Source organism: Pleurodeles waltl, chromosome 4_2, assembly GCF_031143425.1.
Source record: "Pleurodeles waltl isolate 20211129_DDA chromosome 4_2, aPleWal1.hap1.20221129, whole genome shotgun sequence".
NCBI lineage: Eukaryota > Metazoa > Chordata > Amphibia > Caudata > Salamandridae > Pleurodeles > Pleurodeles waltl.
The window spans coordinates 421,431,232-421,719,589 of NC_090443.1; the positions used below are offsets into that span (position 1 = coordinate 421,431,232).

The following is a 288,358-nucleotide window of genomic DNA, read 5'->3' on the forward strand; positions in this document are numbered from 1 at the left end:
AATACTCCGGAGTCTTAGACCACGCAGGGTATACCAGCAACCAAGTGGGCAATTTTGGAGCACAAAGTGCCACACATGTGAAGTTCTATGACTTCCCTAAACACACTCTTTGGGGTACGCAAACTCCCTAAGCAACTTCATTGAGGTACGCAAACTCCCCAAACAACCTCATATGGAGTAAGTAGACTCCCTATTCACTCACAAACATAACAATTCATCTGCAATTTGCTTAAGCCGTGCAAGCGCAAAACGTATACCATTCACATTCTCACTATAAACGCTGAGAACATCTTCAAACAAGCATTGGCAACCTCCACGGTTTTGGAGAAGTAATGGTAGGATCTTAGGGAGACATAGGCCCTCATTATGAACACGGCGGTCCCTACCGCGCCGCCAGCGGTGGTGGTAAAAACCGCCAACAGAGGAACAGTCCGGACCACCAAATAATGAACCAATCGAAACACAGGCATCCAGAAAACCACCCACCGTCAGTAGAGGAGTGCTGACGGCGACGGCAGAGCCTGCCCACAGGCAGACAGAAAGGCCCAACCCGCCCATCAAATAATGAACCACTAGTCCGCCGCCAGTTCCGGGGCAGGAACCACCGCCACGCAAGTCCAGACAGAAATGAACCAAATCCAATGAAACACACACCGGAGGCCCACACAACGCGCCGAATCAGACATGGATAGAGAGCTGCAGATCATGCCAGCCCTGCTCCTTGCCATACACCTCCATGACCGAGACCACCAACGAAGACGACGACGGTAAGTACTGCAACCTACGAAACAAGGGAAGAAAGGGCACAGTTACATACCCACCCACTCCACCCACCCTGCAACGCCCCCCAAACCTTCCCAGCAGCACAACCCATACACCCCACAGCAAGAGGTACTTACCCGAAACAAGGCAAATCCAACTTGACCATAGTACATACAAATGCCCCACACCCACAAACAATGAAACGAAAGACCAGGGTTCAACAGTGTGCCACCAAAACACAGGCCACACAGAAATATTTATTACAGCTCACAGAGCCAACTACTTCCAACAAGGCCAATGGCCAGTCCGTAGCGCAAGAAGTGCCATGGGCCACAACGGACCCAACCTGACTCCCAAAAGTGCACGGTACTCCACCTAATGGGGCAACAAAGGGGAATCCAGGCACCTCACAGAACGGGGGCAGGGGGTGGTGGGGGTGGGAACTTGCGACAGGGGTGGGGCTTGGACTTGCGCTTGGAAGGTGGAGGGGGCGTGGGTTTGTCCTTTGAAGGTGGGGGGGTGTCTCGAGCGGGTGGAGCCAGATGGACTTGGCTCTGCACGGGCTTCTTCTTCTCTGGGGAAGGGGCACAGGAATATGAGGGGCGGACAGGGGTGGGGTGTGAAGTGGAAGTAGTGGAAAGGGCAAGGAGGTGTGCACGCTTAGGGACAAGACAGGGTGTACCAGTGGGTTGGAAGAGGTCAGCACAGGAGAGGAAAAGTATCTTTGGAGCAATTGGGGTGGTCCTGGATGAGGGCGTGGGAGTGGAGGCAGAGGGTGTGGACGTATGTGGTGTAGGGGTGCGTGTAGTGGGTGCAGGTGACTGGACAGTATGCTGAGGTGTGGTGGATGTGTGATGGGTGGGTGTCTTGGTGCATTTGTGTGTTTTTAGAGGAGGGAGGGTGAACACAGTGGGAGAAGACATGCTGCCAGTGTGGATGTATGCTGTGTGGGTGTCTGCAAGTCTGGTGAGTGTGCTGCATGTGTCAACTACAGTAGTTGTGGTGAGTGCAGGTGTGGTGTCTGGGGTGCATGTATGGATGTCTGCTATTGTGGTGAGTGCAGTAAGAGGAGCTGCAACAGTGAGTGAAGGTGCAGTGCCTGAGGGTGTGCATGTAGAAGGTACAGACAGGGAGGCGGAAGAGGTGGGCACACTGGGGGAAGTGGATGTTGTTGTGTGTACATGGGTATGTTGGCTGTGTGAATGCTTGTGGTGGGACGTGTGGTGCTTGTGTTTTGAAGTGTGCTTCTTGTGTGTTGATGTGCTTGACTGCGTGTCAGATTGTGTGCTTTGGACGGGTAAAGGAAGTGGGGTGCTGGAAGGGGTAGAGGAGGTTGGAGGGGGGACAGAATGGCCAAGGAAACTGGCTGCCGTCCAAGAGGAGGCCAGAGCCTGAAAAGATCGCTGTAGGGCAGACATGGCACCGTGAATATCATCCAGATAGGCATTAGTCTGTTGCATATCTGATGCTAGCCCCTGGATGGCATTGACAATGGGTGTCTGCCCTACAGAGATGGTTTTCAGGAGGTCAATAGCCTTCTCTGTGAGGGCAGCAGGGCTGACTGGTGCAGGGGAGGATGTGCCTGGGGCGAAGGAGACGCCCACCTTTCTGGGTGAGGGGGCACGGGCAACTCAGTGGGGAGCAGAAGGGAGGGCGGTGATGGAATGGGGGGTGGCGGAAGTTGGCACTGTAGTGGTGTGGCCACTAGGGTCCGCCACCGCCGGGGAGCCCCCATCGGAGGAGGTATCGGAGTCACTACCTCCAGTGGTAGTTGCCTCCCCGTGGTACTCCCCTCGCCCGCCCACCCACTGGTCCCCTTGGCGTCGGATGTCTCTGCCTCTGAGGATCCATGGGCTGCTGCTTCCCCACTTGCCGGTACCTCAGCTCCCTCGCCAGATGTTGCTGCTGTACAAAAACAACACAAGAGAACAGGGATGGGGAGATAACACAGGAGAGACACTTGTAAAGAGCTGAATGGAGGTACATAGTGGCCAGACATACATCCACCCAACAGGCAGCACCGTTCACTATGCCCATGGCCATGCCCCTGACTACTGACCAGAACCCTGCTCTACATCCATCCCCTGAACTACCTAAGGACCCGACGTGAGGGAGACATGACAAAGACGCCCCTACACCCTACGGGGACCATCATGTAGATGGACAACAGTCAGAGTCCCTGCCTCTAAGCAGCATGAACCCTAATGCACACACAGACATCCTTCCAGACTTAAGTTTGTGACATGAGTACTCACCCCCTTGTGACTGCTGTGCAGCCTTCAAGCACCCATCCAGGTCTAGGTACGCCACTGCCAGGATATGTTGCATGAGGGGGGTCAGTGCCCGACGGGCACCCCTTCCACGATGGGAGGACTTCCCTAGCTGGACCTCACAGATTTTACGCGCACAGCACCGCAGGTCCTCCCACCTCTTCCTGCAGTGGGTGGTCCACCGGTTGTAGACCCCCAGGGTCCGCACCTCCTTGGCTATGGCATGCCAAAGTGCCCTCTTCTGGTGAGCGCTGACCTAAAAGAGTGACACAGAAATGGAACACAGAGGTCAGGCACTTGCAAGTACAGCTGGCTATTCGTCCACTATAGGACAGACAGTACTGTCAGACTTACAGGACATAGACACGCTGCATGCCATGCACCATGGCCCATGCAGGCTCTGAGGTGCACACATATGTCCTTACAACACCATCCATTACACCCAAACAGTGCACCACAAACCCCCGACTCACCTGTACCTCTGGCCGTCCGTAGAGCTTTGCGAACAGGGGCAGGACCCCGTCCACTAGCCTCTCCAGTTCCTCCTGGGTGAAGGCCGGGGGCTTTTCCCCTGCAACACGAGCCACATCCATGACCAGAGGCAGGACACAGCAGTACACACAGTGGAGTACCTGCTCGCACGAGATCAAGGAGTCAAGTGAGGTATAGATGACAAATTCACATACGTACCGCGGCAGTGTGCACCGTCACCGTCGGTGGCGATCATGAGACGCCAGGATTCCCCATTGGCATCCATGTTAACCAATGACGGTGCGAACGCCGGTAAACACCGCCTTACGAAGTTACGTCAATCGCTAGCAGTATGAGGTCACTTCCACAACGACAGGCCTGGATTACAGTGGGCAGACATTTTGGCATTAACTACGCATCTATAAATAAAAATTGTGCACAATGCAGGCCCTATTTTCCACATGAAGCACCTATGCATGTGACCATTTCAAAATATAACACACAAGAAAAACACTGTTCCCTCAGATGTAGATCTGTCAAGAACATGTTACTGTTGAGTCACTACAATGAAGTATGCAGTGCGCAATTGATGACAATGTGTGCCTATGTATGTGTGTCCCTCACACTTTTTTTATATCCCTCGTAGGTACTGACCCTTGTGGCGAGGAAGGGCACCATCGGTGTACAGACCACTTGTGGATATGAGGACCATGGTGGAGCGTCAGATCATAATCAGTTACAGACTCACCCGTACAACAATTCTGGAACTTTGTGCATTACTGGATCCTGCACTAACTTTGAGAAATCGTAATCAGCATGCCATCCCTACTGAAGTGCAGGTGCTCTCAGCACTCCATTTCCTGGCCACGGGCTCATTTCAAGTGACAGTGGGCATAGGTGCTGGATTTTCACAGCCAATGTTCAGCATGGTACTGACAAGATTTCTAAATGCATTGTACCCCAACTGCAGTCCTATGTGAGATTTCCCCAAAGTACTGACCTCCCTGCCATCAAGTCTGACTTCTATGCCTTTGCCAACATACCCCATGTGATAGGTGCCATCGATGGCACCCACATACCGATCATAACCCCAAGAGTCAGTGAACAGGTGTACAGAAACAGAAAGAACTTTCATTCCATGAACATCCAATTGGTATGTGCTGCAGACCAGTACATCTCACATGTGAATGCCATGTTCCCAGGTTCAGTCCATGATTCCTTTGTGCTGAGGAACAGTAGTGTGCCACAGAAGATGGAACAACTCCAAGAGGACAGAGGGTGGATCATAGGTAAGTGTTTCTGTCACTGACACATAGCAGACAGCCAGGCTGTCTGACTAAGGGGCTTGACAATGACTACTCTGTATTGAACCTTTTTCTAGGTGATTTTGGCTATCCAAACTTGCGTTGGCTCCTGACACCAGTGAGGAATCCTAGGACAGATGCTGAGAGGAATTACAATTAGGTCCATGGACGTACTAGGAGGGTGATAGAGCAAACAATAGGTCTCCTGATGGCTAGATTTCGTTGTCTACATATCTCTGGGGGCTCCCTGGCCTATGGGTCTGAAAAGGTGTGTTAAATAGTGGTGGCCTGCTGCATGCTGCACAACGTGGCAGTGAGACATTCTATCCCCTCTTGGAGGTGGAGGGTGATGTATGTCATGACCAGCTACCTCAGAGAGGTGAGGAGAGTGGTGGTGATGATGAGGAAGGGGAAGATGTCAATTCCAGGACCCAACTGATACAACTCTACTTGCAGTAACTATGTGGAACTAAGGGCTGACATTGGGGTTTGTGACACATACTGTCAGTGTGCTTTGTCATATAGGGGGGTTTGATTCATATATTTGAAAATGGGTCCAGGTCTGCATGGTACAGATTTCAATTTAGTGCATTTACTTTGGGGCCACATTTAGGCACACAGGAGTCCTTTCATGCAACGCATTGACAATAAAGTGGTTATCAGCCAGTTGCATCTGACAGGGGACAGTGTTACAGGTGTGATACGTGTTTTATTGGTGGCAAAGAGTGAATAGTGCAATTTACAGTGATGAAAAGTGGTCATGGGTGGTTGTCCTCAATGCCAACATGGTGGCAGCCTTGTTGGTAGTATTGATGGGTCCATCAATTCTTACATTAGTTCATATTGCTTCTTAGCCCTGTGTGGTGGTTGATTGAGTGGGATGGCTGCTGTGCAGATTGTTGCTGAGTTACTTCTTGAAGGGGGCCTTGTTTTTTGCTGGGGTTCCAGTGCCATATCTTGGCCTGGGCGCCTGCTGTTGAGCTTGAGGGGATGACATAGTTGGCCCTTGGGTTTCCTGTGAGGGTAGTTCCTGGGATGTTTCTGATAATGGTGTAATTGTCAGGTCTGTGTCCGGTGCTGTAGTGGGGGCCTCCTGTCCTGTGTGGGTCTCAGACTGGGTTTGTACCAGTTGCAGCAGTGTTCCTGCTATGCTGGCCATAATAGCGTTGTGCTGCTTCCACTGCTCCATGGCCTGTTGGTGGTGTTCCTGCTGCATCCTCTGACTGTGCTCCAGGGTGGATACTATCTCTGCCAACCTGTCATGGGTATGCTGGTAGGCCCTCAATACCTCAGATATCACATCATGGGCTGCTGCATCCATCCTGTGGCCTCCCCCCTGGCCCACTGAGGCCCTATTACTTGCCCTAGCCCCCTGTGCCTGTGTCCCCTGCACAGGTCTGGCAGTACCACTTGTACTGGGGCCCTCGTCTTCTTGCATGTTGGGAGTGGGAGACTGTGGCCTCTGTACCTGTGTTCCACCAGTCTGTGGCCTGGATACGCTGGTGTGGGGACGCTTGCCCTGGGCTGCTGCTCTTGACTGGGTGGTAGGGGTGTCAGTGGGTGGGGCTGCTGCATGGTGACAGTTCAGGACTGTGTGAGGGGCCTGCCTGCTCATCAGTGTCCAGGGATCCTTCACCAGTGTCCTGTGAGGTGCCTCTGTCTCCATGGGGGGCACTGGCACTCCTTGTCCCGTCCGTGAGGGTGGCATGGGTGGTGGTGCCTGTTGGGGGACATAGACATGTCTGTTACAAATGCATAACGGTTGGGGTTATTTTGTGCTGTTGTAACTTTTAGTGGCCATCCAGGGTGCCTTTGTGAGGTTTACACTGCATTTTGCTTAGGGTGTGGGGTTGCATTGGGGGGGTGTAGTTCCATTGTGGATCCTTGCAGGGGTAGGTGGCTGTGCATGAGGGAGGGATGTGGGCCTGTTAGTGGGTTTGTGGCCATGCAGGGGGGGTGGATTCAGTGGCTGTTGCCTGGGTGGGGTAGTGGTCCTGGTGGGTGTGGTTGGGGTGGGGTAGTCCATGCACTACAGGTATGGTGTATATGGGGTAAATGTAGATGACTTACCCGAATCCATTCCTCCAGTGAATCCAGTGAGTTCCTCAGGGTGCAAAATGGCCAGTACCTTTTCCTCCCAGTCGGTGTATTTGGGTGGTGTTGGTGGCGGTCCTCCCCCAGTCTTCTGGACTGCAATGTGGTGCTTTGATGCCATGCCTCTGACCTTCCCCTGCAGGTCATTCCATCTCTTCCGGATGTCGTCCCTGGTACGTGGATGGTGTCCCACTGCAATGACCCTGTTGACAATGGTCTGCCATAGCTCCATCTTCCTTGTGATGGGTGTGTGCTGCACCTCAGCCCCGAATATTTGTGGCTCCACCTTCAGGATCTCGTCCACCGTGGTCCTTAGCTCCCTTTCTGTGAAGCGTGGATGTTTGGGGGGTGACATGGTGAGTGTGGTGAATGGTGTTGGGGCTGGGTACGCGGTGAGGGTGCTCTTCTGTGGGTCAGTGTGCGTCTCGTGTATTGTGGCGTTCGGTGTCTGCTTCTGGTGCTGTCCATCTTCTTTGGCCTGGTTTCGTTGCAAAGGATTGTGGGGTGTGCCTATGAGTGTTTTATGGGGTTATGGATGTGTGTCAGGTGTGTGGGTTTCAAACTTATCCAATGTGTGCACTTCTTGCTGTTAAGTCCACTTGCCGCATGTGGCGGTCGGCACCGCTAATGGTCTTCCGGCCTCCACTGTCCGCCAAGTGGATTTGTGCATCATTATTTGGAGGGTAGGATGTGGGTGTGCTCGGCAGTGGCGGGTGGGGAGGTCCAGCATTTCTGCCGACAAGGTCATGGCGGTGACTGGTGGTGTGGTAATTTTTGGCGGGGTTGGAATTTTTGTTCATTATATGGCGGGTTTCCATTCACCGCCAACGCCGGCCTTCTGTTCACTGCGGCGACGGCAGTCGGTGGTGTTTACCGCCGTGTTCATAATTACCGCCATAATCTTTCACTTGTACTACCAAAATCTGGAATATTATGGCTGTTATATCTGGGAAATCATATTGGGCTCTTTAGGAGACGCAACTCTCCGTTACTGCTACCAAGATCTAGATAAATCCTTATGGTGGCTTCTTAAGGAGATTAACCATCCAACTCTTCTATCAAAAACTGGAAATTTTGGTGGCCTCTTAAGGAGACTCACCATCCGACTCTGCTACCAAGATCTGTGGGCACGTCTGGCCTTTTTTGTTCTTTTATAATTTGTTTATTAGGGGATGCATTAGAGGTTCGATGGACCTTTTAACTACGCTTAAAGTGATTCCACCATGTACACAATCTTTACTCATAATCTTACCAACAACAACATAACATGTTCAATTAATCGATTTTTCAGAAACTTTGAGTCAGTAATCATTAAGCATCATGACCCATATGGCCATGAACAACTACGCCTGTTAGTAAAATTAGAAAGTTTATTTTCCTATATTAACACTGCTAATATGACGTAAATTAGTCTCAATACCAAATGATAAGCATATACAAACAACACCAAAGCTTCAAAAGAATCTCAGTTTAACTCGTGCATTTATAATTATACATTCAAGAGTTACAGTGCAAATTAGTACAACTAATAACTGAACAACAGAGATAGCATTCATCTAGATTCAACAGGTGAAGAAACTCAACTCTTTGTTAATAACAATTACCAACACATTGGACATACTAACTATCCCTCCAATTAGAATAGTATGTCTGGGCTTCATGCAAAACAGTTTAGTCAAATGATAATTTGGAAAACATCTAATGAGGATTCTATCAAAATAGCGGTTGGTACCTAAAAGGAAAACCAAAATCTACAACAGAAACAGTAGCATTTCATTGTACCTCTCCTGAATGGATAAGCAAGCTCCGATTTCTCTTTGTCAGTTGGACATACGTCTGGTCAGCATCAGCAACGGGACAGTGGAAAGAATTGGCTCTAAGTTAACTGAACCAACTAAGGGAACGTTAAACTAAGGAATCGGCATCTACCATTAACAGACTAATCAATGAAACTAAAGTTAGGAAGGAAACACATCAGAAACTGCTCAGCGCTACGAACAGGACTACTAAGGGGTAGGGAATGGGATAGAACAACCGAACAGTTAGAGAAGGGACAGGAAAAAATGGACTAGAACAGAACCGAAATACAAAGCGACTGACTCTCTCTTCTGAATGTATAGTCTGGATATACTAAAATCCATAAAGCATTTTCTCACGCCGTCTTTGGTCAGGAAAATGTACGTTCACAGTAGGACCAATAGCCTCTGAATTCTAAATCTAAAATATAAATTCACACGTCGATGATTGGCTCCTCTTCTCCCGTTCCCATTGTCAGCTTCATCAGGTAACTTTTTAGTTGCAATCCTAGTTGTAGTCAGTGCGGCTATTGTCCAGGCCTAGGAACATCTTCTTCTCATGCATCAAAGTTCACAAAGTATCATCTTCTAGTACAGGACATTTCAGTAAGCAGTTCTCATGCAAAAAGTTTAAGACATTTACAAATCACTTGGTCAGCGCAGTGTGAAAAATGAACAATATCAATTCTCGGCTTTCACAAGACATTTAAGAAAATTTATTAGGCCATGGAACTTAACATGAGACTTTGTCGACTAGGCCCAAACCACATAATTAAACAGAGCTCAATATTATTTAAGCAAATACATAACATTAATATATTAGTATAATCCACTAATACATTTTATTTGACATGTTCACATTAATTAACTATAAATGTAAATTCTTTATTAATTTCCATACACATTATGGTAGCCCCTCAAGTGGGCACATTCTCCAAGTCACACATAATTTTTTATGTTAGCCTAATTCATGTAATTTCTTTAGCTATTAATCAATACAAATTTATTAGTAATTAATTCAGCTTTCACAGTCTACCCAAACATCTCATCAAGTGCTTGAAACTGCTTCATAACACCACAGCCGGGGGAGTCTTGGGATTAAAAAGAGACTCATCCATCTTGCAGCATTTTTAAAAAAGTACACTGGTTACCTGTTCAGAAGAGATGCTACTTCAAGATTTTATGACTGTGTCATAAGTCCACAAGACAGAATACCTACATGACATCTCTTTTATACACCATCCCAGGATTTCAGATGCAAATAGAACTGTCTGGTTAAAATTCCTAGAGTCAGGAAATCTAGACAATAAGGCTGCTCACTGTTGGCAGTCACTTCTAGAGCAGGGATCTCCTTGTCACTGGACCTTTGTTCGCAATCTAACCTGCTGATTTTCAGGAATCATTTTAAACCTTTTCTGTTAATGCATAAGGACAGATTTATTAAGGTTCTGTGCCACTTTTGCGCCATGCAAGGGGACGCAAGGGTGACATAAAACCTAAGTGAGATTTATCAAGCTACACAAGTCCACGTTGCTTGGCTTGGCATGGCTGGATAAATGTAGAGCACCACAAGGCAGTGCAAATTGCTGCCTTGCATTACTCTACCCCAGTCAGGCATTGCATGGGTGCAGTATGGGTGTTCACAGGCCTCCACCAATGGATTTTGGCGCATTCCCAGATTTACCATTAACGGTAGCCCTGGGGATGAGTTGAAATGCTACACCTCCCCAGGTGAGGTGTAACAAGGAGAAATATCTTTATTTTCCCTTGTTTCTTCTTCTTTCTATGTGTGCTGCATTCTGCAGCACATGTAGAAAGTACTCTCAGGATTGTTTTTGTGCATGAAGATGTATCTTCCTGCATAAGAACAATCTTGCTGCCTAAAACACAGTCACCCTTGCACCATGACACAAGGGTGCTTGTGTTCGTGTTAGACACCCAAAAGTGTGCTAATGCTAGGAAAAGTACAAGAATGTGCCATATAATGTTGAATACAGCACATTCCTGTCCTTTTCCTTTTATGCTGCACAGTGCAGTAAGGTGGCTTGCTGTATTGCACTGCATGAAAGATTGAGAAATATGCCCCAGTCTTAAGTCAGATGAATAATTATCGATAGGCTAAACCTTTGGGGGCATATTTAAGAGCCCTTTGCGCCGCCGTTGTGTCATTTTTGTGACACAATGGCGATGCAAACCTTAAAATCATATCTGTGGGGCCACACAAGCCAATTTGTGTGGCTTTGAATGGCATCTTAGATATGGAGTAAGGCAAGGCAGTACAAATCTCTGAGTTGCTTTACTCTGCACAGGGGAGGCACAACATCCATGAATTTTGACGCATCCTGTGTTGGTACTAGGCTGCCAAAATGGTGCCAGCGCAGTAAGAAAGGACATGAATGCGTTGTTTGCCGTAGATATGGTACATTCCTGCAATTTCCCTTTGACACTGGGCAGCGCAGCAAGGTGACTTGCTGCACTGGCCTGCACCAAAAGCCCATAAATTTGGCCCTTAGGGTCTTATTTACAAGCCCCTAGCGCCACTGTAGCGTCACTTTCAGCTACGCTCCATAGCCACTGTGCCCCTTTCCACATTTACAAGGCAGCGCCAAGCCATTTCTTGTGGCATAACGCCGCATTGTAAATAGGGGCCCCACCGACACAGTTTTCTGCGGCAGAGATGTATGCAATCAGTGTTGCTCTGTTCGTTTCCATGCAACACCCATTGCTTTAGACACTGCCCCAGATTTATACAAAATCGTAAGTCTGGGGCAGCGGCAAATACTAACTCCACTCCAGGGGTGGCAAAATAGTGGCGCAACGAGGAGAAATACTTTTATTTTTCCTTGTTTTTGCTTTTTATATGTGTGTTGTATTCCGCAGCACACATAGAAGAAAGCAAAATGCCATTAATGATTGTTTATGAGCAGGAAGGTATCCCTTACTTCACATAAACAATCATTAAATAGTGCCGATTTGCTACTCCTATGTGTGCTGCATTCTGCAGCACACAAAGAAGTAACAATCGCCATTATTGATTGTTTTTGTGCAGGAAGGGAGACCTTCCTGCACATAAACAATCATTCCCTGTAACGCAGGCACCCTTGCACTATGGTGCAAGGGTGCCTGCATTGGCGTTAGGCAGCTAATATGAGCACAAGCGCAGGGGGAGAGGACAGAAATGTGTCATATCTTGTAGAAATAGCGCATTTCTGCACTTTTCCGGTGGCACAGCAAGTCACTTGCTACGCCACCCTGCCCCACGGGGCATGTATATAAGCCCCTAAGGGGCATATTTACAAGCCTCTTGTGCCCCTTAGCACCACTGTAGCGTCATTTTGTTTTACACTACAGCGGCGCTAAACAGGCCCTCACCCTGTGCCATATTTACAAAGTGGTGCAATGCTAGCATTGCGCCTCTTTGTAAACCCTTGCGCACATTATATCTGTGCGAGGTATAATGTATGCAAGGGGGGCGTTCCCCCACAGGGAGGCCTAACAAAATGGTGCAGTGAAATTTACAAGATTTCAATGCGCCATTCTAGCATAATTTTTTTCCGCCTACCCTGGGCAAGCATTAAAGTGACGTTAGCCTATTTCCTACGGAACTCTCCAAGCTTTGCTGGACTAGCATAAAAAATGTTGCCGCTAGTCCAGCAAAGTGCCACAATAGCGCCAAAAATGTTGATGCTGTTGAACTAACGTGTGCCATGGTGTGCTGTATTGTAAATACAGCTCTACCATGGTGTTGTTAGGAGAGCACAGGGCGACACTAGGAAACTGGCGCATCGGAACCGATGCGCCAGTTCCTTGTAAATATGGCCCTCAGTATTCTAGATTCTGCATCTTAACTTCTTCAGGTTTTCTACTTCCTGGAACCGAGAGGGCTCTCCAGCTATTTTTCCTTAAACGTACTGTAACACTTCTGTTTGCGCTCTTAGACCCATATTTATACTTTTTTAGCACTGCATTTGCATCATTTTTGGACGCAAAAGCAGCGCAAACTTACAAAATACATTTGTATTTTGTAAGTTTGCGCTGCTTTTGCCTCAAAAAGCGGCACTAAAAAAGTATAAATATGGGCCTAAATGGTTTCAATCAATCAAAAGAAAAAGGGCCTTATTCATACTTTTTGGTGCAAAACTGCACTAACACAGTTTTGCACCAAAAAGTTTTTCACCGGCTTGCACCATTTTTTAGCACCAGCTGGGCACCATATTTATGGAATGGTGCAAGCCGGTGCAAAGGGTAGGCTACCCTAAAAAACAAAAAGGAAAAATCTGGGCCTTGGTGCTAGACGGGTCTAGCACCAAAGTATAAATATGGAGTTAGTTTTGCACCGAATTAGAGTAAAAAAAATGATGCTAATTCGGTGCAAACAGAGTATAAATATGCCCCAGAGTATAAATATGCCCCTAACTATGGCGTTAAGGCCATAGTCATTTTTTGCAGTGGAACGCCTACCTTGCATCTCATTAAGGCAAGGTAGGTCTCCACTTCCAAAAAATTACTTTAACTCCATAAATTTGGCGCTAGATGGGTCTAACACAAAAGTATAAATATGGAGTTAGTTTTGCACCGAATTAGAGTTAAAAAAAAGTGACGCTAATTCGGTGCAAACAGAGTATAAATGTGCCCCAAAGGACCATATTTATACTTTTTGACGCAAAACTGCACCAACGCAGTTTTGCGTCAAAAAAATTAGCGCCGGCTAACGCCATTCTGAAGCGCCATGCGGGCGCCGTATTTATTGAATGACGTTAGCCGGCGTTAGCCGCCGGCGCTGTCTGGTGTGCGTTAAAAAAAACGACGTACACCAGGCAGCGCCGGCGTAGGGGGAAAATGGCGTATGGGCGTCCACAAATGGTGCAAGTCAGGCTGAGGCAAAAAAATCGCCACAACCCGATTTGCGCCATTTTTTTTTACGACGCCCATCCCCCATTGAAATGACTCCTGTCTTAGCAAAGACAGGAGTCATGCCCCCTTGCCCAATGGCCATGCCCAGGGGACTTCTGTCCCCTGGGCATGGTCATTGGGCATAGTGGCATGTAGGGGGGCACAAATCAGGCCCCCCTATGCCACAAAAAAAATTTAAAAAAACACTTACCTGAACTTACCTTAATGTCCCTGGGGTGGGTCCCTCCATCCTTGGGTGTCCTCCTGGGGTGGGCAAGGGTGGCAGGGGGTGTCCCTGGGGGCAGGGGAGGGCACCTCTGGGCTCATTCTGAGCCCACAGGTCCCTTAACGCCTGCCCTGACCCAGGCGCTAAAATCCGGCGCTAATGCAGGTTTTTTAGACCCGCCCACTCCCGGGTGTAATTTTTGCCCGGGAGTATAAATCCGACGCATATGCATCGGAGTCATTTTTTAAGACGGGAACGCCTACCTTGCATATCATTAACGCAAGGAAGGTGTTCACGCAAAAAAATGACGCTAACTCCATGAACTTTGGCGCTAGACGCGTCTAACGCCAAAGTATAAATATGGAGTTAGTTTTGCGTCTAATTTGCGTCGAAAAAAACGACGCAAATTCGGCGCAAACGGAGTATAAATATGCCCCAAAGTGTCTTTAGATCTTCCCTGACTGCAGGAGTGATGAGGCGACTCGTGATCTGGTTCTTTACAGATACTCAGATACCTTCAGATGGTAAATGGTGTGCGGGTGCTTCTTATCGGGTAGGGGAGCTTCTCACATTCAAGGGTAAAACGTTAATAAATTACAAATCGAAGATGCACCGATTTATTTTCTGTTTCTGGTCCTCTCTCCTAGGAATCCAATACAACGACGACTTTAGACATATACAGGTAGCTCAATTTTACTGTAAAATCTTTCTAATTTTTTCATCTAATGCAGGAGTTCGTCATATGATCAGCCGTTGCCAAAATCGTGTCCATAATTCTCTTTTGTTCCTGCAGAGCTGGGTGTCCTGACTCATATTTACCGGAGTACTACAATTTTACAGGGCTCATGTTCCCCAACTCTCCAGCAGATGGCAATGTTTCCTAAGAAACAATCAATGCTACACAGTCTGGCTGTTTTGTAAGTATTGTGAATGAAGCCTAAAGCAACATCACAGTTTTTCGACATTAAGGCCCATATTTATACTTTTTGACGCAAAACTGCGCCAACGCAGTTTTGCGCCAAAAAAATTAGCGCCGGCTAACTCCATTCTGAAGCGCCATGCGGGCGCCGTATTTATTGAATGACGTTAGCCGGCGTTAGCCGCCGGCGCTGTCTGGTGTGCGTTAAAAAAAACGATGTACACCAGGCAGCGCCGGCGTAGGGGATAAATGGCGTATGGGCGTCCACAAATGGTGCAAGTCAGGCTGAGGCAAAAAAATCGCCACAACCCGATTTGCGCCATTTTTTTACGACGCCCATCCCCCATTGAAATGACTCCTGTCTTAGCAAAGACAGGAGTCATGCCCCCTTGCCCAATGGCCATGCCCAGTGGACTTCTGTCCCCTGGGCATGGTCATTGGGCATAGTGGCATGTAGGGGGGCACAAATCAGGCCCCCCTATGCCACATAAAAAAATAAAAAAAAATACTTACCTGGACTTACCTTAATGTCCCTGGGGCGGGTCCCTCCATCCTTGGGTGTCCTCCTGGGGTGGGCAAGGGTGGCAGGGGGTGCCCCTGGGGGCAGGGGAGGGCACATCTGGGCTCATTCTGAGCCCACAGGTACCTTAACGCCTGCCCTGACCCAGGCGCTAAAATCCGGCGCTAATGCAGGTTTTTTAGACCCGCCCACTCCCGGGCGTCATTTTTGCCCGGGAGTATAAATCCGACGCATATGCATTGGAGTCATTTTTTAAGACGGGAACGCCTACCTTGCATATCATTAACGCAAGGAAGGTGTTCACGCAAAAAAATGACGCTAACTCCATGAACTTTGGCGCCAGACGCGTCTAACGCCAAAGTATAAATATGGAGTTAGTTTTGCGTCGAATTTGCGTTAAAAAAAACGACGCAAATTCGGTGCAAACGGAGTATAAATATGCCCCTAAATACTAAGCAATTAAGAATAATACAAAAAAATAAGAAGCACTGTCAAGTCCAGCAGTTCTAGGTTGTAATAGGTTGAGCTGGATGGGGACAAAGATGAAGAACACTGGGGAGTAGATAGAATGAAAAGTAGAAGCATTAGGGATGGCGAGAACAGGGAAACGAATGTATTCACTCCTGTTGAGTTCTTAAAACACAATAAAAACAAAGAGTCCGTTCACGTATGCAGCGCGAGGATACAACTCATTTATTCAAAGCACTGTGAGTACAAAATGTCCAAGTGCATGACAAACACAAAAATTAGGAGGCAAGCCATCAAATCAAGAACAGACAACTGACATTGACAACAAAGCCATCCAATCGTGAGGTGGGGTTTGACTAAAGTCTCTCTATAAAAGTATATGTTATGTATCGAAAAACACAGGCCTATTTACAGGCAACTAACACGGTGCCTGGGACCTAAAACGGATAGTTTCCATGCAGTTTAAACCATTTTGTTGTCACCGACAATCTAAAGAGACACCAGTGTAATACCACAAAGGAGGGGGGCCCTCCATGTAGTTTGCAAGGGCCCCCCCTCAGGTTTCTTTACGCTACTGCTAGATACAAACATGCAATACCACCATGCCGCCATTTCCAGAGCAGCGTAATTTCACACACCAATAGTACTACAGCCTTGCCATAACCAGAACTGTGTAACAACACAAAATTGCAATTACCAGAACACTAAGGGCCATATTTATACTTTTCGACGCACAACTGCGCCAACGCAGTTGTGCGTCAAAAAATCTAACGCCGGCTAACGCCATTCTGAAGCGCCATGCGGGCGCCGTATTTATTCAATGACGTTAGCCGGCATTAGCCGGCGGAGCTGCCTGGTGTGCGTAAAAAAAAATGACGTACACCAGGCAGCGCCGGCGTAGGGGAATATAGAGCTTGGGCGCCAAAAAATGGGGCAAGTCAGGCTGAGGCAAAATTTTCGCCTCAACCCGATTTGCGCCACTTTTTTTTGACTCCCAACCCCCATTGAAATGACTCCTGTCTTAGCAAAGACAGGAGTCATGCCCCCTTGCCCAATGGCCATGCCCAGGGGACTTCTGTCCCCTGGGCATGGTCATTGGGCATAGTGGCATGTAGGGGGGCACAAATCAGGCCACCCTATGCCACCCAAAAAAAAAAAAAAAATTACTTACCTGAACTTACCTTATGTTCCCTGGGATGGGTCCCTCCATCCTTAGGCGTCCTCCTGGGGTGGGCAAGGGTGACAGGGGGTCTCCTTGGGGGCATGGGAGGGCACCTCTGGGCTCCTTCCGAGCCCACAGGTCCCTTAACACCTGCCCTGACCAGGCGCTAAAAAACGACGCAAAAGCGGCTGGACGTCATTTTTTTTGACCCGTCAGTTTTGCCCGGGAGTGTAAATACGGCGCACATGCCTCGGAGTCAATTTTTTAGACGGGAACGCCTACCTTGCATATCATTAACGCAAAGTATGTGTCCACGCCAAAAAATGATGCAAACTCCATGGACTTTGGCGCTAGACGCGTCTAACGCCAGAGTATAAATATGGAGTTCGTTTTGCGTCAAATTTGCGTTAAAAAAAACGACGCAAATCCGGCGCAAACGGAGTATAAATATGGCCCTAATTCCATAGCCATGCCATAAATAGTGACAAAAACACCACGGTCCTGGCGTAATTCGAGTCCCACAATACCAAGGTGCATCCCTCATTCGAACACTGCAATACCACAGACCTTAACCGGGACAATGTAAAACCAAAGCCCTCCATATCCAAAACCTTGTAATACCACAGAGTTCTCCTAGTGAAGAACCATAGCCCTATCATATGCACAGCCCTCTAATACCACAACACTGCCATACCTAGCACCATGTAATACCAGAAACCTGCCATACCCAGCACCATGTAATACCACAACACTGCCATACCCAGCACCATGTAATACCACAAACCTGCCATACTCAGAGTTCCTGTAATGACACTTCCCTTCAGTAACCACAGCCCCTTCATATTACGGTCATGCCATAAGCTGAGGGCTGTATCACACCGCCATCCTGTCATAACCAGAAACCTGCAATATCACAGCATTAACATAACCAGAACAATGTAATGCTAGCCTAGCCATACTGAAATCCTGCCAAACCCCACCTCTACCATTGTCAGAACCCTGTAATACCACAGCATTGCCATAATCATGACCATGTAATGACGCAGCACTGACACAGCGAAAATCCTGTAATACCACGGCGCGGACATACGAGGAACTGTGCAATACCCGAGCCTGTAATAAAACAGCTCTGTGGTAATCAGGGCACTGTACTGCCCGAGCCTATTCATAGCCAGTAACCTGTAATACCAGAGCTCTCCCAACAAGTCCACGAACAGGAGAACGGTGACAGCGCGCATGCCGGGTCCTGAGAGACGGTCAGGCCCGCACCCGAGGAACCGAGAGCGCAGTCTATGGCCAGTGAGCTATTTGTTAGACTGCCTGGCTCCCGACAGATGTGCACAGGCTTCTGGCCCTGTGCCCTCTTTCAAGCATTACCCGCCGGGGGTTAAGGGATGTTGAAAAGCAGAAGTACGCGCCCCTCCCAAAGTGGGTCAGCTGCGTCTGAAGATGAGGACAGGGCCGTGCATGCATCCCTGGGAAGAGAGGTCTGCTTACCCCGAAGCTCGAGTGGGATTTATTAAGGTCACGGCTCCATTTCACACTCCTGCACTTCAGCAATGAATCTGCCCCACACTCCAGGCGCCCGAGCAGTTCATCGCTAGACGTGACGATCTGTAAGTTTACATTTGCTATTCGGGAAATAATTCAGTGACAGCTGTTTTAGTGTAACAGGTCATTTATTAGGACAGGATTGCATCAGCAACATAACCTTAACTTTTAAACGTAAACCGTAACTTTAATAACGCCCTCCCTTTAACATCTCCTCGCTCATCCTTCCCCTTCAAACCCTTATTTCGTTTCCATTCCCCTACGCACTCCCCTTTTCCTTTCATGCCCCATTTGGTTCGTGCGTACCCCCACTCAGAGCCTTCACCTGCTTGTTTATTCCCTGGAAGGGTGGCCAAGCCCGCATCTGACTCACCACCCTCCCCCATCTACTGCCAACCAGCACAAACCCATTTGGCGTTTTGCTGCCCCACCCCCCCCAAGGCCACGCTACTGCAACCAGGACTTCTCATTTCTTGTTCGTAATCCACAAGTTCTCTCCCCACAACTCCTCAACCAGCAGTCCCAGATCCGTCAGATAGTATGCATTCCCTAGTGTGGACAGGTGAACTCCATCATCCCTGAACAATGCTACATCCTGTTCTGTGATGTCCTCATGTTTCAGTATTTTTATCCCCTGTGCCCAGCAAAAAACCCTCATTGCTCTGTTAAGTTTCCTGCGAGCCCGTTCCATGGCTCCATATTTGACTGCCCCTCTCCACACTCTACGGGGAACGAATTCTGTCCACACCAAACATGTACCATGCAGCTTTTGTTTGATAATCTCCAAGTCTCTCTGCATGTGTTGCAGGAGCGTGAGTCCCGACAATTTCACCAGATCATTCTCCCCCAAGTGGATGATCAACAAATCCGGACATCCCCAGTTCAATAAGTTAGATGTGATGAAAGGAAGCAGGTTACCCCACCGCATGCCGCTCTTTCCCCACCATAACACCTCATGCTGCCTACTGGACAGTCCCAGGGCCCGACCATATATCTGTCTCTCCGCGAACTTCGCTGCCCAGTGGATAAATGAATGGCCTACCAGCCATGTCACCATCTTGCCCTGCGATGGGGCAAACGCATCTCCTGCAATGGAAAAATAACTGTAACATGTGTATTTATCATGTAAACCCACCCCCCTCTGCCCCCCTTTCAAAACCCTTCAGCTGTCATTCCTCGCCTCTCAGGGCCTCACATATCATTCACAACACCTTGATTTCCAGTGGCCTATCGCCCTGATCTTTGCCTAATCCCATCCCAAATGCGCCGCGGCCGTAGCTGCCCCAATTCTGAACGAATGTGTGCCAAAATCCATGGCCCGGCGGCCTGTTCGTCCCAGCGCCATCCTCAGCACACGTAAAAGCTGAAAACTGGTGAGCTTAGACCCTGACCTGTGCACAAAAACCCCGGCGTCCCTGCTTGCTATACATGCAGCTTGAAAATTCCTCCATTCCGTCACTGGGCAAGCCAACACGTTGCCACCTTTGTCTAACCATACCCACTTTCCCCTGCCTAGCTGGTCAGTTTTTGATTGTCTAAGCCAGATGCCCAATCGATCACCATGTACGCACACCTCCCTATAGCGTATACCGACTGCTGCCCCAACGCCCAAGAACTCCGACACACGAAATGCTCCAAAAAACATCCATACCATACATAAACGGAACAGTGCTAGCTCGTATCCGTCTGCGCAACACACCGGCAGTACATGCAACAATTCTAATAACAAATCAAAATCGATGGGTTCTCTGTCCGACCTACCCTCTGCTGCTCTAAACCTACCCCAACCCTTTAACATCATCCCCAACAAATCATTCCTAGCCGGGTCGTGATCAAAAAAATGTTTCCCGTAAAATGATACACCTGCCAGTTTTACCCCGATAGTTGCAGCTGATAAACCTCTCCGTATCATGTACAGCACGAAGCGCAAGGCACGATGCTCTAGCTGCTTTTCCCTCTGTTCCCAAAAGTTTCCTGCAAAGCGCTCAAAGGATTGAAAATCCAACTAGGCCAGCCGGTAACTTCGCCGAGTGGAATCCGCTAAAGACATCTCCACCAGCCCCGTGATCATCATGCCCCCCACTCCCAAATGTCTGCCGGGACCACTGTCTTGATCTGTTCTGCTCCTGGCGCCAGGTTGCGAAAACGCTGCCACTGTGAACGAGACAGGGAATCCGCAATCTCATTGAAAACTCCTGGTGTATGGACAGCTTTAAAGATCACATTTACAGATAAACACTGCAGCATAAAACGGTGCAACAAGCGCAAAACCCTCAGGTCCCTTGCTTTCTGTCTGTTAGCTAACTCCACGACTTTCATATTGCCGATTCTGACCAAAACTGTCCTATTTGCCAACTCCTGCCCCCATATTGCCGTGGCTACCAGGAGGGGAAAAAATTCCAGGAAGGCAATACTCCTCCCCTGCTGCAACCAAGATGCTGGCCACGCCTCAGCGCACCACCTGCCATCCCAGAAGATCCCGAAACCGCTTGCTCCTGCTGCATCTGAAAAAATCTGTACCTGCCATACTGTCTCTTCCTCACAGAAAAGCATGGATACCCCATTGAAATGCCTCAGGAATGTCTCCCATACCCTCACGTCTTCTCTAAGGCCCATTGACACTCTTATTCTGTGATGAGGCATCACCGCTCCTGACATAGCCAACCCCAATCTCCTGCAAAAAGTCCTACCCCCTCTGACTGCCAACAGGTAAAATTCAGGTACCCCAGCAACTTCTGCGCTGTTCGCAAATCGATTTTTCGTGCCTCCCTTACTGTACCCAAGAAATCCAGCATGTCTTTTACTTTTTGTGCCGGTAATCTGGCAATCAGTGTAATGGAATCTAACTCGATGCCCATGAAGGTGAGAACCGACTAGGGGCCTTCAGTCTTTTCAGGTGCCAGCGGGACCCCCATCTGGTTTGCCATGTCTTGAAAGGTTGCTAAAACCTTCCCGCAATCCCCGGAATCCTTATTCCCCACAAACAGGAAATCGCCCAAATAATGGGTCACCGCATAATGCCCACTGATCTTGACAAAAACCCATTGCATGAAGGTGCTAAAGGCCTCGAACAGAGCGCATGAAATCGTACAACCCATGGGCAGGACCCTGTCCACGTAGATTGCCCCTTCAAACTGCATCCCCAGTAACTCAAAATCCTGTGGGTGTATCGGCAATAGCCTGAAGGCTGATTGTATGTCGCATTTTGCCAGTTCCGCCCCGTAACCACAGGCCCTGACCAATTTTATGGCATCATCCACCGATGCATAAACTACTCTGGTGTCTTCTGCCGCAATGAAATCGTTAACAGATGTGCCCTCCGGCCATGACAGGTGATGTATCAACCTGAACTCACCAGGGGCCTTCTTCGGCACAACTCCCAGTGGGGATATCATCAAGTTTTGGCTCGGCCACTCATTAAATGGCCCGCAATTCTGCCCCAGGACACTTTCTTATCCAGCTTTTTTCTCACCACCTGTGGTAGGTCTTTTGCAGACCGCAAATTGTCTGCCCAGCGCCTCCTCCGTGGACCTTGATAGCTGACCCTGAATCCCTCTCGAAAACCCTCAGCTAACTTAATCGCTGCTGCCCTATCCGGGTATTTGTGCAGCCATGGTAAAATGAAGTCTAGCCTAACTGGCGTAGGCCCCCTTTGGAGCAGGAGCACCCTGAGTCCCTCTGCCTTTTGTTGCTCTCCATTGTTCGGCAGGACTGGAAAGCAAAAAACATTGTGTGACCGTGTGACGGCCCCCGCATTTGGAGCAGTCATGTTTAAATTTGCAAGGATGTCTGGAGCAGAAACCTTTGTTAAAGTTCCAGCAAGCTCCCGTCGTGTTGGGAGTTGTTTTCTGTCCCATGCCTGCCCCTTCCGGGGCGGGACGTGCCTGAAATGGCTTATAAACCACTGGTAAACCACTGGCCGTGTGGGTGAATGCCGCGGATTGCGACGACACCATCCATTGCATCCATAACTCTGGGTCTACATCCCCCCACGGCTTCTCAGGGTTGATACTCACTCGGGCCCTGAACTCCTCATCATAACTCAACCAGGCAAACCCCCCGAAGTGCATCTGTGCTTTCCGAATGATGTCCATATATTTAAATAGCGATATGGCCCTGTCGGGATATTTCTCGCAATAAATGCTCGCAAAAATCAAAAACGCAGATGTCCAATTATCCATATTAATTGGCACCCTCGGCCTTCGGGCCAATTCCCACTCTTCCTCCTTGGAACCTTCCTTGGCTTGTATATCCCTATGTAAAAGTTTTAAAACGTCTACATACTCGTGTCTCCATATTCTAGCTTTCGTTTTTTCCGCTACGTGTGAGCCCAATGGCATAGCCAAACCCATGTAGGGAAGCCTCTTTTTGTGGTCGCCCCCTTCTTTCTCCTCTGTTCCCTACTTCTCTCCTGTCACCTTGTCCCCTCTCTCACCTTCAGTTGAAGCTCTACTTTGCTGCTCCTTACCAGTCTCACTGCCCTGTGTGTCTTTTGTTGGCAATGGGTCAAGTATCGAACCGTCACCTACCCCCACAGATCTACAGACGGGAGCGTCCCCCACCCTTGCGCCATCCCCCCAAACCGACCACCATTGCCCTTTACCTCTTGCCTGTGTTCTCACAGGTCACGAAACCTTCCGGGCCCCTCAGCCACGTGCTTGTTCTTGCCTTCTCTCCTGTAAACCTCCGCTGGTATCGTGATCCTGAAAAATAGAAGCGGAAAGAGGGGTTGCGCCGCTCCTGCGTCCTCTTCCCCTCACCCTCATGTTGCGTACCTCAGTCTCCCTTATCTCCCCTTCTTCCCAATCATCCAACTACTCTTCGTAGTCAAGTTCAAGAACATCTTCTTCGCCCACATCCTTTCTCTTATCCACACTCCCACTCATCCCACTGTTACTAACAAAAAATAAATAAAAAGGGAAATCTCTGCTGTCATGCGTGCATTAAGAGACAGAACTATTTAACATATGTCAGACACGACTATAAAACAGAAATCGTCCATATCAGGGTTGTCCACATACCAGTGAAATATGCCTAATGTGCATTCGTACTGTGAGCGATGGCACCTCTGTGAACTCATCCTGACCCTCATGGCGCCCACCATCACTGTATTGTCCCCGGTCCTGCGGAGTAGAGAAGGCCGCCGAAGACCCCTCTAGTGCTTCGGACCAACGTGCAGGGGCCGTGTTGCGCCCCGTTGGCATCGCCTTCTTTCTGCCGACCTCTTGTGTTGGCATTGACCTTCCACGTCCTGAGTGGCCGTGTGCACCACTGACACCCATCGCGCTCGCTAACCCATCAGCCGCACCAGCCTCCTGACTCCTACCACTCGGAACCCAAACCCAACTGCCCCTGCCAGCCTCCTGTGGCATATTACCTGCGTTCCCTATGCTTTCCGCTGGCCTCTTTAGCTGCCGGCCGTATGGCGCGGCCATCTCCCGCTCCATGCACAATTGAGCCCACCTGTCCTCTGTTTCCGCCACTATGCGGCGTTGCTCCCGGATCCTGGCCTCTAAGTCCCATGCTTTGCCCGAATCTAGCCTGCCTACCCTGGGAACACTCTGACCGGGGCCAGGGAAAAACACGGGCCCCCCTGCCTCCCCGGTTTCCTTGGGCTGTCCCTTGTTGGCCTTACCCTTCCCGCCTGACTGTCTGGGTCCTTTCCCTTTCTTTTTCGCTGCATTGCTGGCCCCAAACGAGTTGGCACCGTCCTTGGGTAGCGACAGGTCCATGGGCGTCACCTTTATAATGGGGGCGGGGAGCTCCTGTAATACTACTACTTGCGCTGGGGCCCCCTCCGCCAAGTTCTGCTCCTGGTGCAACTCCGGGGCCCCCGCCTGCTGGTCTGGCGGTGTCTCGGCTATTAAGGACCCTGGGTCGCTCAGTGGGCCCTCCCCACCTCCCAACTGACTAGAGGGGGAGGAAGCGCCTCGCGCCCGACCTGCCTCTGCTTTTTTGGGCTTTTTGGCCCTCTCCAGGGATGTGCATGCGGCTACCACCGCCGCTACCCGGCCGGACGCGGTGCGCGTCGGACGCACCATCCCCACCCAGGCCTGGTCCAAAACCCCAGGCCTGAGGAGGTCAGCCCGGCCAGCCTCGCCGAGTACGCGAAGCGTGGCCTGTACCGCCTCCACGTCGTGGCTAATAGCCATGGTGCCGGGGCGGGAGATCCTGCTGGCCTTGTCTCTCTGTCCCCTCAACACTGGCCGGGAAAAATTTGACAATGGAACTACCAGGTCTCGTGGCCTACTTGAGAGCAAGCGCGTCGCCACTTACACGCGGCTCAATGTGGGCCCCTATTAGGCCCCTGCCCTGCCCCCTGGGGAAATGAGATACGTTTTTATATAGTTCTTTATATATATTTATCTTTTTTTTTTTTTTTGTGCCCTACGTTAGGATTAAATGCACGCTCCTAACTTCTCTTATTATTATTTATTATTTTGTTTTTTATTTATTTTTTATATAAAATACCCTTCTCGCGGTCAGAGCTTAATTCCTGCTGTACCGCCGGTGAGGGAAAACATTGCCTGCAGGGGGTTGCCTGCGTGCTGGGCCCGGCGCACCTCCGAGCGCCTGAGGAGACAAAAAATCAATCGTTGCCGTGGCGCCGCAGACGCGGCCCGGTAACGCACACGTGTTCCCTGGGGGCGGCCGCTCAAACCATGAAGGCCGCCGCCCTAGCTTTTGTTGATCCGCCCATGCGTTGTATGCGTGCTGCCGCGGATCCCAAAAAAGGCCTACCAAAACTTTAAACACCCCCCACACTTGCCTGCCTCTCCGTGAAAACTGCCCCCGGGGATCGGCCAAACTAACCGCGCGATGTGTAGCGCGGAAAGAGGCCGGTCCCTCCACCCTCCGCCCCTTTTATCCCCTCCCCGCAGTCCCACCCCCACTTACCTGTTGCTCCAATCCTGGTCCTGCGCCGTCACTTCCTTCCCGAAAGAGCCCGCGGGAAGACTAGAGCGTTGCTCTTGCTTCCCGCGGGCCCCTCCATTATGTAGCACGATCATAGCTGAACAGCAGTAGAGCGCTGGTAAGGCTCAATGACGCAATCAACATGCGATTGGAGAGGTAGCTGGTTTCTAAGAGTGAAAGTGGACCGCTACTGCATCATTTTAGAAAAACTTGCATTTCTTTTCCTTTAAAGTCAAACCACTCTTCCTCAATACCTCACAGACATTTTCAACATGCTCTTTGTGTTCCCTTTCATTTTTTTAAAATATCAGTACATCGTCTTGGAAACACTTCACATAACTATCCATGTTTTTGAACAGATGATACATCACTCTCTGAAACACCGACGCCGCAGAGGCTAACCCAAATGGCATTTTTTTTAAATTGGAACAATCCCTGTGGTGTAATAAATGCTGTGAGATGTCTAGAATCTTCTGTCAGTTCAATCTGATGATAAGATGACATTAAATCCAGGGTGGAGAAAATGCTTGCACCTTCCAACATACCGATTGCCTCATTTATATTCAGCAAAGGATGACAATTCACAATAACATTTGCATTCACAGCCCTCAGGTCCACACACAATCTCAAAGATTTGTCAGCCTTCCGAGCCATCACAATCGGAGATACCCATTCAGAAGATTCAATTTCTTCTATTACATTTTCTTTAACCATTTCTGACAAAATCTGTTTCAATTCTTCTCTGACACTAATGGGAACATTCCTGAATTTTTGCACTTTCAGTTTGGCATTTGTCTTAACTCTAATTTTGCGACTGTAATTTTCCAACTTTCCCAACCTACTAGTAAAAACTTGCAGAAAGTTAGATGTAATCCACTTCCTTGTCTCGCAATTCTCTATCACTAAAACAGGTTCACTACTTCTAGGATTCAATTTAATTCCTAATTTGCCTTGGTCTCTCCATCCCAGGACATTAACACCTTTAACTGCAACATACAACTTAATCGCAGCACGTCTTCCCTTAAAAACTATTTCTGTCTCAACAAAACCAATAACGTCAATAGTAGTACCATCAAAACTCTCAGCTATTATCTCAGGTGCCTTCAAATCAGATATTTCTCAAACTCCTTCAAATTTCCGCTTAAAGTATTCCTGTATAACAATTGTCCAAATCGACCCTGAGTCTGCCATTAGTTCTAATTTTGTCCCAAATACCTGTACTTCGCACTTGGGTTGCCTAACATCACCACCCACCTTTTTATCACAATTTTTAAGTGACAGAACCATACCTCTATGTTCTTCCTCCTGTCCGTCACACCTTTGCCATCCTTCATCATATTTACCTCTATTGATATGAGCCACTTTTCCTTTCGTACCATTGCTACTTTTTTAAAAATCTTTGCATACTCAAGCAAAATTCCCGATCCTACCACATTTCTGACACTTCTTCACAACCATGGGACACTGAGGTGAAGTTGCAAGATGATTCATATTACCACAGCGATAGCATGATAATCTTTCAATCCTATCATGTCTATCCCATTTCCTATTGAACGTATTACTTCTGGTATTTAAGTTACCACTCATATTAGTATATGGTTTGGCGCTCCCCTAAGGCCCTAGCTATTTTCTACTATTTTTTGCCAATGCTTGTTGTTCCTATATTCTAATTGCTAATACTTATTGTGTATATATAGTGTGTACTTACCTCAAGTTGGGGAGGACTGTCTATAAGTAATCTAGTTTTGTGTTACTATAATAAAGTACCTTTATTTTTGTAACACTGTGTGGTTCCTTTCATGTGTGATAGGGTTACTGTGACTAGTATGATATTGCAAGTGCTTTACACTCCTCCTAGATAAGTCGGGCTGCTCATCCACAGATACCCCTAGAGAGCCCTTCAAAGACCCTGTTACTAACTAATAAGGGGTTGCCTGGACCTTGTATAATGTGTAAACACCAAAGGAGTCCACCACACACCAGGCTAGCTTCTTGCATTGCAGACACTTGCATTTGCCTTACCACTCTGTCACTGGTAACTTTCCACAGGAAAGTCCACTACTAGTCTATAAGGTACACTACACCTAGTATTTAAAACCACTAGACTCCTAGTTTAGGTAAGTTGGGTGTCTCGCACAAACCCCTTCTCTAAGCTCTCTTGGGAAGTCTAGTTACTTGGGGCCAGATGTAGCGAATGTTTGCGAGTCGCAAACGTCTCGCAGCGCTATTTGCGACCCTGCAAAATGACAAATGGGATGTTCAAATCCCATTTCGGAGTACCAAATAGTGATGCGACCCATTACCGACTCGCAAGAATTGCGACCTGATTTTGCGACCCGCAATTAGGAAGTCGCAAATTGCGAGGCACAAACCGTATGCAAAAGCCAGTCGCAAATTGTGGACTAGTCCAAAAAGCCCGTTTTGCACACCCAGATTACCACTGATTCAGAGCAGGTGGTAACCAGAACCAAAGTATAAAAGGAGACCCAGAAGGGCTACTCAAAATGGCTGCACTATACGTGATTGCATGGAGGAGGAGAGTCCAGGCTGCCCAGCAGAGGAGGAGGAGGAGGAGGCAGAGACAGGAGAGGATATACCGAACCAGGCAGACACTATTTCAACAAACTGAGGAGGAGATTTATGATAAATACAGACTGAGCAGCGCTGTTATCTTAGAGATAATTGAACTGATGAAACCTCAGCTTGAACGCCAGACAATGCGTGGCAGCGCCATCCCCACACATGTGCAAGTGCTATGCTCACTGCACCTCTTGGCCTCGAGTAGCTATCAGGGGGTGATTGCTGTGGCAGGTGGGGTATCCCAAAGTGCACTCTCACGATTCTTCAGACGTTTCCTAGATGCCCTATTCGCACACATGTCCAGATATATATACCTTCCCAGAAATGAGGCAGAAATGAACAGCACCAAGTTGGACTTCTACAGAATCGCCAACTTTCCTCATGTAATAGGGTGTGTGGATGGAACACATATACCAATTTGCCCACCAGCAAATCTGGAATATGTGTTCTTCAATAGGAAATGTACCCACTCACTAAACATCCAGGTGGTATGTGACGCCCATAATGTAATTACTGACATCGTGGCTAAATATCCAGGGAGTACACATGATGCATACATATTCAGGCACAGTGGGATACACCAACGCCTAGAACGTGGGGAGTTTGGAGAAGGATATTTATTAGGTACTGGCGAGTACACTCTGAAGCCTTACATACATGTCACTGCGTAACCCTATGATGCCCTGCTAAATTTGCCTCTTTTGTCAAACAGGTGACAGTGCATATGCCCTGAGACCATGGATACTCACCCCATACCTAACACCTGGCATTGAGAATGAGAGGCGAAACAACATTGCACATCGGCGGACCAGAACTGTAGTCGAGAGGACGTTTGGCTTGTTGAAGTCAAGATTCCGATTCCTCCACAAAAGTGGAGGAGCACTTCAGTATGCCCCAGAAACAACATGCAAGATAGTTGCCACCTGTGCCATTCTACACAATATTGCCACCAGACGTGGGCTTTATCTCACCCCTGAAGACACAGATTTGGAGGATGAGGAGCAAGAGCTACCACACCGACAGCCTGGGGATAGAAGCAGCGGAATGGAGGGTAGACAGAGACGGAACCACATTGCAACCCACTATTTGGCAGGTACGTAGCAACTGTGACAACACTCACTAATGTAAGACACACATAGCCCAGTTGTGTAGTCAAATAAACTAACACTTTTATTGCAGGACTGTAATGTTGAAATAATTGTGAACTATACTACAGTATGGAAAAAACAAGTGTAATCTGACACATTATCTCCATGTGCCTCTGTAACAGTACGTGTCAGTAGCTCACAGCCTCCTGCGACTGCGGCCACCATGGCTCACTCCAGCTTCGTCCCCTGAGCCCTGCCGTGCACTGCTACGCTGCAACACACGTGCATCAGTGGCAGACACACTATTCACAGTGGAGCCCTCTTCACTGTCCTGCGGGGTATCCCCAATGCCCCTTGCAGCCTGTCTGGTCTCCAGCAGATCCACCACATGGCTGATGCGGCCAAGTCCTCGTGCCACATCTTCTGCAAAATGCCCCAGTTGTACTTGCAGGCTGACAGTGCGCCTTGACAGGCAGGTTGTATTGGTTGCCAGGTGCCCTATGGACACACCTAGCCTGTCTAAACAGGCAGCAGTGTTGCGCTCCCTGCGCCGTGCCTGTGCCCTGTCATCCACCAGTTCCCTGACCAAATTGTCTATGGAGGTAGTCAGGTTACCCAAGTGAGTGTTCATTGTTGTGAACTGGTTATCCACATTTGCCAGCCCATGTGTGATAGCGGTCTGCAGTCTTGAGAGGTTACGGTTCATTAACCTCATTTGTCTATTTTGCAGGCGCTGACTCTGCAATAAGGATGCCTCAATTCCCCCCAAATCCTCATCGAACACATCCTCCCTACGCACAGACTGCATTGTGCGTCGTCTACGCACCACGCCTGATGATCCATGTTTGCCTTTCCATAGGCATTGGCCCTGGTGTCCCAATGGCTGCCTCCATACCCAGAGGAGGATCGTCCATGGTCTCCTGCTACAATTCCACGGGTGTTTTTGTCCTGCACTCCCCTGCTGTGTCTGTGGCAGCCTCCTCCGGTGTGTCTGTGCCATGTTCCTCTCCCTCAACAGTGGCGCTGATGGGGGAGCCTTGTGGGAGACCTGTGGGACATAGGGGATACACTGTCAGTATTGCACATATGTTTGATGCCTCAAAATAAACATTTGCCTATAGTTTGACTACTGTACTACATTGCCCATAATGCACTATTCTATAGGTTGCAAAACTGTGAATGGAGCTACTCTGGAGGTGCCTGCTGATGTGTACTGTGATTGTGTGCATAGTGCATATGCTGGTGTAAATGCATTTATTTTGGTACTTACGTTTTGATGTTCCTGGTGCAGAACTGTCTACGTCTCCAATGCCCAGTACAGCCTCTGGCTCCAAAGTTGTCTCCACCATGCTTTCGATTACTGTAGGGGGTGGAACAGTAGATGGTCCTCCTCCACTGCCATGCATATCCCTCATGCGCTCCGCCACCCTCTCCTTGGTTCTGGTGCGAAGGTCATACCACCTTTTGCGTATTTCATCCAGGGTGCGGTGGCTGACACCAATGGCATTGATTTTGTTCTGGATGTCCTGACAGATCTTCTTTTTTTGGGTGTCAGGGGCACTCATTGCTGCCTCGCCAAATAATTCTTCATGGTGCAGGCAGCACTCCTCTGTCAGCAACTCCAACTCCTTCTCAGAAAACTTGATTTTGTGTTTTCTGCCTCCACTGGGTGTCTCCTTGTCCTGTGTAGCCACTGTTGCTGCAGCTCCTCTCACCTGGGTGTGGCTCTGCAGTTTGGACTGGGTGGGCTCCTCCCTCCTCCCTGTTCCATGTGGTTACTTCCTGGTTCTCATGTCATCACTCAGAACCAGGAAGTGGGTATTTCAAAAGTTAAATTCCACCTGCATGCAATTTGCGAGTCAGTCGCAATTTACGACACCAGACCACACCCTTCGTGCAATTTGAGACCTTGCTTTTTGCGAGGTCACAAAATACGGTGCGACTCCGCTGCGACTCACTATTTGGAATATCGATTTTTACTAGAATATCATTTTGAGAGTCGGAAATATCGATTTGCATGTTGTCGCTATTTCCGACTCGCAATTTTTTGCATTCCTACATCTGGCCCTTAGAGTAGTGCACTCACACTACTCTAGGGAAATGTCTTTAATGGAAAACACACCCCAGGCCTCAGACTCTAGGTATGAGAGCCTTACCTTTCAGGAGTTAAGGGAAATGTGTGTGTTTTCCAGGAAGCTAAAGTCAGGGAGAAATCGAGAAATCCCGACAAGGCTCTCCTCTTAGGATTGCTCCTTCAGGCTGATAGTCAGAGCACGGAGGAGCAGAAGGTAGAGACTGACCCCCCAGTCCTAGAAAGGGAAGACTTAGATCTTACTGGGGAGGGTCAGGAAGAAACTGGGGAACACACCAGTTCACACCAGGGAGCACTCATGGAAGTGAGAAGAGGATATTCACAAGTCGTCCACTTTCACTCCCAGGTGGTTGGTGCAAAGGGTCTCCAAGAGGAGGGATAGGTTCTCCTCATCTGTCCACACCCATGTCTCATTAGTATTTGATGGGACCCACCACTCTAACTCAGGGGGGAATCCTTAGACAGGGAACTCTGGAAACTGAGATTAGAGGGGGCCACACTGAGGCTGCAGCAGCAACAGTTATTCCTAGTTAGGAAGCCCTTTGACAGTGGAAAGGGAAAGACAAAGTTTGGGGCTAGGACCCCATGGTGGCAGCAACAACTTTAGGGACACCAGGGTCAGGGAGGACTCTTGTGATTCTAGGAACCCAATTAAGATTGTCCCACCTTACAAGGTTGGTGGTGATATCCACAAGTGGTCACTGCTTTGGAGAGGGCCTGTTAAATTCAGAGGGTCCCAATGCAATCCTTGATAGTTTTGGCTTAACCACTGAGGAATGCAGAATCAAGTTCAGCAAGACTAGAAAGGAGTCCTCCCAAGATTGGGTTGATTTTATGGACTGCTCTGTCAAGTGCCCGGAAGGCTAGTTACATGTTATCAATATGCAATCTGCTTGTGAGAGAGCGCATTCTTAATAATTGCACATGTGATAGACTGCATCAGTTCCTGGTGGACTCAGATCTGACCTCTCCTCAAGAATTGGGTAAGAAGGCAGACAAATGGGTTCATAATAGGGTGGGTAGGAAAACCTCCTCAGGGGGTGACTCCAGGAAGAAGGATTCTCCTAAGAATTAGGACAAGGGTGGGGACAAAACAAAGAAAGAGTCTTCATCAAGCCCACAAACATCTTCTGTAGGTGGGTCCAAGTCCTCCTTCCTCTGACCGCAAGAAACATCAGTGCTACATTTGTAGACAAAAAGGCCATAGGGCAGGTAACAGCACCTGTCCTAAAAAGAGCACCAAGCCTACTACTACCACCTCTACCCCTAGTGCCCCTAGCAGTAGCAACAATAGTGTTAGCAATAGTCGATCCAAAAGTGTAGCTGGGCTCACCTTGGGGTCTATATTGGGCTCTGGGTTAGTCAGAGAGACCACTCGTGCAGTTTTGGTCTCTGAGGGTGGCATTGACCTTACAACCCAAGCTGCTTGTCCCTTTAATATGGATAAGTACAGGCAGCAGCCCTTAATAAAGGGTGTTGAGACGGAGGCCTACAGGGATACAGGTGCCAGTGTCACAACGGTGACTGAAAAACTGGTGTCAACTGAACAACACCTACTTCATTGCACGTACCAAGTGACTGATGCTCATAACAACAACCAGTGCCATCACATGGCAGTTGTTGACTTTATTTGGGGGTGTTGGGGAGTTACTGGCTCAAAGAAAGTTGTATCCACTGATCTACCTGCAGATTATCTAAGTGGAGTTGGAGCAATGCTGGGTATCCCTGGGCCCATCTTTGCTTTAACCAGAGCACAGGCTGAAAAGCAAAGGGAGCAAGGAACACTGGAGCCTGAAATAATGGCCTAGGGAGCCCCTAAAAAGAGAGGCAGGCAGGATAAAAAGTTACCCCCTGTTTAAACGTCCATTGAGGATCCCACTTCTGATGGAGAGGAACCTGCGACCTGGGTGTAATCTACACCAGAGGAGCTTAAAGCTGATAAAGCTGAGCTCTTAGGTGGAGGAGGACGCACTAGGGAGGAATTTAGTTTAGAATAGCAATCCTGTCCTACTCCGGCAGGTCTGAGGCAGCAAGCTGCAGCTCAGGAAGCAGGGAATGTCAGTGGGACACAAATTAACTAGCCCTTATCACCACAAACAAATGGGTTAGTTGAGAGCTTCAACAAAACCATCAAAAGCATGATCATGGGACTTTCAGCAAAACTTAGGAGGAGATAGGATTTCCTATTGCCTTGCCTCCTCTTCGCCTACAGAGAAGTTCCACAAAAGGAATGAGCTCCAGACCCTGTGAGCTTTTGTTTTTTGTTTGTACATCCTGTTAGGGGTCCACCTGCCCTTGTGAGGGAAGTTTGGAAACAAGCTCTCAAGCCCCCCCAAACAGGACATTGTAGACTATGTATTAAGCCTAAGATCCAGAATAGCTAAATACACGAAGACTGCATCTAAAAATCTTCAGGTCAGTCAAGAACTGCAAAACAAGGTTGGTGAACAAAGTTCTCTAAGGCCTGGAAAGCTTCAGTGCAGCATATCTAGATGATATACCTATCTTCGGCTCCACCTGGGAGGATCACCTGGTCCACCTTGGGAATGTACTCGAGGCTCTGTAAAAAGCAGGTCTCCCTATCAAGGCATCAACATGCCAGATAGGACAGGGTAACATGGTTTATTTGGGCCACCTGGTAGGTGGAGGCCAATTTCAGCCACTCCAATGGAAAATCCAGACAATCTTGGATTGGGTTGCCCCTACCACACAGACCCAATTCAGAGCCTTTTTAGGCCTAACTGGGTTCTACAGGAGGTTCATTAAGGGATATGACTCCATTGTAGCCCCCTTAAATGACCTCACATCCAAAAAGATGCCAAAGAAGGTTCTCTGACCAGCTAGCTGCCAGAAGGCCTTTGATTATCTCAAACAGGCCATGTGCTCAGCTCCCATATTAAGAATCCCTGATTACTCCAAATAGTTAATTGTACAAACATACGCTTCTGAGGTAGGTATAGGGGCAGTGCTTTCATAACTGAATCAAAAGGGCCAGGATCAACATGTAGTTTTTAGAAGTAGAAGTTTGACGCACAGAGAAAAGCGTTGGTCAGCCATTGAGAGGGAGGCCTTTGCTGTGGTCTGGACCTTGAAGATGCCGAGGCCATACCTGTTTGGCACTCACTTCCTTGTTCAAACAGACACAAGCCCCTCCTATGGCTCAACCATTAAAAGGTAAAAATCCCAAATTGTTAGGGGGTCCATCTCCCTGCAGGAAATGGCCTGTACAGTGAAACATAGGCCTGGGAGTAACCACTCCAATGCAGATGGACTCTCCACCTATTTCCACTCAGACTCTGTGAAAAGGTGCATGCACCCTTTCACTGCCGGTCACTGCACCAGGTCACTGTAAGTCACCCCTAAGGCAGGTCCTTTCAGCCCAAAGGGAAGGGTGCAAGTCCCTGTGTTTGAGGGCACACCTGCAAGAGCAGAGGTGCCCCTACGACCTCCAGTTCCATTGCACTGGACTTCATAAGTGCAGGGAAGCCATTTTACCCATGTACTAGCCACAGGCACTACCTGTGGTCCAGCTACATAACGGTATCTCTGAACCTAGGCATGTTTGATATCAAGCATGTTGGAATCATACCCCAATACCAATGACAGTATTGGCGGCATGATTCCATGCACTCAGGGGGCTCCTTAGGGAACCCCCCCCCCCAGTCTTACTCGTACCAGTCTTCCAGGGTTGGCAGGCAGCCCACGACGCTGCCACCCCTCAGACAGGGTTCTGTCCTCCTAATGCTTGACCAGCTCAAGCAGGGGATGGCAGAACAAAGGATTTCCTGTGAGAGAGGGGATGCAACACCCTCTCCCTTGGAAATAGGTGTTACAAGGCTGGGGTGGGGTAGCTTCCCCAATCCACCGGTTTGCTTAGAAGGGCACATTTGGTGCCCTCCTTGCATAAACTGGTTTGCACCAGTCCAGGGACCCCTGGTCCCTGCTCTGGCGCGAAACTGGACAAAGAAAAGGGGATTGACCACTCCTCTATCCATCACCAACTCAGGGGTGGTGCCCAGAGCTCCTCCAGGTGGCCATTTGATTCTGCCATCTTGAAAACAAGATGTGAAGAGGCCCCTGGGAGAATGTGAGTGGCCAGGTCAGGCAGGTGACATCAGTGATAGGTGATGCAAAGTGACCAAACCCCCTTTTATGGCTATTTAGGGACTCCCTTGCAGGTGGGTCCCCAGATTTGCATGTAAGACTCCACCAGGACTCCTCTGCATCAACCACTTCTGCTCCTGGCCACTGGAACCGCACCTGGACACTTCAGGAACCAAACAAGATTGCAACGCCAGAGGCGACCTCGCCTTGCAACATTGTAACCCCGGCTCCTTCCAGCAACTGCAACATTTCCACAGCTGTGCATTCTCTGGGGTTGGGAAAACTACAGCTGCACAAAGAAGCAAGAAGGAATCTACCTTGGAGTGAAGGAGTCACTCTCCTGTCACTCTCCTGCATCTGCGGGCACCTAAAGCAACGACGTCTGACTGAATGGACCTGGTCTCCTCTGGAACTGCGTAGATCATGCAACACAGGTGGTGGTTCTGAGTGCTCCCCTTGGTCCTCTCTGCCTTCTGTACAGCTTGGGAGAGGGTGACCCTTTGCCTCTCCTTGTAGGACAGAATCCTTGTGCACCACTACTCTTGCAGCAACCAAGGCTTATTGACTCCTGCTCCAAGGTATCTTCAGGTTCCAAGTAGCCCTGGTCCCCAGCACTTCATTCTTGCAAGTCCAATTTCTCTTTTGCTGCTCCAGCGATGTGGGACTCCTCCCCAGGTGTTCTGAGTGGGTCTCACCGCAACTTACTGTGCCTGCTGCCAGTAGGTTGCCTGTGTGGGCTGTGATTGCTTCTGCTGGCTCTCCCGACTGCTGAGGGTCAGCCCAGACTCCCCTCCAAGGGTCGAGTTCCAGGGCCTTGCTGGTCCTCTTCAGCTCTGCAACTTCTTTTCTGCCCTGGTTTGCATTTGCTAAGGCTCGTTAGAGGTCTTCCTGCCTGCTGACCTCTCTGCAATTAGACGACCGGCGTGGGACATCTTCTGCATGACTCTGGGGACTCCGCAGCAGCTTATGGACTCCGCAGCTAGTCTTCATCCTTCATTGTCGACACAGACCTTCACCCACGGAAGGGTGGGCAGTGGCTCCTACCCTGTCTGGACAATCCATCGAGGTCTGGACTCTGTCCCCTTCTTTTGCAGGTCCTCTTCTTACAGAATCCACATTTTGGTTCCTCTGGTCTGGTCCTATTCTTGCAAAGTTCCTTTTCTAAGTCCCCTTGTTAGCTTATAGGAAAACCAGGTAACTTACCTCTGCTGTCCTGGTCGCTGGGGGTCATCTAAGTACTCACCTCTTGGGGTCCAGAGTTCTTCCAGCTCCCTACTAACTACTCCACATCCTTAGGTGTGGGACCTAACTTCCCAATCCAATATTTTAGTATATGGTTTGGCCCTCCCTTAGGGCCCTAGCTATTTTCTACTATTTCGTTCCAATGCTTGTTGTTCCTATTTGCTAATTCCTAATACTGATTGTGTATATATAGTGTGTACTTACCTCCAGTTGGGGGACTGTCTATAAGTAATCTAGTTTTGTGTTACTATAATAAAGTACTTTTATTTTTGTAACACTATGTGGTTCCTTTCACGTGTGATAAGTTACTGTGTGACTAGTGTGGTATTGCAAGTGCTTTACATTCCTCCTAGTTAAGTCTTGGCTGCTCATCCACAGCTACCCCTAGAGAGCCTGGCTTCCTAGACCCTGTTGCTAACTAATAAGGCGTTGCCTGGACCTGATATAAGGTGTAAACATCACAGGTATTTACCACACACCAGGCCAGCTTGCTACATTGTCTAGGTTGATTTTCAGCACAGATACTTCCCCAAAGTCTCACAGCACCTGTGATACCTCATCAATGTCCACTATTGCTCTTCTCAGATATAACAGATGTCCACTGACTACAGCAAGCTAACATGTTGGTTTGTCTATCGATGTCCCACAGCATTCCAAATTTTGAAACAAGAGATGGTAAAACAGGCAGCCTTGACGTGTTCCCCTTCCTACCTTCAATTTCTTCCCTTCATACCTCCAATTTCTCTATTATCCTACCAATCCTAATCTGAACCATTGGCTAACTATGCAATAAATGAATCCATCTCCCGCCCAACCCAGGTTTTGCCAACTGCCCAAAAAATATTCCCATTTCGGTGGGTCCAAAGACTTCTCCATATCTACAGACATCAAAGCAGGCGGTGTGCCATATATGGATAGTTTTCCAGAACAAGGAGAATGCATTGAATGTTCATAGCTGTGTATCTACAGGGTATAAAACCCATCTGGTCATTTTGAACAAGATCTGACTCCAGGGGTATTAGCCTGTTGACCAACACCTTAGCCAGCTTCTTACGATCTAAATTTGGCATTGGGAAGGGGACAGTACGCTTTTGTGTGTAGTGGGGCCTGTTGTGCCTTGGGGATTGCCACTATGATGGCCTTTCTTGTTGTTAGTGTTAAGGCCTCAATCATGAGGTCTGGTGCATACATGTTTTGCAGTTTGGGAGCCAGCAACCTAGCATATGTAGTATATGATTCTGCTGGCAGTCCGTCCCCACCAGCATCTTCCCTTTAGCTATCACCTTAAATGAACCCTTAATTTCTTTCATATCAATTGGTGATTCCAGGTCCTCAGCCTGCAACTCATTAAGGATGCCATCTGCTATAGCTTACTGGTCGGTATGCACAGCGTTTCAAATCCCCATTTAAATGTACAATTACAGGTGTGTCGTATGATAACACCCTAGCCATGTGATCTATCTTTAGTAGTTATCCTGCTAAATGTTTGAACAGTAGCACCAGATCCAATTAGGATTCTCATAGGATACTTATGAATAAAGTGTGTAGTCTCTAGCATGTTGATGTGCTATACACCACAGTCCATATTTATGAGATTTGTGGCACAGGGCAGCGCAGCAAGTCACCTTGCTGCACTGCCCTGCATTACGGGGAAATGACAGGAATCCAGTACAGTGCATTCCTGTCCTTTTTCCCCTGCGCTGGCGCCCTTTTTGGCAGCTTAACATCAATCCAGGCACTCTTGCACCATAGTGAAAGGGTGCCTGCATTGCATGGAGGCCTTCAAGCACAAGAACAATCCTGAGAGGCTTTTCCTCTTTCTATGTGTGCAGCAGAATGCAGCACACATAAAAAGAGGAACAAAACTATGAGAAATAAAGATATTTCTTCTCGTTACACCTCTCCTCAGGAGGCGTATCTTTTTGGCACATTCCCAGGTTTACATGTTCTTGTAAATCTGGGAATTCCTCAAACTCCATGCATGGATGTTGCATGGGAACACCCATGCAACACCCATGGAAAGGCCTTTCTGGTTCAGAGTGAAGTAACGCAGGGATTTGTGTGGTGCAAGAGCAATGCAAACCAGGCCATAAATGTGGCACCACATATTTTGCAGGCTACAGATAGTTAACCATGCCACCATCTATCTGTGATTTTGTCAGAGATTCTTTTAAAGTTGCCACCCCACAGTGAAGTCATGTGCACTCCAGGAACCAGTTGCTCATAGACAAAGGAGTAAAAGTCGCATTGGTCAGAGTAGCGCATGCGGATGCTAACGAACTTGAGTGTTTTAACATCTAGCAAACCAGCCACAAAACCAAATTTCCTATTGGGATCCATGTCTACTTTTTACACAGCATATGGTGTAGCCTGCTTAATCCAAACCAATGCAACACTGGCACAGAACAAGTATGAAGTGAAATACAAATACCCTTTCCACTGCTTGCACAACTTTGCTCCCCTGATTTTCCCAGGTGTGTTTCTTGCAGATATGCTATGTCTATACCACACCGACATAAGGTGGAGTGTATTTGATACCTTTCAGTCATGTTCCCCATACCTCTAACATCCCGCGTCACAAACTTTTACTTATGTATATTTGACAAGCCATTTAAGTCAACTGAACATAATTTTTCACTGCAGAATGAGCAATACAGGGAATATTCTTCATTCACATGAGACATCCAATCTCAAGCCAAAGCACCATACACAGTTACTGCCATATATGTAACACTCCACAAGAAAGATACCATATGTTTGCGAAACTGCCTGCAACAAATGCAAAATGTATACATTTCAACTTGATCCAAGGGCTTAATACTAATGTAGTACCCAGTAACTTTGAAACAACACAGTCACTACTTACACCTCTTGTGGGTCCATGTAGGACAGCAGATGCAAGGAAGTAAAAAGAGAATGAGAAGAAAAGAGTAGGGGAGAAAGCACCACAATTGAGAGCTCCTGCACTGGTAATAGCGAGTTGTGAACTACTCATTGCATTATACCGGCAGTATCTTGTTTACAACATGTAGACCACACATCCATTGATTTAACAAATAATTCATCAGCCATTCCTCTTCTCCAGGTACCTCTACAACATTCCCAGTACTTGTCAAAACAAATCATCAACCAGTCTTGGGGTCTCAATGGGTCTCCCGTCAAGCTCAGAATCGGAGTTGCCAATTCCAACCTTGGATCTATTTTCCACATTTTCCAAATCTCATTGTTCATTACGTGATTCTCACTGTAAGTCTTCATTTTGATATATCTTGTATCATCTTCAGTTGTTCAGACCTGGCTTGGTTAGATGTGGGTTTGCATTCTAACCACCCAGTCAATCTGTTTCGACTTTTTGCATATCTAACACAGTCTCTTGGGAAGTCTAGTTTGACTTTGCCTTCCATAACTTTATTCTTCACCCAGGCAGAGGTGTCCTTCGTCAACATAAAATAGTGCAACGCCCTATTTTCAATAACTGTGAGCTTAGCAGAAAATATCCACATGAATTTGAGGCCCAGTATTTGAAGGTTCTTTTTAACCTCAAAGTAGGAAGCTCGTTCTTTCTAGACTCTAAGAGTGTAATCTGGAAATAAAAAGGCTTTACTCCCTCCTACTTCTATTGGGCCATTTTCCCTTGTCTTTGTCCCCATAATTTAAGAGTTTCACAACCACTGACAGGTGGGGGAAGAACCGGTTTCCAGGAAGCAGATTGCACTCTATGCCCTCTCTCAATTGAAAAAAAGTGTGATAGGCACTGGAACCCACCTGGTCTAATAACCATTTTTCTGACAATTGCTCTGTGCTGGGGCTCTCTATGTTTTCCAGTAGTCCCACAATCCTGAGGTTGTTCCTTCTATATCAGCCCTTTACATCTTCGGCCCTTTGATCCAGAGTTTCCAATTGTCTTCTAAAGTCAATGAACTGTTGCTGCAGCCCCTGCACACTGGGTCTTGTACTAGCCATTGCCGATTCCACCTCCATCAGCCTCTCAGAGAGCTTTGTCTGATCAGCTCTAAGGCGATTTAAATCAAAGGCCACACTATATATTTTGTTTTCTAATGCTTTTCATCTTGCTGCTATTGGCTCCAGTAGTGCTTCAAATTTGTCAGCTAGTCCTAGAGGCACTGCCTGTGTGGCTGTTTGCCTTTCTGCTGTTTGGCAAGTTGTCCATCCATTTCTTTGGTTTTCCCATCTCAGAACTTATTATGAATGTACATGTAAGGAAATGCCTCCTTGGCATGGTTACCCCCTGACTTGTTGCCTTTGCTAATGCCAAGTTATGATTTGAAAGTGTGCTGGGACTCTGCTAACCAGACCCCAGCACCAGTGTTCTTTCCCTAAACTGTACTTTTGTCTCCACAATTGGCACAACCCTGGCACCCAGGTAAGTCTCTTCTAACTGGTACCAATGGTACCAAGGGCCCTGATGCCAGGGAAGGTCTCTGAGTGCTGCAGCATATCTTATGCCTCCCTAGGGACCCCTCACTCAGCACATATACACTTCTTGCCAGCTTGTGTGTGCTGGTGTGGAGAAAATGACTAAGTCGACATGGCACTCCCCTCAAAGTTCCATGCCAACCTCACACTGCCTGTGGCATAGGTAAATCACCCCTCTAGCAGGCCTTACAGCCCTACGGCAGGGTACACTATACCACAGGTGAGGGCATATGTGCATGAACACTATGCCCCTACAGTGTCTAAGCAAAACCTTAGACATTTTAAGTGCAGCGTAGCCATAAGAGTATATGGTCTGGGAGTCTGTCAAACACGAACTCCACAGCACCATAATGGCTACACTGAAACCTGGGAAGTTTGGTATCAAACTTCTCAGCACAATAAATGCACACTGATGCCAGTGTGCACTTTATTGTAAAAATACACCCAGAGGGCATCTTAGAGATGCCCCTGAAAACATACCCAACTTCCAGTGTGGGCTGACTAGTTTTGGCCAGCCTGCCACACACCAGACATGTTGCTGGCCACATGGGGAGAGTGCCTTTGTCACTCTGTGGCCAGGAACAAAGCCTGTACTGGGTGGAGATGCTTCTCACCTCCCCCTGCAGGAACTGTAACAACTGGCGGTGAGCCTCAAAGGCTCACCCCTTTGTTACAGCGCCATAGGGCATCCCAGCTAGTTGAGATGCCCACCCCTCCGGCCACTGCCCCCACTTTTGGCGGCAAGGCTGGAGGAGATAATGAGAAAAACAAGGAGGAGTCACCCCCCAGTCAGGACAGCCCCCAAGGTGTCCTGAGCTGAGGTGGCTCTTACTTTTAGAAATCCTCCATCTTGCAGATGGAGGATTCCCCCAATAGGATTAGGGATGTGCCCCCCTCCCCACAGGGAGGAGGCACAAAGAGGGCGTAGCCACCCTCAGGGCCAGTAGCCATTGGCTACTGCCCTCCCAGACCTAAACACACCCCTAAATTGAGTATTTAGGGGCTCCCAGAACCGAGAAAGATAGATTTTTGCAACCTAAAGAAGAAGAAGGATTGCTGACCTGAAGCCCTGCAGTGAAGACGGAGATGACAACTGATTTGGCCCCAGCCCCACCGGCCTGTCTCCCTACTTCGAAGAAAACTGCAACAACGACGCATCCAACAGGGTCCAGTGACCTCTGAAGCCTCAGAGGACTACCCTGCATCTAAAGGACCAAGAAGCTCCCGAAAACAGCGGCCCTGTTCAAGAAACTGCAACTCTTTGCAACAAAGAAGCAACTTTTAAAGATCACACGTTTCCCGCCGGAAGCGTGAGACTTTCCACTCTGCACCTGACGCCCCTGGCTCGACCTGCGGAAAACTAACACTACAGGGAGGACTCCCCGGTGACTGCGAGCCCGTGAGTAGCCAGAGTTGACCCCCCTGATCCCCGATAGCGACGCCTTCAGAGGAAATCCAGAGGCTTCCCCTGACCGCGACTGCCTGCTTCAAGGAACAGAAAAACACACTGCACCCGCAGCCCCCAGAACCTGAAGGAACCCGACTCCAGTGTAGGAGCGACCCCCAGGCGACCATCTACCTAGCCTGAGGAGCCCCCCCGTGCCTGTCTGTTGAAGAGACCCCCGGGTCTCCCCATTGAGTCCTATTGAAAACCCGACGCCTGTTTGCACTCTGCACCCGGCCACCCCTGTGCCGCTGTACTTTCTGTGCCTACTTGTGTCCCCCCCGGTGCCCTACAAAACCCCCCTGCTCTGCCCTCCGAAGTCGCGGGTACTTACCTGCTGGCAGACTGGAACCGGGGCACCCCTATTTCCATTGAAGCATATGTGTTTTGGGCACCACTTTGACCTCTGCACCTGACTGGCCATGAGCTGCTGGTGTGGTAACTTTGGGGTTGCCTTGAACCCCCAACGGTGGGCTACCTTGGACCCAACTTTGAACCCTGTAAGTGTTTTACTTACCTGTGAAACTTAACATTTACTTACCTCCCCCAGGAACTGTTGATTTTTGCAGTGTCCACTTTTAAAATAGCTTATTGCCATTTTTGCCAAATATGTACATGCTATTGTTATAATTCAAAGTTCCTAAGATACCTGAGTGAAATACCTTTCATTTAAAGTATTGTTTGTAAATCTTGAACCTGTGGTTCCTAAAATAAACTAAGAAAATATATTTTTCTATATAAAAACCTATTGGCCTGGAATTTGTCTTTGAGTGTGTGTTCCTCATTTATTGCCTGTGTGTGTACAACACATGCTTAACACTACCCTCTGATAAGCCTACTGCTCGACCACACTACCACAAAATAGAGCATTAGAATTATCTCTTTTTGCCACTATCTTACCTCTAAGGGGAACCCTTGGACTCTGTGCACACTATTTCTTACTTTGAAATAGTATATACAGAGCCACCTTCCTACAGTACACTTCAGTTTCTATTACGCTGTCCTCCAGCAACAATAGCACAGATAGCCCCGGATTAATCATATCTCAAAAGATTGGGGAAACAACCAGTTTGTTCATTTAAACAGAAACAAATATCAGTTTTCCTCCTGCCTATCTGTTGAGGTTGAAAATTTCAGTGGAAGCAGAGGGGAGGAGGGGAAGGAGAAACAGACAACAGAACAACCACAGCCAGAAGATGTTTCAGCACTCCAGGATTTCCAGTTCCACATGGGTATGTAGCGTAAAAAAAGGACTGCACAAGAGTCCGGCCAATTCTCAAACTTCTAGCTTTGGTAAATTCAAGCCTTCACTGGCCATGCACAGCGCCAATGTTTACAGGCATGCGCACAGTGACCGGGGTAGGCCACACAGTTTAAAAAGGCACCTACCTAACACCAGTGTGTATTCAGGACAAAGCATTGGTTTCTGGTAGCTCCAACATATGGCCCTATTGGCTCCTGCGGGGGTGCCATCCAATTTTAGAAATTATGAATACTGCTTTTGCGTAGCGTCCGAGTATAAAGCAGGTCATGGCAGGGAAATGGAGTACTTCTAACTCAAGTGGGTGTGAAAATTGGGTACATCCCCCATGACACATAAGCCAGTCCATCCAGGGATGCTTGGCTCACCACAGGCCCCGTGGGGGCGGTGCCGGCTTCAGCATACTTCAGTAGTTGAAGACCCTCCTCACTTGTCACCCACCATCCTCTTTTGTTCCACTGCGGAGGGCAGATCTTAAATTCTTATCTCTGCATTCTCGGTAGGCGACGCATTGGCTGATCTCCTCAACTCCACTTCAGACCAAGTAGGGCAGATCCCCACACTGCGCTAAGACAATCCCTCTCCGAAGACCCAAGCTCCCTCTTCATCATTCCACGTGGGTTGTACTCCACTTGTGGCTACTCCAAGTGGAGGGTGTCTGTAACCTCTGTGAGCTTGTTGTATAAGGATTTTATTGCATGGTGTAGGATCTCTCTCCCCATGCAAGTATGCTGCCACCTACTCCATGCTAGTCATGTCACACCCTATCAGGAGGAACATATGTAACATTGTAGAGCATATTAAGTACAAGATAACAAGCTTAGTGGAAGGAAGAATTGAGCATGTAGGCAGAGACACTGAGGCACTGAGAAACTCAATATGTAGGCAACTGTGAGTACAAACTTAAAGACAATCACTAAAAAGGATGCAGGAACAACTATGTCTTTGGTACTGCTCTAAAAAGAGGATATCACTCGTTCTCATTTAATTCTCCTGCTGAATAGTTCCAGTAGGGGTGCCCTTTGAGTGAAGGAGTGATTTATGCCTGTGGGAATGAATAGGCATATATGTCCTGCTGAATTTAATGTGCCGGATTGAAGGTAATTGAGTAGGGCATCTCTCAGTGCTAACCATACAATATCAAGACCTTTTTCTGGCTCACCAGTGTCAGGTAATCAAGACTAATCATAAAAATAACACATATACTTATACATATAGAGGTGCTTTGGGTCAACCCTCTCCATCCACTGATGTATTTGCCATTTAGGTTTTGCTTCCAGCAATGACAAATACAGCCAGGGGCAATATGGCAGCCCATGTTATCTATTGGCTCTGTTTCACTGTGTATTTTTTTTGTTTGCATATTTGCCTAAGAATGTGGTTGTTTCAGTGACAGAGCTGGCGGACCACTATTCTCCTTTTAGCCTTCCTGTCAGCTCTTTCTTTCTGCTTTAGAAGCATAGACATAGATTTAGCAATTGGTGGTCTTTACTTTGCCCACCAGGGTGGCAGAGGATATTATTTCCTCCAACCTGCCAGACAGAAGATGTGCTGGGCTAGAATGTGATATCTGTGTGTTCACAGGTGCCACTGCCATGGCCACTCTGCCATATTGACTCCTGTGAATGCACTGAAAGCTTGGTGTGCGGCAGTTGTCTTTTAGGTGGCAGCACATTTAACGTTTTGGTTTTTCAGAAACTGTTGATAACGCGTCCTTCTATGTTAATTTATTACGCATTAGGACTCGTTTTAGGCCAACGAATCTTGTGACCCAGTGGAGAGACACTGTAGGACGAGATAACTGATTAATATGTCAAGCAATATATCAATAATGTCATCAATATTTACCACCACAATGCACTTTACTTTGGATAAAGACACTAATCAAATTGTCGGCGCAACCATGACCTTTCAGCCATGAATAACCACACCTTTGATAGAATTTTATGAATTTTATTCCTTATTGATTACAATCTATGAGCAAAAGAGTTAATCTTAATACCAGGAAACATAAGAGCATAGTCACGATATGGCAACTGTGATAAGATTTCATTAATGCAAGAATCACAAACATAAGACCATAGCACGGCGTGAACATAGATCAGAATACAGCAAATGTCATATACGTCTCAGTTCAGCATAGCGTAACGTCAGTCATTTGTCTATTTGCGTCAGTCGAAGTGAACTCCTGTCCTAACCACTAATTAGCATCAGCATGTTGGGCTTCATGCAAAACAATTTAGAACACCAATTTAGAAAACATCTAACTATGGTCTCTATCAAAATAAGCAGTTGGTACCTAGAAAGGAAAAGCAAACAGACAAATTACAAATTGCATTGTCATAATTACCCTCCAAGGACTAGGTCAGCACACAGGATCAGTCTTCGTCTTCAGGACATCAGTCAAAACGCCTTCAGTCTAAACTTAGTCTAAAGGACAGGGGACACTTCCCTCATAAGGAGGAGAAGTGTATAGGGGCGGTCTATGGGTGAAGATGGTTTTAATAAGTCTCAAAGTCACCAAACAGAGTGACAGAGTTTCTGGATACAATCAATAGCATTCCCTACCTAGTTCTCTCGACCCTTCTGTGACATGGGTTTTTATCCCTTTTTCGTAATACCTTCCCCCAAAATTCTATTGGACATTTACTATACCCCACTATCTTTAACCTATCAAATTATACATTAGGTAATTCCAATTGTCACCCCACATTTATTCATAACACTTTGATTGGTCTTCATAATTGACGTCTTCGGAGGTGGCACATCCGGGGGTTACTTCACATCTTGGCACGTCTTCTTGGGTCAGCAGTTCCTTTGTCCATGGTTTAAACGTCCTTGTACATTACATTAATCTACATTTGTTTCAATCTCGTGTATAAAACTTAAACTAAGGTAGCAAGTATGCGGATGAGAACAGAATTGTAATGATACATTCATCTTCAAGTTGAAGAAAAGAACATTTGCAGGGTCATGGCCCTTTGCGAGTCAGCCCACTGGAAAACAGAAAAATGCTTTTAATATGAGAGCCAGGCAGCTAAAACCCACAGCTCACGCTAACTTAAGGCCTATGAGATTTTCAATATAAATGCAATATCGTAATCGTTAATATAACTTGATTAACCATAGCATTAATGATTTTATTTATGAGTTATTAGTTTGCGTATACGTTGGTGGCCACACACATTATAGTCATAATTCAAATGCACGTTTAAGCAAAATCACTATTATTTTTCGTTTTTCTATGCAACATCGTTAAGCATTGATATAAGCATTTCATTTTAATATGTATTATTTAAACTACGCTCTCTCAGTCCCTCCTCTGATGACGCTCGTCATCACACAAACCTTTCCCTTTGACCTTTCATTTTTAATTTTTCACTTTGCGCATAATGCGCATTTCAACATCTTGCCCTTTATGTGAATTTTCCCAAATCTCATTGAACATTTTCTCTCTTTCACTTTCTTCATTTCTTCTGGTTCTTTTAGTCCAATTTTTCTTGATTTTATCATTGATTTTGCATGCCCCCCATAATACTAATAGACAAGCCAGAACAATTAACAGACCCATTAATATTTTCGCAAGTACCCCATTCCAAATATTGGTAAACCAGCTCCCTACTCTGGCAATTCCTTTTCCAAAATTTTCCCAGACACCGAGTTCCTTCAAATCCTTCAAATCTGTACTATCTCTAGTTAGGTTAGTAAGCATACCCCTAATCTTTTTACTATTGTCCGGAATGAACGAGCAACAATGGCGCTCGTTGAGCATTTTGCAGACCCCTCCACTCTTTGCTAAAAGAATGTCTAAAGCAAGACGATTTTGAAGAGTCATAGCTCTTTCTGCAGCAAGTTTAGTATCCATCAGGAGTATAGCCCCTGTGAAATTTGTCAGCATGTTATCCACGATAGTGGACAACTTTTGAATCTTCATAGAATTCAAGATAACTCCCACTGAAGGGATTATAGCTCCAAATATGTCACCAATGACAGCAGCCACTGATTCTCGTTTTTGTCTAGCATGTTGTAATTCAGACGTTTTAGGTATTTGTTTTAAGTCATCAATCTGGTAAATCTTTGAGAAAACTATTCCCAAATAACATGTCTCATACCATCCCTTAGGGAGACGGTAATAAGCATTAAGCCCACAGATGTAATAGATCCCAGGGATCGCTGGATCCTGTCCATTCAACATAAATGTCCATTTACTCTGAAACAAAAACACATGTCTGCATTCACTCGTTCCCACAAACAAATTGTCCTGTTCAGATTTTAGCCTATATATACAAATCCTACCTACATGTAATGCATCTATAGCTAGCTTGCCTTGTGTTTTAATTGCAGTGTAAGCATAATCATTTGCATATGTGCGTTTTTCTAATCCTTTTTCTAATCTTTCTTTCAATGCTTTGCGTCTATTGTCAGTATGGTCTAAAAAGCTTTTCTCCACAGGTGATAGCAAGCAAGTCAAATTATTGCGATGTGCATAAGCGGTTCCAAATGTAAGCGTCGGCTCAAAGAATCCTCTAACTATTTTTATATCATGTTCCTTAGCTAACTTGTTCAGGAATTCAATCACAGGCACAAAAGAAAACACAACATCCAGATTTGAATAAAAGTATTGCACATGCTCTTGATTATAGAACCTTGTTAGTAGCAAACTGCAGCTAATCCCGTAGGTTAGAGGAAGGCTATGGTAGGTAACTCCTTCCTGCACAGATGAAGGAATCTTAGTGCACACATAACAGTCTTTCGCATCCATGGTCTCCACATACTCATTTAGCAAGCGATAGAAAACATTAGTAGAAAGTTCCCCTTTTGAATTAGTTCCCTCATGCAAGTGTCTTGCATCCTGCTCAAACCTTTCCCACGGGGTTAGTGTTGTAGTTTCAGGTTTTGAAGTAGCGTTAATAGTCTCTTTCTCTATCCATGGCATTCCCACAATCACTCCCACAATTATTATTGCACACACAATACCTATTATAAGACCTAGCCAACCACACACCTTACTTCCCTTGTTACTACCTCTATTATAAGCCATAGCTGTATAGAATCAGATAGTAGACTAACAATCAACTTGAGAATGATTTAGAATTTTCTCTTGCTCTCTGCGTGTATTTACAGCGTCTTCACTCACTCCAGGGCCCCTTTTGTCAAATCAGGTTAGCAGCTTATCATAATCGGGTTTCTCGAAGTCAATCCGGTTTAATGTCACATCCGGTGATCTCTCTTTCAGTTTTCAGATTTTTATCTTAACCAAGTCTTTCCTTTGGATTATTTCAGGTACCGTAGTACTGGCCTGGTACTTCTCGGTCAAAACAGAATGCTAGGAATTCTTGTTGCCACTCAGATGTTGTAGCATACGCTCCTTTCAGGACCTGTATATCTTCTGTTTCTTTTCAGCCTTCGTTCACCTTGCTGTTCTCCTTCACTTAGGTCTTCCACTTGGGATATATCGTTCTCCTCTGTTATTGTTTCATTTGGTGTGTCTCTTATCCTTAAGAGTGGTTTCTCTGGTCAGTTATCACCCTTATGCGTCTTCTTTCGATGTGTCTTTTCAGGACGCTGGATAGCCCCCTCCTCTTGTGATATGGTGTTTTCACTTGATGGACCTGCAGCTGGCTCAGGAGATTCTGTCACACTCCGATCTCTTTCTACTATTTCTCCTTCTTCTTCTTCTTCTTCTGGGTCTGTACCGGGTTCGAGTTCTAACCCGTATCTGTCTACTCTGGGAGAACCTCTCCTTGATTTAGTTCTCCTGTTGCCTCTACAGAGATAGGCACTCTGTCAACTCTCTCGAACTCATTCACTGTTTGAGGGACGAGGCTGTTCTCAGTGGGCCCTCCGGCAGTCTCAGTTCCTTCTTGACTGTTCCCTGGCCCTGAGACTTCTCTTCCTGGAGCTGTTGTGCCGGAAACTTCAAGTTCCTCTTCAACAGGACACGTTACCTTTTTTGTGTGACTGGCATGTATCCAGTTTGGAACTCCTGCACACTTCACAGCAGTAGTAGTTGTCAAGATTACTTGATACGGCCCTTTACAGCGTGGCTCCAGACACGTTTTTCTCACGTGCTTCTTGACAACCACCCAGTCACCGGCTTGTAGGGTGTGGCCTGGATCTCCAATCGGTGGCAATGTGTTAGCTTCTACCTGGTGAGAGAAAGAGCGAATCACATCAGCCAAACCTCTGCAGTAGTCCAACACCATATCATCTGTGATATTCACTAGAGCATTTGCAGGTACTGCTGGCAACCTCATAGCTCTACCCATGAGGATCTCATGGGGGGATAGTCCGGTTTTCTTGTCAGGGGTGTTTTTCATTGACATCAGCACTAAGGGCAATGCATCTCACCATTTCATATTTGTAGCTGCGCACATCTTTGCCATTTATTTGCTCTACTAGTCCTGATGCTTCATGGCGGTAGCTACAATGCAGCTTTTGTTCGATGTCTAGTGCGGCACACAGGAGTTTAATCACCTCATTGTCGAAGTGTCTGCCCCTATCTGACTCTATAGAGACCGGAAACCCGAACCTTGGTATTAGTTCCCTAAGTAGCATCTTTGCAACTGTAAGACTGTCATTTCTACGTGTGGGGTAGGCCTCAATCCAGTGACTGAAAACACACACAATCACCAACACGTACTTCAATCCTCCACAAACAGGCATTTCAATGAAGTCCATTTGCATTTTGCTGAATGGACCGCCAGCTCTCCCAATGTGGCTCAAAGTTACCACTGTCCCCTTTCCAGCATTCATCTGTTGACAGATGATGCACCTGTGACAAATAACCTCGGCAGCATGTCTGAATTTTGGGTTGAACCAGTCGATTTTAAATGACCTGATCATTGCATCCCTCCCAAGGTGAGCCTGTCCATGATATAGTCTGGCAAACTGAGACAGAAGACTGTTTGGCAGGACTAATTTTCCTTCCTCTGAGACCCACAAATCATCAGCCCTCTGTACACATTGCATTCTTTGCCAGGAACGTTTTTCCTCTTTGCTTGCACGTCCTTGTAAAGTTTTTAACTCATCTAGAGTATCAACCACCCGTAATGCAAGATTCAAACATGTGTCATTTTCAGTTTGCGGTAACAATTCCCACTGCTCCTTGAACGATATGCAGTTCAATGCGCAAAACCTTGCGTCTTGATCTGCATAACCGTTTCCCATGGACACAAAGTCTTGCGACTTAACATGAGCATTACATTTCACCACAGCAATTTCAATAGGTAACTGAATTGCATGTAATAAATCCTTTATTTGTTCATCATTTTTCACAGGAGAACCAGAAGAGGTCATGAAACCTCTCTGTGACCAGAGTTGGCCAAAATCATATACAATTCCGAATCCGTATCTGCTGTCAGTATAGATAGTGACTCTCAAGTTCACAGCTGCGTGGCATGCCTTGGTAAGGGCAATTCATTCTGCCACTTGTGCGGAGAACACTCTCTCGAGCAAGGAGGCTTCAATGATACCAGCTATGGTACATACGGCATATCCAGCTCTCAGTGTTCCAACAGAATCTCTTAAACAGAACCCATCGACAAACATGATACAGTCATTTTCTTTTAGCTGTGTGTCCTGAATATCTGGTCGAGGTTTGGTACATAATTCTGTTACCTCAAGACAGTCATGTTCGAATTCTTCCTCATTGTTGATTTCAGCATTCTCAACAGGAAGTAAAGTTGCCGGGTTCAATACAGTACATCGTTTTAGTGAGACATTTGGTGACCCCAGTATGATTGTCTCGTACTTAGTGAGACGAGCATTTGTCATGTGCTGAGTTTTAGTTCGAGTCAACAAAATTTCAACTGAATGCGGAACCATTACTGTTAGGGGGTATCCCATGACTATGCCTTCACACTGCGTAAGGCTCTGACCAACTGCTGCAACTGTGCGCAAACAACCCGGTAAGGCTGCTGCGACGGGGTCCAAGGTAGCTGAAAAATATGCTACAGGGCGATTTGCACCTCCATGGACCTGTGTCAAGACAGACAAAGAACATGCATCACGTTCATGACAAAACAGTAGAAAAGGCTTCGTATAATCAGGCATGCCTAACGCTGGTGCCCTGCACATGCATTCTCTGAATTCCATAAATGACTCAAGCTCTTCTTTGGACAAGGCTATGGCATACGACTCATCCTTGATTTCTTTTCCTGTCAGTCTTATTAACGGTTTTGAGATGATCGAGAAGTTGGGTATCCACTGGCGACAGTAGACCACCATTCCCAGAAACATCCTGACATCCCTTTTTGTAGTTGGAGGGTTCATTTGCAAAATGGCTGTTATCCTTTCTTTTGATATTCTCCTGGACCCTTTTTCGATTAGATGCCCTGGGTATTTCACCTCTTTCTGACAGTATTGCAGCTTCTTAGGTGACACCTTGTGTCCGTTCTTTCCCAAATGATTCAGTAAAGCAATGGTATCGTATTTACAGTTGTCCCTAGTTTTAGATGGAATCAGCAAATCATCAATGTACTGCACTAGGGTCGAATTGAAAGGCAGCACCAAGGACTCCAAATCCTTTTTCAATATCTGATTGAAGATGGACGGTGATTCAGAAAACCCTTAAGGAATTCTTCACCAACTGTACACCTTATCCAGGAATTTGAAACTGAACAAAAATTGGCTGTCCTCATGAAGAGGTATTGAAAAGAAGGCTTGTGACAAGTCTATAACAGTGAATCATTCAGCATCGCAGGGAACCTGAAACATGATCACTGCTGGATTGGGCACTATAGGGCAACATTTTGCCACAATCTCGTTTATTTTTCTCAAATCCTGCACAATTCGAACCTTTCCACAAGGCTTCTTTAAACCCATTATGGGAGAGTTACACTGACTGCTCAAGACCTCTCTCAGGACACCCTGTCTCAGAAAATCTGCAATTATCTGTGACACTTCAATATGGACATCTTGTGCCATATGATATTGTGGCACCTGGCGAAACAGCGCATTCGGCTTTACCTGTACTCTAACTGGTTCCACGCCTTTTATTAGTCCCACTTCCTTTCCTGTCAAATCCCACACCTTCTCTGTCACAGTTCCCTGCAACTCGACAGGTAGATCAATCATTGTAAGCATTGGGAACAAGGTAATTAAAGGGTAATCCTCATTAACCGTCCCTGTGTCTTCCTCCGAGAACTGACCTTCATCTCCCTCATCGTCACTATTTGTCTGTACTTCGATTCCGTCATTGGAACAGGTAATCGAACATTTTGTCTTGCACAGTAAGTCCCTTCCTAGTAGGGATACTGGACTTGAATCACAGACTACAAACCTATGTAGCCCCTGGAAGTTGCCAATCTCAACCTGTACTGGATCTGTAATCGGGATTGTCAGATATTGGTTTGCTACTCCGACTACCCTTATGGTACGCCCTGAAAGTGGTAATTTTGGAACCTCTGCACTCCTGACTGTAGAGCGTGTAGCTCCGGTATCGACCAGAAATGAGACTTTGTAACTCATCACCTTTCCTTCCACATATGGACCCCTCTGATCCACCTCTGAGGATGCTGCAAGCCTACATTCTTCGCTGTCTGAGCTATCATCTGACCACTCTCCATTCATGCCATTTTCACCTCGTAATGGAAACTGTTGTGCTGTATTATTTTGACCCATTACCTGGCCTGTGACCTGTTGAGGAAGCATCACCTGTTGCTGTCCCATCAGAGCCAGTGGTAATTGCATTTGCTGTCTAGGTACCATGGGAATCTGCTGTTGTACTGCTTGCATTTGCGCTGGCTGAGAACGCGGCATTTGTATCTGCTGCATGGGCTGTACCCCTTGCATTTGTACCAGATTGTTCTGAAAATTTGGGTTTTGATGTCTTATTTTTGGGCCTCTTATATTTTGCAATGTACCAACATTAGCACTTTGCTGAACAACACCATCCTGCACCATATTCAGGCACTCCCATTTCCAGTGCCCCACGCCCCCGCACGCGTGACATGGTGACATCCTTTTTGCCCCTTGTACGTCATTTTGAACCACAACAGTATTCAAGTCTGGACCGCGATTCACAAACCCTCGGCCTCGACCTCTCGGCTGTGTCTGAAACGCACCATTCATTTGCGGATTTTGCTGTATCATTTGTTGAACTCCATTTCCCTGTATTCCTGCCTGTGCAGCCCTTATCTGCATCACCATCACTTTCTCTTTCAGCTTTTTCTGTTTCAGCTCAATCTCATCACTACAATATTTTGCATACTGCAACACTTCATCAATCAGCTTCGCTTGCCAACAAATCAAATGATTCTTAATCATCTGGCTAACTTCTGGTCTCAACCCTTCGACGAATCTAAACACAAGATGGTTCATGTCTTTCGGTTCAATAGTCTCAGTACCACTGTAGTGTTTGAATGCCTTTAGCAATCTCTCATAGTAAGCATTTATTGATTCCTTAACCTCTTGAGAGGTCCGGTCGATCTTCTGCCAATCAGTCACCTTCGGCGACACCTTTTGTTTCAAAAACTCAATCACCTTATGATAATACTTCATCACCTCTTCAGAGGGTGCCCCGGTCACCTTATCCCTTGCCGGCTCCTTCGTCGGCCAATCTACTCCTCTCTTGCACTCAAGCCACAAATCAGGCGGAACAATTATTTCAAATAAAGTATTCAAGTCTTCCCAAAGACACTTTGCAAGTTTCACGAACCTGTCTGTCTGTTGGTACCACTCGATCGGTTTCTCCCTCAATGTAGGATAATCATTGGTAAAAGATAGGATGTCTCCTCTGGACCATGGTACATGAACTAAGACACCACCAGCTGTTTCTCTCATGGGTAATATTTTTACTGATTACACATCGGGCGAGGCCTTGGCTTGATTTCACCCTGGACTGTCACCCTTTTCCTTATCTCTTTTCTTTGCCCATCTGCCTTCCCATTTTTCCAGTACACCCCAAATTTGCGCACTTTGCAACAATTCTTTCAAATGTGCCTTCATTCCCGCAGACCTCATGTGCTCAAAATCTTTGGAGTCAAAATCTAATCTGTAACTTCTTTTCAGGTGTTTAGTGTTTCCGATATCAATATTGTATTTATCTGCCAGATTCGCTAATTTCTGATGCACCTTGCCTACTTCTTTGGTAATCTTGGGGCACAGGAATCTCAATTCTGCTTCCGTGTATGACTCCAATCTATTTACTCCCATCGTGCTTTCCACTAATTCAGCAGCTTCTGCCCCTAACCTTACAAAGTTTAGGTACTCATCTTGCCTTTCCTTTTCTGGTTCGACTGTATTCACTGCGGCCTTTTGTGAAGTATAAGTCCTTTCTATCCATTCGTTTAGCTGTTGCACTGTGAAACCCTGCAGTGAGATGTTCCCTGCGTGTATCATTGGTGACTGTGAAGTGTTTGTACTCATTGTCTGCAGGGTTAAAACCCCTAGCCCTGCTTGACGCATCGCTTCTATGGGTGCTCCCACTGGACTAAGGTCTATTAAAGACCTCGGCTTTTCAACTGCTTGTTCTCCTGGGGCCATTATCTGGGGAGTTCCCATAGACCCTCCTCTTATCATATCTTGAGTCATTACTCCCTGGTCACATACGCCAGTTTTGCCTTGCGCATACAATGGCACTGGTGGACCCACAGTAATTGGTAATGATATGGCAGCAGGTGTCTGACCTGGTCCCAGACTCCGTGGAGCAGTAACTCCATAGGTCTGTTCCAAAGTACCCGGGACAGGCACTAATGGCGGACCAGCTACTGGGTTGTACCCTGGTATCGGTTGTGGCTGTGGCTGGGACAGCAATTTCGGAGTTGACTCAATCTGCACTAACTTTGATTTCATATATATCGGGTCTGGCGGCACTATCAGATTTGTAGTAGTCTCAAGTACTGGAACGTCTGGGTAGATTCTCTGTATCTGCGGTGGAGGCTGCAACTGTATCGGTATGTCTGGTGCAGTGGGTACACTGACACCATTCTGTATCGAAGCCGTATCACTAGTCTGTACCGTATCATCAACTCCCTTTTCCTGCGTCTGGTTCCCAGGATCCATGCTAGTGCTTGGAGCATTGTCGCTCACCGCATAAGGTGGCGGGCGATCATGTAATAATCTGTCCATGAATTCCTCATCATCTGAATCATCTTCCTCTTCCCAAGGTCTTTTATTTTCTTTAGAATTGTTCGAGTCTTTATCTGTCTTACAGGAGGCTTTCTTTCCCTGTGTTTCTTTTCCCTGTGCTATTGCTGGGAACAATTTTAGTCCGTCAAAATTCCCCTTCTCCACATTTTACTCTTGTTATCCCATCTAGCCTCGGCATTGGATTTTTCTGCCCTTCTCAGTCTTCTCTGAAACTTTTCTTGCCTTTGTTTAAGAGCCATTAGATCCCAAACCGCTAAAGCTTCATACTGAGCTTGCCTCAGTGGTGGTTTCTGTACGCTTAACATCCACCTCAAATTCTCTAGCACCCTCGTATTGAACGTCCCATGTTCTGGGAATGCTAAACATCCCTCTTTCTCTGTTAATTTGCGCCACTGTTTCATCCATAAACAAGGCGCAACACCTTTCTCATCCATGACTATATAAGCTGGAGTACCCTCGGGTGGTGTAGGCTCCCCATCAGTTGCTACAATATATGCGTCTCCTTTCAGAGAGCTCTTAAATGCCTTGACAAAATTCATTTTGCAATTTTCTCTTATTTGTATTTTAATCAGAAGTGACTTAGTTCCCAGGACACTCTTCACCCACCTTTCTCAACCTATTGCCTCTCACGGACGGCAGCCAATCTGTGCGCGACCCCTCTCAACAACTGACCTATCCTCAGCGCGGCACCACTGATGTCACACTCATACACACTGCAGCTGACAAAGTCTTGCGGCTCGTCCGCTCTTCACTGAATCCACACAAACTAATGCAAATTATTGCGAGCACCTTAAATGACAACACAAATCTGCCGGTTTACTATAGGAAGGGTAACTCATTCACTTCAGAACTTTACAGAGATTTCACTTGAAGCCTCAGCCGCTACTTTCTCCTTATCAGCTCCCGCATACGCAAGTAGAAGTCGACCCGCAATTTCTACTCTCGACTTGTCAATGGCTCATCCTAGTGCACTTTAGAATTTGCCAAATCTCCATCGAAGGTTTCACACATACATTTCAACTCAAACTCGACTTGTCAACCACGCCTGATTGACCTATTAAACCGCACAGATTACAACATAAATCCTAGGGCCATATTTATACTTTTTGACGCAAAACTGCGGTAACGCAGTTTTGCGTAAAAAAAATTAGCGCCGGCTAACGCCATTCTGAAGCGCCATGCGTGCACCGTATTTAATCAATGACTTTAGCCGGCGTTAGCCGCCGGCGCTGCCTGGTGTGCGTGAAAAAAAACGACGTACACCAGGCAGCGCCGGCGTAGGGGGATATGGAGCTTGGGCGCCAAAAAATGGGGCAAGTCAGGCTGAGGCAAATTTTTCACCTCAACCCGATTTGCGCCATTTTTTTCTACTCCCAACCCCCATAGAAATGACTCCTGTCTTAGCAAAGACAGGAGTCATGCCCCCTTGCCCAATGGCCATGCCCAGGGGACTTATGTCCCCTGGGCATGGTCTTTGGGCATAGTGGCATGTAGGGGGGCACAAATCAGGCCCCCCTATGCCACAAAAAAATAAATAAAAAAACACTTACCGGAACTTACCTTAATGTCCCTGGGATGGGTCCCTCCAGCCTTGGGTGTCCTCCTGGGGTGGGCAAGGGTGACAGGGGGTGTCCCTGGGGGCATGGGAGGGCACCTCTGGGCTCCTTCCGAGCCCACAGGTCCCTTAACGCCTGCCTTGTCCAGGCGCTAAAAAACGGCGCAAAAGCGGCCGTACGTCATTTTTTTTGCCCCGCCCACTCCCGGGCGTGAATTTTGCCCGGGAGTGTAAATACGGCGCACATGCCTCGGAGTCAATTTTTTAGACGGGAACGCCTACCTTGCATATCATTAACGCAAAGTAGGTGTCCACGCTAAAAAATGACACAAACTCCATGGACTTTGGCGCTAGACGCGTCTAACACCAAAGTATAAATATGGAGTTAGTTTTGCGTCGGAATTGCGTAAAAAAAAACGACGCAATTCCGGCGCAAACAGAGTATAAATATGCCCCCAAGTGTCTCCTACACTTGTCAACATACTCCGGAGTCTTAGACCACGACGGGTCCGTACATAAACAACCAACCATGTGGATAATTTTGAGCATCAAGCGCCACACTCATGTGAAGTACGCCGACTTCCCTACTCTCATACTGCGGAGTACGCCCACTCCTACTAAAACAACATTTACTTGACCTAAATACACACAAATTTCACAGTCACCTGCAAAAAGGCATAAGCTAAGCAAGCGCAAAAACCCTAAACCACACACATTATGGCGCCAAGAACATCCCCAACTCTCTTAGGCAGGCTCCGAGATCCCGGGAAAGTCATGGTGAACTTAGAAACCCATCATACCTCCAATTTGCATTATCACAAAAAAAGAAAATTAAACAATGATTCTCCGTCCTAGGGCCCCCAAGGGCCAAAACCGTCGCTCTGCTACCAGAACTGATAACGCGTCCTTCTATGTTAATTTATTACGCATTAGGACTCGTTTTAGGCCAATGAATCTTGTGACCCAGTGGAGAGACACCGTAGGACGAGATAACTGATTAATATGTCAAGCAATATATCAATAATGTCATCAATATTTACCACCACAATGCACTTTACTTTGGATAAAGACATTAATCAAATTGTCGGCGCAACCATGACCTTTCAGCCATGAATAACCACACCTTTGATAGAATTTTATGAATTTTATTCCCTATTGATTACAATCTACGAGCAAAAGAGTTAATCTTAATACCAGGAAACATAAGAGCATAGTCACGATATGGCAACTGTGATAAGATTTCATTAATGCAAGAATCACAAACATAAGAACATAGCACGGCGTGAACATAGATCAGAATACAGCAAATGTCATATACGTCTCAGTTCAGCATAGCGTAACGTCAGTCATTTGTCTATTTGCGTCAGTCGAAGTGAACTCCTGTCCTAACCACTAATTAGCATCAGCATGTTGGGCTTCATGCAAAACAATTTAGAACACCAATTTAGAAAACATCTAACTATGGTCTCTATCAAAGTAAGCAGTTGGTACCTAGAAAGGAAAAGCAAACAGACAAATTACAAATTGCATTGTCATAATTACCCTCCAAGGACTAGGTCAGCACACAGGATCAATCTTCGTCTTCAGGACATCAGTCAAAACGCCATCAGTCTAAACTTAGTCTAAAGGACAGGGGACACTTCCCTCATAAGGAGGAGAAGTGTATAGGGGCGGTCTATGGGTGAAGATGGTTTTAATAAGTCTCAAAGTCACCAAACAGAGTGACAGAGTTTCTGGATACAATCAATAGCATTCCCTACCTAGTTCTCTCGACCCTTCTGTGACATGGGTTTTTATCCCTTTTTCGTAATACCTTCCCCCAAAATTCTATTGGACATTTACTATACCCCACTATCTTTAACCTATCAAATTATACATTAGGTAATTCCAATTGTCACCCCACATTTATTCATAACACTTTGATTGGTCTTCATAATTGACGTCTTCGGAGGTGGCACATCCGGGGGTTACTTCACATCTTGGCACGTCTTCTTGGGTCAGCAGTTCCTTTGTCCATGGTTTAGGCGTCCTTGTACATTACATTAATCTACATTTGTTTCAATCTCGTGTATAAAACTTAAACTAAGGTAGCAAGTATGCAGATGAGAACAGAATTGTAATGATACATTCATCTTCCAAGTTGAAGAAAAGAACATTTGCAGGGTCATGGCCCTTTGTGAGTCAGCACACTGGAAAACAGAAAAATGCTTTTAATATGAGAGCCAGGCAGCTAAAACCCACAGCTCACGCTAACTTAAGGCCTATGAGATTTTCAATATAAATGCAATATCGTAATTGTTAATATAACTTGATTAACCATAGCATTCATGATTTTATTTACGAGTTATTAGTTCGCGTATACGTTGGTGGCCACACACATTATAGTCATAATTCAAATGCACGTTTAAGCAAAATCACTATTATTTGTCGTTTTTCAATGCAACATTGTTAAGCATTGATATAAGCATTTCATTTTAATATGTATTATTTAAACTACGCTCTCTCACTGTCAAAGACGGAATTTGTTTCTGAAAAACGAAAAACTAATGGCCCCCACAACCTAGAATTATTTATCTCTCTGGGGCTGGTGAGGTCATTTTTTTTCTGTTTATTTACTTGGCAGTGACGAACAGGAAAAAAATGGACAAAAGACCGTCCACTCTAAATAGTGCAGCAGGCCGTCTGATGTCCTCACTCCGATGGCCCCCAACACCAACGGCAGAGCCTGCAGGACTCCGCTTTCTGAAAATTGATTGTCTACCCATCTCAAAATTGAATGGGCAGACCAAGGGTTTGGCAGACAGGGTCTCTGTTATGTTTGTAATGAAGTACCTTGTCTGCCAAACTCTAAGGGGCATATTTAAAAGCCTCCAGCACCACCATGGTGCCACCACAGGGTCATTTTTTTTACACTAAGGTGGCACTAAAGTGTCTTTTCTGCTGCGCCACATTTACAAAGAGGTGCAATGCATTTATTTCGCACCTTTGTAACCCCCTTGCACCACATTATGCCTGCGCCAGGCATAATGTATGCAAGGGGGGTGTTCCGGCACAAGGAGGCCCGCAAAAATCTGTTACATTTTACTGCACCATTTTTAGCGTCATGTTTAATGCCTGCTCAGAGCAGGCATTAAAATGACGCACCCATAGTAACCTATGGGCCTCCTTGCACTTTGCTGCACTAGCATCAACATTTTTTACGCTAGTGTAGAAAAGTGCCTCAATAGCGTAAAATAATTTGACGCTATTGTGCTAACGAATGCCATGGTAAGCTGTATCATAAATATGGCGCAACCATGGTGTTGTTAGGTGCTGTAGGGGGGGCGCAAGGAAAGTGGCGCATCATAGCTGATGTGCCACTTTTATCTTAAATATTGGGCATAAATGAGGCCCTGGTGGGCATATTAATGAAAAAACACAAAGGTAACAGGAACATTATAGTTAGATTCTGAATTTACTTGGACACAACCATAGAAATTCAGCAGTTATAGTTAGAGTTCCTTCAAGTAACTATAAATTGTGCCCTAAGGTAACTATAACTTGTGCCTCCGCCATGCACAGTTTTTATTTCACAATTTTGACTGCTAATGTTTCATTTATACTTTTAAGGATGTTATAGAAGTTGTCATGACTGCTGCAATATATGGGGTAATTAGGAGTGCATGGCAAGAGCGCGAGTTATAGTTACCTTAGGGCGCTAAAGCAGCTCCCTCTCTGTGAGAGCAATTGATTCCTCTGCCTGCATCTCCACAGGCAGGGAGACAGAGGAAATTTCTGTTAACAGTGAGGGAGAGCTGTTTGACAGCTCTTCCTTGCTGCGAGCAGAGTGTTTGCTGTGGCTTGGTGGCAGCTATAAAGCCGCTGCCAATCCACAGCAAACAGCTATGTCCCAGGGGTGGGCACCCCGGGACATAGCAGGAGCTAGCCCTGGGGGTGGCGGTCCTCAGGGCCCTCTGTGGTTCCTCGTGGGGGCCTTGCACCCCCCTCCAACTAAAATAGCCCCAGGGAAGTTGTGGTCCCCAGGGCAACAGTGGTCCGAAACAGACCACCTTCTCATTTTTTTAATGTTTGACTTGGAGAGGTGGTGGTCCCCTTGGCTGCGGGGTGGGGGGGTCGAGCGGCCCCCTGCATACAATTGTTTGTTTTCCCCGGGAAGGTGGTGGTAGTTATAGATAGGATCATGTTTCCATATAGAAAGTGTTTTATGACTTCCCTATATATTTGGTGCCTTTGACACATCTTCAATATATTTTCCAGAGAATCTTGCTGTACATGGGACTTTTCGGGGTCTTCCATCAAGCAGGAGCTGAGAAAAAGAGGTGATCAATAAAAGGTGTGTTTTCCATTATAATTACCATAGGGATTTTGAACACGACTACAGCCCAAACTGCAGGATGGAATTACACCAAATTTGACAGAAATGTAGCTTTTGGTCCAGAAAGAAGCTTTTATGTTGTTTGGAGTAAATCCGTTCAGTAGTTTTTCAGATATTTAAAGAAAAACAAATATGGATATCTAGAGGCGTTAAGGATTCGCTAATAATAGCAAGCTCGTGCAGAAATCTGCAGAGCTTGATTCACTGCCAGCACTTCAACCATGAAGTGTTGGCAGCCATCTTGGGACTCGGCTTGTGATTCTTGTTGAGCATGGAAAGTTTCTGGTGATCCCTCAAGCGGGGGCCGAGAAAAAGGGGGCTCATAAAAGGATGCGTTTCCCATGTTAATTTCCATAGGATCCTTTAGACACGACTGCAGGCCAACCACTGGACGGAGTTACACCAAATTTGGCAGAAAGCTAGCTGTCAGTACGCAGATCACGCTTTCATTTTGTTGGTGTGAATCCTTTCAGTAATGTTTTGAGAAATTTAGGAAAATTCAAATTAGTATATCTCTGGCATGAAGTATTCGCGAACAAAGACAAGCTTGTGCAGGAAAAAACACAGCACTGATTGGTTGCCAATACCTCAAACCAGGAATTGTTGGCAGCCATCTTGGGACTCGGCATCAGTCAAGTCCCAGAAAAAAAGTAAAAATAAAATAAAGAGGGCCTGGGTAGGGACACCCTGACCACTTAGCACTGGTGAGGGGGGTTCCAGAGTTAATTATTTTTTTTGCCGCGCGTTAATGATATTCCCAAATTTGCAGCAAAAATTTTTTTTTTAAACAAGCGTGGACTTCCCCATGTGTTTTTTTAATGGCTCCCGGGTGGGCCAGGTCCCGGGGGCATTCAAAATTTTGTGTGAGACCACCACCTCCCCGGTGCTTTCATTTTTTTTATATGCGGGGGGCAGCACCCCCCTCGCTGCCCTCGGGACCAACACCTCCCCGGGGCTTTCATTTTTTATATGAGGGGCCCACTGTCCCCCTGCTGCCCTGGGGCCTGCCACCTCCCGAAGGCTTTCATTTTTTACATGGGGGGCCACTGCTCCCCCGCTGCCCTGGGGCCAGCCACCTCCCCTGGGCTTTTATTTTTAAATATGCAGGGGGCCTGCAGCCCCCGCACCCATGGGACCACAACTCCCCCCTTCCCAGGGCAAAGTGCAAATAAAGTGGGACCCCCAAACCCCAGGGACCACCAACCCGGGGATATTCTCATTGGAGGGGGGCCACGCGGTCCCCCTCGTGGAGCCACTGATGGCCCTGGAGACCACCACTTCCCAGGGCCGGCTCCTGCTATGTCCTGCGGTGCCCACCCCAGGACATAGCTGATTGCTGTGGCTTGGCACAGCAAACACTCTGCTGTTTGACAGCGGGACCTCTAAAGAAGGTCCCACCGTCAAACAGTATAGCTTTCACCTCTGTTCCATGCGCACGTGCAGAGGACAGAGAACAAATGCTTCAGCAACCACAGAGCTGCTGTCAAAGCAGCTCTGTGCTTGCTGAAACAATGACCAGTGTCAGGTAGCCAGTAATGGGCATTTTATTATTAAAAAAATAAAAAATGTGTATGGGCCCCGTGGGAGCCCTTGAGGGCTCCCTCGTGGTCCCAGAAAGCCCATTCATTTTTTTTTCAAAAAACAAACCCCGTAGCTCAGTGTGAAGTTTGCAGGGGCTTTGAGCCCAGCCGGACTCATTATTATTTATTTTTTAAATTAAAAAATATATATTTTTTTTTAATATATACATTTTTATTTTATTCTAAGTATATAAGACAACAAGGCCTAAATAACTCTATCTCTCTCCCTCTCACTTTCTTTCTCTCTCTCTGCCTCTCTTTCAATCAATTATCCCACTCACACACCCACTCAGACACTTACGCACCCAGTCTCAGACCCACTCAGACACTTATGCACTCACTCACAGACCCACTCAGACCTTCATGCACTCATTAACAGCCCGAGTCTGACCCTCAAGCACCCACTCAGACCCACTCACAGAGTTAAGCACCCACTCACACACCCACTCAGTCTGTCGCACACCCACTCAGACCCACTGACACCCTGATGCACCCACTCACAGGCCCCCCTAATATTGACTCACCCACTAAAACATTGATGTATACACTCTCACACCCAAACAACTACTCTTACCTCCCATACAGCCTCTCACACCTAATCTCTCACCCAGCGAGGTCACAAACAACTTCTGCTGTGCATGCGCGAAAGGCCGTGCACAGCATCAGGTTGAGTGGTTAGGGAGTTTGGCCATAAGGACTGGCTACAGGCCGGCCATTGCGGGCAACCCCTACTGCACACACGAGAAGGCCGTGCATGGTGCAAGTTTGGGTGCTAATAAGGGGTTGGCCTCAGGGCCTGGCCTGTGGCCAACCGCCGCCGCGCACAGCCAAAGGCCGGGCACGATTGTGGTTGGATTCACGTATAGCAATGAAAATTACTATACATTTAAAAAAAAAAGAAATTCACTGAAAAAAACAAAGGTTACAGAGATGTTATAGTTAGGTTCTGAATTTACGCATACAAAACCATAGAAATTCAGCAGGTATAGTTAGAGTTCTTCCAAGTAACTAAAACTCGCGCCCAAAGGTAACTATAACTCGCACCTTCACTATGCACAGCTAATTACTCCACATATTATACCGTTGATGACATATTCTATGCCATCTTTCATTTTCTCAGTGAAACATTTGCAATACAATTATTGATGAAACAACTGTGCGTGGTGAAGGCACAAGTTGTAGTTACCTTAGGTCACGAGTTTTAGTTACTTGAAAGAACTCTAACTACTGAATGTCTATGGTTTTGTCTGAGTAAATTCAGAACCTAACTATAAGGTCCCTGTAACCTTTGTTTTTTTCAGTGAATGTATATACTTACCGTACAGGTTACAGGCTCTTCCTTAGGACTCCCACACTAATTATTGTTGTTTGGTTTTTAGGAGTTCAATAAGGCATGGTACTGCAGAGGTCTCTTCTTTCTTGTGACATTGCCTGTCTCCTTCCATCCCCTCTTTCTGGTGGGTCACTTTGAGCTTTGACTTTGTTGGGCTTTCGTGTCCTGTTTGGAAGTTGGGAACTTGTCATCATGATCATTTCACTCCTGCAGAAAGATTACAGCTGAGAGTGTGACAGGCCCACCTGAGGCAGTAAGACAATGATAGGTTGTAGACAATACCTACCAAGATGGCTGACTGTTGATACAGTCCTGGCAGTAGTGATGTGTCACGTGTTATAATGCTTTATTGGGCAGAGATTCAATAATTCAACTTGTATGCTCCAAAAACATTTTTCATTTGATCTGTGCCAGTTTATTTTTCAAAGCACTTTCTGTGTGTTCTTTTTTAGGTTTCTACTGAGCAGTGCAATTGCTCTTAATAAAAAAAAAACGTAAATCCCACCCATCCTTACAAATACTTACCATTGGTTGGTTTCCACATCACTTGTTTCCTTACTTCTTGTTGGTCACATCTCCTGCTTTCGCTGGGCTGCTTGCCTCCTCCTACTTTCTTCCCAGGCCTTCTGTCCCCGTTGTGGAGCATGGACGTATCACAGCTTCCTGTTTGTGGCCAGTGTCCTTTCACTGACTATGCACTGGTCCAGGTGCTTTTCTTTTCAGTTTTTGCCATGCACTCCAAAAGAGGGCATGGCACTGTATGGTCCTTCCTCCATGCCCTCCTCCCATTGTCCTTTGTTGCTTCTCTCTCCCCTTCCTCCGCAGCTCCCTCGTGTTGTTTCTACCCCCACACACTCCTCCTGCAGATCAATGCTGTTCCCTTCCTCCTCCCACGCACCTCTCCGGTGTTGCTTCCACCTCTGCATGCTGTCTGTTGTGTCTATCTCCTCCCACCCACCTATCGGTTTTTTAAATATATTGCACAGTAGCGCAGGCTGCTGTACACCATGGCTTAAAGACAAGAAAACGCTATGACACCTGGATGCGTCATAGCGCTTTTTTCCTTTACTTTAAGCCAGCCCGCGCTACTGTGCAAAATGTCTTAAAAAACTGACAAAGCCAATAGATCTTGCATAGGCGTAACCTATTGGTTTTGCTAGTGCTTGTTTGTGTTGGGGGTGTGCCCAAAGAGTTTGCTAAATGTCGCTGGAGCTGTTATTTTCCGTCCCAATCATTTACTCTCCTCTTATTAATGGCATCCTCTTTCGTTTTCCCTGTTACTGCTAGTTTTGCAGTGGAAGTTTCTTTTCTGCGACTCTCCGCGCTTTTTTGTGTCCACAGCAGTGGTGAATTGTTGGGAAACAGAAAGGGGCTGTGGTAATGCCTTCTAGATGGCATACAACATAATTAAAGCTGATATTATACACTGGAATAACTGGGCTATCAGGGTTAATCATCGTCAGATGGAAGGTTTTCACATCGCATTGGCTGTCGTCCTCAGAGAACTTCCGGTAGGTGGGTTGAAAATGACAGAACTGTCCACACACATTTCCAGATGAACTTAAAATGCAACTTCTTGCCACCACCTCTTTTGAATAACACCAGAAAGCAACTCTGCTTCTACTTCTATTTTCTGTGGACTGGAAGATTTTCTCACACACAAATACACTGCGCAAACATGAATAACGTTAGAAATGTGTAGTATTAATATACTGTTTTGTGAAATAAGTAGTTGCCTGAGACTGAATTTTCATTTTTTTTTTTACCAAACTCGAGCTTTAAAATTAAAAAAACATGATTGAGGCATAGTCGGAGGCTGTGACAACAGGTGAATAGTTTTTGCGGTCTGCCTTCATCGCCTGGAAGGTTACAAACCAAGGATACGCGTGAAAAAACAAACCACAGCAGAAGATGTTCAAGGCCAGACCTACTGGCGTTGGTCGTGCTTGTTCTAGTAGCCCTGCACGTTGTATCCATTATCTCAACTTTCCTGTGAGAAACACACGAAACAAACGAGATCGCCGAGGCCGTCTTTAGCAAAGAGCTCCTTGTACAATAACTCTTTCACCCCGTGTTTGTTGGCAGTTACGTTGGTATCTCAACTGGCATTAAGGGGCCTTTCACACAGATATGGTTAGACTCAATCTAAGCCTTCAGTGGCATTTAAGACGTCTGATTCACAAAAGTAAACATAAACTTTGCTTAAGTTTACGTTTTTTTGGCATCCACAAACGAGTTAGTAGGAAGTTTATGACTGCAGAGCCAGGCATATCTTGTTTATGTCTCAGCAGTCACAAACTTACTATTAACTCTTAGTTTGTGAATACAAAAAAAGTATACTTACACAAAAGTGGAAGTTTACTTTAGTGAATTAGGCTGTAGGATCGTACATGCAACAGTCACCTTAAGTCCCAGCACTCTTTGCACCAGCAGAAATACGTCTGCACCCCAAATCACAATATGGGTGGTGTGGGGGCCTCTCCTACCTACCAGGATCTGTGGACAGCTTTCCACAATTACCAAGAATAAAACCTCACAGAGCACTGAGGCAAATACATGGGCCTCTAAAGACGGCCCTCCAGACCCCCGTGAAGAGTTCCTTTTCCCACTCCAGACAGGGGTGGATGGATAAGGGCTACCATGACCATCAAACGGAAGTTAACGCATAAGATGACTGGCTCTCTACGCCTAAGGGCCTAGTTTTTTCCTAGAACCTAAGCCAGTGCTTGTCCACAGGATTGCTAATTGTGCTGGTGGTCACTTCACGCCGCCGACGGCCATTATCCTGAGTTTTCCAATCTGCTACAGCAGCAATGGAGCTTGCCCACACTCCTTCAGAAACATAGCAATGAAGTGCCATGAAAGCTGCAGGCTAGCCAGGTAATGTAATACCAGACCTGATGTCCCAGGAGTGTGTCGCCGCCCAGGTGAAGCTCTTCCCAGGTGCCGAACTTCAGACAAACGCACCTTGCAGTGTATTGCAAGTTCTTATGGCTTCCACAGTCAAGTGCAACTCCATCTCAGTCTTAGATAACAACTACACATCAAATCGTTCTGGCCACTGAGAAGAATTTAAGAAACATGCTGGCCCACAGACAGACACAATGCTACCAGCCCTTTCCCCAAGGGGTACCCGTATACCCACCCTGTGGTCAGGCTGTTTTCAATTTGGAAAAAAAACATTCGGAATTGGAAATAAAGCTAAACATAAATCTAATGATGGCGTGATGAAACGCATGCTATCTACAAGAAAACTGAGGAATTTGTTTTAAAACCTCCTGAAGGGGTTTGGTGAGTGCACAAGATGGACTCTGCTCCGCTCTCGGGGGCATATTTATACTCTGTTTGTGCCGGAATTGCGTCGGTTTTTTTTACGCAATTCCGACGCAAAACTAACTCCATATTTATACTTTGGCGTTAGACGCGTCTAGCGCCAAAGTCCATGGAGTTTGCGTCATTTTTTAGCGTGGACACCTACTTTACGTTAATGAGATGCAAGGTAGGCGTTCCCGTCTAAAAAATTGACTCCGAGGCATGTGCGCCGTATTTACACTCCCGGGCAAAATTCACGCCCGGGAGTGGGCGGGTCAAAAAAAACGACGTACGGCCGCTTTTGCGCCGTTTTTTAGCGCCTGGACAAGGCAGGCGTTAAGGGACCTGTGGGCTCGGAAGGAGCCCAGAGGTGCCCTCCCATGCCCCCAGGGACACCCCCTGTCACCCTTGCCCACCCCAGGAGGACACCCAAGGCTGGAGGGACCCATCCCAGGGACATTAAGGTAAGTTCAGGTAAGTATTTTTTTTTATTTTTTTGGGTGGCATAGGGGGGCCTGATTTGTGCCCCCATACATGCCACTATGCCCAATGACCATGCCCAGGGGACTGAAGTCCCCTGGGCATGGTCATTGGGCAAGTGGGCATGACTCCTGTCTTTGCTAAGACAGGAGTCATTTCTATGGGGGTTGGGAGTCGAAAAAAATGGCGCAAATCGGGTTGAGGCGAAAAATTTGCCTCAGCCTGACTTGCCCCATTTTTTGACGCCCAAGCTCCATATCCCCCTACGCCGGCGCTGCCTGGTGTACGTCGTTTTGTTTCCACGCACACCAGGCAGCGCCGGCGGCTAACGCCGGCTAACGCCGGCTAACGTCATTGATTAAATACGGCGCCCGCATGGCGCTTCAGAATGGTGTTAGCCGGCGCTAATTTTTTTGACGCAAAACTGCGTTAGCGCAGTTTTGCGTCAAAAAGTATAAATATGGCCCTCGGAGTCGACGCAATTTTGTGGATTATATTTATGCCCTAGACCATACCTTCGAGCACCAGAAATTTATTAAGAATATTTGCAAACTATTTGCAACAGTAATAGGAAAAACAAGGAGTACGCTGCCTATTGTGTTAAGTATAAACCATGACAAAACCAGACAAACACTATAATTGTGAAGACAGGTGCATTAAGAGGGCGGGTCCATAGTGTGCTCAGTTATTTTCAAGACAGTGTATCAAATAAAACTAAAAGCGCAGTTATATTCGTTTGGTTCGCCTTAAAACCTACTCCAGTGTGTGTGTGTCTGTGTGTGTGCGTGCGTGTGTGTTTGTGTAAAGCAAGGCTTAGGACAGTGTCTAAAAACATAGTTCTTGAAAAACATCCAACTATGTCCTTGTATACATAAACACCTAAAAGCACAATATAATCAACTTAAAATACATACTCAAACCAGTAATACTACATCAAAGCTGTCCTTTCCATAGTGTTACGAGTAATTTGATATCTAACCTCACTAGTGAGATTATTCATGCCATTTGTAAGTGAATGCCATGTCAAGGGTGGAGGTCATGAGCACTATATTTGGTGCGCTATGTATTAGCTACAAATTGCTTTGCTAACCATAACTTGCAGAATTAAAAGGTTTTTCTGTTTTAATTTCCATTTATAACCGCACTTAGACTGTTCTTTGGGAGTCCTAAAAGTAGCCAACTCAACTGAATATCCGTCAATGTTTGAGCAGATTGGGGCTGCACGGGTTCATCTTCACCCGCCCTAAAAAACAAATATAATGTGAAAAAGAAGCGCCTTCTCAGGAAGTGAGGAAACCTCCCCCTGCTTCCTCCTTTGAAAAAAGCAGGTAGAAGAACACGAGCAATACAAACCACGGAACTAAAAAACACTGGTTTCCTTTCGAACAAGTCAGTGGCTCCCCCATTTTGGGGAGCAGCACCGCTCATCTGTTAACTGGCACCATGGAAGAGAAGATCCAGCTAGAGGAGGTGGACGTGGCTTGCCAGGCTCAGACCAAACAAGAAAACAATGCCCTCTTGAACGCCTACAAATGGCAGACGACTCCCGAGGGCCACACGGATATGCAGGGACCCACAGGGGCCGCAACTCGAGGCAGCCGAAAGTGGAGCACGCTCCAGAGCTGGAAGCGGTCTAGAAGTCACCCCAGCACTAACACCAAAGGGGCTGATGCTAGCTCGTTGACCCCTGCAGGCACCATGAAGCTGGAAGCCACCGCCGTTGCTAAAAGATCAGTCTTCCGCAGGGCCTTCTCGAATCCTGCTAAAGAAGTCAAGGAGCCGGGTCATGCCCAGGATACTGAGGATACTGGCAGAGGCGACAGGTTACGAAATTACTTCCGGTCCGTTTCCCAGCGGCTCCTGAAGAAGAGCGTGGCCAGCCTGGGCCCCGCGCACCAGGAGGCTCTTGCAGGTACTGTGGAGGACACCCGAGTTCCGATGGGGAGATGGGGCATCCGCTGCACGAGGGAGTACGAGGAGGGGTTGAAGGAGGGCAGGGACTGCTAAAGTAGAGAGGGGTGAGGTTAAAACGAGCCAGGTACAAATGAGGATGGTCAATTAAAGGAGGCATGGCCTACTGACGAGAGCTAAGTGATGTTGAACGACCTAAGAAATGGGGGCGGGAGTAATGGAGGGGATGCTCATCTGAGATGAAGGAGGATGAAGGAGTCCAGGGAGTTCTGAGGAAAGACAGGAGGGGGGGCATGGGAGGAGCCGTTCAGAAGAGGTAGGGGAAAGGAGGGCGCTGCAGTGATGAGAGAAATGGTAAAGGAAAGGGGCGACTGCTGAGTAGGGTGACCACCTGGCACTGAGGCAAATTCTGGACAGGACTGTAAAAAATTCAGGACAAAGGGTCAAAATTCAGGACAAAAATTCAGGACAAAGGGTCAAAATTCAGGACAAAAATTCAAGAACAAACGTCAGTTTTACAGACACACGCAAGAGAGGCCATGCCTCACTATGTTGTCAGTGCATTTATTTACTCTTTTTTAACATAGCACTATTTATTCACTGTGGACCTTTTGTGATTGCCTCCTGGTGTGCAACATTCAGGTGTCACATTACATCCTTGTTCAGTAGTAAATAATGCCCTTCACGGCAAGGCCATCACCCCTACCCAAATCTACCCGATCTTTCCTGAAGAGAAAGTAACAGCAACATTTTGATTATGTTTCTGAACATTTCAAAACCCCTGGCAAACTGTTTGGGAAACATTAAGGTAATTAACCTTCTGCTAGTTTAAACAAATTGAACAAAAATATCTGGCTTACCCCAACCGCCCATGGACTTTCAACCTAATTTCTTTTAAAGAGGCAGGGCAGATGGTGTGGGTGACAGTCTCACACCTAATGACAGGATGTGATGTAGCCATAACTTGTCTGTAGTCTCACTGCACTAGAGTGTATGTTTGGGACTCTACATTTATCTCAGAAATGGGAGCCCGGACTACCAATCAAAGATAATAAAAGAGTAGGATGAAATCGAGATCAAATGGGAGATCCACAGCAAGTAATTCAAAGGGTTGTTGCTAACAACTGGACAAATAAAGAAGAGAAGAACAAGGTGGGACAATTCCTAAAATCAGACAAGATGGGTCCACCAAGACTATTTGAAGGTATTGGGTACCTGGGGAGTTGTCTGCACACAGGAGCGAAACAGAAGGGGCACTGTCAAGTGGTTGAACAATTAACACCCATCCACCTTGGCAAACTCTTCTGGTGCAATGGTTCGCTGTTAGTGCTTGTGAAGGGTGAGCAGGGGCCAGACCCCTTGCAAGGTTGTGCAAGGCAATTGCCCGATAGTCCATGTCTTTATATGGTTTTGAAATTGAGCAAAAGCCAAACTAGAGATCTGGGTTATCCCTAAGTGTCAAGTACACATAGAACCTTCAAAATATTTGGGATATAAATTGCACAAACAAAATTTACAAATTTTAAAATTTAATTAGTGTTTCTTTAACATATGGCACTGTTTTCGCCTTCATACACAATTAGATCTCAGATTGAACTGGGAACCAGTTACCTTTCAATACCTAATGATTAATATCTACCATTCTCACACTGATTTCCAGGATGAAAATCTCGGCAGAGCGAACGTTCCCTCCAAGCCCAGTTTGCTTTTTGGTCTTCTCTTCTGCTTTCTGTAGAGGCCGTGTGGCACTAGCGAAGATGGTGTGCTACCCCAATGATAGTATTATTTTGCAAACCTTCCCCTGCTCGTCCTTCATTCCTTCTTCAGACAGGCCACACATCTGATTTGGTCGCTGCGGCGCCATCGGGAGCTCTTTCCACTCTAAAGCTAACCTTGACTGCGGGTGGATTAGATCTTCTGGACTTAGAATGCTTTTATTCAGCTGCAGATGTCCAATGGGTGGCTCACTGGCTTTCTGCCCACCTCCCTGCATGAGATGGGGTTTACCAGTAAAGACTTTTAAGGAAGGCTTAATGAACTGCTCATCGTTTCCTACTGACCATTCTATGGATCACCATCCGGGGTTATCATGCATGGCTTTCTCTTGCCTTGTCAGAACCTGTAAACTCACTGACACAAAGAAACCCTATGCTCCTGCACTACCTTTGCTAAGCCTTCCCACTCGCACAGGATGGCTGTGCTCAGAGCAACTCCATCAGTGGCATGTTGCAGGTGTCTTAAAATTGGGGACTTTGTTTCTGAACAGTGAGCTACTAAATTTCCAAACCCTTGTGGCAGACTACCATCTTCACCCCGGTCAACTCCTTACTTACAACCACCTTAAATAATCATTAAATGCCCTATTTCATGTCTGCTACCTAGCACTAACCCTACAAGAGGTGTGCCAGAAGCTCTGCACCATAGGAAATGGTGGCAAACTGATGGAATGGGTGTACAGACCTATCCTGCAACATGGAAACCACTCCAGGTCTTCTTGTCATACTACCTGGGTGATTGATGTACCAAACCTCTGCAAGATATGGACTAAAATACTGGACTTTCCCCACAAAGTATCCCACAGCTGTCACTTTAAGTAAATTCATAGTGCTTCCTTGTGAATGCATTCTGCCCGTTGCTTGCCATTGGCTTCGTGGTTTGTAACTCACAATTTGTTGCTTTCAATTTGCTGGCTTTATTTGTTTTAGGCTATGCAGCTTGAATTCCTCCCTTGCCTTGCCAAAACCTTATTTACAGTATCCTGCCGAGTGCTCCCTTTCTGTAAACAGGCCTGTAAATCTTGTTCTTATCTTATCATATTTGCTGTGCATTCAAAGAACAAAGTCAAATGTCAGGCTCTGTCTTCGGTGGGAACTTAGTGTTTACTTTCCTTTCTCTGACTTCAAAGTGAGAGGATTTATGCGACAATCTTGCTGGATACTGGGGTTAGGAAAGAGTTTTTTCTATCACATGACAACATTTAAATAGACTTCAGAATATATCAGAATTAGAAGTACAAGTCAAGCACATTTTTGTTAATTCTGAACTGTGCTGGAAACAAGTACCTTTACATGCTTAAAACAAATCATTGAATTAGGTGATGCAATTTCCACACATCATTGTCTCTGCACAATATAGTTTGATTTGAAAAACTGTATATCTGTGCAAATGTAATGGTCATTTCAATAAAAAATGTTTTGCCTGTAATGGCAGTGTGTTACCACACCATGCATGCTCCACTCCACTCTGCTCTGCACCACTCCGCACCACTGCACCCTACTCTGTATCACTCCACTTTACGCCACTCCATGCCACTGCACTCTTCTCCATTCGGAACCACTCCACATTATGCCACTGCTCTCTATGCTACTTCACACAATGCCTCTCTACTCTACTCTGTACTACTCTACTCTAAGCCACTGCACTTTACGCCTCTCTACACCAATGCGCTCTGCTCGTCTGCACGCCATACCACTGCAGTCTAGGCAACACAAATCTAATCCGCACAACTCCACTCTCTGCCACTCTGCAACGCTGCACTGTACGCCACTGCACTCTAAGCTAATACATTCTATGCTAATGCACTTTACTCTTTAACACTCAACTCTATGCCCCTGCACTCTACATCAATACACTGTACATCATTCTAATCTACTCTGCACCTCTGCACTCTATGCCACGGCACTCTACACTACTTTACTCTATGCCATCACACTCTATGCCACTTTATGCTACTCCACTCTAACCTGCACTTCTCCACTCTAAGCCACCTCACTCTACTGTGAAATAATCTACTTTATGCCACTGCACTCTGTGCCACTGCATTCTATGCCACTGCACCCTACCCTGCACCTCTCCACTCTATGCAACTGCACTCTACTCTGAAACAATCTATTCTACGCCACTGTACTCTATACCACTCTGACCACTGCACTGTAGTTCAATGCACTCTACACCACTGCAAGCTGACACTCTGCAACACTGCTCTGGCCGCCACTATACTCTACACCACTCTGCTCTGTACTACTGCATTTTGCACCAATGTACTCTATTCCACTAGATTCTATGCCACTCTACTCTGCCCAATGCCACTCTATGCAACTGCACTCTACACCAGTGTACTCTAAACAACTGCACTACCATTTACTCTGCACCACTGTACTCTATGCCACTGTTCTCTGTACCACTCTACACCACTTCACTGACACTCTACTCTGCAACTCTGCACTCTACACCACTCTACTCTATGCCACTGCACTCTAGGCACTATACTCTACACCACTCTACAATACTTCACTCTACACCACTCTACACCACTACACTCTATGCCACATGAGTCTACTCTGCACTCTATGACACTGAACCACTCTGCATTACTGCACTCTCTGCTACTCTATTGTATGCCACTCTACTCCACTGCACTCTGCGCCAATGCACTCTAAACAACTGCACGCCCCTGCCCTCTACTCTGTACCACTGTACTCTACGCCACTGCTCTGTGCCACTCTACTCCACAAAACATCACTGCACTGACACTCTACTCTGCAGTGTTGCACTTTCCACCACCGTACTATACACCAATGTACTATGTACTACTGCATTCTATGCCACTGCACTCTATGCCACTCTACTCTGCATCACTCCACTCTACAGCACTTTGCCCTACTCTGCACCACTCTACACTACACCACTGCACTCCCTGCAACGTGAGTCTACTCTGCAATCTATGCCACTGCACCACTCTACACTACTGCTCTCTCTGCCACTCTATTGTATGCCACTCTACTTCACTGCACTCTATGCCACTCTACTCTGTCCCACGCCACTCCACTCTAAACCACTGCACTCTACGCTAACGCACTCTAAACAACTGCACTGTACCCCACTGTACTTTGCACGACTGGGCTCTACGCCACTGCTCCTATGCTACTCTACTCTACTCCACACCACTATGCCACTAGCTTTAAGCCATGCTGAACAGCAGCTACTCTGGTGTATAACATGGTTAATGGCTAAAACACACTAGCAAAGCCAATAACTCTTTCGTAGATGAGACCTATTGCTTTGCCAATGTTTGTTAGTACTATGAGGTACCGAAGTACCTGAAAGAACTGTAAAAAATACAATGACATCCTAATAAAGGCTGCTACAAAATGCGCAAATACATTTCGGTTAAATAAAAAAAAAAACGCTTCTCAAATACAGATTTGAATAATATACAGTTTATACCTAGTGCTAAAAAAATGTTATAACACTCCATTAAAACCACACACTCCACAGCTCACCTTGGAACACCATTACAATACCTCTCTGAAAGAAATATCTTTGCCACCAGAAAACTTCAAGTGGCTCCTTTTAGTAAAGTCAATGCAGGTTTTCAAGCCCCTTTGTATTAGCAGATTTACCAGTTACACACATTTGCATGTCTTTAGGGAAGGAGACCCCCTGGCAAGAAGGCCTTTTCTTATCTGCCTGCCCCTCCCTCCCTCAGAGCACAGGAGACCCCCTGCCTTCCAGTCCAGCTGGGGAAACTGATCTGCCCCTAATTTCGCCCGCCTCCTTTGCCCTTTAGGTGAAAGGCTAAAATTACGGACAAATGCCGTCCGTTAAAGCTTTCATCACGGACAACGGACAGCAGGGTGAAATTACGGACAGTCCGTGAAATTTACGGACGGGTGGTCACCCTAACTGCTGAGGTGACTGAGAACGGTGAATGAGCACAGGGACTGGACTGTTAACAAGAATTAGGAGGAGACAAGGGAGTGCAGGGACTGCACTGCAGGGTAGTTATATAACGAATAGCAGGTCTCTGGAGACAAGATGTAAATGAGGGCAAAGTGGGGCAGGAATTGCTGAGAAGGGAGTACAAATTGCCTGGAATGCCGAGGAGAGGAAACGTAAGTAAAGAAGTCTAGGGGCTGCCTAGGAGAAAGAGGACTGCTGGGGAGAGAGAGGGGAGGGGTTAAGGCTGTGGTGAGGAAAAAATAAACAGTGTAAGGACTGCTGAGTATGGGGAGCATGAGTAAAAAACGATAGAGGCTGTCCAGAGAGAGTGTAAAAGGCCCCACAGATTGCTGAGAAGAGATGGGAGGGAAAGGAGGATAGGGTTACCGCGGGGCAGCGACTGCTGAGGAGAGACTAAAAGAGATAAGGAGAGCACGGGGTGCTGGGAAGAAACTAGGTAAAAAAAAACATGAACAGTTGAGAAGTGCGAAAAGTAAAGGAGTGCAGGAAGTGGATTGTTGAGGAGAGGTGGCGGTAAGGGTCACTTGATTAGAGAATGTTTAAGGGTGAGCAGGAACTGCTGAGAAGAGAGATCTGGTAAACTAGAGATGGGACTCCTGAGGATTCAGACGAGAGAGAGAGAGAACGACTAGAAGGGCTATAGAGGAGAGATTGGTGGAGTAATATCACCAAACACTTTCGGAGATGTCATTTTCTGTTTGGTTTCAGAGTGTGGTTACCACCAGAGACGTTTTTTAGACATGGGCAAAGTGGGCTCTGGCCCAGGGCCCAGCCTTTCAGGGGAGCCCTTATAGAGCCATCTCTGTTCCAAGGAGCCTATTGCCCAGATGACCATGAAAAATTCTTATACAAACTGTTTTAAATACAGTTTTACTTTAATTTATTTTTAATGTGGGTGACATGCGAGAGCCCATTACATATATTTTGCAGAAAAATGTCATGTTTGTTTCATCCACCTTCCATAAAAAAGTTTATTTTACATCAAATTAGGACCTCACTTACGAGAAATGGTAGGACCGCACAGAAATTATTTGCAGTCCTATTAGTAAGCTGTTGCTCTGCTACAATATTGAAAACACAAGTCACTATCCTTGAATATTAGATGTAAGCACATTTAAAATTTGGACAAGTGTGTCTGTGCACTGTCAATGATCTGGCAAAGAGGGCATGAAAGATCTGAATTTGGATCATGAATTCAAAGCTGTTCTGAACTGCGGCCCCCAAAATCCGCTTAGCCAAGGGCCCACAAAATCCTTAAAATGTCCCTGGCTACCACAAGTAATGTCAGTTCCTGGTTAATTCCACAAACTGAAACCAGTAATCTGGAACCAGTTCCCTCCGTGAGCCAGAAGTTAGTTCAGTGTAACTGATCCCTGCCTTTTGCTGAAATCAGTAATCTGTGACCAATTTCTTTTTTTGTGCAGGTAATCAAAAAATCTGTACATGATCCCTCCTTGAAGCTGATAGTCAGTAATTTGAAATCAATCACTACTTTGAACCAAGTATTTGTCAACTGGAGCTGATTCCTTATCTGAAATGGCATCCGCAATTTGTATAATTGGCAAATTACTCCTTTTCTCATCCAAGACTCAGTAATAATCAATTGATTCCTTCTCTGACCTGGAACTCAGTAATCTATCACTGATTATACTTCCATGTTGGAAACATTTATCTGATGTTATTTTCTCTAAGTCAACAATCAATAGTATCTAACTGATTTATTCACTGGACTATCAATTTGTAATCTGTAACCAGCTAATTATCTGAACTTGGAATCAGTTATCACTAACCAATTTCTTACAGAAACCGTGAATTAGTAATCCTAATCTTTTCTCGTAGTTTGTAATTCTTTTTCCTCCTTGAATCTGTGCTGCCTAGCATAATCTCTCATCTTGCAGTCCTTTCTTGCACTTCTTTCAGATGCAGAGTCCACAGTATGCTTGTGCACAGTGCTTAATTTGTAAATAAAAAGGTGCCGGTGCCCAAAGCCCTCCTCTTAAACATGCGGCTACTGCAATTAAATGTGGTAACACGGAATACTGAGGTGGCATAAACCTGAAGCCATCTCAGGCCTTTTGAATCCATATAAAGCCACTCCTTGCCCCTTCTGCTCACTCTTGCAGCTTTCTACTTTCTCCCTTTGTGACGCTTTTTCATTTTTCCCTTCCTCCGTCTATCCCATATGTGTCTTTTGCTTGCAGCAAATGCTTGAGGCAGAAGAATAAGCCCCGGCCTTCAAAAATAAGTGCCGGTGCTCAGCACCGGAAACAATAAGCACAAATTAAGCACTGCTTGTGCAAGACGTGTGCAGCTGTGTGGAAACTCATCGAAGGATCCTGTGCTCAGCCATAGTCTATGATTCTGGTGAGAGGATGTGGTAGAGCTGTCTGTCACATTATTTTCCAGTGGTTAGCATTTCCGCTGGCCCACCTGTGATTTTGGTTTTAGCCACATGCTACTTTACTGGGGCACCATCTGCTCTGGTTGTGACGAGTCTCCCCCGCACCCCACTCCCCTTGGATAATCTTGGTAAAAGCTAAAAGGTAAGTGACATAGAAGCTAGAGTGGCAAGACCGACTCAGCGTCTGAACAATGGCTTCATTTTCCACAAAGCACGACAGGATTGAACACCTATGCCAATAGTTATACTTTTTTAGCGCTGCATTTGCATAATTTTTTTATGCAAAAGCGGAGCAAACTTGCAAAATACAATTTTGTGTCAAAAAGCGGCACAAATGCGGTGCTAAAAAAGTCTAAATATGGGACTTAGATTTGTGTTTAAAAGGAAGGCTGGCAAAACAATCATAAATGTCAGATAGGCTTTAACACTTAGCTGTCTCTAAGTCAAGGACTCATAGCTGTCCAGTTTTTGTAGAAGTTGAACCACCAGCTCAGGTGTGATGTGTACACGAAGGGGGCTGAGGTAAAACATGTAGTTTGAGCTACAAAGTAAAACAGCCCATTCCTAGAAGAGAGGCAAGCAAAAGCCAGTCTTCAGCTGCAGGCCCGTACTGAGCACGCTGTGCTGACACAGCAGTGGTTACAGACCTGAATGTTGAAAGCCCATCACCGGAAATTGCACATTGCAGCAAATAAAGCAGCATTTCATAAAAATAAATTCTCTTTTTTTTGCCAAAGGAACAGCAATTGTGTTTTCTAAACCACACCCAACTACACCTGGTTTCTGGCGCAGATTTACCAATCAAACATGAGAAAAAATAATGATTTTATCCAGTGCTTAGATTGTAAAAACATAGGTGCCAGGGCCCTTCTCAGGAGGTCACTGCTGCTTACATCACCTATTGCCCCTGCCAGCACTGGCAATGCTGCACCAATACAACTACTAACCATCACACTGCTACAAATGGGACAAATCAGACTATTCCAGGCCTCCAAAGCATTAAGGCTGGCCTAGACATCTGGTACTTTACATGTTTAATATATACTGAATTATTAAACACTAATTCGTTGTGTTCACCTCAAAAATATAGAAACAGAGCCACCATGTTGTAGACTGCTATAAGTATCAGTGTTAGAATTAGAATGCTGGCCAACACTGGCTCAAATTAAGCAATGATTTTGATCAAATATAACATATACCAACAAGCAGCAATCTCCAGTGGTTAAATTCAGTTGATCAAAAAATACACTACTAGAACATACTGTCCATATGAATGGAGCATTAAAACCTATGCATAAATTTAACCTTCCACCTATTCTATTGTGCTCTGTATATTTCCCAGTCTAAACAAACAGGCAGCTAACAGTGAGCGCTCTAGTGTATTTAATTTGCATTATGCGTACCTGACAATGTTTCACAACAAAGATGAGGCTGATACTCGCCCAGATCTGCAAACACTCTCAGTGGATTGAGGAGGTAGTGGGTTTCATTTACATGGTGTAGATGTTCGAACACCAGAACACTGTAAAGACAGCTTTACCAGATAGTCTTTACAAGGCTAAGGCAGCACTTTACATAGGATTTGGTGGTCATGCCTCAATACACTTTTCAACGTTTTGTAGGAAACGTAGAGTGTAGTGTCTTTCAAGTTTTATGACTTAACCCTTCATGGTTCCAACAGACTCAGTAGAAGTGTGATGTTGTTGTTGTTGGAACGGAATGCAGTGAAAGCTTGGTTTAGAATGTTGAGTTCACAGTTACACAAAGAAGAATAAAGAAGAATAAAGACGTGTAATATTCAGCTCAGTATGTTGTAAAGTCATTGGCAGGTAGTCTGGCTGGGGAGGACGCTAGACAGAGCACATTAAAGTAGATCGGGCCTGTAACATTGGCCTGAAGTGATATGAAATAAGCTATATTACTTTACCATGTGAGATGATTGGGTGGGTCTCCTCTAATGAATTTTAGCAAACTTAAAGAAACTGTACATTTTAAAAACACACTGGACTAATGATATTGTCTAGAAATAAAACAATAAAAAGACATAAAGATCATTTTAAGATGGGGGTTATATATATATAGGATATATATATATATACATATATATATATATCCTACTGGCGGTCACCAGTAGGTAGTTATAGTTAGGGCCTAGTTTCCATTGAAAAAGTGTTATTTGACTTAGCTATATCTGTGGCGCCGTTTGACGAATCTTCACAAAATCTTCCAAAAAAGATGTGTTTAAAGGTCTTGTGCATGGAAAGTTTCAGGGTGATCATTCAGGCGGGGGCCAAGAAGGGTGGGGGGGGCAAAAAAAGTGTTTTGCTCATGTTACTTCCCATAGATTCTTTAGACTTACCTGCAGTCCAAACCACTAGACAAAATTACACCAAATTGGTCCACAGATCACCCTTTTTATTTGGTGTAAATCCATTTGGCAGTTTTTTAGATATTAAAGGAAATCCAAATGTGTATACCTGGGCGGAGCCTAATCACAGATCTCATGGTGTGATCTGATTGGCTGTCAGAACTTCAACCAGAAAGTGATGGGAGCCATCTTGGGACCAATATACATGGTAGCACCCATTGAAATGCATTGTAGGGAATTACAGGTTTTGAGGGTCAAAAATGGAGAACATATAAAGGGTGATCACAGATTTTAGTTACGATATAAATTATTTGTGATTTTACCCTGTGAAAAAGCCCTCTGCTGGGATTTCATAAATTTTGTTTGAGAGAAAACTGTTTTCTCATGATTTTCCCATGCAGGTTATGGAAGGTGCTTCAAAAGCTAAAATGAGAGCATAGTCTGTAAATTCACACTATCTTTCTCAGTCCTGACCCTGGTCTGCTCGCTCTCTCCTCTGCTGCCTCGCAGCAGCTCCCTGTGTCAAGCACCCAACCCTACAGCCCATGAGGCCGCAGTTTCTGGCCTGAGATCGGCACGACCTGTCTTTGGCGTCAAGCGGCATCAGTATCTAATTTGACTGCTACTCAACCGTGACAGTTAACCATATTTTGCTGCGATTTTTGCACTTGTGTTGCTGGTTTTAGTGTTTTTATCTTTTACTGGGTCTTTGTTGGCTTTTTGTTGCTTATTGGCTTCCTTTTAGTTTATTGGGCATTATTTTGTCTCCCAGTCTTCCTCCTTTTCGCACCTTTTCCCTGCCACTCTTCCTCCTGCCCTCTGTTGTCCCTTGCCAGCCCCTCCCACCTCCAAGGACTACTTATGGAGGCTGCTGTGCAACCGTGCAGTGGGCGCGTCCCTCTGTGCTCATCCGCACCTGGACCGCACCCAGCGCCAGGAACGCTGGCCCAGCTCACCCTCAGAAATACTCATCTGTGGATCTCCTCACACTCACCCCAGGACTCAACATCAACTACCACCTTGCATCGCCGCCTCACACAAAAGGCCGTTTCTCCTGCACCCACTGCCGATTCTCCTCCATCTCAGCTACATCTGCCTCCAACACCTGACAGCAGCCCTGAACAAAACAGCCCCAGGATGTCTTAGATGCCTTCTGATAAACGCAACTCTACAAACATGCAGCCAAAGCATGGGACACCATCTCCACCCTCACCCCTTTGTTACCTTCATCACAGAAACATGGCTTACTACTCCCTCTGCCCCAGACATTGCCACAGCCACACCCCCGGCTATAAAATGAAGCATCTTGACTGCACCAACAGACACAGAGGGGGCATTGCCATAATACACAAGGAATCAATCACGTGCACCGTCACCATCGACGTAACCTCGCTGATCATGGAACACATGATTTTTCAACTCCACACCAACACCACCACAACAATCAAAGGCACCCTTCCGTGCAGACCGCCAGGCCAGAGGACCAGCCTCAGCAACCACATCGCAGAATTTATAACCCCGCTCGCCATTGAATCCGAACACTACATTTTCCTGGGAGACCTCAATTTCCATCTTGACGATACCACTGACAGCAACTTCACAAGTTCCTGGAAAGACTACACAACATCGGCCTCAAGCAGCTGGTTCCCAACCCCATGCACAAAGCAGGACACACGCTGGACCCGATCTTCACCTCCAGCAACAGTCAGGTACAGCCACACCTCTTAACTCACCTGGTCATGGACCACTCCATAGTACACATCACCATCGCAATACCCTACCGCGCCCCCCAAACCACCACAACCCTCCTCCCTTGGCTGGTCCAAGGTCACCAAGCAGCTCTGGACTGACACCCTCTGCACCCCACAATCTGATGCCAATAGCAATGTGGATCAGCCTGTATAGATCTTCAACAAATGGATTACCAGAACAGCCGATCAGCTAGCCCCAATCACAAAACTACCAAGCAAACCAGCTAGTACACCTCCGATCTCAGAAAGGCAAAACGCAAATGCAAACAACTAGAGAGAAGATGACACACCAGTAACAACCCTACCGACCAATCCACCTTCAAAATAGCCGTCAACAGCTACCACCGCCAGACCATATCTGCCAAAAAACTCGCCCTAACCTATCGAAGCGAAATCCAGCACCAACCGGACCACAGAACTCTTCACCATTGTCAGAGAATTTGCCACCCATCAAAAACTCCATCATCCCTCTCAGGAACTCTGCAAGGCCCTCCTTGACCACTTCCTCAAAAGATAGACGCCATCTACAAAAACTATGACTCCCCAACCCTTGGAACCCCCCATTTTCCCATCCACATCCACTGCCAACCACCCGCTCGCCGCATGGGAACAGCTCAACGAACCAACCACTGCCAACATCATGAGCTCCATCCACTTGGGGGCACCCATCAACCCCTGCTCCCACAGAATTTTCAACCTTAGAAGAAATAAAATCACCCACCAGCTCACCACCATCATCAATACCTCGCTCACCACAGCCACCTACTCAGAAGCTTGAAAACACACCTAAATCAGACCACTCATGAAAAAACCCTCAGCAGACCTCAACGAGCTGCAAAACTACCACCCCATCTTCCTTCTCCCTTTCCCCACCAAAGTCCTGGTGAAGACCCTCAACCTCCAACTCACAGAACATCTGGAGAAGAACAACCTGCTGGACCGATCCCAATCAGGTTTCAGAGGCAATCACAGCACCGTGACAGCTCTAATCACCACGACGGACGACATCCACGCTCTACTTGATAGAGTGGGAACAGCTGCCCTAATCCTACTCGACCTCTCTACCGCCTTTGACACCATCTCCCACCTCACATTCATCGACCGACTACGCTAAATCGGGATTATTGACGATACACTCAGGTGGATTGCATCCTTCCTCAGGGGATGTACCCAGACAGTCCGCTTCCCCCATTCACCTCACTAGCCAAGACACCATCTAAAGCGTTCCCCAAGGATCCTCACTCAGCCCAACCCTCTTCAACATTTACATGGCACCGCTAGCAGACATCATGAGAGCACACAACATCAACATTGTCTCCTACCCCAACAACACGCAACTCATCCTCTCGCTCTCAACAGACCCCACCGGAAAGAAGATACATTTCTACAACTGCATGAAGAGTGTTTCCACCTGGATAAGGGACAACTGCCTGAAACTCAATACGGGCAAAACAGAGGTGCTGATCTTTGCACTGAATCAACGCTCTGGAACGACTCCTGGTGGCCAGGGGAACTTAGACAGGTCTGACACCTAAGAATCATGCCTGGAATCTCAGAGTAATCATCAACAGTGAACTCTACATGAGACAACAGGTCAATGCCGTCTCCTCAGCCTGCTTCTACATGCTCTGCAAGATTTTCATATGGCTCCTCCTGGACATAAGGAAGACAGTGACAGAAGCCCTCATCACCAGCCGCCTGGTCTAAGGCAACGCACTCTATGACACCAAAACCTGTAACGACTTGCAAACAATCCAGAAAGCAACAGCCAGACTGATCCTCAGCCTGCCTAAGAGAACTCCTATCACTCAGCACCTAAAGAACCTCCAGTGGTTCCTGATCCACAAGAGATGTCTTTTCAAACTCCTGACCCACGCTTACAAAGCCCTCAACAACCTAGGACCCACCTACCTTAACCTCTGCCTCCACCTCCACCAACTACATAGGAACCTCCGCTCCGCACACCTCACCCTTGCAAAAATACCACACATACCCCGCTGCCGCACAGGAGGACGCTCCTTCTTCCACCTCGCTGCCAAGACCTAGAACACCACCCACCTCCTCACCACACCATCGCTGATCCACTTCAGAAAGGGTCTGAAAACCTGGGTCTTCGAATAACACCTGCAGCAAGCCCCTGGATACCCTCTGGGGTGGCAAGTTGTACTATATAAATACCATATGATATGATGATGATATGATATGATATGATATGATATGATATGATATGAGAATGAAGTCTGACATTCTCAGTAAAACATGTACTTCCTTAGTGTTCTACTGTAGGCTCCCAGAGTGTTCTAAAGAACAAACCAGAGCTCTAACAGTCTTACTTATGCTAAAGGTGTGGCCCACCTGAAGCCATGTTGATTGAATGAAACTGCTAAAACCTAAAACATTTAATTTAGAAAGAAACAAAATGAGGGGTTTCATTTTGTCAGAGGAATTATGGTTAGTGCTGTAGAAATTAAAATTTGGACATGTTTTAGGTGAGTGCTCAAATATCTTCCTCTTCTGTTTCATTAAAACATTCTGACATGCAGAGTTAAACTTGCAGTTTCAACACCAGCAGCAGACTGCCAGTTTTCTCCCTGGTGAACTGCACCTTTACTAGAGTGTTCTAATGAGCAACTTGAGTGCTAACATTCTGAGTTTATGCCAAACATGTGGCAGATCTGAACTCCACCTTGATGGAATCGAAGTGGAAAACTGAAAGCATTTTCCATTGAGGATTCTGCAGTAAATGGGGAAATTAGAGAGCTTCATAAAAAATAAGTCTCCCCAGATGGCTCCCAAAGAAGAAAGAGCCCAAATGTAGCACAAATATCACCAAAATGTAGCCCAAGTATAGCCAAATGACAAAAGTGTGCAAAACACTTAATTGTTTTGTTTTTTTGCAGTTTTTTATAACTCAGTCAGGTATGCCACACTTTTGTAATAAATAAAGAATGTTGGCAATCTAGTTGTTCATTGGAATACTGTGGGGAGGCAGGGGTCAAAGGCAAGGACTCAGATAACTGAGGGCAGGGAGGAGGGTACAGAGGCAACAAGTTGACCACGCTGGGCAGGCGGGAGGGGCAGTGGCAGCCCAACAAACCATGGAGGGCAGGGGAAACGTTGGCAAGGCAACAAGCCAACCATGCAGAATAGGCAAGAGAGGCTGTTGAAATATAACAGACCATTGAGGGCAGAAGGAAGAAGAAGTGGCAGTACAACCATTCATGCAAACAGACCACATTCAGGCACAAGACATCCAAAGCTTTTAGGCTTAAATTGGCTCTATTTTATCTGTCTCCTGCCTAAAATCTCTTTTTCAATGGAAGTCAGTGGGGAAAATCATTTCCCCAGGTTGTTTTTTTTCAAAATCTCCCTCTTACCAAGTTCAAAATGTTGACAAGTATCGTAGATTGGATCATGTAGGCCAAGAGGAATGGGGTAGGGACATGGAGTTGGATAACAGAAGGCAGGATGGAGATGGGAAGGGGCACCAAACCTACCTTACGTGGCAGGCGTCAGGGTTTGCAGCTGCACAATACACCACACAGGGCAAGCAGGATAATAGTGCAGCACAACTGACCATGGAAAGCAATAGGGAAGGGACAGGGCCATGCACATGGACAACAGAGAGCAGAGGGGAAAGAGGCAGGGGCAGCAAGCTGACCATACTAGACAGGCAGGAGGGCAGCTGTAGCATAACGGAGCATGAAGGGCAAGAGGTAGAGTGCAGGGGCACAACAACGGACCAGACAAGGCAGGAGAGAGGGGATAGTGGCCTGCACATAGAAAACAGAGGGCAGGGGACAGGGCAAGAGCAGCAAGCTGACCATGGAAGGGTAGGCAAAATGGACACTGGAAGCACAACACACCATGGAAGGCAACAGTGAGATTATAATGGCATACACACAGTCAACGAAGGGAAGGTGGAAAGCGGTCAGAGGCAGCAAGATGAGCACACATGGCACACAAACATCAAAGTGCAGAGGGAAGGCAGGTAGAGGCAGCAAGCTAAGCACATAGGCTAAGCAGGGGGGCAATGATGGGGCACAGAATCATGCAATAGAGGACATGAGTAGTGGGCAGGGATATCACGCTAAATAGAAGGCAGTGGCAGCCTATCGGATCATGCAGTGCGGGAAAGAGGGGGCTGGTACATGGACTCGGACAACAGAGGGTAGGGAGGAGGTAGATGGGGCAGCAAGCTAACTGTTCATGGCAGGTGGGAAGGGCAGTGGCAGAACAACAGCCATAAAGGACTGTAATGAGGGAGTAGGGGCATGAACTTGGACAGTCGATGTCAAGAGAGGAAGGGGGCAGGAGCTGCAATCTTTGGAGGGAGCAGCACAATGGCAGGCCAGGCCCTGCATCCAACCCACCCTCCACTGTGCATTGTGATTGGCATATTACATAAGATTGAAAAAACCATAGAAATTCACTGAATAAATAAAGGATATAAGGACCTTATAGTTAGGAAATAGAATGTAAAAAAAAACCTAGAAATTTGCTAAAAAAAACAAAGGTTACAGGGACGTTATAGTTAGGTTCAGATTTTACATGCACAAAACCACAGAAAACCAGCAGTTGTAGTTAGAGGTATTTCAGGTAACTATAACTCGTGCCCTAAGGTAACTATAACTCCTGGCCTGTCGCCTTTGGCCATGTGCAGTAGGAGTTGGCCGCAGGACCTGTCTCTCTGGGTGTGAGATAAGGTGTGAAAGGGTGTGTCTGAGTGTGAGAGTGGCTGTGACGGTGTCTGTCTGGGGGTGAGAGTGGGTGTGAGAGGGTCTGTATGGGTGTGAGACTGGGTGTTTGTGAGTACCTAATTGCATTCCATAGATGAAAAATGCATTCGCCTCCACAAAAGATTTCAGATCGTTTTTCAGTATGGAATCGCGGAGCAAACACACTTGCTTTGCCTTCACCAAGCAAGGAAGTTAGGATAATTTGCCCTTTCCAAAGTGGGTCTTCTTTCCCCCTGCCGATGTCAGCCCCGGGGACCCCATTCCCTGGGGACCACTACAATTCAATGGAGAGGGCACGCATCCCCCTTCCCAAGGGGGATTTCGTCCTCAGGAACCCGATCCCCAGGGGCCCATCCTTAACATTTTTTAGGGGGGGAAGGGAAGCCGCATGGCCCCCTCCCTGGGCCTATCTCAGCCCCAGGACCCCATACTTAAAGACCCAGCCATCAGTCCCGGGGTGCCCTGCAGGGCACCCAATGTGCAGTGAGACTGTGGGGGTTCACAAGGCCCCCACAGTCCCAGCCAGCTCCCTGCTTCCTGCTGCGGGAGCCAGCATTGCTGTCACAGAAATGGAGCTGCTAAATATGCAGCTCCCTGTCTGTGACATCAATCATTTCCTCTATTTCCCTGGCCGCATGTCTGTGACAGGGAAACAGAGGAAACCTCTGTCCCCAGCAAATGAGAGCTGTTTGACAGCTGTCGCTTCCTGGAAGTGGAGTGTTTGCTCTGACTTGGCAAGCGCTATCAAAGTTCCCGCCAAGTCATAGCAAACAGCTATGTCCCAGGGGTGGGCACACCAGGACATAGCAGGAGCGGGCCCTGGGGGGTGGCAGTCCCCAGGTCCATAATTGGCTACAGGAGGGGGGGGGCTTGTGGCCCCCCTCCATTGTTTGTGTTAAGCACCGGGGAGGTGGTGGTCCCCGAGGCTGGGGGTCCACAACAGACCCCCTATTTTAATTTATTTCACCCTGGGGAGGTGGCAGTCAACGGGGCACAGAAGTGCCCAGCGAGCCCACCTGCATCATTATATTTATGAGCCCCAGGGAGGTGCTGGTCCCGGGACATAAAAATGCTCTAGGAGTGGGCCCGTCTGCCCCTCTACTTTATTTTTCATATGCCCCTGGACCTGGCCCATCCGGGGGCTTTATTAAAACAATTAAAACAAGCATGTTAGAACACACATTTTAAAAAAAATTGCCACAGATTTGCGACCCCATCGCAAACTGGCTACAAAAATGTTTTCAGCAAAGTACTTTTTAGCCCTGGTGTGCGGGGTCCCTCTGGGACCCTAGCACCAGAGCTAAGGTAGGGTGTCCCTATCTGGGACCCTTTTCTTTTTTTTCTTTTTTCTGGGACTCGGCTGATGGCGAGTCCCAAGATCGCTGCCATCACTTCCTAGTTGAAGTGTTGGTAGCCAATCAGATTGCAGCATGTGATCAGGATGGTTCGCGGAGCCTCCGTATTCCTAAAATTTAAATTTTCTTTAATATCTCAAACACTACTGAACGGATTTGCACAAAAAGGGTGCTTTCTGGTCCAAGAGCTACCTTTCTGCCAAATGTGGTGTAATTCCAGCCAGCGGTTAGGGCTGTAGACCTGTTAAAAAACCCTATGGGAATTAAAATGGTGAAAACACCAGGGTGACCCTCCCTTTTTCTCGGGCCCCCGCTTGACAAATCACCCCAAAACCTTCTAGACAGCAGCCAATGTGAGTGTCAATTTTTTTGGGACAACTTTGGAACAGTTCATCAACAGGCACCAAAGATATAGGCAACTAAAAAAACACTTTCTCCATAAAAACTAGTTCCTAACTATAACTACCTAGTGGCAACCCACACTAGGTTATATATTCACTTAAAAAACAAAGGTTACAGGGACGTTATAGTTCGGTTCTGAATTTGCTCGTATAAAACCATAGAAATTTAGCAGTTATAGTTAGAGTTATTTCAAGTAAATATTACTCACGCCCTAAGGTACCTATAACTCATGCTCTCACCACACACAGTGTTCTTATCAAATATTTTATTGCAAATGGTGCAGTGATAATATCAAAGATGCCATAGAAGATGTCATCAATGATATAATATGTGGACTAATTAGCTGTGCATGGCGAAGGCGCAAGTTAGTTACCTTAGGCCGTGAGTTATAGGTACTTGAGATAACTCTAACTAAATCTGCTGACTTCCTATTGTTTTGTACAAATAAAGTCAGAGCCTAACTATAACGTACCTGTAACCTTTGTTTTTTCTGTTAATTTTTCTGTTTTTTTAAAATGTAAAGTGATTTTACTTACTATATGTTAAGCCAACCATCGCTGTGCACGGTCTTTGGCCTGTCTATGTCAGTGAATCTGTGAGTGGGTGCGTGAGTGTCTGAGTGGGTCTGAAAGTGGGTGTGTGAGTCTATGAGTGGGTCTGAGTGGGTGCATGAGTGTCTGAGTGGGTGTGTGAGTGGGCGCATGAGTCTCTGAGTGCATGTATGAGTGAATGAATTAGTGTATGAATGAGTCTGTGAATGTTTTTTAAATTTTGTTTTGCATATCCTTGAATATTCGAGAATATCCTCAAATACCCTCGAATAACCTTGAAAATTCGAGGCTATTCGCGAATACCGCACATGGTGAAGAAAAATCATTTTAAACCCATAATTTGACCCTAAAACACCCTTACATCATACCCCTGGTGTCAGGGTACCTCCACCCTGACCCCTTATTCCACTTATAATTTCTATTTTCAGCCCCAGGGACCTGCTCCCATAACATAAGATGGCAACCGCAACTTTCTAGTCAGGTTGTGGCCATCCAATTACAGTGCTTCTATTCGCATTCACATTCGCGAAAATTTGCAAATATTCCCAGCCAGAGATATACAAATTTTACTTTTCCTTAATTATTCATAAACTACTGACACCAAATAACCAAAAGCACATTCTGCATACCGAAAGCTAGCTTTCTGCCAAATTTGTTGTAACTCTATCCAGTGTTTAGGGTTGTAGTTGTGTTCAAAGGTCGTATGGAAATTAACATGGTAACTTTTTTGACCCCCCCCCCCTTTTTTTTCTCGCCCCCTGCTTGACGGACCATCCTGAAACTTTCCATGTGCAACAAGAATCACCATGGCACTTTTGGGGCAAATTTTGGGAAGATCAAAGATCAAAAAATCTTTTTTCTATGGAAACACAGTGCAAACTATAACTACCTAGGTAATTGTGTGTGTGTGTATGTGTGGATATATATATATATATATATATATATATATATATATATATATATATAAAACACAATGCGTGTTAAAGACATGTGGTAAAAGCATGCTTTGTAACGTCATACATCCTGCTCCTCACTGCTCACTGATGTCTCCATCTCAACTCCCTGTATCATTTCTCTGTGTATTTCACCTGACTCTCAACTTCATCTCTCTTTACCTCAGCTCTCTACCTTATATTTCTCTCTCTACCTCATTGTTCTATCCCACCTCTTTCTTTCTCTGACTACTTAACCTTTCAAATTACCTCACCATTCATTCACTACCTCGCTTGTCTACCTCCCGTTTCGCTCTCTTTCTACATATTTACTTTACATCACCTCTCACTGCCTTACTGCTTTTTAACTACCTCCTTCTCTACCTCTACCTTTTTCGCTATTATTACCTCATCTCTCTCTTTATTGCCTTCTCTATTTTAAATCACATTCTCCCTTGCCTCTCACTGCCCCTCTCTTTATACACATTCCAATCTCAACTTTGTCCCTACTTCCCTATCTTTATCTCTGTACCCCACCTCTCTTTCTCTAATTCACCCAGCTGTCACTCTTGATTTACTCCTTTTCTATCCACACTATCTCTCTCTCATTCTACCCTTCAGGCCTCTGTAATTGTCTCACTGCCTCACAACTCTCTTTACCTAACCAGTCTTTCAATACCTCGTTTCTGATGTTGCCCCTCTGTACCTCACCACTCTCTCTCTACTTTGCATCTCGCATTTTCTCTCACTAACTCATTTCTCTTCTTATCTTCATCTGCGTCTCCACTAATATACTTTTCTTTCTATGTTGACTCTCTCTCAGCCTCATCCACTGGTGTACCACATCCCTTTCCTGCTGCATTTCCCTATCAGTTAATAATGCTCTCTCTACCTTACTCTACAATCTTAAATCACTCAAACTTATCACCTCTAGCTACCTCTTCCTCATTCTGCCTCTACTACCTTTACTTATGATTTCAGCGTTCTCTATTTACTGCATGCCTCTTCCTACCTCAGCTACCTTGCTACCTCATCTCAGTTTCTACTTTCCTTCTAGCTCTGCTACACCTCTCTCACTCTACAGTTTCTTTACCTCTCTATCCTCCTTCTGTCTCCCACTCCTTCCCATTTCTTTTACTCAGCACGCCCTTGGGTCCCTGTCTAGCTAGAGAAGTGTACATATAGAAAGGTGTGAGGAGGGAAATGTTAGGGGAATATAAATAAGGACTTTTTTTCAGATGTTCTGCAGTGGAACGGTGAAAATTATCAAAGTTGTGCCTTTATTTTCCTTATTGTGGTACCAACAACAGTAGTGAAGGGGACAGATTTGTGATTACGGATTTGCAAAAAAAGCTATAACTTTAAGGGAAATGTGCGTATGTTTTTTTCAATATAATCCTGTAATCTACTAAAGATCCATCAAATCACTGTGATCCGTCTTTCCTACGATGGAAGGAACATTCTGGTTAGACACTGAATTTAATATAAAATGTAGTTGCTAGGCAAAATAACTATAGATCCTGGCACACCAAGAAACGGTTTCATCAATGAATATTCATGCCTTATTTTGGTACTATTTATCTGGCGCATGCAGGAAAGTTTGAGCTTTTGTAATATATATTTCAATAATATTTAGCATCATTTGGGTTGAACTGTCTGAAAGTGGGCAATACATTTAAGGTTATCCCCAACAAGGAGCTTGTCAGAGCAAGGCTTCAGGCTTGAGCCTCGCTCAAGCTTTCAGTGACTCGCCCACCTCTAGTAAGCTCTCAGTGACATTCACAAATTGCTGGTGACTTGATCATGCATGATGATAGCTCTAGAATCTCGACTGGAACTCAAAGCAGTGTCGAACTATGTATATGTATTTTAATGTGAATATCCTAAAAATCTGCCATGGAGTCGGCCCTCCTGGATCTATGTCGGAAGACCCCAGCCTACAGTCCCCAAAAGAAAGGCTATCCATGGCTGAAGCATGAGTGCCACAATGCAGGGCTTTGGCGGTCTTGCACATTAACACCAACAGACAAGTGGGTTTTGAAAAGAAGTTTCAATACACAGAAAATTGTATTAAAACAGATTTGATATGTAGAGACAGTGAGTTTAAATTGAAATATTCACTTTAACAAGTGTCTGAGTTTATACTAGAAAAAGCAATGAGATGTGTGGAGTTACAGATAGCTCAATGACCCAAAACAACTTCGACTTAAACATATTCTACCTAAATCTGTATTTTCAGGTAGGACTGCAGATAAAGTTTGCAATTGGCAGGATATTACTCCCCAGTCTTAGCGAGGAAGCAATAATAATTTCCCAAGCAAGGAAAATGCACGTTTTAAAAACGGAAAAAATATTTTTATAATTTAATATCATGGGTATTTTGAAATTAATTCATGTTCATGCTTTCTTTCTTTGAGGCTGGAAACAGATATTTTCACCAGAATCTCCTCCAACCAGCTGATTAAAGGCAGCTAGATTAGTCGAGTGCCTTCTCGGGAAGCATCACTCCTGATCTGTGTATGTTACTATGTAGTGAGTGCCAATGCAACTCGAGTACTCTGAATATGTTTCCCTCTACTGGAGGCACAAGTCCTTGCAACTTGCTCAAGCACTTTTATCTTGTGACCCACTTGATCCTGAAGGTAACTATCTAGCACCATCTAGATGATTTTGGATACATACAATAACAGTAAACACAGCCTGAAACTACAGTCTCAACTACCATTAGGTTGTTAGTTATAGTGACACATTTAGATGCTTGGCTGAATGTAGAGCTAAGTAGTGGTGGCTCAAACTAGCAATATGTGCCAGTGCTTCATGCTACCAGCTCACACTACTTAAGGTAAGTGGTAATCTTTTATGCTCTAGTCACGTTTTCCTGAGACCATCAATTATGATTGTTAGAAATTAGGTCTCTAGTTAGCAATGGTTTTCACCCTGTCCAAGTAGAGACCCTCAATCTAGTCACAGTAAGGGCGCCACACAACTAAGATAACCCCTGCTCACCCCCTTGGCAGCTTGGCATGAGCAGTCTGGCTTATCTAAGAAGCAATGTGTAAAGTATTTGAACACACACACAGTAACACAGTGAAAACACCACAAAAGTACTCCACACAAGTTTAGAAAAATTGCCAGTATTTATCTGAACAAAAGAAGACCAAAACATATACAAGCAAAGATACACATTTTCAAAGATTAAGGCCCTCATTATGAAAACGGCTCATGGTGGTGGTCTTAACACAGACCGCCAGCCAGTTGAGGACCCCGCTGGCCCAATAAAGAACATTCCACTGGGCCTGCACATGGAGCAGTTGTCAATGCCGCAGTGCGGTGGTTGCAGTAGCACCCGTCGCGCATATCACTGCCCATAAATCAGGCAGTGACCTGCGCAACGGGGCTGTGCTTGGGCCCCCTGCACTGCCCATGCCAAGTGCATGGGCAGTGCAGGGGCCCCCAGGGGGGCCCGAAGTACCCCTTTTGCCAGCCTTTCCCTGGTGGGGGAAACCACCAGGGAAAGGCTGGAGGAACACGGGTTCTTTATCCGGAGGGCAGCGCTGCTTGCCGTGCTGCCCTGTCGGATAGAGAACTCTGCCATCGTCAGGCTGCCTGGTGGCAGTAGCCGGGCGGAGGCGGAGGGCTGCCTGTGGCGGTCCCCCAGTGTTCGTAATATGGTGGTCCAGACAACCATGCCGGTGGCGGTATTTTCCACCACCACCGGCATGGCGGTCTGGACCCCCATGTTCATAATGACCCCCTGAATCTTAGTATAGCACATAAAAACACAATAGCTACAACTTGGGCTATCGCAAAGTCTTGACGAAGTCATTTCCAACAGTCCAATGCCGCTCATGAGGGATTGCAGGCAGGGTCGATGAATCCATCCGGTCAAGACGTAAGGTGTCGACTTCACGGTGTCACGCTCACACCATGGGGCAACAGGTGCTGCATCAGAGTTGGAGTCAGATGTCAGGGTCGTTGACGACACAGCACTTGGGACCCATACTGTGGCTGGACTTCAGAGGCATTGCAGTGACGTCAGGCCTGTGGCGTTGATCACGGTCGTTGCACTCAGTGGAAACCACAATTCCGGTGCAGACACCACCTGAACTGGATTTGGCACCACTTGTCAAGTCAGGACTATCAGCAAGAGAGCCTTTGGGGTGTTGGCAGACAAAGTCTTTGATGTCCATGAGACTTTTTAACAGGAGGCAAGCTCAGTCCAAGCCCTTGGAGAACCTCTTGAAGCAGGATGTAGAATGCAAAGTCCAGTCCTTTCACTCTCAGGACAGAAGCAGCAAGCACCTGGTCAGCACAGCAAAGCAACAGGCAGAGTGGCAGCCCCTCCTACAGCATCCAGCTCTTCTTCCTAGCAGAATGTTCTCAGTCCAGAAGGATTCTATCTTTGTGGGGTCAGAGGTCCAGTGCTTATATCCATTTCTGCATTTGAAGTAGGCAAACTTCAAAGGAAAGCCTTTGTAGTGCACAAGACCCTGCCTTTCCTGCCCTGACCCCAGACATACTCCAGGGGGTTGGAGATTGCTTTGTGTAAGGACAGGTTCTGCCCTATTCAGGTTCAAGTGTCAACTCCTCCCACCACTCTAGCTCAGGAAGACCCATTAGGATATGCAGGGCACACATCAGCTCCCTTTGTGTGACATTCTATAGTGAATTCACAAACAGCCCAACTGTCATCCTGACCCAGATGTGTATTCCACAGACAGGCAAAGGCACAGAATGGTTAGACAAGAAAATATCCACTTTCAAAAAGTGGCATTTCCAAACTTACAATTTAAAAACCAACTTCAGCAAAAGATGTATTTTTTAATTGTGAGTTCAGAGACCCCAAGCTCCATATCTCTATTTGCTCCCAATAGAAAATTACACTTAAAAGATATTTCGAGGCAATCTCCATGTTACCCTATGGGACGGATAGTCTTTGCAAAAGCGAAAACCGAATTTAGCAGTATTTCACTATTGGGACATGTAAAACATGGCAGGACGTGTCCTGCCTTTTAAATACACTGTACTCTGCCCATGGAGCTGCCTTGGGCCTACCTTAGGGGTGACTTACATATAGCAAAAGGGAACCTGGTAAGTGGGTGCACTTACCATGTCGAAATGGCAGTTTAAAACTGCCCACACAGAGACTTCAGTGGTAGATCTAAGAAGTGTTTACAGGGCTAATGCGGTAGGTGGCACAATCAGTGCTGCAGGCCCATTAACAGCATTTGATTCACAGGCCATGGGCACACATGGTTCGCTGTACTAAGGACTTACTAGTAAATCAAATATGCCAATCATGGATAAACCAATCACCAATACAATTTAAATAGAGAGCACTTGATCTTTAGCACTGGTCAGCAGTGGTAAAGTGCCCAGAGTCCTAAAACCAGCAAAAACAAAATGCAGCACAGTCAAAAACAGGAGGTCAGAGGCAAATAGTTTTGGTATAACCTTGCAAAAAGGGCCATTTCCAACTATGATCTGCTGAAGTAAAAAAAAATCCCTGACATTCACAGAGAAAAACCTTTAAAAAAACGTAAGTTAATGATTCATACCTCGTCTAGGAAAAGTTATAAAGGCTGTGGCGACAGTGCATAAAACCTATTGCAGTAGTAGTCTGTTTGACACATGCAGTACTGTGTAAAGAAAATCTTCTGGCAACCAGAGCTAGACCTGCATATTAGGAAACCATGAGTTGGCTGACGCCCTGGGAGATAGAAAGCTTTGGGCCAAACATCATACCACCCTGGGTAGCATTTCAGAGGCACCAGCCTGTGCCCATTTTCCCTGTAGACCTGCCAGTCTCTATATACTAATGGCAAGAGGGAGAGGGCATAGCCTGCAATGGCTTAAGTTGGACATTACAAGTAGAATTCTGAATGTTTTGTAGACGTAGCTGTAGGCAGCACTGCACTTTGTAAATAACAATATCTTCTTTTCTTCTTTCAGATAAGCCTGAAGTGGTCCACTGCATGCCCCTGACCCCATCTCCAGAGGTCAACGTGTGGGACATCTCCAATTTCACGCTTCTGGATGGACAGCTTATTTTGACCAACAGAGATGAGGAGGTAAGATAGGGGCCAGTAGCAAGACAGCACACAGAATGCTCATTCAGGCCATTCAGAACAGGGTGGTGATATCTATTCTTTATCTCTTTGGTCATGGAAATAATAACTGTGTCCCACAAGTCCGAGGATGACCTAAATAGTTTGGGGGTATGGGTTGGCATGTGCCGGTCAGAGAAAAAGCTGTCTCTTCACTATCCATGTTGTGCTAGCATCTGCATAAATCGTTGCCTGATTGGGGGTCATGGTATGCAAGTTCATGCATAGACAAATCTTAATATAGCATTGTTCGGGAGAAGCTTGAACTAAAGATCAGCTAACAGGGGCGTAAGCTTTTTTTGGGGGGGGAGTGTAGGGTGTAATAGCCAGTGCTTAATTTGTGCTTGTTATTTCCAGTGCTTAGAACCAGCACTTATTTTTCAGGGCTGGGGCTTATTCTTCTGCCTCATGCATTTGCTGCGAACAAAAGACATATATGGGAAAGACAGAGGAAGAGAAAAACGAAAAAGCGTCACAAAGGGAGAAAGCAGGAAGCTGCAAGAGTGAGCTGTAAGGGCAGAGAGTGGCTTTAAATGGATTGAAGAGGCCCGAGGTGCCTACTGATTAGGCCGCCTCAGTATTCCATGTTCCCCCATTTAATTGCAGCAGCCGCAGGTTTAAGAGGAGGACTTTGAGCACCGGCACGTTTTTATTTACAAATTAAGCATTGGTTATACCCCCCTTGTAAATATATTTAATGATAAATAGTTGAGAACAGGTGCTTTCAGTCGGGTATGGTAAGGTGTTTGTCGGATTTCAAGAAGAAATGTCCACACAGACAAAAATGCACACACGCGCTCTTTCCCCCTTTCTGTTTGGAAAGACTTAAAAAATGTTGGTTATTTCACAAAATATATTTTCTCTTTTTTAGTACCCCTTTCAATCGTATTCCTCTCTTTTTCCACTGCCCTTTAAGCCCCGCTCATGCACCCCGCTTGTGGTATAATGTATTTTAACATTATGTGCCCGTGTGATTGTTGGGAAATCTGAAGTTCAGAAACACATCCCTACAGTCTTACTGACCAAGCTACGCCCTGTCAGCTGCTCTCGTAGCTTGGTCAGGGCTATCTAAAGACTGAACACAACACAATACGAGATGGCAAACCTTTACATCGTATGTCCTATAGAGTGCTTTAGGCATCAATGATTTTTTAAACCATTTTTATTATTTTCGGTATTATGCATACATTTACATTCGCAATGTGTTGCTAAGCATTTCAGTTGGATTTATGCATATCAGTACTTTACAGGCACTATATTTATAATATGTTAACTAGCAGTCAACGTTAGCCTTCTATTATGACACCATCATTTGCCTTGGGGACTGGAACTGTCTACCTCAGAAAGTCGCTAGCCCAGCCATCCCCAGAGGCAGGGACGTAGAAAGCACGCCAGCATACCTGGCAAACTTTCACCTTAAAACAACTTAGCACAATGGGTAAACACAGTTGCGTATTATCTGTTAGCCACTATGTCCTCTTTTCATTGATATTCATCTAAATCTGTGTTATGACGCAAGAGCCTGTGTATGATATTCTTCTCTAGCTCTACATGGATCTCTCCATGGCCTATAGTGCACGGCTTCCCTGCAGTTACATCAAACATGCCACCAATAGTGGCAGGCAAAACCTCAAATCCTTGTTTCGTCATCAACTGCTTTGTATACTGGTGCTTGATTAAGAGATGCTATACTGAAATTAAATAATAATCAGCTACAGTCGGGGCCGTTAGTGGACCTGTAGCCGTTTTACAGCTCGGAAAGTGCAGCTTAACTTCCATTGGAAGCAGCTATTGCTATCTTTTATTTCCACCATCTGCTGTACGCTGATTGGTTGCTTGAACTGCAACGACCATGTTCTTGATAGTACAAGCACCCGCTAGGAGCCGATTGGTAACTCGGACTACGCCTGTCCTTTTCCTGAAAGTGCGAGCATCCCAGGAAGTTCATTGGTTGTTTGAACCACAGGAGCTATTTTCTTGTTAATGTGTGCTGGAGTCTGAGTGGTTATTTAGAACACGCTAGCTATTGTCTTACTATTACACTTTCAGTATCAGCCCGCAGCTCAGCTGGTATCTACGTGTTGTATTTGTGATCCTGGAGTTTCAGTGCCTGTCCAAACTAGAGCAGCCTTTAGGATAGGGTGCCCAACTTTCCAGTGTCACTTCTCGGGGCTCACTGCATGTGTGGAGACACATTGGACATGCGCAGCCGTTGTGTGCCTGTTGACATCGAAAACAGAAAACATTTATTGAGGAGCGAGGCGGCGGACAATGAGTCATGTAGCTTTTTGTAAATTCCCTTCTCATAAATCAGGCCATCTTAAAATAAATATCTCGACTGAAGATTGAGCTTATTGAGTTTGATTACTATTGATAATGTTACCCCTTTAGCACATCATGGAGTAAGCCCTGACTGCTCCTTTTGCAACTTTTGAGTAAATGAATAACTCTGGTATCCAAATGGAAAATGGATTGAAATAGTCTTTAGCTTTTAAATAACACTGGTAAAGATTAGTATCAACCACACATGCTGCACAGAATCAATGTAAACGTTGCTAGTAAGAATGTCCTTAAAAAATACATTGAATATGACCTGGGGAAGGGAAGAAATGCCTAGTCTAATGATATATTCACCAAAATGCAACATGGTGGCAAATGTATAACGTTTGCAGCAAGCAGTAGATACTACCCACCAAGCTATTTGATCCTTGGCAAATCAGGTGTTTCTGTCCTCAGATATGACAATATGTTAGGACTTTGAAACAGGCTTGATGGAAGAAATGAAAATCAAGGGCATACTTTCAGGACAGGTCCTCAGCACTGGATTCTTTAACTTATTCTGGGCATATTCAGAGCTCATTTATCAGCAGATGGATGGATTTGCATTTCAATTGATGAACTAGCCTCTGTAGCTGCGTTGTTCAGAACCTGTTTTGTACCTCCTAGCCACCAATAACAACCTCTTTCACAGCTCATAAAAAGCTACAAAAGTGAGAGTTGTTTTTCTTTTGAGAGGGTTAAATGGGTCAGGGAATCAAAGTGCAGGACTATGGGTACCCCCGGGTGCCTTTGTGTGGGCAGCATGAGAGAAGGCAAGGATTACAAGACAAATAAAGGATACAAAATATTTTGGACCTGATTTAAAGTTTAGTGCACAGAGTAGTGCCTGTCGGGATGGCAGAGGACATGTCTTCCACCTGTCAAATGTTTGAATGACCATCAGCCCTATAGTCATCTCTGTACACCAAAAGGAACCTCTGTCATGGAAGTTCTTTTCACTGAACTAAAAATGTGGCGTACAGCCCAACATCAAAATGTAACATTTTGTTTTTTTTCACGTTACACAATTAACAGGCTCACCACTAAGCACTATGGTGGTCTAGCTGGGGCCAAGGAAAGGGGGGTCCAAAAATGTGTTTTCCCCATGCATTTTCCCATAAAGAATTTAGATACAGCTTCAGCCCGAACCACTGAATGGAATTCCACTAAATTTAGCAGAAAGATTGATCTAGTTCCAGAAAGAGTGCTTTTTATAATTTGGTGTATATCTGTTCCGTGGTTTTGGAGTTATTAAAAAAGATGTATGCAAATCTAGAGACGTGGATCCACCACAGGTGCAAACAGCAGTGCTTTGATTGGCTGCCCACAACCTGAGAGTAAAGTTGCAGCCTTCATTTTGTGTATAGGACTTGGTTCCCGGGGGGTCAGGGGAGAAATACAATTTAAAAGTGATGGGCCTGATGGAGAGGTCCGTGAGAGACCCCTCATGGGCAAGAAATTGTCCTAAAACATTTTTTTTTAGCACGTGAGGATTCGCAGATCAACAGCGGCGATCAGGGCGACGCCCCTGTGTGCTCCATGGTTGATCCGCAGCTCCAGACCCCAACTAAAAAACACCTGCATTCACTCATAAACACACACAATCACCACTCACACACCTACACAACTATTCACACACCCACTCACACACCCATACAGCCACCCACACACCCAATCACAGACCCACAAAACCACTCACACACTCACTCACAGACCCAAACAACCATTCACACACCTATTCACACACAACCACTTACACACCCACACAGCCGCTCAAACACCCATACAGCCACCCACATTCACAAGCCAACAAATCCACTCACACACGCACTCACAGACCCCCACAGCCACTCTCAGACCCACTCACACACACATTTACACACCCACACAACCACTCACACATCCACATAACCACTCAGACACCCACTCACACAACCATGCAGGGACTCTCACACCCACAAAACCACTCACACACCCACTCACAGCCACACAAAACTACTCACACAGCCACTCACAGACCACAGGGACACTCACACACTAACTCACAAACCCACTCACACACCCACACAACCACTCACACACCCATACAGCCACTCACACACCTAATTACAGACCCAGTCACACACCCACCCACTTGCGCACCCACACAACCACTTACATACTCACTCACACACCCATCCAGCCACTCACGCACTGACTCACACCCCACAAAACTCACAGACTTACACAGCAACTCACATACCCACTCACACCCACATAACCACTCACACACTTACTGACACGACCACCCGCAGGCCCACTAAACACTCACACACCCACACAGCCACTCACACACTGACTCACAGACCCACAAAACCAGTCACACAACTGTATGGCCACTCACACACCAACTCACAGACCCACAAAACCACTCACACACCCACGCAAAGATCCACAAAACACTTACACACTGACTCACACACCAACTTACACACCCACACAACCACTCCCACATACATCCATACAGCTACTCTCATACGCACAAAACCACTCACACACCTACTCACAGATCCACACAGCTACCTACTCACACATTCACACACTCATTTACACACCCACACAACCACTCACACACCCACTCAAACACACATACAACCATTCACACACCCACTTACAGACCCACAAAGCCACTCACAGACCCACTGGCAGACAGTCACACATACCCACTCACACCCACATAACCACTCACACACCTACTGACACACCCACTTGCAGCCCCACAAAACCACTCACACACCCTATCAGAGACCCACATAGCCACTCACACACTCACTCACAAACCAGCTCACACAACTGCTTACACACCCACATAACCACTCACACCCCCACTCGTAGACCTACACACCCACTCACACACCCATACAGCCACTCACACACTCACAGACCCACAAAACCACTCACACACCTACTCACAGACCCACACAGCCACTTAGACACCCACTCACACACCCACTCACATACCTACTTACAAACCCACACAACCACTCAGACACCCATACAGACACTCACCCCCCCACTTACAAACCTACAAAACTACTCACACACCCACACAGCCATTCACACACACCCTCACACACCAACTTACACACCAAGCACACTCTCTGCTTCCTGCCCTTCATCAGTGGTCATGAGGAAGCTCATGTCAGCCCTGTCAAAATAAGGTTTTAGGCGGTTCACATGAAACACCCTGTGGGGGCTTCTTAGAGTGCCCAGGTAAGCCAAATAGGTGACCTCACCTTTCTTCTCCACAATTGTGTGAGGGTCACTCCACTTGTCCTGGAGTGTTCTTGGGGCCGCAGGCTCCAAAACCCACACTTTCTGTCCTGGCTGGTAAACAGGCAGCAGAACCTTTTGGTCATGCTATTGCTTTTGCAGCTCCTGGCTGACCTCATGGTTTTTGGTAGCCTTCTTCAGGTACTCTGCCACACGAGAACGCAGAACTAGTACATAGTTAACAGTGTCTTGTTTGCGGGGTTTGAGAGGTTGCTCCCATCTTTCCTTCACAAGACAAAGAGGACCCCTAACTGGATGCCCATACAGAAGCTCAAATGGGTTCGGTGGAACCTCTCTGTAGGCAAAAGGAAGGCAAGGTAGCTTTTCTGAGAGTCCCATGATCATACATTTAAGGGTTTTGTTGAATCTTCAATCAACCCATTTCCTTATGGATGATAAGGAGTGGTGAAATTGTAGGTTACATCACATTCCTTCCACATTGCTTTGAGGTATTTAGACATGACGTTTTCACCTCTGTCAGATACAACCACCTTAGGGAAGCCCACCCTGGAAAAGTCTTGGCCACTGCAGGAGCTGTAGTTGCCCTAAGAGGAATTACTTCTGGGTACCTGGTGGCATGGTCCACCACCACCTGAATAAATCTTTTCCCAGAGGATGGAGGAGGATCAAGGGGATCCACAATGTCAATCCCTACCCTCTGAAAGGGAACTCCAACCACAGGTAGTGGGTTTAGGGGGCCTTTGTAGAGCCACCTTACTTGCTACTGGCTTGGCAGGTGACACAGGAGCGACAAAACTCCTTGGTGTCTTCACACATATGGGGCCAGTGAAATTGTGGGACAAGTCTATCCCAAGTCTTGCTTTTCCCAAGATGTCCTGCAAGGGGAATGCCATGTGCCAGGGTCAATAAGAACTCCCTAAGCTTCTGAGGTATGACCAGCCTCCTGGTGGTACCAGGCTTGGGGAGTAAATTAGATCATTCTCCCAGTAGATCCTGTGGAATCCCCGGACATCCCCTGCCTCTTCTGCAGCAGCTTGCTGTCTGAGGCCTTCAAGAGGGAGGCAGGATTTCTGCTCAAAACTCAATTCCTCCCTAAAGGGTCCCCCTGCACCCAAGGGCTCTGCCATGTCGGCCCAAGCCCCTCTTATCAGGTTCCTCACAAGGAGCAAGATAATCTCCCTGGGGAGACTAATCCTCACATGAGGTCTGGGTAGAGGGTAACTTTTTCCCCTTCCTACCTCTCTTCTTGGGAGCTGTCTGGGCAATTGTTCCAGGCTCCAGTGCTCCTTGTTCTCCCTGATTTCTGACCTGTGCTCTAGTTGCCACAAAAACAATCTCTGGGATGCCCAGCATTGCTTCATGGGCCTGTAACTCCACTTCAGCCCAGGCTGAGGTCTCAAAAACATTGCCAATAAGACACTCTACAGGAATAGATGAGTACCTAAGTGCCATACACTAGGGATTTACCTGGGTGCACCAGTATGCCAATTGTGTTGTTACCATACAAACAAATTTAGAGGAGAGAGCATTGACACTGGGGTCCTGGTTAGCAGGGGCTCTGTGTCCTACAGTCTAAACACACTGGCACCAGGCAAAAAGTGGGGGCAACTATGCTAGAAAGCTGCTACTTTCCTACAGGGACATTATAGTTAGGTTCCGATTTCACACACACAGAACCATTAAAATTCAGCAGTTATAGTTACCTGATCTAACTGTAACATACCCCCACATAATGCACTGCTTATGATTTCTCAGATTACATCACTCTTGACACTGCCAATGACATCATTGAGGACATTACTAATGACATTACTGATGACATCATTCAACAAGTAAACGTCCATATACTTCATAAAATACCATAAAAATGTTTTTAAAATAAGAAAGGGAGGCATTTGAGAGACGTACAGAAGAGAGCTCACTATAACCTTGTCAGCTACTACGCCCACTTATCACCCAGGAGAGAGTTCTCAGTGGACAGCCCTGTCTCTTCTAAACTACTATTTTAAACACTAATAACCAAAGTAAGATGTCTAACCATACTGGCTAGTCTATCGCAAATCACAACCCCATTTTCCAACCTGGATTTTTTTTTAGTGCAGACGTCAGTTTTACAAAACCACTACAACACACACCCATTAGAGAGGACTAAGCGGACAGGCCACTGTGTCTCAAACCACTAGTAAAATTATTCTTTATCCTGGAGAAAGGTGTCAGCAGAGAGGTCAGTCTGTTGTAAATCACTAATAGACTGAGCTGTCACCCTGGAGAGAGGTCTTAGTAAACAGATTAATTTAGTGCAAACTACTACCACACTCATTCATCACAAAGGAGAAGGGTCTAAACAAAGTGTTCAGTATGTCGTAAAAAACACAATTATACTCAGCCATCACTGTGGAGTGAAGTCTCAATGAACAGCTTAGACTGCTGCAAAGCACTACCATGCACACACATCAGCAGGGAACATGTGCCAGAATAGAGGCTAGTTCACTCCTAAATACTACACCTGCTTTAAAAACAGGATCATAGTTTAGGTGATATATATATTTAGACATACTAACACTCAGTAGTACAGAAAGAATAGTAATTTAACCAGTGCAGTAGTTCAGTATATATCTTTCAGTGTCAGAAACTTTTACGAAACACTCACACTCACTGGATGATTTGAGATGTCATCAGTGATGTCACCGATCATGTCTTGAGTGGTTTAATATGTGAGGTCATAAGCAGTACGTTGTGGGGGGCATTAGTTATAGTTAGCACAACTAACTATAACTGTAGAATTTCTATGGTTTTGTGTGTGTAAAATCTGAACCTAACAATAACGCTCCTATAACCTTTGCAGTTTGACTAATATTCACAAAGCTTCCCAACAAAGGTTAATCCATCTCAGCTCCTTTCTGAAACATTTTGGGCTGATCTGTCAAGCAGGGGCTACAAAAAAGGGGTGTTCCAAAACACAATTTCCCCATGCAATTTCCAAAGGGATTTTGGAACAGTGCTACTGCCAAAATGGCTTACACCAAATTTGGCAAAAAGCTAGATTTTTACCCAGAAAGTGTGCAATCTGATTAACTGAGGGGACTTTTTCTCCTTTCGGATGCCTTGCTCCCGCAGGAGCGGGGGGCTCCTGCGAGTCCCAAGGGAGCTCAAACTCCGATTGGCTGACCACAACATGAATTAAAATGCTGCATTTAAAGCAATAAGGCATAAGGGTGCAGGCAGGGTACCCTGACCCCTTGGACCTTGTGCGGGGTCCCGGTGTAACACACCAGGTCAAATTAGTAAAAATATGTATTTTTGGGTAACTACAATCTCACATAGCTATCACGGGTGCCAGAGTGACCCACTTACTCCTGTGAGAGTCCATACAAGAGCATGTCGTGGCTGCTGCGAAAGTCCCGCTGTATCTGAAAGCTATTAAAAAAAAGTGGGTCCGGGAAGCCAGGTTCCAAATAGATACATATTATGACCACTCCAAGGCATCTCACAGTGACAAGTAGCTACGAGATGATAGTAACAAAGTCCATCCCAGCAGATCTCCTCGTAACATTTTTCCTCGAATCTGTGCTTGCTCAGCACCATAAACACTAAACAAAAGTTCTCAGAATGGGCAATCCAGTGCAATAACCAGAAAGTGGACTATGAACTCAAGAAATACCACAAAGGTGGGTGCTCAAAAATGTAAACTGCTTGTCTCTCTCTCTCTCTCACACTCTTCTTCATCCATCTCAATGCTAAGCTCCACGCCATATCACTTGATTACTACACCTTGGTGGTCAAAATGCACGACATGGAAACACTTTACACGCAGAATCAAATCAAAGACAACACCCTCCTAATCACACACCCTACACGGAGTAGCATGCTGCCAGTGTAGGCAAGCACTTCCGCGCCCCATATAAGGGTTGTAAGTATTATATAAATGCTGCAATGCAATACGATACAAATATTGTAAATTACTACAGGCATCTAGGGTAAATTACCCCGCACCTGCACAGTAATAAAAATTACAGGTTGGTGCTAATCAACCCTAAGGTTTAGCTTCCACAAGCCTCATTCTTGTGTAGCATATTTTATAAATAATTTTTGTGGGGCAAATCACTCAGATAAATGTATTCCTTGATTAACACTACAAGCCCTCTAACTGTACATGCATTATCCTTAGTCAGGGAGCTTAAAAGTAATCAATTCCCTTGTAGTCTACAAATCACTCTAAATACATCGTTATTCATTATATGCATTTCTCCAACAAAATGTTTAAAACAAGAATCAGCCCAGCCAATACGGTTCTTTCACAGCTGGCATTTCATCAGAGTTTACAGTTTTATATTTTTCAAGAACTACAATTACCACATTTTAATGGTGATGTATACTAAAACGATGAACAGAACCAAACCCTTGTTGCGAATTTCAAAGCTCATAACATTCTTCCTTGCAGCTCAGTTGCTGGAGGGCACGGGCTGCTTGCACTGAGCAGCTTTGCGACCTGAACATAGCTGAAAAGATTTCCACGACTTTGCATGATGAACTGCTCCAGTGCTGGTGCAAGCGTCCCATGCCTTCCAGCAGTTGCATTGATCTGTTCAGGGTTTGAGTCTACAGCAGTGAATTGTGGTAATCATAGTTCTTGAAAAATACAAAACTGTAAACCCTGATAAAGTTCCGTTGCCTAGGCTGATTCCTTGTTTGAAAAGAATTGTATCAAGAATACAAATATTCAAAGACTGGATGTAGATGGATTCGAGGTGATTTGTGGATTGCCAGGGAATTGATTAGTCTTAAGCTCTTTTACTAAAGATCATGTATGAACAGATGGAGCACCTCTACTACTAATCAAAGAATAAATGAACATGAGTACTTCGCCCTACAGAGATTCTTAAACAAAACAATACAATAGAATACAATACAATGTGGAGATACCAAGGAATGTAAGTGTGTCCCTTACCTCAGCTCTTTGTCAATACCCATTTCATGGCAGTTGCACCCTCACTCCCATGCAGGGTTTGCAAGTCTTTTCTTAAGTGCAGAAACCGTCTCAACTAGCCTAGCTTCTATTTATTGAGACCTATGCACACGCTTCAACTCCAGCTTTATTTCAAACATTCTAGTTAAAGCCGTAGCGTTTGGTTCCCTCTCCTTAGCATAACTGTAAGAATACGTATGTCTGGAACTCCACTCCAACCAAACAAATACGATCCTTCAACTGGAGCAGTGCAGCGTAAACCTGCAGACTTGGTGTCCTGAACTCCTCAACCATTGACTCAATGAACCCGGGGCTGTTCACTAAACCGACTATCCCTGGAAATGTGCGTACAGCGATAATTGACTCCGAGGAGGGCAAACCCTAACCCACTGCCTGGAACTTTATATTATATGACTCTTAACCTGGAGCTGTTTGCTAACACTGATCTTCTGAAGCTGTGCACACCTTGACTCCTGGCCTGGGCTCTTGAATTCTATGCCCCAGGGCTGGAGGTGCAACTATTATCCCCCCTGACCTCTTATCGGGAGGTGTACTTTTACATCCATCTAACCGGGAGCCTGTTTATCACAAACTGGGTGTCCCTCATAGAGCTGCAGGGATCGGATTTCTAACCCCCTGGTGCAAGGACTTAGATCAACACACCAACATTAATTATAAGTCCAGTTAGACCGTGACCAATACACAACCCACTAAGCACTACTGTGGAGGGAATGATCTCTGCTCACAATTAGTCCCTCTAGATTTTTAGTATCTGATCACCAATTTTATGTCATGTTTATAAGTTTGGCTACCTTGAAGTCCCATCTAGAGAAAATAGGTATGCGATAAATACTTCTCGATTCACATGAAGGTATTCAACACTCACTGTAAGAGTCCTTTTTAACATGCCACCGACCATTACATCAACAATGAAAATGTCTGCCTAGACAGAAGACGAACATGATGCTAGCTCTTCTTTGTCTGTACAAAACTGCACACTTTCTAACAGAAAAAGATTAAAGAGACTTGTTCAAAGCACATAAAAGAAATTAGAAGACATTTAAACAGGCCCTGTCACAGTGTGCATGACAAACTCCAGTCCTTCCATTAGCCAAGCGACCGTCATGGTTATCATTCAGTAAGCTGTTGGTATACCTACAACACATAGAATTCATTCATAGGCTGATATAACAACACAAGCACTTTTAAAAAACATTTCAGTGTTCACATTTCTTGTGTTTCTTTAAATCTTTTCTAGAACACACACAGGACGCGGAATAGAACTGGGAGCTGCCTGTCGGGGTCCAGTCTGCAGCATGCCTGCTGCTTGGAGGAAGTTGGTGAGTGTGACCTTGAAGTAAGCGTGGCTACTTGAAAGATTTGTATAGCCCAAGTCGCTGAGGTTCAGGTCTTCAATAGGGCGGCACAGTGGGAGACCGTGGAAATAAATGCCCCTGGTCTGCAACTGTCAGATCTCACACTCTCTCTCCCAACTGCAGACAGGGCTTGTGTGCCCTGCCTGTGCAGACTGCAAGCTAGAAGGGTTCAGCTGGATCAGTGAGATCACATTCAAATAAATAAGAAGACGGGGGTCAATCAGTGGGGAGGGAAGCTACACGCACTAGAGTACCCCATCTCAGCCTGTCTTTTGAGCCTTCATCTGAAACTGTGTCCTGCCATCTTGAGAGACAGGTATGCCGACCCTGTCGCTCTCCAATATTCTGTGTTCCTACCAGAGCCACGGATCGATAGGAGCTCCGAAAGGCTGTTAGCAACCAGAAGCTAAGTATGGAACCTAGAAAGAGAGCCGATATTTCTCCACTTCCTGGCACAGAATGGACGTTCCTGCTCTATAGTTGGCATTCTTTCTTCTGGTACAGAAGTTATTACAAATTACCAGACATGTTGTTAATTGCCATTCCCGTCTATACCCTGCGGAGATGACAGTATTCACCTTGATGCCAAAGAATCGCTTGGCATTCCTTTGGTTCCTAGAGTCAGAGTCATTGTTGTAGTTATTTTCAGTGCCACGGCATGCCCCGGCTTCGTGCTACCTAATCATTTGTGTTCCCTTTCCAGATATTTCACATAATAAGTTGCTGCCACTCCTTATCCCACAGATCAGTGTTTCGCAGTTTCATCAGTTTCAGGCGTGCCACGCTAGTATTTCGGGCACGCTTGCTGTTAATATTTTGTTGGCATTTCCCTGATGACATGGTCATATAGATACTTTCCCCTTTTTCATGCAGTCTCGTGTGGGGTTTCATTTAGACTTTGGGACATTTCACAGATGATTTGGAGTTATTGTTTGGCGATGTAATAGGAAGTTCTCTAAAGCATATTTTGTTAATACAAGCTTACACTTGTTCAAACATAATTTTGGTAGAATGCCCACAATATACAGCAATTATTTCTAGTATCTGATCATCTAAACTATATTGTGCAGAGTTGTCATTCCTTTTTCACTGAAGTTGCTTTAAGATTCTCCGTCTTGGAGTGCCGTACCATAAAGGTAAACAAACCACATACCCAGCACCCTATTTTAGTACCCCTAAGACAGCTGAAATTGATAGAACCATGAGTTTGGTAAATAATTCTGATACCATACAGACCTGCAACAACCAGACCGACTATGACCTAAACACTGGACGGCTGTTTTGGATGAAAGAGTATTCCCCTGGGGTATGTTGCAGCAAGATATTCATCTTCTTACATGGCTGCTGACTTCACGTCATGTCGTCCTACATTTGAGGTTCCCATTCCATGATATGCCCTGTTACTAAGATTTTGCCAGTGCCTACTGTTCCAACATGGCTGCTCCCATCACATGTCGCCATAGAAAACTACAGATATTTGAGTATCCTGTAACGCGCAAAATGAGTTTCAGTTACATGAAGGCCTTTAATTAATTATACCTACTTGTCACCCAGACAGCAACTGGTCATTCATCTAGCTGCCAACGTATCCTCTCCTTGTACCCTAGCAGACCAGCTCCATGTCTGTTCATAGGGCTGCTCGCAATGTGGACCAACAGGCAACTTCTTATCAGTCGTTAGGAGTCTTCGGGCGAACCTGCTAGACGTTGTTATTGTAAAATGAAAAATATTGAAATGTAAACCCTATTGATGCAGCTCCGTCTACTTTTGGGTAAATATTATGAGCAACTCGGAGCTAGAGTTTAAGGCAAACGCACCCTGTATCTTAATAACGTGGGACGACCATCCATTTTCTGTATCAACTGCTGTAATGTTATCTGTATTAAAATGTTGCTGCAATTTCTATATCCGTTTGAAGCACTGCATGGAAATGTTTCTGTTAGACTGTTCCATCTTCTTGAGCCAGCGATTTCAAGTTTTACTAGGGGTGTAAGATGATTGCAATTACTGCAAAATAGCTATAACTCCCAATTACCTGCTTTTAAACTAGGAGACTTATTATTTGAGGTCTGGAGCAATAAGTTTTCGGCTATTGTTGGATACGACTGGGCAATCACAATAAAGTGTTCAATGACTAGAGCTCTAGGTACATATTCCATCATTTGAGCTCGCCTTTGTTTTCTCGCAGTTCAAATATGAGACTGGGCTCCCAGTGGTGAAGGTATGGTCTGACGTGTGTAGCTGTTATGGCCGATAGAAAGGTCAATTGTATACCTCCTACCCTGTTTCCAGGCCCATACCAGGCGTTGGCAATGATGCAAAAAATCAGTAACGAAGCGAGTTGAACAATGCTAGAAACCACTTCCTCTGAAGAAGCCGTTAGCTCTAAGAGAGTCCACTCCCTAACTACAGGGAAACGGGCACAGCGAGCTTCAGATAAACACACACCAGCAGAAGCAACACGCATTGCCAATAGGTCTCTCCTATACATGTGTTATTGGCTTGGCAATGTGTTTTTGCCAAGTGGTACGCCAGTATGGCTGCTGTTCAACAGGGCTAAAAGTTAGTGGTGTGGAGTGTCACAGAATGGACTGGGGGAGTAGTGTCATAGGGTGGATTTGTTGGCATACAGTGTCATAAGGGAAGTAGATTTGAGTAGAGGGGAGTAGAGCTCAGTAACAGAGTGTCATAGAGTGCAGTGTCGTAGAGTGGTGTGGAGTGTTGTGGAGAGGGGTGGAATAGAGTGGATTGAAGTAGTGGGCTGGATTGGATTGGAGTTGAGTGGGGTGGATTAGATTGTGGTAGAGTGTGGGATTGGAGTGGGGTAAACAAATGGGGTGAGGTAGATTGGATTGGGATGGACTGGAGTGTGCCTGATTAGATTAGATTGGGCGGGTGGATTGAATTGGAGTGATAGGACTGGCATGGGGTGGGGTGGATTGGATTTGGGTTGGGTGGAATGATTTGAGTGGGTTGGTTTGGAGTGGGGTGAATTTGAGTGGGTTTGAGTTGAGTGGGCAGATTAGATTTAATTGGAGTGGGGTTGACTGAAATGGAGTGGGGTGGATAGGATTGATTGGATTGAAGTGTGGTGGAGTGAACCAGAGTGGTGTGGATTAGATTTAAGGGGGGATGGATTGGACTGGACTGTTGTGGACTGGATTGGAGTGGGGTGGGTGGACTGAACTGGAGTGGATTGGACTGGGGTGGAGTGGGGTGGATTGGAGTGGAGTGGACTGGATAGGGTGGACTGGATTAGAGTATGGTGGATTGAAATGGAGTGGGCTGGATTGGATTGGAGTGGGGTGGACTGGACTGGATTGGATTAGAGTGGTGTGGGGTGCGGTCAGGTGGGGCAGATTGGATTGAATTGGGGTGGCTAGGATTGGAATGGGGCAGATTGGATTGGGGTGGGGCGCAGAGGGATTGGATTGTAGTGGGGTGGATTGTAGTGGGATGGACTGGAGTGTGGTGGACTGAAGTGGGGTGAATTGAATTGGAGTGGGGGGATTGGATTGGAGTAGGGTGGACTAGTGTGGAGTGAATTGGATTGGTGTGAGAGGATTGGACTGGAGTAGAATGGATTAAAGTATTCTGGCATGAAGTGGATTGGATTGGAATCCAGTGGATTAAGGTGGACTGGAGTGGTGTGAATAAAGGTGAATTAGATTGGAGTGGGTGGGTGGACTGGGTTGCAGTGGACTGGAGTGGGGTGGATTGGATTGGAATGGGGTGTGATGGATTTGAGTGGGTGGATTGGAACGGGGTGGGCTGGATTGGAATGGTGTGGATTGGACTGAAGTGGGGTGGGTTGGACTGGAGTAGGGTGGATTCGAGTGAGGTGGGTTGGACAGGAGTGGGGTGGATTGGATTGGAGAGGGGTGGATTATGGTGGATTGGGGTGGAGTGGTGTGAGTGTATTGTATTGGTGTGAGGTGGACTGGATTGGAGTGGGGTAGATTGGATTGGGCTGGATTGGTGTGGGTGAATTGGATTGGAGTGGGGTGGGGTGGATTGTGGTGGATTGGAGTGGGGTGATTTGGGATGTAGTGGGGAGGATTGAATTGGGATGAGGTGGATTGATTGGAGTGGGGCAGTTTGGAGTGGGGCAGATTGAAGTGGGGAAGATTGTTTTGGTCCGGAGTGGGGCAGACTGGAGTGGGGGACATTGTTTTGGATTTCAGTGGGCAAATTGGAGTGGGACAGATTGTTTTGGAGTAGGGCAGATTGTTTTTTAAAGGAGTTGGGCAGACTGGAGTGGGGCCGATTGTCTTGGATTGGAGCGGGGCAAACTGGAGTGGGGTAGATTGTTTTAGACTGGAGTGGGGCAGATTGGACTGAGGCAGATTGTTTTGTTTTGGCGTGGGGAAGATGGTGTTTGGGCACATTGTTTAGGAATGGAGTGGTGCAGATTGTTTTTTGGAGTGGGGCAGATTGCGTTGGATTAGAGTGCGGCAGATTGGACCGGGGCAGATTAGAGTGGGGCAGATTATTTTAGATTAGAGTGGGGCAGATTGTTTTGGATTGGAGTGAGGTAAATTGTTTTCGATTGGCGTGGCGCAGATTGGAGTGGGGCAGAAGGTTTTGGATTGGAGTCGAGTAGATTGTTTGGATTAGCCTGGGGCAGATTGTTTTGTATTGGTGTGGGGAACATTGGAGCAGGGAAGATTGCCTTGGGTTGGAATGTGGCAGATTGTTTTGGATTGTTGTGGTGCATATTGTTTTTACTGGAGTGGGGCAGATTTTGTTTGACTGGAGCGGGGCACGTTTAAGTGGGACAGAGTGTTTTCGAATGGAGTGAGACAGATTGGGGTGGGTCAGATTGTTTTGGATTGGAGTGGGGCAGAGTGGAGTGGGGCACATTGTTTTGGACTGGAGTGGGTTAGATGTTTTGGATGGGAGTGGGGCAGATTGTTTTGTATTGGCATGGGGAAGGTTGGAGTGGGGCAGAGTGTTTTAGATTGGATTGGGGCAGAGTGGAGTGGGGCACATTGTTTTGGACTGGAGTGGGCTAGATATTTTGGATGGAAGTGGGGCAGATTGTTTTGTATTGGTGTGGGAAAGATTGGAGTGGGGCAGACGGTTTTGGATTAGAGTAGTGCAGGTTGTTTTTTTCTTTTGGAGTGGGGCGGACTGATATAGGTTGGAGTGGGGCAGATTGGATTTGGGGATAGTAGATTGGGGCACATTGTTTTAGATTGGAGTGGGGCATATTGTTTTAGATTGGAGTGGGGCAGATTGTTTTGGATTGGCGTGGGGCAGATTGGATTGGGGCAGACTGCTTTGGATTTGAGTAATGCAATTGTTTTTATTGAAGTGGGGCAGATTGTTTTGGATTGGACTGGGGCCGATTGATTTGAATTGTAGTGGGGCAGGTGTTTTGGGGTTGGAGTGAGGCAGATTTTTTGGATTGCAGTGAGGCAAATGTTTTGGACTGGAGTGGGGCGAATTGTTTTGGAGTGGGGCAGATTGTTGTGGATTGGAGTGTGGTAGATTGTTTTGGATTGATGTGGGGCAGATTGGAGTGAGGCAGATTGTTTATATTGGAATTGGGCAGATGTTTTGGAGTGGGGCAGATTGTTTTGGATTGGATTGGGGCAGATTGTTTTGGAGTGGGGGCAGTTGTAGTGAGGCAGATTGTTTTGGTTTAGAGTGGGGCAGATTGTTTTGGAGTGGGACAGATTGTTTTGCACTGGAGTGGGGCACATTGGAGTTGGGTAGATTGTTTTAGATTGAAGTTGGGCAGATTGTTTTTAGGTTGCTATGGGGCAGAATTTTTTGGATTGGCACGGGGTAGATTGTTTTGGATTGGAGTGGCATGGATTCTTTTTATTGGAGTGGGGCAGATTGTTTTGGATTGGAGTGGGGCAGACTTGATTGAGGAAGATTGTTTTAGATTACAGTGGGGCAGGTTGTTTTGGACGGGAGAGTGATAGATTGTTTTGGATTGGAGTGGAACAAAATGGAGTGGTAAAGATTGTTTTGGATTGGCATGGGGCAGATTGGAGAGGGGCAGGTTGTTTTGGATTGGAGTGAGCATATTGTTTTGGACTGGAGTGGGATGAATTGGAGTGGGGCAGATTGGAGGAGGTAGATTGTTTTAGATTGGAGTGGGGCGGATTATTTTGAATTGGCGTGGGACAGATTATATTGGATTGAAGTGATGCACACTGTTTTTACTGGAGTGAGGCAGATTGCTTTGGATTAGAGTGTGGCAAATTAGAGTGGAACAGATTGTTTTAAATGAAAGAGGGGCAGATTGTCTTGGATTGAAGTGAGACAGATTGTTTTGAATTGGAGTGGTGCAGATTGTTTTTACTGGAGTGGGGAAGACTTTTTTTTAATTGCATTAGGCATGTTGGAGTGGGATAGATTGGGGTGGGGCAGATTTTGTTCGATTGGAGATGGGCGGACTGGAATGAGACAGATTGTTTTGGATTGGAGAGAGGCAGTTTGGAGTGGGGCAGATTGTTTTGGACTGGAGTGGGGGAGATTGTTAGTATTGGACCGGGAAGATGTTTTGTATTGGCATGGGGAAGGTTGGTGTGGGGCAGATTGTTTTGGATTGGAGTGGTGCAGATTGTTTTTACTGGAGTGGGGCAGACTTTTGTGGATTGGGCACGTTGGAGTGGGACAGATTGGGGTGGGGCAGATTTTTTCCAACTGGAGTTGGGCAGACAGGAGTGAGACAGATTGTTTTGGACTGGAGTGGGGTAGATTTTTTGGATTGAGTGAGACTGAATGTTTTTTATTGGCGTGGAGAAGATTGGTGTGGGGCAGATTGTTTTGGATTGGAGTGGGGCAGATTGATTTGGATTGGAGCAGGACAGATAGTTTTGGATTACAGTGGGGCAGATTGGACTGGAGCAGATTGTTTTAGATTAGAGTGGGGCAGAAGGTTTTGGATTGGAGTGGTGGAGATTATTTTTATTGAAGTGGGGCAGATTGTTTTGGATTAGAGCAGATTGTTCTGGATTTTAGTGTGGCGGATTGTTTTTACTGAAGTGGGACAGATTTTTTGGATTGGAGTGGGCAGATTATTTTCAATTGGAGTGGGACAGATTGAGGTGGGGCAGATTGTTTTGGATTGGAGTGGGGCAGATATTTTGGATTGTAGTGGGGAAGATTGGATTTGAGTAGGGGAATTGGAGTGGGGCAGATTGTTTCAGATTGGAGTGGGGCAGATTGTTTCAGATTGGAGTGGGGCAGATTGTTTTGGATTGGAGTGGGGCAGATTGGAGTGGGGCAGATTGTTTTGGACTGGGATGGGGTAGATTGTTTGGATTGGGGTGGGACAGGTTGTTTTGTATTGGTGTGGGGAAGACTGGAGAGGGTTAGATTGTTTTGGATTGGAGTGGTGCAGATTATTTTATTGGAATGGGGATGATTGTTTTTGATTGAACCAGATTGTTTTGGACTGGATTGCAGTGGGGCAGATTGTTTTGGATTGCAGTCGGGCACATTGGAGGGTTAGATTGTTTTAGATTGGAGTGGAGCAGATTGTTTTACATTAGAGTGGGGCAGATTGTATTGGAGTGGGGGAAATTGCTTTGGATTGGAATGGGGCTGATTGGAGTGGAGCCGATTGTTTTAGATTACAGCAGGCCAGATTGTCTAGTAATGGAGTGTGGCAGACTGTTTTGAATTAGAGCGGTGCAGATTGTTTTTACTGGAATGGGACAGATTTGTTTTGACTTGAGTGGGGCACGTTGAAGTAGGACAGATTGTTTTGTATTGGTGTGGGGAAGATTGGAGTGGGGAAGATTGTTTTTTTCTTTTGGAATGGGGAAGATTGTTTTGGATGGGAGTGGGGCAGACTGATATTGATTGGAGTGGGGCAGATTGGAGTGGGGCAGATTGTTTTGAATTGGAGTGGGGCAGACGGTTTTGGATTGTAGTTGGTAGATTGTTTGGATTGTAGTTGGACAGAAGTTTTGAATTGGAGCGGAGCAAATTGTTTTTGGAGTGGGTATCGATTGTAGTGGGGCAGAGTGTTTAGGACTGAAGTGAGGTAGATTGTTTTGAATTGATGTGGGGGAGATTGGAGTGAGGCAGATTGTTTTGGAGTGGAGTAGTATTGATTCTTTTTAATTTGAGTTTGGCAGATGTTTTGGACTGGAGTGGGGCAAATTGTTTTGGAATGTGAGCAGTTGTAGTGGGGTATATTGTTTTGGATTGGAGGGGGGTAGATTGTTTTGGATTGGTGTGGGGAAGATTGGAGTGAGGCAGATTGTTTTGGATTGGAGTGAGGCAGATTGTTTTGGAGTGGAGTGGTGCAGATTGTTTTTATTGGAGTGGAGCAGATTGTTTTGGGGTGGGGCAGATTGTTTTGTATTGGAGTGGGCGGATTGGAGTTGGGTAGATTGTTTTAGATTGAAGTGGGGCAGATTGTTTTAGGTTAGAGTGGGGAGGATTGTTTTGGATTGGGGTGGGGTAGACTGTTTTGGATAGGAGTGGTGCAGATTCTTTTTATTGGAGTGGGGTAGATGGGTTTGTATTGGAGTGGGACAGACTGGAGTGGGACAGATTGTTTTAGATTACAGTGGGGCATGTTGTTGTGGACTGTAGTGTGGCAAGTTGGTTTGGATTCGAGTGGTGCAGATTGTTTTTAGTGGAGTGCAGCAGATTGTTTTGGATTGGAGTGGAGCAGATTGGAGAGGGGCAGATTGTTTTGGATTTGAGTGGGGCAGATTGTTTTGGACTGAAGTGGGGTAGATGAGTCAATGTGAGTGTGGTGGGTTGGGAGGACTGGAGTGTGGTGTGTTGAGGTGAGAGGTTTGGATTGGAGTGGGGTGGATTGGATTGGTCTGGGTGAATTAGATTGGTCTAGGATGGACTGGACTGAGTGGGGTGAATTTGATTGAGTGGGGTGGATTGGTGTGGGTGAGGTGGAGTGGACTGAAGTGGGGTGGATTAGATTCTAGTGGGATGTATAGGGGTTACTGCACGATTATGTGTTAAAGCATAATTTCAGATATTACACATAAAAAAGAAACAATATCGCTTTATTCAGAAGAAGATAACTGTCATATTTTGAAACTGTTCCCACGAGCAAAAAACAAAACATGAATGCAAAGTGAGAAAAGAAGAATTGGCAAAATAAAAGAAATGAGTTAACTATAGAGAATCAAACTTTGCAATTCTGTCCTACTGGGCATGTTTTTGCCAGTCACACACATTTTGCAGGGCCGTAGAAGTTAAAAAGAAGGACCTTAATCACGCTGGGAGCAGCGGACTGGCACTGATTAAGTTGAATCAATAGTGGTTGGTCCCTGTTCCACAGACAGAAACAGAAATGATGCTAGGCCTGCAGTGACCAATTATGAGGCTGTAAAGACGAGTTTCACACAAGCCAACATCTGGTAAGCCCACTGTAAGATTACAACTGTCTTGAAGTGACAGTGCATGCGCTGTGTAGCAGAGACCAAAATAGGAGGACAGGACTCAATTTGAAAGGAAGGGTCATATGTGCTTCTTGTACTGATTCTGGTGTTGAATCTAAGCCCTATGACCAGTTGGTATTTTTTGTTTACTTTGAAAAAGGTAAAAGGGGTCCTTAAAGGGGAAACTTGCGTCCATCAAAGTTATAATAGACAAGTATGAGTTTCCCTGTAGGTTGATTACCTACTATACTCCTCTACAATGTTGTTACAAGGGCTATGATCGTTGTTCTTTTCTTTCTCTACAACACAATACTGTTTCAATTGTTGTACACTACACCTAGTTATTTCCAAAGTTTGAGTCAAAACTTCGGATTATTAAATCTCGGGTTACCGGGACAGCCCCATGCTATGGCCTCCATAAAGACAACCAATCTCAGCTGTAGGTCATTAGGTACAGACCTCTTACAGGTCCCACACGAGGTCTCACTGCCATTGGTAATATTTTGTGTCGTACAAATTCCCTAATTTAAAAGAAAAGAAAATAGTTTCAGTTCCAAGCCATTTCCCAATCACATACAATTTGACCACCTGGAAGGAGTCCAACAGAAAAACAGGCCTTTTCTTGTTTTATAACTTTATGGATAGTTTTAATGGTGACTACCACCTTAGGCATTTTGTTACATTTTTGCCCCAACTAAAAAAGGTTAAAACCTGAGACATTTTAGGGCATGGGCAAGGTGGGCAATTGCTCAGGGTCCTCATCTGGTAAGCACCCCCCACTGGAAAGTAAACTTTCTCTTCATCTTTTTATCTAGCTTTCTCCTTTTTGTCGATTTCTACATCGGAGTCTCTCTCTCTCTTTGCCTAGTGACATTTTAATGATTTTATGGGGCCTGGACATATTTGGCATCACGCAGGCTTCAATTAGCAGAAGAAAGTATGAACAATGGTCCTGAAATATGTCTTGCCCAGAGCCCCAAAAATCCTTTAAACAACACTGGCTGAAACAATGGTAGACTGTGCTATAGTTGAGTGTCTTTTTTGTGACATGTATTGCTTTTTGGTTTAGGTATCTCATATTGAGTATGTGATGTCACATTGATTTGCATCATAGTTGATATCACACTGTTGTTGTAACTGAAATGCTCTTAGAACACTTAACTGAATGAACTGAATAAACAGTCTTGAGTGGTAAAACGAAAACATTTGTGAAGACAATAATGCTCTTACTGACTATGCATATATTAGCTTGACAAAGCTGAATATAGTTGAGTATTTATTTAGTTTTGCTGTGAGATACCTGTGAGAACCATTTGTATTTACTCTCAATAGCCACTGGATCTCTGTGATAACTCCAAAGCACCACTGCCAGCCACTAAACCTTGATATTCTATACCACCAAAATCCATGGCTCTAAACATTAAAAAAATTAGACAAAGGGCCTGATTACGAGTGTAGTCCACGGTTGTGGCAGTTCGACCGCCAACCTACTGCCGTCTCCGCCAGGATCTGAGATCCAGAGGGGCTGACGGTGGGTGCAAGTTGCAACCAGCTAGGGCAGCACTGACCTCAGTGCAGCTCTACTAATTTCATCCTGGTCCCCTGCCAGCCTTTTCATGGTGGTTTCACTGCTATGGAAAGGATGGCCGAGAACAGGTGCAGGGGGCCACGGGGGTCCCTGCACTGCCCATGCCAATGGCATGGGCAGTGCAGGGCCCCCCCTGCTCAGCACCCTCACAAAGTGCATTGTCTGCTTTGCAGACAGTCCATATTGCGAGGGTGCTGGTGCCCCTTGCGGGCGGCAACATTGTCACAGAACCGGCGACAGATCTGCTGCTACTTTCCCGTTGGACTGACTGGTGGAAACCTTGCCTGTCAGCCCAGCCGGAAAGTCATAATAGGGCCGGTGGGGATGTCACCAATACAGTGGCGGCCACCCTGTCAGGAATTTGGCAGACGGGTGTTCCCGTCCAGCAAACTCGTAATCAGGGCCATAATTCTGAATGGGACAGAGGACTAACTGTGTGCAATTTACATTTTCACAAGTCTGTTCAATTAAGGAAGAACACATGTACATGCTCCACTAGATCTCTAAAAGATGCAACAAAATGTTCCTACCAACATAAATCCCACTGAAGGACGTAAAGTCAAAGTATGAAGATATGGAGATGAGAATAGTCAATTTATACTTACTTTTGTAATACTTACTTTCGCTATTTTATGGTTGTTGATATTCTGAATTCAATAATTTGGCAGAACGATATTTAAAACGTGACATTGTGGTAGAAATACCCAGAGTCCTCACCTCAGACCTGTCCAAAAAGCAGGCCATGGTTCATATTTGGTACACATGGCAATTTTAGAAGGGAAACAGCATTTTTTTCATATGTTGCCAGTGATGTGACATTGTTTATCCACATTTTCTGACGATTCTCATACTAGATGTGACAGCATCCACTCTAAACTCGAACTGTGAACACCTTCTGCTACCAACATCTGCAACTCACTAACAATACAAGACCAGGAGAGACATTTTCACCTTGTAACCATTAAGCATTGTGAACATCTCTGTCTTTGACCCTCACCCCTACACAAGGACTGTGAAAAAGCTGGAGAGGAGGGACTTTCAAGGCATCCAAATGGTCAATATCTGTTCCTCAATCAGAAGAAGCAATTTCTTAGGCACACTCAGCAGAGCTGGGTCGAGTCTCAAAATCAGTCTTTCAATAAGACATCTCCATCCATGACAGGCTGTACCACAAGTCTTCAAATTTGATTCTACCCCTCGAGACAACTGCATTCACAAGAGTTTACAAAGAGCCCTTTATGTCCGGGTACTTACCACAGGTTGGTGTCCAAATAAGAGCTACTCCAGGTTTGGGGAACATTAGCACCCCTGAGACACGGTACCCAAGCACTTTACATACATTAATCCATACTGCATGGGGTTCATCATTGGGGCATTAGACTTTTTACAATTTCATAATGAAGTGAGAGTTCCGAGATAGAAAAAAGAGTGTATGTCATGCCATATTTATCTAATTAGGGTAAGAAAGAGAAGGAAACCGTGGATACAAATTATTTCACGTTGCTTTATGGTTGTCACAAATGCTGGCTTGGTTTTATAGGGAACATTTCTGTTATTAACACAGGTAACCCAAGGGATCTAATAGTGAGTGAAATGTGCAAGCTGTTTGTAAGTACTGAAAAAGAAGACATTGGGCCTCATAATAACTACTCAGAAGGTCCTCCTTAACATCTTTTCTATTAGCACTTAAAAATACCTGAGATCATATTATATAGTATTATTCTTTTACCTAGCTGTGCCACAATTGATTTATGTTCACATATATTTCACAGAAACAGCCTCCACATTGAAGACTTTGAATGGTCCCAGGTTTTCAAGAGAATCTCTTGATCAAGAAAGCATTTATGTGAATCAGCCAAACAACGTTAAGGTAACTGCCTATTTTGAAAACATCATCACTCAAACAAGTGTGCATTAAGGCATTTCCTGCCAGCTAGAGGAGATTAGTAGAATAATGACTTAATAGCACCAGCATTTGGTCACTGGCCATACTGATTACCATACCTAAGTTATTAATTATTGTTGGTTGGTAATGAAAAATACTCTATCTTTTGAAGGAGATGCTAAATCCAGAGGTGAATCCACCCACTGTAGCTTCAATACTAAAAGTATAGTTTGCTGGAGGAGATCCATGCAGTGCATTTTAGTCAAATTTAGCAGCTTCACCAAAAATGTGAGAATGTTTTGTTACAACCAAACTCTAAATCAGGTCCTTGGCCATCCTTATTCAGTCAAGGCTGTCCTCTAAAACTGAAGTCTGTTCACACTTATTTAGAGTTTGGTGGATGGGATACTCTGTCACAAAAGTGGTGGTTGTTCTGTCTCCAGTATTACAAGTGCATTATAGCCTATAGCACCTTCAGTATGGCAGACAGAATATATCAGACATGTACTGAAGTCTAAATAAGGCCCTTAGTTATGCTAAGAGGTAACTGGACAAATGGAAGAGCCCATTTCAGAAGATGATGGCAATATTTGGTCAGTAAACAATCTGCCACCAAGATCCACCATGGCTATTATATCAGCTGTAAGTTTGATCTGCATAATGAGATGTATTGTATTGTTTACAGATGTTCAACAACACTGAGCCATTACTAGGTTATAAGGTATGGCTTGGGCTGTCACAATACTTGTTATATGTTCTGAGCTTCAGTAGGTCACATTCTCATAATTTTTGCTCAGTAAGTATGGAAACAATTGGCTGTATATGGCCATTTCAGCTTTCGACCAAATTTGTCCAGCTTGCTTTGATTTCAGTACTGACACTAGGGCCCTCTTTTCAAGTGGCTGAGAAAAATACCTGGTCCTTCCACAACTTTTACCATTTCTAGGCGTTCTGGGTATAGGAAATTGCAGGGGTATTTATTTTTAGGGAATAATATTTTCAAGATTGTTCGTGTCACAGTATATGCTAAGTCCATGACCCATGGACAAAGTGGTAAAAAATTCCACTGATGCAAAATGTGAATGTAACTTTTCTTACCAGAAGTAACCTCAATGGTAATTAATCAGTCGAAAACTAAATGACCTTTTTAATTTCAGGGGTTGCTTTTGAAAAGGACAAAGCGAAAGAAACCTCCTTCCAAGCTGGACCTGTCAGCAATTTCCTTATCTGATGGCGAACGGTGAAAAAGCTGGTTTTTTAGGTTCACAATATTTGAGGGGATTTTCAGGCCTTTTCTGATTCCCACCCTTCCCTGGACAAACATGATACATAAATGAACTGTCATTGGAAGAGATAATATAAGACATGTGCCACTCGAAGAGGAAACATGGCTAATATGGAGTCAAATGCCATCCCAACACAATGAGCATGATTTAGAACTTGGCTAACAGGTTACTCTGTCACAATGGTGATGGATATCCCGTCCGTCGAAATCTAAATCCCATTCTATCCTATGGGATTTAGGTTTTGGCGGACAGGCTATCCGTCACCTTTGTGACAGAATAACCCATCTACAGAGTTCTAAATCAGGCCCAATGTCTAGATAATATGCAGGCATGTATACTCAAGAAAGAAACATATAATACATGTAGGTAGGGTTCAGCTGTAACAGTATTTATGAACAATATTAAAACATGTGCCATCTTAAGAAGACACTTACATGATATAATGCATACTTTCTTCCCAAGATAATGCAGAGAAATGCAAGGCATTGACAACCAAAGATGAAACAGCTTCTAGTACACCATTTGCATTCCCAAAATGATACATAGATACCATGAATTGTATGCTGCATCCGAACATGATAAAAAGAAGAAATGCAAGGCATGTCCCATCTACAGACCATACATTGATGATAAAAAGGTAGTGTTGCGTCAAGACGAAACATCAAAGATATTAAGGTATGAAGCATAGCACAATGATGGATACATTAATTAAGAACAGGCATGAAAATTCCAATGATGATACATTGATGAGATCAATTCATGGGCCCACCCAGATTAATCCATAGTTTGTAGTGTACTCGAGTTCAGTGATTGTACAGCGTTTATGGGTGTCATTTCAGAGGTGAGTGCTTGGAAGGTGTTAGATTTAGTAGGTACTGCATGGCAGATGTTGGTTGAGGCGCTTGAAGTTGGAATACATGCCACAAAAATGATGTGGCATACTTTGCAGTGCATAGCGTTGAAATTCTGCAGAGGAGTGACAGCCATGCAGTCGATTTACCAATTAGTATGGATCATAATTAGTGACTGGTGTTCATAGTGAAAGCAAGAGCCATGTCTATGATACTTTTCAGAATTGGAAGTGAGAGGCAGTACCCCTTTATTGAGCAGGCATTGTCTTCCAGAGCTTGCTGTCTGCACAGAGAAGAGACTCTGCCAGGCTGATTCTCTCTGATTGGCGGTTCACTCAATAATGGACAAGCTTTGAGTGCGGTGTTCTTGTTTGGTGGTAATGATGGATTTTCTTTTACTGAAGGACAAGATGATCAGTCCTATTGTTTGCTTAAGGAGCTATTCACATTGTTGCAAAGGTGATCATTCTAGCTATTGGGAGCCAGCGTAGGGAGAAAAGTCCAGACTTGAAGTGAGTTTGCATTGGTTGGTTAAGGAGCTGTCTGGCCACAGCATTTTCTGTTATTTCTTCAGCTTTAGCAGTAGTGCTTCTAAATATAGCCTATTGGCATAGCCAAGGTGTGAGAGTAATCTCCAAGTGGCAGCACTCAACACAAGACTGGCACTCGCCAATAGCCTTCAACTGTGGGTTTCAAGTGAAACACAACTCAGTGACCTTCCCAGTGCATTCTGCTCAAATGTGGTCCATTTAGAAAAGTTGCAGTTCTTTCAGTGAAGCAAAGCTTGATGAGTATTAGGGTCTTCTAAAATTTCATAGTTTTAGCTTGATAACTGTTCATGGTGGGAGAGTAATAGGATGATGGTAGCTTGGATCTTCTGATGGAAGTCCAAGTATGGGAAAATTGGTCAAATACATCTCATCAACATACCTCATCTGAAGGTGACACAAAGATATTATAAATGTGTTTGCCATCTGAATGCAAGATACAGATTAGAGGAATACACAGGTCATCTTAAGATGGTACATCAATACTAATATTGGACAGCCTATCCCCAAACTATACATTGATAATACTAATGCATGTGCCATTGGTATTAATCTATGTGTCACCCCAAGGTCGACAGACAGATTATATTAATGCATGCATCACTTTAAGACAGTATATAGACAATATGATTAAATGTGCCTTCCCAAGACAGAACATAGACGTAAATGCACATAATTGTAAAATAATGACTGTTTGTGTTAAATACCATAGCCAGCTTAAATGTTAGCCAGGTAGCCTTATGTATTGCATATAACTTCCATGTTTTTCTGATGTGTGGCAAAAACACAAGTATCATGGTTAAGATGCAATAAAGCTAAGATGGATGATATGCAGGGAAACTGAGAGAATCTGCTAAAGGTTCAATTTCTTTGAAGTTTGGCCCCTTTGGTCCGTCAGATGCCCTGTCTCATTGGAAAAATTTCACATTATTTCTCAAAAGACCATTACACCGATATAATGCATGGTAGTTCTCACCATGGCTCAGTGACAAACTTCTTTCCCCTTGTATTTAGGTGCCACAGCATGCACAGCTCGCATGACTCGCTCACCACTCCACTGAGCACTGTGGAGATGCTGGACCTGAGCACAGAGAAGGACGTTGTCATCCGGCCCCTGCACAGTAGCATCCTGGGTGAGAAGTTCTGCTTTGAGGTAGGTGACCTATCAGTGCATCAAGTCTGTCTGGTGCCATGATCAAATCTGGCATTGCAAGAGATTTAGGGCCTGATTTAGATCTTGGCGGTAGCTGTCCTGCTGCAGGTTTTCCATCAGAAAACCAGTCCGCCGCCTTGGTGGTCCGCCCACCTGATTTAGATGTTGGTAGGACCATGGGCCAAAGAGCACCTGAGTCCCGCCGAATCCTCCAAGAATCTCCAGTCACCTCAACAGCAATCTTGAGATTTGGGGATGATGGTGGAACTCCACCCACCTTTACCGCCAAGCAGATTTGGATGTGCCTTACCATTAAGCCAACTGTGGTGGTCTGACCTCCACGCCTGAGTTGGCAGATTGGGGGGGTACATGGGGTAAAACCTCCCTTTTGTTCCCACTGCTACTGGACCACGGAGAATAGTTGCCGCACTGACTGGAAGGTAACCCGAACTGGAGGTGTACGTTGTGTGGTCACCGCATATGGGCACGGGACCACTGCAGTCATGTACATTTCATAGTAATGTTTTGAATTACTGTGACATGCATATGTCAGTATTCATTGCCAAATGAATGCTGGCACCACAGTGACGTTACATTCACACCCATCGACAATGTAAATGTGTGCACAGTGCAGGGGGACCGGTACCTGTGATGTTGTGCTATTAGTTGTGTATGTGAGCCAGTACATGTATGTGGGTGCAATACTATTGCCTGGTTGAGGTGAAACTAATTGGCATGGTTGTGTCTGTATGTGTTCTACTTGCTCGTGAGTTCAATGTTGTTGTGTATTTTGTGTTGCTGTGTGTAACATTCAGGTGAGTGTTATTGTATGTTTGTAATTGTCATGATGCGTGTAGTTGTGCTTGTGTGTGTGTGTTTGTGTAGATGAGTGTGGGGTTGTGTTGATTGTTGTGGTTGTGTCAGGTGTAGGTGCAGTGTCAACAATGTGTGTGTGTTGTGTCATGGATGTATGGCAATGTGTGTTTCTGGCATGTTCGTGTTATAATGTGGTAGAATTGCAATGGATATGTGTGTATGTGTGTATGTAGAGTGTTGTGAATGCAAAGTGCAAGGGGACAGATATGGCTAAGGTACAGTGTGTGTGTTTGTGAGATTGACCTCTATCCCACGACTAGTGCCATTACCCTATATTCATTGGCTCCGGCAACGGTATCCCTACGCCAGCAATCCACCTCCAGTAACCACCTGCAGGACTGTAACATCTAAATGGAGTCAGCAGGAACCTGCCAGCCTGACTGCTAGGAAGGGCACTCCATTGTGGCAGTCTCTGGCTCACCTGCAGTAGATCTAAATACGGTGAGCGGAACACTGTCAACTTGATGGTCTATTCACGTCCGCTGCAGATGGCGGTTACACCGCCAAGATCTAAATCAGGCCCTTAATTTCATTAGGGGTATTCGAGACTGACAGGCATATGGTACCTGCCATGGCACAAAAAGAAGGATGACAAGCTGTATCCTCTGGTATGCTCTTTAATGTTGCTGCAACTGTGGCAGCTGCCAGATAAGTACACATTTACACCTGCATTTTAATGATTTCTCTGCTCAACCAATCTCACAAACCATTTTTTTGGTCAGCTGTAAGGATACAGCGGTAGGTCGATAGAGGGGTGAAGAAGGGACATTTGACTGAGGCCTTGCTGCATATGGGTTCCGCCAATTTAGTACACCAGGATTTTTTGCTTTATGACCACCCTGTTTTTAGACCATTACTGGAGTCTCACTGACAATAATTGAATGGTAATTGGACTGCTTGTGTTTATCGCTAGTGTCCGCTTTTTAAGATGAGGCCCCTGAGATGCAGCTAGGATAAGAGACACTGGGCTAGATACACGTGGACATATGTGCCAATGCATGTGTGCACGTGTGAAGACTGCACATAAGACACTACTGTTGTGCGCAGCCTGGTAGCTGCATAAAAGTAACCAACCTGTGGCAGTTTTAAACTGCAAATTCACCCTGTCAAAGTAACCCCTTTTGACAGGTATAAACCTTACTTTTAAATATAAACAAATCACCACCAAGTAGACCTTTTTGACCATAAAAAGCAGAGTACATAATAGTTGAAAGTATGGCATAACGAAGTTAAGATTGAACATGTCCTAGCAATAACAGAGATCTGAGAGGTTGGTTGGCAGAAATGATAGAAGAAAACATCACGTTAACTCTGATGATTGCACTCTTAGGATATATCAGAGAACTAGCGCACTGTGAGGAGATTTACGTAATTAGCACTGCTATTGGCAAAGAGGCAATATTCCTGTGTGTGAGGTGGTGACTGTAGTCCAGGAATGTGTGACCTTACTGAGGGACATGTACTGCAATGACCAGTTAGAAATGTACTACTCCATAACACCCATCTCCCCCAATCCATCACCCCAGGAACATCTGGGACCCCCTGCAGGTAAATCTCTTAAATCATAATAATCATAACACTGTTCCTGAGAGGGGGTTGGAGATCTGAAGGGGTGAGCATTATTTATATATATATATATATATATATATATTGTTATTATTGACTATGGGGCAAGCCGAAGAGGTATGTTTATGGCGGGCGTGGACAGCCCAGGATAGAAAAATCAGACCCAGATCATACTGAAGCAGAGCTACTAACGGACATACCGCGTGACCTTTGCCAAGTTCCTTACTATGTTGATGTCACTGAGCTCCTTATTCAAATGTAGTGCTGGGCTGTGTCTGTTTATTTTTGAGTTGTACGACTGCTTAAAATCATTTTTTTTTATGTTTAAAGATGGAAATACCCTCACAGTGCAACATACCCAAAACAATTTTCACTGTAGCAAGGCCAGCTGATTCTGTAGTAAATCATTAGGCTACGTTGTTACCTTCAATAAGTGCTAAATTCGGATTGGCAGCAGCTAGAGAAACATTTTCAACATTCATTTGAAAAGTTATTCAAAATGCAATTAAATGGTGAAAATTGATTTTATTGAAATATTAAGCAGCTGTTACTTTTAGAAGGTTACCAGTTTGACATAAATCTGGTAAGAATTCAGCTGTCACCTGGCAGCTGTATGGCCGCAGTGGTGAGATGTGTGCTGTTCCCAGACAAAGGGCAAAGGTCTTGGGTGTGGGCAGGTGCTGGCCTTCCCTTGACAAGATGGTGGCCTAGGGCCTGTGCTCCACGACTGGTTGCACATCAAAGAAGCTTCCTCTGTCACAACAGATGAACCTGACACCACACCAGCCCTCTTCCTTTGTGCCTTGAGCTCACTTGCCTCCAAACCCATTGTGGGGGAGTTGGGGAGGAGGGGCAGGTGGATGCTGCCCTAGAACTGGTTTGAGGTGACCAAAAGGCAGGGTTTGCCCATTATAATATCCACAGCTCTGGGTGGGCACAGGAGCTCTGACCAGGAAAAGAAGGGTTCTGCCATATTGGACAGTCCCTGAATGCTGTGTAGGAGGGTTGTGACAGTGGTGGAGGGATAATGTGGCATCCTAAGATTGGCCAGGGTGTCTAGCATCTAAAACATTCCACCCACACATATAAACCCTTGCACAAGGGAAAAAAGCAGAGAAAGACCCTGGACGGCGACTACACAAGAATCATGGTTAGGTGGAAGGACAAACCACCTGATGCCACTGATGGACTAAGCTCTTTGCCTACAGTTGACCCCCACAGCACTTGATGGGTCTCTCCAGGGCCAGTGGCACTGGTCCCATTAGATCCACAGAGGATCAGTTGGGGAAAATCTGGCCGTTGTCCCCCAAGTGCCCTGCAAGACAGCCAGGAGTCTCTGGAGCTTAGGAGCGTGGGCAGGAAGTTGCTCTGCTGGCTAGTACAGGGGGCTGCACAAGACACCCCCAGCAGCAGGAGAGGGGCACTAGGAGCCAGGAAAGAAGACTGGCACAGAGAAATCAGCTCCCTGTAAAGTGCAGCCTGTTAGATGCCAGGAGGCTTGTTGGAAATCCTCCTGGCAGCTAGAGCCCAAAATCTGGAAAAAAGGCCCAATGAGGCCTCAGTTATGGCCCTTTAAATATTTGACCCTTGAACTCACTTTTCAAAACAACAATTCTGCTATTCCTTTAAAATCCCTGGGATGGGCAGTACCTGGGGGTCAGTGCAAGGCTCAAACTTTACTTATTTATTGATTTATCAGGGAGAGGACGCCTGCTCTTGCACTGGCAACCAGCAGTGAGGGCCAGGTGGGGGGCTGACAAGGCAGCCCAGAAGTGGGCTCCCCACGCTGTACCAATTAGCTACAAGACACATAAGGGAAAACACATGCTGTGGGTGCCCTGGATAGAACTGGGGGTACCCAGTAAAAGAAGAAATGAAAAGACACCTGGTGAGACCGCTCTAGAAAATTAAAGCAGAGCAGCCACTTGTTATTTATTCACCATCCTAGGCTGGACACACTCCTTAGTGCCTGTGGGGCTCCATCTGTATATTGCTTTCTTCCCTGTGGTGCTCCACGGAGAGGACAGGAGCACCTCCAAGTACATTTTTTGTGGGGGCTGCAGGGAGTGAAGCAGCCCACCCAAGATGGATGATGGAGCAAACCCTAAATCTCCCAGGTCATCAAAATGTATGACCTCTGGAGACTTTTGCTACATTTGCAAAGTGCTACTTGGGCTGGAGCTTTTGTGTTACAGCTCAACAGTGCAATGATTCCTAATGGTGGGCCCAATGGCTCGATTTTATGTGTTTTCAAATGGTAAAAGAAAGATTCAGACACAGGTTATTTTGCAATGCTTTTCTCAAAATACTGTATGAACAATGATTTTTGGTAAACGTTGCAATACTGTTTTAATAATTAATACTACTGTTTTTAATGTTGCATCCTAACGTGGTTACTCCTTGACAATGCCAATTGGCTTGCCTTGTATTCTAATGTAGTGACCCCTTGATAAAGCCAGTAGGCTAGCCATGTATTTTGATGTGGTGACCCGCTGAAAAAAACAATAGGCTTGCTTTATATTTTAATGTGGTTACCTCTTGACAAATCCAATAGACCTGTTTTAGTTAAAATTACACCCTTTTATATTGTGAAACTGCCTCTGTTATAAAAGTGGGGTATTGCAATTTTGGTGGTCATATGGGATTTCAGACTGCAACCAAAGATTCCATAATTCTGATGTATATATTTGTAAATTCATGTGCAGTATTTAATATTGTGTTTACTAAATGTACTGTTTCTTTTTCAAAAGAAAAACACTGACTGGACAATCATTTACTGAGTGTTGTTGTTCTCTGCCAGTGAATGGAGATTACTACCCCACACCACCTCCCCTGAGTAGGCCTTAGGCTGCTCTGCTTTGCTACTTTGGGAGAGTCAGGTGCTACAGTGGGGTCCTTGGTTCTCAGTAAGGAGACAATTTATACCTATTACTCGTGCAGGGCTCACACCATGCTTAACTAGTACTCTATTTTCTTATAGGCCTCAAGCTTAAGTTTAAATACCAGTTCATCAAGTAGATCATGCTATATTAAGCCTTTTTGGCTAGAAGGCTGAAAAGCTGAATGTGGAATGGCCTCTCTGAGCAGAAGAGAAGTTAATGTTGTCACTAAATTGTTGGCTCTTTAACCAGCCTAATCAAGTCTTCTCAACTTGACCAAATTATGTGATCAGAGGACAACTACAGGGCCTTACCTAAGTCTCAGTTCCCTTATCTAACAAAACATGAATGTGAGTAAACACATTAACCACCAGTACTACACTATGTATGCAAATGAGTATTTACATATAACTGAACATTCTTTACTTTTCTTCTCTCTATCACGGCAGATTATTACTTCCGAAGGCAGTCGTTGCTTTGCTTGCACGTCAGTAGAGGAGCGTGACCGATGGATTGAAAATCTTCGAAGGATTGTTCAACCCAATAAGGTGTCACATGAATATTTTGAAATGGACTTAGGCCAAATTTTTGTGTGTAGCACCCAAGACCTCTAGCACTGTTGTGTACCACATTGTAGATGATCCTTTCACTACTAAGTAATGTTTTAGTTTTCTGTAGTGCAAATAACAAACCCAGATGGATGTCCTCAAAGCTACCCAAAGGTTCACTGAAAGTAAACTTGATATATGAGAATGTAAATGTTTCAGAATGGTATACTGTTGGGCGGAACACTTAGAGAAGAGCAGCATCACATTCGTAGACTGGTTTCTGGGTACTACATGGAGCTTACCAGGTTGCAACAGCACTTCTAAGGTTAAGAAAAATAACTAAACCAGGATTGCAGACTGCATCCGGGTTCCCAACTAACATGAGCTGTTCTAGGGGCAAGTACCATACCTAAACCAGGATCAGGTACTAGTGTGAGCGCCCAGTTGACATAAGCCATTCTAGATTAGAGGAAGATTACTGCACTGGGGTCCAGGTACTATGTTCAGGTGCACATTTAACAGCAGCTGTGGGAGGACATTACTGCACTGGGGCGCATGCTCTATATTCAGGTGCACAATTACAGGGAGTGCAGAATTATTAGGCAAGTTGTATTTTTGAGGATTAATTTTATTATTGAACAACAACCATGTTCTCAATGAACCCAAAAAACTCATTAATATCAAAACTGAATATTTTTGGAAGTAGTTTTTAGTTTGTTTTTAGTTTTAGCTATGTTAGGGGGATATCTGTGTGTGCAGGTGACTATCACTGTGCATAATTATTAGGCAACTTAACAAAAAAAAATATAATCCCATTTCAATTATTTATCATTACCAGTGAAACCAATATAACATCTCAACATTCACAAATATACATTTCTGACATTCAAAAACAAAACAAAAACAAATCAGTGACCAATATAGCCACCTTTCTTTGCAAGGACACTCAAAAGCCTGCCATCCATGGATTCTGTCAGTGTTTTGATCTGTTCACCATCAACATTGCGTGCAGCAGCAACCACAGCCTCCCAGACACTGTTCAGAGAGGTGTACTGTTTTCCCTCCTTGTAAATCTCACATTTGATGATGGACCACAGGTTCTCAATGGGGTTCAGATCAGGTGAACAAAGAGGCCATGTCATTAGATTTCCTTCTTTTATACCCTTTCTTGCCAGCCACGCTGTGGAGTACTTGGACGCGTGTGATGGAGCATTGTCCTGCATGAAAATCATGTTTTTCTTGAAGGATGCAGACTTCTTCCTGTACCACTGCTTGAAGAAGGTGTCTTCCAGGAACTGGCAGTAGGACTGGGAGTTGAGCTTGACTCCATCCTCAACCCGAAAAGGCCCCACAAGCTCATCTTTGATGATACCAGCCCAAACCAGTACTCCACCTCCACCTTGCTGGCGTCTGAGTCGGACTGGAGCTCTCTGCCCTTTACCAATCCAGCCACGGGCCCATCCATCTGGCCCATCAAGACTCACTCTCATTTCATCAGTCCATAAAACCTTAGAAAAATCAGTCTTGAGATATTTCTTGGCCCAGTCTTGACGTTTCAGCTTGTGTGTCTTGTTCAGTGGTGGTCGTCTTTCAGCCTTTCTTACCTTGGCCATGTCTCTGAGTATTGCACACCTTGTGCTTTTGGGCACTCCAGTGATGTTGCAGCTCTGAAATATGGCCAAACTGGTGGCAAGTGGCATCGTGGCAGCTGCACGCTTGACTTTTCTCAGTTCATGGGCAGTTATTTTGCGCCTTGGTTTTTCCACACGCTTCTTGCGACCCTGTTGACTATTTTGAATGAAACGCTTGATTGTTCGATGATCACGCTTCAGAAGCTTTGCAATTTTAAGAGTGCTGCATCCCTCTGCAAGATATCTCACTATTTTTGACTTTTCTGAGCCTGTCAAGTCCTTCTTTTGACCCATTTTGCCAAAGGAAAGGAAGTTGCCTAATAATTATGCACACCTGATATAGGGTGTTGATGTCATTAGACCACACCCCTTCTCATTACAGAGATGCACATCACCTAATATGCTTACTTGGTAGTAGGCTTTCGAGCCTATACAGCTTGGAGTAAGACAACATGCATAAAGAGGATGATGTGGTCAAAATACACATTTGCCTAATAATTCTGCACTCCCTGTATGAGGGGCTGCTCTAGGGTAGGGAAACATTACTGCCCCAAAACCCTGGTGAAATCTTAAATAATAGTTACAGTGCTTAATGAAAGCAGGAGGTTGCATGTGGGGGCCACCAGCACTTATTTTTAGAGGCTGGCACTTAGTTATCCTCACCAGACTTTACCCAGAGAGTGATGAAAACACCAAAAGGGAAAGGAAAGAGGAAGAGAAAGACAGAAAGAGAACTGGGATGACAAAGAACCTGAAAGAGTAAAATAAAAGGTTAGGGCATGTCTGGTGGTGGATAAAAGGAGCATAAGATGGAATCAGGACTCCACAGCCTTGGAATTTGCCACCCGCCGACTTCCGATGGCACCTGCCACAGGCTTCTGAGCAAACCCTTGGGTCCCAGCATTTATTCTTCTACAAATTAAGCAGTGAATACTTTCATCCATCACAGAGGGGCCTGCAGAGCAAACTACTGCTACCAAGATACAAACCGTAAATTGTGTGTCTGCCTCTCACACATCTTCATTCATCACACTGCTAACCGCTGCATTTAACAACACAATAATAACATCTCGGCAGTCAGCACACTGTCACGAAAACACTTCCCACATAGATTCAAAAGTAAGGGCCTGATTTAGGGTTTGACCAACAGTGTAGTGTACTTTGGGATAGCGGAGGACATTACCACCCACTTCCTAATGGTATTCTGTCGGCCAAATTTAGAGCTGACTGCTGGCCCAGTAGTCATCTCTGCATATTGGAGAAAGCCTCCGTCACAGAAGTTCCTTTCAACGTACTAAAACATTGGTGGATGGCACTGTCAGTTTTGATGGACATCTGCCAAACATTTTACACTTTTTTGCTTTTCAGGACGAACTCCCAGGGCAGGAGTTAATTTTAGAAAAACAGAAAACTAATGAACCCCGCACCCTGGGATTTCCAGACAGGACAAAAAAGGCATTACACTATTCACCCTAAATAAGCCAAGTAACATAAAGTCCTTACTCTGACAGCCACTGCTTCGTTGGGCTGTCAATGGTAGTATTCTGTCACTGCAACTAACCAACATTGGCTCCATCAGCTGAATACTTAAGAACCACCGATCTCTAAATGAGACAGGCAGACCAAGGGTTTGGTGGCAGGGAACTTCGTCATATTTGTGACCTAGTACCCTGTCCACCAGACTCTAAGGCCCATATTTATTCTTTTTTTGCGCCGCATTTGCGCTGCTTTTTAACGCAAAAGCGGCGCAAACTTACAAAATACAGTTGTATTTTGTAAGTTTGCTTCACTTTTGCATCAAAAATGGCGCAATTGCGGCGCTAAAAAATTATAAATATGGGCCCACATCGGGTCCTAAGATTACATTGTTTCAACCACATGCCCCACAGGGTGTAGCCTGCTACCAATAGGGGCAAGTGTATCAGCTCCCCTCCTGCCCCCCTACCTATGGGTAGGAAGCAGTGCTTAATTTGTAAATAAAAAGGTGCCGGTGCCCAAAGCCCTCCTCTTAAACATGCGGCTGTTGCAATTAAATGTGGAAACACGGAATACTGAGGCAGCGTAATCCTGAAGCCATCTCGGGCCTCTTCAATCCATTTAAAGCCACTCCCTGCCCCTTCAGCTAACTTTTGCAGCTTTCTACTTTCTCCCTTTGGGACGCTTTTTCGTTTTTCCCTTCCTCCGTCTTTCCCCATATGTGTCTTTTGCTCGCAGAAGAATAAGCGCCGGCCCTCAGGAATAAGTGCCGGTGCTCAGCACCGGAAACAACAAGCACAAATTAAGCACTGGTAGTAAGTTCTACACAGATGCTACTGTACAATGCCATGCCAGAGTACATTACATAGCTTAAAAGGTAGTGCATTATTTGTGCATGAGTGGAGTTCATTCTTTGGAGCAGCAACAGTTTTACAATTATAAAATACAGTTAAGAGTAAAAGTCCAGAGGCGCACAGGTGTAAATCAAGCAATAATCACATAATTAGGAGAAGAAAGAAAGGTATAGGAATAGAAAATATTTCATGCCACAGTATAATATCTACAAATGTTGGTTAGGTAATAGGTAGAGTGAAATGTGCAAGCTGCTTGTGAGTGCTGAAAAGACATATATCATAAAAAATATTGTGATGCATTTTACACCAGTTTCTTAATAGCAACAACTTTTAATACATTTCGATTACGTTATGGAAAGAATACCCAAGTATTTCCTGAGATAGTGCATTTAATTACCGGTTCCACGGACGCAGCCATATATATATGAATCATCCACCCAGCCACAATTACTCACCGACTCCTAGACCTGATTACTTTTCTTTGGTGAAGATGTTTGCAGGATAAGAGAAAATACATTTGTCTGTCAACCATTCTGATTTCGCGTTTTCTTAATATTTGTTTCCAGTACTTGTAAATATCTCACACGCAGGCCATGTGCGTTTTCCAGAAAAGTGTACAATGGGCATAGATTCATTTTCTTTTCCCGAAGCACTTTGAATTCGTCTTATATGTGCACAGGGTTTTCCTTAACTCAAAGCACGAAGGGAAATTCGTAAGACCTGTAAGTGTGCTCAAATATGTCTCAAGTTTAATAAGTGCCGTTTTTTAGATTAGAAATAAGAAAGGCCACTCTTCCCTGAAAAGAGACGTACATATCCATTTATTTTTCTGGTGTGTGTTACCTTCTCAGACTCCTGCAAGCTCCAGTCAAGCACACTGATGGAGTAACGTAAAAACATCACTATTGACTGTAGGAGCCGCAATGTTTAGTGGGAGGGACTGCCTGCAAGATATCTGTAGGACACGCAAAATGAGGATTAGGCATATTCTCCCCATCCTGCGCAATGTGTGGGATCTGTCTGCTCGGTCGGGGGCTGCGACCACGAAAACCCTCAACTAGATCACCCCTGTACATTACAATTGATGTTTGTAAATATAACAGCATCCACCAGAGTCAAATGCTTGGTCAAAAACAAAAATAACCCATTGTTTTCCATTGCTAACAGTTTATACTCGATGGGTAGCCAGTGCTTGTCCAAAAAAAAGATAAAAGAGGGTACAAGGGGGTACCTTCATCAATCCACTTTATTCCAAACTCCCAGCCAATGTCAATTTAGGGAAGCTAACTAATTTTAAAAGCAGTTAATTAACAATGTATTATCAAGCTGACAGACATGGAAAAAGAGTGGACATGGCCTGGGACCAATCCTGCGAAGCGTCTGAATCTGTCCATGTTCTCGGCTCTATTTCACCCAAACTCATTGCCAACGTAAGTGCTCACCCTGGCAGGAGACCTCTATTGGTAACATCGTCTCTCTGGAACATTACAAGGCTGCATAGAGATCCTCACAGCCAACAAGCGGTATCTGTGAGTTCTCCCATGTGGTAACACAAAAGAGATCCTACTGGACATTCATAACAATGGAGGTTGAAAGTTCCCAAAAAAACAACCCAAACAGGTAATTGATTGAGAGTAAATAAAACAAATTTCCTAGTTACACATTGATCTGGTCTATGTTAGTTAAATGGTCCAAATGGTCCAAATAAAAATGTCTCAGGGAAAAAATGTATGAATTCCGCATTAAAAAAGTTATCTCAAGGCTCCACTTGGGTCCTAATTCTATGCTGCACTGTCATCCATGTCCCTTACTTGAGTCAGGCTCAATCAACGTGTTCTTCTGGTTTGGACACTTCCCTGTCTACCTTGTCCACTCTGTGCTCTGCCTGAGTCAGTCTTTCTCTACAATGATTGTGGTGAATGAATGAGCATGACGCATTTCAGTCTATCAATAAACTACCGAGATGGTCAGCCTGAGGCTATAGTCATTAGGTTAAAGAATATGTTCCCTTGTATTTTAGACCTTACAAGACATCTGTCCGTCCTTTATTTTAAGCAGACTATTGGACAGCTCAGAAATGCTCTTGCTGAAGTTTTTTTTTACCTCCTTCTGGTAGTCACATGAATATGCAGATGTAAATTCCAATATATAATGAATTGATAGAATCGTCGTTATTTCTTACTTGATCTTAACTCCAGTTTCTATTTCTCTGTTTGCAAGGACAACTGTGAACGAGTTGAAAACACCCTGAGCTTGTGGATTTATGAAGCCAAGGACATCTTGCCAAAAAGGAAATATTTCTGTGAACTACACCTGGACGGGACCCTTTATGCCCGTACCACAAGCAAACTCAACCAGGGCACCATCTTCTGGGGAGAGCACTTTGAATTTGAAAACCTCCCCCCGGTTAGCGTGGTCGCCATACACCTCCTGCAAGAGGATGAGAAGAAGAAGAAGAAGGAGCACAGAGAGTTGGTGCCAGCGGGCAGTGTCTCCATCAAACTGTCAGACCTAGTCTCCCGCCAACATGTGGAGAAATGGTTCCCAGTCTGCAAGGCGGCACCCAATAAGGAGAAACTCATGGCACCCTCCATACGTGTCAAAGGCAGGTACCAGAACATGAGAGTGCTTCCCATTGTGCAGTACAAGGAGTTTGCCGAGTACATTGCCTTCAACTACATGGAGCTGTGCACTGAGCTTGAACCAGCAATCTCAGTCAAGGATAAGGAGGAGCTGGCCAGCTCCTTGGTTCATGTATTACAGTGTACTGGGAAAGCCAAGGTAAGTGCTGAAGTAACCTTCTTCCCAAAAGGCTGCACACTTAGTCAACAGTTCATCCTCTAGCATGTGTGACTGCTTAACAGGAAATAGGTGGTTATCCTTTTTATTTATTTCATTTAAAACCGGTATACATTTGTTTTACTTTTGCCCTGGTTCCCTTTCCAAAAAATGTATTTGCTACATTTATGCATTTTGAGTGAGTTAAAATGTGTGAATTTTGCAATCTTGTCTTCATACTGCGAAGTCAGGGAATGTTTTTTTTGGATTCATCATCTTATCTGCAATCTTTCATCTCGGCCTGAGGGAGCACATCTTTGCCTATAAAAAATCCACACACCTCTCGGTGCCACCGTGGTTATTTAGCTGAGGATTCCTTTGGTAAGGCAGCCCTTCTATTTCGAGTCACTGTAGCATAATGGCAGCTTGTCCTCTCACCAGTGCTTAATTTGGTAAAAATATAAGTGCTAATGTCCACATATTTTCTTGGGAGCCTCCCACTGTGGAAGCAAAACTGTACCCCAAAATTTCGACACACCAAAATGTACTTCATTCGGTTCTCCCACATTTACTGGATCAGAGATGGTGTTGAACCTCAATTTCATGAGGCAATGTGTCCCTGTGTTAAGGCACCTTCCAGAACATTAAATTAGAAGATTAAAAACAATTGAATAATAATGGTGTATAGTAAATTAGTGAGTTCTAGGTCAATGAAAAGTTAAAGGATTTTATTACTAAAATTCAAAGTAAGTGGTACAGGCCATGAAGGCTTTCAGATGCAAAGTTATACAGAGTATGTAAAACCCGAAACTATTCTAAGTTTCAATGGGCAGCTCATTCATTAGAAAATCAGGTAGCATCCATAGCAGAATAGGAAAGTCTTCTGGCCAAATCGAGGGGTTTGAATACAAAATTCTTGCAAAGAAGTATTAGAATTTTCACAAACCCATCATTGTGTGAGCAAAATGATCATTTATTTATCAAATCAGAACACAAGAATAATGCATGACATTACATTAACACATAAGCACCACCCCAGTGTTAGAACAAAGTTATTTAACACCCTCTATGCTAATGTCATCTGGAGATGTTCAAACAAATATGAAACATTACCAATATGGCTATCTCCCAGTGAAAAAAAACACAAATTAGTTAGATACTTGTTGTAATCAACACTAGCAAGGCAACTACTACAGTGGAAATAAACAATGATGTCATCAGCGTACCTGTGTGCTCTATGAAGATTGTGGAGAGACGATGTGTGCATGGTGGTTGGCCACTGGAGGGGGTGGAACAGTAGTGACAGGATGGTATCCGTCTTGTTCACAATGGAGAACTATACAGATATGTGGCCTAATTAAAACACATTAATAACTTCACTTCTGTACATCATAGGGAGTTTTGTTTAATTGCAGTGATGTTTGCTCAGTCTATATACACAGCATAATGTAAAAATTGCATATTATTATATGCTTTTATTTAGGAACAAAAATATAAACTTTATAAAAATCTACAGCACCCACTTCTAACACTGGTACAGCCCACTACCTCCCCAATGTTGACACCCATTTCCCCCAGAGGGCCCACCCACATCAACTGTGCTGCCTGTTGCCTGAATTAACAATACTTAAAATTGGATTGCAGTGAGTGACCCTATTAAGTCTAACTCCTTCAAGCAGTGTTGCCCCCAACACAATATTGACCACATAGTTAAATACTGCATTTCATAGGCCATTTTCACTGCATTTTATTAAAAAGCCATAGGCTTGAAGAGGGCACATATTACAGTGTTTGCATGTCCCATTGTGGATAAGGGTGCTGGTAACAACCTTTTTACAGTATACAGATGTTGCTTAGGCAGCCATAGTCGCCATGGCGCTGCAACTGCCCCATAATCTTCAAGCATGCCCGTTCACATGTGAGTTTGTCCTCAATCATGCCCACTTAAAGCATCTGTAGAACTCAGGCATTCCTGGTTTGTGGGGGCTGTGATAAACTAGGAGGATATCCTTTATTATGTCCTGGGAAAGTGAGTTGGGATAGCCTCCTCTGCTGCACTACTTTATCTTTTCTGTTTTGTGCAGACAGCGACAGAAGTCATATGCTGCAGCAAACAAGTACAAACACGAAGTCTATCTTGTGCCACGTGGCTCAGTGGCAGAATTACAGCTCATTTGACTGTTTCATACCAGGCATGCGTAGAACCTATAGAATACTGTGTTTTTTATTCCCATAAGCAGTAGGTTCAGACACAGGCCACACATCGCCGACAAGGCTGAAACATGTGTGATGATATCTTGCAGAGGCAACGTTGCCTGGCAGTTTGCACATCACATCATTCAATCGATATAGCACAGGGACTCTGGCACGCAGGGCCTATCTCTCTAAATATACAGTATATGGACCTATATCAAATGACAATGGCTCTCAGTTTACCTTACAGAGGGCCTAGGCGATACTATGCGCACTACTGCAGTGTCATTGTCCAGACCCGAACCAATCATAAAATCAGTGAAACAAATAAGAGTCTGGAAACTTTGTTGGTATTCCAAGTAGGTCATAGCTTGATGTTACCTGTAGCATCACACAAGACATAAGTAAATTTGCTTATATACACAGAGTGGGAATGAAACATAACTTGACACATAGGCCCTCATTAACCCGCCAGGGTTGTTTTGGCGATCGTACCGCCAACAGGCTGGCGGTACAATTTGCCATATTTTGACCCTGGCAGTAGCGCCGCGGTCACATCGCCGGGACCGGCGGTTTTCCGCCATCGTTGTCCCGTCGGTTATAATCCGCCAGGGCAGCGCTGCCCTGTGGATTATGACTCCCCTTCCCGCCAGCCTGTCCATGGCGGTCTGGCTGGCGGGAAGGGGAGTCGCAGGGCCCCTAGGGGTCCCTGCACTGCCCATGCACTTGGCATGGGCAGTGAAGGGGTCCCCAGGCTCAGCCCCTCCTGCTTTTCACTGTCTGCACAGCAGACAGTGAAAAGCGTGATGGGTGCACCTACACCCGTCGCACGGCCGCAACACCGCCAGCTCCATTATGAGCCGGCTGCTATGTTACGCCCGAAATCCCCGCTGGGCCGGCGGGTGGAAACTCTGTTTCTGCCCGCCGGCCCAGAGGGGATGTTGTAATGCAGCCAGCGGGTTTGCGGCATCGTTGTCCCAACGGTTATAATCCGCCAGGGCAGCGCTGCTTGCAGCGCTACCCTGGGGATTATGACTCCCCTTCCCGCCAGCCTGTCCATGGTGGTAGAGACTGCCATGGAAATGCTGGCGGGAAGGGGAGTCATGGGGCCCCTGGGGGTCCCTGCACTGCCCATGCACTTGGCATGGGCAGTGCAGGGGCCCACATGCACAGCCCCCCCTGCTTTTCACTATCTGCACAGCAGACAGTGAAAAGCGCAACGGGTGCAGCTGCACCCGTCGCACGGCCGCAACACCGTCGGCTCCATTAGGAGCCGGCTGCTATGTTATGGCCTACATCCCCGCTGGGCCAGCAGGAGGAAACTCTGTTTCCACCCGCCAGCCCAGCGGGGATGTTGTAATGCAGCCGGCGGGTTTGCGGCCGCATAGGTGGCCGATTGGCGGTTCAACCTTGGCGGGCGGCCTCCGCCGCCCACCAAGGTTGTAATGAGGCCCATAGTATTCAACGGAGAATTCACACGTTCTCATTTACATCCGCACTCGGAGGCAGGCCCAGAAAGCCAACATGCTTGTAGATGAGTTAGTGTGAGTATGTGTGCCTTGTGAGTTGATGGATGGAATTGAGTGTGCGCATGTATGCCCGCCCGTGTCTGTCCTGCTAGACATAAAAAGTTCAAGCAACCACTGGATAAAATGAAATAATACCTCTCCTGGGCAGCGATTATTAGAAACTGACACAACTGCAGACGCGTACACATACCCATGTGCATAACACTGGAACCGTCTAGTTTTAGAATTGCTATCAACATAGCAATATAGCTACTGTGTTAACACACGAACTGGTGGTGCACACCACAACCATTGGCACAACTTAACAGTGACTGACATAACTTCTATGTCAGAAGACAAGTAGAAAGTGAACAACAACCAACAGAATGTTCAACCTCGGTAGCCCGATGTTATGCCTTATGGCAGGAAGTTCACTTCGGGACCCGGAAATCCTTCCTCATGAAAGGAAGTTCAAGCTAAGCAATCATGGTGCCACCGGAAAGTACGGTCCCAGTTATCTCAAAATGGACTTGAAGACAGGCTTTAGGAGTCGTTAGGAGGAGAGATGATGGGACTAAAGCCGATATCAAGAAATCATTTTCCTGGAATACTCAATGAAAAATTCTACCTCCTAGGATATTGTCACTCCCTTGCCTGGATGACTGAATTAGCCCCAGATTTTGTTTGCGGCCCACATACACCCCAACATATGCCTGTGACACCCCCCCTTCCTCTCACAGATGACACAAGTCACTCCTCCGTTTACGTGTCATTTCAAATCACTGGATGTCATGTCTATGAAAGATGGCAGGTGCTACACAAGAGGCAAAGTGATACATTTTCACCTGACTGCCTGACTACACAAGACGATAATGAACATTGGGGTCCGCAATAAATCACAAGGCTCATCACACAAGATTACTACAAATCCACTAAGGTCCAGGCTTTACAGAGAGGCTGGCAAGATTGCATATTGGGCGCTCATAACACCACGTACAGGACTAGGGCACCCCTTGGCTTAGTGGCATTCACTCTACAGTTAATTCCATTCATTAGGTGCCCTCTAGATCAGTGGTTCCCAACCTGTGGTCCGGGGACCCTTGGGAGTCCGCAAAGCCTTCTCAGGGGGGCCACGAGAACTTAGAACATTTAAAATATTAACAAATATTGACAAATTGGGTCCCCAACTTCCAGTAATGACTCAGGCGGGGGTCCCCGGATTCCAATGATGATTCAGTGGGGGTCCCTGGGTTCTATTTGTTAAAGTGGGGGTCCACAGAAATCAAAAGGTTGGGAACCACTGCTCTAGATCTTGCACACAAGAATGTCAGGAGAAGCACATCAAGCAAACGCCAGCCTATGTGCAAAAGAACTCTTGCTTTTGACCCTAACTTCTCAACATCTGGTATCGCATTCTGTGGTACACTGAAATAAACATAAAGTACTGCGGGATGTATCAGACTGGCAAGAGAGCCTTGTGCGCTTTATGAAAACTAACACATACACTCAAGCGCACACTCGCAAGAGCATGTTGCCAACCAGCAGAGAAACAAGCGGAGATCTAAGATTACAGATTACTACCACATCTTTGAGAGTGTGGGGAGAGAGATTGGTAAAGGATTTAAAACATACATTGCTCGAGTGATCTCCTTCTTGACCACTTGCAGTGACGGCGCTTTCTCTACTGGTCTTAATTGGCTCAACCAATTAACAAAGCAGGGTGTACATTCTTCCCTGGAGGATCCTTAGTGCTGCTATAGTTTGGTTTCTTCCCTGTCTCTTTTCTGACTCCATTACTGCTCTCATGGAAGACTCTTGATCCACCCTGTGAATGTAATACTTAGGTCATGTCCTTCCTTGCTGTTATAGAAATCAAGTCCTGGATGCTGTATCTCCGTCCTTTATTGATTTAGACCACAAATAGTTTTCTTTGCTGCATCTTCCTATATTACTACATCTTTCCCCACCCTTCCTCCATTTTCAATTATTCCTGCTCCCTGAATAGTTTTTCACTCTTCCCTGACTCTTCAAGTGCAAACTTCATTATTATTAGATACATTTGCCTTTATCTGCCATATTCACCTACAAATCTTAAAATGCTAACACTGGTATTACCTAATGTTTACCATTGTTAGCTTCACATTGGCCTTCTGAGTGTATTCTTCACTTCTCTATTTTATGCATTTTACTTATTTACTTGCATTAAATCCCAAGGTGTAGCTGCTTCTGAATGCTCAAAATGTAGGAACGTCACCACAAAGCATGGAAAGGCAGAAGGATGGATGGAAAGGAGGGAAATGTCATAAGTCGAGGGAAGGAAGGGTGGTGGAGGGAGCAATGGGATTCATAGTTATTAGGGCCCATTTTGAGCAAGCTGAAAACCTGCCCAATACCTGAACCCCTGGAATTACTGATACTGTGGTTATCAGTAATTCCCACGGATGAAGATACCACTGGAGCAGGAGTTAGTCTGTATGGATTCCATGAGAAAATGGGGAATTACGAAGGAAATCAGGAAAGCCATGTCAAAGTCTTAAGTTTAATACTTGTTACCCTAGGAATATCTTCCAAATATTTCGCCTGTTTGGCGCCGGAAAAGTGTATGGAAGAAATATTAAAAACCCACTTTGCTCCTCTGGGATTTGTAACCCCAATATAATACTGATGAAGCTAGAAACTAATGCAGGGTTAATCGGGCAATCGTAATGAAGCCCAAAATATTTACCGAAAAGGGTCATGGGCATTCTATTCAAGGTGTGAAATTCTGGAACCTGCCCTAGTTCATTTGGTGAGACGTACAAAGTTCTCCTCCCAAAAAGCCGAAAATGTGTCCACTGTATTTGAACTTCTTTATTTTGTTTTTTAACTGTTTTGTTTTAGTCATTCCTCATAGACCTGGGAATAGCCGAACTAGACCGCTTTGATGTTAAAGAGTCGCTCATCTTTAGAGAAAACACACTGACGACCAAGGCCATTGATGAGTACATGAAGCTCGTTGGACAGAAGTATCTGCTGAGCACCCTAGGTACAAACATCACGTGATATGGTTAATTACAGCATCATGCCACGAACTGTATCTAGTACCACTGTAAAATGTTCGAAATTTACAATGACGTTAACACTGTTAGGAAATGCCAGGGGACATATTTACAAAATAATGACGCAGCCGCCGCAAACACAATTAGGTGAGTGCAGGAATGCAGGGATGCGCTGTATTTACAGCAATCCGATGCATCCCTGTACTTTCATCAGCGCTGGCCCACAATTAGCAGCCTAGCGCCAACCCAGTCACCCTTGCACCGTGGTGCAAGGGTGACTGCGTTGCAGGGATAATTGTTTATGTGCAGGAAGAGGCACCTTCCTGCACATAAACAATCAATAATGGCGTTTTGCTCTTTCTTTGTGTGCTGCAGAATTCAGCACATACAGAAAGAGGAAAAAACGAGGTAGAATAAAGATATTTCTCCCCAGTGTGCCACATTTACGCCACTCCTGCGGTGGTGTAGGAATCTGACACATTCCCAGCGTTGTAAATCTGGGAACGCATCAGATTCCATGGGTGTTGCTTGGGAACACCCCCAGCAACACCCATGGAACGCCCTTTTCACAAGTAATGCGTGAAAGGGGGCCATATTTACAAGTCATGAAAAGCCACATAAGGTGGCTTTAAGTGGCCTTCTAACTATGGCCTGGCACACTGCGCCACCGGAGCGTCAAAAAAAGTGATGCGTTAGAGGCTTGTAAATATGCCCCCAAGCGTTTACAGTGAAGGACTCCGATGTACAAAACAATTTTGTGGCCTCAAAGTTGAGATTCACAAAATCAAAGGGTTTCCGACCACGAAAGTGTGTTTTGAAATATACAAACCCCCTTTTATAAGTTGGAAACATACTTTCAGCTCATAAAAGGGAATGTGAGGCCTATGCAAATCGCATGTAGAAGGTGATGTAAAAAGAGAATCTCCTCTTTGGAAGTGGCAATGTAATGTGACAACTCAAAATGGTCTTGTTTGAATCAGAAAGCGTAACCTGCTGTGGGGTGGCTCGTACCCTTTGTAAGTGATGGGGTGAGTGAAGTGCCCCCATTACTTCTAAAAGAAGAAAAAAAACACCCCTTCCCTCCAAAACCCCAAAGTAAACCACCCCTCCCACTAAAAGCTCAAAAAATACCTCTTCCCTCCAAAAGCCCCCAAAAAAACAACACTAACTACAACATAAACACAACCACTACACTTACATGCTTTATATACTTACGTGCATTACACATTTGAAATAAAATAAAACAGCACTTACCCATGGGTTGCGGGTCCTCATTGGTGGTGTTCTGTTGTCTCTTCTGTCCGATAGAGAAAGAGCTCCTCTAGCCCATACATACCCTGCTCTCATGCTGTTAATCAGCAAGAGAGAAGCACCTGGATTGGATGGAGTGGGCTGGCTGGACTCGCTCCTTCAAGCCCTGAAGGCATTTGTTTGGTCTCCACCCAGGTGTCTTAAGACAGTTGAGTGGAGAGCATCAAAGTGCGCATGTCACTTAGGCCGGTGCAAAGCAGCCAGCCAAAGAACATGTCTCTGGGCTCGGGGCTGGCACTACTGCAGTGCACACTGTGCCAGTAAAAAAAATGGCAATCATGCTACAGTCGCCTCTTCCTAGGTGTTCTCTAATGAGAATTTTTTTTTTTTTTTAAACATCATCTGTTCCTTTAATGGTCACGGGTGGCTTAGAAAGTAACTGCAAGGATAGTCATCTGTTGTCCCTTGCAGTGCCTTGCAGCCCGTAGTGCCTGCACTTGCAGCCATTCAGCAAATTGTGGCTTGCCAAATTGTTTTTCATTTGAACCTCTGCAGATGTACACTTTGCGGTGTAACCTATTAGTAAATAGCTTTAACTGCTAATTAGTTTGCAACTGGGTCTTTCTAAATCAGGCCCTTGGTGTGGTACGAATTGCTCAGGAGAGAGCAGTTAAACTGCAGGCGTTAGTTGGTTGCTGGTAATAAATAGTACAAGGCAGTCAGAAGGCACCAGGTGGAGGGGCAGAGAATCTTATATTCATGGTAAACAAAGACGCCAGCCAAATTTCAAGTGGAGGAAGGTGGGCAGCTAGTTGAGGGAGTGTAAACGGAAAAGGACATTTCATGAAATTTATTTATGAAAAGGTGAGATCAGGTCTTCCAAGACTTCTGCCACGAAAGTGTCCTAACTAGGCAAATCGAATTCCCACCAGGACAGTCTGCAATGGATACCCTGTAAATTTTAACCTCAAAATGTTTGGGACACAAATGTCAAAGACAAACTTCCCTACTGCAATAATCCCAACCAGAACTTTCAGGTGCATACCAACATATCGAAAAGATAATGATTAGGGGATATTGCACCATCATGCACTCCCAAATATACTAGAACTGTAGTTCGAATAGTAAATTAACCTGCTCCAAGAATATGTGAAATATATTTTTAAAGGATTTCATATTGATATCATCTAGTGTGAAGGGGTTACGTGTATGTTGCAAGTATTTGAAAAGCTGCTTGGTGTAAACATTTGTAACAGATGTTGCAAGGCTTTGGGAAAGGAGGAAAACGAGAGGGTGCATGATTTAAATCCAAGCTAGTGATAGTGAGGAATCCATGAGGCATTTATTGTTTACTGCTGTTATATATATATAGATCCTAACTAATGCTCTGTTCAATATTTGCCCTCAGGAGAGTTCATTGTCCAGCTTTATGACTCCGAGGACAGCTGCGAGGTGGATCCGAGCAAGTGCCCAAGCAATGATCTGTCTGACAACCAGAACAACCTACGACAGAGCTGCGAGGAGGTGTTCAGGAAGATCACCGACTCATGCGAGTAAGGAGGAGGCAAGCATAACTCAGCCTTTGGGAAACATTGTAGGTCCTCTGTACAGGCTGGGTGGTCTTCTCCTTCACTGAGGCGAGGGATAATGTGCTGAGGAATAAGGATGAAGCAACCTGGACACAGGTGAATGGGGAGGGGGCCTTGGGACCCACAGCAGATCCTGTCCAACCAATGAAATTAACAAGGAAGATTGTAGAAGAAAGTATCTTCCCTTTCATAGGCCACGTTTTGACAGCAAATTGCAATGTCCTGCTAACTTGTACTATTATTCATCAACCATTGATAACAGTCAACAGTTGATATGCTGATTGTGGTTTTAGCTCCTCCCACTCATACGTTTAGACACAGTCACAAATGTATTGGGTTTTAGCACCTCCCATTCACATTAAATGCAGCTTTAACTCCTCTCTTGTGCATCCATCAAGAACGAAAACCACAGTTGGGTTGATAGATGACAGAGGAGTTACACTGCAGGGGGGTGATGCTCGTTCCTGCCATCTGATTGGTCGTCCTCTACCTATCTTTAAATAAATATACATATATAGTTTCATGTGTTTTTGTTTTAACAAAAGGCATTTAACCAAAATCACGATGCAAGAAGTTATATTTTTGCAGCAGGTGAAATCACTCAGAAGAGATATTGTGACTATTACAAGATTTGTTTCTCTGCGTAAAGTAATTGCTACATTCAAAGCACACCATTTTGGGAAGTAAACATGCTTACAAACCAGTGCAATCACCACATACACACCTCTTCTTTGTAATAGGAACACCCGAAAAAGTGCACAATGGATGAAGTGGCCTTTCCTTTCCATGTCTCCATCATAGCTCCTTCCCAGCTGAGCTGAACGAAATCTTCGCCACATGGCAAGAGGAATGTTTCTACCGCCAGAAGGTGGGGATTGGACAGAGGCTGATCTGCGCCTCGCTGTTCCTGAGGTTCCTGTGCCCAGCCATCATGTCGCCCAGTCTGTTCCACCTTACGCAAGAGTACCCTAGCAGCAACACTTCGCGCACACTGACTTTGGTGGCCAAAGTCATCCAAAACCTGGCTAACTTCACCAGGTACGTTTAGAGGGGCAGGGCGCTGCACAGGAAGCAGTACTGGAGATCGAGCTCGGAAATGGCAAGGACTTAATGGAGGGGACGTTTTTTTTAGGTATTATAATCAGGTGAAAAGGGGTATTTTATCATATGTGTACATAATGGTTTTGCAACCAGCAGCAGGCTTGGTGAGGTAATAAGAAAATACGAGCTACGAACCCCCTACAGTAATAAAAATCGATTTGCACTGAAGGCTATTGCTATTACTCAGGTCAGGGATCCAAGGGATACCTTATCAAAAATCTCAATGTTTCCAAAAAGTACCTTTATCAAAAACCTCAATGTTTCCAAAAAGTATAGCAAGCTAGGAAAGGTTAGGATGCTCAGGGAGAGGTTTGGCCATCAGAAAAAGGAAAATGGGTTACTCTGTGTTCTTAATTAGTGCATATCCACACAACACTATTGTGTACTTTTCTATAGAAGTCATTTGAAAAATGGCGAAAAGATATTGGAAATATATCAAGATGGAACAGGTCTACAGGCCAGAGGATCTGCAGAATCCTTGACCACTCTTGAAGGGTTGACTCCTTGGTGGAGCATTTGGTTATGAATAAGCTCATTTGTATTTGGCATGGAGTGGAGGACTGGTTGTGGAAGAAGTGCTGAGTAGTTAGGGGTGGTTGGCACTTTAGGGAAGGGTGCAGTTAGGTTTGTTCTTGTATATTTGTGAGGGTTTTGTGTCTTAATTAAGGTTACTTGCCAGGGCATCGTTGGCAAAAATATCTCATATTTTGTCCTAAATATCATTTATAAAAATATTCTTCTATTGGGCGCTGATTTTCTATTTTTAACTCCAATAAGGTGGGATTTTTGTAAATAATATTTAGGACACTATATTTAAGTCAAACTATATATTGGTTATGATATTGTGGTAGCATACCTTAACAAGCATAGAAATACAGGACAAAATAGTAGAGAACTATTTTTAACTCCAATAAGGTGGGATTTTTGTAAAATGTATTTAGGACACTATACTTAAGTCAAACTATATCTTGGTTATGATGTTCTGGTGCCATGTATGGACAAGCATAGAAGAACAAGGCAAAACACCCAGGACACTTGATGTGTACTCCTATTTCAGCAACAGCATTCAATCAGCATAAAGAGGTCACAGTTAAAAATGCCCTTTTGAGAAGTAGTTATCTTGTCTTCAAACAATGTCTTCGCCTTCTATATCAGTTGTCTCGGCAGAGTCTCTGCAGGGCTTACACTGTGGTAGAGCAGACGATTTGGACATGCAGACTACAGGGAGGTCAGCACATTATGCTTCCTTTGTATATACCACATGATCACACCTCCGCCCATTGACTCTTTCCCTTATCTATGTTTCCTTGGGACTGGCTTTCTTTGTGGGTAGTTACAACCCTTTTGGGCTATCTACAATGGGATTTTGTGAAGGGCTTTGTGAAATAGGCTCTCTGGGTTAGGTCGGTTCATTCATATGATGGCATTGATTAGCTGTAGGCAAACCAAAGTCAGGAGCACCATTCTGACCTCAAGGCCAGGTGCTACTCCTGAACACAGCATAAAAAGACTCCCTTTTTGTCCCTGGAAGTCCCAAACAGGATTAAATGTAACCTCTAATGTAGCTTCTATGGAGCTAGGGTTTCTTTAGTTCACTAGAGATTGTATGTCACGACAGGAGGCTAGCATTATGCATTAGCCTTTATTCACTCCTTCTGAGCAGCAAACCTATTTAAAATCACCAATAGAACTTTAACAACATAATAGATAAAATAACGTTTAGTTTCATATAAACTGCGTGTCCTTCATTTCCTTCCTCTTTTGTTTGCTGCTTCCAAGCAGATAAGCATATCACGTTATCAACCCCTTCGCTGCCAGGCCTTTTCCCCTCCTGTGCTGAGCCTTTTTTGGCTATTTGGGTCAGTTTGCGCTTAGTCCCCCATAACTTTTTGTCCACATAAACTATCCACTTTAAATTTGCGTCCTTTTTTTCTAACATCCTAGGGAGTCTAGAGGTACCCAGAGGTTGTCGGTTCCCCTAGAGGAAACCAAGAAATTAGCCAAAATACAGCCACAATTTCGTTTTTTTTTTAAATGGGAAAAAGGGCTGCAGAAGAAGGCTTGTGTTTTTTTCCCCTGAAAATGGCATCAACAAAAGGTTTGCGGTGTTAAAATCACCAGCTTCCCAGCTTTCAGGAACAGGCAGACTTGAATCAGAAAACCACATTTTTAAACACAATTTTGGCATTTTACTGGGACATACCCCATTTTTACTATTTTTTGTGCTTTGAGCCTCCTTCCAGTTAGTGACAGAAATGGGTGTGAAACCAATGCTGGATCTCAGACAGATAAACATTTCTGAAAAGTAGACAAAATTCTAAATTCAGCAAGGGGTAATTTGTGTAGATCCTACAAGGGTTTCCTACAGAAAATAACAGCTGAAATAAAAAAATAAAAAATTGAGGTGAAAAAAACAGCCATTTTTCTCCACGTTTTACTCTGTAACTTTTTCCTGCAGTGTCATATTTTCAAAAGCAATATACCGTTATGTCCGCAAGACTCTTCTGGTTGCAGGTATATATAGGGCTCATAGGTCCATCAAGAACTCTAGGTACCCAGAGCCAAGAAGGGAGCTGCACCTTGCAACAGGTTTTTATTGTATACCGGGCATACAGCAATTAATTTGGTGAAATATAAAATGTGAGAAATAGGTATCAAGAAAACCTTTCTATTTCCAAAATTGGCACAAGATAAGGTGTTGAGAAGCAGTGGTTATTTGCACATCTCTGAATTCCTGGGTGCCCATACTAGCATGTGAATTACAGGGCATTTCTCAAATAGATGTCTTTTTTACACACTGTCTTACATTTGGAAGGAAAAATTGTAGAGAAAGACAAGGGGCAATAACACTTGTTTTGCTATTCTGTGTTCCCCCAAGTCTCCCGATATAAATGGTACCTCACTTGCGTGGGTAGGCCTAATGCTCGCAACAGGAAACAGAACATGGACACATCACATTTTTACATTGAAATCTGACGTGTTTCTTGCAAAGTGCCTAGCTGTAGATTTTGGCCTCTAGCTCAGCCGGCACCTAGGGAAACCTACCAAACCTGTGCATTTGTGAAAACTAGACACCTAGGGGAATCCAAGATAGAGTGACTTGTGGGGCTCTCACCAGGCTCTGTTGCCCAGAATCCTTTGCAAACCTCAAAATGTTGGCAAAAAAACACTTTTTCTTCACATTTCGGTGACAGAAAGTTCTGGAATCTGAAAGTAGCACAAATTTCCTTCCACACAGCGTTCCCTGAAGTCTCACGATAAAAATGGTACCTCACTTGTGTAGGTAGGCCTAGCATCCGTGACAGGAAATGCCCCAAAACACAAGATGGACACAACACATTTTCCCAAAGAAAACAGACCTGTTTTTTGCAAAGTGCCTAGCTGTGGATTTTGGCCTCTAGCTCAGCCGGCACCTAGGGAAACCTACCAAACCTGCACATTTCTGAAAACTAGACACCTAGGGAATCCATGATGGGGTGACTTGTAGGGCTCTCACCAGGTTCTGTTACCGAGAATCCTTTGCAAACCTCAAAAAGTGGCTAAAAAAACACTTTTTCCTCACATTTCGGTGACAGAAAGTTCTGGAATCTGAGAGGAGCCACAAATTTCCTTCCACCCAGCATCCCCCCAAGTCTCCCGATAAAAATGGTACCTCACTTGTGTGGGTAGGACTAGCGCCCGCGACAAGAAATTCCCCAAAACACAACGTGCATTGTCATCAGTCCCAGGACATCCAATCAGATTTTGTTGGTAGATGACATACAGTTGGAGGACATTTTGAAGGGGGCTGGGAATGTTTTTAAGAAAGAGTTGGGATGTTTAAAAGGTTATGTACATAAGATTACGTTGAAGGATGATGCTCACCCGAGTCAGCACAGGGCTCGCAAGATACCATTTGTTGTCAGGGATGAAGTCAAGAAAGTGATAAGCAACATGTTGGCAGAGGGTATCGTCGAACCTATTGAGGTTTCTCCATGGATTTCTCCTGTTGTCATTACACGCAAGTCAGATGGTAAGGTGAGATTGTGTGTGGACTTGAGGTCTGTGAACCAAAATATTGTGGTGGATGTCTATCCTTTGCCGAATATTAATGAGCTGTTAACCTCGGTCAAAGATGGTAGGTTTTTCTCAAAATTAGATTTATGAAGTGCCTATCATCAGATTAGGCTTCATCCTGAATCCAAACACATTACGGCGTTTGTCACTCCAGAAGGTACTTTTCAATTCACCCGTATGCCTTTTGATTTGGCATCCGCGGCAAGTGTGTTTCAACGAGTGATGGCTAAAATGTTTGGGGATGTTAAAGGTGTATTATTTTTCCAGGATGATGTACTAGTGACGGGAGAAACAGTTGGTGAACACAATATCACACTCAGGAAAGTTCTCAAGATTATTGATGAAGCTGGCTTGAGTTTGAATAAAGAGAAGTGCATCTTTCTTGTAGAAGAAATTGACTACTTAGGGTACTCGATTTCTAAAGGGAGTATCAAGCCAAAGAGAAGTTTATTAGAGGCCATTAAGCTGTCACCAGCTCCGACCGATAAGGAACAGTTGAGGTCCCTCTTGGGACTCGTGGAATACTACTCCAAATTTGTGGATAAGTTTGCAAGAAAAACTGAGGATCTACTGAAATTGTTGAGAAAATGGAGTAAGTTTTGTTGTTCTGATGAACAGACAATTTGTTTTAACAGGATCAAAGAGGAAATTTGTGGAGCTGGTATCCTAACAGCTTTTGATATTAATATGCGCTCTATCTTGACTGTAGATGCCAGTGGTACAGGTTTGGGAGCAGTGTTGTCACAAATGCATGGTAAGTGTGAAAAGACTGTGGCGTTTGCATCTCGAACTTTGACTCTGACAGAACGTAACTATTCTGTTATCGAGCGAGAGGCCTTGTCTGGGGTAGAGAGTACTTCAGAACGTATTTGTGGGGAATGGAGTTTACTCTGAGGAGTGATCATAAACCACTGTTAAGGACACTGTCTGCTGGTGGTGCGGGGAAGGGGTCAGCAAGGTTGGCCAGACTTTCTGCTAGGCTGCAAGAGTATTCATATCATGTGGAGTATGTCCAAGGTTGGAAAAATGTCCAGGCTGATTGCCTGTCTAGGTTGTCCCTTGATTGGGAGAGAGTCGATTCTCAATCGATAAAGTGTTGTGATACTGATGATGCTGTGGCCTCCATTGGTGATGTGGTCGAGTGGGGTTTAGGTACATTTACACTGGAAGAATGGAAGTGTGAGATGGCTGCGGATGATTGTCTGAAATGTGTTTCAAGCTAGTTTCTTTAGGGGCTAGAAGAGAGAGTTCTCTTCCACTGTCTGTGAGGCCATTTTTGGATGTGTTGGACGAATTGTCGTGTTGTGGGGATAGTGTGTTGATGCGGGGAGAGCTTTTTGTTCCACCAATTGGATTGAGATTTAAATTATTTTCCCTGGCCCATGAGGGTCACTTGGGTCAAGGAATGACAAGTAGGAGATTGAAGGAGTTTTTTTGGTGGCCAGGCTTAGATGGCCAGGTTACGCGTTGGGTGGAGTAGTGTAGGCTGTGTAAGGAGAGTGAAAAGAGGTTGAAAGTTGGTGTGGGGAAGATGGAAGGACACATTGAAGATCCTGGGAAGCCCTGGCATACTATTTGTTTAGATTTTATTGGTCCACTGTTGGAACTACCTTTTCAGATGCGTATTGCAGTTGTGATGGTGGATGTACATTCAAGGTGGGTGGTGGTTAAGTTTGTACGTGATGTCACCACAACAACTACTATAAGGGTTTTGGAAGATATTTTTATGGAGGAAGGTTTTCCAGTGGTTTTGATCACGGATAATGGGACTCAATTAACTTCGAAAGAGATGTGTGCCTTTCTGAAAGATTGTGGAGTACGTCATGCCAGAACATCCTTGTATTATCCTCAGGGTAATGGCATTGTGGAAAAGATCAATAGATTAATCAAGGGGACGATGCAGTTAGCTCTTGCCAATCATTGTTGTGTCCGGAAAATGATTGTTGATGTCGTACGGGCATATCGTTCCACAATACACTGTGTTACTGGAGAGTCTCCTTTTCGTTTGATGAGGGGGCGACCAATAGGCTCGAAATTGATTCCCTCCTGGCTTAAAGAATGGGTTGCTTCTGGTGGGAACAGGATATCAAGTGGTGACAAGGGTGGAATTTCTCACCACAGCTATAAGTTGAAGATGGGTGACTGGGTTAAGATCAAGTGGGGTAGAGTCAAAGGGGGTGTTTCGAAGTTTAGAGGTCCTTTCCGTGTGAAGAAGGTGGGGAAGTTTCAAGTTGAGATTGAAGGTGGTGAAAAGTGGAATATGAGGAATGTAGCTTTGTATCAGAGAGGAGGTGTGCATGCTCGAAGTCAAGGGGAGGGAGAGTGTTCCAGCTCCTTCTTCTTGGGAAATGAGGGCAAGATAGATGTTGTTTCTGGTGACGTTATTTGTGAAGAGGATGGAGGAGATGAGGTACAAGGCGCAGGTGCTGTTTATGATGGTGTATTGCAGGACACAAGAGAAATTTGTGAGAGTGTGAATCAAGGTGCAAGTGTACCTGTGAATCAAGGTGTGAGTGTACCTCATTTAGGCACAACCATCAAGAGTACATGAGTGCCCTGATTATTTGAAGGACTATATTTTGAAGTAACTTTTTGTTTCTAAAATGTTCTTCTGCTGTTTTGTTTCTTCTAAGCTTTGTTGTTCTTTATTGGTTACTCATTGTGAAGACAAGAGGATATGTTGTGTTTTGATTCTGTTCGTTCTGTAGAACGTGCGTGTCCAAACATTCTGGTGAAGACAGTTGCTGCTGCCTTTCCAGAGTGGCTGGACGCTAGGTCGCTTCGCTGAATAAACTTGTGTTTATACTTACTTCTGTGAGAGAGGCTTGCATTCCCTTCACAACAGGAAACCTACCAAACCTGCGCATTTTTGAAAACTAAACACCTAAGGCAATCCAATATGGGGTGACTTGTGGGGCTCTCATCAGGTTCTGTTACCCAGAATCCTTTGTGAACCCCAAATTGTGGCTAAAAAACACTTTTTCCTCACATTTCAGTGACAGAAAGTTCTGGAATCTGAGAGGAGCCACAAATGTCCTTTGACCCAGCGTTCCCCCACGTCTCCCAATAAAAATGGTACCTCACTTTTGTGGGTAGGCCTACTGCCTGCGAAAGGAAATGCCCCTAAACACTATCTGGTCACATCAAAATTATCAAATATAAAACTACCTGTTTTTGTGGGGGGAACCTGTGTTTTTGGCCTGGGCTCAGGAGCCATCTGGGGAAACCTACCAAACCCAGACATTTCTGAAAACTAGACACCTGAAGGAGTCCAGGGAGGTGTGACTTGCGTGGATCCCCCAATGTTTTGTTACCCAGAATCTTCAGCAATCCTCAAATTTAGCTAAAAAATCAAATTTTCCCAAGTTTCTGTGTTGGATCACTGCACCGGGACAAATTTCCTACCACCCAATGTTCTCCTCAGTCTCCCGGTAACAATGATACTTCACTTGTGTAGGTGGGCCAAGAGCTTGTGACAGGGAAGAGCCAAAAACACGTCGAAATTGAGGGGGAACCAAAGCTGGTCCAAAAGGACAGTTTGAAAAAAAATTATTTTTAGGCTGACAAGTGCAGTAGAATTATTATCGGTACAGATGAGACAATGCTGGGTGGTAGGAATTTTGTGGATTCCTGCAGATTCTGGAAGGTTCCATCACAAAAATGTGGGAAAAATGTGTGATTTCCTGCAAAGTTAGAGGTTCGCAGGGTATTGTGGGTAAGAAAATGGTGCTGGGTGCATGTGAAGCACACCACCCTGGAATCACCCAGATGTTTAGTTTTCAGATGTGTTTAGGTCTTGTGGATTTTTCTACATGGCAGTGTCCCAAAGTCCATAAAGTCCAGCCCTCACCATTCCAAGTGGGACGATTTTGAGAGTTAGCCAAGCTCTCATGGCCCAAGTGTAAAACCAAAAATCCAGATAATCAAATGTCCTCTTGCTTGCCACGGGATAAGATGTTTTAGTGTGCGGGGGGAGAGCTGAAAGACTGTTATCCCCTTCAGTTGGGGTGGGGGCATAACCAGGCCCATACTGGTTGGTAGCGACCACCCTACTATTTTTTTTTTTTTTTTATTCCCTGGCATCAAGTAGACTTTCTGCCCTCTGGGGTGTGGATCGGGGGTAATTGCCCCATCTGCCCACTAGTGGGCAGAACAACTTTGGCCCCATTTATTTGGGGTGGGGGTATGGCCATTCCCCACCCTCTTATTTTGAACACAAAATCCTTCCTGGTCTCTGGTGGGCTTTCTACCCCCCTTGTGGGCAGATGGGCCTTCCAAAAATAGGCCAATCTTTCCCCAAGGGAGACAGATATGGCCAACAGTAATGTGCCCCCATGGGGAGCGACCCTTGCTCAAGGGGCTGCCCCCCAAACAAAACACATGCATAAATACACACTAATCCTTGGTGCCTAAGTGGTTTCTGCTCCTCCTTGTCTTTAATAAAATCCAGATTCTTTATGCAGTAAACCTTTAAGAATCGCCATTTTCCTCTGCAATCTGTTCACTAAGTAGCGGACAGCGGAACCTAAACAATTAAATAAAGAATTTCAGGTGAGCAGACAACTGAAAGAACATTCTTATTCTAGATGTAGGTTCTTATCCTGGAAATTTTTGAAAATAAGCCAATTAAACCAAATAGTCACTACATTAATAACATCTGACCAGAAGCATCTTTCACCAACCTTTGTAAAAGGGAAGATACAGGCAATGAAGGACAATATTAGCAGGTATGCTACCATATACATGAAATTAAAAACTTGCTCTTTGTCTCTACAGGTCTAACATTTCCTCTTGTGCCTCAATGGCGACAGTTAGGTTACTTCTTTTTTCTGTCTCTGGGTAACCGTATCCTGGAGCACTGAGATCTACCTTTTTGGCCTTTGTTTCTCATTGCATATCTTTCCAAACTTTTGCCCAGCTACTTCACTTGAAGGCTTGTGTAAGAAACAATTTCTGGCAGGATGCCTTCACTTTTTGTGAAGTGCCCTACCTGTGGCAAGAACAAGGCCCAGTGTGACCCCATGATTAATGTATAGCATTCCTTCTGAAAGTTGTCCATGCTGAAGACTACAGCTTCTGTCAAAAGATGTCCAGGAGGTCCTTAGGGACAGGCAGAAGATCAGGCTAAACATCCATCAGAAAGCTGCTTCAGAAAGATCTGAGAGGTGAGGAGAATGTAGTCCTTCTAGCACAGCTTCCTCTACACTCTCAAAGGACACCCCTCTATTGGTAGATCCAGGGAGATACACCATCAGAGGAAGATGCTCTGTTCCTGATTGACGTTGAGATCTAGGCCGTCAAAGACACGTACAGTGCCCACTTGTTCGCAGTCAACAGGTTTGCTACTGAGGAAATCAACATCAAAGTGCAATCCTAATTCCAAGGATCACAGATGTTTGCTGTTTAGTTCATCACCGTAGTCAAAGTCAGATTTGACATGGATACCCAGGAACCACAAGACCACGTTCAACATAGACCTCACACCTACACTTTGGAGTAATGATGAACTTAGTCTTCCTTGTGGAAGATAACTTAAAAAGTTGCTTTATCATCAACTCCCTCATTACGGAAAACAGTCTCTCCATGCTTTTCTCCAGTGCGTCCAACTTCTCCGGTAGTTTTGACTTCACCATATCTGTCAAGGTCACCAGTGGTCTTCAGCTGTTGCCTTCTTCTGCTCATGCTAAATCCTCAAGGCAGAAAAGCCTGCGGAAGAAGACAAGATCACACTCTAAGACTTGCTCTAATAGAAGGTCCACGTCTTGTTCTATGTACACAAGACATTCCAGCAGGAGGCCTCAATCTTGTAGGTGCTTGCACAGACACAGTCTGTGTCCCTCCTGGTCTCCTGATTCTTCGGACCATTCCTTCACCAAGGTTTATTCCCCAAAGCCTCGTGTTTGCATCTTCCATGTGGACAATATAATAACCTTTAACAAGGTTCTGGTTAGAGTAGCAGCTAAATTGAATTTTATAATGCATGTCCCCAAAAATTCAATTTTTGAGACCTTACATCACAGAGCTACGTCCAGACCACTTCTGCCTCTGGTTTACTGTAGCTGGCCATGTTGTTGTTCCTGACTCCAACATCGGTAAAAGCTGCTCCTCTTGACTTCAAAAAAGTAGAAACCACTGAAACAAGACACTCTGTTCCTCAACCACAAAATATGTCCTCTCAGCATCAGTTACTTCGAAAGGAGGTGAACACCTTCCTAGAGAAACTTGCAGTGGAGGAACTCCCTCATAACCACAGAATTAACAGTAATTGATTCCTGCTACTTCATGGTTCCAAAGAAAGGTTGAGATTAAGAATCCAGACTCATAATCGGCTTGGACTACATACAAACGGATAAAGAGTGCGGCTACTCTTACACCAAATTTACCACAAGTTACATCAGGTGGACTCGATGTGTGCCCTATATCTACAGGATGCATATGTGCACATCCTCACAATAAAGAAACATCTAAAATGTCTGAGCTTTGTGGCAGGTAAGGATCATGTTCCATTTAAGGGTCCTCCCATTCGGGCTGAAATTGGCACCACAAACATTCTCAAAATGTATGGCTGTTGTCGCAGCACATTGCAGGAGGCCAAAGATCTTCATCTGCCGCTATTGAGACAACTAGGTAATAAAAACTCAAACTTCAGAAGAAGTCTGGGCAGTCTTAAGACATTTTTTAAGTCCTGGGTCTGCATGTACACAAAAAGAAGTCCACTACCACCGTGGTTCAAAGGGTATACTATGAGGCTGTGATTTTAGACACCCAGGTCAAAAGAGGGTAGACTTACATCAATCTGTCTTAAGTGTCTGGGATTGATGGCTTCCTGCTGAAGGGAGTTCCTTTTCATCAAGATGTACAACCAGAGACAATAGCCATAGAGAATTCTCCCCAAGGATAGGGCACACAGATAGGTCCTCACCAACCTCATGGGACATTGTCAAAAAAGGAAAAATCCTATGACATCAACCTGTTGGAATTGAGAACTGACTATATAGCTTTAAAGTAGTTATTTTAGTCTTTCAAGAAGTAGTCCCTACTTTTTCAAATGGACAACAAGAATGTATTATTTACAAAAGCAAATGGGGGATACATTCCAGGTTTCGTCCTTGTAGCATAAACAAACTTGAGATGATTTATAGCAAGAGACTTGAACATCACTGCATTTCATCTGCCAAAGATACAGAATTCAGAAGCGGACTCACTCAGTCGAGCATTTAAAAAAAAAACACAAGTGAGTTCTCAATGACAAAGTGCTGCAAAGCATCTTTGGCAACTGTTGTTATAATGTTCCCACTAAAGGAAGGCACTGTGTTTTAGGAGAACAGAACTTCAGGAGGTAGGGACTGAGTACATCTACACCATCGGGATATGTCAGCCAAATTCCTAGCTAGCTCACAGTGCCTCACCTGACCCCCTTACCTTACTAGGTTAACGGATGATTTCAGTAACCTCGAACATGACCACTCTGACCCCAACGAAGTTGTAGAAACAGATCTTACTCCTTTTGTTGTTTACCTATGCATGCCAATGGTAAACACACTAAAGATTCCAGGGCAAACACACAAAAGATATGAATAAAGGGCGGACTCAACCTCACCGTTAAAAGAACAGGAGGGAGGGCGTAAATTCAGTTTGTCTGGAAGTATATGGGATTCAGCTATACTAGGGAAAAAGTAAAAACACCTAGTCAGTCCCCTGTGTAATAGTACACCTTTATTCGTGGTGTCTGCTGGTGTGGTTAAGAAACAGATGATGGGACACCTATGTGAGAACTAAGACTCACTGGGTCACCTATCTAAAAATTACTGGCCAACATGTTTCTGCCCGCTACTAAGAGCCAAAGGACGTCTGGGGGCATTCTTCAGGGCCTAGGATCCTTCATTATCATGCATTACAAATGATGGACTACTCCGCTAGGAGAAATGCAGATAATATAAAGATAAGGGGGGGGTACCTGTGGGGAGATGCCCTATGGAGGCCTTAATGAAACAAAACGGGGAAATACTTAATACATATCCGTGACACACAACACTGCACAGCACACAAAAAAGTGACACAGCAAGCAAAAAGTCATGCAATGTAAACCTGAGAAACGTGTCCATGGGAAAAGTATAGTTTTCTTACCCTAAACCTGAAGGGCTACTGGCCCCAGGTCAAAAGGAAGGGGAGTGTCCCCTTATAGTCACACACTAAAATAGGAAGATAAGGTAAAATAGAATAAGAAACAGCCAGTAAGTATTATGAAGGCAGGAACTGGTCCACTAAATGGTAGACATAGATGCCCTATGCTAAAAGGGCCGCGTGGTGCTGAGGTATATTACATAGCTGATGCCCAAGAGGGTAAAGTAAGAGCCAAAAGCCACCAAATTACAGACTCAAGCACACATGTCATACAATAAATGTAAACATCAAATTACACATATATCATGAGCATTCTCAGGCCAGCGGTATCCAGCTATATACCCCAAAAGGGGGCAAACACACAACCAATTAAGAAAATATCCAGGTCTTATCTGTGCCGTGGAAGTCACCGCTGTGCGAGGGTTCCCAAAAGACTCACAACTCCAAAGGAGGCGCTCGATCAGCACCTACTCTGTTCCCCTCTCTAGACCGCTTGTGGTAATGGGTCTAGCGAGAGGACGGTAAATAAAGGGGAGAGAGCGCGCAGCCCGACCGACGGCCCCAACCAGATCCCAGGGTGTGGTGGGCGGCGGGACGTAGGTATTACGTTAGTAAAATGATGGCGCGTTGAACTGCGGGCTGAGGAGTCTGGGAAATGTAGATCCCTGCTCCGCACCCCGCATGCTTGTATGGGGAATGGAGGCCAATTTTAGATCTCAGGCAGTTAATGAAGTTTCTGCGCAAACAATCCTTAGGGACAATAACTCTCTCAGACATCCTACACCTTCTCAACAAGGGAGACTCCATGACATTGCTGGATCTCCAGGATGCCTACTTTCACATCCCTATTCATCCCAAATATCCAGGGGGACCCATTATCAGTTCCGTGTTCTGCCTTTCGGATTGAAATCAGCTCCCCAAATATTTACAAAATGCCTTCCACCAGTGGCGGCACAGCTACACAAACAGGGTTTCCAGGTCTTCCCCTAACTGGATGATTGGCTGCTCGAAGCACCAACATCTTAGCAGGCGTCTCACACCACCACCGACTGTCTAACACTATTTCGCAATCTGGGGCTAACAGTCAATCACCAAAAATCATCTCTCATCTCATCACACAAGATGATATTCTTTGGAGCAAAGATTGATACAATAAAAAACAAGGCTTATCTGTCAAAGGTTAGACAGGTAAAATTAATCACCATTGCTCTGAATATATCCCAAAGAAAGTGCATTTCTGTGAGGCTCTTCAAGTCTCTGCTGGGCATGATTTCTTCATCAATAAATCTGGTGATCCTAGCAAGACTGAAAATGAGACCACTGCAAGAAAAATTCCAGCTCCTGACTCATGAGTTCTTTGAATTCAGAAACATAAATATCGACCAAGAATGTAGAGGTACTTTCTAGAGCCACAGCTGAAAGTACTAGCAGGACTTATAAAATGAAGTGGAAGAGAGTTTGGTGGTCATTATGACCCTGGCGGTATTACAACCGCAGGGCCAAAACGACGGGAGCACCGCCGGGGCCGGCGGTTTACCACTACAATGGCCCCGGTGGATGTAATCCGCGCTGCCCAGGGGATTACGACTCCCTGACCGCCAGCCTTTTCTGGCGGTCTGAACCGCCAGGAAAAGGCTGGCGGTACGGGGAGTCGTGGGGCCCCTGGGGGCCCCAGCACTGCCCATGCCACTGGCATGGGCAGTTCAGGGGCCCCCTGACAGGGCCCCATGCTGCTTTTCACTGTCGGCTGTGCAGACAGTGAAAAGCGTAACAACGCACAGGGACTGCAGAGGAGGAGATGCGTGGAAAAATAAGGTGTTGCATCAGATTTTCTGGTGCAGCACAGATGACGTGTTGTTTCTTTCCAAACTGCAAGGGTTTGCTTTGTTTCTTAGGCGCGCAGTCTTGGTTCCTCACTGTGATACGGGGATATTTTGATGCCCCGGGACGATGCCATGAAAATCATTGATGTCCTAGTAGAAGGAGCAGGTGCTGCATTGATCCGGTAGGCGATGTGTCAAATTTTCCATCTCAAGGCAGGCTTTGTCGAATTCTCTGCCGGGAAGTCAGTGTTGCATCGTTTTGATCGGCGGTGCAGCTATTTCCCAGCTGAGAAACAGGCTTTGCGTCAATTTCTGCAGGCGTTGTGACGATTTTCAACACACAAGGAGCTTCTTCAAGAGGTGAAGTCTTTGTTGGACCTGAGACTTCAGAAACAGAATGCAAGCTCAATCCAAGCCCTTGGAGAGCACTTCAGGGAGCAGGCAGCGTCCTTCCAGCAGAGTCAGAGGCCAGCAGGGCAATAAGCAGGGCAATAGCAGTCCTTCTCAGCAAAGCAGTCCAGATGAGCCCTTTGGACAGCCAGGCTGTTCTTCTGACAGAGTGCATGTGTAGGTCCAGAAGTGTCTGATTTGGTGGGGTTAGAGACCCAGTTTATATACCCAAAAATGCCTTTGAAGTGGGGGAAATTTCAAAGCGTGGTTTTGAAGTGCACAAGTTCTCCTTTCAGCCCAGTCCTGCCTCCAGGATACCAAGTAGGGGGTTATCAGTCCTTTGTGTGAGGGCAGGACATTGGCCTTTGAAATCTAAGTGTGAGCCCCTCCACCCTTCCTGCCCAGGAAGACCCATTCAGTATGCAGATGAATGCAGATGTGACTGAGTGTCCTGTGTTTGTGGTAGTCTGTTTGGAATGCACAAAAGGAGCTGTCAATCAGCACAGACTAGACGTGGATTGGAGACAGGCTATAAGGCACAGATGGTAGTAACTGCATAGAAATGCATTTCTAAATGTGGCATTTCTAAAATAGTAATATTAAGTCCACCTTTACCAATAAGCAGGATTCTTTTTTATCCTTTTGGCAATACCAAATATGATATGGCTACTCCTTCCAGAACAGAATCTACCACTTAAAAGTATACGAGGGGAGTTCTAATGCTAGTCTACGAGAGGAGCAGGCCTCACAGTAGTGGAAAACATATTTATGAGTTTTTTCACTACCAGGACATGTAAAACACAAAAGTAAATGTCCTGCCTTTTAGCCTCATTAGCACCCTACCCCATGGGATACCTAGGGTCCACCTTAAGGGTGACTTATATGTAGAAAAAGGTGAGTTTAAGGCTTGGCGAGTAGTTTTAAATGCTAAGTCAAAGTGGCAGTGAAACTGCCCACAAAGGCCTAGCAATGGCAGGCATGAGACCTGGTGAAGGGGCGAATTATGTGGGTGGCACAATCCGTGCTGCAGGGCCACTAGTAGCATTTAATTTACAGGCCCTGGGCACATGTAATGCATTTTACTAGGGACTTACAAGTAAATTAAATATGCCACTCGGGTATGAGCCAATCTTACCATGTTTTTAGGGATAGAACACATGCAATTTAGCTTTGGTTAGCAGTGGTAAAGTGTCCAGAGTCCTAAAGCCATCAAAAATGAGGTCAGAAAGAGAGGAGAGGGAGATCCTTCAGCGAGTCAGTTTTCCAACAAGTGATAACTTTAGAAATGGAAGTTTTGAATAGCAATGTTCTTACTCTTTTGTGGGTAGGTGTTTGTAATAGCATGCCCCTACTCAAACTCCTCATCATCCCTCTTTATTCCCCTCCTTATGCCTTCCCAAACACTTCTCCCCTAGTAGTAGATGTTCCCCATTTTCACATCACTCCCTCTAATGCTGTTCACATTTCCTACTAAGTAGTAAACTTACATGAACAGAGATCTCCCCATAGAGAATACATGAGATGTGGCAGTAGCAATTCCCACACATAGGTTTTTGAAATGTTTTTGCAATAAATAAGTTGTACTACTGTAGATGACTTGACATACTACAAAATGCAGTTTGTGAATGAGATCCATAGTCTCCAAGTACTATCAACTAGGGTTGAAGGAGAATTTCATTTTGCCATGCTGGTCAGAGACTTTTCTGTATGTTTTCTTTGTATTCTGTTGACCCCACGTGTGGTGACCAAGCCATACCATTCCAAAGCCAGAATGATCATGATAGAAAAGGAGTGGCTCTGTCAGTGGTGGTTCACCACCTCCTTCAGCTGTCTGACTGACCACACAGGAAGCTGCCATACAGATAAGATCTGCTGTACAAGTTAGAGGGTGAGATCTAGCATCCCACCGTTCCATCATTGAACATAGCAGCCTGGCTCCTGAATTCCTACAGTACAGGCATCTGAAGTTGCTACAGGATTCTATGGATATTTAACGAGAAGCAAAGCGTCCTTGCACCAGAATATCATAGCTTTCAAATGGAAGAGGTTCTGTATCTGCTGTATCCAGAACAACTGTGATCCCGCAAGATGTCAGGAAAAAGTAGTGATTCCTTACCTTCTTCATCTAGCAAAGTCTGGGGTACAGGTTTCAACACGTAAGGTGCACCTTACCCAATCGTTGCCTATAGCAACTCTCCTTCATAAACCTCCTGCTTTAGAATTGCTGTGGTTAAAGACTTCTTAGTGGGTATTGATGAAGTGTTTCCTCGAACTAGAGCCCCATCTCCATCTTGGAGCTGGGACTTTAGTTGAACCTGTAGCCAAGCCCTCCAGCAGCATTTGTTTTTGTTAGGATTTCTTTTTGATAGCTGTCAACTCAGCTCGCAGAGTGAGCAGGATTCAGGCATTGTGCTCTCAGGAACCTTACAAGGTGTTCCATATGGTGTTCATGCAAACTCATCCAAGTTTTCTCCTTAAGATCCCCCTAGATTTCATGTAAATTAGTCCATTTTCCTAACCACCTTCTTTCCGAACCCTTCAATTCCAGCTGTAAGAGCTCTGCCCACACTTGATATGAAGAGATTTTAAACTTCTACGTGGTGCTGATTATGTGCTTACGGTACTGATGGAATAGTAAATCCACATGTGAAAATAATGTCACTGTGCAGTAACTGCACTAGTGCTGTGGAATTACGAATTAAACCACATGGATGGGGAATTATCACGTGAGACCAGATTTACCAATTGTAAACTGAATTTCTAGTTTTTTGGGGCTTACTGCATACATTTACCACCTGTTTTGAGCAGGTGGTAAATATATGCTGCAGTCTCTGTGTGGGCTGTGGTTGATAAGAAGGGGATGTGGAGAATATGGAAGGTAAGGGGAAGCTACGTTTGGCAGGCTTAGCATTTTTGCTCCCCACTGCAAAAAAAACAATGAAGCAAGGGGCTTGGCTGCTTCTGCAGCCAAAACCTCATGAAATGATTTTCCCAGATGGAATTACCGCCTGGCAACATTAATTCTGGCATTCCACACCTGGGAAACTGAATGAAGGAACACTGGCCCACTCAAAATTAGGCAGAGTGGATTTCCATACCATAATTCCACTCTGTCTGAACCATAATTCAGGGTCGTATGACGAAAGATAATCTGATCATCTGTTTATAAATTATGCTCCTGTAAGTGCTATTTTACGTGCGACAAAACAATCCATAGCAAGATAGTATCTTGTATTTACTTTTCATACCAACTAGGGAACAAATCTTTGACTGGCCTACCTAACTAAAGCAAATACAACCAGGGGAAAGCTACTGCAGTGGCACTGTCAGAACATTTACCTATTTCAGAGATATGTAAAGCCGCTACATGGAGGTCCATGCATACATTTACGAGACACTACTGTCCATATTCGTACTCCGTGGTGCATGGACAAGCAGGTCAGGCCTCTCAGAGGAATTTGCTTGTTTGATGGTTGATGCTGTTTTGTTTTCTTAACTGTTTTTCATAGTGGAATTAAGTACTGATACCATTCACTGTTTATGACTATTGATGAGGATGCCCTGAAAGAGAGGGAAAGGTTACTTACGTAGCTAGTGCTTTTTCAGGGGTTTCTTCATCAAAGTCATAAGCTACCCTCCCACATCGCCAGACAAGAAGGTTTACAACCTTTTGTTCCTGTTGCACTCAGGCTTTGGTCGGTCCAATGAAAATGAACTGTCCTAACTATTACCAGGGTGGCAAGATGAGACATAGAAGGAAGGGTGAGGCCCTTAAAATCACAGTGCTAGTTTATTTGCTCTTATATCGTCATCCTATCTGCTACTACTGCACTGCTTTCTTTTCTCTTTTAAAAAAAAGTTGGTAAAAGAAGCTTCTTGTTATGTTTTTCTCATTTCGTGACTATTTGTTTTAATTGAATTTCTTAAACCTTTTACACTAATAGGCTGCTTAGGAAGTTTTTTTTCTCTATTCAAGCAAATTGTTCTACTAAAAAGAGTTGTGCATATGTATATATTTTTTAGAAAAGTGCACCTTTTATGACGATTTTCCTGGACAAGATCTAGGATTACAGGTAAGTAACTATTCCTTCCTCTAGTGGCAGAAGGCAGTTAATTTGTCAGCCCAAATCCTTTAGACAACGTAATTGTGGAAGCACAATGAAAATATTTTGTTTATGCAGTCATGTTTTTTCTAGCTAATCTTTCTGCCTTTCCTTGTCTGGCAGGTTTGGTGACAAAGAAGCATACATGGGGTTCATGAATGAATTCCTAGAGCACAATGAGGAGAACATGAAGATGTTCCTTCAAACCATTTCGAGCCAGGACAGCGAGATGCAAATGTCCACCTACGATGGCTATATCGACTTGGCAACTCAGCTGTCTGTCCTGCACTCTCTCCTATTTAGTATATTCATTACTATAGACCAGGTAATTAATCTGTTCATTGGTTCTACTGCTATGACCATATGTTCCAGGGCCCCTGGAATAGTTTAGCCTTACTTAAGTTGTAGACTTAGAAACACTGACGAGACAGACAATTGAAATCAAGAGGGAAAGAAGCTTTACAAGCACAATAGCTCAGTAAAATTCCCAAGAAATTCTTGACAACCGTACACTCAAATAAAACACTGCCTGTGGAGCGGGGTTGGTCCATGAGCATCAGTGCAGGTACTTGCCACAGAGGACAATGCTGTGTAATTTACATAGACTAATGCATGTTCTTCATACAGGGGGCATGGTGGTGGAGGAGTACGCTGATGTCCTGTTAAACATTGAACAACATGCTTCTGAAATAAAAATAAATGTGCATCATTTGTGCGTTCATAATTCTGATATATTCTGAAATACTTAGTTCATGTAAATGTTGTTGTATGCTAGGAAAAAACTATTTTGTACCCCACTATCCAGCAAGATTGTCACATAAATTCTCTCACCTTGAAGCCAGAGAAAGAAAAGTAAACAAGCACCCTTGGAAAGCAGCGCCTAACATTCTATCTCGGTCTTGGAATGCACAGCAAATATGAAAAGATAAGAACAAGATTTAAAGGCCTGTTTACAGGAAGAGACCACTCTAACTTGGTCTCCAAAGGCCAGTGGGAGCGATGAGATGTGATGAGATGTGCATCAACAGTCCGTTCACTCCCTTTAGTGATCTGCCAGGGGAATAGTGACAATGTTCGCAATGGAGTGCACCCAAAGGAATAGGGATGTGGAGAAAATAATTAAGCCAACAGCCTACTGGTTCTCTGCGATCAGGGCTCAGTCCACCGGAGTGTCTGATTGTGTCTCATGGTAATCTAAGGAAGCCGGTATTCATTGGATTTCCTTCAGTATGGATAGAGAAAGAAGAGTACATACACTATTAAGATATGCCAAGGGAATAAAATTACCCATTTTAGTTTGGTGGTCAATAACCACGAGCATAACTGTTTTACCATCACTGGGGGGCATCTCTAAAATGAAGACCAAAGAGACTGTGTGCCAGGGACTTGGAGGTACAGGAATAGGAGGAAAGGGCACCTGCCTTCCTGTTTTGTGGACCAGGATGATACTTGATTACAAAGCTGAAGTCTGAAAAGAAGGGCGACCAACAAAGCTGTTGGGGAGTCAGTACTCTAGCTGTTTTCAAGAACCCTCGGTTTGGATGGTCTGAGTAAATTTCTACTGTATACCGATCCTCCATCAGGTCTCGAATGCGCGTTTGATTGCCAATAACTCTTTCTCTGTGATGCTGTATTTCAGCTCACAGGTTAGAAAAATATGCCACTTGGTGCATCTGACTGTTATTGGGTGTTGTTGTGAGAGGACTCCTCCCATCGCAAATTGTGAAGTGTCAACTTCCAGTGTAAATGGTTGTTGGACATCTGGGTGTCTTAATATAGGTGCCTGTGTGAAGCGGAGTTTCATTTCCTGAAACACTCGTTCTGCTTCTGTAGTCCACAAAAAAGTTTTATTTTTTTCTAAGAAGATGAGTAATGGGATGGAGGTTGCAAGAACAATCCTTGATAAAAAGCCTATAAAAATTGGCGAAACCCAAAAAGCTTTGCAGAGTTTTGGCAGTAGTGGAGGACGGCCATTGCAGGATTGCTCCTACCTTTTTGTCTTCTATCTTTAGCCCTCCAGGACTAATGATGTAACTCAAAAACTCAATGCGATGTGGAACTGGCATTTCTCAAGCTTAGCGTACAGATTATGTTTTCGAAGTCTCTCCATTACTGCTTGTCCATGTGGCTCATGTTCATATCCCATGTTCTTGGAGCATTTCAGAATATATCAAGATATTGATGTAAACGACACAAGAGCTATCCAATATCCACGGAGGACAACATCCAAGAAGTATTGGAACGCTGCTGGCACACTGCATAGGCCAATGGGCATAGCCTGGTATTCAAACAGGCCAAACTTGGTCCGGAACGCAGTCTTCCACTCATCACCTCTGTGTACAGGGACCAAATGGTATGCCCCCCCCCTGAAGAACTATCCTAGCTCCTTTCTAATGGTTAGACGAGGTACCTAAAGCATTTATGGGTAGTAGCAAGGTCCATGATGTTCAATGCACCACACCCGGTTTGCCACCCTTAGGTTTCCCCTTATGCGTCAAGCCCGCTACTTCCGTGTGTAATGAACCTAACTCTTTTTTGGGCTTGTGACTTTCTGCCCTCAAGGTCGCAACCTCAACTTGTAGACTAGTGATTGTTCCTAGGATTGTAGTGGATACTGTGATTGAATCCAGCTCTCTGAAACCAACCAACCACATTGTGAAGTGTTATTAAGCAAGATTCGTTTTCTTCACTTTATGGGATCAAGCACCACTTTAAGGAGTCTCGAGTCTCTCATTATTGCTCATCAGGCTCTTCAGTATTAGCGGTAAGCAAGAGTTAAGCACCATCAAATCGCACAAGTAGCAACGAGTTCACAGTCGTGTGCACTTGCTAGCCACTTAGCTGACGTGCTCTGATGCGGCCAATGTGTAGGAGGCGGTTTTCCGACACGTTGAGGTTTGTCCAACAGTGAGCCACGAGTCTGGCTCCAAAGGTGCTGTGTCCGCTTGGTGACTGGGCTGGAATGGTACACGGTGCTTCAGTGCGGGCGGCCGATGTGCCGGTGGCAGACTACTGACGTGCTGGAGTTTATCCAGAGGGTGATCTATACGTCGGGCTCCAAAGGTGCTGTGTCCGCTCGTTGGGTGGCTGGAATGGTACACGATGATCTAGCACGATGGAGCTCAAAGCAGAGAACTGTCCAGAACAACAATAGGATTGGCAAGCAAGGGTGTGGCTACAGGACATGGTCTTTATGCCCTCGCACCAAGATGGCCACCAAGGCTCCTGACATCGCTGGAATTACCCGCGATGCTGCTAGGGAGTGTAGTCAATACAAAGTATTGCATGTGTCTAGCCCTCACCCATAACCATCCGGGCTTGTAAGATCACCAATAGCATCAGCCCAGATTCACTCATTGACTGCCAAGTATATGGGTGCCCTGCTTACTGGGGTCAGCATATGGACGCCTTCTAACGATCCTTGGTTGACATTTTGTGGACGCCCATGACACCTTCCCCGTCAAAGTGCGGAGCCCAACTCTTGAGGGAAAAAAAGGGATACCCACTTTATAATATGGTATAATCTATGTGCACTGGTCGACCCACAAGCTACTCAGTAAGCAACTTGGTAAAGTTGCAGGATGACAGGAACATTAGACTACTACTGTCTTGGACATGGATTCTAAATATGAATCACACTTGGTAGGTGGGGAGGAAGGTTAAAAAAAGGGAAAAAAAGAAAAGGAGGGGTTGGGAAACTTGCCTATGGTTTGAGATAACGTCATCGTTTGAATGCCGATGTTAAGATGCCCCTAACAGAGTGAAATAACACTCAATGATTGATTGGTGAAATACACAATGTTACTGTTCTTAAATCACAAATGTACTGGAGCAAGGTGCTCACATTGTTTGTAAAAATCTTAATAAATAAAAGCAAAAATAAAACGTTATCATTAGCAGGACTTTCGAATGGTGTAAGAAAGATAACACTGTAGACTGTTACCATGCTGAAAAGAGAGGATATTGAAAAAAAGCTTTGTTACTTTTTGTGGGGAATATTGCAAAGTTTGAAAACTTCACAAATTTTGTAAAGATTATTTTTTATAAACCATCTGAGACAAAGTCTGCAAAATAGCAGACAATAAACTAGAACATTACGATTTTGTAGAGTTGTGCAACGCAATAATGTAAATAGTGTTTACTTGTTTTGCTGAAAAAATAAAATAACAAATACACTTGATGCTGGAGAGTGCTTGACACAGACTGAATTGGACAAAATGCACCTTCAAAAACTGCAAAAACCTCACCTTCCCTCTATGCCGTAAGTGGAAATACAAGTTTGGCCACCCCACAGGATTAATCAGGTGGAAGTAGTGCTTTGATTGGGAAGATACTCTGAGATAGTGATTACCTGCACTTCTGTGTTTCCATTTAAGGCATAGGGTGAACATATCATTTATAGGTCGCCTAGGGTGGCAGCTGCTGGCCTCAGTGCTGGGAGGGCCATTGCCAAGAACAGAATGTGGGCAGTGCTGTCATGTGCACTGTTTACTTTCTGCAGCTCCAAAGGTGACCAGGGACATTCAATTCTTTGTTCAGTAAAACAAATAATTACAGCAGTACAATGTATGCTCGCCTAAATATAATTAAAAATGAAAGACAAAATACACTTTTTAAACAATATGTGGTGATTTGATTTGTAAGATTGTGAATTCGTGAAAATTATGTTTGCATAAAACCTTCACCTCTGTGCTTTGAATGGGTGGTTAAAATGCTAAGGAATATCATAGTTCATATTCTTTATGTTATCTAAATCAAGTGATACAAGTGGACAAAATCACTATTGTTTTTAAAATATTTTTGCTTATTTTTCCGTAATTTGCCGGACAATTTAATGTTTTATTTCTACACTAGGAAAATCATTACATCACGATAGTGTTATAAATAAAAAAAACAGAGAAAGAGTTAATTTACTATTTGTAATATATAACATAAAATCATAGTAATGCAATACATTCCTTTAGAAGATGTTCAGAAGATCCTATATTTTTCAGTACTGATATACTCCATCATAGACAGCAATTATTCCATATGTTTTTTCAGCAACACATGACTTAAGGCCTGAGTATGTGATACAACCCCAACATCCAGTGGTGAAAAGCTTATCCAACTGATACGTGCATGAAAACTGTGCAATATTTGTAAACATCTGAGTATAAAATGTAATTCGCCACAAGACCTTGTTTCAGAGTTATGACACTCCTGTACCATGCCCAAACATGTGAACTGGCCTTGTTACACATACAACAAGCATTAGGTCTGGCCTCACTGTGCCAACATCTGTAAATCCAGACATTTACAAAACGTGTTTACATGTGTTGCACGCACAAATGTTTGTCACATTAATCGCAAGCTAATGGATTTGCCAACAATAGGGAAAATTGCAAAAAAGCATAGTTTCTGCACAGAATGCATATATGAGATTTAAAAAAATACTGTGACAAATAACGTGCTGATTGCACTTTTCAGATATAAAACAATCTCTCATACCTTAAAATGGAAGCCGTAGCTGAGTAATATTCCTCTGGATGGAGCCAGGGCCCACGTTATGCATTTTTTAGGAGTTGGGTAGCAATGCATTTGGCAGAATCTGCTCTGACGAGCCTGACCTAAAAACATACGTAAATAAGCAAATAAATCTACAGGCCTATCTAATCCCTTGGTTTTAAATAGCGCCAGGTTCAGGATCCAAATTTACAAGCTACCGTGCAAGAAAGACAAGGCACTTTAGCTCTCAGACAAAGAAGGTTCTGAGAGAAAGAAAACTTGCATTAGCAAGGCTCTACCCATTCCACCTGAAGCCCTTCTTCCACATTCCCTCATTCAACTACTGAGCTGTGGGTTCACTCAGATGTTTTCTTTGCTGAAGTGTGACTCCACCTGCAGCCGAGGGGTGCTTCTTGCATAGAAACTAGCACTGTGAGGTCGGTAACAAATGTTCTACTCTTCATCAACAGCAAACAAAGAACCGACTGGAGCCACTTCCAACCATTCTTCAAGCCATCCAGGAGGGGACCCCGGTTCCATCTGGCATCTGTACCAACCCCGATGGATTAGGCAGGTAAATTGCACTAGTTTGTTATTCCTTACTGGAATCACCTGTCACAGTCTTCGAACACCCTTCTTTCAGGTAACACTTTAAGGATCATCACATTTTTACTGCGCAATATTCCTTGAATTATGAGAATTTAAAGAATGATTACATTTTTATTGTGGAAAATCCCTGAACAGGGGCTATGCTTGATTGGGGTAGGTGCAAGGTGTTACATCCTCCTAATAATCGTACTTTTTGATAAATATTTGGGTGCAGGGGCTTTCAGTCGGGTAAGGTGAGGTTTCTGTCAGATCTCATAAGAGAGTTTTACATACACACAGACAAAAACACACTCACACACTTTCCCTCCCTCTGATTTGAAAGAAAATGTTAGTTAGTTTACAAAATATGTTTTCTCTCACTTAGTACTCATACCAATCCACACTCCTCTCCCTTTCCACTGTCCCAAAGGCCCCTCTCATTGCAACCTGTTTGTCGTGTAGTGTATTTTATTTTCACATTTTATGTCAGCGTAATTGTTGGCAAATCTGAAGCTCACAACCGCCCCCACCCAATACTTTTTTATTTTTTATTTTTTTATTTTTATTATTTTATTCATTTAAACACAAATCAAATAAACATACATTAATACAGCAGATCTCTCGACGAGAGGATAAGGATATATGAGAACCATTACAAATCGTATAACTACTGTGGTATCCCAAATCGCAGGCGGGTCTCTGCCAGTATCTCTCTCTATATGCTGATATCAAGTGATCCGTTCCAAAAAAGAGCCTCCACACCGGAGGAGCGAAAAAGTCCGCCGCCCCAGAGTAGGACAAGGACAGACACACCCAATGGTATTAATCTGACATCGTCGAGCAGGAAGAACTGCAAAAAATAACAGTTGCAATAACCTCTAAAAACAGGCAGGTGGAGCACACATTCACATCGTGCAGGATTATCATACAACAAGATAACTCGCATGATCTGAGGGGGAATGAAACGCGCAAATGGGAGACATCAGTCACACAGCGCCCTCAGTTTGCGTCGCCAAATATTCATTTAGAGGGGCCCAGATATCTTTGGGGCGGGATCCCTCTGGCATAAGTTCCCAGAATATTAACAGCTGATCATGACAAAAAGCAGCATCTCGTAGCCAATCAGACCTGCGGGGGGCTCTCCCCCGGCCCCAGCACATCGCGACTCTACGCTTAGCCAGCAGCATGAGAAGGCCCACCAATCGTCTATGCGGGCCCTGAACCTCGTCCATATATCCCAACAGCGCTATCTTGGGGGAGCTCTACCTCTATCATTTCAACAATCGACCGTCTTATCTCCTCCCAAAACTTATACACTTTCGCGCACTCCCATGCCAGGTGAAAGAAGCCCGCGTCCCTACCCCCGCAACGAGCGCAGCATGTATCCGCTAGCAGGCCCATGGAATGTAGTTTCTTGGGCGTATAATATAGTCGGTGCAGAAACTTAAAATGCAGCAGGCGCAGTCTATAATTCGGGGACAGTGTCCTCATATGAGCACAACAACTATGCCACATTGCCTCCGGGATAGGCTCCCCCACATCTCTCTCCCATGCAGTCCTAGAGGACACCACAAGGCCACTCCCCTGCTCTTGCGCAGCATTATACAGCTTAGTTATCAGCTTGGAGGGGGATCTCGCGCTACAAAGTGCCTCCAGAGCACGAAACTCCAAGGGAGCATCCGGCACTTCAAAAAATCGATCTCGCAGCAAAGCGCGGACCCGGAGAGCACAAAAACGTTGCAACGGGGTGCCATTGCATTCCGAGAGTGCATCGGGAATATCCAACAGCCGACCGTCCACTACCCAGTCTCCCAGCACCGTCAAGCCAGCGTCTCGTAGAAACCCGCGCACCCCTCCATCACGAAACATCTGGGCATCGGCCACTGCCATAACAGGCAGCGAAGGAGCAAAGGGTGCAGATATCCCAGCCCGCTGCATTAACGCTCTCCATGCTCCCGCAGTGCAGGAGACTGTGTCAACTCCTCCAGAACGGGGGGGAACCCGACCGCCGAGCGCGCATACCAAGCCGTCAGGCCAGACAGAATCACTCTCCGGTGCAAGGTGTGGCATATAACGGGTCGGATTCAGCCAATAGTATGCAAAATGCGCCTGTGCACAGTGATAATATAACTCCAGGTCTGGGGCTGCCAATCCGCCCCGCTCAAATGGCAGCGTCAGTTTCTCCCAAGCGATACGGGACTGTCGCCCCACCCATGCCAGCCGAACAAGCGCAGATCTCAGACGCCGGAAATAGGCCTTAGTAAGTGGAAGGGGAAGATTCACGAATAAATACAAAAATGTAGGGAGTACCACCATCTTGGCAATAGCAATGCGACCAGTCAGCGAGAGTGGCAAAGCTTTCCAGACCTCCACCTTTTCCTCTAGCCATGTCAGCGCTGTCCCATAATTAGCAAGCCGAAGTGATTCCGCGTCGCAGCACAGGTGTATGCCTAGATAACGCACCGGTCCATCTGCCCAAACCAACGGGTATCGCGAGTCAAATTTCTCCACGCTAGGACTTAGTGGCAGGATCACTGATTTCGACCAATTAATAGTGACCCCAGAAAAATTCCCGAAGCGAACAATTTCATCTAATAAAATGTCTAATTTCTGCCCGGGGTTTCGCACGTATATCGCGATATCATCTGCATATAAAGATATCAAGACAGGGCGTTGCCGGAACTGTAAGCCGCTATTGCTATATTTCTGTCGCAGTCCCGCCGCCAGAGGCTCCATCGCAGCTGCGAAAAGAAGCGGAGACAGCGGGCAGCCCTGTCGTGTACCCCGCGAGATCAGGAATGGGGCCGATACACCACCGTTAAGGCGCATCCTGGCAGTGGGCAGGGTATACAGCAACCTGATCCAGTTCACAAAACGCGCGCTGAGACCTACCCGGTTCAGAAGCGCAAACATATATTCCCAAGCCAGGGAATCAAAGGCCTTAGTTGCATCAAGAAACACTGCAGCTACATCATCGTCTGTCTCTAATGATCCCAGCACCGCAAAGAAAGTACGCAGATGATGGCTCGTGGATCTCCCAGGGATAAAGCCTGATTGATCCGGAAGCACCATTCTAGAGAGTAGTGGCTGTAGGCGAGTCGCTATCATTTTTGCAAGAATCTTGTTATCAATGTTTATCATGGAAAGTGGGCGATACGAATCGCATCGTGTCGGGTCCTTCCCAGGCTTCAAAACAGTTATTATTAAAGCCTCCCGGAGGGAGGTCGGGAGTGACCCAGTCGCCAGAGACTCCTCATACACCTCCAACAAATAGGGAGCAAGGATGTCCACATATTCTTTATAAAAAGCAGGGGTTAAACCATCAGTGCCCGTAGATTTATCTCTGGGTAGGCTTCGAATCGCCGCCGCCACTTCCTCTACTGTGAACGGCATATCCAGATACATCCTGTGTGCCTCCTCAAACCATACTAGCGCAATGTTCTCAAAATACTCCTTCATATCTGCCTCCCTAAGACCCACCGGTGGCGCGTATAGCTGCGAGAAATATTCTGTAAATACCTGCATCACGCCTCCCGATCCGGTCTCCCTGCCGCCCTCAGAATCTATCGCCTCAGTAACGTAATTACTGGCCCAGGGGCCACGCAATAATCCTGCTAGTGTCCTCCCGGCTCTCTCACCCTCACCATACCTGCGAGCCTGTGCGTGTCTCCCAAGGAAACATACCTCTCTTAGAGAGGCCTCCTCATATAGGGACACCTCACGCCTGATTTCGGCAAGTACCTCGCTTGACCATGTCGCCTCTAAGCGCCGTTCCAAATCGCCAAGCCTCCTTTCGATATCAGCCATCTCCCGCCTTAAAGCTTTCACTATCCCATGCTGCTTTGCAAGACACACCCCTCGGATAACCACTTTAAATACCTCCCATACAGTGCCGGGGGAGTCCACCGAACCTCGATTCTCCTCAAAAAATAACCGAACAGCCTCCCGTACTTCCTCTCGGAAGATGTCGTCCCGGAGAGCACCGCTGGGCAGCCGCCACATCACTATCGGTTGTAAGTCACTAGGTATCGCCAGGTCTAATAACACCGGTGAGTGGTCTGACAGCGTACGGGGAAGATGGTCTATTGCTCTAGTCCAAGCCTCCACATCTCTAGTGCCCAGCCATCGATCAATACGAGACCAACTGCTATGGAAGTAATTCAAACAGGTGCCCTCGCGCACTCCTATATGTCTCTGCCTCCACAGATCCACCAGCGCACCGCTATCCATTACTGCTGTCAGAGATCTCGCTGAAGAAACGTGTTGCATCCTAGCCGCACTCTCTCGGTCCAGCCAAGCATCTAGGACTACATTAAAGTCACCGCCCCAGATCACAGCTCCAGCTCCCAGCGACTCCACTAGGCGCCATATCTCCAGGAAAAACTCCGGGTCATCTACATTCGGCCCGTACACAGCCACTAGCCGGCAAGCCCTGTCCAACAACACTCCACTCAGTATTACGTATCTGCCATTGGGGTCAGAAATAATTTCGCGCGTCCGCCACTGCAACCCCTTTCGGATAATGATTGCAACCCCACGAGCGTAGCTAGGGTATGTAGAATAGTGAGCCTCCCCGACCCAGCCAGCTTTCAGCCTGCCAACCGTCGATGCCATTAAATGCGTTTCTTGTATCATACAGATGTCAATGCCATGACGCTTAACATAAGCCATCTCCAGCCGGGCCTTTCGGTTATCATTAAGTCCCCGCACATTCCATGTCAAGCATCTCACAGCAGAGGTAACATCATCCCCCATCCAGAACCGCAGTCATACAACACTGCGCATGAACACAGCTCTCCACCTGCCAAGAACTTAACAAATAGGGAACCTGATACATTCCCCAATTAGCCCCATCCTCCCACCACCCACCCAGGCCCCCCAATCGGACCCTCGTAGTGACCCACCCAACCAACCCCAAAGCCCACACTGCAAACATAGAACAGGTAGCAACCAGACTCATCCGTGGGGGCAGAAGCCTGCCAATCGACTCTCCACCCAGGTGTTCTAGGGGAGAGGGGCCACGGGCCAAGCGACAGCTACACATCAGGGGCCAGATCGCGGGGCGTACCCACACACCCTCACAGCTTCAGGCGTAATGGTGTCTCGCACATGTCACTTAATCATTGTCACTGAGAGAGGCGTCCTCAGCGCCCACTCCCCCCGCCCCCACCCCCGCCCCCAACTGCTTGGGTAATCGTCTAGCGAACTTAGTCGCCTGCTTTGGATCCGAGAAGTACAGCACTTTGCCTTCATGTCGCACCCTCAGTTTAGCTGGGTATAACAGGGCAAACCCAACTCCGGCCTGGCTGAGCAGGCGCTTTGTCGGTAGGAAAGCCCGCCTCTGGGCCTGTACTCCTGGGGTATAATCGGGAAAAAAGTTAATTTCGGAGTTCTTATATACTAGAGGTCTTTTCTCCCTAGCTAACCGGAGCACAGTATCTCGGTCTCTATAATTCAATAGTCGTGCAATAATTGGGCGTGGAGGAGTGCCAGGAGGGGGGCGAGGGCCCAAGGACCGATGTGCCCTCTCAATCACCAACAGCCGAGAGAGCTCGCCAGCAAACAGCTCTTGTAACATATTCTCGACGAAGTCCTCCATGCGGCCCATGTCGGTTGCCTCCGGCAGCCCCACGATACGGATGTTGTTGCGTCGGGACCGGGCCTCCAGGTCCTCATTTTTGTTTCGTATCACCTCCAGGAGACGCTCCATCTGCGCAATCTGTTCTCTATCACCACTGCGCGCATCCTCTACCTCAGATGTGCGAGTCTCCAGAGTCTCAAACCTGGCATCGTGGTCATCCACCCGGGCTCTGATGCGGTCAAGCCGCTCCGATACATGGTCCAGCTTGGCGTCTATACCTGCCAAGCTGGTCTTAAGTTCCATGAACATGGATCTCACAGACATCTCTGGAGACTCCCCTTCGGCGTCTGCGTCTCCAGGCTGGGAGGCGGGAGGGGCACCGCGTTTTTCTCCCCCAGAGAAGGAGAGTTTAGCCTGTCGCTTATCTGCCTTGCCCATCTTGCAATACTTCACGGATAATGCAACTAGCGCCAGTCCAAGTGGACCTAACCAAGACTGCGGGTCTCTGTCTCCGAAAATTCACCCGGCCGGCAACTTCGTTCTCCTCACCAGGCCACCAGGCAGCCCTCAGGCGCACTTTACAGTCTCTCCGCCTCCCAGGTCAAATCCGTTTCCAGTATAGGGGTTCCACAAACCCCATCAGCAGCAGGGAGTTCCACACATCACAGGAGGAAAGGGGGAGGGGGGCCAGCCGGGCACCAGATTCCAAAACCAGGATGTTTAAGCCCCACGGGCCAGGGGAGAACTCAGGAGCACGCTGCCGTACCAGCCAGGGCCTCCGCCCCCAGCCTCACTCCTCGCATGGCTCCTCACCTGGATTCGTGCTGCCAAGGCAGTGCAGGGCTCCCGATGCAGTCCGCAGGGCACCAGCAATGTTCGTATGGAGGCAACCGGGGGCCAAATCGGAAGAACTCCCTAGTTGAGGGTTGGAAGAGGCCCAGGGGGCCGGCGTCCCCAGCCGCCGCGCACTCCAGAAGTAAACAACGAAAGAAAAGGGGGGGGGGGGCCACGGCCCGAAGCAGCCGCCGATCAGGCTACCTGGACTCCCCCGCACCCCCGTCTCCTCTCCCCTCGGCCGGGAGCAGCCACAGCGTCTCTCCTCTCCGCACGCACTGCAGGAGTCAGCACGCGCGGGCGACCGCCGCCGCCAGGCCCCTCAACACAAATCCAGCTCCCGGGCGCTCACAGCAGCCAAACCCGGCTCGCGTAGCGTCGTTGGGGTCCCCAGTGGGGAGTCTCAGGGGTCCGCTCCCTTCACCGCCGCCTGCAGGATAAGTTTTATCGCATAAATTGCCCGGCCCCGGCAGAGCCTCACAGTGTGGTGGCCATCTTGCTCGGTGGTCAAGCCACGCCCGCCCCCACCCAATACTTAGAGTCCAAGCAACGCCTCTGTCCCTGAATTCTTATAATTTTAAGTGACGGAAAAGAGAACTTGCAAAGATATCTAGCTGGTGTCAAAAACACTTAAAACAAACGAATTGCCTCCATTATTCTGGTATGACAGAGTTAGTGAGTGAATGCGCTTATGTTGCCCTTATGTATTTTAAAAATATATGTAGAGGATCTCATGAGCATTTTTAGAGAACCCACAATACTGATGAATGTCGCCGGGAAGTGCGTCTCCACTTTGTGCAAATCAGGCCATTTTGTATGGTGCCTGGATGTTTTGAAAACCTACAAATACAAGCTAGAAATTAAGGGCCAGATGTAGGTAGGTTCCGATTTGCGACTTGCAAATTGCGAGTCAGAGCGACTCGCAATTTTCGAGTCGCAAATCGGAATGTAGGATGGTGTCCCTGACACCATCTGCGACTCACAAGGGGGTCGCAAAGGCCCACCTCATTAATATTAATGACGATGGCCTGCTGGAGACAGCAGACCACCATGTCTGTGACTGCTTTTAAATAAAGCAGTTTTTTTTTTTTTTTTGTAATGCAGCCTGTTTTCCTTAAAGGAAAACGAGATGCATTACAAAACAAAAAAATCAAACGTTTTTGTTTCAATTTTTCAGAGCAGGCAGTGGTCACCACTGCCTGCTCTGGAAAAATGTTTTTAATGCCATTCACAAAAGGGAAGGGGTCCTATGGGGACCCCTTCCCTTTTGCGAATGGGTTAGCACCCATTTGAAATAGGTGCTGTGATTGCTTAGCGACCCTGTTCGCGGTAACAAAGCAATCTGGCACTGCACTGCGACTCGCAATTAGGAACGGGACTCCCCTTCCTAATTGCGACTCGCAAACCCGTTTTGCGATTCTGTACCCAGGTGACAGAATCGCAAAAGGGGTTTTGTGCATTGCCAAGTGCAGTTTTCACGTCGCAAAGAGGGAAATTCGCTGTTTGCGACGTGCAAATTATTTGCTACATCTGGCCCTACATCTGTTGCTGCAGACTTCAGTTTCTTATTTCATTGTCAACAGAAAACATGAATAATTTGATCAAAGTGTTAGATCAGAGCTGAGATCTGTGCCGACAGCACTTCCAGGAGCAGCAGTGCCAAGATCTTACCAGAGACTTCACACATTCAGAAGTGCAGGAGCACTCCAGCCGCACATTGTTGGACATGGTGCTCAGCTCATGGATGGGCCCCCTTGCCACTGAGAATGTACTGACATCTCTGTGCTTGCGGGTCACCCAGAGGGGTGTTCCATATACCACGTGACAGGGGGAAAGCAGATCTCAGAACAGCGCAAAGGATGTCAAACGAGCTTCTTTTATTGCCAAAGGAATGCCAGGAATTCCAGAAAACTGGCATGAATAAACTTAAATTAATAAGGAGCCATGCCCAATGTTGTGGCCTGTCCGTAGGATGTTATCCGTGGCACCCAATCCAATCTGTAGTAGGCCCTTTTACTGTGATATCAGCTACTTTTTGAAGCATATATAAAGGAGGTAATCGCGAGAAGATGATCGTTGTAACACATTATTTTCTCGTCACGTTCTTTGCCCTTTTGTTCCTATTTTTATCCCTGATTTTTTGCGTAGAGCAATTGGACTGTCTTCTGGATTCCACGTCTGGGTAGCACAGCTTGCTCTTTTCACTTCTCTGATGTCAAATAATCAAGGAAGAAATTTCCCCGGGTCAGTAAGAAGGACTTCTACTTGAATGACTCGGCTTATATACGACAAGCCTTTTATCCATGGCTCCAAACAGCCCGACAGTTCATGAACATATGTGCATTTATCTTGGTCGCTGTTTGACGTTAGACATCATCTTTCTCCACTCTTTTTTCTTACGCTCTGTTTTTCCAATTTTGTGTCATTTGTAGGTGTTAACATTTAAACACATTCAAGTGATGTTGTCTTTTTCCCTTCCTAGGGCACATGATTTTTTTACTTCTCCTCTCTCACAAATGTTAATTATCAAGTTCACTCTCTATCAGAGGTATCCCTATATAATTAACTGCACAATTACATTTGTATAACGGAGCGATGAAAATATGCTCAATTTGAAAAGTGACCACTATGCCCCTATTTAAGCTGTAAACTCAGAAGAATGAACTCACATGTTGCATTTGACATCCTAGCCTTGACAAACAGACCCTTATCAAGCCAGATGAGAACCACCTGAGAATCCATTATGAGGGTAGGGTGAAGCACCACCGAGCTTTGGTCTTCCTAAGTATTGCTTCAGCCTTGGTCAGCTCTCAGAATCTTTGTGAAGCGCAGATTAGGGCTGCATGGCCTCCAGTTTTCTTGTCAAGCTTCACATCTGGCTCTGAAGTTTCTCTGTATTGACATCAAGAAACTCCATATGGAAACTCAGAATGGAACTAATGACAGTTACTTTTTATTGTGCATGGCAGTTGATACTAGCTCTAGACAGTGACTCCGCTTAGTAATTCCACTGATTTATTTTTCTGGAGCTCGCAGATACAGCTATTCTTAGTCTTCTGAACCATAGCAATTGTACCTTTTAGGGTAAAGCCTTCAATTCACTAGCAAGATGCTGTTGTAGTTAGAACTTAGGCTTCACATTTGTTGCCTTGCATGACACTTTTTTTCACAGCCTCATAATTCGTCACTGGAGGCATATCATTTTTCCTGTTCCTGTCTGTGGAGCAGGGACCAAGCACTGATTGATTCAACTTAGTCAGTTCCCGTCCACTGCTCCCGGCGTGATTGAGGTACTATTTTCTTCTTTTAACTTCTAGTGCCCTGCAAACAGAAGGCGTGTGAATAGCAAAAATGTCCTCATCAGGACAAACTAAATTGCAAAGTTATATTTTCTATAGCAAACTTTTTTATTTTGCCATGTCTTTTTTTCTCACTGTGGGCTCAGGTTTTGTCTTTGCTCATGGGCGCTGTTCTCAAAAACGACTATTATCTTGTTCTAAATATTGCAAAGCAACATTGTTTCTTTCTCATTTGTAATTTTCAAAAATATATTTTAACACATAATCGTGCTGTACTCCCCAATCCACCCCACTCCAATCCAATCTGCCCCACTCCAGTTCAAACCACTCACCCTAATCCACTCCACTCCACAACACTCCAATCCTCCCAACCCACTTCCCTCCAATCTGCCCCACTCCAGTCCAAAACAATCTGCCCCACTCCAATCCCAATAATTGCCCCACTTTAATAAAGCAATACACAACAATCTGCCGTGCTCCAATCCACAAAAATGTGCACCATCCGAAACCAAAATAATCTGCCCCACTGCAATGCAAAACAATCTGCTCCACTCCAATTTGCCCCACTACAATCAAACCCATTTGCCCCGCTTCAATCCAAAAAAATCTACCCCACCCCGATCGAAAACAATCTGCCCCACTCCAACACAAAACAATATGCCCTACTTCAATTTGCCACACTCCCATCCAAAACACTCTGCCCTACTCCAATTCAAAATAATTTGCCCCACTCCAATCAGATACACTTCAGTCCAATCTGCCCCACTCCATCTCGATCCACCACACTCCAATACACCCAACCCACCCAATCAAATCTGCTCCCCTTCAATCCAAAACAATCTGCCTCACTCCAATACTGTAATCTAAAATAAATGTGTACCACTCCAATACACAACAATCTGCCCCACCACGATCCAAAACAGTCTGGTCCATTCCAAACTAAAACAACCTGCCCCACTCAATCTAAAACAATATGTCCCACTCCAATGCAAAACAAGCTACCACATTCCAATCTGCCCCACTCCAATCCATTCCAGTCTGCCACACTCCAGTCTGTCCCACTCCAATCCAAAACAATCTGCCCCACTCTAATCTAAAACAATCTTCCTCACTCTAATCTAAAATAATCTGCCCACTCCAATCCGAAACAATCTGCCCCACTCCAATCCCCCATTCCAATCCAATCTGCCCCACTCCAATCCAGTCCACCTCACCCGATCCACCCCACTCCAATCTGCCCCATTCCAATCCAAAACAATCTGCTCCAATCTGTCCCATTCCAATCCAAAACAAACTGCCTACTTCATTCAAAATCAGTCTTCCCTACTACAATCCAAAACAATCTGCCTCAATCCAAAACAATATGTCCCATTCCAGTCTGCCCCACTACAATCCCAAAAATCTGCCTCACTACAATCCCAAAAATATGCCCCACAACAATCCAAACAATCTGCCCCACTACAATCCAAAGCAATATGCCCACTCCAATCAGTCCCAGTACAAACCAAAACAATTTGCCCCAATACAATATACCCCACTCTAGTCCAAAACATTCTGCTCCCTCCAACCCAAAACAATCTGCCCCACTCCAATCTGCCCCATACAATCCAAACAATCTGCCCCCTACAATCCAAAGCAATCTGCCCCACTACAATCTGCCCCAGTACAAACCAAAACAATTTGCCTGAATCCAATCTGCCCCACTCCAATACAAAACAATCTGCCTCACTCCAATTTGTCCCTCTACAATACAACACAATCTGCCCCACTCCAATCCTAAACACAACACAATCTGCCCCACTCCAATCCTACCCAACTTTAATCTAAAATAATCAGTCCCACTCCTATCTGCTCCACTCAATCAACAACAATCCAGTCCACCTCATCCTGATCCACCCCACTCTTGCCCACCCCAACCCACCCTACTCCAATCTGCCTCACTCCAATCTGGCCCACTCTGATCCCCTTAAACCAATCCACGAAAAATCTGCACCACTCCAATACAAAACAATCTGCCTCACTCCAATACAAAACAATCTGCCACAATCCAATCCACAACAATCTGCCGCACTCCTATCCATAATAATCTGCCCAACACCAGTCTGCCCCACTCCGGTCCAAAACAATCTGTCCCAAACCAATCTACACCCACTCCAATCTAAAACAATCTGGCACACTCCAATTCAAAACAATCTGCCACACTGCAAACCAAAACAATCTCTCCCACTTCAATCTGCCCGACTCCAATCCCAAACAATCGGCCACACTATAATCCAAAACAATTGGTCCCACTACAATTCAAAACAATCTGCCTCACCCCACTCCAAAACAGTTTGCCCCACTCCAGTCGTCCCCACCCCAGACCGCCCCACTCCAATCCAGTCCACCTCACCCCAAATCAATCCACCCCAATCCATCCAATTAACCCCACTCCAGTCCATCACAATCCACCCACACAAATCAAATACACCCCAACCCAGACCAGTAAAATCCACCACAATCGAATCTACCCCACTCCAATCCAATCTACCCAACTCCAATTCACCACAAAACAACCCACTCCAGCCCAACCCACCCCACTACATCCAACCCATCATACACCAGTCCAACCTAACCCACCCCACTCCACTCCAATCCAACCCATCCCACTCCAACCCACCATATTCCAATCCAACCACCCCACTCCAGTCCAATTCAGTCCAACCCACCCCACTCCAGTCTAACCCAATACACCCATTCCCATCCACCTACTTCACCCTAGTCCATTCAATTCCAATCCAATCCACCTTTATTTACCCCAGTCCAATCCAGTTCACCTTTATCCACCCCACTTCTATCCAATCCACCCCACATCACCTTAATCCACCCCACTCAAGTCCACCCCACTCCACACCAATCCAATCCACTGCACCCACACCAACCTAATCCACCCCACACCGATCCAATTCATCCTACTCCAGTTCAATCCACCCCACTCCAATCCATTCCACTCCACCCAAATCCAATCCAGTCCAATTCAATCCACCTCATCCAATCCAATCCACCCCAGTCCAATCCACCCCACTCAATCCAATCCACCTCACTTCACTATTTTACACCCCACTCATTCCACCGCACTCCAATCCAATTCACCCACTCAGTCTGTCTCACCCCACTCCAACCCAATCGACCCCGCCTTAATGCATTCCACCTCACAACACTCAAATCCAATCCAACTCACCCTACCCCAATCTAACCCTCCCAACTCCGATCCAATCCACCCTACTCCAGTCCACCCCACTCCAATCCACCCCATCCTGTCCACCCCACTCCATTTAAATCCGCTCCACTCCACTCATCCCACTTTAATCCAATTCACCAAACTCTGCTTCAATCCACCCCACTCTAATCCAAATCCTACCCACTCTACTCTACTACACTCTACTTCAATCCATCCCACTCTACTCCAATCCAATCCAATCCACCCCACTCCACACCACTTCACTCTACTCCAGTCCACCTCACTCTACCCCAATCCAATCCACACCACACCACCCAGTTCAATCCACTCCAATACAATCCACTCCATCCCACTCCAATCAAATTCACCTCAACCCACCCCACTCTAGTCCAATACAGTACGCCTTAATCCACCCACTCCAGGGTAATCCACCCCACTCCAAAACACCGTAATCCATCCCACCCCAACCATACCAATCCAATCCACCCCACACCAATTCAACCCACCTACACCATCCACCCCAATTCATTCCACCCCTCTCAAACCAATCCAGCCTAATCCATTCCAGTCCATCTCACTCTCATCCAATTTAACCCACTCTATTCCAGTCCTACCCACTCCAGTCCAATCCACTAAAATCCACCCTACTCAAAACCAGTTCACTCCAATGCACCCCACTCCAAGAAAATTCAGTTCGCGCCAATCTCCCCCACCCCACCCACTCCAATACAATTCACCCTTCCCTGCCCCATGCGAATCCACCCCACCCCACCCCAATCCATTCCACCTCAATCCAATCCACCCCACTCCAATCCAGTCCCTCCCGCCTGTCCACCCCACTCAGTCCAATCCACCCCACTCCATTCCACCCCATACAATTCTACCCCACTCAGTCCAATCCACCCCACTCCAATCCAACCCACTCCAATCAAACTCTTTCCATTCCAATTCACCCCACCTCAGTGCAATCCACCCCACCCCACCCCAATCCAACCCACCTCACACCAATCCTTCCACCCTACTCCAATCCAAACCACCCCACTCCAGTCCACCCAACCTCAATTCAATTCAGTCAACCCCACTCCAATCCACTGTACTCCAATCCACCCCACTTCACTTCAGTCCAACCTACTCCACTCCTATGCACCCAACCGTGCTAGTCCAATGCACCCCACACTACCCAATCCACCCCACCTCACTCAGTCCATACACTTACCTCAACTCCAGTCCAGTCCACTCAAATTAATTCAATCCACCCCACTCAAGTCCACTCCAATCATCCCCATTCCATTCCAGTAATCCATCCCACTCTATTTCAACTCACTCAAAACCACCCCAATCCAACCCACCCTATCCTAACCCTATCACATCATCCCAATCCACTCTCCCTAATCCAATCTAGTCACCTCACTCCAATCCACCCCATCCACTTCACCCCATTTCAATACACCCCACTTCATTCAATCCTCCCCACTCTACTCCAATCTAATCCACCCAATCTACTCCAATCCACCCCACTACCTTGTCTACCCCAACTCACTCAACCCTATTCCACCCCACGTCACAACACTCTCTGTTACTGAACCATTGAACTCTACTCTCCTCCACTCAATTCTACAACACTCTACTCCCCTGTCTTGGAGAGTCTACCGTTATGGTAACAAGACTGCTGGATTTGGGCAGCAGCAACACCAAGGGCCATATTTATACTTTTTGACGCAAAACTGCGCTAACGCAGTTTTGCGCCAAAAAAATTAGCGTTAGCCGCCGGCGCTGTCTGGTGTGCGTTAAAAAAAACGACGTACACCAGGCAGCGCCGGCGTAGGGTGAAAATGGCGTATGGGCGTCCACAAATGGTGCAAGTCAGGCTGAGGCAAAAAAATCGCATCAACCCGATTTGCGCCATTTTTTTACGACGCCCAACCCCCATTGAAATGACTCCTGTCTTAGCAAAGACAGGAGTCATGCCCCCTTGCCCAATGGCCTTGCCCAGGGGACTTCTGTCCCCTGGGCATGGTCATTGGGCATAGTGGCATGTAGGGGGGCACAAATCAGGCCCCCCTATGCCACAATTTTTTTAAAAAAAAAATACTTACCTGAACTTACCTTAATGTCCCTGGGGTGGGTCCCTCCATCCTTGGGTGTCCTCCTGGGCTGGGCAAGGGTGGCAGGGGGTGTCCCTGGGGGCAGGGGAGGGCATCTCTGGGCTCATTCTGAGCCCACAGGTCCCTTAACGCCTGCCCTGACCCAGGCGCTAAAATCCGGCGCTAATGCGGGTTTTTTAGACCCGCCCACTCCCGGGCATCATTTTTGCCCGGGAGTATAAATACGACGCATATGCATCGGAGTCATTTTTTAAGACGGGAACGCCTACCTTGCATATCATTAACGCAAGGAAGGTGTTCACGCAAAAAAATGACGCTAACTCCATGAACTTTGGCGCTAGACGCATCTAACGCCAAAGTATAAATATGGAGTTAGTTTTGCGTCGAATTTGCAACGCAAATTCGGCGCAAACGGAGTATAAATATGCCCCCAAGTGCGGGGGCTGAGCCTGATCCTGCGCCATGTGACAGCTGTCGGCCTAACCCTACCAACCAGCTAGCAGCACCTCACCAGTACCCAAGAGTGAGGGTGATCTGTGGCAGCCCTTCACATGACTCCAATCCAACCACACATGATTGCGATACAGCGCAGGGGCTTGGGCCAATGCCCAATCTACTGCGTAAACTTCCCCTAATTCACTAGGAACAAGACGTGAGAACGAAGGCATAATAACTGTTTCCCTGAATGGAAGATTGGGGGCTAATTCTGGTGGCCAATCCGTTTCTGCCAATAGGATATCATGGCAGGGTCTCAATTTTTCCCAGAATATTACTTTAATTGTGCGCTCAATGTCTCCTTCGAGTTGCAGTTTCAATTTGTAAACTCTTATCAGTGGCGGAGGAGTACGTTTTGCAATTTAAACTTGTATATAGTCATAAGTTGCTGTCACATCCAGAAGCCCTTGAAGAGTCTGGCAAACTATTGTGACCTCTGCTGCGCTGTCTAGCAGAGTCAGTGCGCACTTCCGATTCTTCATTAAAGCTCTCAACAAGCATGGTATTTTGGGGGTAAATAGCTGCCAACTTTTTCTTTTTAAATTGTTGTTTCTGTTGGAGAGGTTTCTCTTCCTTTTTTATGGAAGGTTCAGAGGAACCGTGTGAATCTTTTCTCGATTTCACATATTCATTTAGTTGTTCAGAGCGCCCACCTCTCTCACTTTGTTTATCCGGTGAGTCATGAAAGGAACGAGATTGGTGTGTATCAGTATATTGATATCTATCTGGAGTTTTTATATTATCTCTATTTCTCAGATTGTAGCATTTCTAAGAGGTCTCCAGGCGTGGAGATTCTCCTCTTTGTTTCACATTATCTTCATTTTGTTTTTGTTTATCCCAGCGTTTTTTAGGACTCTCTGCTTGCTTGGTAGAATCCTTACGGGATTTACCTTGCAATTGGATTTACTCGATCTGGCCCCCAAACTATCACGACCTATACCTGAATAGTTTCTTTTGATAATTTTCAGCCACTCATGCTCCTAGCCCTGTACAGGATTCCCAGAGTTGCATGCGGACTGCCACAGCTACTGCTTCCCCTTTAAGGTTACCTCATATTATTGAGGACATTGTGGAAAAGTTGCCCATTAATTGCATGCCCCAATCTAGGGCTGAGGCAGCCCCATACTCATCTTGAAATTGTTTCAGCACTTCTGGAAGATTAGCAAGTGTCATTGTACCATGTGCTGTAGTATAGAGTGCAGCAAATACTGAACCCCATGTGGTGCAGTTATCCACTGAGGGAACCATCCCAAAAGGCAAGCACATTGTGAGAATTCTATGTTTATCTTGGGGTCCCAAATGGGGAAACACTGCTTCCAGAGCACTTATTTTTTGTGCTACCTAAAACAGAATTTCTTCTTGTTTGGTTGGTACTTTACCCATGATTGAATGAACTGTTGCAGGATTAATGCCTGCTGTGACCATATTTAGTTGTGCTGGAGCAGCCCTTGCTGGGGAAGTATTTAATGTTTGCACCACAAATCATATTAAGCATCTATATACTTGAACTAAATCACTAAACAAGAAGCACACTCCCACTGCCACCATTGTATTAGCACTGCATTAGGGTGTGATGTAATGTGGCCAACCATGGCTATGTAGGACCTTCATTGCTCAAATGACCTAGTCTAAAATAATGTTCAACATGTGGTAGGGTGCCAACAAGCCAGTTTTGGTGTTCTTGATAAGAGGTATTTCTAAACATGTACATGCTCTGTACTGTGCAGGCGCATTAGCAGGAGTGTATTGATGAAAGGTGTGCATGTTTCCATCTACTGCTGGAAAATTGACCTAAGAATAAAAAAAATCAGTTTGTATGCTGGATTTGCCTCAACTACAAATGTAACTCTCCTCCCGCCTCTGTGAGGCCATTATCTATTATGTGATTAGTGAGGGGGAGCCTCATGTTTGTTGCAATTACAACCTGTTGGTGTTCCACCATGTTTCAATATTTGAAAGTTGTGTGGTTCACAGATAGGGACACCAACTGGTGATTTAGTCCTTTTAAAGGTTCAAGCTTCAACAACCTACAGCGACAATATGTGCTTCCTACTTTAGCTGATGAGGATATCCTAGGTTGTCTTTTACCAAGTAATGATACAGAGATACTTGGGAGATCTGTAATTCAGAGCCGAACCAATGTTGGCAGCACCATGTCATGGAGAGACTCCCGTTATGGTAAGAAGGCTGCTGGATTTGGCGGCAATATACCGAGCGCAGGGCTCTGAGTCTGATCTTGTGCTATGTGACAGCTGTTGGCCTAACCCTTCCTCCTAGCTAGCAGCATCTCACCAGTACCCAAGAGTAAAGGTGATCCACGGCAGCCCTTCGCATGGCTTATTGGATTTCCCAGGGAAATGGCAGTGGAATAGATCATACCCCTTTCTCTCAGCCACACATCCATACCCCTTTCTCTCAGCCACACATCTCATACAGGCAAGAAACAAACAGAAGCAGGACTAGGTTCAATACATTTTATTGAATCAACTGCATTCTATGTAAAAAGGCATGTTTTGTGAATATGATAAGACATAAATAATAGAAGCAAAGCAGTGACAAGGAAAGTGAAACATAGGAAAAGTCACACCGTACTGTCACAATAATGGTTCTAGAATCCCTACATGCACTACTAATATTCTATACTAGACCATGGCACTGTAAGCCTAATCTGGCCATCAGGCCCCCGGAAGAACCCATCCCCATACCTGTGGTTGTAGGTAAAGAAGAGGTCTGTTGGTCTACTAAGAGTCCTCGCGCATATAGGCAGAGGAGGCGTCAGATCTCAGCAGAAACTGCAAAGTCAGCATGCAGCTCACAATGGCAACGGGCTAAAAATCCCCTCTAATGTAAAGGGGGCTATGGTGATTAGATGCATGTCATAATGGGATGGTGGAATTCTGTGGTGATGGAATGTTGAGGGATTAGGCAGTCGAGCGAGGCAGGGGACGGTTTGGCTGTGCATGTTGTGCTGGCATTTGCTCCTGTTATGAACTGCGTTATTTAAAAAAAAGGAGTTATACTTACCTCTGCTGTATCATCATCTTTACACTGGTGATGAGGCGGGCAGAAGCAGTGTTGGCGTGATTTATTGTCGGCGGTGGAGCATGGTGCATTTAGCATTTGGCAACGTGCTGGAGGTGTTTACATGATACTCAATTAGAGCGGACGCCGCAGGTGGTACATCTTTTTGTTCGGCGATCTCTGTAAGGCGGTTCCAGGATTATTTGGAAGTTTTCTTAATACGCGCTGACGGCTGTAACTGAACTTTAAGGCATGTGGGATTATGGGTTGGAGTGTGCCCAAATTTCTCTGGAAAGCACTTTAGACCGGATTCCAAGCACTGCACAGTGATTATTACCAGAAGGGATGTTCCAGTATAAAAGGATGCCTTTTGGATTGGCTAGTGCATCTGCAGTTTTTCAAAGGGAACTATCCAAAATACTTTCAAACATAAATGGTGCAAGGGTGTTTCAAGACAATATATTAATATATGGAAAGGATAAAATTGAGCACGACAGCACTCTAAAGGCAGTGTTGCAAGCACTGAGCGACTACGGATTAACTGTTAAAGATCAAAAGTGTATATTTGGAGAAAGACAGGTGGAATATCTAGGTCACATTATTTCTAAGGAAGGTATTCGACCAAGATTAGCCATGTGAAAGCTATTTGTGAAGCTCCGAAACCAAAATGCAAAGAGCAATTGCTATCCTTTTTGGGGCTGGCTGAATTTTATTCTCGTTTTGTGGAAAACTTTGCATCCAAGGTGGAGAACATTCGAGCGTTACTGAGGAAAAATGCAACATTTTGCTGGGAACAAGTACATGCTAAGGAATTTGCAACTATAAAGGAAGAAATTGTAAATGCATCTTGTTTAAGATCATTTGATGAAACTGCAGAAAGCATCATATCAGTGGATGCTTGTGGGTATAGTATTGGGGCGGTATAGCTCAGCAGAGAAAAGGAAATTCATGGGTAGTTGCATATGCATCTGGTACTTTATCCCATGCAGAGAGGAACTATTCTGTGATTGAAAAAGAGTTGTTGGCTGCTACTTGAGCGGTGCAACAATTTAAAATGTATGTATGGGGGTGTAAATTCAAGATTTGTATGGATCATAAGCCTCTGGTTAACATCTTGAGTTTGGGAGGTGGTAAAAACCTTACCACAAGATTAGCAAAACTTGCTTTGAAATTACAAATTTATTATTTGGATGTTTTGTATCTTCCGGGGAAGAGTAATTGTGTAGCAGACGGGTTGTCTCAATCACCACTGACCACTGGAAGTATTGGGGAGGATTGTGGAGTATTGATGGTGAATGTGATGTTGCATTTACCCATGATGATGTGATGTTTCTGCAAAATGGGAAAATGGATTTAGGGATATCTGAATGCAGGTGAATGGATGAAATGCAGAAGGATGAGATTTTGTTGAAAGTGAAAGAATTAATCTTGAAGGGGTGGCCATCAGAACGGAGTTTGCAAGGTGTGTGAAGTACATATTCAAATGTTAAGGATGAATTGTCAGTGTCTAATGAGATTATTTTGAGGGGTGATAAAATTGTGCCTCCCTATGGTATGCGAGGGACTATTGTTAGGTTGGGGCATGAAGGTCATGGGGGTATGGCAAGTACCAGGAGAAAAATGAAGGATATTCTTTTGGTGGCCGGGTCTGGATGGTATGGTGGATTGCTGGGTAAGAGAATGTAGTATGTGTATGTTGAGTGATAAAACTGTTAAACCTTTAGTGGTACCATTACAAATGGTTGAATTGACTGATGGGCTGTGGCGGAAGGTAGCAATAGATTTCATGGGACCGTTTGTTACTCTACCTGCTAAGGAAGCATATGCTATTGTCCTGATTGATTACTTTTCCAAATGGCTGGTGGTTCGTATGGTTGGCAACATAACTACTGATACGGTTATTGATTTTTGAAGGATGTATTTGCAAGGGAAGGCATTCCAGAAACTATTGTTTCGGATAATGGGGTGCAACTTACTTCTGACAAAATATGGTCTTTTTTGAAGGGTTGTGGTGTGAATCATGTGAGGGTCTCATTGTATCATCCTGAAGGGAATGGTCAGGTTGAAAGGTTTAACAGAGTAGTCAAGGAAGCTATACAATTAGCATTAGCATCCAACTTATCCTGGAATGAGGCCATCCAAAGTATGTTGTTATCTTACATGATTACACCCCATTCTGTTACAGGCAAGATACCTTTTGAGCTATTGAGGGGTCGGAAACCATCTTCTAAATTAATTCCTTGGTGGTTGAGAAAAAAAAACAAAGGGAGTTGGTTAAAGAGGACTTCAATTCTGTGAGGGATCGTGTACAAAAAGGTCCATGCCACGTTTGATGACTGGACAGTATATGCGTGTGAGGAATTCTGGCTAAATATGTAAAGGGGATACTCAATGGTCAAATCCTGTGAAAACTGTGAAAGTTCTGGATGGTGCTGTTAAGCTTGAAGATGGGAGAATACGTAATTTGTGGCATGTGAGTTTGTTCAAAGGATGTGGTATTCCAGAGGGGAAGAAGTGCAGTGGTCAAGATGATGTTAATGGGTACTTATGGGGAAATTATTCTATTTTGCAATCAGATGAGGTGTGTTTAGATGGTGGTGATGATGGTGGGTCTGGGTATCAAGGGAACATTATAATAACTATTTGGAAAAGTCAGAGAGAGAGAGAAGAAGTTACCAAGGTACCTCAAAGAATTCGTGATGGGAAGTAAATAATTCAGAAACATTGGAAATTGTCAAGGTACCTCAATGAATCTGTCATGGGAGGAAATATTCTATTTCATGATAAACATAAAATTGCACAAATGTATATATATTTAATAATATGTTTGTTTTGTATCATGGAAAAAAAATTGTTTTGTTGAGGGGAAAGATGTGTAATGATTAGGGGTATGTCATAATGGGATGGTGGAATTCTGTGCTGATGGAATGTTGAGGGGTCGGGCAGTTGGAGAGAGGCAGGGGACGGTTTGCCTGTGTGTGTTGTGCCGGCATTTGCTCCTGGTATGAACCAGGTTATTTAAAATAAAGGAGTTATACTTACCTCTGCAGTATCATTATCTTTACAGGGGCAGTGAGGTGTTTTATAATAAAACATCAGATGTTCTGAGAAACTGCCCTGACGTGACAACATGTATATTTCTGTGTATACAAGTAGAGGAAATTATGAACGCTTTATACCGGCAATAATTAATAAGCCTATCATATTCGGACTTGGAGAAAGCACAGAGTGAATATGTCGTGCAAGAAAAGAATAACAGAATTCTGCATGGAGGAACAACTGATAAAATAATAAAAACATCTCTGCTAAACGAAGCCTTTGCTAAAATCATAAAATGAGTAAAATGCCATGTGTCTAGATGAAAGGGCACAAGCTGCAGGCCTAAGCTAAGAAAGGTTAAAATAATGTGCCCTTATCCTAGTTAAAGCAAACTTAGGTGTTGGGGTGTTGGGGGGTGTTGTAAGTTTGACACTCCACTCACTCTATGACACTCCACTCACTCCACTCACTCTATGACACTCTACGCCACCAACTTTTAACCATGCTGAAAAGCAGCCACACTGATGTACAACATGGCAAAAACACATTGCCAAAGCCAATAGGTCTTACATAGGCAAGACCTTTTGGCTTCTGCAATGCTTGTGATCTATTGCAGTATTTTTATGTAAGTTGTCTTATCCCATTCTATATACGATACCAAATTCAACCATGACACAAATGTTATTGTTCTAAAATCTGCCACTTTGTAATACCAACACATCCTACCTTTGTATGCTTCGAAAATGCTTAACAGAATTAGTATTACCCAATCAACTTGGTACTCATTTTTATTAATAATTAGAAGGCTGAAAGCAAAGCTTAGGCCTTCTATTGGACTCAAGTTTGTGACCATTGCATACAGATATCTGCAGCTGTTACATTAACTCACAGAGCTCTCTCATCATCAGTAACAATACTGATCAGGAGCGTCAGGATGAATGGTCTGAGGGTGCTAGGTCTGCTGAGAAAAGCACTGGCTTTGGAGTCAGAAGTTGTTTTTCAGTACATATTTATTAATCTCTGTAGATTAGGTGTACATTTTTATTTCTTAAAGACAGACACTGAAGATATTGGCAACTGTGTAAACTGGAAAGGTTATCCCTACTGTCTCAATTTAATTCCAACTCTTCTGTTTCAGCAGTCAAGAAAACGAGAAGCCTGGGTTCCTGGCTCCCAGAGACCTTCCCAAACATAGCCCCCTAGTGACGAAGAGCACGTCCATGATGAGCATCCAGAAAAACAAAGGACGGGAGGAGGAGAGAGCCTTCCATGGATTAGTCGCCTCCCAGAGCTTCACTAAGACCAAGAGACATATCCATAGGACTCAGAGCGTGCCAGCCGGGAACCGGGACCATCGGATGCAAAAGCGCAGCAGCACCGAACACCTACCAAAGCTGCTCCAGAAAGAAGGTGCTGTAAAAATGACCTGCCTTCACATATCGCCCCCAGGGGGTGTGAGCATGCCTCAGGTAAATCTTAACACACTAGTGTCCATGATGTAATGACCCATCTATGTGCTAAGACTCGTTGGTTTTATTACTTGTGACAGCATCATATATCAAATTACTATTCTTGTGAAGTTCAAAAAAGTGAAAGTACGTAAGTGGCAGAGGAAGACATAGTACCCTTACCCAACGTATTTGTGAGCTGCAGCACCCATCTCTAGCAAATAGTTTTAAAGGTTTACTACACCAAGTTAATAGCATACATTTAGGAGGTGTCATCAAGGACACACACCAGGTTTGCTGCTCATCAAATGCCACCCCTGTTTCTGTTTTAAGGATCGCCCCGACTTCTGAAGGGGGCCCTGATACAAAGCCCATAGTCAAGAAACATCAAAATCGAAGGAGACCCAGTGAGGAAACCAAATAAGTGATGAATGGAATGCCTGAATTTATCTCAACACTGGTAAATACTAGGACCACAAACCAATGCATTTTTGCCCACTATGCTACCTTAGACGGCAACTAACCATATGCAAGTTAGTTTGAGTCGTGTTCAAGTGGGAAGACAAGCAGGCCTAGGTCAGTTTCTACCTATCTGGGCCTCGTCAGTGAGATGCAGCTTGATTCCACTGCCCATCCAGTTGTCCTGGCAGTTTGGGACGGACTGCTCCCATGAGGTGCGGGTAGATACTGATTTTTATAAGGCGGGCTCGAGTGGCATGGTGGGTGAAAAATCAATGGATGGATTGCAGCACCAAGCAATTGCTAGTGCCTGAGGTTAATTCAGGCATTCTATCCATCACCTTGTTGTTGCAGCAAACTCAATATTAAGGTCATCAGTCAAACCAAAATTAGAGAACCTGCCTCGTTCTTCTTTAAGAAAGTAACTAAAGAAGCTGATTGGCTCAGTAGTTAGAGAATATTCTTGACAGGCTAATGCTTGTAAGTGGTCGATATAGGAAGGGACAGAAAGAGACAAGTAAGTGAGACCGGTCAATCTTTCATTTGACTGAAGTACACTGGAGAATTTAAATGTCAAAAGCTTTTCAAATGGCAACCTAGATTTTCTTTTGATTTTAAGACTAAATGTAATCAATATCAAACTAAAGCTAAATTCAGTTGATTTGGTATGTCAATAAAGAAACATAATAATTGTTTCAGACTAATGGCTGTTGCTCTTTGTACTGATGTCGTAGGGTGTACTCAAGATCTTAAAACAAGAGAATCTTCTCTTGGTTCTGACATTGTTAGAATATTGTTTCATACTCTGGATATTATAAATGCAGCTTTTGGATTTTGGAAGATCAGCATATAGTTATAATATGCCAGACACTAGATCGCATTACAAATACAGGAAGATTGATTCATGGTTTTGATTTCAGAAGAACTTACAGTTGTGATTTTAAGAGATTAATTAACAGTTCTGATGTGTGGAGCAAAATAAAGACAGCAGATGTATGTGTGTTTGCAGGGGCGATCAAGAGTACAACAGTCAGCCTCTTTGCCCCGAAGGAAGTCTATGGTCCCCTGGTTAAGATCTTGTGAAGGCACTGGACAAGCCAACAAAGAGATGGATTACTGCTGGCCATCCGAGCGGGTAAGGGACAAAACAGTGTATGTTTCACAGCATGGAAATACTTTGCGGGCAATAGACCTGTGGTCTCCAATAACAAAAGGACTATATAAACATCAATGCAAAGAAATATAGCACAGCTTTTAAAACTGACAGAAATGAAAAGTTAACTATAATGTGTTTGCATTCTTTTTTATCCAAGTGTGAATTCCTTGAGTGAAAAGCAGAGAAAGGAACCTACTGCTTTTCACTAGGGGTTGTCTTTTAGTAATAGTTTTTAGCATGCCCAGTCTCTACTCAAAAGCAACAAATAGGAGTAGATTGACAGGGGGTGCGAAGGACATTCACCTAGTGATTAAATACCACTATCAGAGGGACTTGGCAAAGGAGGCCAAGATGGCGTATGCGTTTTAGAAATGCTCACAGATCTCCTCAACCATCTGTAACCATTCTGCAACCCGAACACACAGCTGAGTGCCGATAGCCCTCTGGAGCATTCCTTGGCTGGGCCCCTGGAAGATGCCAAAGGCGGAACAGCAACTGGCAGGAGCACTTAGCTCAGCGAGGGTGCTGGGCTGGAGTGTGCTGCCCAATGGTCACCCAAGATGGCAATGGTTTGCCAAGGTGGCCCCAGCCTGGCAGTTGGGAACCAGAGGCTGCTGCTCAGTGGCCCTTGGAAACAGGATTCCGGGCCTTGTTGAGGAAGTTCTTGCTTGCCGGTCCCAGGGGAGTAGAAGCCATGAGGAACATTGCAGTTAGGCTGGCTCTGGTCCGATGCACGCTGAGGTAGCACTTATCCTGCCCTTGGGGCCAGGCAGTGAAAGCTAGGATTTGCACCATCTCCACAGGGCCTGGCAGAGACGCAAACGTACTGAACTACAACAGCAGGCCCCAGCTGCTAGTGCTGGCTTCTTCAGCAAGATCTTTTCAAATGTTCCGGGCATAATGAAGGAGGCTGAAGAGAGGATCTCTCTCTTGGAAGATGCAGTTCAAGACCTTAAGAGGAGAGTGTCAACTCTCACTGCAACTACCATCAGTCTCGAAATAAGGCAGAGGATGCTGAAAACTGGTCCGTTATAACAATCTACATTTTGTGGGGTTCCCGCAGAGGGCTGAAAGCATACCACTGGAGATGTTTTTAGAAACATGTCTTAGATCTTGGATCTCGGATAGAGCCTTTTGAAATATTTTGTTGTGGAACACGTGCACTGAGCCTTGGCCCAACAACCCCCACCTGGACCACCTTTGAGGCCAATGATCACCCACATATTAAACTATCAGAAATGATCACCTGCATACTAAACTATCAGAATGAAGACAACATCCTGAGGGAAGTCCATAAGAAGGCAAACTTCACTTTCAATTGAGTCACCTTCTGATTTTCTTTGACTACACCAAGTTGGTCCAAAAACAGAGGGAGTCCTTGGATGCAGTCAAAGTGAAAGTGCGAGAACTGACTGCACTGTAAATAGTTAGGTTCATGTGGCAGGGAGGGGCAACAGATGTTTCTTGGGTGGAAGTGTGCGATGTGAGAGAAGTAGGGGGAACAATTAGTTTGTTGTTCTGGTTTTGTTCAGTTTTCTAAGCACACCTGGCAGCATATCCACAGACCCACAGTACGCATAATCATGCCATACGCCCAACCACAATTGCAATGACTGAATTTTAGGTAATGACCTGAAATGTTAATGGCCTTCTGGACCAGATTAAGTGAGCAGCAGTCCTTTGCTTTGCCAAGAGGATCCACCCGGCAGTACTATTAATGCTAGAAACACTCATACAGGGAACTAGGTGTTCTTTCCTATGTAGATTTGTATATGACCAGGTCTTCCATGCAAGTTATGCTGAGGGATCCTGGTGTAAGGGAAACAGATATATATAAATATTTATATACATATTTATATGGAGGTTACAATCATCGGAGGTGATTATAATGTGGCACCACCCTGAGGTGGACTCCTTGTGTCACTCACAGGCCACCGACTACAGAGAGTGCAGCCCCTTGGTTCCTGGATCGACTCCATGGGCCTTTACAACACATGGAGGACCTGGTACTCTCAGGATAGGGAACATACACACGTTAGGATCTGCCAAAATCCTCTTGTGCATAGACCTCAAGTTTCTACCGGCAACCAACATGATCCAAATAACAGCAGTGAATATACCCCTTAGAGAGATTTCTGACCGTTCCCCAATCACCATTCATTTTGGGGTATCTGTACAGCATAGACAACCGTATGGTGCAGGTGCCTTGTGGATGAGCAGTTCACAAAACATACATGCAGGGAATTTCAATTGTACCTCGAGACAAACAGTAGCTTGGTTGCCTCGGCAGGCACACTATGGCCCCTTGCAAGGTCACGATTAAGGGGATAGCTAAGTCATACCTCCGATAGGGAGACAAGACCAAATACAGCCAGATTATTAGACTTGAAACTCATATAATACAGTTAGAGAAGCAGTGTAATTTAGACACTTACAAAAAGCATCAGCAGCAACTTGAGATTGACAGAGCCTCGTTGTGGCAGCTAACGCTAGACAAGGCCTGCCAGTGTTGGAGAGCATCAAGTAGGAGGATATATGTGCATGGGTAAAGGGATGGGATGCTCCTCTAATGGCTGCTACACGGTAAATGGGGTTCAGAATATTCCCACACATAATGAATTTGACCGGGTGTTACGTCACCAACTACTACCAAGTATTATATGCCTATTGCCCCCGGTCAGATAGGGAACGAGCCAGCCCACTCGTGATGGAAATACTCATCTTCAACTTACGAAGCTTCAGAGGACAGAGCTTGAAGTTCTTCTAACGGTGGATGTAGGACATGTATACAGGGAAGACTCCTGGATCCTCTGGGCTTCCCTTAGAATAATATTGCGGATTCCACAACGTTACTCCATACTTGTTGGATGTATACTTAGAAGTGGTACAAGCACACTCCTTCTCCCCAGAGTTATATGTTGCCACTGTAGCGGCCCTCCCCAATACAGGCCAGCCCGCGGACAATTGTGACTCCTACCAGCCCATTTATTTGATTAACACCGAATTTGTTAAATTGCTAAAGCCCTGGAGAATAGACTCCAATAAGTCCTGGAGACCCTTATTCACCCTGATCAATGCAGCTTCATGCCAAATCATAGTACCCACCACTGCATTAGATGAGTCAATATGGCGCTGGCACACCGTCAGAACTTATCCACACCTCATGCACTACTACAAGTGGATTTCAAGATGGCATTTGACATGGTAGACTTGCCCTACCTGGACCAGGTCCTTTGATGGATCGGATTCCGCCCCAGATATCGTATATTTGTTCAACTCCTTTACAGGGAACCTTTAGCCCAGGTCCTCGTAAATGGGGTGCTCATCAACACTTTCCAATCCAAAGGGAACAAGCTAGCCTGGCTGATGAAAGGTGATACCCTGAAACCCGTCCTGCGATGTTTGTTTCCGGTCCAGGGAGGACCTAGCTTGGCGGTTGAGGCTGGACTGTTCTCATGGGGAACAAGGTCAAGACTGATTTGCATACAGCTGGGTCCAAACTGGGGTGGCATGGTGAGCAAAAGAATTGATGGATTAAACCCAGATCTGGGACCTGGGTGAATGTTTGATTGGTTCTGCATTCCGTCCATCATTTGTATTTATTTGCTTTTGTCGCCCTAAGTGCACCGAGTATGCCCAGACGTGGGTCTCGGGCTCACTATGCCACTGGATTCAAGCTAACCTAGATGATGAAGGGTGATACCCTGATACTGGTCCTAGGGTGCTTGTTTCCTGTCCATTGAGGGCCAAGCCTGACAGTTCAGGATGGACTGTTCCCATGGAGAACAGGGTCAAGACTGATTTGCATATGGCTGGGTCCGAACTGGGGTGATATGGTGAGCAAAATAATTAATGGATTAAACCCAGATCTGTGACCTGGGTGAATGTTTGATTGGTTCCGTATTCCATCCATTATTTGTATTTTCTTGATTTTGTCACTAAAAGTTACAGTCTGAGCACACGAAGGACAGTGAGGGGATGCTCAGTGAACGAGGGAAGAGGGGGCGGGTTGCTGTCAGACGTGTTGGTGTTGTACTGCCATGCTTAAAAACAATAAACATTTGGTTCTAAAAAAAATACCACCATCAGTCCAGAGTGCGTCTAAACTGCTCCTCTAACTCTATCTCCAAATTGTGTATGAAGGGGAATATCTTTACAGGTAAAATAATTAAAAAGACTGATATAGAAGTATGAGTGATAATGTGTGACACTCAAATGGAATATCTAATGTCAGACTATAACAGAGCGAAAATAAAAACAGTGTCATAGGATAGCTCTTACAGTCCATTAAGTAACAGGTGTGCAAATCTGCAAAGTGTTTTTTCTTGCAAAATTATTTTGCAAAACTTTGCAGACTTACGAAGTTTTACACATTTCCACATGTACATGAAAATCATGACCTTCCCTACAAATTATGTTATAGAAGATAATCTTGCACTGAAATATTCTGTATACAAATTCCCACTGTGTATTTAAATATTCTGCATGTGGGCATGGCCAGCAGGTGAACATGGCGAGGGCCTAAGATTCGAGTTACTGCAAAGGCCTGCATTCCTCCCCATTTATTATTAGGCTTGGGACCCGCTCTCCTTTGAAATCAGGCCCTGCGTGAGGCGGTGACGATGGTTAGCACCTGGGGTTCACTCCAGCCTGTATTTGCCCTCACTGAGGTAAGCAGACAGGTGGCGCGGGTGTGGTGAGGAGGCCTACATGGAGCCGCACGGCTGCATCTGCCATGAGCAGACTGGTCTTTGGGACCGGAGCCAGTGAACCAGTGACTTAAAGGAGACAGCACCTTGTGGTGCCAGTGGTGACTCCTGACCCCCACCCCCAGCACATTAAAAGACAAGAAAAGCAACACAGCTGTAGGATTGCGACTGGTATATGGCTGCACAGGATGTGGTTCAGCCACCCCTGGGCTCCCACGGAGGGGCCCTACAGCTGAGCCAGGGGGGTGCCTGGGTGACCCCCCCCAGAGTAAGTCACCATCGAGGAAACGGTGGACAAAGTCACTATGAGGTGAGCGCTGTGACCGGGGGTGCCTGTGCAGCTGCGGCAGGTCCCTCAACTTGGAGCTGGCCCGGACTGTCAGTTGCACCCCTAGGGACCGCTGATAGACAGACTTGCCTCGCATTTCTCCCTGGCACCTTGAGCCTTACAGAGATGCACATGAACCCCCAGTTCAAACCAGGACCTACTAAGTTGCAAGGGACATCAGAGCCAAAGCCCTCCCTCTCCACAGTACCCCTGAAGGTACACCAAACACTACATGGGGGTTGGCCCCTGGAACTGCTGGACATCACCACCACCACAACAGGTTGTCATGTGGGAAGGGATACCCTAGTGATGGCAAAGGAGCATCTGGCCAACCTCCCACAAGAAACAATGGTGCCTTTCCAGTCACCTGTCTAGGGGCATATTGCATCTGGCATGGTACCAATGCCACCAAGCTCCAGGGTGTCGTCTAGCCCCAAATGATCTAGCCACGTTGGGAGGCAGATGCAAAAAAGACATCTCTGTTAAGTCCATGCTACAGAAGGCCTCCACCCGCTGGCTAATGAGAGACTCCTTACCAAGTATGGACTATCCCACAGGTGATCAGAAGCCCCACTTGGTGCACTTGAGTATAACCAAGGACTTTCTTCTGGTGGCATTCCAAGACCTTAAGGATAAAATCCTCACACTGAAGTTGGATCTATGTGGGGATTTACAGGAGCTTCGCCAAGATGTCTCTGAATTGGGCTCCAGAGTGGAAGAGGTGGAGAAGGGGCTACAGGAACAGGAAGACAATTGTGATAAACTCTAGCAATGGATGCTCCCATTAGAACATCACTACCAACAACGCCAAGATAAATATGAGAATCTGGAGAATAGATCACACAGGAAAAATGTATGCATCTGCAGCATCCCTTTAGAAGTTCAACCCTCAGACCTACCTACGCAGGTCCAAGACCTTTTTGAGGCAATCCTGGAGGACCCGGTTTATCTGGTATCCGCTTAGATAAAATGCACAGTGTATCCTAAGGCGTCTGGCCGGAGCCTCAATGTCAGATGAACTCACACAGGCCCACTTCTTTGAGGACCAAGAATTCCTCATGTCCAAAACCTGCGAGGGAGGCCAGATCTCCTTCAGTTGTGCCACACTGCAACTATTTCAGGATTGGTCGCTAATCACTTTAGCTAAACGCAGATCCTTTAAACCCATCATGGACTTTCTGTGATCAGCAGAGATCAAGTATAGATGGAGTCACCCCTTCAGGCTTCTCTACCAGTGGGAAGGCAAAGCTAGACCCATCACACCTCTGGAGGTGGCCAGGAAACCCCTGAATGTGACTTCACTGAATGAATCGGCAGGATCCCAGAAGCCGGAAAGGACACAAACATGGAGTGCCGATGAACCATCATCCATCAGGCCCTCCTGTCCTGGAGGCCAGACACTGAGGAGATAGAGGCTGCAAAAGAGAGACCCCTGTCCCACTTATGTCAGACTACAGGGAACGGCCTTGAGCCACTGACAACCAAGGACCTGCAACTAACCCCTGGTTAGCCTAGAGAACTGGAGCCCCCTGTAAACACACAACAAGTTGATATCCCGACACCCAGGATTACTAAGGGTGGATGGGAAACCCAGGGAGGACTACCTAGACACACACAAAAGACAATAACCCTCTGAGACTTAGACTACACTTCTCCTTGCAGATTCAGTTTCTGGGACCGCTATAACCAGTGCACCCATATAGGCTCTTTTCCGTTCCCAGATGTGGGACGCTCATTTTTGGTGTCTGTTCATTTTCCTTGTTTTGGGGTTGGTTGGGGAATACAGACGTTTACGACACACACCCTACACAGCACTATTTACAGACCCACTCCCCCATACCATGGTGCCTGTGACCCACCTTAGCCATACCTACAGACTCACCATTACCATAACTCCCACTTTATGGGTTTTAGCATAAAATTTCCAGGGCCTCAATGGCCCTACAAAGCAGCTCAATGTCCTGGGGAGCTGAAGAGGTCCAGGGCGAATATTTGTCTGCTTCAAGAGGCACAACTACTGAAAGGAGACCAGCACTGACTGCGCTCTAGATTCTTACCACTCCTATATCATGCCTCATCCCCCACCAAAGCAGCAGGGGTTGCAGTCTTACTTAGGGACCCCACGAGATTAGGTGAGCAAAGGGTTCTGATTGACGAATCAGGAGGTAGCTGTGTTTCTAAACAACTTGGAGGGCACCCCCATCGCGATAGGCAACATCTACTGTCCGAACACTGTCCAAGAGGCATTTTTAATACCCTTAATAGAAAAAATAGCTTGCGCCACAGACCAACTTCACCTAATTGGGGGTGACCTCAGTTGCATCATGAACAATAACCTCAACAAGTCACAACAGAGAATCAGAGGTATGTCAACTTTGTCTGCCGAAGGTAGAGTTATCCTCCATGAATTGGGCCTGGAGATGCCACCACCCACTGCTGACGGACTATTCCCATTACTCAGAAACCCATAACACCTATGCCAGATTTGAATACCTGCTGATAGACCAGCGGCTCCTACCCCAATTAGATGACATTTCCCAGGAACCAGTGACACTCTCGGACCACAGCCCAATTCAGATGTTGTCTCATGGCCCAGCCAGAACTTGACATGTAAGCGGAATGCCTGGAGATCGAATGAGTCTCTCCTGAGGGACCCAGGGGTACGGCATGAGATAACAAACTCCATACAAAAATACCTCAAATTCAATCATTCAAGGGCGGTAAGCCCCCAAATGGTCCTGGATGCCCTGAAAATGGTGGTGAGGGGGTGTTCATCAGACAGAGAGTCAGCTGACTTAAGCAGATGGGAGAGGTCAAGCTCATTCAATTCAAGAATGTTTTGCTCAGAGCAGAACAACTCTCTAAATAACTCTGGCGGAATCTTACCACATTCTGCTGTCAAATCCTCTCTCTGGCATATGACCAGGCCCACTACATCCTAGCACGTTTGGGCACCTGATTATATGAGGGGGAAGCTAAGGTGGGCTACGACTAGGCAAACAAATTGCGTGCCCAGTGGACCAAGGGCTATCTCTGGGTAAGTTGGCACTGTATGACCCTCAGAGGTGGAGAAGGCGGACACCTTCCACAAATTCAACAGTTCTGTATATAAAGCTGACCAATCTGACACAGAGGCCAACATGTCTATGTAGAGTCTCTCTCCCTACCATGCATGCTGATGATAGAGAGGCCATAGATAAGCCCATTTTGCAATCTGAGATTTTGACGGCCATAAAACACCTGAAACTAGAAAAGACCCCAGCCCCGAGGGCTGCACAGACGCATTTTATAAGCACTGTGCCCCACTGATAGCTCTTCTACTCAGGGGCATAGCTTTGTCAGTAACATGGGGGGGTGAGATTCAGACTTTTCCAACAATCACACTGGCATATAACGTTAAAATATACTATACGATAAGCAGGGTGCATTTGAGGGGCTAAAAGTGCAGTAGAAAGGGAGAAAAATGTGGATTGGTAAGGGGACTAAGTGAGAGAAAACACAATATTTTGTTAAATTAAATAACCAACAATTTTTTAAGACATTTAAAACAGAGAGGGAGAAAGTGTGTGTGATTCTGTCTGCGTGTATGTAAAACAACCTGTTGAAATCTGACAGAAACCTCACAATAAATGACTGATAGCCCCTCTACCCAAGTATTTACCAGAAAATATATTTATTAGGTGGGTGTTACACCCCAAACATGCTCCTCCCCCAAGCGACGCCCCTACTAACTGAGGTCTGCAACCAAATGTTCCAGTCTTGCGGGCTGCCCCGATGATGGCGAAGTCTTAATGGCGCTTACTGGCATAACAGCTAAAGATCTGATCCATTGTCAATCCTACCGGCTCAGCTCAGTCTTAAAAGTAGACACCAAAATTATGGCTAAAGTCTTGGTGACCCAACTGGAGACATACCTTCCCAATCTGATCATCGCAGATCATACGGGCTTTGTTCCATCCAGATCTACAAGGACAGCACCAAATGTGCCCTACATGTCACAGATCTTGCTTGTAGATGTCTAGAGAAGCAGTTTTGCCTTCTCCTGATGCTGAGAAAGCATTTGACCAGGTAGACTGGTCTATGCCGAGGGCTGCAAGACAAGGAGAGATTGGCATGCTTTGCTGCACACTTCCGGGTTTGGATCAAACCACTTTATGACTCCTGCTGGTCTGGAGTTAGCATTAATGATACCAAATCTCAGGTCTGGATCCAAAGGGGCACCAGACAGGGCTGTCGACTTTTCCCAATGCTCTTTGCCCTGTACCTAGAGCCTCTTCTACAGAAAAGTTTAGAGGATGAGTGAATTCAGGAAGTGCCTTTTCACCAGGAGGCCTTAAAGGCAGCGGCCTTCGCAGATAATATCTTGCTGTCTCTGAGGGACCCAGACAAATCCTTGCAGAATCTTTTGCCACTACTGGCAGAATACGAGGCACTGGTAGGACTTAAGTTTAACTGGGGGAAATTACTGGGCATGGTGGGGAGAGTGCTTTGCCACAAATTTCAGTCTGTGACCCCCTATTGTTGGACGCTTGAATCCCTTCCATACCTGGAAGTGAGTCTGACCCCAGATCTCTACACTTGTGCAAGAATCAATTTCAAGCCCTTTCTTGGGTAGGGAGATTAGCCTCTTTTTTGTAATGACTGCCTTCTCCAGATACTGTGCATTTTCTAAGCCCTCCCACTGTCCCTGCAGAAGGTAGAATACCGCAAGTGAATGACATTTGCAAATCCTTTAATTGGGCTGGAAAGTGACCTTGACTCCAATACATTACCAACATGAGGCACCCAACATAAGGTGGAGGGGGGGGCTATGAATCCCCAGACTTCACTTTTATTACCTGGCACCCCAGATGCGATATGTGGTGGAACGGCTACAGGCGAGACAGATAAACCCTGGTGCTTTATAGACAAGAACTTAACTGCCAGGCCATTGATGGAGATCCTGTGAGTCAGAGGTGCTGGAATCTCTACACTTCCCCAATCACGAGGGACACTCTCCAGGCCTAGCACTACCTTACTTGCTAGAGAGCGATAGCCGCCTACCCATTGCCTTTGACCTCGTAAAATGGCAACCAAGACTTCTCACATGGCCTGGGGAGATCCACATTTCAGATTTGGATTACAAATGGCTGTTACCGCCTTACAGTCTTATTCCATAAGGGCTCCATCTACCCCTTTGAAGACATTAGGCAGACATACAATCTCTTGGAGCATCTAAGCAATACAACCACATCACTCAGTTTAACAAGACAACTGACATTCAAAAGGTCATATGAGTCTAAGACCAGTCCTTCTTGTACTCCAAAATCTTCTTTTATTGTGAATTGTCAATTCCATTCATATTCCAATACAATTCTTAGCTTCAATTATTCACACTTGACAGCCAAAACGTTCTTCGTCACCAAGTGACTTTCTCAAGGCTGAAAGTACAAAATTAACATGTGTACATAAGCCTAGTATACTTAAATTTAATTGACCATATATCGTGTTTTGGAAAAATTGTGAAATGCCTATACCAAGTGCAACAATATATTATATTCCAACAAGATAGTGGAATGCCAACACCAAGTGTATTCATTAGCGTCATCCTATGTTTATATCTTAGATGAAAACAAGTAAGAAACACCCATAGTGCCAACTTTGCCAAAAGAATTGTGAGATCAACCAAGTAAACAGAATACCTAGATCCACCAAACCCCGTGATATAGAAGAGGGAAAGAGTATCTCCAGATCCAAATGACTAAGCAGCAAATCATCAAAAGACCATTATCATATATTCACATCTGTAATGTAGTTCCCTTGTATGTCAATATATGCATAAAATCAATTATTTCTCAAAAGCGAGTCCAAAACTGTTTATCATCAAAGGAACTAGTGCATCCAAAGTTATAATTCAAGGTCCAAGATACGCCCAGTAACCTGTCAATGAAAAAATGTGTATACTACTGCCTACCAACACCTAAAGGCAGCATATATTACATATCATAGACCCAAGAGTAACTGGCATGACTCTAGCAAAAACATAACCAGACCGCAACAGGTCAAATAAAAGGCCTCTAGTAATGAACAGAGAACCTGTATCCTACAGTACATACACAAGTCATTATATGAGTTTGTGTGACCCCAAATGTATCTGAACTTTAGTATACTACCCTTCACATAGTCTAAACATACAGACGCAGTGTCTTACCGTATCTGAGTCTTCCTGTCAAGTTCTACTGCATCTTTCGGGAACATTACAAACCAGATTCCCGGTACGTGCTTAAATAGACTCATCCATGGAAATTGAAATAGGACTACTAATCATTTCAAGAATGGTGGCCATCTTGAGGTGGGGAGGTTACACACAGTACCATCAAAGCGCTATCATGAACTACCCCTGTCTTGGTGCAAACAACCAAAATCGTGAATGTACTGCAAATTCTACTGGATCTAATTGCGAACCATTGCAAACCGGGTCCCCAAAGCGTACTTAGGAAAACATATCTGCGGAAATGTAAGTAGGACTACTGATCATATCATAATGGTGGCCATCCTTAAGTAGGGAGATTGTACAAAACATACCAAACACTGGGGCATATTTATACTCTGTTTGCGCCGGAATTGCGTCGTTTTTTTTGACGCAATTCCGACGCAAAACTAACTCCATATTTATACTTTGGCGTTAGATGCGTCTAGCGCCAAAGTCCATGGAGTTTGCGTCATTTTTTAGCGTGGACACCTACTTTGCGTTAATTATATGCAAGGTAGGCGTTCCCGTCTAAAAAAATGACTCCGAGGCATGTGCGCCGTATTTATACTCCCGGGCAAAATTCACGCCCGGGAGTGGGTGGGTCAAAAAAAAATGACGTACGGACGCTTTTGCGCCGTTTTTTAGCGCCTGGAAAAGGTAGGCGTTAAGGGATCTGTGGGCTCGGAAGGAGCCCAGAGGTGCCCTCCCATGCCCCCAGGGACACCCCCTGTCACCCTTGCCCACCCCAGGAGGACACCCAAGGCTGGAGGGACCCATCCCAGGGACATTAAGGTAAGTTCAGGTAAGTCATTTATTTTTTTTTTGTGGCATAGGGGGGCCTGATTTGTGCCCCCCTACATGCCACTATGCCCAATGACCATGCCCAGGGGACAGAAGTCCCCTGGGCATGGCCATTGGGCAAGGGGGCATGACTCCTGTCTTTGCTAAGACAGGAGTCATTTCTATGGGGTTTGGGAGTCGGAAAAAATGGCGCAAATCGGGTTCAGGCGAAAAATTTGCCTCAGCCTGACTTGCCCCATTTTTTGACGCCCAAGCTCCATATCCCCCTACGCCGGCGCTGCCTGGTGTACGTTGTTTTTTTCCACGCACACCAGGCAGCGCCGGCGGCTAACGCCGGCTAACGTCATTGATTAAATACGGCGCCCGCATGGTGCTTCAGAATGGCGTTAGCCGGCGCTAATTTTTTTGACGCAAAACTGCGTTAGCGCAGGTTTGCGTCAAAAAGTATAAATATGGCCCACTGTCTTTAACTAACCCTTTATTTGTGGGAACCACCAAAATACCATAGGTGAGTGCAGCATGCAGTAACTAAGTGCTATATTATCACTCAACAGTGATGTGATACAGTCCTAAGATCACTATACAGCCGATTTTAAAAACTGCAAATATGTTCTTGTCAGTGTACACTAAAAAGGGGGTACATTGTCACAGTAATACAAACAAACATATATTCAGAGATGTGTTCCGTCAGTGATCCGATCCCAGAATGGGTCTACCTGGGGAAAATATGCCAGTTTTATGCACTTTAGGTAGTATGTAAATACATGGTGCGCATGGTAAAGAGTTAAGCTTCCCCAGTCACGAGGGACACGCCGCAGGCCTGGCACTGCCTCACTTTGTAGAGAGCGATAGCCACCTACCTGTTGCCTTTGACCTTGTAAAATGGGAACCAAGACTTCCCACATGGCCTGGAGAGATCCAAATTTCAGATTTAGAATACAAATGGCTGTTACTGCCTTACAGTCTTACTCCATAAGGGCTCCACCCGCTCCTTTGAAGACATTAAGCGGACATACAATCTCTTGGAGCATGAAGGGTTTCTGTATCTGCAGTTCAGGCATTAGGTACTTCATCTCCCTGTGTGGGCAACAGCCACAAGACCCCTTGCATACTTTGCGAAGTTTTTACAAGGCCTTACCTCCTCGGGACATCCGCTCTTCCAAATATACGCTACCCTGCTCCTTCAAGCTACCTAAAAGAGCCCACCCTACAGGAAGGACTGAGAGGAAGATCTGGGGGTGGCATTGAACAACAAGCAGTGGAGGGGCCATTCAAACATGCATGACAAACTTTGCCAAACATGCTCAGGACCGAGAGGTACTCTATAAGATATTTTATAGAGGACATACACACCAGTGCAACTCCATATCATGAACTTTAGCACATCTAAGGACTATTGGCGAGGATGCGGAGGGACGGGAACATTCTTCTACATTATGGGGTCTTGCCCACGCGTGGGGGGATATGGGGAGGAAGACCTGGCACCCATAGCAGACATAGAAGGGCTGGCCCTTAATAGTGATCCGGCACCAATCCTATTGGGCCTCCCCCAGGAGCAAACATATCCTCTTCCTTCACGTAATGGGAGGAGAATCTTTCAACTCCTGCTAGCAGCCAAACAGACTATATTAAGCTTGTGGGGGAAAGACCTTTTTCCCAAAACCATGATGTGGCTACAGAACATTTGGCTTCTTAAGGCACATGAAAAGATAGTACTTCACCTCCAGGATTAAACAAACAAATTCGACAGAATGTTGGACCCCCTCCTGGAATACCTCAACTAAGAAAACAGAGACCTGACATGCCCTAGACGTCTACAGGCCTTGGGCCTGCTCGCCCAAAGCAGAGCTGGTGCAGTAGGCGGACTTTGAATGTAGTTCTGTCAACAGCTATTAACTTATTTCTTGAATTGGGGTGATGTCAAGGGGGAGGAGGGATGGGAATGGGAGCTGGGAGCTTTTCTGTTCTGGTGACTTTTTCGCCTTGGATTTGTATATCTTGAAAACACTAATAAAAATGACTGAAACCAAGAAACATTCTGTAAAGAGTAAAGTCACTGAAAATGATCGTGCAAGGCCCAGAACCACTTTGCATCAACAAAAGTTTAAAACATGAAGGAAACAATCCAAAACTTCACAAACCTTTACTGCCATACAAAAAATGCACACATTACTAAATATTACTACAGCGGACATCCAAAGAATATCACAAATGTAAAGTCCTGATCCTATTCTTTCTAACAATCTTTGACTTACAGCCTCAGATAGCTCCCTGCTTTGCAGTTCAGTCTTGAAGTTGGCACTGACAACTGGGCAAACTAAGGGAACTCTCTGTGGTCTCATTGGAACAAAGGTTGCATAGGAGATTGAGGAATAGAAGAGGTACCCCCTACCTTAGGGAAGAACAACCAGGGTGGCGGAAAACTTATGAGAAGACTTAAGTAGCTGGATAGCACACACCCCTTGGTCGTGAACCAAAGTAAGGGAGCCCCTTGAAACTTTAAACACCAGACACAAGGGATGCAACAGCTCAGGGTTGAAGACCCAGATGGAGAGAACTGCTGAACTGCTTACTCGAGCTGAAGGTTAGGGATGGTGCAGTAGCAAAATAAGACTACCAGAAGACTGTGAGGTACTCAGTCGCAGATATGGAGAAGCAATGAGAGCAGAGTAAAGAAGGAGCAATTTTGTGGCTATGGGTGGCAGCCAAGCAGCACCAAAGAACATAGGAAATACTTGGGTCTTACACTGTGACATTTGCGGTGCAAGATTGAGAGGGGATAGCTTTTAGCATAAAATAAGATCATTTTAATACTGCAAAAGAAGCACTGGATGGTCTTGTGAGTCAGTGAGAAAACTATGCCTGCTTTGGTGGGAGACAATGAGAAACAAAGGGTTGCTTGTCTTGGGCATTTTCAAAATTGGAAACTGGCTATTTTGAAGGAAGATGATCTAGGCTTACTGGTCTGGCCCCATGGCATTAGGCAGCACTAGTGTGAAAAAACTGCAACACAACAGAGGAAATCCAAAAGAGTAATCGAAGCTCCCAATGTATGCTTCCCTTAGCAACAGCTCCACTGGACTACCACAAGTCACCTGAGTACCTACCAACATGGTGAAGAGGAGATTCACCAGGACAACTAACTAACTTTGTTGGATTGATGGAATCCCCTGCCTAGGACCACCATGCCTGCCATGGCAGTTGTGTGCAGCCAAATCTAATGGCTGTTACACAGGAACCTTTGCTATGGCCTAGGGGCCCAATGACAGGATAGACACCTGATAAAGGGTTTTCAATCAGCATAGCCTGCTGAGGCTCCATGTATGGAAACCCTGCACTTTGTCTCTCTCTAAATGAACCAGAATAGCAGCAATGTGTTGCAACACTGAAGATAAGATGGCAGCCATTGATGCTGTGAAACTGGTAGGGGGTGGACTGGAGGGCCTTACTAGTAAAGTACTGGATGTGGAATGTGAGGAAGGGAATATGATGTGGAGCCTACCGTCACTGGAGAACAGTTCAATGGAGGTTACTACCACTGTGCACAGCTTGACATCCTTCAAAGTTAATGCGATGGAGGAGAAATTCTGTTCCTGGATTCTGAAATTGAACAGCTGGACACCATGTGGAGTAGGTCCCTTTTGTGGGTCCAGGCATCTCCTCCGTAAATGCAGGCAGAGCTTTTTCCAATTGAAGTACTGAAGCTGTTGGTTAATTTGCTGGAACTTGAGGGGAATCCCGGTCATGTGGTTGTGAGGTTGATATATAGGCTTCCTCTCTCTCTGGAATTGAGAGGAGAATACCTCGGAAGTACTTTTTTAAAGTAAATTCATTCACCTGATTGAGGCGGCAAAATGTTCATGACAGCGGTCAAGAAAAAAGTGGTGTAAATGAGGGACAGCTTTCTCCTATTTTTCACCAACTTCATCCTTGATACTTTGAAAAGGAAGAAAGCATTGGTGGACGTAAAAAAGAAAATTAGTGTCACTTGTGCTCGTAGCCTCAGTGATCCACTCAAAGACCAAGGGGCTTCCCAGAGTGAAACTGATAGTGGAGAAAAACAGGAAAAATAAAGCGGCTTTGCTTCTTTTTATTCCAAAATAAATATACTCACACTCTCCTACTAAAATATTATACCACTCAGACCTCGGATGCCATATTCAATTTCAACGCACAATAAAAACAGCCATATCAGTGCTGTTCAGCACCCAATAGTAACCACCATCAGTATAAACATAGTCTAGTAGACCACTTTGTGTACTGTAAATTCATCAGGTTAGTTCATTATGAAAGTGTGAGTATATTGTTTTCCTGTGGGGGATATGGCAGTCAAAAGATGTCTGTATATACATCATTGATAATAATATATGGTAAAAATTATATATATACTTTGAAACTTGGAATAAAAAGAAAGTAGAAATGTCTGCATCATTGTAAGTTGTTTTGCATGACTATTTTTTAAGTGACGATCCCAGCTAGAGGGCACATTGATGGAGGTGGGTTGCTTTCCATTTACGAGCTTGTCATCCATCCTGCAAGTTTGACTGTAGTACATGAGGGGAAACGTCTCCCCTTCTCCCAGGTGGACACCACAGCAGCCTTCCCTCATGACATACCGGCTCTGATGAACTGCAGACTACATTGGGTGTCTTAGGATCTTTCGGGGTATTTGGACAAAGGTTTCTTGTTATAGGGACTGGGGAACTTCTCACAGGGTGTCTGATTTTTGTCGCTTTGCTCCGCTCTTTCCCTCCTTTCCGGACCCTTTTTGTCTGTCTGTGTTTTTCTGTTGTATCAACATGCGGGAATAGTCTATTTGATATGTTATGGTTTTAAAATTTTGGGGACATAGTGATTTTCATTTGTTTAACATGTTTTAGTACTATAGCTTGATTTCAGCAATGGCATCAATGAAGAGATTTACACCTAAATGAGGCACACAACATGCAAGTTTGACAGGTTGGAGCCCCACATATAGACTGCGGCGCTTCTTAATCACCAAACTCTACCTGAGATGCCTATTGTTTAGAGTATGGGATTTATAGACAACCACAAGAATGCTGTACACTGGGTGATAAACGTAGGTTTGGGCAAACCAGGTCCATACCAGTTTCTCAGGATAATCGCTAACTACATGTAGGTTTTTCATCTGGAGTCACTGTATGTAAATTTATCCTACATGATTATTACAAAACTTGGCAAAGATCCAACTCCATCCCCCTCCTGGCCTCGGCTTAACACGTCTGTTTAAGATAATAATTTGGTGCATGTTCTGTTTACTCTTGTGACACACTTTCAGCCATTGGCACAGAGTAACAGTGTCTCTGGTTATGCACACGCTGCTGAAAGTAAGGCTCAGAGACAGAAATTCCTCTTGCTTCCAGGAGAGAAATAAACATTTAGGAAACAATCCAATAAAATCTACACTGGGTATGTAATAAACGGTGCATTCATTAATTGGAATCCCGCCACATCCTTAATAATTAAAATGTAATAGTTTTCTCTCCATTTGGATCAAATTATGTTTCTCTCAAAATTTCACAAGATCAATGGATTTCTCGAAATTTCCAAACTAATAACAAACATTTTATTGAACCTGAAAGCCTGTCAACTGTTTTCTTGTTTTTCGTTTTTTTCTTCTCCTTTACCTGTAAATGAGTTAATTCGGATGAACATTATAATCAATACTCTTCCTATGCTGCACAGTATAGTAGGTTGGAAAAAGCAATGTCACTGGTCATGATGTAAGAACAGTGTGTAGCAAGGGGAGCCTGAAGTCAATTATGTGACTGTACTACTGAGCAGCCAAGCAAGGGTGCAACAGGTGCAATAGCGGCAGGGCCCGAGGCCTGAGGGACAGACTGAACCCTGATTATTGCTGCATGTTACTACCTAAACAAAAGACATAGGGCCCATTGTCTTTGCATGTGTAGCGGCACAGGGCGCCCTTGCTATGCCACTGCAGCCAAGTTGTGCAATCTTGAAATTTTATCAGAGAACAATGCACTAATGCAGATAACCCTTTTGGAACGAACATGTTAGGAACCTTACACTGTGTAATTTCAGTACATGAAGCGGATCACAGAGTTGCAGAAAGAGCTGCAGATGACCAAGGAAAGGCAGCAAAGCCTGGAGGCCAGAGTCGAAGAAATGATGGGACAACTAGTGGCACTGCACGAGCTTCAAGACAGCGAGCAGAGACTAACTGACTCACCCAAGCAAAAAGAAAACCACCCGGAGCAAAGACATAGCAGGTAAAAGGGGGAAGAAGGAGTGGTGCAGTACAGCAGTGTGCCTTCATTATTTGATCGGAGAAGTAACAATGCGCTGTAGTACGTACAAATCAGATAATTTGAATAAAATCATAGAGCACAACTTAGAGTTTGGCAGACTGGTGCTCCATCGCACATGTGACCGTGTACCCTCTCACCAAGCTCTCAGTCTGCCTGCCTCACTCACAGATGAATGAAAGGTGTTTGTCAGTGGAGCCTCATTTGCTTCTTCAATGGAAAACTTCCCCAGAGGGCCTAACGACGTAGGAACTGTCTAGAAAGGACATTACACCACCTGCCCTATTTAAGGTGGATGGTGAAATGTCCTTTTTTTTTTGTCCGTCAAAGCCATAAAAAACCTTGCGGTGAGGGACAGGAAAAAAAACAATAATGACCCCTACACCATGAGGGGAAAATCTGAAAGTATGGAAGAATTTAGTTTAAAGTTTTTCAATAAGAAACTCCCACTTTGGGAGTTTATTTTCTTTAAAAATCAAAAAAGTTAAAAGTTTCAACAGCAGCAGTCCACCAAAATATTTGGACCTTGAAGGGAACCGCCATGGTGCTGGGTCCCTTCAAGATGCAAAAATGACCACTGAGTCTTCTTTACATTTGACAAGTGAAGTACCATCCATCAGACTCAAAATCAGGCCCTTAGCATAAAAGGGTACATGTCTAGATTGTGGGGGGGGGGGGGTGAATTCCACATTAACCTTTACCCCCATCTTCAGAGAAATGTTATTTTTACTACCAGGTGTGCCTCCGCTGAAGAGAAGAAGAGAGCACAGCCAAGAGAAACGCCTCCCATTGACACAGAGCGAAGGATCATAGGTCTGGTAAGTGATGCTCAAGAGCACATGCAAAAATTAGCAAGGTAAACAGAAAAGCTTGTCTCAAAATGGGATAAGAGCTTTAGGGGAAATGTACCTAAAAGAGCTTTTCGGAAAGACACCCACAGGGCATTTTAAAGACACTGTACCTCAAACAAGCTTATTGGAAATAAGACCAAGTATTTTATACACTTTGATCAAAACACAATTTGTAGAAAAGCAAAGGAGTGCCTTTATATGAATCGACCTTAAAGTGCTTTCTGTCATACAAACTAATGCCGAAACACTTTATAGGACAACAGATCCAGAACGTGTCACACAAACTATCCAAACATGCATTTTACTAATATAGAGTATTTAATAACTACTGCATCCCAAAACACTTTACACAAATGCAGTCCTGGAACTTTCATTCCAAGAAAGGCCGACTCTGCATCTACATCTTTTTTTAATTTGTTGGTGATCAACAAGAGCAATACTTTCAGTATGGTTGGTGAATCAAAACCATCAATACATACAGCTCGTTGAGCACTAGAGTGGGCATTCATTTTACAGTGTAGAGGTTCAGGAAAGGCAAGGAGAGACAAAAAAGAGGGTACAGCCCAGTCATTGGGAATGTGGCACTATGACTAATTATAAGTTTAGGTCCAGTCTCCAGCCCTAAACCCAAATGCCCTGCCACTTCAGCTTTTGTCTTACGCCATGGCAGCTGTGGAACAGGCCCAAATGTCTTGTGGCCTAGCCTTGTCATGTTATAGTGCTGATTATGTGGCAGTGTTCTTGTTGCACAGTCTTGCATCTTGAAGACAGTTCCTGTGTGTGGGGTTACGGTCTCTGAACCAGGATATGTCACCTCGATGTTTAGCTAACAGACATAACATTATAGTTGGTCTCCTTACTGGTCTGCTACATATTCTAATATGGTCACCAGTGGGCCAGCCTATATTTCAGAATCCATGATATCTCCTACAAATATGGTCAGCATTTCAGCCAAGAAAATTCAGCAGTGCTGTTGTGAAATACACTAAGTAAAAAAAAGTAAATTGTAGTATCTTATAAGCATAATTTAAACATATGGTGGCCTTCTGAGAACAGGAGACTACCGATTTATAATCCAACCAGCGATTTCCCAGGTCCCAATGTTTTATGGCTGGTGTCAATGCATTTGTTCTAGCGATAATAATAAATGTATTATGCAAATTATCTACCTATACCCTGCCTCTTTCAGTTGAATCAGTTTTGTCTGGAGAGCAAGTTCATGGAGTTTGTCAGGAAAATTAGACATTGGGACTTAGTGGTATGCCTCATTCTGTAATGGACAAATATGCCTGAAGGTGTAGTGTCTCCTCTCCTCTTAAACTGCTCCATGGTAAAGAATGTTCGATCATGATATATGTTTCCCACCCGCGATATACCTCGGAGAACTATTATCTTCATGAATGCGCCTTCCGTGCTTAGTGCTCTGTTGCCCAAGTGAATAGTTGAGCAAACCCAGGTTGTTAACCCAATGAATACTATAACCTGTTAGAGGAGGCTATAGTATTAAACATATCCCTGGAGTTAGGTGCCTAACAGTGCAGTTTGCAAAGTTTTTTATCCACCTAGTCTGTCTCTACTACTATGCGACATATAAGAAGGGGCAGGTAGTGTCAGTATATTGCGAAATGTGCCTGTGAAGCGAGAAAATAGTGTTGAGAATTCAGTACTGCAAATCTCCCCATCATAAAGCAAGATCAGAATATCTCATCACAGGTGAGCTTGTTTCTTGATCCACATTAGTCTGGTGAGAATTTTCGGAATTTCGTAATAAAATGAGATTTGGAAAAGGGATTGGTATGTTGGTGAACAAATAAATAAATTTAGTGAGGACAACAATGTTATTCAGGACTATTCTGCCTGCCGTTGACAATGGAAGTCGTATCCAACTGGTGATTTGAGTTGATACTTTTTCAACTGAAGGTTCTTAGGGCCATATGTACGAACACATTTTCCCATTGACACAGAATGGGAAAAACCCTTTGCTACATCTGGCCCTTAGTTATCTGTGACAACTACTTCCTTAAAGCTGTGTATTCGAATCCCTAGATGTCAAACCGATTCTCCACTCCACCTTAATGGGTAATCCAGATAAACTGTCTCAATTTAGGAAATTAAGGAGCATATCTCAGATTTATTCTCTTTAAGTTTAATGCATGAATACAAACCATATTGTAAAATTTCACAGATCACTTGTGAGAGATTAGATTCATAATTATTACAAATAATTATAAGTCATCAGCATACATAAATTGTATTAGTCATCTGTTGGTACAGGACATTCCTCTGAGAGTGGAATTTTCTGATGCAACATGCCAGGGGCTCCATTTATATAGGGTAATGGGTTCCAACAGAGCCTGTCTTTTACCATTATCCACCCACGTCATAGTGAGTTTCTCCTAAAATTGCGCAATTTGCATTGACCATTTCTTGTGAGGTGTATAGTTTTTCATAGTAACTAGTAAATATCTCAAGAATTATCTCAGAGTTATACATCTGTTGCCACTTTCTCCATTAATGACAACTATTGTGTTTTGTTTAGCCGGTTCCTTCATCAAACAGGCAAAGCATCTGGCAGGACACTATCCATCTCCATATTGCTTTATGTATGCGTCCTTCCCAAAAAAGTCACTTCTCTGTCAGCCTTGTCCCTGAAGTCTGCTGCTTTAGTTTACATCAGCCAATGTCTTTTCATCCCCATCCGAAGTGAATTTCTCTCCCACCTCTTTCAATTTCTCTTCTTGCCTCCCAAGTTGGCCTCACAGGGATTTCAATACACCAGTCTGTTTGGGGATTCTATCCCCTCTTATGACCACTTTAAATGCCTCCCATAGGGTACAGTAATATTGAATTGTCCCATGGTTAACGTCATAGTATGCTTTGATAGCTGTGGATATCTCATGGAGGAAGACTGCATCCCCCAGAGCCCCTGCCGAACCCTCTCGAAGCTGCCAATGCACATTGATATTGGTAAAATAGATGGGCTTAAGCAGGGAGTGACCAGAGGGCCTATATTACACAAGCTGTATATCCATCATTCAAAGAAGCAAGTGTATGGAGCATAACATAGATCTACTCTAGATAGAGAGCCATGTACAATGGAGTAATGGGTAAAGGTCTGTTCACCCTCAAGTATTGTTGTGCAGACTTCCCCCAGTCCTAGCATTTCCATACAATATTTTATAGCTCTTAAAGACAGCGCTGAGTGGTTATGGGTCTGACTTGGCATATTACATGTATGGTTAAGCCCCAGGTTCAAGTAACCTCCTCACAGTATATTATGTGCCTCAAGTTATCTTCAGGTATCATAGATTTCATCAAATGTGTTGGGTAAGTCGATGTTAGGGTCATACACATTTATCAGTGTAATTTGTATGTCTCGTGATGTAGCAGTAATCAATAGGTATTGCCCATTTGAGTTCATATAGTGACCTGGCTGCATTTAAAGTTGACAGATTTGTGAAATATGATAGCTACTTCATATGAGTATGAGCAATAGTGGGCCCTTACAGTTACTTTGCCTGTTATAGCTCTTATTCCCGTGGGGTATGTATATTGATTTCTAAGAGTATCCCTTTTAACTACTACACCATTGATTCTGATCCAGCAGGTTATTTTTTGTTGATACATGGTGACCTGGCGGGTGTCCTGGTTTTACTAGTCAATGTCTATGCTCCAAATGTTGAGCCCCAAGAATTATTTTCCAATCACCAGACTTGATTGGATCACATGGTTGTCGATCATATTCTTCTTAGAGGTGACTTCAATATTACCTGTGATCTCTTATTTGACACCACAGGCTCCACTGGAGTAACTAAACCCCACTCTTTACGCACACTCACAGACCTATTTGGCACTTTTCAACTTTCTGATGCATGGCGCGCCTAGCACCCGCACATGACCGACTTTATGTTTTATTCATCACCGCATAACATCTGGACACACATAGACCATTGGACCTTTCCCCCTTCGGTACTCTTATGTCTGACTGATACTGACTGATATTTTCCACCTTGCCCAAACTTTATGAGACCATTCTCCTGTAGTGGCCAGACTTAACATTGCTTCTACCACTTCAATGTTTAGGACATGCCATTTCCCGGTGAATGCTCTACAGGATGAAGTGTTTTGCAACAAGCTTCGAGAGGCCATTGCTGAAAACTTTACATTGAACCCTAACTCCGTCCAGCACCAATCCATATTGTGGGAAGCCTTCAAGGCATACACGAGAGGCATCTGTGTAGCTAAGCACTCAGGAGTACTTTGTGCTATTCGGGCAGATCTAGCCAAGGTGGAGAAACAACTTACCAGTATCAGGCAGATCCCACATCCATGCTTCCACGATTGAAGCTTTTGCATTAATTTCATGCCCTAGCTGCGCATGAGGTTGCCCATCTCAGTAACTATGCTAGAGCCTGTCGCTCCAGAAAAGGGGAGAGACCTGGGCGAACACTTGCTCGCCTCCTCCATCCCCAATATCAGGCCTCATGTCTCTATACACCTCTCGGGTTGATGCGCCAACCGATCCCCTGGCGAATTACCTGTCAGATATTGCTATGGTGTGGCTAGATAGCGGCCGCCAACAGTTTCTGGCCTCTCCTATTACATGCAAAGAGATATCCCAGGCCATAGATTATTTGAGTGGACCGAAAGCCCCCTAAATGGATGACTTTACAGGGGAATTTTATAAGACCTACAAGGATATCCTGACTCCGCATCTGCTTGAAGAATATGCAGAATCTTTGCAGCTCGAGACTCTTCCTTCTGCCCTTTGAGTGGCTGTTATTACTCTACTGTTGAAACCTGGCAAGTCTCCTTATCTCTGTATGTCATTTCGACTGCTATAATTGTTAAATCACCATAATAAGATATAAGCTAAGGTTATCACTACACATCTTGCCCTCCTCATGAACAAAATCATCTCTCCAATCCAGTCTGAGTTTGTTCCTCATCGCTTGCTGTGATCTCTCCAGACCTACCGGCGGCAGCAGTGCTCTTAGATGGTGAAAAGACATTTGATTCTCTTCAATGGCCCTTCCTGCACACCACCTTAACAAAGATGGGAATCCCTAAAGGGTTAGGAGACTTAGGGGGTGATTCTGATTCTGGCGGGCGGCGGAGGCCGCCCGCCAGAATTCCGCCCCCATTATACCGCTCCGCGGTCAGAAGACCGCGGAGGGTATTATGAGTTTTTCCCTGGGCTGGCGGGCGGTCTCCAAAAGACCGCCCGCCAGCCCAGGGAAAAACTCCCTTCCCACGAGGATGCCGGCTCGTAATCGAGCCGGCGGAGTGGGAAGGTGCGACGGGTGCAGTGGCACCCGTCGCGTATTTCAGTGTCTGCAAGGCAGACACTGAAATACTTTGCGGGGCCCTCTTACGGGGGCCCCTGCTGTGCCCATGCCATTGGCATGGTAACGGCAGGGGCCCCCAGGGGCCCCGCGACCCCCCTACCGCCATCCTGTTCATGGCGGCTTTCCCGCCATGAACAGGATGGCGGTAGGGGGGGTCAGAATCCTCATGGCGGCGGAGCGCGCTCCGCCGCCATGAAGGATTCCCCCGAGCAGCGGTAAGTCGGCGGGAGCCCGCCGACTTGCCGCTTCTGACCGCGGCTGAACCGCCGCGGTCAGAATGCTCGTGGGAGCACCGCCAGCCTGTTGGCGGTGCTCCCGTGGTCGGTGGCCCTGGCGGCCACCGGCCGCCAGGGTCAGAATGACCCCCTTAGTTACACTGCTTTGTCTTTCGTATAAATGGCACTCTGTCAGAACCTTTTCCCCTTTCGCGAGGCACCCGTCAGTGATAATACTGATGCTGCTTTCTCTGTTGCTATTTATCATAGCTATGGGCCCTCTTATGCGCTATTTCCAGGAGCGCGACTTGGATCATGGATTAAGGTTCCATTCAGGCCCCCTGTTAGCTTCCCTGTATGCCGACGATATTCTTCTATTTTTCCGTCACTCCTTGATTAACCTTCCTCCCCTGATAAGGGAGGTAATACGCTTTGGCGTCTTTTCCAGCCTGTCCATAAACCGGAGCAAATCTCAACTATTTCCGTTGACTGGTGCAACTACCCCATGCTCCCTTGAATACCCGCTGCACTGGTGTGTAGACCCGCCAAAATATCTTGACATTTATCTCCATAGAAATAGTGCTGAAGTGGTCCGGCAGAACTACACCCAGGGATTGACAAACTTACATCCCAGATGAATCGCTGGACTAAACTCCCCCTCTCATTAGCCAGAAGAATAGCTATCATTAAGATGACGGTCCTTCCACAATTTTTATGTTTATATTTATATCTCTTTATCCCTATTGCGTTATACAGTAGTTTTTTTGGTACTCTTCGTAGCCTGCTCACAAGACTTATATGGGCCAGCTGGCGCCCCTGCGTGAAATGTAACACACTGACTCTTCCATTCGAGCGGAGAGGATTCGCAGTGCTTGACCTGAGTCTCTATTATTTGGCAACCCAGGCACACTTTGTTTTTGTTTGGTGCCACCCTGATGCTCAGCTTCAATATCTCAAACCTGAACACACGCAGGTGCTCTCCACGCTACTGCACTAGGGACTCCTTAGAAACTCAGCGGAAGTCCGGATGCTTCCCGCTACATGCTACCATGCTACCATACTACACTGAGTATGGGACCAACGTCTGAGCATACCCTTGCCACTTAGGAGTGTACATCAAACACACAAAAGATGGTGGGAGGACTGCATGCAATATGTCTAACCACTGGCAATTGCTTGCGATTGCATTTCAACCCACGGCACTTTGCCCACCTTGCCAACTCTGTTTGGACCTAGCCATAAGCAAATCAGTCTTGACCCTTCTCAAATAGGAAGAGTCCTGCCCAAAATGCCAGACTAGGTCCTCCGTGAGCCGAAACGCAAGCAACTGAAGTTGAGTGTTGCTTGTTTCCAGTGGCGCAGTGAGCACGTCTGAGAATGTGCTTGACACTTAGGATAGTACAGGAAGCACACAAAATGCGATGGAAGGAATGCTTGCAGTTTGCCTAAATACTAATAATTGCTCAGGGTAGTGTTCCGGTCCTTGTTTTTTTGCCCACCATGCCAGCTCAGTTTGGACGCTTCAACTCTGCCGCTTCAGAGACCGAGTGCAAGTGAAACTTTGGTGCCAAGCACTCCTCAAGCTGAACGAGAAGGGGGACTGATTAAAAAAGCTGAACACCAGAGGCAGGCCAAAAATAAAATAAAAAAGGAGGCCATCCATACACGCATTAGTGCATATACTGGGAAGCATGCACTGCAGCCCTCCAGCTAATGCGCATGTCTGTGGGCTTGGGTGAGGTACACCTACCTGGACAAGCTGCCTTGGCTGGACTACTCCATGTAGGACTCAAACTTACTTCTGTCCTCTGCATTTGCTCACATGGACACAGGAACAGTAACCAACTTAAAGAAGTTGATAGAAATGTAATACCTGCATTTCCATCAACTAAAAAGTCTCCTTCAGTCCCTTGTTCTCGCCCTCTCTGCCACTTGGAAAAGCTAAAGGTGCGGAAACAAAGGTAGAGGTTGGAGTGTTTCTGAATCTGGAAGTAATTGTAAGAGCAGAACAGCTTTCTCTGAGGTCGTGGCACGTTTTATCCTGCGTTAGAAGAACTTCAGAGACAAGTAACTTGCTCTGAACTAGTGCAGCAAGGCTGCAAATGCTGCCTCTTGAGGGTTGCCAGGGGAGTAGACAAGTATATTTCGTCAAGTGCAAAATTAAATACAGCTGCCAAAAAAAATATTAGAATCAGAATAATACAGTCAGCTTTTTTTTTAAAAAGGTGCACTAGATCAGAATGTGTAGAAACATGCAGAAGAAATCGAACTTTTCTATATTTACACAAGGAGTGCAAAAGATAAACATGTTGTCACAAACATTTCCTTTCTGATTGTCAGTGTACAGCTAGAAAAACAGAGCAGAACAAAGAAAAGCCATGTTTGGCATGGCTTCTGTTGCTGTTTGCCTTCCCTTCTGCCTGACGTTAATGGTATCATTTGTGGCTGCGCCTCCCTGTCTGTGGAGCTTGCGGGGAGGTACAGGTGTATATGGTTGGGACCGGTGGGCCGCTGGTCGGCCATATGTTACCGGTCCTGTTTGTGGTTTCCTCCGGGGTGCTGGTCCTGTGCTTGCCACCTCCTGGGCTGTGTGGTTGCCTAGGAGCAGTATGGATGGCGTGGGTGTATGCTGCCTGACTTCCTGACGGGATGGAGGCTGCCAACGTGCAGAGGCAAAAGTGCTTCGGCCTGTGCCTGCTGCTGGATGTTGGCATTTTTTGTTTCCCTGACTCTCGAAATGCAGGGGTCCCGGGGGAAGTACTGCATCACGGATTGGTGCTGGGGCCAAGTGTCTTCCATGTTTGCTCCTTGTGGCCCGTTTTTGTTGCAGGTTGTGGGGTGCCTGCTTGCTGCTATGGGGAAGCACTCCCATAAACGGAAACATATGGAGCTTCATTTCTCAATCTCCACTTCTTCCTCCCCTGGTTCTCCTTCGCATCCTCGTTCCAAACGGTGGAGGGAGGACAATGAGGTCATACTCGAGCACCTGATTAGAGAGACCCTTCGGATGTTGGCAGGCCAAAGGGGACCATCCCTGAGTTGGCATCTCCATATTTGGAATCTGAGAGGGAGGAAGTATCCCCTGAGGAGCAGAATGAGGAACATATCTTTAAAGACATGTTGCCTGATCTGATTCGCCATGTTAAGGTGAATATGGGTTTGAGGATGAACTGCCGGAGACATCTTCTAGGTCCCTGCTGCGTCAGTTTCAGTGTGCCACTCCTGTTGATGTGCCAGTGCACCCTTGCATTCAGGAGGTCCTTAAACGGGAGTGTAAGGATCCTGATAAAATTATGATGCCCCACTTCATGGCAGAATTGTATCCCTCGCACAATATGCTGAAGGATTTGCCAGACTCAATTCCCATTGTTTTCTTTGTGGCCAGTTTGGTGAGGCGTATGTCTGTGGTGGAGGATGCCATCATCAGGGATTCTGTTGATAAGAAGGTGGATGTCGCCCTTAAGAATGTGTATGTGGGTGCCCATGTGGCTCTTATGGCTGGGATTTATGGCACTTATGTTGTGTAGTCATTGATTTCCAACATGAAATCTCTTTTTAGAGCCCTGGATGAGTCCTCTGACTATTGTGGAGTGCTGGAGCACATTGAATGCCAAGTAGATATCCCGTCTGATGTGTCTTTGGATGTTGAGAGGGCTTTGGCACGCTCTGAGAGAGCTTCTGTTGTGACTCGGCATAATCTGGTTCTGCAGGACTAGAAAACTGATGCAGCCAAGAGGTCTTCTGCTCTACTGATGCCTTTCCAGGGGTCTGTCTTGTTTGGCGCTGAACCTGAGAATTTTCATAAACTTTTCAAGGAGAAGAAACATTCCTCCTCTCTTAAGTCCTTGCCTGTGGATCGTCAGCTTTCAAAGTGCAAATCTATGTTGCGCTAACCTTCCAGGCAGCAGTTTGTTTGATCCCAGGGGTGGTTTTTAGATGGACGTGGCCATGGAAGGAAACCAAAGCCACCCCCCCAAGAAACCTCACTGCTGACTGTATGGTGGTGTCAGACATCACGGTGGGGGGTCACTTGCAGCATCTTCTAGAGCCCTGGCAGGGGTCTACTTCAGATGTCTGGGTTTTGGATATTGTGCAGAACGGTTACAAGATCGAGCTTGGAAGTTCCCTCCCTCTTCAGGGGTGAGGCTGACACCTTGGCCTGTCAACAGTGGGAAACGCACTGCTTTAGTCCAGGGGATTCACTCAAAAGTGCCATTCTAGAGGTTCTTCTAGTGGAGAGTGGGATGGGGTTTTACTCCATCAACTTCCTTGTTGTAAAGTCAACGGGGAGCTTCCGGCTGGTTTTGGACTTGGAGGCCTTGAAGAAGTTTGTGTGTCATGTCCCCTTCAAGTTGGAGACGCTGCAGTGGATCATTCCGTTGGTTGTCAGGGCTCATCTGATGTGCAGTTTCTGAGGTTCTGTGCCAGCGGTTCTCACTATGAGTTCAGGGTGCTGCAGTTCGGCCTCCGGTCGACCCTGAGGGTGTTTACCATGGTTATGGCTCCTCTTGTGGCATCACTGCATCTTCAGGGAATACACATGTATCCCTATATGGATGACTGGCTGATCCACACCCCCTGCAGGGACAAGGTTCTTTAGGATGCTCAGGCGGTGTGTGCCACCGTCCAGGCTCATGGATTCATGATCAACTGGGAGAAGTGTAAGTTGGTTCCCTCGCAAGACCTAACTGTTATAGGGGCTCAGTTTTGGACAGACCTCAACAGGGTATTCCTTCCGCCACACAGGGTGGTGGTTCTGAGATCGTGGGCTCAGTAGGTGATTGGGCTGTCTGCAGTGCCAGTGTTTGTTCACGCTAGGGTTGCTCTGCCTTCACTATCTTGTTCCTGTGCTCATCCTATAGCTGCTCTTTCCTGGGATACCAAATCAAATCAAATCAGTAAAATTTATAGAGCGCGCTTCTCACCTGTGAGGGTCTCAAGGCGCTTGGGGGGTTGGGGTGGGGAGCGGGAAGGAGGGTTACTGTTCGGACAGCCATGTCTTGAGTTTCTTTCTGAAAAGCAGGAGGTCTTGGGTCTTGCGGAGGTTGGTGGGGAGGGAGTGCCAGGCCTTGGGGGCGAGGTAGGAGAAGGATCTGCCTCCTGTGGTGGTGTGTTGAATGCGGGGGACTGTGGCGAGTGCGAGGTCGGCAGATCGGAGGTGGCGGTTGGGAGTGTGGAAGTTCACTCTTTCGTTGAGGTAGGTTGGGCCAGCGTTGTGGAGGGACTTGTGCGCGTGGATGAGGATTTTGAAGGTGATCCTCTTGTCGATGGGGAGCCAGTGAAGGGATTTGAGGTGTGATGAGATGTGTTCATGGCGAGGGAGGTCCAGGATGAGGTGTGCGGGTGTGTTCTGGATTCTCTGGAGTTTGCGTTTGAGTTTGAGTGTGATGCCGGCGTAGAGGGCGTTTCCGTAGTCTAGCCTGCTGCTGATGAGTCCGTGGGTGACGGTCTTTCTGGTCTCTATGGGAATCCATTTGAAGGTTTTTTTCAGCGTGCGGAGTGTGTTAAAACAGGAGGTGATGGCGTTGATTTGCTGGGTCATGGAGAGGGATGGGTCCAGGATGATGCCAAGGTTGCGTGCATGGTTTGCGGGGTTAGGTGCTGGGCCTATGGCGGTGGGCCACCAGGAGTCGTCCCATATGGTTTTGTTGGGGCCAAAAATGATTATTTTGGTTTTGTTGGAGTTGAGCTTGAGGTGGTTACCTGTCATCCAAATGGCGGTGTCAAGGAGTGCAGCATGGAGGTTGGTTTTGGCGGTAGGTGGGTTTGCTGGTGAGGGAGATGATGAGTTGGGTGTCGTAGGAGAAGATGGTGATTCTGTGTGGTCGGAGGATGTTGCCGAGCAAGGTCATGTAAATGTTGAAGAGGGTGGGGCTGAGGGAGGATCCTTGGGGGACACCGCAGATGATTTTGGTGGTATTGGAGTGGAAAGGAGGGAGGCAGACTTTTTGGGTTCTGTTGGTGAGGAAGGAGGTGAGCCAGTCTAGGGCTTCGTGTCGAATCCCTGTGTTGTGGAGGCGTGTGCGAAGTGTATGGTGGCAGACAGTGTCAAAGGCCGCGGAGAGGTCCAAGAGGATGAGTGCAACGGTCTCGCCCTTGTCGAATCTGGTTCGGATGTCGTCAGTACATGTGATGAGGGCGGTTTCTGTGCTGTGGTTCTTGCAGAACCCGGACTGGGAGGGGTTGAGTATGTTGTTTTCCTCAAGGAAGTGGGATAGGCGGGTGTTTACTAGTTTTTCAGCAACCTTGGCGGGGAAGGGGAGGAGAGAGATGGGGCAGTAGTTGGAGAGGTCGTCCGTGTCAGCATTGGGCTTTTTTAGGAGTGCAGTGATTTCTGCGTGCTTCCAGGGGTCTGGGAAAGTGGCGGTGTCGATTATGTCGCGAAGCTTGGGAGCGATGGTTGGGCTGGCTTTGTTGTAGATGCGATGGGGGCAGGGGTCAGAGGGGGATCCAGAGTGGATGGAATTCATTGTTATTTCGGTTTCTTCGTCCGTGGTTGGGGCCCAGGTGGTTAGTAGGTTGGGAGGGGTGTGAGGGGATATGCCTTTCTCTGCTCTTCTGCTTCAGTACACCACATCCATAGTGAGATATTCAGTGACCTTAAGGGGTACTTGGCCTGGAGTTCCAACAGACTCTACCCAAAGTCCTGACATTTGATTAGTTAAATGCTAGTTACTCACTCTGTGGTTTGGGGTTTTTGTGTGAATGAGTGAATCATTGATTGTGGGGGTTGCCTGAGTGAGTGGGTAAATGTGAAGACTGGTTATATGAATTGGGTGAATGGTAAGAGGAACCTTGAAGCGGATGGGTGACTATGAGTGGGTAGGTGAATTATGCAAGGTGGGTGAAATTGAATGAATTGTTGAATGTGGATGGGTTGGTGACTGATCATAAGTAAGTAGGTAAATTAGTAACTGGGTGGGTGAATGTGGAAAGAATAACATGGGTAGACTGAAGCATATTAAAACACCATGATTTGACTGAAATGCAAACTACTGTTTTCAATAACAAAATGCAAAACAGCATCCCAAATACAATAGTACACCCCAGAATTCTGCAGAGAAGCTGTTGTGCATAAATACACAACCCTGTTCTAGTTCCATACTAAAATAAATATCACAGGTTCAGCAGCCTTTGTCAAGTTTAATGATGGCCTGTCTGTTTTTCAGGAGGCGCGCCTGTCCATCTTGGAGAGAGAATACACACTGATGTTGGCCAGAGTGAACCATCCTGATGAAATCACAGAAACAATGAATCACGCTCTTCCAAACCGAATGGAACGTTCTACTTTTGAGGTCAGAGAAAATGGAAATGGCTCCTTAAGCATCTAAACACGAGGACCACCATACAGCTCAAAAAAGACATCTCCTCACAACACCACCATGGCTCTGACTCTGTGTCTGAAGCAGATCTGATTTTCTATTGAAAGAGAATCCTGTTTTTGTTTCATATATACTTCAAGAAGGAAGTCACTAAAACAAGCAATGATATGGGCTAATATAAAAAAAAAAAAAAATTTGGGTAGAGGGATGATCTACTTTAAAATAAACTAAAACACAATTTTAGGCCTTGGATCAGAATAGAACAGTTGTGGTGCATTGAACAAGCCCCTAATTTGTGCTTAAACTCAGCCTAGTTTAGGATAGAGTTAGAAAGATAAAAGTCGTAGGTCTTGATCAATAAGGCCTTGAGGGGAATCCATCACAGCCTGGGCATCTATATAGTTTTCTAGTACAACAGGCGCTTAGAGCAACAGGAACCCGTGTTACAGGGGCAATGTCTCTCAAGGCGCAAGCGTCTTATTACTTTAACAGCATTGGTAAAATTCACTCACTCGCCCACCTAGTGACGGTACTGTGTGCACTGGAGAGAGTAAATACTTCAGTGGGATAAACTGACTCATTTTATAGCCTATTGATAGGTTTCACCAATCATTGTGGCTCTATTAAATTACCACTTCTTTCATCATTTGGTGAACCTCCTGTGTCTTTCTTTGTCCAATGTATGGCTTGGCGCTCATCAAGTTGAGTTTTCAACCTTCTTTTTTTAAATAGACCTTTTGCAATCATTTAAGTGACTTTTAAAATCATATTTGCCAAAAGGAAACCTTGTATGGCCATCTGGTGGAAAGAGCACAATTTGACATCAGAATGAGAATGATATTAATGTCCCATTGCTCCTAATTTGCATATTGTAGGGTGATGATCATTAAACATTCAAAAATCTAACTTTCTCTATTCTCTATACTGTCAAAGTCCATGGCATAAATGCAATAGTTTAGAAAGCCAACAATCAATGCTGATGTATTTTTTACGAGATCATATCTCATTATACACTGAAAGTGCAGCTCATGCACAACTTACACATCATGGATTCAGTCTTGAGTCTCTTGTCCATGTCGGTACTGCAACTAGCATGAACTACCACAAACCAATATCTCTTATACTACTAATTCTGTGTTATAGATAAGGGAGCTCTCTGGTGCTTCTTGACTGCTTGGGAATAAGATCTCGAGAGAGTTATACTCTCATCTGCTCTAGTGGCAGGTCTTTTTATCACCACAATGTCCAGGCTTTCACTATTTGCGTAACCTAAGCTGGAGAAGACAACATGGATGGCACATGCCAATATTAGCTCGTATTACGAAACGTATTGGTTGAGGATCTCTCACCCAACAGGCTGATCAGAAGAACTTTCGTTATCCATGGGATATGGAAATCGCCTGTTATTGTGAAAATTACTTTCATTGCTGCCTTGACCCAGCTACAGTAATTGTCAGCAGAATTAATAATAATCATGTCCAGATGCCATGGGGTCACTAATGCAAGAAAGGAAAATAGGCCGCCTATGCTTTAGGTCAGCAATAAAAGGTATTGGAGTGTAGTGAGCCGGTCACACTCCTAGACCTGGTTGTCACTGTACCTCCTGTAGGTCTCAAGTTCCTCATTCTCCCTTGCCCTTGCGCATCCCTCTGTTCATCCCTTCCACCCTCACTCCTCCCTGTCACTTCCTGTGACTCACTTCCTTCCTGTCTCATCCTTATGCCCTTTCTCTCCCTGATTGACCAAAATCCTCGCTTCTTTTTTCTCTCACCCCACTCTCTTCAGCATCCTCGCCTCTCTCCATCAACCTCCTATTAATCTAACTGTCTTCCAGCTCCTGTTCTCTCTCTCATAGCCGTGTGGCCCTTTCTCTTCCTCTTTCCAATCTCATTTTGCTCATCCTTATCTCTTTCATTTTTTTTCTTTCTTTCATCATCCTTTCCTTTTCTTTCATCACTTCTCTCTCAGCTCCATTTCTCACATCCTCTATGCTCTCCTCTTTGATCCATCCACCCACCACCCCAACTGAGATTCAATATAGTGCCAGGCCCCAGCGAGGCTGTGTTGCAGAGTAGGCTGGGCCTCCCACCCACCTCTGTGCCCTGGTGCCGCTTCATCGGTTGCATCACTCATAGCTACGCACCTGAGATATGGGAAAAACTTGTCCATCCACAATATTATGGTGTTCACAGCCAGGTCAAGAGCAGCAAACACCACAAACTAACTTGATGCCCTCACAAGCCAAGCTTGAAGATGTGGAAGAGAGAAGGATCTGCAGCCTCCATCTTCAACAGCTGAATGCAAATACTGATCGCATGTGTTCGGGAATTTAATGTGAAAGGTCTCTGGGCAGGCATGTTAGCACTGCATGGTTTTAACTCAGATGTATTTGGAACATATTTGGGAGCAGGAATAACAGTTTGTGAATTGTACTTATAAATTAGAGATATCCGGACTAAGGCACGCCAGGCTTTCAGGAACTTTATTTCAGATAAATGTACAAACATTCAATCTAAATGTGAATCGCATACAAAGTCAGTGATTATGCGGTAAAAAGTTTAGCCTGCCTTAAGCACTCAATTGACCAACAGAGGGCAAACTTTTTAGTTAATAAATAAAATAAAATAACCACAGAACACAACTATTTATGAAAAACAGACTCAAAGGCTCTTTTTAGGTGAAGGTCAAAAAAGTAAAAAAGTATAAGCAAAATTCTCAAAATGTGATTTTTAATGGTTATTGTTTTGCAGAACTGAAGCCAACACGTTTCATGACTTTTCAAATTTCAATGTAGCTCCATCAGGGCAAAGAGAAGGAGTAAACAACTAGAGAACACTTAATGTACAATTTACGCTCTTTGAGCTACAATACTTTGTGATTCCATATAAAAGTCTGGTGGATCAGCACGTAGCAGAGGCACTTGTAGATTGTTGCAACAGTTCTAGAAATGTTTGATTCTGGAAGAAAACAGTATGATAACCATCAGCCAAATGATAGTGGAAAACCAAGTGGCAACACTGAGATGTCTATAATCTGTACTTCTGTCTAGTCTTTGATTCAGTTACAAATATTGAATACATTTACCCATAAGGCCTTCATAAGAGTAAGCAAAAGCATCCGCACCATTGACTGTACAGGTCAAAGTTGGCAGTTCGGATAACACACTAATGTAGTTATCCTCCTCTCAACGGATTGGCAAAGGGTTAGGCAAGTAACTGAAACCATCGAGAAACGGTGACAATAGTCATGATGTCTAAGTGCAGAGGCATACAATAGGCAAAGTGATGTGTTGGAAACCCACAAGTTTCCTTAATGGAATTGACAAGTAGTGCTTTTTAACCCCACCCCTCAATCGTTATGATTTCTACTTGTAACTGTTGTCTGGTGTTTGGCTACTGTAAAACTATGGGCGCCTCATTGTTTTCCATCAGTCTCAAAACTACAAAAAGCGTAAACAGTATTGTCTTGTCTCTTGTAGGACTGGGGTTTCATGGTTAATACTCCTAGCTAGCCAGGTCGTCATGCACACTGAGGCTTTACGTAAAGAGGCCACTGTACGCCAAGCGTGAACCGGCCTTTCTTTGACAGTTAGTAACAAAACAACCAACCCCTATGCTGCAGGAGTATGTCGGTAGAGGATCCTTAGGTCTGAGAGAGACAGAAGTAAACAGTTGAGACTCAGCTGCGAGCTGTTAGTGATGGAGACTTAGAGTTGAACTACTGTGAGCTAAATGATGGTACTTAGCTCAAAGTAGGGAAGTGGGATAGAAAATCCGGACAGAAGCAGGAAACAGTGGCACCCAGCAGCAAGAGCAGGACAAAAGCTGCTTGGTGGTAGTTAGGAGCTTGCAATCAACGTAGACTGCATCCAGTTGATATAATTACTCTGACTACTGATCATTTAGAAAGTAAGTCTCCCTTTGGTTTTTGTTAGTATTATTAGCAAGCAGAATGTGTTTGCAGTTCTACACCCAAGGGTCCCTCGGTTTTGTAAATGGAAAGTATCAGAGAAGGTACAATAGCTTTTTCGGATTAAAAGCATGAGAGTGGTTGGCTCAAGCCACTTATAGCCTGCTTATAAAATCTGTTTCTCTTTCTTCACTCACTGAGAATCTGGTACCACACCGAGCACGATGAGTCCCTTGAGTCAATACCGATGGGTGAGCCTGAAAAAGGGTTGAACCATATGACTGGCTTTGGGTAAATTTGAAGTCCTCTTGGTCCTTCAGGGCCATAACGACCATGCCTTCATAGGGCAGAGTAGCTTCTGCCAGAGTAGCTTCTTTTTATAACACTGCAAGCTTCCCTGAGTGCAGCAGCAGAGAAGCTAACCCCTCATAGATGGGTGAGTGCCTATCAAAAGCTCCCAGCCGTTGCTGTATGCACTTTACCCTCCTTATTTACACACAGTAGACTTGATTGGTGCAAAACAGCCGTAGTTGATTTACATATCAAGTATCATCAAAACAAAATCCATGATCACCACAAACTTCATGCATAACTGATATTGTTCACGCTAGGTTTCATTTTAGTCCTTTGCCGTGACAGCACCCTCTGACAGCACTTTGAGCAATAGCCTCCCTTTTACTTTGGGCATCTAGCACCGATGCGCCCCTAGGCTCCATTTTGATGTTGAGATTTGTGTGAACAGTCCTTGTGCCTGGCCTGGGCTGTAAGTGCTGTGTCTGGCCTGTGCTGACCCCCTTTACTGACCATTTGCTTCCTTCTCAGTGACCCTGCCCTAAGACATCTCAAGGACACAAAGCTGAATGGCTCCTCTCTTTAGGCTATTGAGCTCATCCTAGCTATTCTTCGGTGCTGTCTCTGCCACTCTGCCTGTGGTTTTCTGAACTTAGACAGCTCCCTCATACTTCCTGACTTTTCTCCTAGATGAAACCCGTTTGATCCCAGACTTCCACCATATTAAGCAAAAACAGATCCATACTCGAGCCAGGTGTACCCATCTGCCTTGTTGTAACCTAGGGTTTTAGGAGTAATGACTCTGTGTCACACAAAACCTCACCCATTACCTTTGCAAGCTTTTACCATTGAGATATTAAGCTTTCGCACGGACTTCTCCACCGCCCCATGATTTAAAGCTCCCCTCCATTCACAGCATGCTATGATTTCTGACCAAGTCAGCTCTGCCAGGCAAAGAAGCCTGGCAATTGCTGTGAGGCTGGAAATCATCTCCCCTAGGAGGTACCTGTCGCCCAGGCTGAACAGGTCATTCAAGCCGAGATCTACTACTACTGTGACTGGCTTCCCCTAACCTCTGGATCGCCTTCTGAATGGCAGGTGGTAAATATTCCCATCTCATGCCCGGCCTGCCCATCCAAGTCACCGCTGTGTTGCACAGCTAGAACCCCCAGTAATCCTTCCATGTCAATGCCCACCACTGAGCACTTGTGATGTAGGAGTGTCCCAGAATCCAGACTCTGCTCCTGGGTCACAGATGAACACAAAAGGATGATGGACAGAGTGCTGAACAATGCAAACACTCACCCCCAGTCACAGATCCGGGTTTAATCCATCGTTCTTTTGCTCACCATGCCACTCTAGTTTGGACCCAGCCATATGCAAATCCGTCTTGACCCTGTTCCTCATGGGAACAGTCCAGCCAGAACTGCCAGGCCAGGTCCTCCCTCGACCAGAAACAATTCATCCTGGGAGCGGTTTCAGGGTATCACCCTACATCAGCCAGGCTAGCCACCAGATTTAAGCTAGCCTGGCTGATGAAGGGTGATACCAACAAACTGATGAATTAAACCCATATCTGTGACTTGGGGTGAATGTTTGATTTGCTCTGCATTCCATCCATCATCTGTTGTTTTTGCATCTGGGTCACAGATGGCATGTTACGAGAAGAATGTGGCTCAGATAGCTACGGACTGAATTTAGCCCTTAAAGTCTCTCAATGCCCAAACCCCTATTCTCTTTGTGTGCTCCCCATTGAGACCATGCAACTCTGCTGTTGTTGCTTCACCTATGCAGAAAGAATGCAACCCAAATTGCTTGTTTGAAAGACCTGCCTTATCCAGCGCCATCCTGAGTACAGCATTGAACTGGAAGCAGCTAAGATATGTACCATCCCCATGACAAAAGAGTGGGTGCCTAATCCGCACCCTGCCCAGCAGGTATCAACGCATGAGGCAAAACGAACAGCACTCGTTGTCCTCCAGGCAATCTAAGCATGTGCACTTGCCTTGGGCCTCCTGCACTGTTTTGGAGCAGTGCAGGTATATTGTCATGTGCCTCTCCCCCATACATACATCCTCACCTCTCAAGCACGCTGTCCCTGGATTGTATCTGGAAGGGGTTACTAGCTTACTGAAAAATGCCAGAGTAAATGCTGCTCTGAAGAGTGTGACTTCCTGCTCCTGCTTGCAAATGCTATGTAGACCCCTGAGCAGCCCTCACAATAAGTTGAAGTCAGTGGTGCGCCTCTGATTGTTACGTCTTGGTTGTAGATGCTCCCAACCTTTTATGGCTGCCCTGCACTAGAAGGTACCCGCTGGATCCTTCCTGGTCGGCAGTTTAGCATTAAGGTGGGTTTGCGCCCATGCCTCAGACATTTCCTCTGAGAAGGCCCAATGTATGAACATCTTCATGTCCCTACTTGTCTCCCTGTTCGAAATGCCCCCCAGCACTTACGGTATTTTGCGGCAGTTTTGAGAGCCAGGGAATTTTCCACCAGCAGTGTCAAGTCAGGTTAACCGGGCTCCACAATTGTCCCGGAGCTGGTGTTATTGTAGGATCCGCATGCAGTTCCAGGACTCTGAATTCCTGCCATTGAAAGCGGGATACGGCATCAGCCACAGCATTTTTACACCCAAGAATTGTCGTAGTTTTGACTCTTGCTCCAGGCAAGACTGCTGGTTAAAGGATGACAGTACTTTTGTTTGTAGGCGACTATGCCTATCCTACAACAAATCGCAACTGTTGTCCCAACCTTACCGGCTTACTAGCAGCACCTCACCAGAATAGTAAAAGGTGATTTGTGGCAGCCTTTACGCATGGACTCGAGAATAAGATATATCAGGGAGTGTTGTGGTTAAACGGAAATTACCCCTTTCTGACAGATATATCATGTCTCATACAAACACAGGCAATGACAAAGATGCAGTAAAGTTTCAATAGTTTTTATTTAACATAAATGCAATTTGTGGTAAGTTGCATGGGCTGCAATGATTAGGATAATGAATAATGCAAGGAACAGAATTGTAAAGACGAGAGTCATAATTACAAAGACCCCCACCATCTTGTAATGCATAAGAAAGACATACAAGATGTTATATGCCCTAATACCCTAATGTAAGAGGCCTAACCTCCTACCTAAAGGAGAGCTGGGTGTGCTAAACCTATTCTGCCAATGCCATGTCCATGAGAGGAGCCCCCAACCTTCGTTAACTTGGAATGAGGTCTCTATCTCAGACTCCGCAGGGACACGAAGACTGGGTCAGCGTCAAGACGACGTGCAACATCGATATCAGCGATGGTGGCGATGCCCTCTGGTCAGAATCCCCCTGATTATCTGTCTAAAGTGCGATGTATTCATACAGATCTACAAGGACCCCTGACGTAGGTGTGTTCCCAGATAATAGATAACAGACATGCTTGGGACGGCAATTAATATAAACAATCCCTCGAAAGTATAGAGAGGGAAAATCCCTAAGTGTGAACACCTTCTGTTTGTTTGTCTTTGTTGCTTGATCTTGACGCCTTAGCGCGGTGACACTGATAATGCAAAGCATAACAAGCGGCCTAACTATAAGCAAGGCAGCCATCTTAGTATGTTAAAAGTCACTAGGTGAGGGGGGCACGAGTCTGCAAGCCAGAAGCTAAGCTAACTCATGTTATTTCATTAAAACGAACTAGGATTCACTACAGAATATGTCTGGCTCTAATGGTTATGTTTGCCCTAAGCTGACATCCTACCAAGTGTCTAAGCATACGTAACACCACTGGGCAACGCACTGTCACCAGAGTCAGGGCCCTGACCCCCACATGATGTCCATGCACAGAGTGATTTGCCTGTTTGCCAGCCATTCTTCCCATATAGAGAACGCAACAATGATGGGAAAGAGTTCAAGGACTGTGATGCTCTTGGTAATCCCTTTTTTATGCCATTGTGCTGGCCAGTGGGCTGCTGTCCATGTGCGCCCAGTATGGCCCCGAAACCTTCACCCCCCGATGCCTCCATGAATATGTCTAGTTGCCCTGCTGTCACCCAAAGTCCACGGCACATGAAGATTCCATTGAACCTTACCTGAGTTCATCTTTTACCCCTTGTGTGATCCTAGCCCTGTGGTGTCTTTTTGTCATTCCTTTGTTCAACCATGCCAGGCACCTGGCAAACAGCCCCCCTACTGGGATCACGCATTTTGCAAAATTCAGTTGTTCCTTCGGAACAGCTGATTGATTATCTGCCTGAGCTCCTCAACCGTGGCTGGAGGCAGCCGACATATGCCCTTCTCTATGTCTAACTTATTTCCCAAAAAGGACGGCTGCGTAGCTGGGCCCCTTGTTTTTTCATGTGCTAGTGGTACCCCCAGCTCCCTCGCCGTTACCACAAAATGACTCAACAAATACACGCACTCTGTGGTGCCTGGTGCACTGATGAGGAGGAAATCGTCGAGGTAGTGTTCCTGTCCCGCTGCTGAGTGACAGAGGCCCAATTCCCATTTGAGTAAACTGCTGAATGTTTCAAAGTACGCACACAAGACTGCACAACCCATAAGAAGGTACCTATCATAATAATAACTGCCCTCGAGATAAAAACCTAGTGGTAGCTGTCAGGGTGCTCCAGTGGGAGGCGGAAGTCTAACTTGATGTCTGTTTTTGCTAGCCATGCCCCTTTTCCTATAGATTTAATCAGACACATGACATTATCCAGGGTAGCATAGGATACTGAGCAGCTCTCTTGGTCTAGCCACTCATTCACTGATTCCCCCAGGGAGCGTGTCCGATGGTGAATCAGCCTAAAGCGACCTTCTTCTTTCTTTGGTTCTACCCTGAGTGGGGGAGACCATGAAATTGTCGAAGTGGGGTTCGGTGAAGGGGCCTGCAACCCTACCTAAGCTAACCTCCCTCTCCACCTTCTGCCTTTCAGGTTCTGGCTAAAAGTATTGTACTTTGGGGCCCTGATATGGAATGGCAAAACCCATAATGAAACCTTCTGCTCGCAACTGCCTCTCTGTTTGCTTCGGGTAATTATTCAATAACCATATCTATTGTGCCGTCTTTATGGGTGTGGCGAGAGGAGTGACTTGTCTACTGTTGCTCTCTCTTGCTCCCAAAGTTGTCGCTAATTCCTGTTATTGCTGCCTTTGCCATCCCCTGACCCTTTAGCCTTTTTGCAGTCTATTGCTTGGTGCGCCCGCCGCATTTACTGCACGCATGTCTGAACTTACAGGACTGTCCCCACTTGCATTCATCTTTATCGTACTTCAAACAGGCCGTGTTGTGACCTTTCTGGGGTTCCATCTGAGGAGGGCTTTGTTCTGCTGCCATGGACAATCCAATCCCTTCCTGTCTCCGTTTTGGCCCTGTTGTGTAAAATGTTGGCTGCTGATTGCTCACACCTTCCCTGGTCACTACAGTGTGATTTGTGAAACCCTTTACGTCCTGATGGTCCCTGTCTATCACGGGCCAAGTCTGCATTTTCTCCCTAACACCCTTGTCATAGCAGAGCCATGCATCCCCTTGATACTTCTGCTGTGTTTCATGTACCTCTGCTCGTGCAGGAAAAGTGCTTCCATGAAAACATATGCCAGGGTCCTGAAGGCCCGTAACCAGTTTTTAATGGACCTCTCTACCCTTGGTTTGCACCCATCTCTCTTGGTCTCTTCTTTTTTGTCCTGCAAAGTCAAGTCCAGTCTCACCTGGCGCACCTCTAGCAAGGAAAATATATCTATAAATTCTTTAAGCCAGAGCCTTTCTTTCACCGCTAGTGGGATGAGGCTGGCCAAGCCAGTCTCCTGAGCTACAATCGTGGGTTTCCCGGTGAAGGCTGAATGTATTCGCTGGTGGTTTTGCCTTCTGCACCCCCAGGCACCCCCTACTGCCCATGCCTTTGCGGGATCAGAACTCCCGGGCTGCATTGGTTCTTTGATTGACGTAGGGGTGACCTCCTTGTCACAAAGGGAGGAGGCAGAAAGCTGCAACAGGCAGCTGAAGGGGCAGAAAGTGGCTTTAAATGGATTGAAGAGGCCCGAGATGGCTTTAGAATTACACCGCCTCAGTATTCCATGCTCACACATTTAAGTGCAACAGCCACCTGTTTAAGAGGAGGGCTTTGGACACCGGCACAATTTTATTTGCAAATTAAGCACTGTGCTTACCTATGTTTTTCTCAGCCCTGCTGTTTACCTATGCTTTTCTCCGCTTTTTCTTTATCCTCCCCCAGATTGCCCACAATGCGTCTATTTGTGTGTTTTGCTGGCAACTCCTCATTGTCTGTGTCGCACGTGGATCTCACAGGTTTGCACACTCTCTTCCTGTGCCTGCTCCCCTGCCTTCAAGTGCCATAGTCAAAGGGCTAGGTTGCTTGCTGGACCCCTGCTCTAGCCCTACTGTCCTCAGTGTAGGAGCTGCAGGCAGGGAGCTTGTCCTTTTATTAAGCTAATAACTGATAGGAATAATATAAGTCTGAATGTACCTGGCCACAGCACTCTTCCATTCAGCTGTGGCTTGCAGCTCCTATCAAACCTCTTGTGGCCCTTTTTACTTGAAGAAGCAGCACCTTCTTGCCCCCCAGCCTCCAAGAGTTGCTATAGCTCCAGGTTGAGTTTGAGCTATTGATCATACTGTGCAGTTCAGCCCCAGGCTTTGTGACTAGCAACACGTGCCACCCTGATGGTGTATGGGGAGAGGTGGGTCAATCCATATTTGCTGGAAGCCCTGTTTTTAATTATGCTCCCAAATGAGTGGAACAGTAGGATTCTACCTGCCAGGCCCCGAGGCAAACAGACAGAATTCTTCGCACTGAGATCAAAGTCATGTGTGGCGTCTTTGCTGCTCACTCCCGCAATTACATACACTGCCCAGTCAATACAAAGGGCGATTGCCTTTCCAGTCCTCCATTCGCCACTGCTGCCCCTTCCCAGGGGAATGAGTGACCGCCGCTCCCCCTGCACACACTGTGATTGCCGCTTGGAATATCTTCAGTTCCTTACGCCAGCAGGTCTCGCCGCGCACTGCCTGGCTGCTCTAGATCCCTGCACTCGGCTCTTCGGCTCCGTCTTCACTGCAGCTCTGTTTCAGTCGTGGTGCTCTTCCTCTGGAGTCGGGACCCTGTGGGGTCCTCTGGTGATCCTTCAGCTGCTGATCCGGTTGTCCTAAGTGGTCGTCCCTGTCTGCAATGGTGGTTCCAACGGCGTCCTCTCGGTCAGCCTCCTTCACGGAGCAGCTCCAGTCATTTTTCTGGACACAGAACCTTGACCCCTGTGCTGCTGCTTGTCCCGTTAATCAGTTCCTGGACAAGAGCCCTCGTTCCCATTGGGCTATTCAAATACTGCCCGCTAATCGTGGCACACACTTTTTGCGGGCCTGCAGTCCTTCCTGCTCGCAGTTGCCCACCTTCAGGGGGTGTTCCACTCGGGCCCCTATCTAGTACGGCTGCACCTACCCAGCCTGTTGCTCAAGCTGTAGTAGAAGCTTTTTGCATTTTGATTACTCGCTTCTCAAAATGCAAAAAGCTCTTGGCAGTTGCCAGCCATTTTTGTGGTGAATGGAGGGGGGGCGGTGGAAACCCCCCAGGGATTCGAGTTATTTACAACAGCGGGAAGGCTGTGTTTAAGACAGGAAGAAGCCATGCAGAGCCAGAATTGCTTCTCCTGTGTTACACACGGCAGTCCCAGTGTTGCTGTGCCATGGCACCAGGTAAACCTGTATTACAAGAATATTTTCGTTCAAATCACATGGCTCTGGAGGCGATTGATTTTGCGGGGATGCATGATGTGGGGGTTTCCAAACAGACAAACCAATAACTACAACTACCACTTCCATCAGGCTCGCACTTTGAGGAAACAGTGACGTCAAGACAACAAAATGAGAACTGGTAAGAGGACTGTGGAAGAGCCATCTACATATATGGGTTTCCTCTGTCTGTAAAGAAGTAACATAATTATAACCCCAAGAACCTGCTCCATACGTAACTGCTGTAGTGTACTGGGAACTATATCTGTTCGAGTGGGAAGAGATGGTCCCTCTACCTGCAATATGAGGGAGAATAAATACTGCTCCTGCCAACCTACTGAGCTTCAGGCATGAATTTCTAATCTGTGACTGCCAACAACCTGAGGCGTTGAAAACAACTCCCAGGTTGCAGAAATTATTAACAATACTTAGGGATTGGCTATTGACTGATAATTTAGGAACATTTTTCCTTCCTGGGTCACAAGACATAATATGAGACTTCCCAAAATTGGTGATTAGGTCTAATTTACTCATAAAGGTCATGAAAGACTCCACAAATATGTGAAGTGCTCTCAGGATTCCTGCCATAAATACTGTATCATCTGCATAGAGTAGCGCTGCGGCAAGCAAGTTCCTCATCTTCGAGATATCACTGGTGGCACTAACTAAAATGGAGCTCAGGTAAAAAATGATTAACGACTGGTGGGCCAAAATACAACCCTGACACACTCTTATAGCAAATGAGAAGATGTCTAATATTTCTCCTGCAGGGCCAAATCAGACTTTATCAGGTAGATTCTCAAGGTGGATATGCAAAGAATTCACCAGTGCAAGCTCAGTCTCCAGACCCAGCAGCATCAGCCAGAGTTTAGTCTGGTTAGCGCAATCAAATGCTGTCGAGAGGTCCATGAAGGCAAGGTACAGTGGGCAGTGCCTGGCAATGGTATACTTGCCAATGATCAAGTTCAAGTTCAGCCACTGGCCCACTGTACCTATCCCAATCGAAACCCAAATTGATGGGGAAATAAAATATTATTTTGTTTTACCCACTGTCTCAAACAATTAAAAATCACCTTTCCTAGGATTTTAACAGTGCTGTCAACAAGGGAGGTAGGGTGGTAACATTTGGATGTCGTACATCCCCCTTTTTTTTTTAGAGATGGGAACTATGGTTGAGAGAACCCACGAAACTGGGATCCTGTTGCACATCGAATTGATGAATGTATTAGTGAGAAGAGGGCTCCAAGACTCAATATTACATTTGATGAGCTCCACAGAGATCCCACCCAGCCCTGGGGTTTTGCCTCCATGACCTCCAATTAGGTAATAGACAGAGCAGATGGTTTATTTAATTTTTTTCAAAGTAGCTCGTCTAGGTTCTTCCCTTCTGCTACCCGATAGATGGCTCTGAAATCCCTAACCCATTCCGAGCCCAGTACATTACAGCCCAAGAGAGAGTTGGCAGACAAATTCCTTTGCCTAATCCATCTGACCATATCCCAGAACATTTTGCTATTCAACACAGCATTTTCTAAGAGTTCACAATCATTTTTAGTCAGTGTCTCCTTCCTTAACTGCAGGGTACTTTTATAAAACATTCAGGCTTGGCAGATTTCAATAGGGTCTTTTGGTCTGTGTAACAAGGTGGCAGTATTATGAGGTAAGACTGGGAGTCTTACCATGTAATACTAGCACATTGCTACATTGGTGTTTCAGCTGTAGGATCTAGAACTTGTGTTTCGCTTCACCCACTTAGCCAAAAGTATATTTTTATGCACAAGAAATCCTCAATTGTCTTTAGACACAAAAAGCATTTTTTTGATTTTTTGTTAAAATCGAGGGTAATTGGAATTGTTAGGGCCCTCTGTTGCAACCCCATTCTAATAGGTTACAAAAAGTTCTAAAGTGTTCAAAAAATCTAGAAAGTTAAGTAAGTGTTCTACAAGTTTAAAAAGAACCCAACTTCACAGATAAATCAAGCACTATGAAGAATGGACAGAATCTCAATTTGTCTGTCCTGCCAGTTCAAAGGATGAGTGATCTTAGATCCTTGTGCAAAGATATGGGCATTAGCTTCAGAGCTAGTGCTAAAAGAGAGGGCCTTGAAAAGGCCCTCACCTCAGTTGAGGAAAGCAAACTTAGGGAAGAGGCTTCCTCCTCAGAAGGAGAACCAGTAGAGGTTGAGGAAGATGCCCTGGTCCAAGAAACTGAAGGTGAAGTAGGAGATGACTATGATTCTCAACCCTTCCCCAGGCCCCTTCACCAGTGAGAAGTCACAGGAGTCACTCTAGTAGCCCTCCTCCCCACTAGTAAGGTGGCCAGGACTCTTAAAAAGCTTCAGCAGCAATCCCTGGAGGATAGGAGGCTTATACGTGAAGAGAGGATACTAACCCTGGGGGTGAGATGGGTTAGAATGGGACTAGTAACTAAGGATGGTAGCAGTAAAGTAAATAGGGGAAGTGAGGGTCTTTTGACCCTAAGATCCCTAAAGGGATTGTCCCCATGTACAGTGAAGGTGATGACTTTGATAAATGGTTTGCAGCATTTGAGAGAGCTTGTAAAGTGAAGAGGTTAGGTCTACTTTGGGAGTTATTCACAGCTAAGGGCAGAGATAGACTTCTGACCCTTCCTGAGGAAGTGGCTGAGTCCTACATACACATGAAAGAGACCCACATAGAAGGGTGTGGACTCACTACAGAGGAATACAGAGTCAAGTTTAGGAATACACATAAAAGCCAAAACCAAACTTGGGTAGACTTTGTTGACTCCTCAGTCAAAGCAGTAGAAGGCTGGATAAAGGGCAATAAAGTGGATACATGTCAAGGGTTGTATAGTCTATTGATAAAAGAGCATATTTTGACCAATTGTTCCACAGAAAAATTGTGACAGCATCTAGTAGATTCTGAGTTGTCTTCTCCCAGAGAGCTGGGGAAGACAGCAGACAAATGGGTCAGGTCCAGGGTTACACAGAACAGGACCCATAGCAGAGGTAACCCCAAGAAGGGTGCTCAGAATTCCCAACAGGGGTAGGGGGTAGCACCGACAAGGGTAAAAAGACAGAGTCCTCTCCAGGCCCCCAAACGACTTCTAAGGAGGGTGGGCTCCGAGACTCTTCCCAGTTCAAAGGAAAGGGGAATCAGGGTAAAAACTGGGGTCCCAAGAAGGCGGAGTTGCATTTTGTCTGTCAGCATCCAGGGCACAAGAGAAGTGTTGCAATTTGCACCAAGAAGTCCCCCAATGAGGGACAGTCAAAGGGCGTTGTTAGAGTTGGGATGGGAGTAGAACTATACTCTGGAGAGGCGAGAGGTCACACTGAGGCTACTTTGGTTTCCCTGGGAAGGGTGGACATTGAACCTTTGATTGTCTTACTTCCAAGCCTGGAGAAGTACAGACAAGGGCCAAGAATCAATGGGACTGAAGAAGGGGCTCTAAGGGATACAGGTGCCAGTGTCACCATGGTGACAGCAAAGCTGGTTTCCCCAGACCAAATGATCCCTGGTGCCAATCACCTAATTACCAACACTGACAATGATACTAAGCTTCATCCAAAAGCTTAGGTGAACTTAGAGTGGATGGGAGTGTCAGGCCTAAAGAAGGTGGTTGTGTCTCCTGCCATACCAGTAGATTATCTTTTAGGCAACAATCTGGAGACTTCTGCATGGGCAGAAGTAGAGAAAAAGGCTCATGCAGAAATACTGGGTCTCCCTAGATGGCTGGGTGTGCCACCTAGGGTACAGGCTGCACAACAGGGTCAAGGTAAAGAGGTAGAGCCTGAAACTATGACTAAGCACTTTAAGAACAAGAGGAAGGGCAAGAAGACTGCTGATCCAACTTCTGAGCCAAAACAGGGTCATGGGGAGAACCTAACCCAGAGTGAGGTCCTGATGCCTGAGGAGGGAATTCCAACTGAAGAGGCCTGACCTGACTTGGCAGAGCTTCTCGGTGCAGGGGGACCCTCCAAAGAGGAGCTCTTCCAAGTGCAAAGATGCTCAACTCTTGAGAGCCTCAGGCAGCAAGCTGCCAATCAAGAAGAGGGAGTTGTCAGTGGCACTCACAGGGTTTATTGGGAGTATACACTAAGGACAGGGACCCCCAGAACAGGGGTAGCCATGAGAGTGGTGGTCCCCCAGGTATACAGAGAGTTCATTCCAACTTTAGCCCATGACATCCCTCTTGCTGGGCATCTTGGTCAGTCAAAGACTTGGGACCGGTTGGTTGCCCATTTCTATTCCCCCAGATGTCTGAGAAAGTAAAGGGGTTCTTTTGTTCCTGTGTAGCCTGTCAGGCCAGTGGCAAGACACATGCATAACCAAAGCTTCTCCTAATTCCACTACTTGTGGTTGAGACTCCCTTAGAGGGTAGGGATTGACATGGTTGATCTCCTTGACCCACCCACTACATCTGGAAACAGATTTATCCTATTAGTAGTGGACCATGCTACTAGGCATCCAGAGGCAATCCATCTTAGGACTGCAACTGCTCCTGCAGTAGCAAAGAGCCTCTTTGGTATCTTTCCCAGAGTGGGATTTCCTAAGGAAGTGGTCTCTGATAGAGGGACACATTTCATGCCTGCATACCTAAATACTTTGTGGGATGAATGTAGTGTAAGTTACAAATTCACCACCACCTATCGCTCCTGGAATAATTGGATTTTGGAGAGACTGAACAAGATCATTAAGGGCATGATCATGGGACCCCGAGACAGACTCAGGAGATGGGATGCCCTACTGCTATGCCTTATGTTTGCATACAGGGAGGTTCCTCAGAAGTGGTTGGATTCAGCCTCTTTGCACTTCTGTTTGGACACCCTGTAAGGGGTCCTTTTAGTCTCGTCAGGGAAGGATGAGAGAAACCTCTCAAACAACCCAAAAAGGACATTGTGGACTACGTGCTTGGTCTTTGCTTACTCATGGCTGAGTACACTGAGAAAGCAAACAAGAATTTGTAGGCCAGCCTGGAGCTTGTCAAGAACTGGTATGAACAGAGGGCAGCCTCGGTTGAGTATCAACCTGGTTATTTGATGTGGGTGTTGGAGCCTGTGGCTCCTGGGGCCCTCCAGGACAAATGGACTGGGCCCTGCCCCACTGTGGAAAGGAAAGGAGACGTCACCTTTCTGGTTGACCTAGGCACCCCCCAGGAATCCTTACAGAGTGATTCATGTAAATCACCTAAAGCACACCAAGACAGGGCTGACATGATCATGCTCATGGTCACAGGTAGGGGTCAGGAGGAAGAGAGTGAACCTCTCCCTAATCTCCTGTCAACTAATCCTAAAGATGGTACAGTGGAGGGTGTAAACTGTTCTGACACACTCACTGCACAGCAGCAAGCTGACTGCAGACAGGTTCCCAGTCAGTTTGCAGAGCTCTGTTCTTTGACCCCTGGTCAGATAACTTGCTGTACCTATGATGTGGGCACTGGTGACAGCCTCTATGTCAATAATAAGCTCTACAGACTTTCTGATCAAGTCAAGGAATGCTCCAAGACTGAAGTCAAGAAGATTCTAGAACTAAGGATAATTGAACCTTCTGACAGTCCCTGAGCCAGCCCAGTGGTACTGGTCCCCAAACCTCACTCAAAAGGTGGTAAAGTTGAGGTGAGATTTTGTGTGGATTACAGAGGGTTGAATGCAGTAACTAAGACAGATGCACACCCCACACCAAGAGCAGATGAGCTTATTGATAAGCTAGGGGCAGCCAGGCTTCTCAGTACCTTTGTTTTGACGTCAGGGCTCTGGCAGATAGGTCTGACCCAGGAAGCCAAGGAGATATCTGCATTCTCCACCCCAGAGGGTCACTTTCAGTTTAAGGTGATGCCTTTTTGTCACGGGGTCCTTTCCTCAGGATCTGCACGTTGCTGAACAAAAGGCCCACCTCCCGACGTCACCAACTCAGAAAGCTATTATAGCACAGAATTATGGTGAAGCCAGTCGGGGGGAAGGGAACAGCAGGGAGAGAGATCTGAAAAGGAAAGGTTATAACAATATGCATTTACTCATTCATAGAAAACGTAAATCATTTATAGACTCTTGACTAAATGTGTCTCCGAGATATCAGGTGGAGACCTCTTCTGAAATGCAGGTGAAGCTCCTTATAAAACACGACCACAGATTCAAGAGATGGCAAGAAAGTTGAACTATGATTTTACACAGAATATCAATCCTGTAACATTTATGTATTCTCAACATAAACCTTTGATCATGACTTAGAAAATCTCAAAGACTTAAATATGTTTTTTCATATCTTAAGTTATTCAAAGAACAATGAAAACTTTGATTGGTTTATCTCCAAAATACTTTCACATTCATAATAATAAATGTCAAAAAGGTTTAACTCATTAAAACCTAAAGCGCCTTACTTAGTACCACCGGGAAGTGCTTTTACTCAAGCAGTCTAAATCACTTAGATCATTGTGCCAAGAACCTTTTCCTCATGTGAATTGAAGCGCTTTATATCTGGGAACTATATCATGCCCAGAGCGCTTTACGTCTGAGAACTGAAGCGCTTGGAATTACTGAGTCAAAGAGCGCTTTACATCTGTGAACGGAAACACCTTGAATTACTTGTGCACATAACGCGTTAACTCTGTGAACTGAAACGCTTTGTATTACTGAGCCAAAAGAGCGCTTTATATCTGTGAATGTAAACACCTTGAATTATGTGTGCACAAAGCGCGTTATCTCTGTGAACTAAAACGCTTTGAATTACTGAGCCAAAAGAGCGCTTTACATCTGTGAACGGAAACACCTTGAATTACATGTGCACAAAGCACATTATCTCTGTGAACTGAAACGCTTTGAATCACTGAGCCAAAAGAGCGCTTTACATCTGTGAACAGAAACACCATGAATTACATGTGCGCAAAGCGCATTACCTCTGTGAACTAAAACGGTTTGAATCACTGAGCCAAAAGAGCGCTTTACATCTGTGAACGGAAACACCATGAATTACATGTGCACAAAGCGCGTTCTCTCTGTGAACTGAAACGCTTTGAATTACTTAGCCCAAAGAGCGCTTTACATCTGTGAACAGAAACACCATGAATTACATGTGCTCAAAGCACGTTCTCTCTGTGAACTGAAACCCTTTGAATTACTGAGCCCAAAGAGCGCTTTACATCTGTGAACGGAAACGCCTTGAATTATGTTTGCATAAAAGCGCGTTACCTTTTGGAAGTAATAACTTCCTCCAAACTTGAATTGAGCAAGGCCTTACTGCTACAAGTACGACCTACTCGTTTTTTAATGCACCATGGACTTTGGTTAGAGGATACTCTGCCATTCAGAAACTCTGGACGTCTCCAGAGAATCCTCCACGAGGTCTGGCTGCATCGAAGTCTTCAAAATAGTGAGCAAAGTGCTTGGGTGTGGCTGGGCTTTATAGGCCTGCCACACCCCAAGATGGCCGCTGCCTCTAAAAACATGGGAAATATAGTCCCTTCATCGGATAGCACTGATAAGTGCATCTTGTCCACCAATGCCCTGAACCTGCAGCTTTGTGACCTTTACCACAGGGCAGATGACGCTGATGGCCATTCTTGGAACAAGCGGGGATGACCAGTGGTGCGCATAAAGCGCCACTGAGTTGCGCAGTGGAATTTCGGGCGAGACCTGGACCGCGTCTGGCCTTATTCCTGACACTTTTGGATTAAAGAATGCACCTGCCACCTTTTAAAGGTTGTTGAATAGAGTTCTGTCAGGTTTAGGAGACTTTAGTGCAGCATATCTGGACGATATAGCTGTCTTTAGCTTCACCTGGCAGGATTACCTGGTCCACCTAAAAGAAGTTTTGCAGGTTCTGCAACAGACAGGCTTCACTACCAAAGCCAGTAAGTGTCATATAGGGCAGAGTTCTGTAATCTACTTGGACCACCTGGTGGGTGGAGTCCAAGTTAGACCTCTCCAACACCAAATCCAGACCATTCAGGATTGGGAGCCTCCCAAAACACAGACCCAAGTCAGGGCATTTCTTGGCTTGACAGGGTACTACAGGAGTTTTGTAAAAGGGCATGGTACCATTGTGGCTCCTGTCACTGAGCTAACCTCAAAGCAACAGCTAAAGAAGGTAATCTGGACTACAGCTTGTTAGAGTGCCTTTGACACCTTGAAAGCAGCCATGTGCTCAGCACCTGTCTTAAAAGCACCAGACTATGGGAAACAGTTAATTGTCCATAGAGACACTTCTGAACATGGGATTGGGGCAGTGTTGTCACAAAGCAACAAGGAGGGTCAGGGTCAGACAGTAATTTATATCAGCGGGCAACTTCTCCCCAGAGAACAGCGTTGGAGTGCCATTGAGAGGGAAGACTTTGCTGTGGCTTGGTCCCTGAAGAAGTTGAGACCATACCGGTTTGGGACTCACTTCAAAGTTCACACTTACTACAGGCCTCTCAGGTGGTTGATGCAGAGGAGAGGAGAGAACCCCAAATTGTTGAGGTGATCCATTTCTGTACATGGGATGGACTTTATATTGGAACAAAGACCAGGGACTGACCATGCCAATGCAGATGGCCCTTCCAGGTTCTTACATTTAGAAGATGAGGACTACCAAAAGGGAGGTTAGTGCTCCTCCCCTTTCATCTGGGGGAGGGGGAGGAGTGGAGTCATGTTATAAAGAGCCCTTTTTGGATGGTCACCTCTCACGTTTTGCTGCTTGATACTGTTGTGTTTGATCTGAAAGTGCTCTGAAGCCCGCTAATCAGACCCCAGTGCCCATGCTCATTCCCTTAAATTATACTGTGATTGGCAATTCCAATTGGCAAGGACTTTACCGCCCCTGTAAGGCCCTAGTAAATGGTACTGGTGGAACCGAGGGCAGGGATGGTAAAGGGGTCACCAGGGCTGCAGCACTGATTGTGTCACCCTGTTTGACCTGAGTAAAAGAAAAGCCTGCACAGTTGCCATGTCAGCGTGCACAAGCAGCTAGCCTGCTCGAGTTCGACCCTGCCCACACGAGGTACAGGCAGTCTCTTCACTGCCCATAGCACAGGTTTGTCACCCCTAAGGCAGGCGTTCTATAGCCCAGGAGGCAGGGTGCATTGTGCTATGTGTGTGGGCATATATGTGTTAGCATATATGGCCCTTTGATGGCATTTAAAACTTAATGCTACCACAAGTGACCGGCTGTCTGTAGGATAACATGGACTGGCACCCGGGCAAATCACAGATGTCCAGCTCCATAATGGCCGGCTGAATTTGCACGTGTTTGGTGTCAAACACCATGCTTTTTAACCCTGAAAACAAATCTCATGCCCTGGTTTACCTAGCATGTACCTAGGTAACGTCCTCAGAGGATGCCCACTGAGTTGCCAGCTTTCTCCTTCCTTGGCAAGCTCCCCTGAGCTGTATGCCGCCAAGACAAGAGTCTGCCCTCCTGCTGGTTGTGGTAGCACTTCCCTAGGATGGAAACAAAGGACCTGGGCAGGAAGGAGGTCACCACTCTGCCCTCCAAGGACGGCTAGTGCTTGCAGTAGTCAAGGTGGTGAGCCTCAAAGGCTTTTCACCGCCCTTGATACGTGATCTCTTGTCCGCCACTTGAGGACAAAGCCCTTCCCGTCCTGCCCAAACTAACAGGTGAGAAGATTAGGTATTCAGGAGGCGTACACCCCTGAAAGGCTAGCCACACATCTAGGGTGGGCTAAGAGGTCTGTACAGCTGAGGAAGGGTTCTTCCATTTTAGACGTCCCTGAAATAGAGCATTCTGGGGAACACAGTAACATATACCCAGAGGATGTTGTTACAACATAGGAGGGCTAGCCGCAGGGACCAGTAGCCCATTGGTCACTGTCCCCCACACCCTTAATGCCCCCTAAACTAGGATTTAAGGGGCTCCCCTGCCACCAGAACCTCAGTTCTGACTTTGAATCCGAGACGAGGGACAAAGAAGAAGACGCCACCGACAAGAGGGCTTTGGACTACGCTGGAGCGCAAAGAGAGAACACTTCAGTGCCTTGAGGAGACCATATACTCGAACTGTGTGAATGTCTTGTGTCCGTATTACAAACTCATTGCTCCCTGCAAGATGGACTCCAGTAGATACCAGAAACTAAAGCAGACTCCTCTGGACTGGTGGAACCAGTCACCTGCAACCTGCAGAAGAATCATCATGCTGCATCACAAGAAGTGCAACCCATCGGGCCCCTCGAGAGTGAGCCCAAAGAAAAATTGGGACCTGCACCCTTGGAGTTGTAGTGAGGCTCACACCACGTTTCGAGCTGGTACACCACTCCTGTTAACCTCCAGCCAATGAAGTACCCATGGACTACTTTAGCTGCTGCCAAGGCTTGTTAGTCACCAGCTTAGTAACCAACCCTTTCCCAGACACTACTGACTCTTGAGCAGCTGCCAGAAATAGTAACCGACGTCAGCAACGACCCCACTGCTGAGATCCTGCATCTTGAAGAAGGCAACTGCGAGTGAGAGGCAAAGCATCTTTGGCGTGACCCTCCCATGAAAGACTGCTGCAAGGTTACCTCTGCACCTGAAGCCAGCAGACGTGGTAGCAAAGTTCCAGCTGTGGATTCCAGGTCCTGGGACTCCAAAGTCCTCTACTTTCTGAGGGTAGAGTGTTCCACCTCTAAGTGTTGTTTTGTCAAGTGCTGCAATTTTGACAGCTCCACCAGATCCTGACAGCACCAAGGACAGCCAGATCACCTCTGCACCTGGACTGCCTGGGCTAGGTAACAAAGTACTGTCTATTAAGACTTGGTCTAGGAACCCGCAAGACCTTACCCCAATGTGGGTTCCATGGAACTCACCCCACAAGCAACGGATTGCATACTGTGTTTTCTCCCATTGACCGCAATGATAGAATTTAACAGCTGTGCAAAGTACTGATTTATTTAATACTCTAAAATTGATAACACCTGCTATCTGCAACGTATCGACTTCATTTTGATGTCTAAATAAATATAAAAATCTGTTTTATTTTTCTAAATTGATGCCAGATTTCCTTTGAGTCATGTCAATTACTTATCATCCATGTTGGTGTTGGGAAATGCTTAACACATGTTCCTCGAAGTAGCCTGACTGCTCTTTGCCAGACAACCAGGACTGAACTAAGGTTTACTAGTGTGAATAGGAGGTCCATTTCTGGGTAAGGTGCTAGTATTGCATGGTAACACCCCCAGTCATACCACATAGTACTGCCACCTTGCTGCAGTCTGGCTAGCAGAGCCTTCCATAAATGGTGATTAGCAGTAGAGCAGGGCCTATCACAAAGTCTAGGGCCCTCCTGAGTGCACTGATTAAGGTTTGTCCAAGTCCTCTCGATGCATGAACATAGATCTTCGTAATTGGCTAATATTCCTTCTCCACTCCCTTCTAACAGACAGTTCAAAAATATGTCCAGATGGTTCTTCAAAAGTAAACCAAGGATAGTCTGTGGTTCTTTCAAATGCCAGCAAGCCTTAAGCCATTATTAGAATGGTGTGCAAAGGGGATTGACGTAGCAAGGATTTTTGCCATGAACACAGGAAAATACCCAACCACAGTTAAAGGGTTATAGACCCCCCCCCCACCACTCTGTCTCAAGTACAGCACCCTGTGAAAAGCTGGATGAAAATGTGCTTTTCGCAAGTATACAATTTATGACCAAATCGCAGCTGTACGCTCTAAAGGAAGGCAAGGTGGGTCCATACACATATTTAGACAATGTCAACAAGGTAGAATGCGGATAAATCAAGACCTAACTCCTTCCCTCTGTTGTCTGGATTACCCATAAACATTTCAAAACCTTTGGTCCCCTGTTCCTCAAAATTGTCTGATAATTTAGCATTAAAATCCCCACAGAGAATATAACTAGGCTGGAACAAGACTCCAGCACCTATTGGTTTCAAATGAGTTAAACAGGATAACAACTTGATAAAATGTAAACAAACAGTATTTGAAAAATTATTATTATAGAGTCTAATAAAAAAATAAACTGAACTCTTTTTTGTCCTTACTGAGCAGGTATTCGGCGTTGTCTTTCCATTTGTGCGGTTGCCACGGATAAACTTGAAGGCAAAACACAATTCAAAGGCGGGAGGAGTGGGAAGCGGACTTCAGGCAATTGAACATGGAATTGTAGGTATTTGAGGTTGTATTCAGTATACATTTAACAGCTCAAATAAAGTAAGTAAACCTTCATACCGCAGACTGCTGAGGTGCTAAACCTACCAGATGTGAAAGGTAGGAGATCCGAACCCTGCAGCAGGGATGCTGAGAGGAGGACAGATGGGTTGTTTGGCTCGGTGCTGAGACCCTGTAAATAAATAAGAATGTTAATACTCACCCTTATCATAACACTTGCAGTCATCAAATGTGTTAATTTATGGCAGTGACATCAGTGTTTATTTGTGACCTCTTGTAAATGACTTCCAAAAAAAGGACAGGGCATTGAATCTATAATCATCAAGTGTCTCTTGGGTTGTTAAGAGATAATCCCTCCACTGGCTATCAAAGTAAAAGATCCAGTTTAAATTTATCTCCAAAATAAAGAAAAATGAACAATCCAAATCCTTTGTCTCAAAACAATTTATTTGACTCAAGAAACTGTCCACAAAAGTTAAGAACCATGTGTGTAGCCAGTGCTTCCTGGGATGAGAGTGTGGAGGATCTACTAAAACTTTAGAAAATGCCACCAAACTAAGTCTATGAAAATCCACTCACCACTCTTCTTGAGCACTTTTTCTTGTAAATAAAGTTTCCAGTCTCCTATCTTACGTTCTTCTGAATAAATGAAGTAGTAGTTTCCGGTGAGCAAGCAACAGTCCTACCACTGGCTGGGATTCCTACTAACTGGCAAAATCCAGCAGAAGCAGTCTGCTTTTATAGCCTGGGCACGCACCGGCCACGTACTGCCTTGAAGTCTCTTACCCTGGAGAATGGCGGAGAGCCACGCCTTGCCACACCCAAGATAGCTTCCTTGCTGACGTGTCTTCCGTCACCTTGTCGACGTGACGTGCAGGGCAGAACTTGGCCCCTGAACATGGAGTCACAAAATATTTAAGGCCACAGCTCCTTGACCTACACTGCTCTTTAAATGCAGGCACACCCAACTTGTTAGTAGAGTGGCACTCCCACCACAGAGTGAGTCCCCGGGTACAAATCAGTTGTTAAGTCCTTGAGATGGCAGTCTTTTAGGCGCACTGAGCAGTGCCACAAAGAAACCCAAGAAAACAAGAGGGGCTTTGAGATCCTGACACTGCATAAGGAAAGGACTGCAGGACAGAAAGGCAATAAAATCATGTTTAGCTATTAAATAATCCAGACTTGGTTAGTAATCGTATCCCCAAGGCCAGCAAAGTTCCAATTCAGAAGAGAAAAGGGACTATAGGTATTTGCATCCTGTGAACTATAACCCTTTGTCAACGCCTCGTTTTCCATGGGATTGTCAGCAGGAGGAAGCACCTTGGTGGTATCAGGAAGTCAATGCACATATGAACAACTAGATAGAGCTTCATAGTGCTTAGCTACAGTTATAAGAATGTTGTCCACTGTACAAGTTTAGGGAGGATCAAGGGCCGACTGATTAAAGTACTGCAAATTAAATTCCACCCTTCATGAGCCATTGGACATGTTCCCTCAGTGGATAAAATTTCAGGGCAAGGCTAAAGCTTGGTCCTGGTTAGAGCATAAACGGGTGGAAACACAGTAAAAGAGTGTTTGGTATTGTTGTAGACAAACTTAATAAGTGCAACACGATCTAACCAATTGTTTCCAAACTGTAGCTTGTGACAATGTACATACTGTTCTAAAGATTGGTTGAGTCTTTCTGACTGACCGTCAGTTTGAGGGTGCCAGCTGGTGGAGAGCTTTATGGTGATTCCAGGAAGTTCAGAGAAAGCCTTCCAGAAACAGAAGGTGAACTGGTAGCCCCAGTCAGAGACAGTGCTAAGGGGAAAGCCCATAAAGTCTCACTATTTTCTTGAGAAATAGTGTTACAAGGTGAGGGGCAGAAGGGATTTCTCAAACAGGTACAAAATGTGCCACCTTGATTAAATAATCTATAAATACCCAAAGAGTGTTATAGCATCGAACAGAAGGTAAGTCCACTGTGAAATCCATGGAGATATGTTCCCAAGGAGTTTGTGATGTTGAAATTAAATTTAATAAACCATACGGTTTATGATGCTCAGATTTCCCCTTTGCGCAGATGAGACATTTTACCACATGATCTATAACAACTGCTTTCAGATTTTCCCACCAAAACTTCCATTTCATTACATCTTGGTGATCCCAGGGTGGCCTGCTAATGAGCTATTGTGGTACCAAGTTAAGATTTGTTTCTCTAAACTTTTTTTTATAGAACATAGATCAAAGTTCCTTCAGATGGGATCCTCTGTTTTTACACTTCTAGGGACTTTTTGAGACCACTTATCCAGCTAATGCTCGGACAAATGCTGAGCTAGATCCACTTGATAGGAATCCTTAGTGGGACCGTCAAGGGGGCCAACAATGTCAACCCCTACCCTTTCAAAGGGTACCCCAACCACTGTCAGTGGGATTAAGGGGGCCTTTGGAGTGCCACCTGTCTTGCCACTGGCTTGACAAGTGACACAGGAGCGACAAAACTCCTTGGTATCTTCTGACATGTGAGGCCAGTAGAAGCAAGAGAGCAGTCTGTCCCATGTTTTGCTTTGCCACAGATGTCCAGCAAGGGGAATGTCATGTGCCAAAGCCAACAAAAAGTCTCTGCATTGCAGAGGGATGACCAATCTTCTGGTGGCACTAGGTTTGGGTTTGCTTGCTTCTGAATACATGAGATTGTTTTCCCAGTACACCCTGTGGGTGCCACTGAAATCCCCTGCTTCTTCTTTGACAGCTTGCTATCTCAAACCCTAAAGTGTGGGGCAAGTCTGCTGTGCCACAGTTAACTCCTCCCTGGCAGGCCCCCCTGCACCTAAGAGTTCATCTGTATCAGCTTGAGGTTCTTCAGGTGTAGGTCCTGTCCAAGGAGTGGATTCCTCCTCCTCAAAGGGGGAATCATCAGTCGAGGGAGGGAGAGGGGATAATTTAATTCCCTTCCTAGCCCTGCTTTTGGGAAGTTTTTGGACCATAGTTTCAGGATCCAAGTTTCCCTCTTCCCTTTGCTTTTTAGCCCTTGTTAAAGCAAAGATATGCCCAGGAATGCCCAGCATGGATACATGGGCCTCCAACTCTATTTCAGCCCAAGCTGAAGTCTCCAAGTTGTTCCCTGGTAGACACTCTACAGGTAGGCCTGTGGCCACTAGAACTTTTTTAGGATCTGTAAACCAGTCTCCTCCCCCCCATTTGAGATCAACAAGAGTGGCTCACAGTATCATTGTGGGCATCAGTCACTTGGTACTGATGAGAAAGTAGATGTTGCTCAGGGGCCACCAGTTTTTCAATCACCATGGTGACACTGGCACCTGTGTCCCTGTAGGCTTCAACCTGAACACCATTTATTAGGGGTTGTTGCTTGTACTTATCCATATTAAGGGGACAACAACAAGGGTGGAAAGGTCAATGCCACTATCAGAGACCAAAACAGCCTCAGTGGTTTCCCTAACTAAACCAACCCCCACTACATTTCCCACAGTGACCCCTGCTGCACCCTTGGACTGACTATTTGAAAGTATTCGTTTTCCTAACACCACTGCTATTGCTAGGGCACTAGTTGTAGCAGTAGGGGTAGTGGTGGTGGGAGTTTTGGTGCTTTTCTTAGGGCAAGAGCTGTCTCCTGCCCTGTGGCCTTTGTTTCTATAATTATAGCACCAAGGCGTTTTGTTCTGATTGTGATGAGAAGAGGATTTAGGCCCACCCCCAGGAGAGTTTTGTGGGCCTGATGAAGACTCTTCACTTTTATCTTTGTCCCAACCTTTGTCTTTAGACTTGCCATCCTTCTTCTTGTCCTTGTCACCCCCTGGATGAGCTTTTTCTGCTCACTCTTGTTCTGACCCATTTGTCTTTCCCAATTCTCGGGGAGAGGTCAGACCTGAGTCTACCAAGTACTGATGCAACAAGTCAGACACACAATTATTCAAAATATGCTCTCTCAGTAACAGATTATATAATCCCTCATAGTCAGACACTTTGCTGCCATGTAACCAGCCTTCTAAAGCTTTAACAGAACAGTCCACAAAGTCAACCTGATCCTGTGAGGCCTCTTTTCTGGACTCCCTGAATTTAATCCTATACTGTTCAGTGGTGAGACCAAAACCTTCTAAGAGTGCTGTTGTAGTTGTCTGCATCTTCCTCTCTGACAGTGAGAAGTCTATCCCTCCTCTTGTCAGAGAAGGACAACCAGAGGATAGCAGCCCACTGCCTTTGAGGGACCCTCTGAACTTTACAGGCCCTCTCAAGTGCAGCAAACCACTTGTAGATGCCACCCCCCTTGTATGAGGGAACAGTTTCGTGCAAGTTTCTGGAATCTATGGAGTTCTCTTTGACTCTATAATCCCGGAAACTGTTGCTGCTGCCACCATGGGGTGCTACCCCCAACCCCTCCATCTTCATTGACGAGGCCTCCCTATCTAGGGGTAGCTGTTGCTGCTGCAGCCTCAGCCTCACCTCCTCCAGTCTCAGCTTTTTGAGCTCTCTAGCTATAGAGTAATCCCCTGGAGTTGTGCAGTGTGACTCCTCAGACACTTAAGTGAAATGAGAGTGGGCAGAGGTGGATATTTCCCTAGTCTTGGAGACCCTAGCTACTTGTCCTCTGAGTGTAGAGAGTCCTACCTGACTTCCCCTCCCACAACCAGCTACACTAGTTGGTCTGCTAGGAACAAGAACCTTTGAAGAGCTGTCCCCTGAACCTAGAAGATTATCCTCTAATTCAATGGGGTTAGAGTCTTCCTCCTCCTCCTGGCTACCAGCATGTTCGTGGTCATCCTGAAGAAGGAGGCTCAGAAGTTAACTCTTGTTAGGATTCTTCACCATGTCTAGTTTCCTCTCTGAACACAACCCCTTCAATTCCTTATGCCGGAGTAAATCACAGTAAGTTTCCTAGAACACACTCAGAAACAAGAAGAATTATGCAAAACCCAGAAGAGACTGCAAGACACCAAAAGTGGATTCCTGAACAAGAAGACCTGTGGAAGAAGGGAACCAAGTCCAAGAAGCACAGAAGAGTCCAGGAAGAACAGGAGCCCCTGCTAACCCGGATGAAGGTGCAAAAGGAGAACCAAAAGTGAAAAAGAAAAGTCAGCACTGCACCCAAGAAGACGAAGTCGGGTTCCTGAAGGGTGCAAGGGATGTCCCATGCTGGGTGGAGGATTGCAGTCAGGTTTGCATTGTTGGAGTCCGCCAACAAGCCCTGGCACACACAAAGTTTGTGGTTAGTGGAAAATGACACTGCTCGGGACCATGAACGGCCAGGTGGACTCTACCCAAGAGGGGCAGTAAGAGGGGAACCTCATCAACTCAGAGAGCCCACAGAAGACCAGGCAGCGCACACTGGAGTCCCACAGGACGGGGACAAGAAAGTTGTAAAAGAGGCCTATGCAGCACTACTACAAAGGCTCCTACACTGCTGGAGAACCACTCAGGAAGCTGTGCGTCGCAGGATAGAGTGCTGGGGGCCGGAGCTACATGATACACAAACGACTTAGAGGAAGGATGCCAACAAGCCTTGGCAGCTGCAAAAGACGCAGTGCACGGGGCTTCTGTCTTGCGTGGGGAGGCAAGGTCTTACCTCCACTAAAGTGGGACAGTTGGAAGAGAGGACCATCTGGACCATTTCAGTCCACCACTGTGATGCAGGATCCTTCACCGCAAGGGAGATTCCTTCGCTCTTCTGGTGCAGGCTGAAGATGGACTGTCCTCAGAGGATGCACGACTGGGAAACAGTTGCAGTTGCTGGCAGGAGCCGGAGATACAATGTTGCAGAAGGCATCTTGCTTCTTTGTTGCAGCTTGTAGAGTTCTGTGAGGGTCCAGATAGAGTTTCTTCAGTGAGAAGTCTAAGTGGAGGATGCAGAGGATTCCTGCTGGAGTCTTGCAATCCGAATCTGAGGAACCTCCCAAAGGAGAGACCCTAAATATCCCTGAAAGTGGGGTTGGTCACCTAACCAGGTAAGCACCTATCAGGCAAGGGATGTGACGTCACCTGATGGCCCTGGCCACTCAGATGCTCCCAGAGTTCCCTGCCAACCTTGAATCCAAGATGGCAAAACCCAGGGACCATCTGGAGGAGCTCTGAGCACCACCCCTGGGGTGGTGATGGACAGGGGAGTGGTCACTCCCCTTTGCTTTGTCCAGTTTCTCGCCAAAGCAGGGACTGGGGTCCTTGAACCGGTGTAGACTGGTTTATGCAAGGAGGGCACCAAATGGGCTCTTCAAACCATTTCCGGTGGCTTGGGGAGGCTACCCCTCCCAAGCCTGTAACACCTATTTCCAAAGGGAAAGGGTATAACAACCCTCTCCCAAAGGAAATCCTTTGTTCTGCCTTCCTGGACTCGAGCTTTTCAAGCAACAGGAGGGCAGAAGCCTGTCTGTGAGGTGGCAGCAGTTGGGGGTGCCTTGAAAACCTCAGAAGGCTGAAATGTCAATACTGGGGGTCCTCTAAGGAGCCCCCATAGTGCATGGAATTATACAACCAACGTTTGCAAAAGCCTTGGGGTATGATTCCTACATGTGTTATACCAAACATGCCTATGTTCGGAGTTACCATTATGTAGCTGGACATAGGTAGTGACCTATGTCCAGTACATGTGTAAAATGGCATCCCAGCACTCATGAAGTCCGGGACAATTGTCCTGGAGGTCGTGGGGCACCTCTGCTAGTGCAGAGGTGCTCTCACACACAGGTACTTTGCACCCTGCCCTCAGGGCTGAAGACCCTGCTATAGGGGTGACTTATAAGTGACCTGGTGTAAATGGCAGTGAAAGGGTGCTTGCACCTTTTCACGCAGGCTGCAAAAGCAGCCCTCCAGAAGCCTTGGCATGGGCTCCCTATGGGTGGCAAAATATATGCTGCAGCCCATAGGGATCCCTGAAACCCCAATGCCCTGGGTACCTAGGTACCATATACTAGGGATTTATAAGGGTGCACCAATTGTGGGTGAAGTACAGAGTTTTGGGAGAGAGAGCATAATCACTGGGGTCCTGGTTAGCACGATCCCAGTGAATATAGTCAAGCACACTGACATCAGGCAGAAGAAGGGGGTAACCATGCCAAGAAAGAGGGTACTTTCCTACAAGAAGCATCCGCTTCAACTACAAAAGGTAACTCAGGTTGAGGGTGTCTTATGAGTGGTGCAGTGGTGAAAGCCTTATTTGATTTAGTAAACGGGTGATTCGCTTCAGTATTCCAAACAAAGGGCACATGTTTTCCACTAAGGTTGGGATAGGAGTCACATTTTCGGAGAAAGTTTGTATAAATCTTCTGTAGGAATTAGCAAATCCTAAAAAGGATTTAACTTGTTTAAGCGTTGCAGGAGTTGGCCATTTCACCACTATGTCAACCTTTTTCATGTCCAATAGGAATGCTAGGGTTGAAAGTACAAAGCCAAGGAACTCTACAATAGATACATAGAAGGAGCATCTACCAAGATTTGCAAACAATTTGTTTTCTCACAATATCCGTAGCACCAATTTAACATGTGACACGTGCTCTTTGTTATTCTCAGAGTAGATCAGAATGTCATCATGGTAAATTATGAAACATATAGCAAAGTAGTCTCAGAAAACCTTGTTTACAAATAATTGGAATGCAGCTGGTGAGTTGTAAATCCCAAACAGCATCACCAGGAATTCATAAAGACTAACTTGAGTTTTAAGTGCTGTCTTCCACTCATCTCCTTCCCTCACTTGAATCAGGCTGTAAGCTCAGCAAAGATCCGATTTGGTGTAAACAGTTTCAGATTTCACCTGATTGAGCAAGACTAAGATGAGTGGATTAGGGTAAGCGTTCTCCACTGTTACCTTGTTCAAGGCCCTGTAATCCAGGCAGAGCTTCAGCTCACCACTGGGCTTGGACACAAAGAATAATGGAGAGATTGAGGGCGACAGGGATGGCCTAAAGCAACCAATCACTAGACAATCTTCAATATACTTTTTTAAGTAATCATTATCTGCAGCATTTAAGTTTCCACTCTGCTGAATGGACTTGTGCCCCTTACACCAAATCAATACAGCAAACAAAGGAGCAGTGACAGACAGTGAGGCAGGAGCATCCTAGCCTCTTTTTTATCAAATACATCCAGAAAGGATGCTTACAAGGCTGGAAGCTCTACAGAACCTTTCCCAGTTGCAGCTATAATGTGTTCTGCTCCATAAGCCAACCTCTTGCCCATCAAGATGGCAGCTAGAGTTTCATGTGGAACTCCTGAAGAACATTATTCTTTACAATAAGGAGACCTGTAAACTATGGATTGTGAGCCGAAATGAATACCAGGAACACAAAGGGTTATCCAAGGACTGCCTACCAGATTTTAAAACTGAGGGGCATCAATAACCTCGAAGACAATAATCTCTTGATGAGCATGCTCTAGACAACAAAATAATACATCAGTTGTTCTAAACTTAATGAAACCATAGGGTAGTTTTGTTCTGTCTCTAGCCCTTCCCATTTCTGGCTGTGTTTTCTTAACCAACAGGCAATTTATTGAACAAGTGAAGTGGGCATCAATAAACATTTTAATCACACCTGAGTCAACCATTATTTTAACTTTGACTCTTTTTGAGAAAACTCTACTACTCCAGGTAAGTTAACATGTGGCATAGGTGCTTAGAAGGTATTAGCAAGAGTATGGAGAGAACGCGTTCTTTAACCTCCCGGCCAGGCTGTCCCTATATGGTTGAGAATGAGAGTTTTCCCATTGTGGTAGAGCTTTTTGGTTTTGGTAGGACATTCAGGTATGAAATGTCCCACTTTACCACAGTATAGACATATGTTTTCATTTCATCTGCATTCCTTTTCCTCCATAAAGGGCCTTTGGTTCCAGAATCAATTTGCATTGGTTTGCAGATAGTTTCTCTGATTTGTGAGGTGGAAAGCACAGGTTTCCCATATGGTACTCACCCGTCCACTCAGAGATACGTTGACCGAGGCGTAACACAAGGTCAATTAATTCGGGACAAGTGTGAGGTTGAGGTTGAACATGAGAGAGAGCATATTTTAAATCATCTCTCAACCATCCATTGAATATAGATACCTATTTTTGTTCGGGTCAACCAGATTCCACTATTGGGTAGTTAGAATGGATATCTTGATTGCCCTGTTTAAGTTCATAAGTTTGTTGCACATGGACTGTAAAACCAACCGTTGGTCAAAGATTCATCTGAATTCTCCTAAAGAAATAGCCCAGTTATACAAAGTTGGGTTGTTTGAACAAATGACACTGCCCATGATGTGGGATTCCCTGAGAAATAAGAGTTAAAAAAATGCCACCTGCTTCTGATCATCAGGGAACAAAAGGTGCCTGTATAAGAAAGTGAAGCTAAATTTAAGTCACAAGTTGTTGAAACTTCTTGGCCTCCCCTGAATAGTGTTCAGAAGTGGCCAAAGACACGGGAAGAACACCAGTCACCACTGGATTGGTAACACTTGCGCATGAAGGCAGAGAAGCTGATACAAAGGGAGAGGCCCCCACTAGATCTGGATTGCGGGTATTGAGCTCGAGAAGGCAATGGGTTAAGTCTAGCCTGTAACTATTCAAATCTGCTACCTCGGAAGGCTGAAGTCCTAAACCTACCAGATGTGAGGAGGGGAGAGCTGAACCAGGCAATAGGGGTGCTGAGAGGAGAGTGAGTTGTTGGGTTCGGAGTTGAGACCCTGTAAATCAACAACATGTTAATACACACCCTTAATATAACACTTGCATACTTTAAATGTGTTCATTTATGGCAATGACATCAGTATTCACCTTCAACCTCTTTTAAATTACTTCCAAAAAATGTACTGGGCATTAAGTCTATGACCATTGAATGTCTCTTGGGGTGTTAAGAGACAGTTCTTTCACTGGCTATCAAAGTCAGGGACCAAGTTTACATTTCTCTCCAAAATAAAGAATCATTAACAATCCAAAACCTTTGTCTCAAAACAATGTATTTCTATGTTTCAAGAAACTGCCCACAAAAGTTAACAACTATGTGTGTCACCAAAGTTTCCTTGGGATTAGGGTGTGAAAGATCCGCCAAAATGTTAAAAAATGCCACCCACAAAGTCTATGAAATTCCGCTTACCACTCTTCCTGAGCACATTCCCTTGTAAATAACGTTTCTGGTATCCTATCTTACAGGTCTTCTGTAGAAATGAAGGAGTAGGTTCAGGTGAGCAAACAAGAATCCTACCACTGACTGGGATTCTTATTAACTGGCAACTTCCAGGAAATGCAGTCTGCTTTTATAGCCTGGCCATGTCCAGCCACACCATGCCTTGAAGTCTCTTTCCCTGGTGCATGGCAAGGACCCAAGATAGCTTCCTTGCAAAAGTCTTTTCCTCTGGAGAGAGGCAGAGCAGAATTTTCCCCCTGAACATGGGGCCACCAAATGTGTAAGGTCACAGTGCCTTCTTGGGCAACACTGCTCTTTAAATGCAGGCACACCCAACTTGTTAGTCAGCTCGCTACCACCTTAATATTAGTCTGGGGACACAAATCAGCTGCTAAATCCATGAGGTGGCACGCTTGTAGCCATTGAGTGGCGGCGCAAAGAAAGGGAGATGGGTTGTGTGGTTCTGACACCGAGAAGGAAGGGATAGCAGGACAGGAATAACATGCAAAACCTACACAAGATGGGGGGATGTATCTGAAGGCTCCTGTAGGGCAATATAATCATATTTAGTGATGATATTGATCCAGGCTGGGTTAGTGATCTTAGCCTTAAAACTGGCAATGTTCCAACTCAGAAGAGAAAAGGGATAATGGGTATTCGTATCCTGTGAACTTTGTCAATGCCATGTTTCCCACTGGATTGTCAGTGGGAGAAAGCACCTTGTTGACGCCAAGATGTCAATCTACATGTGATCAACTAGATAGTGCTTCATAGCGATTAACTTGAAGTATAAGAACCTTGTCCACTGCACAAATTGAGGACGGGTCAAAGGTCGGCCCAGCCAGTTGCAGGACTTGGAGCACTTAGGCCACTTGAGGTGTATCCACCAGGCATTTCAAGCTTCTAGCTTTGGGCACAATAATTGGATTGTTGCAAATAAGCAGGTGAAAGGGTCTGGGTTCATAAACGTACCCTAGTGGAACCAGGGCTATGTTGCTCCAGGCTTAACCCTTGGTCAGGGATCCAAACAACAAGCTTTGTACCAGAAGGGGAGATCTAAAATGTACGATAACACAGTCCCTATGTGTAGCGACTGGACTAGTTCCAATCCAACTAACCCTTCGAGCCAGCAGACTATCTCCAGCAAAGGAGAAAGGAAAACCCTGTTGTGTACAAACCAATCCAAAACTCTGTTGTGTAGTTCCTTGTTAGAATCCCTCTGGCCTCAACATACAGGGGGAGCTCCAATGAGAATCACCAAGTAAGGGCAGGCTGCAGGAGGGAGGCTGATGGTAACCAGACCATGATTCAGAGCTGCATCATACTCAGTGTGCCCAACTGTATATTGATTTACTAAACAAGCTCCTCTCTAGCTGGAGCTGACCTCACTCATAAGTGACGTTGACAACCCGGTAATTACGTTGGGCCCAGCCATCAAGGTAGTGGGCCTGGCGTGGCTCGTATTGGGTAAAGCCCCCCTCCTCAGTCCACCCAGATGAAACATGACTGCAATGGGCTGGCTGAGTAACACGTCTGGAGGTTATCCAAGGCTGCAACATTTGAAAGAGTAGCAGTTTGGGACATCTGCCTTGGAAGAGTTTTGAACTTTAATTCAATGGCTTTTAATCGATCAATTAAAGGTAGAAGTTCTGCCTGTAGAAGCACCTTAAATTTGGCACCACAGTCCTCCACATGGCACACTTTACAAAGAGAGCTTGAAGTTAAACCTACCAAAACTCCTAACGGAGTTGAGGGAGGGTTGGGTGCGGGCCCAGGGGCTGTCATCTGGCTGGATACCTCTCTTTGCTTGTTACAGGTCCCTGCTTTGCCTCCTTGTTGGTTGAAGGCTGGGGACTATTGGACTATCCTTTGTGGCCACAATGGTCAGGTTCAAGACATCTACAGCTGGAGTGGTGTATCACAAGTCTAACATCAGGTAGAGGATTTGTCACTATTTATAGAAGGTGTTGCAGAACACAAACTCAGGGAAAGTCTTCTTTCAGGCAGGGCAATTTCCGTACTAACAACCCCAATGCCCTTTCCAACATTCTGTCGATGGAGGTACTTTTCACTGGGGGAGTACAAACAGTTTGTGTCCCAGTGATTTTCGTCTTCCTCATTTTGAACAACAAAGGTACAACCAACTATGCCCAGTACATGATAGGGAAGTATGTGAACATGGAGGATAGTGCATAGAATGTACCTTTCAATGTGTGGCTAAGAGGGGTGGCCCAGTCTTCTTCAAGCTTTGAAAAACGTGGATGGGCCTGTCCTTGGCACGCATGTGTCCAGCGATGCGGGCTCCTGGAGCATGCAATATGCACCAGGCACACATGACTCCACCCCCACACAGAGCCTTCAGGAGGGTTGTAGTGACCATCCTTTCTCCATCACAGGATCACCAAAAGCAAAGCCTGTGTCTGGCATAGTGGGCTCCTGAAGTGAGCTATAAGTGCCAGGCACAGGTGACTCCAATCCCAGGCAGAGTCTTCTAGGGGTTGCAGTGCCCCCCTCTCTTCAGTAAAGGGTCCTTCAGACAAAGCAGGGTTCAGTTTTGGAATACTTAACGCAGGAAGTGGAATGCCATTAATGTTCACAATTATCACTTGAGCTATTCAGTTAGCAGCTTTAGTGCTGGGCAGAGATATTTTCTATAATGAATCTGTTTCTCACTAAGGGTGTACTGACTAGTTGTGTGCACTCTGACATGCAGGCTTGGAAGGGGCTTTGCACATAGGAATTGACTTGAGCAGGAACTGGTCAGCAGGTAGCCAGGAGGAAGGATAGGTCTAACAGGCCCTGCACTGGCTGGAATGGTATTAACTACACAGGGACAACCACCACACTGGATGGAGACATGGAACGTAAGGACATACCTAAGAAGGCTGTGAGAGGCACTGGCTGGAGCCTTATGGTAGGGACACCCCCAATGCAAAGTGGGGAGGCACAAGTCATATCAGGAACACCGCACAGATTAGAAGAGAAAATCATGACTTAGGGATACCTCTGAGGCTGGAAAATTGGCCAGATACGAGCTCCCCTACACAAGCTGGAAGAGTGAAGGGACACATATGGTCACCCCTGCCCAGGTTGGAAAATTAATGGGCCATTTAGGGTTATGCCCAAGTGGAGTAACTAGCTCCTTAGGAACAACCCCATGCAGACTAGAGGAGTGACTTGCCACATAGGGACACTCCTACACAGGCTGGAGAAGGGACAGGCCACTTAGGGGTATTCCAAGTAGGTGGCAGAGGCTGCAGATATTTTATGTTAAATTTAGTAATACATTTTAAAATTGGCATTAAAGTGTACATAGGCAGATGCTTCTTTCAGCTCAAATAAAATACAACAGCTATGTAGAATTAGATAAAACAGTTTAGCTAGCCAGGCTAAACTAATGCAACAACTGCTGGCCAGTTAGCAGCGTCCTTGAAAGGTTATAGAAGCACAGTTAGGAGAATTTACCACAGAGAGTAAGACAAAAGCAAATGTAGTTGTTCTTATTTTGGGACCAGAGAGGGGAGCAAGGAGGTCGAGCAAAGATGCCAGCTCTGGGAGTGCCACTTAAAGTTAGCCGCAAGGAAGTCAGAAGCAAACTAGGTAAACAGTCCAATGGGTAATGGCCATTGTTATAAATAACAATCTGTGATGCAAATGAGAGCCAGTGGAAGGGAGTGGCTACCATGCTTGCATCAGGATGAACAAGTAATCATCTGGGGCTACCATACTCTGGACCAGATGAAGGCCCTCATTACAACCCTGGCGGTCGGTGTAGAAGTGTCGGTAATACCGCCAACAGGCCAGCGGAAAAAAAATTGAATTACAAGCATGGCGGTTACCGCCATGCAAAACCGCCACTTCTACACTGTGACCGCCAGGATGGTAACAACTGCTGGGCTGGAGACTTTGGTCTCCAGCACGGCAGCCGTCACTAGACCACCGGCGGTATCAGGACCCTGCATACCGGCATGGATTTCGTGGGGTTTTGTACCGCCACAAAATCTATGGCAGTAGGCACTATCAGATAGGGGTCTCCCCCTCCCCAGAATCCTCCCCCCAAACCCACGACCCCCCTACCACCTCCCAAAAGTGGCATGACACCCTCCCCAACCCCGCCCCCCAAAACATCCACAGACAGCCCCCATCCCCTACATGCATGCTCACACAACTAATACACACCCCTGCATGCATACACGCACTCACACACCCCCTCTACACACACACACACACCCCCATGCACTCACACAACACACAGCACCCTCCCACCCCCTCCCCTAACGGACGATCACCTTACCTTGTCCGGTGATCCTCCGGGAGGGAACAGGATCCATGGGGGCTGCTCCGCCGCCAGCTCCCCGTCACCAGAACACCGCCACGCCAAATCCTGGGTTGTGATTCGGTGGGCGGTGTTCTAATGACGTGGCGGTGGAGGTGGAGCAGCCTCCACTTCACCGCCGACCGCCAGTATGGCTGCTGGCAGCTTTCCATCCGGAAAAGGGCAGAGGGCTGCCAGCAGTCATGATACGCTGGGCGGGAGACCGCCTGCACTGGTGGTCTTCGGCCCGGCGGTACCTCCTGGTCTTAGTAAAAGACCACCGAGGTCCAAATGAGGGCCTAAGTCTTTTCAACAAATTTACTGTTGTGCTTAAACGAGTCACAGTAGTCGAACCCAGACTGCATCAATGCATTCACTTCTGTGTATGTCGGCAGGGCTGGATAAAAGGCAATATTCTTTAAAGTGATTTTATCTGCAGGAAGCAGCTGCTGGAGACCTTGGCAACTTAAGTTTCAAGAGAAAGGTTTGCATCAAGGTGGATCCCCAGATTGTACACATGCTAAGAGGACTGAGATAAGGGCTCATGACACCTGACCAAGGAGTTGTTTCCAGGGCCGTGGTCACCTATGTTGATGATGAGCTCTGTATTTGAAGAATGTAATTGCACAAAGTTGACTGCCATCTACTAACTTGTGACAAATTTGTAAGGGAAAGGTGGTCTCTCATACTGGCTAGTCAATGGATCCCATTGCAGGATTGAAGGGAATTTACCAAACTACACATGAGCTGAATATCAACAGAGTACATATAAATGTGGGCCCATGCCAGGTAGCGGTATGGGTTACATGTAGATGGTAAAGATGAGGAAAGTATGGACTCCTATGGTAGGCTGAAGCTAATCATTTTTGACTGAGAGTTGAATAGGGGAACCATAACTGAATGACATATTTTATTCAGCTGGGATTTCAGCCATTCAAAGACTAAGCCTGAGCCACGAACGTCTGACAATCTAGAGAAGAGGATGAAGTGGTCAATGGCATCAAAGACAACTGAGGCCAGATGTACTAAATGTTTTTACAGTCACAAATACTACAAATTGGAGTTGGCACCTGCAATTTTTTTTTTTCCAAATGTAATAACTCCATTTTAGGAGTAAATAAAGTTTTACCAACTCCTAAAATGAGTTTAGAAATTGAGAATGAATCACTTTTTGGAAGGGGCGTATTCTAGATGTCCTTCACAAATCCCAAATCCTTTTCACATATATCAATGGTCTACAACTGAAAAATAGATTATAAAGCACTGTAAAGTCACTATTCCTCAATTTGGGGTGGTATCTCGTTCACAAAAGGGGAGGGGTCTCCATTCAACCCCTTCTCCTTTGTGAATGTTGAAACATGTTTTAATGAGGTAGGTGGTGGTCCATGGGACTAATGCCAATCCTCAAAGAATCTTTATAAACAAGAGAACTTTGTTTAGTGACAACTGTGTTCATTCAATTGTTTGGACATGCCATTGTCTACTGCCATCCAGCACGAGGAGCTCAAAAGGAGTAAAATACAGGTTTTCGATAATCACGCCCAATGCTCAAGAATAGCTGATGTGTTTAAAATGTCTGAAGTGAGTCACTTCCACATTCCTCACAGGCAGAGTGCTGGAAAGAGAGCAGGGAGCTTGGGTACATCCAGTATCAACTGGACAGCCCACAGGTACCTGGTACACAACACTCACCTGAATTTGAGAGTCAGCAGCTAAATAAAAGTCTGACAGCTGGTTTTCATAAGCTCTGAGGGCCCTCATAATCCCCAAGTGATTTTTTCCATGAGGCACCTACTGTCCCACTATGCTAGGAGGGCAGCAGGGTTTTGAGCAGGTGGAAAATCCCAATTTGTGGAAGATGGGCATGAATGGGGAGGGAAAGGGCATAAAAACTGTCTTGGCTGTCACTTTATCCCATATGCCCAGTATTACTATTGTGAATGGAGATGAGTAAAGCCCCCAACTTCTGGGGAAGTTGCAGAGCCATGGTACATGCCAGGAAGTGGTCGCAGCTATGATACGGTCTACAAAGCACTATTGTGTCAACATTGTTTCACCTTCTTCCCGATTCTATTAAGTATCGAAGTTGCACAGCTTGGAAGTAGGTCAGCTAGTGCAGGAGCGCTAATCCACTCAGCCTCGCTAGGGAGTGTTGTATTTTGTTTGCAATGCACGATGATTTGTTCTGCCACATATATGTGTTTATCAGCATCTGCAGTTGCTTGCGCAGGCAGGAGGGAGAGAGCTAAGGTCTGGAACAAGTACCGGAACTGAGGAAGGATCCTTATCTTGACGACTGCAAGACGTCCTAGCCAAGAGAACTGTTTATTGTATGATTTCTGGAAGTCTCTCCTCAGGGCAGTGACCAATTTGGCATAGTTCATGGTCACTATTTGCAAAATGGTTCATGCTAGGGTGATTCCCAAGTAGGTTAACGAGTTGTTGGACCATGGAATAGGTCGATGGTGTTTGAAGTGACCTAGGGGGTCATTCCGACCCTGGCGGTCGGTGATAAAGCGGCGGCCAACCCGCAAACAGGCCGGCGGTCAAAAAAATGGAATTCTAACCCTGGCGGGAACCGCCAACACAGGCCGCCACTTTAACACTCCGACTGCCACGGCGGGACCGACAAACAGCGTGGCGGTCACCGCCAACAGGCAGGCGGCAGACAATGTACCGCCCACCCTATCACAACTCACCAATCCGCCACCTTTCCCGGGGCGGGAGCCCCGCCGATAAAAACACGGCGGAAACAGACTACGAACGGGAAAACGCACACCTATACACACTCCACGAGGAAGGAGGACAGCATGGAGCCCGAATTACACATCCTACCAGCTATTGTCTACCTGCTCATCTACCAGGAGTACGAACGCCGGCGCAGACGACAACGGTGAGTACTGCACCTACGACACAGGCGAGAGGGGAGGAGGAAAGCTTACGGGCACACACATGCGCCATACACCCACCCCCCCACCACAAATACCTACACCCCAATGCCGAGCAACAAGTCAGAGTGACACCACACAAACCCCCCGGAATAATGCAAAGACACAATTTAAATGATCTATAAAATATATGTATAAATAGCTCCATTGAAGGAATGGCAAATATGCCATATAAAAGATACAAAAATAAGGAATGAACATAGTCAACAATATATCCATAGGCAAAAAGTCCTGCACATTCCGTCAAAGTTCCATAGTCCGTGGGCCAATGTGCCCAAACACATGGGCAAAGCCACACAGGAGACCAGATACCATTGGAGAGAACACTGCAGGGGCATCAGATGATAAAACTACAGGCACCTCAGGGGGAAGGGAAGGGGGGGCACCTCAGCCACATGAGTCCACGACGCCAGATCCACGAGGGGCCTCCATGCCCATCCTGGGGAGTGCAAAGCCACAGTCTCACAAGTCCCTACAGTGGGAGGCTTGCCCACTGGACCATCCTGGGGAGTGCAAAGCCACAGTCCATCAGATGGATTACCGACTCCACTGTTATTGGAGGAGGCATGGTGCCCAGAGTGCTTCCTGAAGCCCTGCTCGACACAGAACCGGCACTGTCAATGGGCCAGCGGTGCTTGAGATGAAGGGCCCATCGGTGCGGTGCTTGAGATGAAGGGCCCAGCGGTGCGGTGCTTGAGATGAAGGGCCCAGCGGTGCGGTGCTTGAGATGAAGGGCCCAGCGGTGCGGTGCTTGAGATGAAGGGCCCAGCGGAGCGGTGCTTGAGATGAAGGGCCCAGCGGAGCGGTGCTTGAGACGGCGGGGCCCAGCGGAGCGGTGCTTGAGATGAAGGGCCCAGCGGTGCGGTGCTTGAGATGAAGGGCCCAGCGGAGCGGTGCTTGAGATGAAGGGCCCAGCGGTGCGGTGCTTGAGATGAAGGGCCCAGCGGAGCGGTGCTTGAGATGAAGGGCCCAGCGGAGCGGTACTTGAGACGGCGGGGCCCAGCGGAGCGGTGCTTGAGATGAAGGGCCCAGCGGAGCGGTGCTTGAGATGAAGGGCCCAGCGGTGCGGTGCTTGAGATGAAGGGCCCAGCGGAGCGGTGCTTGAGATGAAGGGCCCAGCGGAGCGGTGCTTGAGATGAAGGGCCCAGCGGTGCGGTGCTTGAGATGAAGGGCCCAGCGGAGCGGTGCTTGAGATGAAGGGCCCAGCGGTGCGGTGCTTGAGATGAAGGGCCCAGCGGAGCAGTGCTTGAGACGGCGGGGCCCAGCGGAGCGGTGCTTGAGATGAAGGGCCCAGCGGAGCGGTGCTTGAGATGAAGGGCCCAACGGAGCGGTGCTTGAGATGAAGGGTCTAGCGGAGCGGTGCTTGAGACGGCGGGGCCCAGCGGAGCGGTGCTTGAGATGAAGGGCCCAGCGGAGCGGTGCTTGAGATGAAGGGCCCAGCGGTGCGGTGCTTGAGATGAAGGGCCCAGCGGAGCGGTGCTTGAGATGAAGGGCCCAGCGGTGCGGTGCTTGAGATGAAGGGCCCAGCGGAGCGGTGCTTGACAGGAAGGGCCCAGCGGTGCGGTGCTTGAGATGAAGGGCCCAGCGGAGCGGTGCTTGACAGGAAGGGCCCAGCGGAGCGGTGCTTGACAGGAAGGGCCCAGCGGTGCGGTTCTTGTCCCGCCGGCGGGGCCCGTTCAGCGGTTCTTGTCCCTGCGGGGCCCTGTTCAGCGGTTCTTGTCCCGGCGGGGCCCTGTTCAGCGGTTCTTGTCCCGGTGGGGCCCTGTTCAGCGGTTCTTGTCCCGGCGGGGCCCTGTTCAGCGGTGCTCCTCCCGGCGGGGCCCTGTTCAGCGGTGCTCCTCCCGGCGGGGCCCGTTCAGTGGTTCTTGTCCCGGCGGGGCCCTGTTCAGCGGTGCTCCTCCCGGTGGGGCCCTGTTCAGCGGTGCTTGTCCTGTGTGTCTAGGGAGCCAGACCTGGGCAAGACTTCCCGCTCATTCACCATCCGAACTTGCGGTCGCGGCGCCCTCCTGTGATGGAGTCCTGGGCCCGTGGGTGTCGTCCGTCACACCCGGAATGGGGCTGGTGGGGCCCTCCTGGGCAGCTCGCCTGCTGCCTGACTTCTCCGCCCTGCTGCCCTTGCCCTCCTTCGCTGGAGCTCTGTGGCCCTTGCCTCCCTTGGATGATGTGGCAGGTGACGGGGCAAGGCTACTGTCCTTGGTGGCAGCCGTCTCAGGCTTGTCGCGCCGGGCCTTTTTATTTTTTGTCCTCTTCCCAGGGGGGGGGGGCTGGCTGTCCCCTTGCTGCTGGCCGATGTTCCTGCCCTAGGATCTGGTGGACTCCAATAGCCCTGCACTATGGTCACAGTAGATGCAGGGCTGGTGGTGGCTGAGGTGCTTTTTTTACTCTTACCAGATGGAGGGGGTGGGTCAGTGATTGGAACGAGCTCAAGGTTGGAAAGGAAAAGGACTTTGGAAGGACAGGGACGGGTAGGTGTAGTGGGTTTGGGAGTGGAGGAAGAGGATGTGGTTGTAGGAGAGTCAAGTGTGCTGTCTTTGGGTGCAGGTGCTTGTGACGGAGGCTGTCGTGAGGTGGATGGCTGTTGGGTGGGTGGCTGCCTGCGTTTGTGTGCTTTGGAAGAGGGGGTGACAGACACACTGGGAGAGGACACAGGGGACGTGTAAATGGCAGTGGGGGTGGTGACTGGACGTGTGCGGACTGTAATGGAGGGTGTGCTGGTGATGGAAGTACTGGCTGATGGTGGTGTGCATGCAGGTGTGAGTGGAGATGTCACAGGGAGGGAGGAGGGAGATGAGGAGGTGGGGGACACAGAGGTGGTAGTGACTGTTGGCATGTCTGCATATGGATGTTGCTTGGGTGAATGCTTGTGGGATCTGTGGTGCTTATGTCTGGATGAGCTGCCCTTGGGTGTAGAGCTGTGTGCAGGTGTGGATGGGATAGGCAGAGGAACAGGAGACTGGGACTGGGTGGAGGGAGTCAGAAGAGGGAGGCTGGAGACAGGGACAATGGCTGCCGTCAGTGCGGAGGCCAGAGCGTTGAACGATCGCTGATGGGCAGCCTGACCCGAATGAATGCCCTCCAGGTATGCATTGCTCCGATGCACCTCCCTTTCTACACCCTGGATGGCATTCAAAAGGGTAGACTGCCCAACAATGAGTGTCCTGAGGAGGTCAATGACCTCCTCACTGAGGGCAGCAGGGGTAACTGGGGCAGGGCCTGAGGTGCCTGGGGCGAAGGAGATGCCCGCCTTCCTGGGCGAGCGGGCACGGAGCGAAGGCTGAGGGGCTGCTGGGAGGGCGGGGCTGGTGCGCTGGGTGGCGGCTGTACCTGTTGTGGCGGTGGGCACGGATGTTGCCGCCACCGCTAGGGAGCTCCCTTCCGAGGACGTGTCGGTGTCGCTGACGTCTCCACGGGTCCCCGTTGTGGAGCTCCACTCGCCCTCCGTCTCACTGGTGTACTCGGAGTCTGTTGTATGGCCCTCCGGGGCCATGTGAGATGCAGCTCCCTCGTGCGCCGATGCCACTTCTCCTCCGCCTGATGATGCTAATGCACACATGAACAGGAAGACAAAGAAAATGGGGGGGGGGGAGAAATGAAGACAGGTTGAGTGCATGCATTGGCAACACCGTTGTCGCGGAGGACAGACACAGAAGCCCCCTGAACTAGGCCGCACAATGGGGGTACACTACTCAGTTATTGTGACTAGGCCTACGGGTCTATGGACGACAAATGCACACATGGGTGAGGCCGGACCATGGATAGCTGTACTTGCCACCCTACAGAGGTGGGGGGCGGGGGCACAGGGCCGTGTCTAACGGAGGGGCCTAGCCTACAGAATGCGCCCTGGCCTGGAGATAGCCACAGCCCTCCTCCCCACCCAGACACCTTCACTGCGCGCAAAGATAGCAGAATGTGCTGATACTCACCCCCTTGTGTCTGCTGTGATGTCCTCACGCGCCCATCCAAATCGGGGTAGGCCACGATCCGGGACATCAGGGGGGTCAATTGGCGGCTGGCACCCCTCCTACGTTGGGAGGCCATCCCCAGCAGAGACTCGGCGGTCTTTCTGGTCCCGCGGCGGATGTCCTCCCACCTCTTTCGGTAGTGGGTGCCTCGTCTGTTGTGGACCCCCAGGGCCCGGACGTCCTTGGCGATGGCACGCCAAATGTCGATCTTCTGATGGGCGCTGACCTATGTGACATGTACAGGGTGGTAAAGGAAATCGAATCAGTATTCTGCCTGGTCAATGTGAGTGGCCACCCCCTCCCCCACCTTGCCATGTGGCACATGCTCTCATCTTTCGCGCGTTGCACTCCTCATTCGCTCCCCTCCCCACCATCTTACATACACCCCACTCAACACAGGCATAGCCCATTCAACGTGCACCCTGTGTACTAACCTGTTGGTCTGGAGGACCGTAGAGTAGCGCATACTGGGGGAGGACCCCATCAACAAGTTTCTCCAATTCTTCGGCAGTAAAGGCAGGGGCCCTTTCCCCAGTCGCAGCAGCCATTGTATCTCCCAGACCGAGGTCACAGCAGCACTTGCAGTATAGGTCCTCTCCTGTGGATGATCAGGTCTCGAGTGATTAATCAGATAGAAAATGGCGGCCACGCCCGCGGCGGTGCGTACCGCGGCGGTGCGTACTGCGACCGCCGGCGCACATCGTCATTGGCTGCTGAGACCCATAGGGTTCAATGTTAACCAATGCTGCTTTGCGCCGCGGTCTTCGACCGCCTACCGCCACGGTGTGCCACGCCAGCGCAGTGACCTCACATCCCACTGTCACACTTCACAGGTCAGGCAGCCGCCATTTCAAGGGCCCACATGGCATGATTTCTACTGCGTCACACAGGCCTAGTGTAGGAGGCTGGACTGGCTTGTAGTGAGTACCAAGGGGTACTTGCACCTTGCACCAGGCCCAGTTATCCCTTATTAGTGTATAGGGTGTCTAGCAGCATAGGCTGATAGATAATGGTAGCTTAGCAGAGCAGCTTAGGCTGAACTAGGAGACGAGTGAAGCTCCTACAGTACCACATAGTGTCATATGCACAATATCATAAGAAAACACAATACACAGTTATACTAAAAATAAAGGTACTTTATTTTTATGACAATATGCCAAAGTATCTCAGAGTGTACCCTCAGTGAGAGGATAGGAAATATACCCAAGATATATATACACAATACCAAAATATGCAGTAATAGTCTTAGAAAACAGTGCAAACAATGTATAGTTACAATAGGATGCAATGGAGACACATAGGGATAGGGGCAACACAAACCATATACTCCAAAAGTGGAATGCGAACCACGAATGGACCCCAAACCTATGTGACCTTGTAGAGGGTCACTGGGACTATTAGAAAATAGTAAGGGTTAGAAAAATAGCCCACCCCAAGACCCTGAAAAGTGAGTGCAAAGTGCACTAAAGTTCCCCAAAGGACTTAGAAGTCGTGATAGGGGAATTCTGCAGGAAAAACACAAACCAGCAATGCAACAATGATGGATTTCCAGTCGAGGGTACCTGTGGAACAAGGGGACCAAGTCCAAAAGTCACAAGCAAGTCGGAGATGGGCAGATGCCCAGGAAATGCCAGCTGTGGGTGCAAAGGAGCTGCTACTGGACAGTAGAAGCGTAGGTTTCTGCAAGAACGACAAGGGCTAGAGACTTCCCCTTTGGAGGACGGATCCCTCACGCCGTGGAGAGTCGTGCAGAAGTGTTTTCCTGCCAAAAGACCGCCAACAAGCCTTGCTAGCTGCAAATCGTGCGGTAAGGGTTTTTGAACGCTGCTGTGGCCCAGGAGGGACCAGGATATCGCAAATTGCGTCAGGAAAGAGAGGGGACGTCGAGCAAGACAAGGAGCTCTCTCAGCAGCAGGTAGCACCCGGAGAAGTGCCCGAAACAGGCACTATGAGGATGCGTGAAACGGTGCTCACCCGAAGTCGCACAAAGAAGTCCCACGTCGCCGGAAAACAACTTAGGAGGTTGTGCAATACAGGTTAGAGTGCCGTGGACCCAGGCTGGACTGTGCACAAAGGATTTCCGCCGGAAGTGCACGGAGGCCGGAGTAGCTGCAAAAGTCGCGGTTCCCAGCAATGCAGTCTGGCGTGGGGAGGCAAGGACTTACCTCCACCAAACTTGGACTGAAGAGTCACTGGACTGTGGGAGTCACTTGGACAGAGTTGCTGGATTCGAGGGACCTCGCTCGTCGTGCTGAGAGGAGACCCAAGGGACCGGTAATGCAGCTTTTTGGTGCCTGCGGTTGCAGGGGGAAGATTCAGTCGACCCACGGGAGATTTCTTCGGAGCTTCTAGTGCAGAGAGGAGGCAGACTACCCCCACAGCATGCACCACCAGGAAAACAGTCGAGAAGGTGGCAGGATCAGCGTTACAGAGTTGCAGTAGTCGTCTTAGCTACTATGTTGCAGTTTTGCAGGCTTCAAGCGCGGTCAGCAGTCGATTCCTTGGCAGAAGGTGAAGAGAGAGATGCAGAGGAACTCAGATGAGCTCTTGCATTCGTTATCTAAGGAATCCCAAGAGACAGAGACCCTAAATAGCCAGAAAAGAGGGTTTGGCTACCTAGGAGAGAGGATAGGCTAGCAACACCTGAAGGAGCCTATCAGAAGGAGTCTCTGATGTCACCTGATGGCACTGGCCACTCAGAGCAGTCCAGTGTGTCAGCAGCACCTCTGTTTCCAAGATGGCAGAGGTCTGGAGCACACTGGAGGAGCTCTGGGCACCTCCCAGGGGAGGTACAGGTCAGGGGAGTGGTCACTCCCCTTTCCTTTGTCCAGTTTCGCGCCAGAGCAGGGCTAAGGGGTCCCTGAACCGGTGTAGACTGGCTTATGCAGAAATGGGCACCAAATGTGCCCATGAAAGCATTTCCAGTGGCTGGGGGAGGCTACTCCTCCCCTGCCTTCACACCATTTTCCAAAGGGAGAGGGTGTAACACCCTCTCTCAGAGGAAGTCCTTTGTTCTGCCATCCTGGGCCAGGCCTGGCTGGACCCCAGGAGGGCAGATGCCTGTCTGATGGGTTGGCAGCAGCAGCAGCTGCAGTGAAACCCCGGGAAAGGCAGTTTGGCAGTACCAGGGTCTGTGCTACAGACCACTGGGATCATGGGATTGTGCCAACTATGCCAGGATGGTATAGAGGGGGCAATTCCATGATCATAGACATATTACATGGCCATATTCGGAGTTACCATTGTGAAGCTACATATAGGTAGTGACCTATATGTAGTGCACGCGTGTAATGGTGTCCCCGCACTCACAAAGTCCGGGGAATTGGCCCTGAACAATGTGGGGGCACCTTGGCTAGTGCCAGGGTGCCCACACACTAAGTAACTTAGCACCCAACCTTTACCAGGTAAAGGTTAGACATATAGGTGACTTATAAGTTACTTAAGTGCAGTGTAAAATGGCTGTGAAATAACTTGGACGTTATTTCACTCAGGCTGCAGTGGCAGGCCTGTGTAAGAATTGTTAGAGCTCCCTATGGGTGGCAAAAGAAATGCTGCAGCCCATAGGGATCTCCTGGAACCCCAATACCCTGGGTACCTCAGTACCATATACTAGGGAATTATAAGGGTGTTCCAGTAAGCCAATGTAAATTGGTAAAATTGGTCACTAGCCTGTTAGTGACAATTTGGAAAGAAATGAGAGAGCATAACCACTGAGGTTCTGGTTAGCAGAGCCTCAGTGAGACAGTTAGGCACCACACAGGGAACACATACATATAGGCCACAAACTTATGAGCACTGGGGTCCTGACTAGCAGGGTCCCAGTGACACATAACAAACATACTGAAAACATAGGGTTTTCACTATGAGCACTGGGCCCTGGCTAGCAGGATACCAGTGAGACAGTGAAAACACCCTGACATACACTCACAAACAGGCCAAAAGTGGGGGTAACAAGGCTAGAAAGAGGCTACTTTCTCACACCTAGGCCTTGCATTGACACTCATACAAGCCGTTCCATGCTTAGCGATTCGTGTACTGTGCAAGCTGTGTGAACTAACCTGTGGGTTGCTTGACTGTGTGCTCGCTGTTGTCCTTCCTAGGCACCGTCCGCTGGGACTTGCGAGGAGAAGGATGAATCCTCCCGTGTACCGACCGCTGGTGGACCTGTCGACAATGGAAGAACGACATATCATACTTACATACCGGCTTGACAGAGCAACTATACATGAACTATGTGCCCAGCTGGAGCCAGACCTGATGTCCCCCATCCGCCAACCCACAGGGATTCCCCCTCTGGTGCAGGTTCTGTCAGTACTCCATTTTTTGGCAAGTGGGTCTTTTCAGACAACAGTGGCCATATCATCTGGGATATCTCAGCCTATGTTTTCTAAGGTTTTGTCCAGAGTGTTGTCTGCCCTGATGAAATGCATGCGGAGCTACATTATTTTCCCTGAGGTGGGCGAATTGGCTACAGTGAAGGGTGATTTCTATGCCCTTGGACATATCCCCAACATCATTGGTGCCATTGATGGGACCCATGTGGCTTTGGTTCCCCCCAAAGAAAGTGAGCAGGTGTACCGAAACAGAAAAAGTTATAATTCGATGAATGTCCAGGTGGTCTGTTTGGCTGACCAGTACATCTCCCATGTAAATGCCAAGTTCCCAGGGTCAGTGCATGACGCGTATGTCATGCGAAATAGCAGCATCCCTTATGTGATGGAACAGCTACAGAGACACCGTGTGTGGCTAATTGGTGACTCTGGTTACCCCAACCTGTCGTGGCTACTGACCCCAGTGTGGAATCCCCGGACCAGGGCAGAGGAACGGTACAATGAGGCCCATGGGCGATCTAGGAGGATCATAGAAAGGACCTTCGGGGTCCTGAAGGCCAGGTTTAGGTGCCTGCATATGACAGGGGGATCCCTCATGTACTCACCAAAGAAGGTGTGCCAGATCATCGTGGCCTGCTGTATGCTTCACAATCTTGCATTGCGATGCCAGGTGCCTTTTCTGCAGGAGGATGGTCCAGATGGTGGTGTTGTTGCAGCTGTGGAGCCTGTGGAGAGTGAAGAGGAGGAAGACGACGGGGACGACACGGACAACAGGGATACAGTCATACAACAATACTTTCAGTAGCACACAGGTAAGAAACAGCCACCCCAATTTACATTTACTTGAGGCCTCATGCGTCTCCACTGTCTGTGTTTCCCCCCAGTTCCTGTTAACTGATTTGTGACTTTCCCTTCCCTTTTCAGAGCTGTATGACCCACTGCCTGACTTCAGCTTTGTTTGCCCATGGACTAAAGCTTATTGAAATTGGTATGTTGTCATCACAAAGTAACTGGACATTATTGAACCGTTATGTGTAATACATTTGTTAAGAATACAAGCAGACTCCTGTTTATTTAAGTGGAATAAGTGATTTATTTTAAGTGCTACATATAGGTAAATGATTGGGAAGCGGGGATGGGTTGGGGTGGAGTAATGTCCATGGCAGAGTCCAGTTCTCAGTCGCACAGGTGCATTGTCCATATGTCTGTGGAAGGATGGAGCAGGGGCAGTTCAAGGTTGGACATGGTGACAATGTGGGACAGTGGGATGACATCAGGGGGTATCTTAGGCTGGCGGGGGTCTTGCAATCCTACTCTGTCTTCTTGTGAGATCTCAGGTTCCGCTTGCGGGGTGGTTCTTCTTCTGCAGGAGGTTGGATTCTGGTGGCCTGTCGTTGTGTGGGGGCCTCCTGTCCACTAGCGCCGGCGGAGGTGGTAGGCTGTTCCTGGCCTGGGCTAGTGACAGGGGCCCTTTGGGGTGCCACATGGTCCCGCAATGTGGTGACGATCTGGGTAAGGGCCAGGACGATGGTCCCATTGCGGAACCGATGTTCCTCAGTTCCTCCCTGAACCCCATGTACTGTTCCTCCTGCAGTTCCTGGATCTCCTGGAACCGGGCCAGTACCGTCGCCATCGTCTCCTGGGAGCGGTGGTATGCTCCCATGATGGAGGAGAGGGCCTCTTGGAGAGTCGGTTCCCCGGGCCTGTCCCCCCCCTGTCGCACTGCAGCCCTCCCAGTTCCCCTGTGTTCCTGGGCCTCTGTCCCCTGGACGGTGTGCCCACTACCACTGCCCCCAGGTCCCTGTTGTTGTTGGGGTGGTGGGTCAACCTGGGTGCCCTGTAGTGGTGGACACACCGCTGATTTACGTGCCCTGGAGACAGAGGCATGGGCCCGCTGGGTGGGAGCTGTGCTGGTGTTCCCAGAGGGGGTTGGGTCTGGTGTAGCCTGTGGCTGTCTGTGGGGAACCGACTGTCCAGAGGTCCCCGATGAGCTGGGCTGGTCGTCTGGCTCCAGGGAGACAGAGCTGCTGTCATCGCTGGGGGCCTCTTCTGGGGGTGGGATGGACATCTCTGGACCCTCCGTGGCGGTGTGGTGGCGTTCGGGTCCTGAAGGGGTATAAAGGTATGGTTATTGCTTCTGTGTGTGGCATTTCGTGTGATGGGTGTGTGTCCGTGTACCCATGTGCAGGCATTTCTTTGTGGGGGCTTTTGTGAGGGTGGCTTGTGGGGTGATGTGTGTGTGCAGTGGGCATGCTTTGGTGATGGGTGTCCATGCTTTGGGGTCGCATGCAGGGCTTGGTGTTGGGATGGGTGGGTTGTGATGGTGAGCCTTTTGCTAGGGGTTGGTGTGATGGGGGAGTGGGTGAGGGTGGGGGTATGATTTGGCATGCAGGTGGGGTGGGGGTGGGAAGCAGTAGTGAAGATTTGCCTTACCAGAGTCCATTCCTCCGCCTACTCCTGCGAGGCCCTCAAGATGCAGGATGTGCAAGACTTCCTCCTCCCACGCGGTAAATTCTGGGGGAGTAGGTGGGGGTCCGCCGCCAGTCTTCTGCACCGCAATGTTGTGCCTTGATACCATGGAACGCACCTTCCCCCGTAGGTCGTTCCATCTCTTCCTGATGTCCTCCCGATTGCGTGGATGCTGTCCCACCGCGTTAACCCTGTCCACTATCCTTTGCCATAGCTCCATCTTCCTGGCAATTGTGGTGTGCTGCACCTGTGCCCCGAAGAGCTGGGGCTCTACACGGACTATTTCCTCCACCATGACCCTGAGTTCGGCGTCACTGAACCTGGGGTGTCTTTGGGGTGCCATGGGGTGGTGTGGTTGAGGTGTGGGGTGGCGTTTGTGGTGATGAGTGTGGTGCGTGTGGTGGTGTGTGGTGTTTGGTGCGTGGATTCTGTGTGGGTGATGGTGTTGTGTGCCTCTGTGTTGTGGGATTCTCTATTCTGTGCTCTGTCTCTAGCCTTCGTCAATGATTTCGGGTCGTAGGGGCTTGTGGGTGATGTGGGTGTGTGTTTTATATTGTGTTGGGTGTGTGGGAGTGGTGTTAGTATGTGTATCAGGTGTGTGTATTTCGAACTGACCAATGTGGCTGAGTTTTCTATGTGTGTGTGTATTTTGACCGCAGCGGTGTGTACCGCCAATGGAATACCGCGTTTGAAAGACCGCCGCGTGGATTTGTGGGTCGGAATGGTATGGGCGTATTTCTGTTGGCGTGACGGTGGAGGTTTGGTCAGCGCCATTTTTTCGCTGACCTTTGGTGTGGCGGATTTTTGAGGATGTCGGGTTTTCGGCGGTTTGCCAGTTGCGGGTCAGAATGACTGTGGCGGTTTGCCGCAGCGGTGTTATGGCGGCCTTCTGGCCGGCGGTAAGCGCCTTTTACCGCCGAGGTCAGAATGACCCCCCTAGTGTGTAATAGGAGTGACTCTGATCTATCCAGGTTGTTCTCAAAGTAGCAGATCACTTGAACCATATGCAGTACTTCAACCACGTCGAGGACAGAGACCATGGGCTCCATCAGAAACAGAAAAATGTAATCCAAGAACATCATCCGTATAAACTCCTCCAAGTCTATGGAGGACCCTGTTAAACCTTTGTTCTGTTGTATATCATTGGCAAACTTTTCCCGTGAGAGGGCAAATTTCAGGGGGCAACAGCGGGCAGCCCTGAATGGTCCCTCGCCCTATGTGGACAGGCCAGATATAATTCCATTAACGTAAAAGTGGGTCATGGGGTGATGATAATAACTCACCAAATCCAGTTCAAGAACTGTGGTCCAAGCCCTAGGTGTTGTAGGACCCACTCCATGAATGTCCAGACTACACTATGGAAGGCTTTTTCAGGATTAAGACATAAAAATTATATATTCTTTCATTTACGCTGGGCATTTTCAATTATATTGTCCCCTTGTTTGGCGACTGGTGGTAAAGCCTGCTTGATCCACATCTATAATAGTTGGGAGGTACCACTCCAGGAACTGTGAAAGGACGGTTGCAAGGAGATTAACATTCAGGTTCAGCAAGGAAATGGGATGGAAGAAGAGTATCAGATTGGGACCTTCCCATGTTTGTGGATGATCCCTATCGCTGCTTTGCACATGAAGCAGGGAAGTTCTCCAGAGAAAGCAATGGCACCAAATAGCTTCATAAGGGTTAGGGCCAATTGCTGACAAAAAAAGTTTGCAAACATTGGCTTGAGGACTTCCCTCCCATGAATTTAGCTACTGCTGTTATCACTTCATCCTTCGTGATGGGTTTGTCAAGCACCAGGTGCCAATCAGGAGGAATGGGTTTAGAACAGTTCTCCTGAAGGTAGCAGGCCACCTCAGAGAAAACCACCTTTTCCTTTGAGCAAAGGGTTTAGTAGAATGATCAGCAGTGCCTTGGTAGTCCTAGATAGGCTGCCCTATAGCAGTGATTATGTTGTGTACCCTCTCTTGTGTGATCTGAGCCATTAATTGCAGTGCAAGACGTTTTCCTGCTTTATTAGCGGAGGAGTAATAGCGTTGTTTCATGTGCAGGCTTGTCCACCGCCTGCTGCAGGGCAAGCTCCAGCTTGTGTCTCTTATCTACACATCTCTTTTTTTTTATCAAGAAGCCAGAGAAATAAAAATCCTCTGAGTATAGTCCTTGACGGAATCTCACTGACATGCAAAGGCAATGTCAGGGGTATTGCTTATCCAAAGTAAGCCCTGTAGATCTTCCTTCAATTTTGCCCTATTGAAGCATGTTCGATATAGTTGTCCGAAGGAAAGGAACCTGTTGCGTGTTAGGGCATAGATGTTAAGGAGTGTGTAGGGGACTAACCCTGCTTTGAAGACCATCCCTAATGCCCTGCCTCCCTTTCCGGGTAATTGTGACTACATCCTCTTCAAAAGGAGCACCTGCAAAGCATTGTGACCCCTGCTGTCTTTGTCTTTGCCAAGGCAAACAACAGTGGAGGGAAGAATTTGAATTGCAGTCTGCCAGTGTCGAAAGCCAGCAGATGGGTTTTCTGGAGAAAGCAGATGTCAGCCTAGGATTTGTGAAGCAGTCAGAGGAGTGTCAGGCACTTAGCTGAGGGGTTGAGTCCCTTCACGTTAAGCGTGAGTACTGTAAATGGGGCTCAGTAGGAATGATGCTATGTGCACTTAGAGGGGCCAGTGAGTCAAAGGGGTCAGCCCTGTCCTGCATGGATGAAGAGTGTTTACTGTGTGAGTCACCAGTGTAAGAAGTTGTAAAGAATCGAGGAGTTTCCTTACCCCCAAAGCAACCCCCCTAGCCTCCCAATATCAACAACATCCAAAAATATTAACACTGAAGAATACAGAGAATGCAAGTCTCCAGTGAGGTCATATGCCATCTACTGGGTGAGTTGAAGCCCCTCTCTCCCCACTTTCTACCTAAACCAATCATGCCAATCTGTGGAGCCTATAGTCAGTCCAGTGGGAATCTCATCTCAGTCTGAGGGATCTCAAGTGCTATGCGAGTCCTCGGAGATGTCAGGCGCCAGGGTGGCTCCCACCTGGAGGCACTCCACTTCTCTGGGAGCATCCAGTTTTGCCCTCAGAATGTAATCTCTGCGTTGGGAGCTGATCTTAAGAGGTTTCATGGAATTGTGCCGTTGTCGACTGGTCAAGTTCGGCCCTTTCTGGGCCCTCGTTGTCCATTTTTTCAAAGGGGGCCTTGGTTGACCATACCTGGTGTCTCCAGCCCTCCCATGTCAAAATGAGCCAGAAGTGGTGGTTCCATTGATAAGAGAAATTGCTGGTGCAGAAGTGCTCTGTTATGCTGCACATTTAGCAGTGTTGCTGTAGAGTAGAAGAAGGCATGTCCTGCAAAGTGAACAGTTTATTGTCCTCATATAGTAATATAGTATGCAATCCAGGAAGTAAACCACTGCCATAATTTCCTCCTCCTCAAAGAAATGCACTCTGGTAAGAATGTCCGGTGGGCTCTCTGTGCGTTCACTTCTTGGGCTGGTCCTATGGGTGCGGCCCACTCATTTTAAAGGTACCTGGGTGGTTGCAGACATGTTGAAGCAGTTTCTGGACATAACCAGTGATGTTGTTGCCTTCAGCGACACAAGGTAATCCTCTGATTCGGATTTTGTTTCTTGTGGATCTACTTTCGAAGTCATCTTGCCTGAGGGCCAGGGCTTCATACTGGTTCTCCATGACAACGATGCATTGTTGTGCTGTGTGGAGCTCGACCAAGAATTCATCCACTGCAGTTTCAAGGTCCATTAGGTGGGATCTGATGTCTGTGATGTTTCTCTGTAGGTCTAGGTGGTAATCTCTGATGTCCACGGAGATTGTGGTGACCTCCTCCTCGATTTCCTGAATGAATTGTTGTAGGAAATCTTCAGTAAGAGAGGGTGCTTGGGGAGGAGGAGGAAGACTATCGCTGTGGAGATCTGTAGCTGTCAAAACTGTCTGCCCCTTTTCTTTCCTGGGCCAAGGGTCAACATATCCTTGACTGTGTTGTCTCTGCTGTCCCACCAGTCACCATAGTCACCATGGGTGGGGCAGGCAGCTAGAGGCTCTGTGTCTCATTCAGCAGTCCACCCAGTGGGTCCCTCAAGCAGGTGAGGGTGGATAGTATTTGGGTCATGGCCTCTCAGAGGGCCACAAGCTCTGCAATAGCCCAAACCAGGCAGTCCCTTTCTGCAGTGGTTAAAGTAGGGCCTTTGTCATCAGCATGAGGCCCAAGTGCAGCCAGGTGCTTCTCAGCTTGCCAGGAAGGCGCAAGGAGGGGAAGGGGGTGCACAAGTCTAGCCCTGGCCCATTGTGGGACCCCAAAAGTAGAAACCGCAGACCGTAGAAGCCCTCTTTCCCAGATCAGTATTGGCACAGTACAAGCGGGTATGAGGAAGGGCTTGTACCTCTATGGGGTCAGGATCCTGGGTGCAGCTTCGCACTATGCATATTGTTCCCTCCGAACTGGGCTTGTTCTGTGCAGTAGCAGGGTCCACAGTATGAGTCACACAGGCCCTGCTTCCAGAAGTTCTCATGTTGGTGTGCCTCCACTCTGACAGTGTCCAGGGGTAATTAAGCATCCATCCATCTGAGCCACCATGTTGCAGTGCAGCCCTCACTAACTAAGCTCAGGGCGGTTCCTGTTTACTCCACTGGGCTCTCAGCTACTAAGCACATGCTCAGAGAGCACTCTCTCTCTCCTGCAGGGGCCTTGTACGGTTTTGCAGGGCCAAGGTCTCCTGTTGTTCTGCATAGTGGCACTTCTCATCCGGCACCAAAGGCTCCTCATAAAATGGCTTCCGCACTACTTCCTGGCGTTCAAAGAGCTGGTGCCGGAAATTTCTCTCTTACCACAGCCGGAAGTGGTGTGCAGGTCTTCTCTTTCTTGTCCCGGGCAATGGTGTCCCTGAAGCACTTACAAACCACCGTTGGTGGGGGGACAGTAAAAGCGTAATAAGCAGAGATGGAGAGGAGCAGTCGTGATGTGTGTCAACTCTATTCCACTGCTGGCCAAGTCCTGAGAAATCTTTTTAGAAGCACTCCCATTTCCTTCAAGGAAAATGGGATGCTTTCTAAAAAAGTTCCCTTATTTAAAGACAGTCATAGCCATGGTGTTCTGGTGATCCTTTGAGGCCACAATCCCACTGATAGTTACCTAATGGAGTGAGTAGTAATGGGTAATAATGAGTCAGGTTGGATTGCAAACCCCTCTATTTTGGAATTTTGTAAACCAGCCTATTGGTTCATAGGATGATTTGCAAAATTCCACAATAGTCGCAAGTTGCTACCAGTTTTTGAGATTAGTGCATTAGTGCATCTAGCCATTGATTTGGTGCTCTGGCCCACAGAAAAATCTACCAGTCTTGAATCCAGCAAACCACCTCACAATTTAAACTGTTTGATGTGGGCAAATGCAAGCGTTTCAAGCACTTGTCCATGACAAGAATAAGGGAGACAGGGCAAAAGTTGTTGGGGGGAGGGTTCTCTGTATTATGAAATAAATTCTTGAGGTGTAGTTTGATCATGGTTGACTTCCCTTGCCTAAGGAACAGCTGAACAGAGCGAGTTGTTCCTGCATCAGGTAGGGTCATACTTATATCATGAATACTGATGGGCAAATATTGTCAGGAGACCTGCAGGTGATAGTTGGAATATATGCACAAGAAATATGCTAAACACAAGGAGGAGACCTTTCCTGGAGTTACTGAGGTGGGGGAGGGCACCAAGGAAATTGGGCAAAGTAGGTCAGAATTCATGGCACAGTAGCCTATGTGCCAATGTGTTACCTATACCTATGACTCTTCTGTAGAGCTATTATGTTTTAAGTGTATAGATGGAAATGTTGTCTTTATTAAAGGAAAGCACCTGCTTGGACAAGTATTTCTTGTGTTGCTGGGTGATTGCTGAGTTCTGAGTTTGAGCAGCCCCACACTAATGCTCACAATCGCTACCACTGAGAGTCAAGTGTTGGAGGCGTTGTAATTGGCACAGTTTTGCAGAGTCATTGTAGGATGGGCCCAGGAATCAGAGGCAAAAGACCTCAGCTTCCCCCACCTCTCCTACCTGGCTAAGACCCAGTAGCACCTACTTGCTCCATGACCACCTAAAATGGTCTCACACTGCTGCACCCCTCCTTTCACTCACCTTGTTGAATCACTCAATCATCCTTCTCCCACTTCTATGTCCTACCTCACTTACTCCTCAAGTCCTATCACCCCACAGTACCTACACCTGCTTACCTTTCTTACCTCTCCTGAAGCACTGTCTCAGTCCCTTTTTCCTCTCCCTTAACTTTATACCTCCCCCTTCCCTGTAGGCTCAATCCTAACCCCAGCTCTGTTTAATCTACACCAAAATCTGGAAAGCTTCTCAAGAACTCTGGGATTCTTTATCACCAGTTTGTGGCTGTTACCCAGAAATATCTGAAGATTTCTTCCCCAAATGACA

At 46.0% G+C, this 288,358-nt stretch overlaps 1 protein-coding gene across 2 annotated transcripts; it reads left to right on the forward strand.

The window, feature by feature from the left end:
* Positions 1–69,640: 69,640 nt before the first annotated feature.
* On the forward strand, positions 69,641–230,471 carry RASAL3 (RAS protein activator like 3). 2 transcript variants are annotated; one of them, XM_069231669.1, is made up of 18 exons: positions 69,641–70,239; positions 96,432–96,550; positions 108,403–108,484; positions 121,264–121,361; positions 122,534–122,616; positions 125,076–125,214; positions 130,985–131,083; positions 137,265–137,825; positions 144,404–144,548; positions 147,221–147,365; positions 148,203–148,439; positions 167,122–167,323; positions 172,956–173,059; positions 195,806–196,136; positions 197,584–197,709; positions 215,867–216,054; positions 216,827–216,908; positions 229,674–230,471. In XM_069231669.1, exons 1-18 carry the CDS (start codon positions 69,771–69,773, stop codon positions 229,833–229,835), a joined length of 3,372 nt encoding a protein of 1,123 aa, XP_069087770.1. In that variant the 5' UTR covers positions 69,641–69,770; the 3' UTR covers positions 229,836–230,471. The 2 variants fall into 2 exon arrangements, with proteins under 2 accessions (XP_069087770.1, XP_069087771.1); XM_069231670.1 differs by having other exon boundaries at positions 69,674–70,239; positions 195,809–196,136; positions 229,674–230,005.
* The last annotated feature ends 57,887 nt before the right edge of the window (positions 230,472–288,358 follow it).

What these genes read in the sequence shown, in the direction of transcription:
- RASAL3 (XM_069231669.1), top strand. Translation starts at nt 69,771, where the DNA reads ATGGAAGAGAAGATCCAGCTAGAGGAGGTGGACGTGGCTTGCCAGGCT. An exon ending in AGTGTACTGGGAAAGCCAAG is followed by an intron (nt 137,826 to 144,403) that starts GTAAGTGCTGAA and finishes GTTTTGTTTTAG; the next exon opens with TCATTCCTCATAGACCTGGG. An exon ending in TATTCATTACTATAGACCAG is followed by an intron (nt 167,324 to 172,955) that starts GTAATTAATCTG and finishes CTTCATCAACAG; the next exon opens with CAAACAAAGAACCGACTGGA.